General features: G+C 35.6%; 2 protein-coding genes and 1 long non-coding RNA gene across 10 annotated transcripts; 2 read left to right on the top strand and 1 right to left on the bottom strand.

The window, feature by feature from the left end:
- Nucleotides 1-16083: 16083 nt before the first annotated feature.
- LOC140621848 (large ribosomal subunit protein eL38-like) lies at nt 16084-18411 on the top strand. The gene is made up of 3 exons (XM_072807297.1): nt 16084-18111; nt 18168; nt 18305-18411. Exons 1-3 carry the CDS (start codon nt 18007-18009, stop codon nt 18409-18411), a joined length of 213 nt encoding a protein of 70 aa, XP_072663398.1. The 5' UTR covers nt 16084-18006.
- Nucleotides 18412-70065: 51654 nt separating this feature from the next.
- LOC140621476 (uncharacterized) lies at nt 70066-230865 on the bottom strand. Of its 5 annotated transcripts, none has more exons than XR_012021191.1 (3): nt 230682-230865; nt 95088-95148; nt 70066-70280 (listed from the first exon to the last, which is right to left on the bottom strand). It is a non-coding gene; the product is annotated as an uncharacterized lncRNA (long non-coding RNA). The 5 variants fall into 5 exon arrangements; XR_012021189.1 differs by lacking the exon at nt 70066-70280 and adding an exon at nt 87514-89338; XR_012021187.1 differs by lacking the exon at nt 70066-70280 and adding an exon at nt 93055-93244.
- Nucleotides 140811-278582, top strand: SAMSN1 (SAM domain, SH3 domain and nuclear localization signals 1). Of its 4 annotated transcripts, XM_072806561.1 has the most exons (14): nt 140813-140916; nt 147303-147434; nt 165643-165680; nt 168568-168605; nt 170790-170876; nt 180207-180287; nt 198962-199308; nt 251502-251573; nt 255268-255417; nt 258593-258722; nt 261206-261357; nt 264436-264642; nt 266767-266917; nt 277679-278582. In XM_072806561.1, the coding sequence occupies exons 1-14, from the start codon at nt 140893-140895 to the stop codon at nt 277879-277881; spliced, it is 1812 nt and encodes a 603-aa protein (XP_072662662.1). In that variant the 5' UTR covers nt 140813-140892; the 3' UTR covers nt 277882-278582. The 4 variants fall into 4 exon arrangements, with proteins under 4 accessions (XP_072662663.1, XP_072662662.1, XP_072662664.1 ...); XM_072806562.1 differs by lacking the exon at nt 180207-180287 and having other exon boundaries at nt 140811-140916; XM_072806563.1 differs by lacking the exons at nt 140813-140916; nt 147303-147434; nt 165643-165680; ... (1 more) ...; nt 170790-170876; nt 180207-180287 and adding an exon at nt 197737-197822.
- Nucleotides 278583-288358: the final 9776 nt, after the last annotated feature.

Here is a 288358-nt window from a genome sequence, read left to right as displayed (position 1 = left end):
TGGTATTCAGCTACATTTGGTACATACTCTTTTCTTCTTTCTTTCACTGTTTGTGTTCTAACATCTAACTGCATTTATCAGATTGTCTTGGGAGACTGCCTGTGAGGACAGGGATCTGCAATCAGTTTCAAAGATCACAGCATCTTGTTATAGAAAACATTCACACTGTTATGAGAAGAAGTAGTTTATACTAAAAATATACAAATGTCACTTGAAATCTAAGCTTTTAAATAAGAAGGAGGATATTTGGTCATATTCCTGCTCCCTAGAAACTTGAAGACATTTTTCTTAGCAAGTAACCAAACAACTACACAGTGCAATGAAACCTTGCTAACTTACCTCTCATTGATTAAAAAAAAAAATGTTTCTAGTTTCTAGTCATTGATTTTGTAATACAAACTTGTAAGAGTTTAGAGAGTATTAAGGATTAAGTGCAACAATATCCTTAGAGGACTTTTGCAAAATTTCTAAGAATATGAAATAGTACATAATATTTTAAAGGCTTTATAATCTGACCTGTTCATTACTTGGAATGGATGTCACTTCCACTCCAGTCTTCATCAGTTCATATCAAGAAGGATATCATTATACATTCTCTCTTCTGCCAAGAATGTTCTTTTCCCAGAGACTCATATGACTTCATTCTTTACTTTCCTTTAAGTCTTCACCCAAATATCACCTAGACAAATAGCATCCCTGCTGTCTCTAGGGCACATTCTAGCTCTCACCTTTTCTTATTATATTTTTTTTTCTCCTTAGCTCTTATCACCTATTTGACATACTGTGTATTTGTCTATTGCCTCTCACCTTCCACTAAAATGCAAACTTATGAAAGCAAGGACTTTACTGGTCTTGTTCATTCTTTTTCTCAGCACCTATAGTAATTCCTGGCACATAGAAGGGGCACAATAAATATTTGTGGAATGAAGGAACAAATAGAATTTGCTTGACTCTGATGTAAAAAAAAAAAAATGACCAAGGAAAAGACACCAATTGATAAATAACTGATAGAATATTAACACAGAGAAAAGACCCTCACTATTTGTGCCTGATGTTCTCAAATCTATTTGTTGTTGTTGTTTTTTTTTTTTTTTTTCCTCCTGGGCTTGAAAGGTAGGCATCCAGCCACAAGCCTGCATGCTGACTAATGAGAAAGAGATACAGATCTAGCCCAGCAATATTCATACATTCCATATGCATTCATTTTTCTCTAGTGACATTTTAATATATTTTGGTGAAGATATTCCCAAGATAATGAAGATATGTCGAGTGAGCATTGAAAGTGATGAGTCTTTTTTTCCATTATCAAAGACAAATACAGGTGTGTAATATATGCGGAGCATTGAAAGTAGGGAAAGAAAATGAGAGAATCCCAAGTAATGAAAAGAAATTAAAGCTCTCCAGTAATGAAAAGGAAGGCCAAACTGAAAACATAAATCTCTAGACTCAGCAAGGATTTATGCTGATGTGGAGTGAGTGGACCAATGGCTTTCATGATGTGATTCATTTTGAAAAAATGTCATTTCTAGTGCCAAGTAGAGTTCATGGTTTAGTGAAAATTTCATCTTCAGTCTAATCATACGAGCCAAATTCTGGCTCCATTTATTCTGATATGAGAAATGAACTAATTCCTGAGCTTATTTGTGAGATTCTAGGAATAATATCAAGGAGGGGTGGTCACAGCTGAGGTGAGATCTTTGTATATTTGTATTAGGCCTTATGCTATACACTGGTACTTCTGTGTAATATGATATTAATGACATAAAAAACACTTAATTCAAGACTTTTACTCTTTTTCCAAGTGTCTAAGAAAAATATTAACTCATAACGCAGTACTGAAGGCTAGACCATAGGGTATATGATCATCCATTATTTTGAGCAGAGACTCAGAATAGCAAGGCAGGGGAGAATGTAGACAGGTCATTTTCAAGCAGGACAAAATCTGAATCAATTCAGAGAGATTTTTGCCTGCTTTGGGGTTGGGTTTTAAAGAATTTCCACCATTGATCAAAATTTTTAGAAATTGATCATTTGCAGTAAATTGAATTAGGACATATTCTCTAATACTGGTATAATAGCAAAATTAGGGCAAGTAGTTTACACAGTTTGTACCTCAGGGTATTGATGATTAAAATGAATCTAGCTATTTTATTGGGAGGATGGGAAATCTCTCTGGTTGGCAAATTAGGTAGTAGTAGTTAATACAAATAGTCACCTAGTGTAGGTTATCCTATATATTGCTATATATTGGGTGTCATGTACTGTGCAGTAAAATTTGACTTCAGTATTTTTCCAAAAATTAAGGATTGGCTATTTAATTCAGTTACTAATAAACTGATTTCTAATTCTTCTGGATGGAATAAGTAAATATTCATAGAAGTAGAGAAGAAAAAAATGCAAGCCAAAGAGAAGATAGGATTGCATAAAGTTGGTGGTTGTTGTTGTTGTTTTTTAAATATTGCCAAATACTATTTATTTTTTTTAAAGATTTTATTTATTTATTTATGATAGACACAGAGAGAGAGAGAGAGAGGCAGAGACACAGGCAGAGGGAGAAGCAGGCTCCATGCGGGGACCCTGATGTGGGACTTAATCCCGGGTCTCCAGGATCACACCCGGGCTGAAGGCGGCACCAAACCGCTGGGCCACTGGGGCTGCCCATGTTGGTTGTTGTTGAGGTGAGAGTTAGATCAGCAATGGGATTGCTTAGTACTGTTCCAAATAACAACAGCCACTTAAATGGTCTTCTCTTGAAAAATTGTCTATTCTATCATCTGTGGGAAAGGACTAAAAACCACAAAGATGACTCAGCAGGTTTTTCAAAACTCAGTAGATAAATTTGTCATGCTCAGGAACAAAATATTTTAACAACATTGTTATAAATCACAATGTCCTCTATACATATATCTGCCAATAAGTTTTTCAATTATTATTGTAGATTTACCCAAGCTTTGTTTGTTTACAAAAATGGTACACATTGATTTAGGAAGATGTCACTTGTTTCAAGCTTTAGCCTGTATTTCCATTTGCTCTAGTTTGAATTCTCCCAAAGTGGTCAAATTCCAAAAGCAAATATAGAGCATGAAACTATAAATCAGGATCTAAAATACAATGTATATTTGAAAAGCATATTCTTCTATTGTGTCAAATGAGTATAACTTTTGCCAACATAAATAGAATCTTTTCCAATATGATATTTAATCAATATAATATTCTTTCCTCTTTAAAGCTAAAAATAATTTAGCCATATTGTTATTGGAATGAAATATGCAGAATAGAAAACAAAATATAATTAAGCCTCAATAAACTTCCAACATGGCTTTCTCTAACAGTTGCATATGAAAAAAAAAAAAAAAAGCAATATAAAGGCTTGTTTTCCTGAAACACCATCTGTTATTTTTGTTTGAATTAAGCTCAATGCTCAAAAGGTTGTGGATACTGTGCAGTAATTAGCACCATTATGGGAAATGTTGTTACTTCTATGTATTGGACTTCCCCAATTATACAAATATAGAATTCCAAAATGATCTCTTTTATCAGAGGTGTGACTAAATATCTTGCTTGCTCTGTAATATCAGCAAAGTAATATTGGATTATCAATTTGTGTGCTCTGAAATGCAAATAAAATAGAAGCTTGTTTTGCATATTTTCCATCTAATTGTTGTTTTCTTTATGTCATACATATATAGAGACTTCCAAGAAAGTGGTCATGAAAATGCTATCAAATATCTAGAAGTTATATTGATTTCTCTACCTTAGGGAAATTAGTTTTCTTATACCTAATAAGAAAATTAAATTCCTTTCCCCAGGGGGAGGCCAACAAATTTCAAGTACCTTTATATATTGCATAAATATCAGTAAATGTTTTGTACATCATCTCCCCCCTGTTTGTGGGAATAGTCGTCCAGAAGTATTTAATGCATGGCATGAGGTTATAGATATCTACATGAAGGTTGTATCTGTCCTTTGGCTTACAATTAAAATGACAAATTTAAGATTCCTATTTCTCAAACATTGCTCTTGTAATATTTTTTAAAAATTAATCTTGAATCAAACCAGGATAGAAAACTAAATGGTGTTTAAACACAAGCCAAAGGTACTCAAATTAGGGCTTTTACCCTATGAATTCTGAGAAAGTAAACATAATTGAAAAGTCATAAGTCTCTACAGAGTCCAGCAGTAGTGTGTCCACGTACTTCATCCAGATCTGTGCTATGTAGCTGCTTGCTCTGATCAGTGTCAGGGATTGCCATTTTGTCAGGGTTAAGTCATTTAATGATAATCATGATAACTAATGTAAGTATACACTTGGTATGTATTGAATGCTTTATATAAATTAACTCATTCAATTATGGTAACAGACTCCTTAAGATAAAGTACCATTGTTATCTCCATCTTGAAGGTGAGGAAAAGGAAATAACATATTCTGTGTTCCCAGGAAATAAGTGGCAGATCAGAACCAAGGCAACCTGGCCTCAGCCTCAAGGTAAGTCTGTGCTCCTAACACCTACCCAGAGAAGGCAGTCAGCAGCTAAGGTTTACCTTACAACCATCTTAATGGGCAAACATCATGAGGGAAGGCCAGTGTGTAAGTCTCTACAATAATAATAGTAAGCTTGTAGATGGTGCTTGCTCTATGCCAAGTACTTTACTTATATCAATTTCATCTTCAAACACCCCTCAAGAGTAAGGAACTCTTTTAATTTTTACTATATAGTTGTGGAAAGTAAGACACAAAGAGAGATTGAGGAGCTTGCCTATCGTTGCACTATAGTGGCAGAGGTAAGCTTTGAATTCAGACAGTCTGATTCTACAGTTTATATTCTTTGCTCTTATGGGATATTGTATCATGTCTTGGACATTTAAGACCTTCAATAAATAATGGGCAAAATTCAATGTATGGAAGCCAGATTTTGAAGAAAGAGGAGGAAACATATTAAGTGTCTTTTAAAAATTAAAATTTAAGGGGCACCTGGATGGTTCAGTTGCTTAAGCATCTGCCTTTGACTCAAGTCAGTCATGATCTCAGGGTCCTGAGATCAAGCCCCACATTGCATCATCGGGGTCCTTATTCAGCAGAGAGTATGCTTCTCCTTCTCTCTCTGATCCTCAGCCCCCTACCTCCTCTCACCCCCCACCCCCCACACCAAGCTCCTGTGCTCTCACTCTCTCTCAAATAAATAAATAAAATCCTTAAAAATAAATAAAATAAAATTTAAATTTAAACGGAAGAAATATATCTTAAAAATCAATGACAGTAATACATGGGCACTCTACAATTTAATCTACCTTTACCCTTGTTTTAGTACTTGTTATAGGTTGAATTGTGTCTCTTATAAATCCGTTCACTGGAAGCCTAACCCTGAGTACCTCAGAATGTGACCTTATTTGGAGATAGGGTCTTCACAGAGGTAATCAGGTTAAGGTGAGCTTTTTAGTGTGGGCGGTAATCCAATATGACTGTTGTACTTTTAAGAAGAGGAAATTTGGACACAGACACACACTAAGGGAAGACGATACAAAGAGCTCTAGAGAGAAGATAGCCATTTACAGTAGAAAGGAAGAAGTGTGGAACACAGCTTTCCATCGAGACCCACAGAAGGAATCAACCTTACTGACAATATTGTTTCAGACCCCTACTCCCCAGAACTGTGAGGCAATACATTTCCATTGCTTAAGCCATCCAGCTTGTGGTACTTTGTTATAGAAGCCTTAGCAAACTGGTGCAGTACTCTGGTGCAGATCAAAATTAGCAGAAAATCATTTCAAACAGATGAGCCAAAGGAAGAATTTCAGGAAGGCTACTAGGACATCTAGTGGACTCCAGGAAAGTCTGACAACCAGCCTTCAGCGTACAGAGCTCGGGCAGTATTTCTGAGTCCCATTCTCTCTGCCTCACAGGCCACATCATCCCTAATTTTTCTTTTTCACTTGTCCACATACATGACTGCACCAAAGCCTACAAGGGTACAGGTTACAGGTACAGGTACAGGTACAAATTAACAAATATTTATTAATAAATCTAAATCTCAGTTCTGAACTCATAGGAGACAGACTCTGATAGGCCTGATATTAAGTGTCATTAATTAAGACATTAATTAATTGTCTATCACTACCTCAATCCACTACAGTCAGGTTGGCAGGGCTCTGTAGGGTAAACATGATTTTTGGGAGCAGGGCCACATTATGATTCTTATGGGGTCTTAGTTATTTTTGTCTTTATGGGCCCTATCATCCCTAAAAAAATTATTAAAATTTGTGTTTTATTACCATATTGACATAAAGATTACTATATATTAAAACATTTTCCTTGACACAAAACTTGTTTTTCTTTTCTTTTTGATTTTAAAGAATGAAGACATTTTGATGGCCCTCTAAAAGTGTTGTGGGCTCTAAGCACTGGCCCACTGTGCCTAATACTGCTTTCTTGATGAAGGAGACTTCTTAGACACCTAGGAAATCTATATGGATAGCTGCACATTCCTGTTTAGCTAGGCTTTTCCCATCACTTTTTCAATGGGATACTTTTAACTTGTGTTGTTGATGGTGATAGAATCAATATTAATGCTGGTGAGGATATTTTCCTTCTATGTTCCTCTATGTAAATGCCTTTCAGATTTATAACTGAAAGTTTTTAACTTCCAACTCCTGAATCCCATATGATCTCAACAGTGTAAAATAATCTTGATGCTTATGAATGGAAAAGACTTGGGGTAAATTATTTAAGCTCTTGGACACAGCTGAGTATTTTCAAATCCCTTCTCCAATACACAGGGTTATATTTTATTAGCTATATTCATGATAACAATTCACTGAAGCATATGCCATTAGTCCATCTTTCATAAGTAAAATAAATCAAGAAGTCCATTTATTCACTAGGAAATACATATATCTTGCCTTTAAGATGACATTTAATTATGGGTCAAATTGAACAACTGTAGAGGTGTATTTTCTGTGCTAGAGGCATGAAGGGGCTTCTAAAACTTATTCAACTTCTCTAACTATTATGTGTCACTTTCAAGTCCTTTCATCTGTGCTAGCAATAATGATAGAAATGAAATAACAAAGACAGGATGATAAGTGTGCAATTATTTTCTGAGTTTCAAATCTAATGAGTTGGCCATGTGACTTGGTTGAGTATAAGCACTACACGTGAGTGACTATTTCAAGTGGGACTACCATCATATGACTTGAAATATCCAGTGAAGCACATCTTTTGGGAAAACAGTCACAGCTCTTACAGAGTTGTAGATTACAGGAGTAACAATAGTTTCACAGAAATTTGGTGGCTTATTTTGAGAAATCAAAATCAGTTTCTGCAAAATGCCACTAGAACTATACATTGGACCCATTGCATATGCTAGTAGGCATTGGTTACTCAGTGCCATTTTAGGCTGTATGCACAAATGTACATTGCATTCACCTTGAGAACTGCCATCTTTGAGGTCAAAGGATCACCCTCTACAATAATAAAGCAAGTATGAAAAGGTAGAGCAGAATTATCATTGGCGTGGGGGCTTATTCAATCTGGAAACATGATGAATTATGATGGTTAATTTTATATGTTAACTTGACTGGGTCACAGGTTGCCCAGATATGTGTTCAAATATTATTTTGGGTGTGTCTGTGAGGTTGTTTTTGAATGAGAGTAACATTTGAATTGACAGACTAAGTAGATTGCCGTCCTTAATGTGGATGGATTTCGTCCAATCAGTTGAAAGACAGAATCAAACAAAAAGGCTAACAGTCTCTCCCACCTGACTGTTTTGTGCTGAGACATCAGTCTTTTTTTGGCGTTCAACTTTAACTAAAACACTGGCCCTTCTTGGGTGGTGAGCCTGCCAGGTTTCATAGGGGAACTGAACCACCAACTATACCATCAGCTGTCCTGGGTCATCAGCTTGCCAACTGCGGATCTTGGGACTTCTCAACTTCTGTAATCACAAAAGCCACTTCTATATAATAAATCTCTTTATACATAGATAAGATATATGTCTCTCCATCGATTCTATCATCTATCTATCTATCTATCTATCTATCATCTATCTATCATCTATCTCTACTATCGGTTGGGTTTCTCTGAAGACCCCTAGTATAAATGAGTACTTATTAAGGAAAGCTCAGTCTAAATTCCTGCCTTGTAACCTACCCAATATCTACTCTTCATAATTTGGCCAAAGTGAAACTAGCACATTGTAGACTATGAAAAGGATTTATCATAAGGGGAAGAAAGAAATAGTAGTCAGGATTCCCATGATCAGAAATCATTTCAGAGCAGAAGCTTTTGCGTCAGCCTAGTCACCCCCTTCCAAACTCAACTAGATCAAAGCTTTCAAGCTAGTGAGCTGTAGCACACCCGCATTGTTAACGGGGTACCACGAAAAGTTAAAACCTCAAGGGCAGCTGAGAGCAAGTGGAGAAAGCGGGCGGGGGATGGGGCACCTGCTCCGGAGACGTCCGCCGGAAGCAGCTGCTGCGCGCGCGCGTGCACCGGAAGTGAGCCTTCTGCGGCCAGGCGGGCGCCATCGCGGCGCCATCGCGGCGTGAGGTACCGGTTAACCGAGGCAAATAACGCTGGTCAGCGGACTGAGTGAGTGGGGGGCCGAGCGTGCCCCCGCGTTTCAGGCGTCATGGCACTCCGTGTACAAAGACAGCGCCTGGATCTTCCTGGGAGTGCTTCGTCGTGAACCGACCGCAGGAGATCTCCTCTGTGCGAGGTGGCTAACGCGAATCTCACGCGGGACCAGAAGGCAAGTTTGAAGTTCAGTTTTATCTGCCAGGAACACCAGCAGAGGACACTTCGGCCGTTGACAGTTTTAATGGACTCCAGTCCGCCACGAATCCCATGAAGAGCCCCCCTCTGGCCTCTGAGGGCCTGGGTGACACGACCAGAGAGCTCTGGGAGGAGGGCTGTGGGGCGCAGACCCCCTCACCGGGTCCATCTGAAATCTCCGGTGACGAAACACTCTCAGAACAGCACAAACTAGAAAAACGGAAGCGGAAGAAGACCCCAGGAAGCTGCTGTACGAGTCACAGACGCGTGGGACTGACTGGACGGCCACCGTCGCTACCAGCCAGCGGCCGGAGGCCAGGTCAAAGTGGAGCAGAACGTCGCAGGTTCCTTCTGAAACATACCAAGGTGAAGTTAGGGCCTAGTGCAGATCGGAAGCTCCAGTCCGGACGCTCTGAGGCCGGGGACAGGCTGGCAGCCGTGCAGCCGTGTGCGGAGTGGGGCTGAGGAAGGAGAAGCCAGGCTGTGAGCCCAGCCCCTTGTCGGGGGCTGGAGGAGGAAGGGGGAAGAGAGCCCGGATAGGGAGAGATGGAAACTCAGGCATTTTAAGGCATTGGAGGCATAGCCGCAAACATTCTCCAGTTCTAGTGACCGCAGCCAGACGAAGGCTGTGGCCTGCACAGATCCTCATATTTTGAAATGAAATGTGATATTTGGAATACTGTGGGCTGGAAATTGTTATTAATTTGGTAATTGCTGTAAATAAAGTAACTGAGGCAGAATTTCCTTAAATTTTGAACGCCCTCCACCTTTTTTCCCCCTGCAACCATTTAGAATTTTACAACAGTTGTGAAAATGCCTTACTGAATTTGTGTGGCTTCTTTTGTAAGCTCCTCGAGATTTTGATGCCCAAGATTTTTAAGAGTGGTGATCTATAGTTCAGCATGCATATAACTCCCATGGTATCCTGTCTAAATACTACCATTTCTACAGAATAGGATTTGCAAAAGATTAGAAGCACCGAACCAGATAACCCCTATAGTCTGTTATAGTTCCGAGCTTCTCAGGCTACCATGAGAGGGGGACTTACTGCCATTGTGGTTTTTCTAGTGAGCAGTAAAAAAAATGTTTAAAATATTTAGGGTCCTACTCCTTTATGATTTTGTTTTTAATAGTAATAAAAGCTGGTTTTTTTCTTCACTATAACTCTAGCTAATGATAAAGGGCAAAGGATATTCTTATGGAAAGGAGTATCAGTTGAGGTACATAACTAATCATGGAGGATTGAAAATAAGGTATCCCTGTGAGCACATTCTGGCTGTTCTCTACTTTGTATGTATATATACATGTATGTACATATACATACCATCTATACATATATATAAAATTCAAGAAAGCATGATATTTTATTCTCTCTTATAGGAAGTTGTTTTATCTGCTAGAGAGCTGGGATATGTCAAGCGATATAGCATAATTGGAAATGCAGAATGTTTCCCGGAATCGGTTAGTATTTGATGTTTGATTGATGAGCATTTCATTCCCATTTGCAATTTCATATTCTGCATATGGACAGAACTGCGTGTGTGAACTTGCAGAGGTTGCTACTTAGGATGGAAACCTTAGGCTAACCTTTTGGAAATTGCCTGTTTTAAGTAAGAAAAAAAATCCCAAGATTCTAATATCTTGAATGATTTTGAGTATTGTGACTTTGGGCCAATCGTTCTTTATACAGGCATACCTAACTGCTCTTCATAGACACTATGTATTTTACAAATTGAAGGTTTGTGGCAACCTTGCCTCGAACAAGTCTTCAGTACCATTTTTACAATAGCATTTGCTCACTATGTGTCTCTGTATCAAATTTGGAAATTCTCACAGTATTTTAAACTTTTTCATTATTATTATATTTGTTATGATCTGGACAGTGATTTCAACTCACTGATAGCTCAGATGACATTTTTAACAATGTATTTGTTGTTAACATTTTTAGCAATAAAGTACTTTTAACTAAAATTCATACTTCTTTTAGACATTGTATTGTATGTTTAATAGACCATACTATAGGGTAAACTAACTTTTATATGCACTGGGCAACCAAAGAATTCAACTTGCTTTATTCCAATATTTGCTTTCTTTCAGTGGCTTGGAACCCCACCCACAATATCTCTGAATTACGTCTTAGAAGAAATATATTTGGCTTAAACATTTTTTTGAAAAAATTATTAATAATTTTTCATTACTATATGCAGAAGTTACCAGTACTATAAGCAATGATAGCATTGCTAATCCACATTTAGTCATCAATAGAAATTTCTATAGTAGGCATTTACTATGGATTTTAAAGATATTTCCTTTTTATTTTAATTTTTACTAAAAACAAAAAATTATTTTAATCGTTACCAGATTTGAACTGTTTTCATATTTCCACATTTACTTCTAGTCTTTGCCCACATATAGGGGTATTTTACATAGTTGAAGGTCCTTCATTTATTCATTTGTTCTTTCATTCATTCAAGAAATATTTAAGTTTCTGCTAAATGCCAGGGGCTATAATATAGTTGTGGATACAAAAATGAATGTGACATAGTGCCTGGCCAGAGGAGGTCATAATACAGAGAAAAAAAATGTGTGTAGAAGCAGTAAAATTAGAAGTACGTGAAGAATGTGCTAGAATTGTAAAAGGGGACACAGGTGAGTGAGTGGGGCAAATGAGGTGAGAAAAGACATTGTGGTCAGGGATTCCAATATGTGCAGAACCCAGGGAAGTTATAAGTAGTTCAGTGTAAGTAGGAGCATAGGATATTGCCGTAACAACAGTGAGAAGCAAGGGTGTCGGAAAAAGGTTACAAGAAAGTTCCTGCATGCTATACAAGCTATTTGGGCTTCTCTTACTTTGAAGAAATAAATTATTTTAAAGAGAAAGTAACATGATGAGAAAGATTTCTGAAAGACAAAACAACCCCATGGTGGGAAGGTAAGAGGATGAAGTAGGTCTGGGAGGACCTGAAAGCAGAAAGAGGAGTAGGAAGGCAATTGCTGTGGTTTAAGGAATAAATCATGAGGGCCTGAACTGAGAGGCAATATGGTACAGGAGAGAGAGGAACTCAAGACTTCCACAGATATTAGGAGAGAATTGTGAGAAGGAAGACACCCCCCCCCAATTTTTTATTAGAGAATATAAGAAGAGGAGCAGGGATCCCTGGGTGGTGCAGCGGTTTGGCGCCTGCCTTTGGCCCAGGGCGCGATCCTGGAGACCCGGGATCGAATCCTACGTCGGGCTCCCGGTGCATGGAGCCTGCTTCTCCCTCTGCCTGTGTCTCTGCCTCTCTCTCTCTCTCTCTGTGAGTGTGACTATCATAAACAAATAAAAATTTATAAAAAAAAAAAAGAAGAGGAGCAAAGTATATATGATATGTGAGCAAAGTATCTGCAATAGGGAGGAAGTGGAGGAATGCAAGGTGGTGACAGAAAGTGATGTGCATTGTGCTAATTGTTGAAGTCAGCCAAAATCACTAGTTGATAGTGGCACAGAATTAGGGATGCCTGGGTGGCTCAATCAGTTAAGCATCTGACTTTGGCTCAGGTCCTGTTCTCAGTGTCCTGGGATCTAGCCCTGTGTCAGGCTCCTCAGCAGGGTGTCTGCTTGCTCCTCCTTGCTCTTGTGCACTCTCTCCCTCTCTCCCAAATAAATAAGTAAAATCTCAAAAGAAAGTATGAAAGATGATGTAACACCAGGTAGCACTGAGAGGTAAGCAATATAAACAGCAACTTCAAATACTGTTTTTTGGTTGTTACAGGCTTCTATAATGGTATAGTACACCTTACCATAACTTTAGTAGCTCCATAATACATCATATAGTAAACAGAATAATTTAACAAAGATGTGAAAGTATTTTTCCCTAAAAGAGCAGTGTATTGAGTACATTTGTGCATATGGTTTTTTGGTGGTGTTATGCTATTTTTATAGGATAAAGTCTCTGTACCTGCATCATTGGGTCAAAGAATATGAATGGTTTGGGCCTTTTGGTTTTTCTAAGTCATTTATCATCATTTATATGATATTAGGGAGTGGGTTCAGAAATAAGAATTTGGCAGGTAAAATAAAATGACAATTCTGAACTGAAATTCATAACCTTGGTAAATATGCCTAGATATACTACATCATTTGGTTTGAGGCTAATCATTTTTCTCAAATATTATTCATTTGAAATAAAGGTGGTTCTAGAGTTAGACTCCCAGCAAAAGTCATTTTTTGACTTTATGATATCCCTACTTGGGTGATATACTTGTTTATCTTCTTAAAGTCCTAATAGAAGGAAGTGAAATATTGGTTTTATTAAATGTTGGAAAAACTAATTTTATTCTTAATTCTGTAGTTGAGAGTAAAATTGACTATCATTCGAATCTTCATTTGTGGGGTCTTTGGTAGCTATCTAGGCTACTAGATCACCTCATGTGGGAGCTGCCTCTGATTAGAAGAGCAATCAGAGGTTTTGTATTTGTACGGAGGAGTCCATTTACTGTCTAAAACATGTAATATTAAATAACCATAGATTCTAAATGGAAGATAATCCAGAAGTTATTTGTTATCAAAGATGATCACTTCATAGGAATACATAAATTGGGGCAAATCTATTGCATAAAATTCAATAATTTGTGCTGAAGTAATTAAGTTACCTTAACAGGCTTATTGTTGATTTTACTGTCTTTTTGCATCCAGTGTTTTTGCTTTTCATTTGTAAAAGATGAAGAAGGCACATGATATGAGCTTGGCTCATGTGCCCGAATATAGCTCCACAGGGAAGACTTGATAGAGCTGAAGCTATTGCTTTTTAGAGACCTTTTATTTTGAGCAACTGCCTTAACAGCCTTCATCTTGTTATATGAGCTATATCTCTTCAATAGGAAGAGAAAGATATGACTGAGCAATACTTTTTGGTTTAAACTTAAAATTGCAAAATCAAAAACAGAGATGGATACCCTGAAGTTATATTTTTATAATATATGACAGATACACAATTTTCTTACCCTGTTTTAAAGCATTCCCTTAATCCTTGGAGGTTTTGGTTTTGTCTCATTCACACAAATTCTTTGCCATAAACTATTGCATTTTGGTTTAGTAGTTTGCGTCCTTATCCAGAAGGCATCTCAAAGGGCTCATCTACAAAAATAGATTCTAGGGCCACTCATTCTGAAGGACAATTCAGTACTTCCTTCCCCACCCCTTGGTGCCCCTATAGGCACATGAAAAACAGTTCATCAGCTGTTAATGTAATATAAGGAATGAATTATGCTTGTTCATCTAATTGCGCTTAACCAAAGGACTAGGATGCAGTCAACCACAGCTTTATTTGTGAGATGTGGAAATAATGGGTTTTAGTTTGTATACCTAAGTCAGCTAGGAACCTCGCTGATGCAGTGTCAGTCAACATGTCTCAGGCATTCTTCATGCCTGTGAGTTTAGAAATTTATATGTTCTCTAAAAGTACCAGTAATATACTAGAATATCACATAACATTCTAAGCCACATTTACATAATTGCAGTGGATATGATTAATAACAATTACATTAATGTTTGTTTGACCCCTATGGCTGATTGACTCAATTTACTAGTCAAGAAATAATTCAAATTGCCTTTTTATTTCAGTTAAGGAACTAGTCAGAAAATTCACTTTGATTTGTTGGGAGGTAGAGGTTCTCTCTTAAGTGACTCCTTGGCCTTCTAAACTAAAGGCTGAATTGAACTGCGATATATGTTTTTGTGATACTTTGCCTCATTTGATTCTTTTACTCTTTAATTGAAGTCCGTTTTTGACTACAGATACATAGAAGATAAAACTATATTGAGCTTGAGTGTGGTCTGCTGAATCGGAAAGGACTTCAGGTTTTTCCCTTATAAACATAATATTTTGAAAGAATAGCATGCAATAGGTATTATAATAGAAGCTAATACAAGGGACATCTGGACTGCCACTGTGAATACATATTAATGATTCCCTGTCATCCAACATGAGGGCTAAGCAATATTTCGGGGATGCGAGCCTTTTTCTGGGGGCTTACTCATTCCAGTGAGATGGACTTAGAAGAGAGTAGGCCTAGAGAATTCTCCTCTGACAGGGCTTGTCTTAGGATCTGCTTGAAGCCAAGTTTGTTGGTAGGGAAAGCTTGAGTAACAGAATAAGTGTCAGAGTACTATTTCATTTTTAAACTCTGACAAGTTTAATATGTTTAAATAAGCTTGGACATAGATTGAACTTGTATAAGGAGCTGTGTTGGAAGAATAAAAGCACAGGGCAGAAACAGATTTAGATGTGATATTTTTTATATTTTAAATAGTTCTTAGGATTAGTATTCTATTTCATTTGATTTACTATGTAATAACTAATGCTAAGAATAAAGGTCTTATACTTTTGAAGTCCTTAACTGAATGTTTTTATAGGAATGGACATCATTTTTGTCCTTAGCAGTTTTAGTTAGTAAGTAATAATTAGACACTATGGTAATTGTTTGAAATACTGTGCAAGTGCCAATGACAAGCTTTCTCTTAAAATGCTAGGAATTTATTGTGTAAAGGGTTCCCACATTCTTTATTGTAGTTTTCTTTCCCATAGTATTTTTGAGACATTTCTGGCATGTTACTTCAGCTTCTTGTTTAATTTCTGCCAAACAGGATTTTTCAGTATTTGTGTCACATGATAGGAAAAAACATCATTGTTAACATTAAAATGTTACTGAGATTTTAAAGGTGGAGAACATCATCTTTTCCTATTTTTCTTTACACTACAGTGTTTGCAATGTAGTGTTCCCAAAATAATAAGCAACTTTTGGGAAATTAGTGAATAGCCAACTAATTTCTCATATAAAACCAACAGGGAAAGGTAGTGCCATCAGATTAAGCTATTAAACTATATTTCCATACTCTGTATCTATAAACTATAAGCTACTAAGCCCTATCAGTACACTAACTATCCATTATTTCAATCAACCAGAATTTATCCATTTTTATTCATACCAATCTTGCTTTCAGGATAAAGAGGGATTTTCTTCCTTTTTCTGTTGGTTATGAATGGAAGTCATCAATTTTTTTTTTCTGACTTTCATCTTAATGGTTTGAAATAAAGAGTCAGATGCATGGCTTTTCAGTTTCTTTTACTACTTTATTTTATTACTCGGTTATTTTAAGGTCAAAAGATTTTCATTTCCAAAATACATAATAGAAATAATAAAGCACTAAAATTCAGACTTAGATAATATGGACATTTTTCTTAAAACTGTCAACATGATTTACAAATTATTTAAAAGGCAGTAAAATTTGAACTTACATAGCATAAACTTTCCCTTAAACTGTCAGATACATGATTTTAATGTTATTTTATTAATATATCACTAGTAATTATTTTTCTTATCAACAGAGAAAGTGAAGTAAAATCTAGTTAGCGAAGAAATCATAAGAATTGAAACACTGGATATTACTGTGTTAATTTGGTTTCATTTATCTGAAGTCTATATTTCTGCTGTGTTATCTGAGATCAACGCTATAAATTCAAATAACTGAAGGAAAGGTGAGGGTTTTGTGGTTGAATCAGGCTCCAAACATCATTTTTGTATAAGTTATCTGGAGAATTGACAAAAGTGGTTTCATTTAAAGGCTATCTGTAGGAGATAATTGCTTCAATTTTCCATTTAGCCAGAATGATCCTGGCCATAATGTCCTCTTCTGTTAAATTTCTCTCAAAACAGGATTCCAGAATCCCTACAAAATCTGTAATAGTGCTCCTCATTTGGGTAATTTAGCATCCTCACAGACATCCTGTCCTAATTCATTTGTAAAACAATACCTCTACGTATCTAAAATAGTTTTTCATAAGAAGAATGTTCCATAGGAAAAATAGTTCCAAGGGAAAAACAATTGTCCTGTCCCTTGGAGAAAATGCTATTAAATAGTGTGTTATGAGAACAGATAACGTTTTCTTTGGCTCTGTGATTTTTTTCAATGCAAATTTTGGTTAGAGAAATGACTTCAAAATAATCAGTCCATAGTGGTTCTTTTGAGGACTGTTAAGTGAAAAGTCACAAAATGAAGCCCTTCTCCATGTTTGCAAAACTATTTTCATTCCCCAGGAGACTTGCAGCATTTAGTATTTCTAGAAAGGTATAGCAGAAGTAGTGCTAGAATTGTGATTTTTGCTATCTAATGTTCCCTAATGACAATAGATTCTCTGGAAAACAATTGAAAATTAAAAACGATAATAGTATGTTCTATATATCATCAGTATATTCTCTAATATTTATTGTTAGGTATACATAAAGTATAGCCAATTGTGATAACTACTACTTTATTAACGCCTGTTGTCAAAGCTTTGAAAGCAAAGCTTGTAAGATTAGGGACAACAGGAATGTGTTCCTTAAAATGATAGGATTATTTAAAAAATATACTCCACCTGGTGGGAGAGTATTTACATGGTATGGGTATGAGTATTTGGTCAAAGTGCTTGAAACATTAGGTCACACCAAAAATGGTTTTGAAATGTTTACTTGTTCAAAATGCATTTCTTGCCAGTACACTACTTGTTGATCATTTTATATCCTATGCCTAGAGTGTTTAAAACACTGTATCACAGGCTTCTGATTCCATGTTGGACAACTTTTAAATCCATGTGTCAGTAGTGAATGAGCTGGTTAGTAGCGCAGATGACTTCTGGGATCTCCCCTTCCCTTTATTGACAGTTCCTTTGTAAAGCAAATGCCAACCCTGCAAGCTAGTAATGAAGACTGGAACTCCCTTATTCATTAGACATGCAGCAGTAAAATGGGTAGGATAGCTATGGAAATGTATTTGCAATGTTTTCTTTGCTCGATACTCATACAAATACCGCTATCCCTATTAACTCAAATTTGTAATATATTATAAAAATATTAAATATATTATAAAATACGTATAGTCTTTAGTAGGTTCCTATGACCTTGAATTGGTGTTTGTTTCAGACAGTAATTGCCATATTAGAAATTGCCATCCTTGGGACACCTGGGTGTCTTAGTCAGTTAAGAGGCTGCCTTTGGCTCAGGCCATAATCACAGGGTCTTGGAATAGAGCCCTGCATGAGGCTCCCTGCTCCACGGGGAGCCTGCTTTTCCTTCTCCCTCTAATGTTCCCCCCAGTTGTGCTCTCTGGCTCTGGCTCTATCAAATAAATAAAATAGGCTTGGCCAGTAAAGAGGACCCTGAGGAATAATCCAGGGTGCCAGCCGTGCACTCCTCTGCTTCCTCCCGTAGCCATGCCTTGCAACGTGGAGGAAATCAAGGACTTTTTGCTCATGGCCTGGCGAAAGGATGCCAAATCCATTAAGATCAAGAAGAATAAGGATAATGTGAAGTTTAAAGTTCAATGCAGGGACTCCTGGGTGGCTCAGCGGTTGAGCGTCTGCCTTCAGCTCAGGGTGTAATCTTGGAGTCCTGGGATTGAGTCCCACATCGGGCTTCCTGCATGGAGCCTGCTTCTGTCTCTGCCTGTGTCTCTGCCTCTCCCTCTGTGTCTTTCATGAATAAATAAATAAAATATTAAAAAAAATAAAGTTCAATGCAGCAGGTACCTTTATACCGGGGTCATCACAGACAAAGAGAAGGCAGAGAAACTCAAGCACTCCCTGCCTCCAGGGTTGGCAGTGAAGGAGCTGAAATGAACCTGGCCTACTGACTTGAACTGTATTAAACGTTTTTTTTTAATTATTTAAAAATAATAATAAAAATAAAAATAAATTGCCATCCTCATCTTTTGCAACTGTTTTAAATGTCAAAGCTACCATCCAAGTACTTTTAATATTTTGAGCTTTCTTTTTTTTAACTTCACTATTCAGTTGAATATCATTATTCACCCTTTGAGGACTCATCATGTTGGGGATATCCAGCCACTTGCCTAAAATGAATGCTTCACTGAACAGTTTTATCCTATTAGGAATATGGGAAAACAAGCAGCCACTTATCTCTTTTGGCTTAAACCAAAAGAACCTAAACGAAAGAAAGAAACACAAACTAATCTGGTGATACTTTTAAAAGTGCACTAAGGACATGAATGCTTGTGGGTCGTTGTCATTATCATCATCATCATCATCATCATCATCATCTGTAATACTTACTATGTGCTCAGCAGTGTTCTGAAAGCCTACCCATATAACCTAAAAAGAAGCCTTTAAGGCAGTTACTATTATTATCCTTTTGGGAGCTAAAGGAGGCAAGGAGAACAAGGAGGTAAGACTGGTTAGGAAACTTCCCCTAATCACCCAAGTAGAAGGTGCTAGAGCTAGAATTTGACCCCAGGTAGTCAGGTTTCAGAATCAACCCTCAGTCGTTATGGCTTAGCTTCATGTTATGATGTCTTATTATGTCCACGTTTTTTATTTTGTATAACTTTAGGTGGGAAGACACTCATTTGAACTTCCCTATTTTTAAATCCTCCATTGGGGTTTTGAAAATATTTTTTTTTAGTAATAAAAAGTTATAGTTGTTACAAAATTCCCAGAGCACCTAAATTTTGAGTTGTTCTAAGGCTTCATTTATTTCTGGCTCAACTTTTTCTGAATCATCATTCACAAATGAACAAGGCTGATCTTATAATATTGCCATGTTCAGCTCTCCAAAAATAACCATTGTGGCACATGACCTATCATTCCTATGGATTCTATTGAATGATGAGCTCAGCTACTTGTACAAATCGTTTTATTTTCCTTCTCTTTTAATACTGTCAATCAGCAAATCAGGAGGCAGTACTTCTTTTAATGGTGGTGCTCAAATATGAGGATTTTACACTTTAAATGTGCTTTCATGTCTTAGCCTACTGTCTGTCATAAACAAAGCCAATAAAAATGTGCCATGTTATAACTATTTTCTAAATCCAAATTATTTTCCAAATCAGTGAATGCCATGTTATCATTGTCATTTCCTTAAGATATTTTAAACAACTGAGTTAAGGGAGCTTGGGTGGATAGAATTTAGCAAGTGGTGAAAAGAAAAAAAAAAAAAATATGACCTCTTGGTTGTTAGATAAAATGCAGTTGGATTTTGACCTGTGTGTGATGGCCTTGTCCACAGTTAATGACTAAATTGATCTATTCTTTGTGGATTTGTTTTTTTCTTGTCAGCTTTAAAGATCAATTTTTGCCTTATTGCTCAGGTTGTCATGGAGTTTGTTTGTTTTTGTCACTGAAAGATAAAGAATTCCCTATAAATCAGGGATATGTCTCAGGTAAAGATAGACAATAAGGAAGTCAGATTTTTGAGTTGAAGAAATCACTGATGTTGAGGAATATAATTTTTTTGTATTTTGTTTAACCAGATTGGCTACTTTTGTTTATCATATTTTGTAGATAATCAATGAGTTGCACATTACTTGTTAAATGTCTCTTCATATATGGTAATGATCTAGATTCTATACCAAATCAGGCAAAGAACAGGATAGCATTTGGTTTATAATCTAGGACAGAAAAAGCAAGCATAGTTTTTAAATGTAATGGATATTTAAATAATGGATATATTTATATGTGGAAAAGGAAAGATAAATGCATTTTGTGGTATCCAAGATTGGTTTAGAGAAGAGGATTTAGAGAAGGTCACTTTGCCTTATTGTTAGTCAAGAGATAATTCATCGATGGGGTATATTTTCAAGAGGAGTTGGAAACAGAGGGAAATGGATGTTAGTAGGCTTTATTTGGGATAATAAAGACATTCTAGGAATGGACTTTAACATGAAAAGATACAGATGTGGAATGATAGCACTGGAGGCAAGATAAAATAGATGTAAGTAAATAGAAGGTAGAACTAAGAATTGAAGACTCTCCTTAATTCTCTGAAAGGAGGTGGTGTTTTTATGAAGCCAGAGTGGTATAAAACCCTGTTCACACCTGGAAAAAAAAATGTACAGAATGTGTAACATTTAAATTAAAGTTTAAATGAAAGTTTCATTCTATAACAAATTAGTCATTAAGTATATTCTAGAACACTTTCTTAACTGGTGTCTGAAGTACCTGGAAAACAATCATTAAAACTTCATTTATATTTGGTGATAGGCAGATCATTCCCTAGAACATTGTCTAAATGCTGCTGAGAGATGTAATTTGACTAGCAAATTAATGGTTTCTGGTGATCTTAATGTTAACATAACATTTGGAGGCATTGCTCATCAGGGGTGCAATATCGTGTTTTACAAGATGCATGAGACAAAGGCATTTAATGAGTTTTGGCTGCACTGCACATATTGTGCACAACTCTGTTCAAACTGTTACAGGCTTCCTGCCAAGATATGTAGGAGAAATTGCCTAAAAGATTAGTAGAAGAAATAGTCCCATCCCCTGCTGTGTACCCTTGTGGTTGGTTTGTCAACAGTTGGAGAAAATTTTGGTATGGACGGTAAACAATTAATGTCAGTTCACTGAAATGCTGGACCCCTGCATAAGATTTTTGAAAAGAGAAATGGTGACTCTAGTGTAGTATTTTCTTCTTTGTGATAAGTGGTGGTTTTAATAGGTAATGGCTATTCCTGATATTCATTATTCATGTCTCTTCACATTTTTAATAAAAATTTTCTGTGATAAATTCCATTTGATATACTTCTAGAAAATGAATGGCTAGTAATATTGCAAGTTTAATATTTCTTTTTTGTATACATAGCAAAAATTTAAAATTATTCATATCCTTATTAAATTTTAAACATAAATAAATAACAATTAAAGTTGTTGCCCATTAATAGTCTACAAATGAAAAGTGGCAAAGGCTGTTTGTTATCCTACATGGTCTGCTGGTTAGAGAACACACATACATAAACATTATCCCTGAGTTGTAGAATAAATGTGCAATCGAAGAATAAATTATCTATAAAATTGGAAACATACACAATTGGAATAGTTTTATTTAAAAAAATTGGGGGGGGGGGAACCTCTGAGTAACTAGTGGTTAGGCATCTGCCTTCGCCCCAGGGCGTGATCCCTGATCCGGGGATTGAGTCCCACGTCAGGCTCCCTGGGAGGAGCCTGCTTCTCCCTCTGTCTGTGTCTCTGCCTCTCTCTGTGTTATGTCTCTCATGAATAAATAAATAAAATCTTAAAAAAATTTTCTTTGGAGGGGACGCCTGGGTGGCTTAGTGGTTGAGCATCTGCCTTTGACTCAGGGTGTGATCCCAAAGTCCTGGAATCGAGTCCCGCATTGGACTATCTGCAGGGAGCCTGCTTCCCCTCCCTCTTCCTATGTCTCTGCCTTTCTCTCTGTGTCTCTCATGAATAAATAAATAAATTCTTAAAAAAAATTTTTTTTTGCAAAATATTTAGTGTATTCTCTTTGCTGGCTATCAACATTTTTTCTTGTATGTTATCTTAAAAATATCCATTCCTTATCAGCTTATAAATGTTTTACATGGTAACAAAGCTTAACTTTTTTGTTACACCATTACAAAACATATTGGTCAACATTTATTGAGTATTTTCTGTGTGCCAGGAACGGTTCAAAGTGCTTTATATGTATTAACTCATATTAACTCATGGTAATCCTAAGAGGTGTTTACTGTTACCAGCATCATTTTATAGAATAGTGAGGTACTGACTACTCAGGAAGTTTGTCCAACCTCACAGCTGGAAAGTGGTGAAGTGAGGACTCAGTCCAGGCAGTCTGATCTGACTGAGTCAGTCCTGTTGATCATTATGCGTATTACCTTTTTCAGATTACCTGGAAATGAATGTTTGTGGTGGGTAGAATTGAACTGTAGAGTGGTTTTAAATTAGAGGCTCTTTTTAGGACTGCATATGTTCTGCTTTTAAAAATATGATAGCCAAACTAAGGTTTGAAATGATTCAAATGGAATAGTACTGCATTCAGTACTATTGTTGTTATTTTTATCATATTACCTATTTTAAGTATATGGTTCAGTAACATTCGTACATTCATACTGTTGTGCAGTTATCGTCACTTAGCATCTGCAGAACTTTTTCGTCATCCCAGAATGAAACTCTACCCATTAAATAATACCTTCCCACTATCCCCTTTTCTCAGCCCTTGGCAAACACTATTCTACTTCCTGTCTCTGTATCTCACTTTTCCCTTCTATAAAGTGATGATGATAACAGTAATTACCTCTCTCTTAGGATTATTGTGAGTTAATAATAGGCTTAGCATAGCGTGATCTCTCTTCAGAGCTATGTCAGACTGCAAGGGGGGCACTTGGATGGTAGAGTTCTTCTGAGATGAACCCACCATCATTTGAATTGCCTGCTATTTCACCATTATTTTCTGCCTAAAGAGAACTACTTTCATGGTATGGGTGTGGGGTGGGGAGGTGGGGGCTGTGGGTGGGAAAGAGGCAAGATGGGAAGGAAGGAAGTTTGAAGAACCTATTAATAGGAATGAAATGGAACATCAATTTCTATTAGGAATTCCAGTGAGAGGTGTGTGTGTGTGTGTGTGTGTGTGTGTGTTTGCATGTGCATTGTGTTTGTATGTTGGTGGAGCTTGAGGAGTTAGGGATAGATATATCAGAATCAACTGTGAGTTGTTTTCAAATTATTCTTTGCTGTTTCACATCCCAATTCTTCAGGAATCAAGCTAGAGTCTCTGGGGTTGGAAGTCTGTGTCATTTGTGGAAGCCCTTTTGTTGGTGTTCGTATCCTCCCAGAGCCCATCCAAATACTATTTTACACACTACCACACAGGCACTCACACATCACTTAAGAACTCCATCTGAAAAGGAGAAAAAAAAGGAAAGGTTAATCCGCAGCTGGCTTATCCTTGGGTATTTTGCAACACATTTGGGAAGATGGAGGCAAGCATAACTGGAAATTTTAAGTATATTTGAGTCAACAATTTTGGATAGTAATGCCATTAACCAGAGACAGTGGTAGTAGCTATGAAACACAAAATGAGAGAAAAGTCAAAAAGATGGCAGATGCACAGAATTGGTCTAGGAAGAATCCATGGGCCCAGGACTGAGTCCATGAGCATAACCTGTGGATTTATCAATAAATATGTAGCTGGATACCATGGAAATAAGCAGAAAATCAATTTAACACATGTTTTAAGATGAACATTGAAATACTTTGTTTTTAGGGATATGATCATTTTACTTTTAAAATTGTCAAAATAGATTCCTATGGTTCACTTGAGATGTATGCCTAATTCACTTATTCTTTTTGATGTCTTAAAATTAAACATATCTCGGGTACAGTTCAAGTAGAATCACCAACTTGTCTTGGTTTCCACAACACTTTCCCATTTCAGCACTGAAAGTCTTATGTTTCTGAAATTCCTTCAGTCTCAGGCACTTGGTGATGATTGGTCACCCTAAGTTTCAGACACATTATTTATAACCATATCTCTATCATTTTATGATGTACATAGTAATTATATTTTCCTTCTGTTTTTTTTCTGTTTTCATTACCTCTATAAGAATAATGAATAGTATACAATAAAGTCAACTTTTCTTTGAATTACGAAACTGTAGTTTGGAAGCAGACATTTTTGCTTTCAAAGGAAGAAGGAGGTAAAATGTTATTGAAAGCAATTGCACTTAATGTTTAAAGTGATACTTCCTAAATTGGATACCTGGCTGGTAACCAGATGTTTTAGGAATGCATCTTAATTAATTATAATGTCTGGCTTCAAAATGCACATGCATATGTTTGGAAAATTTATCTGTTGGGCATACGTATCTTTCTTAAGATAATTCACTCCGATGGAAAGGAAGAGAGCACAGGTGGTAGGATTCTTGTTCTCAGATATTCTCTTGTTCTCAGATAATCATTTAAAACTGTTCATTTTTTCCTGATATAAGCATTCTCCACTATAAATTTCCCCACAAGCATTGCTTTAGTACCTTCCTGTACCTTTTTATACATTGTGTTTTTATTTTCATTAAGTACACGTGTTCTCATTTTCCTTTCAACTTGCTCATTGACTCATAGGCTACTTAGAAGTATGTGGCTTAATTTCCACATATTTGGGAGTTTTATAAATCTCTTTCTGTTGATAACTAATTTTTTTATGAACAGAGAAGACACTTTGTATGGTATCAGTTATTTTCATTTGGTTGTGGTTTGTTTGTGGCACAGATTAAGGGCCATCTTGCTGAATGTTCAATGTCCACTTGAAAAAAATGTTTAGTCTGCTGTTGTTAAGTTAAATCAATTGATCTTGAGGTCTTCTAGATCCTTAGTGATTTTTCTGTCTACTTATTCTATCAGTTACTGAGAGAACTCTGTTGAAATCCTCAGCAAGCTGGAGATTTATGCCAGATAATATTCCTTCTTCTGAAGTCTACTTTGATATTAATATAGCCACTTCAGCTTTAGTTGGATTTGTGTTTGCATAATGTGTTTTCCCCATCTTTTTTCTGGTAACCTCTTTGTGTCTTTATTTATATGTAAAATGGGTTTCTTAAATAGCATCTATTTGGATTCTGCTTCATCAATTTGACCTTCTCTGTATTTTAATTAGTATGTTTTGATCATTTACCTTTAACGTAACTATTTTATGTAGTTTAATTGAAAAAAGGCCCAACTTGCTAGTTGTTTTCTATCTGTTCCACTTGTTTTTCTATTCCACTTCTTTTTCTGCCAGCTTTTGAATTATTTACTATGATTCCATTTTTAACTTATTGGCTTATTATTTATACCTTTTACTATTTTTAGTGTTTCCTTTGAGTTTACAATATGCATCTTTGATTAATCACAATATACCTTTAAGTAACATTGTAACACTTCATGTATAATGTCAGAAACTTATAAAGGTATGCCTCCAATTCATCCCTCTCAATTTTTTGCTATTGTTGCCACAAATTTTTCAGGCCTTAGGAAAATACAGCCCTTAGGACAAAGCTAGTCATACACATTTATTTATGTATAATTTATGACTACTCTCAATGCTACAAGGGTATAGCTGAGTAATTGCAACAGAGACCTTATGGCCTACAAAGCTGAAGATATTTACTACCTGGTCTTTTAAAGAAAAAGTTTTGACAGCTACTGTTTAGACTGTTATTCTTTTTTTTTTTTTAGTGTGATTAAGAAAAGAGTATGTTTTATATTTGCCTTTACCTTATCCATATTCAAACCATCTTCATTTTTTTCCAGGAGATCCAAGTTTTTGTTTTGTGTCATATTCCTTCTTGCTGAAGAACTTCTTCTTTAATATTGTAGTTCAGGTCTGTTGGAAATGAATTCTCTCAGTTTTATTTAATCTGAAAAAAATCCTCTATTTTAAATTTATTTTTGATGAACGTATTTTTTTGGCTTCACAGTTATTTTTTTTCCCTGTCACTCTATAGTCTGGCTTGCATAGTTTTTGTCAAAATTTTTGCTCCAACTCTCACTTTTATCTCTTTGTATATTATTTTTATTTCCTCTTCTCTGGCTGTGTTCAGTATTTTTTCTTTGTCCTTAATGTTCAACCATTTGAATTTGCTGTGCCTAGGGGTGGGTTTTTTTTACCCTCTGCCCCTCTTTCTCTCTGTTTTTCTGGGATTCCAGTTTTGCTTATACTAGATTACTTGATATTTTCCCACTGCTTTTCAATGCTTTCTTATTCTATTCTTTTTGTATTTCACTTTTTCTAGTTCTGTTCTTTTTCTATTTCACTCTTCCTTATGTTTGTGTTTTAGCTGGGCTATTTCTGTTGACCTATCTTCAGAATCATTGGTTCTTTTCTTGACTATGTCAAATCTAATGAGTCTCTCAAAGTCATGGCTATTACCATTGACTTTTATTTCTAGTATTTCTTTCAGCTCTCATATGATTTCCATTTTTTGCTGAAATTCCCAAACTGTTTTTTACCTTTTGCACTAGATATTCTGACATATTAATCATAGTTTTTAAAAAATGCCCTGTCAGATAGTACCAACAGTGCTTCTGTTTGGTTAGTTTCTAGTGCCCTACTTTTAAGTTTACTGATATTTTCTCTTTCAGTGTCTAATCTGCTAAGCCTGTCCTATAGAATAGTTTTTCCTCCTTGAGATTTCCTATTTTTTTCTCATTATGTGTATGTTTTGCTTGAAATCTTTCAATATATATATTTTAATTTTATTTTTTAATGTGTTTTTAATCTCTGCTTTACAGTCTGAAAATTCTCTTTTTTGGGGGAGGAACTATGCCTATTTACTGATTTTTGTTGTATTTTCTTCTTTACATATCTAGTAATTTCTCGTCGGATTTTTGAGTATCTGGATTTTATGGTCTGTTAATAGAATGTTGAATTTTGTTCAAGTAGATAGTTAATTTTCTAGAGTATATGGTTAATTTCAAACCTTATTAGGAAAATTCTATGGTGGAATTTTTTTTGCTACTTTTCATGTATGGTTTTTCTTAATTCTGATGAATACCGAACTTAAGTTCGAAAAGGGTAATGTGGTAAATGTTAATCTATTATAAGGTTTGACTTTAGAAAGTTCTCTGTAAAACACCTATTTAGAAGAACAATGAAATCTTCATTCATTTGTTCATCTATCAATGATTATTCCTGTGAGGAATAGGAAGATATTAACAAGAGGCAGATTCATGGATTTTAGAGAAGGAAATGTACAAAGGATTGTATGAATTCTGAGGAAAGAGTACAGACTTCTGGTTTCTGGAGGTGCTAGGAGATCAGATTCGTGAAGGAAATGTCATTTTAATTGGATCTTGAAGGAAGAAAGGATTTACATTATGAGCTTTGATGGAGGAAAGACATTTCAGGCATAGCTAAAGCAGGAAACTGGTAAAAATCGGCATGTCAAAAGTATTAGATGGGGATATAATAGTACTTAACATGGTTACTATATATGTAAAATGAGATAATGCATGTAAAATGCCTACCAAAATATTTGGCATATGGCATATACTAAAATAGTTTATTTTGCACATATTTGGGAGGAAATATTTGAAATTTTTTAAACTGGAGATAATAAGTTTGTGTATATTCATCAAACATTCAAGTTTCACTCTCTTTTTAAGAGATATTTAAAACTTGTTATTTTTGCCTCTAAAATTATTAAATTTTTATTGTCATATTTTTAAGGTTAATCATTATTGTGGACTCTCTATAAAGATAGACATTTTTATCCTCATTCTTATTATTCAGTAATACATGTCATAGCAGGAGACAGAGAAACATGCTTTGAAGTTGACTTTGAAAGGCTTAGATCAATAATATCTGAACAATCATACAAAAATAATATTTTACTTCTTGAGTTATTTATGATTTACATTTGAAACTTATAATTGATCTTTGTCATGTTTGGTGACCTTGACTTTTTGACATCAATGCCACATATTCAATCACTATTATATAGATTCATGTTCTTGTCATATATCTAGTAATTGATCTGTTCTTTATTATGTTAAACCTATTTGGATTTAGAAGGATGGGCTTCTTCCTAATTAACCTTAGCTGTTATGATAAGATTATATTGCAGATTGACACTGGCAGTTTATTTTATGACATTGTTTATTTGGTGTTCAGGAAAGCACTTAATCATTTAGCTAATAAACTGTCAAATAGATCGTTTTGGATGCCAGAATTTGGCTTTGACAGTTTTTTAAAAAGCATATTTTGACACAAAATTAGAGAAATAATCATGAAAATTATTAAGTACCTAGGAGCCAAATCCCATTTAAATAGCATATTGACTTTTAATAGAAAATTACATAGATTTCTTGGACCTTAATATTATATAATAATAACAATAAAAATAGCAATAAATCAGTGAAGAAGATGAATTACTGTAGTGAAAGAAATATTGTTCATAGGAATCAAAATATCATAGGAGAGATCCAGGTGTTCAAGAATATAAGGAAAAAAGACTTCTGTTGATATAAGCTTCTAATATGGAAGCTAACATTTTTTTGTTCCCTTTTATGGTAAATTTCAGAACTCTGTAGTTTGTTGAGCTGCTTCTACTTTTGTAGGTAATGAGAAAACAGATAAATTAAATACAACTCTAGATTTCAGGATGCTTTTAATTAGAGAAGATGTATTTGTATGAGCTAATATGATGAAAAAAATTATCTTATCAACCACCTTTATAAATAAGGAAATGTTATGTTATTTTAGCAATTCATAGATATGATGGGATTTTATGATAGAGTACAGGTCTCAATCACAGGTTTTTAAATCTTTTCTTTCTTTTTTTGTAAGATTTTGTTTATTTGAGGAGAGAGAGAGCACACAGGGAGAGGGAGAAGCAGACTCCCTGCTGAGCAGAGAGCAAGCACCACATGGTGCTTAATCCCAAGACCCCAAGACCATGACCTGAGCCAAAGGTAGACAACTGGACTGAGCACCTAGGAGCTCCTAGATATTTTCTTTCTTTCTACACTAAACAATAAAATATGGTTTTGTCTCATTTTCTCCTTCTGTGAAATGGACATTATTGTCATGCCTTATGCATTTTATCATAATCATTGTGAAGATTAACTGAAAAATATTTGCAAAGCATACATTAAAAACATATTAAAGACTCAATATCTGAGGCTATTACCAGCAGCATTATTTTAAGTTTTGTGTTATCTGGCAAAGACTGTTTTTAATGCTGTAGGAGTTTAGACAAAAGCATAATTAATGGGGAATAGATAAGGAGATTCTCAGCCATGCAGTGGAAGACCACAAAGTACAGTGCAGTGGTTAAACTAGGGCTTCTAGCGCAAGACAAGTTGTGTATAAATTCTCTGTCGCTTAATAACAGTAGGACCATGTACGATTTAGTTATAATTTTAAAAGCTTCAGCTTCCTCCAGTTTATAATAATAAACCTGTATGTAAATGTGTCAGGTGCACACACTTGTTATATTGCAAATATACAGTATGTATCAGTTTTTATTTTTTTACTAACCAATTTGACAAAAGCTAGCAATTGATAATGAAGTCAGTAGAGCCAGAGGAAAAATATATTTAAATCAGCTTGTACTGTATATACAAAACTGAAGTCTCAAATTTTAGTAACATCAAGGTTAGATTTTGCCAAGGCTATAACTGAAATATTAGGAATTCTTAGTAACAACTAAAAGTATTCAATTTGACATTCCTATTTTCTTTTAACTTTTTCTTTTATATAAAAAAATCTCTAAAAAGTTACCAGTGTGACTAGTATTAAAATAATGTCAATAGGTAACATACAGTGATGGTACAAAAATTACACTAGTTTTTCTCTAATTGTTAAAAAATTGGAAATATGTGGTGCCCATTGTGTTACTCTAACAGAAGCAATGGGAACTCAATTTTATCATTTCATATTATATTGCTCCTTGCCAGCAAAGTGAATTGTATATCACTAGAAATAGAATTAAAAAAAAAGAAATAGAATTTTAACCTCTCATAGTACAAAGGAAAAATTTATGTTTATAGATATTGACCATGATATTTTAATGTATGTATATATATGCGTGTGTGTATGTGTATATAAGATTTCTAATGCTTTTAGCAATTAAAACTGTAAATTATAAAATATCAATATTAATTTAACTCTAAGGAAAAATTAGAAATGAGTAAAGGAACAAAGTATAAAAGGTTTACTTTTTCCCCTTTGTCCCCTGAAGAATAAAATCTAATAGATACAACTTTGAACAGTGATAGTATATTAAATATCTAATGCTACATAACAAATTACCACTTAGCAGCTTAAAACACTGAGCATTTATTATTTTACAGATTTTGAGTTAGAATCTGGGAGAACTTTAGCTGAGTGGTTCTGCCTTAAAGTCTCTCATGTAGTTGCCATCAAACCGTTGGTTAGGGCTGCAGTCTCATCTGAGGCTTGAGTAGGGGAAAAGTCTTCTTCTGATCTCATTCACATGGTTGTTGGCAGATCTCAATTCTTCATAGAATGTTACATTGAGGTTCTCATTGCCTTTGTGGCTGTTAGTCAGAGACCTGTCTCAGTTCCCTATCATATTCTCTGCTGCTCTATAGGGCAGCTCACAGCATAAAAACTGACTTTCCCTAGGGCAAGGGACCAGAGAGACACAGGGCCCAAGGAGAAGCCACAGGGTTTTATAACCTAATCTTGGAAATGACATACAGTCACTTCTGCTGTATCCTATTAGTTATACATACCAACTCTACTGTGAAGTGGGAAGGGACTTCACAGGAGTGTAAATAGCAGGAGCCAGGAATCATTGGCAGCCATTTCAAAGACTAGCTACCAAAAAAAAAAAAAAAAAAAAAAAAAAGACTAGCTACCACAGAGGAAAGTGGTTCTCCTTACTGACAAAGAAAGAGAAAGAAAAAGTTGCTACCCTACCTTATTTCTGAGGCTCTTGGGGCTGTGTTCTCTGCTTTGGATGGTGACTTCTGTGACACGAGCCTACAATTCATTAAAATTCTTATTTTACTGGTTACTTAGTACAAAAGACAGAGAAGAGAAGGTACTGGTCTGAGCAGACATTTGCTTATTTTTTTCTCATGGCTTTCTCCATGGAGCATTTAATCTGTTTGGCCAGCCCTTCAAGGTTCTGAATCTCTCTATACTGCAAATTGGAAGGAGGCCTTACTGATGATATTTACATAAGGCATTAGAATTCCTTTTGTGCCATTTCACCTGTAGAGTGCACCTTTACAGGACTATTCATCTGCATCCAAGGCTGGACTTTAAAACAGTTCTTTCGCAATTTAGGGCCCTTTAGCTCTCTTCTGTGAACAAAAGAGAAATTGGCTAAAACTGGGATCATTTCCATTAGACTGTTTAAGGAAGGTCACAGCTGAGTTATCTCTGTGACCAGTTGACATGTATAATAAGATTTGAAGACTTGGTGAAAATTATAAGTTTAACATATCAATCAGTAGCTTCTCAAAATGTTCACACTTTGCTGGCTGGAGGAATTTTGTTTCATTTAAATTGTGTATATTTTTCACTCAGAACAGATGAACGAAAGAGTATTTAGGCTTTCCTTCTGATTCGACCAGATTTTTTTTCTTTTTTTTTTCTTTCTTTTCTTTTCTTTTTTTCTTTCTTTCTTTCTCTCTCTCTTTTTTTTTTTTTTTTTTTGTCATCCAGCCCCCAGTGCTTGCTGTGTAATTTGATCCTGGGTAACTGATGAATGGCAAGCAAGCGACAACCCCAAGGTCTCTTTCCAGAAACTGCCTTATTATCTCTTTCCATATGTATTTAGCCTGAATTTTGGAGTTGAATTTAAGTGCTTATGCAAATATATCAAGGGAATGATGATTGCTTTTTCTATTACCTTAAGCTATACTTGAGAAGAGTGGTGGGAGAGAGCATAGCTTGCCTGTAAAGGATGGGGCTACTCTTTCAGTTTATTTAACCACATGTGGTGAATTTTGTTATTGTTCCTATGTGTTCCCTCCCCAAGAGGTATACTTCCATTCCTTTTGCCATGTGACTGCCAATACCTTCCAATAGGCAGAATATATTTTCCAAGTCATTGTTAAGTTAGGCCATGTGACTTTATTTATGCAATAGCAGAAATAGCCCTCCATCATCAGCCTGGGTTCCAGAATGAGAAAAATACGGAGCAGAACTGAACAGTTGCAGCAACTTTCAGACCTATGAGTGAGAAATGCATGTTTATTGTTGCAAACTATTTTTAGATTTTAGCGTTGTTTGTTCCCATAACCAAAGCTGATTAATACACCATATATACTGTGAAATGATCATGTACTATAATGGACCATGTGGATATGTCATGGCTGCCAACCATAGAACAGCCTGTCTCCTATAAAGAAAGGACTGCTGGCACTATCCATCATTTCACACATTTGAAAGTAATAAGGAACAGCATTTTCAACTGTGAAGAATATTTATAAATGTACATGTTTTCTATCTCTATATAAAAGAGGATTCAACAGACTAGTTGGTGGTAAGCAGCTTAAGTTAAAAAAGAGAAGTGTGGTATATGTTAATTTACTATAAGGGTTTGACATTATAAAGTTTTCAGCAAAGTACCTATTTAGAAGAACTAAGGGATCTTCATTTTTTCATCTGTCTATTATTATTCCCATGAGAGCTAGGAAGATATTAACAGAAAGAGGAAGATTCATAGATTTTAGAGCAGGAAATACAAAGAGTTGGAGTTTAGAGCAGGAGTACAAAGAGTTGTGGGAATTCTGAGGAAAGAAAACAGACTTCTGGTTTCAGGAGGTGTTGGGAAGTCAGATTCATGGAGGAAATGATATTTTAATTGGACCTTGAAGGGAGGAAGGAAGCAAGGATGAAAGGACTGACTTCAATTATGAAGTTTGATGGAGGAAAAGATATTTAAGATTGGATCCATAAGCATAATGTCAGGGATGAAAATGGGATGTTTATGAGAAATAATTAGCATTTTAATTTTTTTTTATAATTTTTTTTTTTTAATTTATGATAGTCATACAGAGAGAGAGAGAGAGGCAGAGACATAGGCAGAGGGAGAAGCAGGCTCCATGCACCGGGAGCCCGACGTGGGATTCGATCCCGGGTCTCCAGGATCGCGCCCTGGGCCAAAGGCAGGCGCCAAACCGCTGCGCCACCCAGGGATCCCAGCATTTTAATTTTAATGCAGCATAAAGCACAGGGAGGAAAATAGGCCCAGGTGAGAGTATGAAAACTCTTGAATATCAAACACTTGAGTTGAGGATTTGATTTCTAGGAAATAGGTAAGCATTGAAGATTCTCAAGTAGGGGGTTTAATGACTCTTGTTATTTCACTGAAAGATATATATGGCAGCAATAAATAGTGTATTTGACTCTATCCATTTTTCCTCTGTCTTTCCCCTTTTCTAAGCAACAATATGAAAATTGTTATTTCAGAGCCTTATCAAGTTGAATGCTTCTTGGAGACTTCTGATGGCTTGCAAAGTAATCTTACCGAATTCAGCTATCATCACTTACCTATCTGTTTAGAAACATTGTCATTTCTTACTTCCTGTTTATCAATTCTAAATCTACCACCTGGTTGCAAGCCTCTCTGTCATATGATGTCAAGATTTATAGTTGACTTGCAGCATGAAGACATGAAATCCTGCAATGAATAAAAGAGTAGGTGATGACAGGAAGGACTTAATGGATAATCTGAACTTCTAGTAGCCATGAAAGATAATTTTGTTTTCCTCTGAGAAGGCAGCCCAGCCATTTTACATTTGAAGCTAATTGCCTGTTGGGTCATACACATAAGTGATAGAACTACTGTTTAATCTCAGGTATTTTTTACCCTGGAGTAATTTAAAAACCTTTACTATTTCCTGATATTGAAGGGAACAGGAATTTAACACACACATAACAGGACATACCATATATCTTAGAAAGACTAAAATTTTAGTAATTTGTTCTAACATCTCGGATACTCTAAGTTTTGTAGGTTGATTCCAAAGGCAAAATTTAGCATCTTGCTTGCTTAAATAATTTGAGATAAAGCTTAGAATGGATAGTATATTCTAGTCTTATGGGAAAAATTGCTAACTATGTAATTTTCTTCATTCTTGGTTATCATTATTTTCTTTTCCTGTAGTTAAGTCTAGTAAAAATGGGAAAACAAAGCAAATATGGGAAAACAAAAAGTATCTCTGAGTCTGTTTCAGAGTTAGTGAGGGAAAAATAGAAAAGTCTGTATCCTACTTTCCAAAAGAATCTGGAATCAGTAGTAGTGGTGGTAGTAAGAAGATCCCAGGTTGGAGGTAGGTAATGGCTTCTCAACAGAATAAGTTCAAAGGACAAATATCAAGGACATGTGAAGAAAAAGCAGGAGTCTTCTGGGAATTGAACTAAGAAGAGGGGATTAGATTATCACATAGGTTGGAGAAAAGGCTTCCAGGTTTGTTTTTTTTTCCCCCTTCAAATTTTATTAAAGTATAATTTACATATAAGATGTATCCATTTTAAGTATATAAGGACAGTGAGCTTTAAGAAATCTGTAACTCCTATACCACCAAAATTAAGCCTCAGAACACTTCTATTACCCCCAACACCAAGGTAACCATATATCCTTTCCTATCAATTCCTTCTACTATGGGTCCAGGCAACCAATTGACTTTTAATTCACTGATGGCTTGCAACGTAATCTTACTGAATTCAGTAAGATTAACAGCTTTTAGACTTTGGTGGAAATGAGATTATAATATATGCAATCTTTTGTGTTTGTCTTTTGCTCACCATAATATTTTTAAGATTCATCTGTTACTGTGGCATCAATAGTTGTTTTTGTTTCTTAATTTTACTGTGGGCTTATATTCCATTGTATTGATATACCATATTGTTTATCTACCTCTGATTAGATATTTTGGTTGTCTCCAATTTTAGGAAACTCTGAGAATAAAGCTGCCTATCAACATTCAGGAACAAGTCTTGGTGGATATATTTTTTCATTTCTGCTAAATAAATACCTAAGAGTGGAATTTCTAGGTCACATGATAGGTATATCTTTAACTTTTCCTCTTTTTTTTTTTTTTTTAGATTTTATTTATTTATTCATGAGAGACACACAGAGGCAGAGGGAGAAACAGGCTTCCTGCAGATAGCCTGTTACAAGACTTGATCCCAGGACCCTGAGATCATACCCTGAGCCAAAGGCAGACACTCAACTACTGAGCCACCAGGCGTTTCTATCTTTAACTTTTTAAGTTTTTTTTTAAATTTTTTTTTTTATGTATTTATGATAGTCACACACAGAGAGAGAGAGAGAGAGAGGCAGAGACACAGGCAGAGGGAGAAGCAGGCTCCATGCACCGGGAGCCCGACGTGGGATTTGATCCCGGGTCTCCAAGATCGCGCCCTGGGCCAAAGGCAGGCGCCAAACCGCTGCGCCACCCAGGGATCCCCTATCTTTAACTTTAAAGAAACTCTCAAACCATTTTCTAAAGAAGTTTTACACATTATGTTCCTACTAGCAGTGTGGAAGAATTCTAGTTGCTGCACAGCCTCTTCATTACTTGGTATTGTCTTTTTAATTTAGCCATTCTAGTTAGTCTGTGTAGACTGACTTAACATTGAGCATCTTTTCATGGGAGTATTGGCCATTTGTATATTTTCTTTTGTAAAGTGTCCTTTCATACCTTTTGGGCATTAAAATTGTGGGTTTATGTATGTATTTTTAGTTTTAGTTTAAGAGCTCATTGTTTTACACATAAGTCCTTTGTCAGATACATGTATCACCTAATCTATAACTTGTCCTTTCATTTCTTAACAGCTTTTATTGAAGAGCAGTTTTTATTTTTATGAAGTCAGTATATCCCTATATGTCAACATCTTATTGTAGTAGCTCATGTTTGTGTCCTATGATGAAATCTTTGTCTTCTCCAAGTTTTCAAAGATTTCTGTCTGTTTTTTTCCCTAGAAATTTCCTAGTTAGACTAATAAGCTATTTTGAGTTATTTGTGATGGTCAAGTTTCATTGTTCCCATATGGACATTTAGTTGTTTTCAGCATCATTTGTTGAAAAGAATTTCTTTTCCCCATTTATTACTTGTCATTTATATTGAAAATCAAGATCATGTATGTATGACTCTGTATCTGAGTTTTATATTCTATTCCATTGATTTTTATATTTCTTTTTATCCTGGTACACTCTCTTGATTACTATAGATTTAATCTTCTATTTTCCATCTTTGTTTTCCAAAATTAGCCATTCTAATTTCTTTCCATTTCCATAAAAATTTTCAGGTTATCTTGTCAATACCTACAAATTAGCCTTCTGGGATTTTGACTGGTATTTGTCAAGACTATAGATCAGTTTGTGCAGAACTGACAATTTAACAATCTTGAGTATTCTATTTAACTCACAGAGTTTATATCTCCCTTTATTTGTTTTGTTTTTAATTCTCTGTTTTTTAGTTTTCAGTGTAAAGGTCGTATATATCTTTTGGCAGATTTTTCCTAAGTGCTTAATTTTTTGGATACTATACTGGTATAAATTTTTAAAATAATTTTTAAAATTTTTAAAATTTTCCAACCATTCATTTATATGAATTTATATATTATATATATAACATATATAACACATATATAATATATATGTTACAAATATAACATATATTATATACATTATATATATATATTATATATAATGTTGGCCTTGCATCCTGAATTCTTGTTAAATTCATTTATTAGCTTTTTAGGTTATTCCTCAGAACTTTCTGCATAGAGATTATAGACATTCTTAATCTTCCCTTGTTTCAGTCTCATGGGGAAAACATTTAGTTTTTTCTAGTCAGTATGATGTTTGTTATAGGTTTTTCAAAGAGTCCATTTACTGGGTTCAATAAATTCCTTGCTGTTCCTAGTTTGCAGAGGCTTTTTTAAAAAAATCATGTATGAGTATTAGATTTTTTCAGATACTTTTTCTGCATCTATTCAGATGACTGCTTGCCTTTTCTCTTATTTTAATCAACCTTACATTCTTAGATAGATTATCTTTGGTTATTCTGTAGTGGCTTGATTTGATTTGCTTATATTTTTTCCAGGATTTTTCTGGGACTGGAATTTTCTTTGTGGGAAGATTTTATAAATTCTGTTTCTATAAATGACATAAGTGTACTCAATTTATTATTTCTTTTTAAGTCATTTTGGTAGTTTTTTTTCAAATAATTTTCTCACTTATGTTGTCAAATTTATTGGAGTAAGATTTTTTGTAATATTCCCTTACAATTCCCTTTTAACATCAGTAGCTTCTGCAGTGATATTCTTTTAATTGTAAAAAAATTGGTAATTTATATCTTTTCTCTATTTTTCTTATTATTGGCCTAGATGGATCAATTTTATTGATCTTTTCAAGATCCAGCATTTGTTTTTATTGATTTCCTCAATCATTGGTTCATTTTCCATGTTACTGATCTTCACTCTTTGTTTTATTTTTTCCTTTTTCCATGGCTTTACTCTTCTTTACTAGCTTCTTAAGGCAGAAGCTTTGGTCATGGATATTAGAGCTTTCTTTTCTTTTTCTTTTTTTTTTTTTTAGATTTTTTTTTTTTTTTTAAGATTTTTAAATTTATTCATGAGACACACAGAGAGAGAGAGAGAGAGAGAGAGAGAGAGAGGCAGAGACACAGGCAGAGGGAAAAGCAGGCTCCATGCAGGGAGCCTAATGTGGGACTCGATCCTGGGACTCAAAGATCACGCTCTGGCCAAAGGCAGGCGCTAAACTGCTGAGCCACTCAGGCGTCCCTCTTCTTTTCTTATAAAAGCATTTATAGCTATAGATTTCCCTCTAAGCACTGCCTTAGCTGCAACTGACGCTTTGATAAGTTGTACTTTCTTTTCTTAGTTCAAATATCTTCTAAATTAACTTTTCTTTAACCTAATTAACTTGTGAATTTTTCTTTAACCTTTAACTTTTCTTTAACCTTTCTTTAACCTTTTCTTTCATTCTAATATAGCTTATTTAGAAGTATTTTATTTATTTTCTCATATCAGGGGACTTTCTAAATATTATTTTATTGATGTCTTATTTAAATTCATTGCAGTCAGAGAACATATTTTGATTTATTTTAATATTTTAAAATTTCAACAATGTGAATGTACATTGAATTGTACACTTGAAAATTTTTATATGGCAAATTTCATGTTATGTATATTTACTACAAAAATTAGCTACAATTACTGAGTATAATAGTTTTTGAAATTGTGTATTAAGGAAATTATTGAGATTTGCTTTGTATCTCAGGTCCACTTGGTCTGTGATAAGTTTTCTAGTGTCAATGTATGTGCTGCTGTTGCTGGCTAAAATGTTTAATAACCCCTTAGTTAGGTCTAGTTTATGGAGAATGTATTATTCATCTTCTATATCTTTACTAATTTTCTGCATGAATTACTGAGAGAGGAATGAAATCTAAGTGCAGCCTTTTCTGTTTCTCCTTTCACCTCTTACTAAATTTTGCCTAGTGTTTTTGAGTTCTGTTCATAGGTGCATGTCCACTTGTTTTGTTCATCATTGACTCCTTTCCCATCATGAAAGGTTCTCTTTTTTTCCTAATGATATTTCTTGTTCTGAAGTCTACTTTGTCTGATATAATATAGCTACTACAACTCTCTTAGTGATTGTTTCTTTCTCTCCCTCCTTTTGTTTGAACCTATCTATGCTTTTACATTTCAAATGTGATTCTTATTAGGTCTTTTTTGGTGTGTTTTCTTTAGTCCCATCTGCCCATTTACCTTTATTGTAACTATTAATGTGATTGGGTTAATTTGTGATCTTGCTCTATGTTTTCCATTTGTTTTAGGGTTTTTTTTTCCGGGGTGGGGGTTTGGTTGCTGTTTTCTTTCTTATTTTCCTGTTATCTTTTGAGCTGAGTATTTTCGATATCACTTTATCTCCACTCAACTTATTCCCTACATCTCTATGTTCTTTTAGTGATTGCTTTATGTTTAAGGTTTATCCACGCATATTCTTTTTTTTTTTTTTAATGACCTCATACTTGGCAGCTTTCTCTAGACAGTAGGTCAGATCCATAACCAACAAATCTAGGGGTGGGGACACAGAAAGCCATGCTAGTGAACTTCTCATTCAACTCAGGAATGATCTCGTCCACAACCTTGGCAGCTCTGGTAGATATAGATTTAGGGATGATGTTCTGGGTACCCCTAAATGGTCATGCCAGTTTCCCAGGCTGGCCATCCACAGCTGAGTGTCAGCAATGGTATAGACTGTCATCCCTCCACAATGTCAAAGTCATCCTGGATGACTTTTGTTCAGGAAGCAAAGCAGTTGGTGGTGCAGGGGGCATTGATGACAATCTTGAGGAAGTTGTCATAATTCTCATGGTTCTGATACGGAAACTGTGTTGAGGATGGGAGCATCACAAATATGGAGGCATAGGTAGAAGAGGTAGAGATAATGACCCTTCATGTTCTAGACTTCAAGTGAGCCCCAGGCCTAAAAGACTCCACAACATATTCAGTACCAGCACTATTCCATATAATGTTGGTGGCATCTTGCTTCTGAAAGATGGAGATTACCTTCCCAATGTTGACAAACTTCTTGTTCTCAGCCTTGATTGTGCCACTAAAGTTGCCTTGTGTGAAATCATACCGGATCATGTTAGATCATGTAGTTAATACACTAAAAGAGACAGTGATGGTGATAATTTCCTATTTGTTGAAGTTAAAAGAAGCCCTGGTGTCCAGGCACTTAATATGGACAAATTTGTTTACTCTGACCTTAACCATCGTGTCTCAGGAATATGACTTGACACTGTACAACAGCATGTGGCTGTTTGTGGAATAGGGAGAAGCAAAGAGCAAATTATCTTTTAAATAACTTTAAAAATGAGGACAATTTTCTTATATATTTACTCATACCATTTATGGTGCTGTTCATTCCAAATGGAGACTTGAAGCTACATGAGGTATAATTTTCCTGTTCCCAAAGGTTTTCCTTAACATTCCTTATAGTGCAGATCTGCTGATGGAAAATTTTTTAGATCACATGTTTATCTAGAATCCTATTTTGCCTTTGGAAAGTATTTATGCTGTGGCCCCAGGGTTTTAGCCAGTAGAGAGTGCTGTGCTTCTCTAGGGTTTGGGATGAGAATAGACACTGGGGTACGTTAGCAGACCTCCAAGCTCTCAGTGAAGCTGGAGTCCTGATCATGGCACTAAATCAGCTGAGAATTGTTTCAGTTCAAGGCTTGACAAGAAAAGAGAACAGCTATTCTCCACAGTCTACTAGATAAATAAAAATATTACTAGGAAGTGATAATAGTTTACTTAAAATAAGTCAGCAGGAATTTGTAGTGTCATTCAAATATTGAATTTTTTTCTAGAAAGAAGTTTACTAGTGTGAGTCATTGCTTGATTTTCATTCCTGGAGGAGAATTGGTCTACATCTGCTTTTCATGTAGGTCTTTCTGTCCTCTCCAAAGCAGTGCTTGAAGTTCAGGATTTTCCTTTTGAAAATGTCCATTTCTTTTTTAATGTTGTCTCAGAAGTAGGTAATCATAGCCATTATATTAATGATTTTGACCTGAGTACCAGAGTAGTTTGTCACTTATCTGAAGATTAGATTCTATTATTAATTTCATTTTAGATATATGAATGTAATGCTTTATTTATAGAGAATCTTATAATTTGTTATGAAAGAGAAAGGAGTTTCCCACCTATAAAAGCCCATGAAGTGTTCCACATGCAGAACCACCCAAACTTTATAATGACAGGTTGATGGCCAGAGCTTATGTTATATAGCAGTACAGTTGGTGAGTTATCTCTTGCCAATATATTTTTTCATTACATATGGGAACTCATGAGTGACGATGCCACTTTTCCTTATTCTGTAATAGAAGTTGTGCCTATTATATTTTGAAGCTAATCACCATCAGGGAGGCAGTTGGACAGACCCTGATAGACCCAGCTCTGTTACATACCGGTTGTATGACTTTTGGCAAGATATTGAATTGCTTAAACTTCAGCTCCCTTTTCTGACAATGGGATAACCATAGTATTTAGCTCATAGGGTTATTGTAAGTTTAATGAGATAACACATGTAAACCACTGAGTACAGTTAATGCTGCATTAAGGTAATAAATGTCAAGGATTATTTTAATTAGTGTTAATTTTCAGTGAAGGAAATACATGAAATTAAATAGAATTGCATTATTTCCATTGTATGAATACTTCGGGAAGCACGGGGAGAATGCAAGAGAGATCAACAGTTAAATGGACAAATGCTAATGGTTTTCTAATTTAATGGAACAACCTGGTAACTCTAACAAAAACAGAATGCATATGGTTTTTGAGAACATTTCGTCTATAAACCAGTACTAATGGTAAATGCAATAGGAAGGCTACTGGGCTTTATATCAGTAGATTTTGCCTTATCACAGCTCTGTCCCTTCCTGTACCTGATTTTTGCAATATAAACCTATTATTTTCCTCTTTGGTCTTATATGGTAGATAAACCTCTTGTAAAACCCCTTGACAAAAGTGAGAAAATTTCTCATGCCTTGTCTGGAAGGACACTGATAGCCATGAATAGATGAGGCTAGACTCCAGAAATAAGTAACTGGATGCCACCTATTATGGACTGAATTGTGCCTTCCCAGAATTCATATATTAAAGTCCATCTCCATCCCTAGTACCACAGAATGTGACTATATTTGGAGATAAGGTCTTTAAAGAAGTAATTAAGTTTAAATGAGGTCATCAGGGTGGACTCTAATCCAATATGACTGATATGTCCTCATAAGAAATGAAGATTAGGGCACAGACACACACAGGGAAGACCATGTGAAGACACTAAAAGATGTGTATTTATAAGTCAAAGAGCAAGGCCTTCAAAAGATACCAACCCTGCTGATACATTGATCTTGGACTTCTAGCCTCTAGAACTGTGAGGATAATTTCTTGTTGTTTAAACCAACCAGTCTGTTGTACTTTGTAATAATAACCCTAGCAAATGAATATACCACCTGTTTGCTCTAAGTCTGCTTATTAGTGTGATTCTTCAAGGGCTTGGGAACTCTATGTGGTAGTGTCACAAACTTATGAGAAACTCATTTCATCCTTCCCTTAAATAAAAATAATTAGATGTCTGCAAACTGGAAGATGACCTAACTGAACTCACATTTTATAGGCTCTAAATTTTCCTTTGAGTTCAGAGGTCTGACAATATGTCACAGATTAAAGTCCATCAAGATCTGGCAATGTGGCTACCTTGTGGCTCTTCTCCAAATCTTGTAAACTAAGTTTCCTTTATATAGAAAGGTCCTTCTAAAGGAGGTGAACAAAGTAAAAACAGACACTTCTGTTTTTCAGAGACTGATATATGAATATTAGATGCTGCTGTCTAGCCAACAAAGAAAGTGAGTGTGCCCTCAAGACAAATGTACTAGTGAAGACTTCATGTTCTGAATGTTAAATTGCCAATTGGTTCTTCTGTTGTCAAAGCAACAGGTTCATTGCAAAATGTGGGTTGATTGTAATAGCATTTTAAGTTAACACCCAGTATTTGTTTGCAGTTGCTGCCATGAAAAATTACCACAGATTTTGCAACTTAAAACAACACTCATTCATTATCTCTTAGCCCACAAAGTCGGAATCTGGGTACAGCATGGCTCAGCTCAGCGAGGGTCGCAGCTCATCATCTTACAAAGGCTGAAATCAAGATATTGGCTGGCCTGGGAAAAGAATCTGCTTTCAAGCTCTCCGTGGTGTTTAGAATGCAGATTCTTGTAGTTGTAGGACTGAGGTCCCTGTTTCCTTGACACAGCCTCCTTCATTTTTAAGCTAACAATAGCAGTTCAAATTCTATTTTTGACTCTCCAACTTCCCCTTCTATTTATCAGATAAAGATCTCTAATTTTAAGAGTTCATGTGATTAGGTTAAGTCCAGCTGGAAAAATCTCCCCATTTTAAAGTTAGCTGATTAGTAACCTTAATACAACTTTAAAATATATATAACCTATCATGTTACATATATAATCTAATATATCACTGGGAATAATGAACAAGTGTTACAGAGGCCAAAATTCTATCACACATCCTTAAGCAATACTCTCTTAGTTTACCTAAATGAAATTTTATTTCATTTTGGAATAGTTATAAACACATGGGTAATATTTAAATAATGACATCTGACTTCCAGGGATGTACTTGTCATTTGCATTTGCATTTTTTTACAATAGAATCATTTTTAGGCCCAATTCAATTTTTTTTGGTATTGATGGACAACTTCATGGTTATTTCTGGGCTATTTGCATAACAAATTTATTAATTTGGGCTTGATCATGAAATGCCACTCTTGAAGAATTCCAGATATGAACACAGGTAAAGATAATACAATAATCCTAATTAGAAAAACCTTTATGTCAGTGGTTCTCAGACTTTAGGATGAATCAGAATCAGCTGGAGAGCTTATTAAAACATGGATTCCTGGGCTGCACTCCTGAGTTTCTGATTTAGTATCTATGAGATGGAGCTATTTTTAACAAATTCCTAGTGATGTTATTACTACCAATCCAGGGTCTACCCTTTGGAAACCACTTCTTTAGCTTGTTTTATTTTTATGTATCTTACTTATGAAAATCACAAATTTGATGCCTCATGTCTTTGCGGATACCTGTAATATGCCTGTTACTGTAATTATTTACAATTACTCCATCAAATAATGTGCAAACAGTAGAAAGTTGAGAAAATATGTAATGTAGAAGGGAACCTGATCATGAACAATAATTAGGGCATTTTCCTTATATACACCATGTGATGATGAGTTTGTTTTTAATCCCCTATTTATTTTCTTGCTTTATCTAAACATGACCCTATAAATATCAAGCATAAAACAGTGAGAGGGTCTGATAACAAGGGACAGCCAAAGAAGAAAGTGAATTTTTAGCATTCAAATGTTTCCATGGGAAGTGTGTCCAGGAAAATTTTTGAAACCTGATTTAAATTTCATTCCTCATCTACTGAACCAAATACTAAAGGAAATATTTGCTAAAATGTTTAAAGTACTTTTGTCAGTGATGTGGTTGTCCACATTGGGTAGGATCATATTTGTCCTAAAAAGGTTTTATGGTGGAGGGTTTACCATAAGATGTTTTATGGTGAAGTTGGGGAATCTTCAGCAAATTAGGAGACTGCTTTTTGCAGATGACAGTTATTCTTTCACATCAAAAAATTCCAATGAATGGTAATTATCACTAATTCTGATGAAGATAATTTCAATAAAGTGGTTACCATAAAAGTGGTTCTCTTAAAATATAGTATACTGCCATATAAGAGTAAATGTCAAAACTTGAATCTGTAAATGGAGACATTTCAAAACTATACACTATCCAATTTTGTGAAGGAAAGGAATGTGGGAAGGCTATGTGATACACTAGACACAGGCTTTGGAGGATAGAGAGCACAGAAGCAACGGAAGTCTCGGGGGAGAAGGGAAGGATTCTGATAAATGAGAGAAAAAGATGATAAAGTCAGTGAAAAGGTTTAATTTCTTTTTTCCCAATGATGTTACAGTGGATTTCTAATTCTCTTCTCTGACCTGTTTCTTTAATAGCGCTTCAGCCAATCTGCTTTAGCCTAGTTAGGAAAAGCAGGGATATATATTACTCAAAACCTCCAATATTCTACATGGAGTTCTTTGAAATACAGGATATCTAACTCTCAAATAATTCTCCCCCTACTTCCTCCTGAGCATGGCTGTTCAGAAGGAAGCAGCACCAAAGGCCATGAGAAAAGGCAAATGGGTTTTACACATTGAGATTAAGGAATTTCTAGTGTCTACATGCACTTTTAATACTTAATTTTTTATATATGTATTTTTAGTTTTAATAAACTGAAAATGATTTATAATATGAGTTTGTGACAAGAGTAGACGTGGTAACAATGTCAGAAGTTAATATGCAGCCAAGCTATGGGCTGAGGCTCTAGTTACCTGAGACAATTCATGACAGACTAGGTAGGTAGATCTGTATCTTATGTAGGGTAGGTCATTTTTATATAACGGTGACAATGGATTAGAAGCGGATGAGCAAAACCTTGGGTTTACCTCAGATCCTAATGATTTGTAGTTTCTGGAATAACAACCACAAGAATGTTCCCTTACATCAGCAAATCTGTTGTTTTTATTTTTGTCAAGGATACTTCTTTCAGAACTTAGAAGCTTGAAGCAACTCCAAAAGTCAAAGAGAGTCTTGCCATACAGGAAGCCAGAGACAGATCCCTGCTAAGTGCTCCTGTTTATTTTCTTCAAGTTGAAAATTGCTACCTTGGATCTTGGAACCAGATAGCACTCATATGCCATATTTTACAATTAAGTGGCTGATCTTTCAATGGGAGCGAATTTACATGCAGAAACATCTTTCGAAGTGTAGCAAGAGCATGAATCTGTTAGATGAAATAGAAGGGTGCAGAGTAGGTATTAAAGTCCTGCCTGATTTATCTGGGATTTGTTTATTTGCTGTATATGATGTGGCACAGTTCCTAGTTATGTAAGAGGCCCATTCCAGTTTGAAGGTTGTTATGTTTAGGGAGAAGGGAGGACTCTTCTTAAACCGACTTAGCTTCTAAGAGATGTGGTAAGAGAAAGGGAAGAGTGAAAGGAAGAAACAAATATGCTATGGACTTGTGAAATATTCTGGAGAAGTACAGCAATGTTCTAATTCACCAGCTTCATGAAATGCAAAAACTAGTACTAACAAGGCAGAAATACTAGTTGAATATATGTGATATGCCAGATACGAGGCTAGATGTTTACATCTGATTCTAGTATCAAGCAGTTTGGGGAACCCGAAGCTCAGAGTGGCAGAAAGATTGTGAAAGGATTTTAAGTCTCGGTGTATCTGGCTTCAAAACCCACTCTACATACTGAGGTCTGCTGAAATCTGATTGGAATGGCAACCAATGACCTGGATGACTTTTGCAGAAGTCATAGTGTTTTCATATGTAAAACAATAGATCATCTCTAAGGTTTATTCAAAAAGCTCTAAAAACATGTGTTCCCAGGAAATTAAAAGGATTTCACAAGGGCATTGGCAAACTTTCCCCCCACCATTTTCAGGCTTAGAAGTAATTTTCCCTAATTTTGTAAAAATAGTCATATCCATTTAACTTCAGTTTATGTGAAGTCCTTGGGTCTAATAAATGAGACATATTAAAAAGGTATTATTATTATTTTTAGAAAATAGCATAAAAATAACAGAAAGATTGGCAGCAATAATAACTTTCTTGATTCTACTCATCCCAGATTGACTTGTTTATTTTCACTTCCCAAGAGGTGTAGGAAGCATTGACCATGGTCCTAATGAAAGTCCTGTCACAGGTGCCAGTAATTTAGACCTACACTGAGGTCTCCATTCCAGTTTTAAATCTGTAACTGATCTGGTCCCTGCCCATCTCTCCAGTTCATCTCTTGCTTCTCAGATTGAGCCACACTGGCCCTCTTGCTTTGAACACTCCAGGCTCCACTGCCCCAGCACCTCCCTATTCTGTTTGCTTGTAATGCTGTTTCCATAGGTACTTTCATGGCTTATTCCTTCATTTTATCCAGATCTAAAAACAAAACAAAAACAAAACCAGATCTCATCATAGTGGAGTTGTTTGACCACACCAGCTAAAAGAATGCCCTCTATCCACCCCCACTGGTTCTCTCTATCCTTTTGCTCTGCTCTGTTTTTCTTCATAGCACTTACTTTCATACTGTATTACACAATTTTTTCCTCTTCCCTCCACTCCAAGGAACCCAAGACTATATGCTTCAAGAGGGCAAGAAACATACTTATCTTGTTTTATCAGTGCACTCCACATCCCAGAACAATCCTGACCAAGTCAGTGCCCAACAAATGTCATATTTGCTGAATGAATCAATTGAACAGTTGTAAGTAATTTCTGTTTAATAGTGTGTGATCTGAATAAAGCTTCTCCTGTGAATTAAAACCCAAGCAAAAGGCTAATCAGCTTAATTTTTCCCCTCTGTCTTTGCCTTAAGTAGCAGGCAGAAAAATTCCTGGGATAGAGCAACACAGAGAAACTGGCATCAATTTAATTTAAGAGGAGCCATTTTAAGTAGCAGAGTCATTTTGACCCAGTGTTAATGAGGGAAAACTGACATCGCAGCTGGGGCTCCTCTCCTGGTTGTGCTGCTGCTGCCCTGCAAATGTGGTAGGAACACGTTCCACTGCACCCTGGCTGCCACTGTGACAGCAGGTGGTGCCACTTGTTTGGGCATTTCCTGCGGGAAGGTCAGCCACACAGTACCATTATAAAATATGTAGGAGCCTTTTCTTCTATAACAGGTCTTTGGGAGGAGGAATGTGTGAGGATCTCAGAGTCAAGAATTAGGATAAGACCTGCTTCCTAGGATGTCAGTATATGAAGTCACCAAATTTATGAGTGATAAAAAGATTTAAGAGGAGAAAGGCAACAGAAAAGCTGGATAACATGCTCCTTCCCATTGCTTCCTTGTTTGTTCCTGCATGTTCACATACTTCAAGAGAGAGGGCTCCTGGGATGCTTCAGGGAACCTTAGATGCACTCCTAACATACAGGTTTACTATCAAACTTTAAGTGTGCTGTGAAAAAAAATGTTCATTTATATTAATGACATTATAAAAAGATTTTATTTATTCATTTGAAAGAGAGGGAGCAAGCACAAGCAGGGGGAGCAGCAGGCAGAGGGAGGGTGAGAAGCAGGCTCCCCACTGAGCGGGGAGTGCATTATAGGGCCCAATTCAGGACCCTGAGATGATGACCTGAGCCAAAGGCAGATGCTTAACTGACTGAGCCACCCAGAAGCCCCTATATTAATGAAATTTTATTTCAAAATAGAGTATTTAGCATATGTTATTGAGTGCTTAATATATGAGAATCTGTGTACTAGGAACTAAGGCCACAAATCTTCATAAAGCATGATTCCTCTCAACAAGGTAAGGTCATGTAAATGATGTTGTAAATACCATGTAAGAGATAGGAACAGAATGGGGTGATCTCCCCAAGGAAAGTGTGTCAATACTGGGGGAATTGGGAAAGGCCTTAGTTAGAAGGTGATACTTGAATTTGAAAGATGAGCATGATTTTTTTCAGTCAGAAATGTCAGGGAAAGGGCATGCTATACAGAGGGCAGCATGTATCAAAACAATGAATTAGATTTGTGTAATGGCAAGAATTTTAGTTTGGCTGGAGCATAGTGTGTGTGTGTATCCACTTGAGTGGGTTTATCTGTCAAGGTTTGTTCAAGAAAACTTCAGCACTCTTTATATTGCAAGTTTGAAATGTTTAATTTAGGGACTTAGAAGCTCATACTCATTGAAAGACTTTGGGGAGATAAAGACTACCCTAGTATTGGAACAATTTTCAAGAGCCCACTCAGAAGGTGCTTTAATCTTATGACCACCCAAGCATCTGCTTGCAACATGAGAAATAATGCTCTTTTTTCTTTACTTTCCAATTCTTGTATGGTGCCTATCAATAGTAAATTCTAACTCAGAACCACATGGGAGAAGGGTATTCCCAGCATCATCTTTGTTCTTAGCTTCTTTAGACCTTAATAAAAGTGATGATGAATTGATGGGAGAGAAGCTAGTTCAGTGAGAGACAGGTAAGATTGGCAGGAGCCTTACTAGAAGACTTTCATGATATAATATGTGCTTTTACTGTATCTTAGAATCATAGGGGAAATTGGTGAATGTCTTAACAGGGAATGAAATGATTAACTGCATTTTAGAAAAAAAAATCTATTACTTTTTTTACCAGAAAACTAAATTTATATTTAAAGAGAAAAAAGGGCAGCCTGGGTGGCTCAGCAGTTTAGTGCCACTTTCAGCCCAGGGCCTGATCCTGGGATGGAGCCCGGGATGCATGGAGCCTGCTTCTCCCTCTGCCTGTGTCTCTGCCTCTCTCTCTCTCTGTGTATTCTCATGAATAAATAAATAAAATCTAAAAAAGAAATAAAGAGAAAAAAATAAATGAAAGAGAAAAGCATATAACATTTTGGTAATTCTGTGAAATTTAGATTAAAGGAAATAGAGATAGGCAGAGAAGCCAGTTGTAAAGGAAATAGAGATAGGCAGAGAAGCCAGTTGCTTCTTAAGCTCTTACTTTTCCTTAAGAGCCAAGTTTTGGTTCTGGGAACCTATACATCACCGGTATGCTTACAAAAAGAGAAGCATCCTGATAGTTTCTGCTTTCATACTTTCTCAATCCTATTCACCTAACTAGAAACAGAAGTTTATCTCTGCAAAGATCACCCATGACTTCAGTTGCAGAGAATGCTAGGTGTCTACTAAAAATTTGTGTTGCCCTTGCATAGTGTGGAAGTTACTGTGAAGTAGCTGCTCAGCCATGGATTGTCCTTCCCAGCTCCTTCGCATTTACTTAGGACAATATAACTAAATTCTGTTCAATGGAATATGAGTAAAAGTGAAGTATACCACTTCCAGAATGGGTGCATAAAACCCTTCCACACCATCCAATGAACTCTTTTTTTCATCTGCTAGTTGAATGAAACCCTGCCCAGTGACCTTGGAAGCCATGTTATAAAAAAAGGTAGAATCTCCATGAATTTAGGTCCTAGAAGCACCTTTACCATCATACCACAATGCTGCCACCACCACCACCAACTGAACCATATGAGGAGAACAATATTACTGTTTCATTAAACCACTGAAATTTTGGAGCTTTTTTGTTACCGTAATTGATAAGACTTTTCTCTATGCTACTCTATAGCAATAAGTACCATCCCTATAGTACTTGATGCTGGTATCCATTTAAATGAGAATGTGTTTGGGGTACTTACAAATGCAGACATGAAACTCAGGATGATCTGAATATACAGAATTTTGGCATCATTAGTACATAGGTAGGAGTTGCACTCATGGGCATGGGTAGGATATTTCAGGGAAAATGAGTAGAGTGAGAAAGAAAAGGCCAGGTGGGAATCTTGAGGAGAAAAGCAGGAAGGGTACAGGCAGAGAAAAATGGCAGCAAAAAGTGTGGTAAACTACAGTGTTTTCTAGAATTTATGAGAATTCAAAGGAAAGGACAGTATGTCAAAACCTGAGTATAAACATTTCACTAGAGTACAGAGACCAAAGTAAAACTGCTGTGCCCTGAAGAGTGAAAAAAGGTAGTGAAGGTGGAAACAGAAATTGTAGCTGATTCTAGAATTGTAGCAGTAAAGGAGAGAGACATATGCTTTCAAGGTCAGCAAAATGAGCACATACTTTTTTTAATATGTGTTATTACATACTCTTAGTTTTTATTTTAAAAAATTTTTATAAAGAATTTATTTATTCATGAAAGACACACACACACACAGAGTGAGGCAGAGACACAGGCAGAGGGAGAAGCAGGCTCCAGGCAGGGAGCCCGACGTGGGACTTGATGCCGGGACTCCAGGATCAGGCTCTGGGCCAAAGGCAGGCGCCAAACCGCTGGGCCACCCTGGGCTGCTGTATTTTTAAAATTTTAATTTCAGTAAACATAGTGTTATATTAATTTCAAAGTGTATGATATAGTCATTCAACAATTCTATACATTACTCAGTGCTCAGCATGGTAAGTGTACTCATAGTCCCCTTCACCTGTATCACCCACACCCCTACCCACCTTTCCTCTGGTAACCATCAGTTTTCTCTAGTTAAGAGTCTGTTTCTTGGTTTCTCTCTCTCTCTCTCTTTTTACCCTTTGCTTGTTTCCTAAATTCCACATTTGAGTGAAATCCTATGGCATTTGTCTTTCTCTGACTGGCTTATTTCAGTTAGCATTATAATCTCTAGCTCTATTCCTATTGTTGCAAAGGGCAAGATTTCATTCTTTTTATGACTGAGTAATATTCCATTGTGTATCTATATCTGTATCTATCCTTCATCCACATATTCTTTTTTTTTTAAGATTTTATTTATTTATTCATGAGAGATACAGAGAGAGGCAGAGACACAGGCAGAGGGAGAAGCAGGCTCCATGCAGGGAGCCGATGCGGGACTCAATCCTGGGTCTCCAGGATCACACCTGGGCTGAAGGTGGTGCTAAACCACTGAGCCACCCAGGGTGCCCCACATATTCTTTATTCATCAACTGAGGGAAACTTGGGCTTCCATATTTTTGTTATTATCAATAATGCTGCAATAAACATAGAGGTGTATATACTTTTTGAATTAGCATTTTCATATTCTTTCGGTAAATAATAGTGCAGTTATCAGAACATATGGTAGTTCTATTTTTAATTTTTTGAGAAACCACCATACTGTTTTCCAGTGGCCTTACAAAGTTTGCATTCCCACCAACAGTGCACAGGGATTCCCTTTTCCTACATCCTCACTAACACTTGTTTCTTGTGTTTTTTATTTTAGCCATTCTGACAGGTGTGAGGTGGTATCTCATTGTGGTTTTGATTTGCATTTCCCCAATGAAGAGTGATGTTGAACATCTTTTCATATGTCTCTTGGCCATCTGGATGTCTTCTTTGGAGAAATATCTGTTCGTGTCTTCTGCCCATTTTTTAACTGGATTATTTGTTTTTTTGGTGTTGAGTTGAATATTTATATATTTTGGATACTAATCCTTTATTGAATATATCACTTGCAAATATCTTCTCCCATTCAGTAGGTTGTCTTTTAGTTTTATTGATTATTTCTTTTGCTGTACAGAAGCCTTTTATTTTGATGTAGTCTGAATATTTTTCTTTTGTTTCCCTTGTCTCAGGAGACCTCTCTAGAAAATGTTGCTATGGCCAATGTCAGAGAAATTACTGCCGGCTCTCTTTTCTAGAATTTTCATTAGGTCTTTATTCAATTTTGAGTTTATTTTTTCATATGGTGTGAGAAAGTGGCCCAGTTTCATTCTTTTTTATGTGGCTGTCCAAGTTACTCAACACCATTTGTTGAAGAGGCCGTTTTTCCCCCCATTGCATATACTTGCCTCTTTTGCTGAAGATTAATTGACATATAATCTTGGGTTTTCTATTCTGTTCTATTGATATCTGTCCATTTTTGTGTTAGTACCATACTGTTTTGATTACTACAGCTTTATAATATAATTTAAAATCTGGAATTGTTTTACCTCAGCTTTGTTCTTCTCTTTCAAAAATGCTTTGAGTTTTTGGGGTCTTTTGTGGTTCCATCCAAATTTTGGGAATGTTTGTTCCAGTTCTGTGAAAAATGCTGTTGGTATTTTGATAGGAATTGCATTAAATCTGTAGGTTATTTTGGGTTGTATGGGCATTTTAACAATATTGGTTCTTCTAATATATAAGCATGAAATATCTTTCCATTTATTTGTGTTTTCCTCAATTTCTCTTATCAACATTTTATAATTTTCAGAGTGTAAGTCTTTTATCTCTCTGGCTATGTTTCTTCTTTGGTATTTTATTATTTTTGGCCTAATTATAAATGGGATTGTTTTCCCAATTTCTCTTTCTTGAGCAGATGCATTTTAAATATGAAGATGAGTTAAACAAGTTTGTAAGTTGAAAAGGAAGGGCCAGCGAGAGGGGATTTATTGAAGATAAAAAGGGAGATAGATGTTTAAAAGGCCTTGGAGTATATAATAGTAAATCCATAAAGATAGAGGCTTTGTTTGTCTTGTTTAACACTGTATCCCCAGGTTTAGACTCTCCTGGCACTAGAAGGCAGTCAAAAAACATTTATTGAAGAAATGCATGAGGAGAGGAAGAAGGGAAGGGGGGAGATGAAATCAAGAATACAAATAAAGGTGTTATCTTTGGAAGAAAGGCAAAGCATCCTTTGGGACAGAAGGGAAGGAGGGAAATCTGGGAAACATGCAGATAATATAGGAGGTGGAGTTTGTGACTGATGGTTGCTATTTTCTCTGTGAGGTAGGAGGCTATGCCATCTGTTAAAACATGAGTGGGTGAGTCCATTTGAGTGATTTAAAGAAGAATGGTAAAGGTTTGTAATAGCTACTGGCTTGGATAAATACGGCTATTTACTTGAGTTGAAAATGCTGGACAATCCTAACAACATGCAAATTGTGAGAATTAATCAACTCATTTGAGATTGTTTAAGGGTATATTTATAGAATATAAACCACTGGACAACTGGATACATTTAATCTTTGATAAGATTTGACTTTAAGCTTAAAACCTGAATATAAATTTGTTTGCAGATTATTCATACCAAAGTTGTATATTGCACAATCTCAGACGCTATGGTAGTCTTTTTTTTTCCTTTTCTTTTTTAAATATTTTATTTATTTATTCATGAGAGACAGAGAGAGAGGTATGGTAGTCTTTATGAACGTTTAGGTTCTGTCTTAATATTGTATTAGTAGCTGTATTATTGTGCAATAAAACCATCGTTTGGGTAAAATTATGGAAAAAATAAATTATCCTTAATTCTCTGATTGAACAAAACAAGTCTTAAACAATGCCTTTTATGAAGTAAGCATAAGTAAATAAATTCTATGTGAACACTTAAATTTTATAGACTGACATTGATTTCTTAATGTTGAACATCATGAAGACTTCTATGGCAATAAAGAGCTGTTAGTATTTTAATATCAAGGCATGTATTTTTTATTAATTACCCTTATATATATATATACTACATCTATATAACCTTGAACATTTGTCACTCATTCATTTCAGGAATTTTTAGTAAACACTGGCAGAGCATTGGAGACAAAGTGAAGACCAGAATAACATAGTTTTCTTGAACTCATGGAGATCAGTATGTGAATATTTTCATTAGCCTCACCATGAGCTCTTCTCAAATTTTCCCCATGAACCACAGACTCCTACCCTTTCATAATTTTATTGAGTCCATGTTGAACTGGGCTTACTAGTTATTTTCTCATATCACATTTTGCCATGATCATATGAGAAAAGTAGAGATGTAAGTCCCAATTTTATTTGGTTGGAATAGTCTACTAATGTCAAGATGAATGATTACATTTTGCATGAAAAACTGTGAGAGAAGTGGACAATGGAACCTATGTTTGATCGGCCAGAAGTAACATTTTAAAATATGAAGGGAACATAATTGACTATTTAAGTACAGTAATCTGCAGTGCATATCCGCTTTTGGGATGTTGTCCATTAGACTGGGGCAATTCAGAGGTAAGACAATTAATGTCATTATCTGTGGAAGTTCCTTTACTCTCATTGTATTATGATTTATATTGTGGTAGGTTCTCTTTTTGAGGACAGAAAGTCCTCCAGGGAGATAAAATATGAATCTTATCGTTAAGCAATATTTTTTCCTTCCCTAATATGGAATGGCTCTGGAATGTTATGCTTCAGATGGGAGTTGAAGGTTTAAATGTGTAACTTTACATTTTTTTAGACAGGAGTTGAGATTAGGAAATCTGTATTTTACAATTAGTGCAGGATGATCAATATTTCCTACTATAAACAGCCATGTTTACCAATATAATTTAATTTTACAATGATTACTTTTTGTCATTGAACTGTGAATATAAATAAAATACACATGATAGTTCAAAAGATTCTTTTATATCTACAATAAAGTAAAGAAATCCTTTTTTGGTGAGTGCTACAAATTACTATTTTTAAATAATAATGTGGCTAAAAAATACATGAGATCTACAATCTTTACAGAATTTTAAGTGCTATAGAGTGCTGTTCATATTGTATTATTAATGATAAGTAAAACTTTTCCATCCTGTGTGACTAAAACTCTAAACCCATTGAAGATCAATTTCCCATTTTCCCCTGCCATCAGCACCTGGCAGCCACCATTCTACTTCCTTTTCTGTGAATTTGACTATTTTAGATAATCATATATAGGTGACTCCATTACATATACATGGAAGCATGTATTATTTGCCTTTCTGTGACTGACTTCTTTCACTTAGCATAATGTCCTTAAGATTTATCCATGTTGTTTCATGTGACAAGATTTTGTTCTATTTTTGTGGCTGATTAGTATTACATTTTATATGTGTACCACATTTAAAAACTTAATATGTCAATGTATAGTTAGGTTATGTTTACCTCTTGACTATACTGAATACTGTTGCAATAAACAGAGTGGTGCAAATATCTCTTCAGATTCCTGATTTCAGTTATTTTGGATAAGTATTCAGAGGTGAGAGTATTGAATCATATGGTAGTTCTATTCTTAAGTTTTTGAGGAGCCCCCATGCTATTTTTCATTGCAGCTTACCATTTTACATATTCCCACCAATAATGTACAAGGGTCCAAATTTCTCCATGTCTTCACCAACCCTGGTTAGTATGTGTGTATGTGTTTGTGCACGTGCGCACACACACGTGTGTGTTTATAATGGCCATCCAAATAGGTATAAAGTGATACCTTATTATGGTTTTAATTTTCATTTCCCTGATGATTGGTGAGGTTAAGCATCTTTTCATATACCTATTGGCCATTTATATAGCTTCTTTGGAGAAATGCCTATTCAAGTTCTCTGCTCAGATTATTTTATTGATTGACCAATTGCTGTTGAATTGTAGGGATTCTTCATGTACTTTGGATATTAATTCCTTATCAGACATATGGTCTGAAAATACATTCTTCCATTCTAAAGGTTATCTTTACTTTCTTGTTTCCTTTGCTGTGCGGAAGCTTTTTAGCTTGATATACTCCTATTTATTTTTGTTTTTGTTTTCTGTGCTTGAGTGTCATATTCATAGAATCATTGTCACTGAAAATCTCCACCTTTTTTCAAAGTCTTATTGTTTCACTATAGGTTTATGTTTAAGTTTTGAATCCATTCTGAGTTGATTTTTGTGTATAATGTAAGGTAAAATTCCATTGGTCTGTGTGTCTATTTTTTGCTGGTACAACTATTTTAATTACTATTGCTTTGTAGTGTAGTTTGAAATCAGAAGGGTGATGCCTCCAGCTTTCTTCTTTCTCAGGATTGCTTTAGTTATTCAAGGTCTTCTGTGATTTCATTAAAATTTTGGGATTTCTTTTTTTATTTCTATGGAAAATGCCATTGGAATTTTGATAAGGATTGCATTGAATCTATAGATGATTTTGGATAGTATGGGCATTCTAGCATTAAGTCTTTCAATCCATGAACACGAGATATCTTTCTATTTATTTGTATCTTTCAACAAAGTCTTGTAGCTTTCATTGCAGAGATCATTCATTTCTTTGGTTAAATTTGTTCCTACGTATTTACCTGTTTTGATGCTATCATGAATGGGATAGTTTTCTTTATTTCTTTTCAGATGTTTTATTGTTGGTGTATAGAAATGCCACTGATTTCTGCATAGTTGATTTTATATCCTGCAACTTTAATGACTTTTTTTTAAGACTTCATTATTTATTCATGAGAGACACACAGAAAGAGGCAGAGACATAGAGGAGAAGCAGCTCCCTGCAGGGACCCCGATGTGAGACTCAGTCCCAAGACCCCAGGATCACGACCTGAGCCAAAGGCAGATGCTCAACCACCGAGCCACCAGGTGCCCCAACTTCAATGGATTTCTTGATTAGTTCCAACTGTTTTTTTGCTTGTGTCTTTAGGATTTTCTCTATATAAGATGACATCTGCAAATAACAACAGTTTTACCCCTTCATTTCTTATTTGGGTATCTTTTATTTTTTTGTCTTGCCTAATTGTTATAGCTAGGACTTCCAGTATGATGTTGAGTATGAGTGGTGAGAGTGGACACCCTTCTATATTCAATTTTTCAGGTATATTTTTTTAATAGTTGTCATTTAACCTGTATACGAGAGTTCAAAGTGATTTACATGCCACCATTGCAATATTACAGTATTCTCTATTTGTCCATGTATTTATACTTCCCAGAACTTTTTATACTTTTGTATTGCTGTTTAATGAATGCCCTTTTATTTCAATTTGGAAGACTCTCTTTAGTATTTCTCATAAGGCAGGTCTAATGGTGATAAACTTTCTCAGGTTTTATTTGTCTGAGAATGTCTTTATCTCTCCTTTACTTCTTAAGGATAGCTTTGCAATGTATAATATTCTTGATGGGTAGCTTTTTCTTTGAGATCTTTGTAGATTTCATGTCATTTTCCCCCTAGCTAACAAAATTTATGCTGGGAAATTCACTTATAGTCTTCTTTTGGTTCTGGTTGCAATTCTATTGTGCGTATGTGTTGGGTGGGAGGTTTCTGACACAACACCAAGTAATTCTCCAGACACCAGGAAGGTATCCAAGAATTCAACTCAGCTTTGACACTATCTACCTGAAGAGAACATCAGATACTACAAGTTAAAGGTCAGTCCTACTACACATCAACCTCAAATGCCAGTTACAAGTCCAGGTTATTATTTGTACTTTTGACCAACCAGCTATATATATGGGGGTTCCAATGAACCCCTTCTTGGGTTTCAAACACCAGTTGTAATCCAGGTTGTTACCTGTATTTCTGACTGTATTTCTGACTGACTGGCTATAAATTGCATGTTCCCCAATCTCCTCCTCAGGTTCAATTAGTTTGCTAGAGCAGCTCACAGAACTCAGAGAAACATTTAACTTATTAGATCACTGGATTATTATAGAAGGATAAAACTCAGGATCAACCAGATGGAAGAGATGAATAAAACAAGGTATGGGGAAAGGGACATAGAGTTTCTGTGCCCTCTTTAGGTGTGACACTCTCCTTAAATCTCCACACGTTTAACAATCTGGAAACTCTCCGAATTCCATTTTTGGGGGTTTTTGTGAAGGCTTCATAATAAAGCATGATTGATTAACATTGGCCATTGCTGATTGAGTCAACCTCTAGTTCCAGTTCCTCTCTTCTCCCTGGAGATTGGGGAGTAGGACTGAAAGTTCCAACCCTCTAATCACATGATCGACTCCACTGGCAACCAGCCCATCTTTAGGGATCCAAATTTGCATCATTAACACAACAAAAGATGCCTCTAGAATTTTCATCACTTAGGAAATTTCAAAAATTTTATGAACTCTGTGCCAGAAATGGGAATAAATATATTTCTTATTAATTACAATACCACAAGTCATATAGGGGTTCTCTTGTATATGATGAGTCTCTTTTTATTTGCTTTTTTGGAAATTCTTTCTTAGTCTTTGACTATTGACAGTTTGTTTAAAAAATATACCTTTGGTTGGATTTCTTTGGATTCCTTCTAATTGGAATTTCTTGGGCTGTTTGAATCTAGATGTCCTTTTCCTTCCTAGATTTAGGGTGTTTTGACCATTATTTGTTTAAATAGCTTTCTGCCATTTCTGTCTGCCTTCTTATTTTGGGACTCCCAAAATGGGTATATTAGTCTACTGGATTTCATAGATTTTATTTTTCATTCTTTTTTCCCCTTGTTCCTTTGATTGGATAATTTCAAATGACATATCTTCAAGTTTGCTTATCCTTTCATCTGATTGAGGAAATCTGATGCTGAACTCCTCTAGTAAACTTTTCAGTACAGTTATTCAGTTCTTCACCTCTACGTTTTCTGTTTTGTTCTTTTAATATTTTCTATCTTTGTTGATGCTCTTCACTCATTGTTTTCTTGAGCTCACTGACCATCTTTATGATGGTATTTTGAATTCTTATTCAGTTAATTCATATAACTCTGTTTCTAAAGGTTTGTTTTCTGGAGATTGCTTTTGTTCTTTTGATTGGGCCATGTTTCCTTTCTTCTTCATGTGTTTTGTAACTTTTTACTGAGATTTTTGCATTTGAAAAAGCAGCCACCTCTCCCAGGCTTTACAAGCTGGCTTTGGACTATGTAAGACATTCATCAGTCAGCCCAGCCAGAAATTCTGAGGACCTCTGAAACCTTTTTGGCAGATAGTACAATTTCTTTGGGCTCATGTGTGTAGTTTCTCCATTGCTGGTTTCTGTTTCAGGGGCTTATAATCTTTTGCTTCCTTTAACATCTGTCTGTGGAACTGCAGTTCTCTAGTTCTACAGAAGCAAGCTGCCCAGCTCTCATTTGTTCTCAATGGCTGGTAGGCATCCAGAGTATACCAGCTCCCTGGTAGCAACTCAGTTAGATGCCAGCCCCCCCACCCCCTGGCAGCCCACTGAAAATCCAGAACCCTGGACACTCTACTCTTTTCCTGCCCTCATGAGGGAGTAGCATCAAATTGTACACCTTTTCTTGATGATGCTGAACTATACTAACCATAGCAAGCCTCCTATCTCTTTCCTATCTTCTGAGCAATCCCCAGACATCCAAACTATATGTTCTATCAGTACTCCAAATGAAGTAAGACAGAAACCACTCCCTTGAGAAATCTTTTAAAGAACTGGAATGCTAGACACATGCTCCCCTCCTCTCCCTTCCTTCTAAGAATTTTCAGATTATGCTGCTTTTGTCGGTTGTGCTGAACTATGCTGGCTGCAACAAGCCACCAGGTGCTTTTCTATGTTTTCAGAAATCCCCAGGGATGCAAAGTATACTGGTTTTGTCAGTTCCCCAAGTGAGGTGAGACAGAAACCAGCTCACCAGGTAGCTCTCCAAAAAGTCAGATCATTGGACGGGTGCTCTACTTTTCACTTTCCCCTTAAGGGAGTGGTCACAGGCTCAGGTGTTCTCTCCTAGTATTGAGTTGTGCTGGCTTGGGAGAAAGGGTGATGTAGATAAAGTGAAATTACTCTTCTTACCCATTTCAGTGAGCTGTTCACAGACTTATTCTCACCTGGGGCCTTGTGACTTCGTGACTGGATTCTGGAATTCTCATAAATGTATATTGGTCTACATATCATTGTTAAATCAGTGTTTTGTGAGTAAAGAAGGGCTGGGTCATCTTGCTAATATCAGTCCTATTACATATTATTTTGAAATGTTTCAGTATGTTAAATGTGTCAGTACATTAACAATTAACTTTATTCAAATGGCTTGTGTCATCAAGAAAATATCCATCAGTGATACTTTCACTTGAAAGCATGTGGGTAGCCATTGGCATCAAAAGGTCAAGAACCTTCTCCTGGAAAAAAAATACACTTTATTACTGATTATCAGTTTCTAGCTGTGCAGTCTCTCACTTGATATTGAAATATAGTTCATAAATAGGATATTAGGAGGTGGTAAACACTCTGTGCTTTTCACTTAGAAGCTTTAATCCCACTAGTTTGGATTGACTATTCATTGTTCTGAAGCATCTCTTCCCAAAAAGAAGATGGTTGGAGATTGAGATAATGGAAGACATATTCTGGAGAGAGAAATTATACCTAAAGATGGTGTAGATAGGGACGCCTGGATGGCTCAGTGGTTGAGTGTCTGCCTTTGGCTTAGTTCATGATCCCAGGGTCCTGGGATCAAGTCCTGCATCAGGCTCCCTGCAGGGAGCCTGCTTCTCCATCTGTGTGTGTCTCTGCCTCTCTCTCTGTGTGTCTCTCATAAATAAATAAATAAAATCTTTCAAAAAACAAGGATGGTGTAGATCATATTTTGCAACATATTTCCAAACTCTCTTTAATGTGCAACATGGGATTTTTGTCATAATTTTAGTGGAAAAATTTTATTTAATATTCAGATTGTATAGGAGAGAATTTTAAAGGTAGTTTGTTTTTTCTTCTTTCGCCTTTTCTCTGCTTCCCCTGGTATTCTCTGTATTTTTTTCCTTCATACATATTAGTCTACTTGTTGCCATCTCTTCCTTTTGAATGTTTTTATGCTTTTTATATTGTCCCTTGTAGACTGTCATGCATGCTCACTAATTCTACTCATTAATTCTAGTTTATCTCACTTCTTCAATGACCAGTATGTGTTCTTTTTCTCCTTTATTTGACCCTCCCTTTCTTCTCTTTGGGATACTTAATGCTTACAAGGAATGTCTTGAATGCTAAGTCTATAATCCAGACACTGACTTTTAAACAGAATCCAAAGGTTGCATTTGAGGCTGGCTCAACTATGTATCAGCCATATGCCACTGAAATAATCTATTGTTTATCACTGTTTTATTGTGTTCTTATACAGTTTTATACTGCTTGTGTGTGATCTGGCACTGTTAGCTTATCCACTTCAAAATTAATCAAGCCAGCTGGAGGAGTGTAATTTAGAGGAGTAGCACATGGGTTTGTAAATGCTGACATCTTGAATGTGCTCTGAGGGTGTCTCTTATGTTTTTTTTCTATCCTAGTTTCACCCAAATAAAACTTGAAAATGAAAACACATATCCACACTCACTCATTTATATATGCACAAAAGTCGTTGTATTGTTCAGGTTTCACCGAAATATCAAGAAAATGAAAACAATAGCATATGCATTTCCTTTAAATCATAGCAAGTATGTGGCACTCACAAATCTTTAAGTATGGTGTGGTATGTAAATAATGTCTTGATGGTTATTTCCAATATACTTTTCCATATTTTTTCACTTTATTATCAAATATTTTATTTATTTAGTTTTCTCTCTTCCTTCCTTCCTCCCTTGTTTCATTTTTCCCTTTCTTCCCTTCTTTTCTTCCTTCTATCTTCTTTTCTACAAATACAGATGGAGCATTACCTAAGAGCCAGAGATTTCACTGATGAATAGGATTGTCATAGAGATGTTTTATAGGAGGGGCACAGAATATAAACAAACAGATAATGAAAAAGATATGATTTTCAACAGTGGTAAGTTTTATAAAGAAAAATAATAATTATATAATAGAGAGAAGTGGATGAGGGTGGGGTGACTATTTTCCTATAGAAAGTCAAATAAGACATCTTTGAGCTGACACCCAAATGACAAAGAATAGCCAATCACACAAGGACCTGGGCTCACTGTTGTAGACCAATAGAGAGAAAATATGAGCTTTTCAGAGTTTAAGGAATATAAAGCAGGCCAGAAACAGTGAATGAGGAGGACAGTGGAAAGATATTAGTTCAGAGAGATAAGCAGGATTCTGTTCATGTCAGCTTATGAAGGTTATGGGGAATGAGTTAGATTTTATTCCAGTTATAATGAGAAACTGTCAGAGAGTTTTAAGTAAGGAAATGATATGGCTTGATTTATGTTTTTCAAAGATCACTCTGGCTTCCATATAGCAAGTAAGGAAGGTAAAGAATGGAAACAAGAACTGGGAAACTCAAGCATAAATATATTAAAATGTTTGTTCTAGAATACAAAGAGAGCCATAGAACTAGAACCTTTGTCTCCTGACTCAAAGTATGATCTTTTTTGTTTGTTTGTTTAATTAAATTGAAAGTATACCTGTGAGTCATTACCTTTATTTATTTTTCTATCATTTTGTCCAGGCACAATCTTTCCTATCTTCTCAGATTATTCTGGGAATTATTCAATTATCTTTTAATTTATTCTTCTCATGACTTTACTTCTCTAGGTTATAGAAGTATACTTTACTATTTTTATTAAGATATGACCTTTAGTAAGGATATGCTTAGTGCATGTGCTGTATGTTTAATTAAATGTAAAAATATGGTTCTAGTATAAAACTGAACAGATTAATACCTTCCTTGTTGAAAGAAGACACTGGGAAATAGAACATAGTGGAAGAAAACCAATTCTTAGTGCTTATAAATGCTTTTCATAAATGGTTTCTATTGGCTCTATTTAATTTTCCAGGGGAAAAATGATTACTTTTGTAAAATAACTTTTGTCTAGAGAAATTCGGTGTATGTATGAGATAATTCATGCAGTTTAAAAAGGTAGAAGTCTTAGATGAAAAGTGGATACTATGTAGCCATCTTCATGTGAAGTTGATTAAAACAATAAAACTGTTGCAAATCTCATCATTTATTGTTTTTTCCACTAATTTGTTTATTCATTAATTTATTCATTCAGCAAATCTTTATGCAGAAATTTCTGTGTTAAGGGATGGATGCTCTCACATATCTTTGACTTCTGAAGTGCTAATCTTTCTCGATTCATCCATTTCTTACTCCTTGGATAATATGCTTCCTACACTTCTTTATGTGTTCTAGCAATTTAGTTATAGTGTCCTTGCATATTTCTGCCAGATTGAGCATTTCAATCATGTTTCTTCCCTGTTAATCCCTTCCTATGCTTCCTTGGCTCCTTATATACACATTCTTCTTCCTTAGTTGCAGCCACTTGATCTCTCTTGCACATTCTAACTTAGCCCATTCTCTGGAACTTGACTTGTCCTGTTTGCTGGTATTTAAGGAATTTTTCTAATGACCAAGTCTTTACTTGAAATCTTGCTTTTTCCCCAAGTAAGAAAATTTTATTAGGCTGGAAAGCCTAGCCCTGAACCACAATTCTGTATCTGGACCAGTCTTCTCTGTCTAGTCTCTGCACATTGCTTACTTTGGACACTTCTGTGTCTGTTTTCTTTACCTCATAAGATATGACTTTAGGTGATGGGACGTTGCCTCCTGCCTACATTAAACAAGAGAGATTCTAAGGTCTTTTCAGACATGGATCTCTTATTCAAAGGAACTCACTACAATCTATTTTCCTAGTCCCCCCCCCCCCCGTACGTACACTGATATCTCTAAGGTCACAAATAGCTTTCTGTTTGGTGTATCCAGTGGGCATTCATTAGAGGTTACCATCTGTTTTGATCCTTGGTACATTTGTCTTCTCTAACCCAGTTTTTGTTGTTGTTGTTGTTGTTTTTTAATTTTTATTTATTTATGATAGTCACAGAGAGAGAGAGAGAGAGGGGCAGAGACACAGGCAGAGGGAGAAGCAGGCTCCATGCACCGGGAGCCCGACGTGGGATTCGATTCCGGGTCTCCAGGATCGCGCCCTGGGCCAAAGACAGGCACTAAACCGCTGCGCCACCCAGGGATCCCTGTTGTTCTTTTTTGCTGGTTCTCACATTGCTTCTCTGCTTCCTTCATGGTTTCTTTCACATGACTCATTCTTTAAATGTCGATTTTCCTCACTATTCTGTCCTTGGATCATTTGTCATTTTAAATACTCAGTAGGCAATCTTCTCCACTCTTATTTCAATAGCCATATGCCCCAGCTTTAATCCTTATTCTCTGGATTCATATATCCAATTTTCTGTCAACCAGTCATCATCCTCCATCCTAATATTTTGAAAACTGAATGTGTCATCTTCTCTTAAAATTGTCCCCCTTCCTACACTTTCTGTTTAATCATCTTTCTTTCCCACAGTTACGTATCTATCCAGCTATAAGTTCTAATAATTTTAGTGCCTATGCACTTCTTGACATTTTCTTCTTCCCCTTTTATCTTCACTATCTTAATTCTGGCTAGACAATCACAAAAGTGTCCTAATTGGTCTCTCTACCTCTAGTTTTGTCATCTTCAAGCCCATCCTTTATAGAACTGCCAGAGAGACCTATTTAAGATGTCAATAACACTAACTCGTGCTGCTACAGAACCTTTTTACAACTTCCCATTATCTACAGACTAAATTCAAACTCCTTTAACAATATATAAAATCATCCATGATCTTACCTACTCAGCTTCATCTCTTACCATCCACTGGCTAGAACTCTGGTTTATAACACTGAACTGCTTGTAGTTTTTTGCAAGTTTTGCAAATTTTGTATCTTTGATCCTGTGGTCCCATTTATCTGGAGCTTCAAACTTTCTCTTCTCTGGATGATCATCCCCTCTTACTTCCTCCCATGGCTAGTCATTTATTGTTCATCTTCTTCAGCTTAATATCATTTCTCTATTTCTTCTAGCATGCCTACTCTAACGCTGGTATTCCTGTCCAAACTTCCTCCACCATGGTGAGTTAGATGTCCTTCAGTTATACTCCAAGGTATATATGTGTGTATATATGTATGAATGTATGTGTGTCTATGTATCATAACTTCTTTTGCATTTCCAATGGTACTTGGACTACTACTAATCACAAATTCAATTCAGTAAATATTTGTGGGTTGTTTGACTTTCTAGTAAGTTTATTTCAGTAAGGAAGCAAGATGAATGCTGTTAGTCTCTTGGTACTTATTTTTCTCATTCTTAAGCATTTTACTAAATATTTTTGGGATAGTTATATTGGGAGGTTTATTTTCTATGTGGAAGAGGCAGTTTAAAAATTTTAAGTAAAACTGAAATATTCCAAATAATATAAATCTTGTTTCTTTTTTAAGCCCATCTTCCACCTGCAGAGTGGAATTAAACCCATACAGGATAGCTTAAGAGCACATTCTCAGCTACTATACTGCCTTACAAAATTGCCTTGGCACTACAAGTTCAATTAAAGAAAGTTCATAGTGGTTACGTATAAATAAATTTCATTCTTATTCTCATATTTCTATTTCAAATGCATATTTTCTTTTCAATATTATTTAATGTTTCCAAAAAGCAATTTTGACTATTTACTACATTCTTAAAAAAAATCCATATCCTCTGTAAGAATGTTTATATCCTTTGATCTTACTTCTAATATTAAATACTTAATAAGTAATTAAAAAGTTTGAAGAAACTAACAGTGGGTACCCCAGAAATATAATAAGACAATACTATAAAAAATGATATCCTAACAAATTGGACAATCTAGAAGAAATGGATATACTCCTAGAAACATACAATCTTTCAAAATGGAATCAGCAAAAAATAGAAAATCTAAACAGACCAATTACTAGTAATAAAATTGAAGAAATAAAAATAAACAAACAAAAACTCCCAACCAACAAAAGTCTAGGACCAGATGGACTTAGATATGAATTATACCATGCATTTAAGAAAGAGATAATGCCTGTTCTTCTCAAACTTTTGCACAAAATAGAAGAAGAGGAAAAACTTCCAGAATTATTCTATAAGGCCATCATTGCCCTAATATCAAAATCAGGAAGATAATACCAAAAAAGAAAGTACAAGCCAGTATCTCTGATGAACATAGATGCAAAAATCACCAACAAAATTTTATCAAACCACATTCAACAATACATTAAAAGATATATGATTGAATGGGAATTATTCTGGGGATGCAAGGATGGTTCAATATTCAAAAATCAATCAACATGGTATACCACATCAACAAAACAAAGGATAAAAGTCATATGATCATTTCAAGAGATGCAGAAAATCATTTAACAAAATTCAATACCCATTCATGATAAAAACTTTCAGCAAACTGTATTTAGAGGGACTGAACATAATGAAGGCCATATATGCAAAGCTCACAGCTAACATCATACTCAATGGTGAAAAACTGAGAGCTTTTCCTCTAAGATCAGAAAGACAAGTATGTCCACTTGTGCCACTTTTAATCAACATAGTACTGGATGTCTTAGATACAACAATCAGACAAGAAAAAGAAATAAAAGGCATCCAAATTGGTAAGGAAGAAGTTAAACTGTCACTGTTCATAGATGACATACTATATATAGAAAACCCTAAAGGCTCCACCAAAAAACTATTAGAAGTAATAAATGAATTCAGTAATACACAGAAATCAGATGCATTTCTATACACTAATAACAAAGTAGCAGAAAGAGAAATTAAGAAAACAATTAAAAAGAATAAAATACCAAGGAATAAACTTAACCAGGGAAGTGAAAGACCTATACTCTGAAAACTATAAGACACTGATTAAAGAAATTGAAGATGACACAAACAAATAGAAAGATATTCCATGCTCATGGTTTGGAAAATTAATATTGTTAAAATGTCCATACTACTCAAAGCAATCTATAGATTCAATGCAATCCTTATCAAAATGTCAATAACATTTTTCTTTTTTTTTTCCAATAACATTTTTCACGGGACTGGAACAAATAATAATTAGATTTATATGAAACCACAAAAGTTCTTGAGTAGCCAGGGCAATCTTGAGAAAGAAGAACAAAGCTGGAGGTATCATAGTCCTAATTTTAAGATATACTACAGAGCTATAATAACCAAACCAAAATGGTACTGACACAAAAATAGACACATAGATCAATGGGAAAGAATTGGGAGCTAGAAATATACTCATGCAAATACAGTTAATTAATCTATGACAGAGGGGGCAAGAATATACAGTGGGGGAAAGGATAGACTCTTTAATAAATGATGCTAGGAAAACTGGACAGCTACTTGAAAAAAAAAAGAAATTGGACCATTTTTTTACATCAAACACAAAAATAAACTCAAAATGGATTACAGACCTGTGAAACATAAAACTATAAAACTCCTACAGATAACATAGGCAGTAATTTCTTTGATGTCAGCCATAGCAACATTTTTCTAGATATGTCTTATTAGGGAAACAAATCAGTAATAAACTATTGGGACTTCACCAAAATAAAAGGCTTTTGCACAGCAAAGGAAACCATTAATAAAATGAAAAGGAGTCCCTACTGAATGGGAGAAGATATTTGCAAATGATATATCTGATAAGAGGTTAACATCCAAAGTATATAAAGAACTTATACCAAAGTCAACACCAAAAAAACCAAATAATCTAATTAGAAATGGGCAGAGGATCTGCATAGACATTTTTTCCAAAGAGGACATATAGATGGCTGACAGACACATGAAAAGATGCTCAACATCACTCATCATCAGGGAAATATGAATCAAAAGTATGAAATATCACTTTACCTGTCCAAATGGCTAGAATCAAAAAGACAAGAAATGACAAGTGTTGGTGAGGATGTGGAAGAAAAGAAACCCTTGTGCATGTCAGTGAGAATGCAAATTGGGATAGTCACTGCTCAAACATGGAAGTTCCTCAAAAAATTAAAAATAGAAGCATCATATGATCCAGTAATTTTACTACTGGATATTTAGCCAAAGAAAATACAAACATTAATTTGAAAAGACATATGCACTCCTATGTTTATTACAATCTTATTTCCAATAGACAAGACAAGGAAGTAACCTAAGTCTCTATTGATAGATGAATGGATAAAGAAGATGTGTATATATACCACAACATTAGAAATGTATTGTATAATATTATTATATACAATATACAATGTATGATAATATAACATATGCTATAACAATATATAATTATATATAATATAATATTACTCAGCCATATAAAAAAGGGTCAGATCTCGCCATTCATGACAACATGGATGGACCTAGAGGATAATATGCTAAGTGAAATAATTCAGACTTAGAAAGACAAATAACATATGAGTTCATTTATATGTAGAATCAAAACACAAAACAAATTAATAAACAAAAAGCAGAAACAGACACTTAAATATAGAGACCAAACTGATGGTTGCCAAAGGTGAGGGAGGGGTAATGGGGAAAAATGGGTAAAGGGGAATGGGAGATGCATGGTTACAGTTATGGAATGAATAAGTCATAGAGATGAAAAGTACAGCGTGGAGAATATAGTCAGTGGTTTTGTAATAGCATTGCATGGTGACAGATGGTAGCTACACTTGTGGTGAGCCTAGCACTACATATAAACTTGTCAAATCACTATATTGCACACCTGAAACTAATGTAACATTGTTTATCAACTATATTTCAATAAAAGAGTTTGAAAAATAATATTTAATTATCTGGTTAAGTTAATTGCTATTCAATGAATACACTGTATTAAAAACCATTTTTGGAGATTGTTTTATGATATGAGAAATGCTTAGGCTTTTGTATTTAAAAGATTGCAATATTGTATATTTAGAGACATCCTAATTTGTTAAATTAGCCACGAATATATACATAGATATATAGCCACGAATATATACATGTACCTGTACATACTATGTATATACGTATGCATATCTCCATATATCCATACACAAATACATGGTAAGAAGAAAAAAATATATTAACAATTGTTATCTCTGATGGTGATTTATGGGTGAATTTCATTTTTCTTCTTTATATACATATATGTTTTTATATACTTTTGTATTTCTCATTGAATATAAAGTAGAATGCTTATGTTTTTTTTATTTTTTAAGTAGAAAAAAATCCTAAGTCATATTATTTGAAAAAAAATTATTAGCAAATTCTTTTCTGAGTAAATTTTGCATTCCTCCAATTAGACCACACAGTTTATTGTCAAACAGCATCAGGCTACTCTACATTCTTAAGTTCTGGAACACTGATAGTTCCTTATTATTTCCAGTCAATGTTGTTTTTATTTATTTTTATTTTTTATTAATATATATATTTTATTGAAGTTTGACTTGCCAACATATAGATAACACCCAGTGCTCATCCCGTCAAGTGCCCCCCCTCAGTGTCAATATTGTTTTTAAAACTAAACCCAAGGGGGTGCTTCTGTGTTATTTTCTTCTTCAAACTGTGCAGACTGCAGGTGGTAGAATCAGTGTTATCTACTTTGAAGGCCCCGTCTTACCTGGAATTCCTAACTGCCATGATGCTAAAGATGACCAAGAGTAACTTAAATGATGAATGCCTATGTAGGCCTATATTTCTTTGTTCTCTCTGAGTGTGATGGTATTAGCCACTTAATGTCTTAATAGGCTAGGGGTGCCTGTCCAGCTCAGTTGGAAGAGCATGGGACTCTTGATCTCAAGGATTTGAGTCTGAGCCCCACATGGGTTGTAGAGATTACTTAAATAAATAAATTTTAATAACAACTTAATAGGCTAATAATTATTTTAAATTTGAGTTAAATTTGGATATTTGGATAAAATATCTATGAAGAACAAATATATTGTATTTAAGAGTTTAGAATACTATTTTCATGGTTCTGAACCCTAGAAAACAAGTTCTATACAGCTTTATAAATGTATACTCTTTAAGAACAATATAAAAATGAATATCTCACTCCTTGCATCTTCTGTATGGTATGTATATAAGCAAATATATAGTTTTTTAAAAAGTTTGTTCTATATGATATTACTTAAATAAATTTACCCTCTGCCTCTGTGCATCTCCAGGATCCTAAATTCACAAACTCAATGCTACTTTAATATTGTTTTTAAAAAATTCTAGAGCACTATAAAAAGAGAATATGAAAGCAAAAAATAAAAATAGAATAATATAAAGAAAAGGGGAAGGAAATTAAAACAGGTTGGAGAAAAAATAAGGTGTGGGTGTGGTATGTGTAAGAGTAATTTCTAAGAATCTAAAATTACATGATTCAGTGTAATATATGGGTGATTGGAAATGTCACATATTTTGCATTAACCAGAAAAATTTCAATATGGATATGAATCAGTTTTTCTTTCTTTTGTTTTTGTAAAGATTTTATTTATTTATTTGACAGAGTGAAAGAAAGCACAAGCAGGAGGAGGGGCAGGCAGAAGGAGAGGGAAAAGCAGGCTCCCCACTGAGCAGAGAGCCAGGTGCTGGGCTCCTGGCTCCATCCCAGGGCCCTGAGATCATGACCTGAGGCAAAGGCTGATGCTTAATTGACTGAGCCACCCAGGTGCCTGTGAATCAGTTTTCCTTTCTTCCTTTTCCTCCCAGTAGATGCATCTATCTGTAGAGTTTATATTGGAAGAGAAAGAAAAAAAAGAGAAAAACTTATCCACATTCTAATACTCTTTGTTTCTAAGTATTCTAATGATGTCTCTTATAATTAAGAAAAAAAATCAAGAGATATTCTAACCATTTCATAGCTCAGTTATAGAAATTAGTTTTCTTCCTAAATAACTAGACAGGACACATTCAAGAAAAGCATAATGTGTCAAATCTCTTCATGACAACCTCAGGTTAACTGCATGTTTTGAGCTTTTTGGAAACTTGTCAAAATAAATATATTGCTACGTATCACATTATCACTTGGAAAAATCAACCTTTAAAGAGTTGCCTCTTTCAAGTGAATTTTCAGATAAAAACAAGTGATTAAAGTAGAAAGGGATAGGAGAGGGAAATGTTGAACCTGTTTGTACTCTATTTCTTCAAATTTCTTTCATTCAGTATATTTACTTGAGTGTTTATTAGTTATTAACACTTTTTATTCTATATTTTGTTTGGCTATATTCAATTCTAAAGTGGATTTTACTTCACTAACTTCAAATATTTGAAGTAGGATGTGCTACATGGGTTTAAGAGGATTTAAAAGGATTTAAGTTTGATAGCTGGATAAAGTACTTATTAACTTACCAAATACAGCTCACCCAGTATACAATGAAAACAGTATACAATAAAATATTTCAATCAATGAAAGTGACTTACATTAGAAGCAGTTGGAGAAAGAGCACACATGGGATTATTGTATAAAAATTATATTATCAAAAAAAAATTATATTATCAAATCAAACATTTTTCCTATGGAATATCTGTTGAGACACAGGGATACTTTTGCTATGTTTCCACATAGCAAAATTATTTTTCCCATGGGAATTTTAAGCAGATTTTAACTGGAACAAAGAAGAAAGGTAGCAGAAACTTCCAGAAACTTGGAACAAATAAGAGTACCTTTTGTTTGCAAAATGAGTTCACACTCATGTTCTCAACAGTACTATGATATAGGCAATAAGAAAGTTAAATCAGAGATGTTAATTAGGGGGAGCAGCATGGGGTAACTCAGTGGTTTTTAAATTGTATTCTAGGTCAGTGCTTCTCAAGTATATTATGCACATATACCACCTGGGGATCTCCTCACATGGTAGATTCTATTCAGGTAGCCTGGTGTGGGGCATGAGATCCTGCACTGCTGCTGTGCTCCCAGGTGATGACCACTTTGAGGAGGGGCTTGGAAGTTCTAGGACTGACTTGTTACTGCTCTGAGGGTGGGAAGGAAGAAGTCCAGTGGAAGTCCTTTAGGCCCTGGCATCACTCTGATCATATATTGAAGTTGCACGTTGGATTTTATTTGAAGAACATTTTTGTTGCTAATTTTTTTCCTTGCCCATTGGTTTCAAAGTACTGAGAAAAAAAACCCTAAGTTTCCATCATAATTCCAGCAGTATGTATCTTTAGTCTTACAGGATGTGTTTAGTCTTCTGTAAAGTAAATGAAATCAAAGACATGAATCTCCAGGATAACTGTCAATCCTGTAGATTTGATATTGTTTTTACTGATATTGTTTTAACTGCTGGTAAGTGGTAGAATCAGAGGTTGGACCCAGATCTTCCAGGTTCAGCATTCTTCTCAACATACAACATGTTTATTCAAATATTTCTAGAGGTCGGAAAACAAATATGGCCTTTTTTGTTCATGGTGAGTAATGGATGAATCATTGGCTTTGCCAGAGGTTTCCATTAAAAAAATTAGAGAGCAGTAGCACATGTTAGAAATGAGAGTATGATGAGAGAGGAGAAAGAGCTCCTTGCTCTTTCTTTATAGGTGCTTCTTGAGTATCCTGGAAAATTCAGGGCCAGTGAATCATAGAATTTTGAACTAAAAGGGATTTGGAAGATTTTCTAATTTGAACATATTGTTGTAGTCATAGAAGTTAAGTAACTTGTCCCAGGGTCACTCAGATAGTTGTAAAGTTTGGACGAGGCTTCGGATCTTCCAATTGGTACATGAATATTTCTGCTTTTTTTTTTTTTTTTTTTTTAGTCTGATAACAAACATCTTACCAGTACTGGTAATGTGAAGCCATTGTGAAAGGTTTCATACATTTGTTTCTTCCATCACCCCTTCCCAGCTCCAACTCTCTGCTAGTCCTATATTTGATGAAGATGGTATAAATAGAAGCAAATTAGCAGAGAGTGTCACCAACAGAAGCCAAAGAATACACATTGGGGAACTGAACATTGACCAGATTACAGAAGTTCTATTTCTTCTTCACACCAGAAGTGTGGTAGAAATCACCATCATCATGTGTGCTTTGGATTTTCTTGGGGTTAGTGTATTCTGATGCTAGAACCCCTCACAAGGATACTGAGTAGGGGGTAGAATTTTATTTAAGGTAATGTGAAGCCATAATTAAAATAAGATGGCATTGAAGGAGCCTTCATGAATGCAATCAATTTTTTTCCATCATCAAGATAAAAAGCTCTGCACAGCAAAGGAAACAATCAACAAAACTAAAAGACAACCTACAGAATGGGAGAAGATATTTGCAAACAACATATCAGATAAAAGGTTAGTATCCAGAGCTAGAAAGAACTTATCAAACTCGACACCCAAGAAGCAAACAATCCAGTCATGAAATGGGCAGAAGACATGAACAGACATTTCTCCAAAGAAGACTTACACATGTCCAACAAGCACACACACAAAAAATGCTCCACATTGCTTGCCATCAGGGAAATACAAATCAAAACTATAATGAGATACCACCTCACATCAGTGAGAATGCCTAAAATTAAGGCAAAGATGTGGAGAAAGGGAAACCTCTTGCATTGTTGGTGGGAATGAAAATTGGTACAGACACTCTGGAAAACAGTGTGGAGGGTCCACAAGAAGTTAGAAATAGAGCTACCCTACGGCCCAGCAACTGCACTACTGAGGATTTACACCAAAGATACAGATATAGTGAAATGCTGGGACACCTGCACCCCAACGTTCATAGCAGCAATGTCCACAATAGCCAAACTGCAGAAAGAGCCATAATGTCCTTCAGCAGATGAATGGATAAAGAAGATAGGGGATCCCTGGGTGGCTCAGCAGTTTAGCGCCTGCCTTCAGCCCAGGGCATGATCCTGGAGTCCCGGGATCAAGTCCCACATCAGGCTCCCTGAGTGGAGCCTGCTTCTCCCTCTGCCTGTGTCTCTGCCTCTCTCTCTCTCTCTCTGTGTGTTTCTCATGAATAAATAATTAAATCTTTATATATATATATATATATATATATATATATATATGTATATGTATATCTTTGCTTTGATGTGGATGGAGCTGGAGCTTTGATGTGATGTGCTTTATTATGCTGAGTGAAATAAGTCGGAAAAAGACAATCATCATATGGTTTCACTCATATATGGAATATAAGAAATAGTGAAAAGAAAAAAAAAGAAATAGTGAAAAGAACTATAAGGGAAAGGAAGGAAACTGAGTGGGGAAAAATTAGAGAGGAAGACAAACCATGAGACACTTCTAATTCTGGGAAACAAACAAAAGGTTGCAGAGGAGAGGAGGGTGGGGGGATGGGGTAACTGGGTGATGGGCACTAAGGAGGGCACTTGATGGAATGAGCACTGGGTGTTATACTATATGTTGGCAAATTGGATTTAAATAAAATATTTTTAAAATTTTTTTCCAAATCCAGTAACAAAAATAATTATTAATAATACTATTTTAGCAAAGTATTGAGTACTTATTGAGAACATAGTACATGGTAGTCAGTCCTGTTTTATACATATTAAATCTTTTATTTCTCAAGTGCATGGAATTTCAGATCTGTGTGTTGGTAGAATGATAGTGAAAGGAGATGAAAAAGCCCACAAATAAGCTTATACCAGATTGATTTTTTATTGAATTTGTAGTTGTTTGACTTAATACTTCATACCATCTGGTTCCTTGGGCATCCTATGGACACAACTTGGCCAGGTCATTTTAGATCTCTCACTTTTTATTTGATCTTTTAATGCAGAGCCTGCAAATGATTCTGAGGCCTACTTTTTCTCCTTCAGACACATAGGACTTTTTAAAATATGTCAATATTTTCTGTTTGTGCTCTTTTTTTCCAACTCACTTCAAGAACAATGAGTATAAAGTAGGAAATCTTATTTTTGGCTTCCTAATTCTCAATTCAGTACTTTTGACATTAATGGTTGAAATGGTCCCGATTTTGTTATTGTCATTCCATTTTTTAAGTTTTTTTAAAAATTTTAATTCTAGTATAGTTAACATAGAGCATTATATTAGTTTCAGGTTTACAGAAATAATGTACAATTAATAGTGACTCACCAATTCTGTACATTACTCAGTATGAAGACTTCACAGATAGTTAAAAATAGAGGCACCTGGATGGCTCAGGCCATTAAGTCTGGACTTGTTGTTTCAGCTCAGCTCATGGTCTCAGGGTCATGGGATTAAACCCTGCATCTGGCTCCATGCTCAGCATAGAGTCTGTTTGTCCTTCTCCCTCTGTTCCTCCCCTTCTCTCATTCTCTCTCTCAAATAAATAAAATCTTTAAATAAGAAGTTAAAAATAGAACTGCTTTATGATCCATTAATCATGCTACTGGGTATTTACCCTCCAACATACAAAATCATTAATTCAAAGGGATGCATGCACCCCTATGTTTATTGCAACATTATTTACAATAGACAAATTATGAAAGCAGCTTTTGTGTCCATTGACAGATGAATAGATAAAGAAGATATGATATATATTGTCATTTAATTTTAATTTTTTTATAGGAGCATCAAATGTTACTTCAAGGTATCAAAATAATTGCCTTTTCAGATATACTCTTAAAAGATCCACCCTCCCTTTTTTTAAATTTGAGTATAGTTGACCCACAATATTACATTAGGTTCAGGTGTACAAATGAGTGATATGACAAGTTTACACATTATGCTATGTTCACTACAAGTATTGCTCCCATCTGTTCCAATACATCACTGTTATGATATTATTGACTCTATTTCTTATACTCTGCTTTTTATTTCCATAACTTACTCATTCCATAACTGGAGGCCTATATCTCCCTCTCCCCTTCACCTATTTTGCCAAACTCCCCCTCTTTGGGAACCATCGATTTGTTCTCTGTATTTATAGCTCTGATTCTGCTTTGTGTTGGATTGTTTATTTTTTAAAGATTCCATTTATAAGTGGAATCATACGATATATGTCTTTCTCAGTCCGACTTATTACACTTTGCATAATACCCTTTAGGTCTATCTATGTTGTCTCACATGGTATGATTTCATCCTTTTTAATGGTTGTGTAATATTCCATCGTGTGTGTGTGTATGCCACATTTTCTTTATCCATTCATCTACTGGACACTCAGGTTACTTTCTTGTTTGGGCTATTATAAATAATGCTGCAATAAACATAGGGGTACATATATCTTTTTGAGATAGTGTTTTTGTTTTCCTTGGGTAAATATGCAACAGGATGCAGTTATTGGGTCATATGGTAGTTCTATTTTTAATTTTTTGAGGACCCTCCATACTGTTTTCTACAGTGACTGTACCAGTTTGCATTCCCTGCAACAGTGCACAAGGATTTCCTTTTCCCACATTCTCACCAACACTTGCTGTTTCTCGTGTTTTTAATTTTAATCGTGCTGACAGGTATGAGGTGATATCTCATTGTGGTTTTGATTTGCATTTCTAGGATAATGAGTGATGTTGAACATCTTTTCATGTGTCTATTGGCCATATGTATGCCTTCTTTGGAAAAATGTCTGTTCAGGTCCTCCACCCATTTTGTAATTGGATTGTTTTGCTTTGTTTTGCTATTAAGTTGTATGAGTTCTTTATATATTTTGAATCTTAACCCTTTATCAGATGCATAATTTGAAAATATCTTCTCCCATTTAGTAGGTCTTTCTTCTTTCTTTCTTTCTTTCTTTCTTTCTTTCTTTCTTTCTTTCTTTCTTTTCTTTCTTTCTTTTTTCTCTTTCTTTCTTCTTTCTTTCTTTCTTTCTTCTCTTTCTTTCTTTCTTTCTTTCTTTCTTCTTTCTCTCTCTCTTTCTTCTTTTCTTTTCTTTTCTTTTCTTTTCTTTTCTTTTCTTTTCTTTTTTTTCTTTTCTTTTCTTTTCTTTCTCTTCTTTTTTGTAAATAGGCTCCATGCCCAATGTAGTTCAAACTCACAACCCTGAGATCAAGAGCATATGCTCTACCACCTGAGCCAGCCAGGCACCCTCTGTAGGTTGTCCTTTTGTTTTCTTGATCGTTTCTTTTGTTGTGCAAAAGCTTTTTATTTTGGTATAGTCCCGATAGTTTATTTTTGCTTTTGTTTCCTTTGCCTTAGAAGACATATCTAGAAAAAATGTTGCCATGGTCAATGTCAAAGAAATTACTGCTTGTGTTATCCTCTAGGATTTTTAAGGTTACACATCTCACATTTAGGTCTTTAATCCACTTTGAGTGTATTTTTGTGTATGGTGTTAGAAAGTAATCCAGTTTCATTATTTTACATTTAGCTGTCCAGTTTTCCCAGCACCACTGACTGAAAAGACTATCTTTTCCTTATTGTATATTCTTGCCTCCTTTGTCATTGATTGACTATATAAATGTGGGTTTTTTTCTGGTGTCTCTACTCTGTTCTTAATAAATAGAATTAAATTATCTTTCTAATCCATTATTGATCTATCAGCTACAAATGTTAAACCCAAAATATCTACTGTTTATGTCTTCTGGAGGAAAAAGTTCCATGAAGTTGATGAGCGTTGTGTAAAGTACATTACTAACCTGTCAATATGTCTATGTGCTCTCTATGTTTAGTATCCTGGAAGTTAGAGAATGCCAGTCTTCCTTCCATCAAAGTCATTCTATGTAGAGATTACTTGTGCCAGTGACTAAGGATTCAGTACTGAATACAACAGATGATCTTACCCTCATGGAGATGACATTTGAGCAGGAGGATAAACATTATGATTGAATGGACATAGATCACATTCTTAGTCCTCTCACTACTTTATCTTCCTCTTGATAATAAGATAATTTATCTTCTTCATGAAAAATTTCCCAGAGACCCCAGAAATATTATTAGTAAGATTCATTTGGAATATATACATTTGTAATTTTGTATTGTCATCTACTTTTTTAGGTGTGAATGCCTTTTCTTCTTAGCTAGACGTGATACTGTTTCTACTCACTAAACCTCTGACATCAAATGTGTGGATTTTTTCTTCTATTTGGCGATCAATTCTCCAATTTTCTGTATGTTACCTGAATATTCTACAATTCAACCCAATTCTGTCATTGACTACTCAGATTTGGCACTTACCTCACAGGTTAAAGGTTAAGTCCCCCAAGACTATTCCATTTCAAATGCCAGTGGCAAGTCTCAGATTTCCATCTGTACTTCTGAGCATCTAGTTAAAAATTCAACCCTTTCACAGTTTGATAATTTGCTAGAAGAGCTCACAAAATGCAGGGGAAAATACTATTATTAGTTTATTATAAGATAGAACTCAGTAACAGCCAAATGGGAGAGATGGCAAAGTATAGGAGAAAAGGCACAAAACCTCCATGCCCTCTCCATGTATGTCACCCTCCTAGCACTTTTATGTGTTCAACCAACCTGGAAGTTCTTGAACCCCATTGTTTACAGGTTTTTAGAGGTTCTGTTATGTAGGTTTGGTTGACTAAATCAGTCTTCAAAGGCGATGAACCAAATCTCCACGTCCAAGGGTGGGGCTGAAAGCTTCAACTCTCTAATCACATGGTTGGAATCTCTGGCAACCAGTCCCTATCCTAAAGCTGTGTAAGGGCTCCAAGAGGAGCACCTGGGTGCCTTTGGCTCAGGTTATGATCCTGGAATCCTGGATCAAGTCCCACATCGGGTTCCCCACAGGGAGCCTACTTCTTCCTCTGCCTATGTCTCTGCCTCTCTCTCTCTCTGTCTCTCTCTCTCCTGAATAGATAAATAAAATCTTTTTTTTTTTTTTTTAAAAAGGCATACCAAGAGTCACCTTCTTAGCATTAACTCTGGTTTGCTTGAAAGATTTTTATGATTTACAAAAGATACTCCTAATATCCCTATCACTAAGGAAATTACAAAGGTTTTAGAAAATCTGTATCAGGAACTGTGGACAAAGATCAAATATAAATATTTCTTATCACACTAGATTTTTATCTGTGTATTTGAAATCCTCTGTGTTTTCCTCTCTGATTATGGCCCACTTTCTTCTTTGCTTCCTCAGGGAGCCACTCGTGTTTACCTTCCCATGCACCTGCAACACATTAACTACATATATCCTTAAGCAACATGTAATCATACTCTCCTGTACGTTTTAAGAGCTTATATAACTAACCTCATAACTAACCTCATCAATGTGTTCTTTGTTAACTTGCCTTTTTTCCTTTAACATTTATGTTCATGAAAATCCTCCACATTGATAAGTGTAGCTGTATTTTATTCCTTTTCTCTGTTTTATAGTATTTTATTGTTTGAACATACCACAATTTATTCATTCCTTTATTTGTGGCTATTTTGTGTTTTTTTTTTTTCTACTTTTCTACTTTTCTAAGTCTTTATACCCCATATTTATTATGGATGAAAAGTAAACAGTAAATACCCTATATGATTTTTATTCCAAAGTATAAGTTTTTATTATATCAACTTCTTATATGGAAACCAGTTCATTTCATTAAGTTAACTGTGTTTTTCAGTTTCAATATATCTTTCACAATGAGGTGTTATAATCCCAAACTCAGCAACTATCCCCTGTATTTTCCAATAGTCAAATTCCAAGCTGAGATCACAAACAGAAAGGATGAGAGCTAGTGTTGAGGTAACTTTTTCAGAGCATTATAGTAAATTAAAAAATAATTTGATTAGGAATTTAATGACAGTACCTAACTTGGGGTGAAACATGATTACTGAATGCGCTTTCTCAGCACACAAACGCTATTTTTTTAATCTGTCTACATTACCTCCTAGGTAGGATTTAACTCATATTTTTATTTGAGTTATTTACAAATGAATCAACTTTCATGGCTTGTTTTCTATAAGGAGAACTTCCAGAACTGCTTTAAATACAGCAATTGACTTGTGGTGTGATTACTCAGTGCTCCAGAAGACAGGCTCCCCATGGATATTGAAGGGCAAAGAAGACTGTTGCTGTATATGGGTATGTGTGTTTTGCTTTTCTGGCATTGCTTGATTTAACCTACTGGGCAATCTACCCAATTGGCTTAGATCTGTTAGAGTCTCAATATTGAGTACAGACTGTATGGAAAATACAAAAATGCCAATAAAAAAAGCTTCATCAATGACTAGTTTCCTCCCTTGCGTATATTTTTAAGTTGTGCTGCAAATCAAATAGACAAATGTAGAAATTCAAATGCTTGTGTGATTTTTGTTGTTTGGCATTTATCTCAGTAAATGAGGAGATGATGTCATATCACAAGAGAGGTGTGATGATAAGTGTGAGGACAAGTCATCCCTTAACAAGGGAAGATTAATGTGCTGTTCTAAAATGGAACTATTATATGTGCTGTTTACTCAAAAGGAGTATGAAAAGTGAACAAATGGAGCTGTCAGACAAAGTGCTGATGACATACAAAGTATTGAAATAAACAGCTGATGATGCATGAAGCATTGAAAAACACATTGATACCCCTGTTGGCTCCATTGCTCATTTATTTCCATGTGATTGTCCTCTTCTGAATGTGTTATAGCTTTTGTTCTGTTAATAGTCTTCCAAATTGGGTCTTCAGAGTGACAAGGAGTCAAGGACTTGGGCAATTTTCCATTGACTAGAAATTATTAGCGATAAGAAATTAAAAGGATTCAAAAAAGAAATCAATTTTCATGGTTTACAAGGAACTGTTTTTGACTGAAAGTTAATTAAATCAGTGATCATGATTATGGAAGTGACTGGCTAGCTACTCAGAAATCTGTTTCTTTTTCTATACACACTTGATGAACACATTGTTTAGCATTCTTTGCAGTTGAGTTAGGGCCATGTGCCTAGTTTAAATAAAAATAATGTGAATGTAAGTGTTGAAAGTCAACTTTAGACTTAGTGCCTAAAACCTCCTATGAGAACCTTCATTTGCTTGCTCTGTGTGTCTGAAAGTGAAAAACTCCCAAATGGTAAAAAACACATAATGGAGGGAACTCAGATCTGTGAGTCAACACTTGAAGAGATAGCCATGAAAGCTGCCCAAAGCATCAGAATTTTCTATGCCCGAGAAATAAGATTTTATATTGTTAACACTGACATATGGATGTTTGTTCAAGCAGCTAGCATTTCCACCATAATATAGTAAATAAACAAGTTTCATTCAAATTAATATTTTTGTTTTAGACTATTTATATGAGCTACTAGTTTTTAGATATCTTTAGGTAATATAACTTTAATTGGATCTTCTTACAACTGAATGGAAATGATGCATTTTCAGAGGAACAGACAATGGATTTCACTTACAGAAAGGAGACTTTATCACTCACTTGAGATTTGATTTCTGTTTCTCAGAAATCTTATAATTTCTTGTGATGCCTGGGTGGCTCAGCAGTTAAGCATCTGCCTTCGGCTCAGGGTGTGATCCTGGAGTCGTGGGATCGAGTCCCACATCGGGCTCCCTGCATGGAGCCTGCTTCTCCCTCTGCCTGTGTCTCTGCCTCTCTCTGTGTCTCTCATGAATAAATAAATAAAATCTTTAAAAATAAATAAATAAATTTAAATTTTAAAAAAGTCTCTTAAAGGAGCTTTATTCTGATTAAATTATTAGCATACTAAAAATTGAGCATTGCTAAAATTCTTAGGAAAATAATACATTTTAAACTTCTAGTACTTTACGCATATATGACTTTAAAAATTCTATAGAAACTAACTTAAAATACTTTAAGAATTCAAGTTTACATAATAAAGGTGAATCTTTTCTAAATGAGACTAGATCAATAATTTTGGCTTAATAAATAGAGGTATGCCTTCTTTGATTTATCAGTGTTAAGTAAAGTAAAACATAAGCATGTATTTTATTCTATTTAGGTTTGTATTTTCTATGCTTTTCCTTTTACTGATCACAAAATCCATATTACTATTACATAAGGTTTAAGATTATGAAAAAAGTAAATTTGCATTCACTTAATTTTTCTGACAATTTATTTTGACAGTAATTATGTTTTATAATATGACACTTGAAGACATTTTTTAATATCTGTAGCTAACTTAAATTTTGGATTGATACCAAATTGAGAGCATAATCATTGAAGGCCTAGAAAATGTCTAAGTAACATAGTTATTGGTTACTAAGCATATTTTAAGTTATATACTTTATTCTCATTTGTATATGTTATGGAGAAGCTGTATTTTTGGTGCCTGTTAATGGTTGTGTTCATTTTTGCCATTTTAAGAAAGTATCTAAGATAATTGTGTGATGTTAGAAAGTTGTATGTCCATGTGCTTTACTCATCTGCTAAAATGCTTACATATGACAGAGTTATTAATGAGCCAACCTCCATCCCAATTTTCTCTGTGATTATTTGTTAAACAGTTTAATTAATATGAGTGATTGAAACTACACTGGGAGCAATGATAACAGAGAAATGTAACTATGCATACTTTATAGAAAGAGTGTTTTTGTTTTAAAGTAACAGTTTTCAGGCTTTTTTTTCTTTTTTCTGTTTCCTGAACCCATTTCACTGAGACTCACTGAAGATCCCAGGAGCTTTAGCTTATGTGAGTTATAAATATCAATATTTACCATGTTAGCAATTAAAACAGAAATTTTAAAAATATATTTTTAAAGATTTTATTTATTTATTCATGAGAGACACAGAGAGAGGCAGAGACACAGGCAGAGGGAGAAGCAGGCTTCATGCAGGGAGCCTGGTGTGGGACTCAATTCCACGACTCCAGGATCACACCCTGAGCCGAAGGCAGATGCTTAACCACTGAGCAACACAGACATCCCAAAACAGAAATTTTAAAAATATTTATTTATCTATTTTAAGATCACAAAGATGAATGCATAATATAAAAACATAAATACTATCTACTATGAAATAAGTTATTACCTCACAAACTTTCTGAGATCTGTCCAAGGTAAAACATTAGTTTACTTCACAATATGAAAAAACATAAAGAAGACTGAAATTTGTAAAGTGGTTTTTTTTTGGTCTTGGCTTAGGATATATAATACTTGCATCTGAATAGCTATGAACTATGTTACAGTTTTAGCAAATCTTACTCAGTGAGTTTGCTTCCTTGGCTTAGTGATTGTCTTCACCTACGATATGAAAGGTATTCTTTACCTCTGTGTAGTCCATATAAATCAGCAGAGATTCTGTATTTTATTAAAATAGTTTTCTGTTCTTTTCATTGACTTATTTCTCTATTATGTAAAATGAAAAAGAGGAGGAACAAAGGCTCCTCACTTGTGAAAGAGCTAAGGTTTCTACATGCATCTGACTTTCCATGTTTATTTTTAAATGTTTTGTTGTCACAGTACTTAAATAGGTAACTAAGTGAGTGCCCCAGATTTCCTCTTAACTATTTTGATTTTTGCCTCACAAATTCAGATCTTAAATGTAGAAAAAAATACAATAAAAATTTCAGCATATCTTTTACTCCCAAACTATCTTTGGGATTTCCCAGAGATTTGTTCTTTTGCTGATAAAAGATGCTAGAACTAATTAGTTCTTTTTGCTACCCTGTTATAAGAGTTGTGTGGGAAAAGCTGTCAAATTAGAAGAGACATTCAGTCTTCCCGAGGTTAAGTTTACAAAGGTAAAATGTTAATATAAATATTTCAGAAATTATAATGCTTTCTTTGAAGTCTCTAGGAATTTGTCAGTGTTTTGGTTTCCAAAATATATGAAGCACTGATCAAATTTCTTATGAAATAGTCTATCAGATTTTTTTAAACTCAAAAAACATTTTTTTTCATTTAAAAAGGTATCTAGAACACATAAAACAAGGCAACGTTTATTCTAGTCTATCAGATTTTCTATAATTATCAGAGTCCTAGGCTGCTTTATGTATAATGTGAAGCAACAACACTATTACAGCATTATTTGTCACATTGCAGTTTTTACTTAAAATGTTTACTTTACCACAGCCTTACTTCTTTTCATTTGAATATGTTGAAAAAGACTGTTGTCCAAGGGTTTCTCATGCCGTGTGTGCCTTTCTGGGAATGCAAAGATTTCATGGCCCTGAGTGCTCTTTCACTTCCACCAATTCTCAGGGCCATGTTCTCATGATTAACTTTGAGGGATGAAGTAATGTTTCTTTCTGAGACAAAAATTAGGACTTGCTTACTGCTTTCTATAGACGCAATGGATTTTCCGAAACTCAGTGTTCCTCAGACTGTAACGTAAGCTCTCTATGTGCACAGAATCCATCTGGGCTCTCTCTGTCACCCCAGTGGGATCTGTGGACTAGGGAAACTAAGGCAATTTTGAGTTTATGTGCTTGCTGTGATATGAGTAGTAAAGTCCTTTGCTTTTGACCAAGGAATCTTGTGTCTTCTGCCAGCATCCACAAGACAGTAGCAGGATATCTCAGTAGCTTATAAGTAGAGCAAAATCAAATCCCACACTCAATAAAAGCTAGCATCATCTAGGCCAGTGATCCTCAATTGAAGATGAACATCACACTTAGCAAAGACATTTTACACATATTTAGGCCCTACTCCAGACTTACTGAATCTCCTTACTTGACATTCTTGCTATATTCTCTGTATATTATACGTATATTATCTCTTGGATATGTTGTATGCTATATCACTGTTATATTTGTATAAACTAGGTATAACATTTAATGACATATTTGAAAACTCAGTTGTTATTTTTAAGGACTTATTTTTTGAAATGGCTTTATCATGTTTGTTTTTCATGTCACAGAAATAGTCATAGTGCTGTCAGTTGCATTATTCATATTAGAAACCTCATCACATTTTCACACTTGAAAATTGTGAGTAATAAATTAACCCAAGTCATTAATTCTCTGTCATCTACAGATCTTGCATGGAGGCTCAGCTGTAAATGATAGGGAAGAGTTTTGTGTCTTCAATAAAGGAGAGTTTCAGAGCCTCAAGGAAAAAGACTGTACTTCAAACTATTGCTATCAGAGCTGATCTTATATCGCTTAGAGCAACGTTCAGTAAACTATGGCCTGCTGGCCAAAAGTATCCATTTTCTGTTTCTATAAATAAAATTTTATTGAAATTCAGTCATACACAGTTATTTATGTTTTGTCTCTCGCTGATTTTTTGCTACCATGATGGAATTGAATACTTATAATAGAGAACACCTGGCTTGAAAAACCTTAAAACATTTACTATCTGAGATTTTACAGAAAAAGTTTGTTCTCAGACTATACCAGTGGATGGGGCTGGCTGGATTTTCATGACTGCTTTTTGTTGAAAGTAGTTGGCTTAATGAAACTAGTGATGTGGGATCCCTGGGTGGCGCAGCGGTTTGGCGCCTGCCTTTGGCCCAGGGCGCGATCCTGGAGACCCGGGATCGAATCCCACATCGGGCTCCCTGCATGGAGCCCGCTTCTCTCTCTGCCTGTGTCTCTGCCTCTCTCTCTCTCTCTCTGTGACTATCATGAATAAATAAATAAAAAATCTTTAAAAAAAAAAAAAAGAAAAGAAACTAGTGATGTAAGATCAAGCAGATCAAAAATTAATTAAATAGCTCTAAATGAAATGATGGGATTATTATTGTAGTAAATTTTTCTAATATTGTTGTTTTATTTATCTATTTTCTGGATAGATGAGGAAGTCCTATCTTTTTAAAAGCTATTTGTGGCTCACAATAATTTAGTAAAATACTGCTTTTGTAAATTAAAATGAAAAATTTTAAATAATATTCTCACTGACTTCCTGGAATTCCAAAGCTCTTAGTCTTTATTTTTGATAGTGATATAGTTATGTGTACAGGTTCAATAAAAATCTGTCCCCTGTTTTACATAATTATAATTGGACAAATCAATTACACAACTAATGCCTTGCTTAAAATGTCATTTAAAATATGTTTTATTTATTTATTTATTTATTTATTTATTTATTGTTTTATTTATTTATTGAGAGAGAGCACAAGTTGAGGGGAGGAGCAGAGGGAGAGGGGAAAGCAGACTCCCCACTGAATAGGGACATCCCCCCCACCCCCAATGTGGGGCTAGATCACAGGAGCCTGAGATCATGACCTGAGTTAAGGCAGCTGCTTAAACAACTGAGCCACCCAGGCACTGCTTGAAATGTCATTTTTGAAAATAATACACATTTAATCAAATATTACAAGTCACCTTTAAAGAACTAGAGTTAATTCTATATGTATAAGAGCCAATGACGATGAAGTCTTCTTAGGAATATTGACTTAACAGGGTTCCAGCCCTATAGGTGGTAAGATAGTCACTTCCTCGCAGGGTGTGGGCCTGAAAAGTTTCAGGATACTTAGAATAGAGGAATTCACTTAAATTTATAAGGTATTACACATGAATTTGGAGTAGATACTTTCTTGGATTCGGTCCTTTAGTCTTAGAAGAACAAATGAGATGTTTATAAATGTCAAATCACAGATTTCTTATGGAAACTCTCAGTGGTTGCTTGATATTATACGGCACTAGGTTGGTAAAACAAGCTCAAAGAGGTTTATTAAGACTCTTGCTGCATCTGTGTAAATAATCAGGCCAAAAATAATGGGACCAAATTATTTTTTGGGATCAAAGATAATCCTTCTCTTAGATAATTATGATCTTAAAGCGGAGAGTGATTAGAGACTATATTAATGTCTTTTGCTGCTATAAAAAAAGAAATACAAATTTAGTGGTTTAAAGCAAACAAATTTATTATCCTGTAGTTCTGAGGACAGAAGTCAGAAATGGGTCTCAATGGGCTCAGATGACAATGTTAATAGGCTTGCATTTTTGCTGAAGGGGATAATCTGTTTCCTTGTTTTCTCTATGGGCTGCCTGGGCTCCTTGGCTCATAGCCTCCTTCCTCCTTCCATATCTTATTCTAATTTTTTTTAAAGATTTTATTTATTTATTTGAGGGACAGACAGCAAGTAAGCAGAGAGAGGAATGGAGGGGAAGGGAGAGAGAGAGGGAAAGATTCTCAAACAGACTTCACACTGGGCAGGGAGCCTGACATGGGGCTCCATCTTAGGATCCTGAGATCAAAACCTAAGCCAAAACCAAGATTCAGATGCACAACACCTGAGCCACCCAGTCACCCCTCTTTTGTTCTTACAATTTATTTGTTTAAAATAATCAGGTTGTTTGCCTATAGAGTTTTCCAGAGCATGTATTAGGCTGATTGCTACCCCTTGGTACAGTTTAATACATTCCTTGGTCTTCTGCATATCATGTAAATTAGTACTTGTTGGTCAGTGTCTTGTTCCATTAGAGCTTGAAGAATTATGAAATTCTAATTTATTATTTATTTATTATTTATTAGCTAGACTATTTCTATACAGAGAAATGTCCTCTGATCTTTTATTTGATTATTTAGTGGTATAGTTCATGTAGGAGAGACAGATAAATACTTAATCCTTTTTCTTTATTTACTGGTATCCAAAACATATCAATAGATGCCAAAAATCTATCTGTTAAAATTTAATACTTAATTTAATTAATGAATTAAAAGTAAGTACTTAAAAATACAACAAAAATACCTTTAAAATATTAGAAATAGAAGTATGCTTCTAAGCTCAAAGAAAATGCATCTTAGAGAGCCAATAAAATACTTGAGGGTGCAAACATAGATGAATTTCCGTATTGCACATAATAGACAACTTTCTCCAAGTAAAAAGAAGAAAAGAAAGAGAAAAAAAAAAGAGCAAGCAAGCAAACAAGAATGTTCACAATTATTATTGTTTTGAAATTCCTATTCAATGCAGTAAGATGCAAAACTGAGAACATATCATCATTTACATAATGGTATAAATATAACTCTTCAAGATTAATTTTTAAAAAATATATTGTGAATAAGTTTAAGTGAAAAGTGTATAAAATCAATGACTGTTTTACTTATCAGCAATGAAATATATATGAAATATGTAGATTGAAACATATCTACATGAAAATAGATTCTGTTTACAGTGGCATGAAAAGCATTACATATCTACTAATAGTTTCAACAAAATACATAAAGAAAATTACAGGATTTACCAGGAAATATAAAAATAAGACTTAAATTGTTTTACATTGCAAAGATACAAACACTATATACGTTTAATATAATAGATATAAAAAGTTCATTTGCTTTTTTAAAAATAAATTTATTTATTTTTTAAGATTTTAATTTTGTTTATTCATGAGAGACACAGAGAGAGGCAGAGACACAGGCAGAGGGAGAAACAGTCTCCTCACAGGGAGCCTGATGTGGGGCCCTGAGCTGAAGGCAGATGCACAACCACCGAGCTACCCAGGATTCCCTCATTAGGCTTTTCTTAACAGGCTAAACCATTACAAAGTTATCTGGAAGAAATAACTTTAAAAGATGTAAGAAAGCAGCATAGAATTATGTACTACATATTGAAATTAATTATAATGGGGCATATGTTGTAATTGAAAGGTACTCCCATGAGAGTAGGTGGATAGATCAATAAGAACGCTAAATGGGGGATCCCTGGGTGGCTCAGCGGTTTAGCACCTGCCTTTGGCCCGGGGCGTGATCATGGAGTCCCGGGATCGAGTACTGCGTCTGGCTCCCGGCGTGGGGCCTGCTTCTCCCTCTGCCTGCGTCTCTGCCTCTCTCTCTGTGTGTCTCTTATAAATAAATAAAATCTTTAAAAAAACAAATAAAAAAATAAAAATGCAAAACCAGAATTTTACATATATAAAATTTAATATTTGATGAAGATGACATTGTACCTCAGGTTGAGAGGAGAGAGATTTTGAAAGAAATAGGGAGAAATTAACTAAATTTGGGGGGTGGAATACATTGTAAATCCTTTGCTCTTATTACAGGTCAAAGTAAGTTCAGATGGTTTAAATAATTAAACATAAAATGAAAACAAGAAAAGTTGGTAAAGGAATGGGAAAAAGATCCACAGATTTAATCATAAAAGATGTAGTACTTTTGAACATTAAACAACTTTATAATCATATATTTGCTACATATTAACAAAGAGTTATAGACTTAACTTATAAAATACTGATAAAAATTAATTAGAAAAATCCATTAGGAATTACAATGGACAAATGACAAAGTTTATGAACATTTTTCAAAGAAAGAAATACAAATTGTTAACTAGAATACTTAAAAACTTATCCAGTTAAGAACTATAAATTCAGAAAAAAAGGTTACCAAATTAAGAAAACTTTTAAAAATAATAACACTCCATGTTGCAAATAATATGATGAAATACTCATTCCTCAGTTTGTGAGTATATAAATTGGTACAGATTTTTTGGGGACATAATTTGACAATATTTATCAAGAGCCTTAGAAATGTTGACATACATCCTTTGACTCAGAAATTTCACTTCTGGGAATCTAAAGATTAATGAAGAAGAGCAAAAAAGAGAAACCAAATTTCCAGATTGACGAGTAATTACACAAAATATTACTGTGTTACATATAATTTTATCTTCTATCAGCTTGCAAGAATTGTATGCATCTCTTCCCAACTCTGCATTCAGTGATATCATATTGATAGCTTGAAATTTGCTACAAAGGGCGTCTTTACTTCCTGTAAATTAGAAAGTGCTAATAATAAGGGCTTTTTTCCCTCCCTCAGGGATCTAGTTGTTAACTACCAGCATGTTACTGATTACAACTGGCCTAGCCCTTTAGTATAATAGTCTAATTTTCTTGTTTTACTAATTGGTATACAATAGCCTGTCCAAATTTGCACAATGAATTAGTGGTAAATTAGCATCTTGTTGGGGTGCCTGAGTGGCTCAGTGGGTTAAGTGTCTAACTCTTGGTTTCAGCTCAGGTCATGATCTCAGGGTTGTGAGATCGGCTCCATGCTCAGTGTGGAGTCCACTTGAGATTCTCTCTCCTTCACCTTCTGTTCCTCCTCTCATTCATGGTCTCTCTCTCACTCTCTGTCTCTAAAATAAATAAATAAGTAAGTAAGTAAGTAAATAAATAAATAAATAAATAAATAAATAAAATCTTTGGGGGAAAAAAGGATTAGCATCTTTTCCTCCAAATATTTAGGACAAGAACTTTTCAACTTTAACACATTGTCAAGGGAAAGTTCTAGATGAAGCTATAGGTGAAATGATGCCTATCTGATCAATTCTGTCAATAGTTACTGTCATATAAAGCAAAAATTGATCACAGATGTCTATTTATGCTTGGAAATCTTGCTTCAGATTGGTGCTGGCACAAAGCACTCATATTACTTGATGTATCTTCTATAGGTCTCCAGAAAAATGCTCTATAAGACAATCTAGCACATTACACTTGCAAGGGTTTTAACAGTAAATCACAGTTAGATTTGCAGAATATCTTTGTGATCAAAATAGAGTTCTATTTTCTTAGAATCTCTACTATTGTAGTTCTCAATCCACAGACACACTATAAAGGAGACCCAGACTTTCCATCCATCCACTCATCCCACAAAAAATTTGTTGAGGATCTATGTTGTACCTGCCTCAGGGCTTGTGTGATCCCTGTCAAAACTCCAAACATTAGCCCTTTTGCTCACTGATTTTCCCTAATGAATTCTCACGGTTGCTGACCATATTTTAAGGAGCCCCAGTTCCTCCTGAGCACTGCTGCATCTTAGTTCAAAAAAGAAAAAAAGAAAAAAAACTCCCTTCCTATCATGATTGTGATCCCCTGCAATCTCTCTAAATGCTACCAGGGATTTTTTTTTCTTTCGAATTCTTCTGTTATTCTGTCATAATCTTAGTCAACAGGAAAATTGAGTTTTTGGGCTTTACTTCAGGATTTCATGATTTGGAGACTTATCTTCTATTGTGTTTCCCTATTTAAAAAACTGAAATGTGCATTAAAATTAATTTTGTTAATTTTGTTGTTGTTAAAACTCACTTTCCCAAGCCTTCCCTCTGTGATCCAGTAGACCTGGCATGGGATATGTATTTCATAAATCCAAACTCTATAGGTGATTCTGATGAAAGTGATCAGAGACTCATTCCCCTAGAAACTCTACTTTATAGCGAATTTTCAGTGGATGGTTCCAAAATGGATCAGCAGAGAGCTCATATAAACACAGAGGTGTTACACAGAGGTGTAAGTCACCATTAGGTGACCAGATATTCATAAGCCCTTGTATCTCATTTTATACCCAGGCTCAGTCTAGATAAGATTAAGTGCATGCAAAAATGGAAGTTTGACAGTTTGATTGGTAATGTGAAATTTGAGATGTGCATGGTTTTCTAATTCCTAACTTAAATTAGAAACCAAAGGAAGACTTGAGAAAAATAAGTCTTTACAACTTTCAAAAATAACCTTTTACATTTTACTTGTTGTCTTTCATGTCAAGTTTAGTGTCATCTAGTGTTTTCATTATTTTCATTATTTTTAGTTACAATTTAAAGAATATAAATAGATATTTTTATCCATAGTGATTTAATATACTTTTACTATACTTTAACTTCATGATATCAGAATTTTTTTTCACTCTGACTCTAGTGAGTATTCGAAGTCTTTAAGCCCCTAGGATGACATTACTGATGATAGCAATACCAATAAATATTCAATTTTTCATGGCAATCCCTGGCCTACTTGGTAGACATATGTACAAAAAGAAATAATAAGGAAATAAGCCGTGGATTTTCATCAGTTATTCAAAACCTGTCAAACAATTGGTAAAGTTGAATATTATTTATTTGAAAACATGTGCATGTTAATGAAGAACCTGTTAATTCAAATATGGGAACATATAGATCCACAAAATGAAGTCATCTGGTAGGTGTAGCTCTCCTATTTATACAGCTTTTTTTTTTTTTTTTTTTACCTACTTCTATTCATCCTTCAGGTTTTAGTTTAGGTCATACATACTTCCTTCTTTCCATTCTTTACTTATCCCTTTTGGAGCACTTTTCATATGCAATTGTAACTGCCTCTTCCCCATCAGTGCTCCCTTAGATGGAACCATACCTTATTTCCTACTGTATCTGTATGCCTCTGACAGGCCCTGGTAATAATCGTTCTATAAATAATCATTGGACACCAATTAGTCAGCACTTTTCAGCATTTTTAACAGATAGTAAGCCTCCTGAGGATAGATATTCCATTCCTAGTACTTAGCTCCTCATAAAAGGCACTCCATAAATATTCTGGAACAAATGAAAAAGAATATAAGGAAAGCTAACTGTGACATCCCCCAGGGGGTGCTAAAGCCCCAAATCTTGTTCACTTAGGACTTCTGCCTCAGTATAATTGCTCCTTAGTTTCAGTTTTAATCCAGCATTTATTGAGTGTTGTGTGTTCCCTTAGAATTTCAAAGAAAACCAGGACTCAGTTCTTGTTCATAAGGCATGTAGAAGCTGGTGTGGCAACTACTGCAGTCGACAAGTTACATCAAGATTATCTACTAAAGGCAAAATAACTGGCCTTTTAGATCACAAAAATTTAAGGGATATTGCAGCACCCAAGATATTTAATTCTAGGCTATGCCAACTACTACTGCAGATCACCCTAGATCATTTGCAGCCATGCCTTAAGGTTCCCTGCTTGTTAGGAATTCCACTGAAGGTTGAGACAATTCCTCATTCAAGAATATCTAGGATTGATGAAAAATTCAAAAGCTCTCTAAAAGCAACTTTCTATTTCTCCCTAGAAGCAGGTTCAGGGTTGGCCAGACCTAATTAGCATAGAAACCTCACCCTTCTTGGTCTTTTAAGACAAATTATATATTTATTTTGGTCAGTAGATGCATTTGAATTAATGGTCACACACATTTGGCCATATGCCCAGAAATTTGGGCACCACCAGAGGTGCCTGTGGGGATAATAACCTCTTCCTGGCCATGGCTTCTAATTGCAAATGGCTATAATACCATAATCTGAACTGAGGTCAGAGGACTGCTGGGTGAAGTTTTCCATAGTGCAATCGCATTTTTGTTTTTCCTGGCAACGATCAAAGGCTTCCAGTTGTGCCTAATTAGAGTATGATTTTTGAGTGACCAAGGCTTTAAGTTTATTACCAACAAAACACATATCACCTGTGCCCTACACTGAGTTGGAACCTATAATTCTTCTAGCCAAGAAACTAGTTTGCAAACTTATTTTAAGTACTTAGAAACTTTACAACAGAATTTTTATTTTTTTTAATGTTAAATTGGGAATTAGAGTAGTAATTTTTAATAGGAATTGCTTGGCTAACTCCCTGTGTCTCCCTGAAAATTTATATCCTAATATTAGCTTTTGGCTAATGTATATTCAGTGAACAAGATATAACTGCTGTTTTAGTAAGGACCCCTGTTGAAGGGTAGAAATGGCCATGGAAGTGTCCCAATTCTTATCCACCCTTTAGGTACCATATGCAAACTGAAATATAACCTAAAGACATCAAATGATAAAGGATTAGGAAAGAGGGAGAAGTTAATGCATAATATTATCTGTGTGTCACAGTTGGCTTTTTCATCATGCAAAGAACCAACACAGGTGTTTCTAAATAATGGCTAGTTTGAAAAAGAATGTGTTCCTTTAATAGCAAGAACCATATTTTTGTGTTATGCTGGCTCACCACACATTTAAAATTGACATACATTGGAGTACTTCAAATTTATATCTTCATTTCAGCCATTCATTTAGTAGGTCAAATCATCATTATATTTCACCAGTATGGTAGATTTTAATTCATTTAACATTTTAATCTTTCATCAGTTTTTCATTTAAGAGGATTTCACAGCATATATGGGATTTGTATAAATTTGTGTGCAGTAAATTTATTCTTTTAACAGTTTTATTCTTTCATCAGAAATTCATTTAAATGGATTCCACTATATATCACTTCCACTTTCAGTGCAGCTTTAGGTCAGGCTGTAATTGATGCAAAAGCAATGAGGTATTAAAAGAGATAGGAAATATCTGAAATTGGAAAGAGTTCAAGAAGTAGGCCATTGTAAGGGCATTACACTCTTCAGATAAGGTAGGGAGGAGAGAATAATATGGCATTTTGATCTGAAGCCTTGCATGCTTTATAATTTCAATTCTCAACAAAGTCAAAAAGATCTATTTTATCTAAGCTTGTGTCTTTAAAACAAAATTAACTGCTTCAGTGCCCTAAAACAGCCCCCATATGGCCATGTGAGTGTGCACGCTTGTCTTTACCATCCATTTGAATTAATGGCACAGCTTCTTCCAGTGAACATTCTATCCCCTCCCTCCCCCCTGCCGACATTCATTAAATGACATCCAAGTGATAAACATTAATATAATAAATACAGTAGCTATGGAAATAACCCAGGGAAGAGGTGCATTCTATCATGTTTTCATATAGAAGTAGATGAAAATCACCAGTAGTGCATTATAGCTGGTGGAAGAAAACTGCAGTATGAGAGATGCCTCTACCAAAGAGCAGAGGTGCTGGTGCTTGCATTGTGTGCATCAGAAAAGTAAATGGTGACCTTGAAAAAGTCCTCCTCGCTCTTCAGGTCTCTGCAAAGGTGACTGCTTTTATGACATCTATTGTTAGGAGGGCACTGTTGTCTTTGGTGAGTGAAAGATGCTAGAGAAATGATAGGTGGAAATCAATATTTATATTTGTTAATATCTCTTTGGGAAGACAGTTCATCAGGAACGAGTGTCTCACCATAAGCAAAAAATGGTCATTTTGTGAGATGATGGATATGATAAATTAACCCTGTTGTAATAATCATTTCATGAATAAATGTGTATGTGTATCAAATACACAATCTACATATATCAAAACATCGTGTTATATGCCTTATCTTATATAATGTTATATACCAGTTAAATTTCAATGAAGCTGTGGGAAAAAAGAAAAGAAAAAGAAGGAAGGAAAGGGAAAAGGAAAAAAGGAAGGAAGGAGAGAGAGATTTACTTTGTGATGTTGTATTTAATATACTTCTTTATGAGACTGACAGCTGCTTCATCTTCCTCTGGTTTTATTGGCACTATAGGGTTCCTTTCACATCAAATGACTAATAACTGTTTATGAAATTGAACTGACTAGAATTGTACTGAATTGAAGGAAGAAAATTTTAAATGCTGGAAAGATGATCTAAGCCCATCATACTGTATACCCACCCCCACCCCACCCCACCGCCCCCCGCAAGGTCACAGTATAATCTGATGTTAGAAATATGAAATCAATTTACTTATCACTCTGTTCACAGAGCATGTCTCTTTCTACATCTGGCTAGGGAACAGAATGTGGCTGAGTGAAAAAAAAGTTGGAATCAGACTGAACATCTAAATGAGCATTTCTAACAAAAATGGTGATTGGTCATGAAACATTGCAGGAAGGCTGTAGGAGGAGAATCATACCTTATTTTCACTCTAATATTATGCTGATCTCTCTTGTGGCTCCTCTAATCAAGTTATGGGATGCCTAGTTCTGGGACAACCATCTGGCTGTTTTTATATGGGAGTTTACATGTGAGTTGGGGGCAGTCACTGGATTTCTCTATAGGTTCCGGGAAGCTCTCTTGGTTCTAAAACCCACAGGACTTCCTAGAATTGATTGAAATATAGAAAGTCTAGTATATCTTTATCTATGTTTAAAAACAACAACAACAACAACAACTTCACTTTTCTACAATGGTCTAAGGGAAAAAGTGAAGACAAGGGATAAATCCCCACCCCTCCCCACCCCCCCACCCCGCCCCCGGCCGGGCTTCAAGCATTTCAATGTACTTACTGCCTGCTGTCAGGGCTAGTCTAGAGGGTTTCTGGTCCATTTGGGTGAGGTCTCTGGTCCTCTAAAAGATACAATATGTGCCAGGAAGTTTATTATAGTAATGTGAAAGCGTCTTATTGAAGGCTAATTTTATTTGGATCTAACTTATCAACCTTGCTGTCAAACTACAACTGAGAAGGTGAATTCCACTGTGTGGACTATTTTATAACCTTTCAAATGATAATTGCCTGAATTTTTATGCAGGCATGTATTGATAGAGACTGACAGATGTTGAAAAGAACAGAGCCACAAGCCACACTATAAAACTGAGGATAAAAATCATCTTTTTAGTAGTTCCTCTTCTATTGCTGCTATTTTTGTAATGCATCAAAACTCTTTTAAATGCAAAACATGAGGCTGGGCCCTCATTAATCTAACTGATCTTGCATATGTGTTTCCTTTACCTTTGGCTGCTTTTCTGACCAGCAACCTCCTGCCAGCAATTTCAGATCAGTGTGCTTATCTAGATGATTTTCTAGTTATTACTGTTTTATAAAAAACATATTAGTAAGATCTTGACTTACTACCTCAGTAATTTGGTTCAGGAAGAGCTAAGAAACTCTGCAAATCAGTAGTCATCGATCAATATCACAAACACTGAGCCCCACCACATATTAGAGTATTTGAACATCATAAGTGCATAAATAAAGAATTGTCTCTGAATTTTTCTTTTAAATCCATGTCTACATGGTGTTATCTTTTTCCATCCTTTTACTTTTAACTTACCTGTGTTGTTTTTGAAGTTAATTTCTTGTAGACAGCATGTAGTTAGGTCATGTTTTTTTATCTACATCTAATTGCTGTATTTGGATCATTTATATTGAAGGCAATTATTGATATGACCAGGCTTAATTCTACTATAGTTTTTCTGTTTATTCTCACACCTCTCTCTTTTCTCACCCTCCTATGAGTTACTTGGCCATTTTTAGGATACTATTTTAATTTTTTGTGGTTTTGAGTATATTTTTTCTATAGTTTTCTTAGTAGTTGTTCTAGATATTATAATATACCTATATAACTTAGCACAAATATACTAGTCTTGGCATTTTACTACTTCCAGTGAAGTATAGAAACCTTATTTCATTTAGGTCTCTTTATCTTTCAACTTCAAGAATACAATTATCTTATTTTCTCTACATATTTTGAATAGATGGTCATAATTTTTGCCTCAATAATCAAATGTGATTTTTTAAAAATCATGAAGAAAAGAATGGTCTGCTTAAATTATTTTCACTCATTGCCTTGTTTGTCTTTCCTTTCTGGAGTTTCAAGTCTTACCTTGCTGTCACTTTCTGTTTGGAGTACTTTTCTTTATTCTTTGAGGATAAGTCTGCTGATGACAAATTCTCTTAATTTTCTTATCTGAAAATATTTTATTTTTTCTTCTACCCCTGAAGAATATATTTGGAGTTGACAGTTCTTTAAGTATTTGAAAAATGTCATATCACTGTTTTCTGGTTTTCATAGTTTTATTTTATTTTATTTTTTAAATTTTTATTTATTTATGATAATCAGAGAGAGAGAGAGGCAGAGACACAGGCAGAGGGAGAAGCAGGCTCCATGCACCGGGAGCCTGACGTGGGATTCGATCCCGGGTCTCCAGGATTGCGCCCTGGGCTAAAGGCAGGCGCCAAACCGCTGCGCCACCCAGGGATCCCCTGGTTTTCATAGTTTTAGATGAGGATAATATCATATGTTGTTCCTACAAAGGTAATATATATATATTTTTTTTTTGGCTGCTTTCCCTCTGACTGCTTTCAAAATTTTGTCTTTGTTTTAAATTTTTTAATTTTATTATTTCTTGATGTGGATTTCTTTAAGTTTATTCAGTTTGAGGTTTGCTCAACTTTTTGAATCTGTGGATGCGTGTCTTTTACTAAGTTTAGGAACTTTTTAGCTATTATTTCTTCAATATGTTTTTAGCCCCATTCTCTTTCTCTTCTTCTTCTGACACTCTGATGAAATGAGCATTGGATCTTTTATTAGTGTATGTATGTATGCATGTGTCTGTGTATGTTTTCTTTTGGTTATTCAGATTGAGTAATTTGTTATTCTAGCTTTAAGTTTACTGATTCTTTCATCTGCCATATTCATTCCTCTCCACCGAATCTTTTAATTTCAGTTACTGTATTTTTTAGCTCTATGATGTTCATTTGGTCTTTTTTATTTTTGATGAAATTTTATTTTTTTCAAGGATATTTAGAATTGCTTGTTGAAGCAATTTTATGATGCTTATGGTAAAATTCTGGTCAAATAGTTTCTATATAGTCTATTTATCTTAGCATTGGCATCTGTTGTCTTTTCTCATTCAAGTTGTGATATTCCCATCTCTTGTTATGCAAATGATTTTCAAATGTATCCTGGAAATTTTGATTATTATTTTGGGATACTCTGGATCCTCTTTAAGTTTTCTGCTTTATCAAACAGTCACCCTCTTCCTGTTTTCTATGTCTTCTATAGTTCTCTATATCTTATGCCTTATGTTCTGGTTTAGCATGCAGGTCCTGACCTACATTTTATGGGCTACAGTTGCACTGACAATTTACTTTTGTGAGCCTTTATAATGTATTTTGTCTCTTTGTCTGCCTGGTCCTGGTTAGTCTCTGATGAATTTTTTAGTGCCAGCCACAAGGCCAAGTACTTAGAGTCTTTAGGTTTTTAATGGAAGGGAGGCTCCTGCTCATGGAGATAGTTCCATGAGCTTCCTATTGTTGGCAGGGTTCCCACTCAATCAAGGCTGCCTTGTGTCTCTGAGTTTGGAGTTGGGGATAATCTTGCCATGGGGATAGAGAACAATAATCTAGGTGGATTGTTTCAATCTGGGAAAGGAATTAGTTATCTGGACCATATTCTGCCATTTAGTTAGTAACCAGAAGATGTTGGGTATAGTTCTTCTGCTGGTACCAATGGGGACAGGGGAAGGCAAAAGATGCCAGGCTCCTATGCTGCCTTTCAGTTTCGAAATTTCTAGCCAGCTCACCTTCCTCCTTTCAACTTTCAGAGCTGACTATTGAGTTATTTTCAGTTTTTCGCTGTACTTGGTAGGAGAACAGAGAAAGATAAGTCTGCACCATTTTATTTCCCTTCTATATTTTAAAGTGTTCTTAAGTATATATTTTGATAAGTAAGAAGTCATCTTCTGTTTTAATTATAAATTCCTGTGCTTTTATGTACTTAGTAACTTTGAGTTAAATATTGAGAATGAGCTTATTAGAGGGGCACGTAGGTGGCTCAGGGATTGAGCATCTGCCTTCGGTTAGGTCATGATCCCAGGGTCCTGGGATTGACTCCTGCATAGGGCCCCATGCAGGGAGCCTGCTTCTCCCTCTGCCTATGTCTCTGCCTCTCTTTCTGTGTCTCTTATGAATAAATAAATAAATAATCTTTTTAAAAATAATGAACTTATTAGAAAAAAGAATAAGAATAAAACTTATAAAAACTTTGTTATTTTCTTTTGGTTGGTGGGATTAAGGGTGATTTTTATTCTCTACTTTATATTCTGTGTGTTACAACTTTAATTTTTTAAAATAAGTGAACAATATTACTTACCTTATTAGGAAAAATGTTATTTTTCAAAGAAAGTAAAAGAATCATAAGAGAATATATATTAACCATGGCTAGACTATGAAACACTGAGGAATAGGAGAAATAACAGCATCAATGTTTTTTATTTTTAGGAACTGGGCTTACGGTTTTCTGTGCATTAATACTAACTTGATAATGTCTTCAAAACTCTCATTAGCCAGCCAAAAAAGGGGGAAAAAGAGAAAAAGCCTCAAAATCACAACAAAGGTAGCCTTAGTAGGTAATGGAGAAAAGATGGTCAGTTTAATGAATGGTGCTGAATGAATTGTATATCCATCCATAGGGGGGAAAAACAGATATATATATCTCCTAACTCATATCTTTCAATTATACACAAAAGTCAACTGTAGATGAAGTACAGATCTGCATATTAAAGATAAAATAATAAGTTATTTGGAAGAAGTATAGAAGAATATATTCAAGATCTTAAAGTAGGGAAATATTTCTTAATAGGATTTTATTTTAAAAATAAAATCAAAACTAATTTTAGACAGTTTGTAATCACTTTAGTTTTTTATGCAATTTCTGCTTCCAAGGGCCACAGTAGAGAGCAATAATTAAGAGGTGAAAAAAAAAATAAGAGGTGAGAATTGGTGATAGATGTTCCTTATCTTCTAAACCACTACTCTGGAGTAAGGTAATTGATGGTTTAGAAATCATTATCTCATGCTTCTCCTTGACTTTGAATTGCCTCAAAATGAAGACTATTTTGCTTGATGTGAGTATATCCATTCTAGCTTTATTTTGGTTACATTTACCCACTCTTTTATTTTCAATCTGTTTGTGCCTTTGGACCTAAAGTGTATCTGTTGTAGAGAGCAGATAGTTGGATCTTTTTTTTTATTCCATCTCCCAAAATGCCTTTTAATTGGAGTGCTTAATCCATCTATATTTAATGTAATTGCCCATAAGGTAACATTTACATCCACATTCTGGTGTTGGTTTCCTATATCTTATGCTTTTTTGCTCTTCTGTTCCTCCATTACTGACTTTTTTGTGTTAAATAGATATTTTCTGGTATGCTATTTTAATTCTCTTTTCATTTCTTTTTATTGTCTTTTTTGAATGGTTGCCCTAGGGATTACAGTGAACAATTACTTTATATCAATCTAGTAGATGCCATATTAATTTCAATTGTATAAAAACTATATAACTGTGTTTTTACACCTTCCTTTGTGCTATTATTGTCATATAACTTACATTTTTATCCATTATAAGCCCATCGACACAGTTTTATATTATTGCTTTATGCAGTTGCCTTTAAATCAGATAAAAGAGTCAAAACAAAAAATACATACTTTTTATATATTTATATAAGGCATATACTTATATACTTATATAGTTATATTTTTATATAGTTACCTTAATCAATGCTCTTTCTACTTTATTTTTATATCAACACCACCAAGAACCCTTTTATCCTGTCAGTAAAATACATATTCGGTAAAGACTAACCCAGAGGTCAAGTTTAGAATTTTCAGAGATGGGAGAATGGAAGTCTTAAAGGCTGGCCTCTTTCTGGCAAAGTCTAGCTCAGTAGCAAGGACAATGTAGTATTTGACAGCTCTCACATTTCCTTTGGCTCCTATTGTATCATTTAAACCTGATTGTATTTGAACCAGAATTTTGGCCCATGGTCTGTAACATGAGGATGTTAAATGTGTGTCATGAGGAAAGTATCTGATGTGGTGCTGTACATCATAAAATGCTTTTAAAGATTAGAGCCAAGGGAACCAAAGAAACCAAAATCTATAATTATTGGCATTTGTGGGAATTGTTTTAAGAACATTTAGCCATTTTAATCCAATTTTCTTTCTTTATGGTCTTTCTAATGAAAAGGGTAATATACACAGAGGGCTTCAATCTGCAGCCCTCCTTTTATATGAATGAGCCTTTTTTATGAGGTTTTATGAGCTTCTTTTTCTTTATTTCTTCATGTAGATTCAAGTTACTGTTAAGTATTCTTTCATTTCTGCCTGAAGGATTCCCTTTAGTATTTCTTATAGCAGGAGTGATGAATTGTCTTAGTATTTATTTATCTAAGAATATCTTATTTTTGAAATATAGTTTTGTTGGACATAGAATTCTTGGTTGACAGTCCTTTTCTTTTGCACTTTGAATATGTCATCTCACTGCCTTCTGACCTCAGTGGTTTCTGATAAGAAGTCAGCTGTGAATCTTAGTGAAGCTCTCTTTTATAGGAGTCATTTCTCTGTTGTCGCTTTCAAGAATCTCTGTCTTAGGGTGCCTGGGTGGTATAGTCAGTTAAGCATCTGACTCTTGGTTTTTGGCTCAAGTTCTAATCTCAGGGTGGTGAGATTCAGCCCTTCATTGGGCTCTATGCTAAGCATGGAGTCTACTTGAGATTCTCTCTCCATTTCCCTATCCCCCTCCAACTCATGCTCTCTTTCTCCTTCTGTAAAATAAATAAGTATATCTTAAAAAAAAAGAAAAGACTCTGTCTCTCAACAGTTTGATTATGATATATGTAAATATGGATGTCTAACATTGTCAATGGTACTTGTACTAATTTTACTGATTTTACTATGGAAATAATGTCTGTTACTAACTAAGTTCCAAGTCTTTTCTTTTAGTTTCCCAAAGGGTGGGGATCTCTGGGTGGCTCAGTGGTTTAGTGCCTGCCTTCAGCCCCGGGCATGATCCTGGAGTCCTGGGATTGAGATCAGTCTCCGGTCTCCCTGTATGGAGCCTGCTTCTCCCTCTGCTTGTGTCTCTGCCTCTCTCTCTCTCTCTCTCTCTCTCTCTCTGTCTCTCTCTCTGTCTCTCATGCATGAATAAATAAAATCTTTAAAAAAAGAAAAAGTTTCCCAAAGGGTAACCTTACAGTCCCTTAAGCCTAAGTACTATCATATATACATCTGTATCCTAACCTCATGATATTTAAATAGTATCTGTCTGATCTGACCATATCTGTTGTCTCAGACTTTTTACCTGCCATATGGGTTAGTCTCCTCGTAGGATTAAGATTTTTTTATTTTTATTTTTTTCAATTTCAATAAGCTGTTCTCTAACCTCTTCTTTACCATTATTCTAAGAGTCAGTTGTCCTCGTGTGAATAAAACCGTTGCTGTCATACACAGCATTATAGATGACTTGACTTTCCTTCCTCTCATTGGCCACCTTTTTTCACACTCTTCCTTACTTGCAAGAAGATGGTAACTTTAAGAACTAAAGGAGCTATTAAAGTGAGAATGCTTATTAGGATATAATTACTTTGTGGAAAAGTTGAAAATGTATCACAGTGGTAAAGAGACATGAATTAGGGAGGAGAACAGGCCATTTGTTTTTGGCCTTCATTGACTGAATTCCTTTCCTCTCTTCTTACCAATGGCAAATTTCAGGAGGTCATATTCTGCTGAACTATCTTTCAAAATAACTGTGCTAAGTGACACATCCCACTTTAAAATGAATTCTTCCATTTGGAAAGGGGTTGATTGTAGCAAGATAGCTGCATTAGGCTTTGACAAAACTGAGTCTCACAAATGGAAAAATAAATAGACTTTAATAAATTTCACACTAAGCTCTTCATCTTAGGCATTGATTTACAGAGTGTATAATTCATTTTCACTTTCCTTAGGGAAACTGGAGAATTTCAGACCACTGGAATCCCCATATATCAAGAAGTTGCCAGTACAAGAAAGGACAAACAATAATCATACAAATGAATGAAGGAGTGTGACATGGTAATTCTCAAATTTTACTGTTTTATTTTTATTTTTTTTTTAGTTTTGTTTTAACCGTAATAGGGGCTATTTCCAGGAATATTAATTGGCCAAACCATTGACAAACTTAATAAAAATGGGATAATAAGCAGTACCAAGCAGAGGCTACTACACTAACACAAAAGCATAAATACAGTGATCTTATGTGCTTTTATTAAATTCAGTATTCTTTGGTAGATAGATGTGATTACTGAAGGAAAAGCCTGATATGGCTGGGCACCAATACTTGTTCTCAGACCTGGAAGACTTTTTTTTATAGTCCTACCACAGTAGGTCATCAAATATTATTGCATTACTTCTTGTGGTTAGTGAAATGCTTTAGTTCCAGAAGTAAATAAAACCTGGTCCATAAGCTTGATATTAAACCAGAGTGGTTTTAGGTACTATTATTATTGGCTAAAATAGCTATCCATGATTGCAATTTGTCATTATAGAAACTAAAGATCTGCCATTTATAAAAGTGTCATGGCATTTGTCATAAGATTAAGCTAACACAAGATGTGCTCCTTGAATATATTATAGTCTTTCATCAGATTAATTTTTGGGGTTATCACACTGATAAAGATGTGAATAACCTGAGGAGAACACTGAAAAGACCATTGAAGGTGATTAAAGGGATGAAAACATCTTTTGTGTAAAGATGAAAGGAATAGGGAATATTTAGTTTAGAGGTGAGAAACCCAAGGGAAGTCTTGATCACTACTTTAAAATTTATTAAAGATTTTTATGAGGAAAACACCTAATAGTTATTCTTTCTGTCCATGGAGGACAAAATGAGAAAACATATTCAACACTTTATTTTTTACTGTTATTATTTTACTTTCTGATTAACTACTTAGCTAGATATTAATGTAATTTTTTTCTCATCAGCTAAATCATCCCTTGGCAGTAATTTGGACTCTAAGGTTGTACATTAATTTTTTCAGAGCCTGGGGCACCATTTAGTATTCTTGAGCAATAGCACTATGTACTAAATAATATAGAATAACTTGATGATGGCACATTGATCATTTAGTTATAGATCAAAAAACAACTTTAGGAGATCAACGGGCCCAGGCTCCTGAAGGGAATAATGCATCATATAAAACATAGGTTTTATTCACTTCTCAAAGCTCTCCAGGGATGGACACTTCACACCTTGTCTCATTAATGAGAGAGAAGCACATACATATACTAACAGACACATAAATTCATTTCATACATTTACTGAACATATGAAAGTGTATGTTAGGTGCTGATAGTGAGAAAATGGGGATTGGAGGAAGAAGAAAAATATGTACAAGAAGAATACATGATTCTTTTGAAAAATGGACACATTAATGAATAGTGAGTAGAGAGGAAATGGTTTATGAAGTTAGTAAGTCTAATTCTAGTTATTTTCACATGATCCAAATTACTGAAGGAGCTTTAAGAAACTTTAATTCATAATTAGTTAAAAGTCAAAGTTATATATTGTGCCTACATATCTCCTCAAGGTGGTCAAAGGGGCAGATTAAAGCTCAAATAGTAAAAACTAGTGTTATCAATATTAGTAGGAAAGCTTTAAGGAAACTGGTAGACCCTCCCTCTGAAGGGAGGTGAACCACTGTATTTCGTTTTATAAACCGTTAATATTTCTGTTTTTCCAAAGGATAAGTGTGATATTAATTTATGGTGTAAGAAGGAAATGAGTCCTGGTGGATTTTCATATCTTTAGTCATATATTAATTTTTAAAAATTTAAATATTATTTAGAATCTTTTGCACTATGACTTGAAAATCACTGTTCTGTGCTATCATTATTTCTTCTATTTATGAATGAATGTAGGTGGTATCTATAATTCCAACTTTCTGTTTTGGGAATTACACCTCCAGGCTGATATGCCATCTCAGGATGTCAGAGAACTAGTTCCTGGCTTGCTGCACTCAATTTCTTTCTGACAGCTAAGAAATTTGATTTTTATAATGAGGTGTAAATCATAGAAAGGGGTTGTCTATAAGAGACTTCAGTAGAGATAAGAGCAGGAGTATAAGAGTTTATGTCAATGGTGCTGTAGGTTAAAAGAAAGCATCAGAATTAAGGGCACCATCAGTGATTAAGGGGACTTTGGCTTACATGCGTATTGAATACATGTGTATTGAATATACAGTGAAAGTAAAAAAAGTAAACATTAGCAGTAATGTATTTCATGTTTGGATCAACTTTTCCTATGATGGTAGCCAAGTGGTCTGTCTAATGAGGAGACATGGCACAATGCACATGATAATCTTTGACATTCTGCTATAACTTCTCACAAGGCAAAGAGAAAGTAATAGGGGAATAGTCTCCTTTCTTAATGACCCACACTTGAGCATAATTATAATGTGACATCACTAAAGATTCTATACATGTAGAATGAAAGGAAAATTTAGAATTGTAGCATGAAGAGTAATCTTTATTGAGTTGAAAAATATGCTTGTGTCCAAAGTGATGGAGAAGAAAAAGGTTTTATTTCAAGATTTAAATATGATATTGGTACTTCTGGTATTTTTGTCAACTTCTTATTTTATTATTATCCTTGCATACCTTTTTTGTATTTAATATCAAAGGTAGTGGTTAGAAAGGAAATTAATGAGATGTACACCCCATCAGTGTTCTCATCTTGTCTTCTTCCCTAGCCCCAGTGAACTGTTTTAAGATAATACTAGTTTAGCATTTACATGGGCTCATTGTAGACCTGAACACTCTTATCTTTAACTTACCAATCAATAATTGTAGCATTTATTCATAAAAATAAATGTGATATTATCATGGATACATAATGTTGTAGCTATGTAATCCCAGAAAGCTAGATAAGATATTGATTCAAAATACATATTTAGGTATTCGTATGAAGCACTCACATGAGAATGATAAATTTCAGTTAAATATCTGGATATTTTACTTATATAACATGGAACATTCAGATAGTTAAGAAATATCCACCTATCTGTTTAGATGTCTCTATATTCCATGCAGCTATTTGGCAATATTTATTGATGTAAAATTGCTCATGTAATAATTATATGGATTTATGCAATTCTTTATCATCTGAGATAAGTTTGGATAGCAAGAGGGACATAGCTCTTAGGAAATTATATGCATTTTCTCTTTCCATTATATGTCATATATGTTTCCAATTTTTCATCATCATAGTCAGGTTTTAAGGTTAATGTTCTATCAGGCAAGATTAAGGCTAGATATGGGAAGTGGGAGTGGATCATGGGTATAAAAGTATCTTCTGGGCTTGTATCAATTACTTGGACAAATTTCAAGCTCGTTGACTGGGATGCTTTATCTATAGATTTATTTGACTCTTAAATAACAGTTTGAGAAATTTCTAATGTTGCTGACGAGGCTTACAATGATGATTCACAAGAAAAACCTGTTTATTTCTCTATATTTGCTTGTTGCACATCATTCCTTCTGTTGGATTAGTGAGCAGAAGGAATTGTAAAACCACAGGGGAACGGTTTAAATGGGATAATGCAGACATTAGAGAATGATTAACAGTAATTTCACAAAGGTGGAAGGTAAGCTGCTCATTTTTATGGAATGGAACAAATGTGTTCGGAATGATTAACAAAATAAGACATGAAAAAAATAGAAAAATGTAGCCACTCAATTCTATTTGGGTAACAAACCATATGAGATATAAATGCAAATTCTCCCCCAAATTCACATACTTAACATTATTTAATGTTAAACTTCAGCTAGACTGTGGCAGACAACCAGCATAGAACATAAAAACCACAGTGCTTAAATGCCAGCCATCCTACTCAGTTTAAAGGCAGTTTATGTAATGTGTACTTTTCTTGAAAGTTTTTTTTTAACCTACATAAGCCAGCATAAATCAATGCTTAACAATAGCATTTCAATAAAGCCTAAACTGTCTTCCATAACTAATAGGTCAGACAAGTCACTTAAATTCTGAAAGCTTGTACCCTAAAGAACAATAATTTGTTTATTCATTCATTCCACATATGTTTAACTTGTATTCTATACAGAGCACTATTTTGTGCAACGGAATCTATATCAAGTATTTTCCTACAGAAGCTGGGCAAGGACATGCCTGTTTAAAATAAGTTTGTTACTATCCAGAGGCACTTCTTTCTCCATCATTTAGGCTAGGTTGGGACCAGCTTTAATTTCCTGAGAGCTGCTACTTCAACTTTCTGAAACAATTTCCCATATAGTCCAACTACTTTTTCCTCTTTGCTTCCTTGCCTCTGTTTACGAGTAGATGAACCCTAAGAACTTCTTTGAAAGCACTGTCTCTAGACATCCCAAGCACAGCATCCTACATGGTTAGCCTTGCTCCATCTTTACTCCATTCTGATCCATGGTTCTGAAGAATGAGGGTGCTCTGGAGCTTTGGTATTATGTGAGAGGTTCATTCCTTGGAAGGTTCAGTATTGTTCTTGAACTTTAAGTCCTTGCTTAAAAAAAAGAATGTGGCCCATGGTCCACTAATATGAGCGTCACTTGAGAGCGTTTTAGAAAAGCAGGATATCAGGTTCACATCAGATGTAATGAATCAGAATCTGCATTCATATGCACTTTGAGGTTTGAGAAGCACCATAATAAACTATGGAAAGATAAATGAATTGGAGGAGCCCTCATTTATCATCTTAATTTGACTGCAAATTGATTAAGGCATAGTTGGTCAGAGTATGGTTTAATGAAGTTTTATATTCCATACCATGCAGGCAATTTAAGATAAGAATTATACCTCTCAACAGTATTTCCCAAATGCCCAGAACAGTGTTGACATGCCCTAGATAGATATATGTTGAATGAGTTTATATGTCCTGCCCAGCATCAAGTATAGAGTACTATCTATGCATATATGCTTGTTAACCACATATGGATTTGCAGAGAGAATTTGATATTTTGACCTCCATTTTCCAATGCCTAAAAACCCATTATCTTCAATATGATGAATTCTTATATAAATGAATCCCATTCAGTCAATTTGTAATATCTATTGAGTTCTACAACTATTCCCTTTGCCAGGAATTTGGAATTAAAGAATTAAAAGATTTTCCTTGCCCTCAGGGTGTTTATAGTCTAGTTCATTGACAGTTCAAAGAAATATACACTATGCTTATATTTAGATAGACATAAAAAGTGCAATGGAAATGTAGGAAAATAATATTTATGGAGTACACAAAGAATGGCTTCACAGAAAGTGATGTTAGAATTAGGACTTGATGGGTGCATAATTTTTAAAGTCAGAAAAGTTTGACAACATTCTAGGTGAAGGAATCAAGGTGTAAGAAAGCTTATAATTATCTCATTCCTCTTTATGTGGAAAGGAAAAGGAAGGGACATGATACTGCATAGAAAGGGAAGGGCCTGACTAAGCAAAACCCCTGCATGACTTTACTAGTGAGTCTGTATATCATGGAACGGACAATGTGGGAGCCATTGAAGAATTTTCAACAGACTGTGATGTGGTCAGATGTATATTTTTGAAGGTATCAGGACTGAAGAGGAAGGATTGCAACCAGAGTTAAAGAGACCAGTTAGGAGACTATTGCAATAGTCTGCTTTGGAAATGATAAGAACTCTGACTCTGACAGCAACAATGGGAATAGAGACAAGGGAAAGAGAACAAGTACCAGGTGATGTTATGCTGCAAACACTAGTTTAAACCCAAACACCCAGAAATGAGAAGTAAGGAGAGCAGAAGTTAACAAATGAATTACCCTCCTCCTGACCCCCAGGGTTCTGAAGAAATGAGACACAGGATAGGTCTTTTTGGGTAAAGGGGGTGTGGGTAGAAAGTTTACTTGCTTTCATATTTCCTTCACATAAAGGGTTCCTCTGACTGCTATTCATCCAATTTATTTCTATGAACATTGCCACCAGGTTCTGTTGGGCATACTCGTCATCACGCAGTCATAAAAATCCTCACTTTTCTGAGAGTAGGATCTAAAGGCACAGATAGCCCTGCCATGCATGACCAGCTTGTAAACCAAATGCCTTAGGATGATTCTAAAAGGATCTGCAGCCAGATTTACAAATCTGCAAACTGTAGAAAATAAAAATAAACAGTTGAGAAAAGTAAGATAGAAAACTGGAGGTGCTTCCATCAAGTTCTCATCTCAACAATACCTCAGTCTGCACGACTCACTCGCATATTTTTCAGCTGAACCTGCTCTTTTTTGAACAATCTAAATAATTGTTCACATTTTCCACGTCGGAGAGACACATTCTAATTATGATTAGAGGAAAAAAAATGCATCTGGTTGAATATAATCCAAAGCATACAGCTGAAGTACAGACATTAGATATAGATGACAGATACTCTAAGGTATAATAAAAGATTGACTCTGGCTATATTTATCATTGTCTTTTCTTGCATTAAAAATAGTCTTTCATTTTTAATGAAAGATTAAAATTTTACTAAACATTGACACTTTGGATAGCAACAATGCTAACAAATGGAAATTTTATCTGGCCTGAATTCAGCCTATAAAAACTTCTTACTTGTTTAAGTATAACAATTACTTTATCTGGGTCAGTTTATTTAGTTATTTTATATTTTAAACATATTAAAAATATGTGACCACATAATATTATTTGGCTTTGAAAACTAAGCCTGTGGCTCTGTTCCTTCTGTATAGCAATTCTCCGAACTTGGTCTACAGACAGGCAGGCATAGTATAAAAAGAGGATTAAAAACTGTTTTCTGTATCCTCAACTTTATCAGGGATGGCACAGAAATCTCCATCATTCATAGAGCTCAGGGAGTTCTAAAGCATTAACAATTTATCTGGCTTATATGTTATAAAAGCTAGAAAGTATATATTTTTAAACCAATCACCAAATCCAACCATAATGCAAAAAAGTTACTTGGCAGGTTTGACTGGTACAATTCATGCTGAATGGGAAGAAAAAAAAATAGGGCATGCTCTTGGAAAAGCTGGTATCCAATAAATTTAACAATAAAAACCTCATCCAAAGGGGTTAAAAAAAGGTACTTGGGGAAACACACTGCTATACAAGAAAGGTATTATCATTGATGTGTAATTTTTTTTTAATTTGTCTGGATGAACAACATAAGGCATTGGCTTTTGCAGGAAAAAGTTGTTAACAGTTGCTGTAGTATACATAAATATATATAAAACTTTGATTACAATGTCTTTGCAGTTCTTTCACCATCCCTTATCATTGGTGCAGAAGAATTGCTCTTAAGAGTTGAGTTCAAGCAGGGCTCGTGGGGCTGGCCCCAGTCCAGAAGCAAGGTTTTTGTTCAAGAACCTGCAATTCACCCCACCTTTTCTCTCCTCTTCCCTCTTGGTAGCTCTCAGTGTGTATCTAGTGAAGGGAACCTGTTTTTCTTTATGTCTTACACAAAGTAAAAGGTTTGTTACAGGAAAGGAAAAGCTGTTTCCAACAACATCCACATAATAAACTAGTTAGCAGAAAGCATATCCTAAAACCAAATTAATACTTGACAGATCTACTATATTTTCTTCAGGGATCATTATGTATATTCCGTAACAATTGAGTGTAATTCATGTTTTTTTTTTTTTTAAGATTTATTTACTTATTTGAGACAGAGAGAGAGAGAGAACATGTGTGCGTGTGTGCCAGCAGGGGAAAAGCAGAGGGAAAGGAGAGAGAATCCCAGGCAGACTCCAGGATCCCTGGGTGGCTCAGCGGTTTAGCGCCTGCCTTCCAAGCAGACTCCAGGTGCTGCTCATGGAACCTGATGTGGGGCTGGAGCCCACCACCCATAAGATTATGACCTGAGGGTCGCCTGGGTGGCTCAGCAGTTGAGCATCTGCCTTTGGCTCAGGGCATGATACTGGGGTTCCGGGATCGAGTCCCACATCTGGCTTCCCACAGGGAGTCTGCTTTTCCCTCTATGTTTCTGCCTCTGTCTCTGTGGCTTTCATGAATACATAAATAAAATCTTTAAAAAAAAATAAAAAAAGATTATGACCTGAGCTGAAATCAAGAGTCAGAGGCTTAACTAAGTCCACCTCAAGTATAATTCATGTTTTATCAATTATTAGTAAATTAATATTTATTTTTAAAGAAGCGTCTACCAAAAGCCTGGTTAAAACAAGTTTTCAACATAAACACAAAAAGGCAATATACAAGATGAAAATAAATCATCATAAAATACAGAAAATGTGATAACAGAAAAACAATTAGGTAAGATGATTTCTATCTTTTCTTCCCTTTCTTTCTCTGTGGTTTTTGAAATCCTTAAAGTATAAAAAGATGCAAAAAGAAAAAAAAAAGAAAAAGGACCGCCAAATGAATATAAAAATAGTCAAAGGTAGTTGGATTTTAGATGAAACAGCCATTGAGGATACCAACTAGTAGTATCAATGATTTTAGGTGACTAGACTTTAGATATCATCCTGGATTCATTCTTTCTTTCCTTTCCTTTTCTTTTCTTTTCTTTTCTTTTCTTTTCTTTTCTTTTCTTTTCTTTTCTTTTCTTTTCTTTTCTTCTTTTCTTTTTTTTTTTTTTTTTTCATCCTGGATTCTAAGAGCATGGTCAGGGATTCTTTTGCCTTAGACTCACTTGCCAACTTATTTGATAGGCAGATGCCTGAGCTCTGCAATAGACTTCTGAATCAGAGTCTTTGGAAGTTGGGCATTTAAATCAGTGTTGTAAACAAGCCCCTGTGAACTTCTTGTGTAAATCATAGTTTGAAAACTCCTACATGATTGAAGTCAACTGGCCTTGTGTGCTTGACAGTGACAGTGTCTAAGGCTAACGGTCTTCTTTTCTTTGCATTGTAAATATGCAAAAATGTCATATTGCTTTACATAGTACCAGATGGTTGTTTATCTATTCTCAAATTATCTGTCCCTGAAGACTCTTCATGAACTAGGAAGGTACAACTCCGTTCTCACCAAAACTTATCAGTTTCCTAAATTTGTCCCCATTTTTTAATGTTTTTCCTTAAATCAACTATCAGGTATCATCTCTATAAAAAATCAACACAAAATATTTTGACAAAATTAAGTTTTTTAACTTACTAGAGCGACACCTGGATGGCTCAGTGGTTGGGCGTCTGCCTTTGGCTCAGGGCGGGATCCCGGAGTCCTGGGATTGAGTCCCACATCAGGCTCCCTGCGTGGAGCCTGCTTCTGCCTCTGCTTGTGTCTCTGCCTGTCTATCTCTCTCTGTGTCTCTCATGAATAAAAAATAAAATCTTTAAAAAAAAACTTACTAGAGTAAGGGAGAACACTACCTAATTGAATCTTAGTAGTATCTGAAGAAGGCAAATATCATTTATAGAATGTTTATAGGGTTTGGAGTATCATTTAAGTAGGTGTTGGAGTAGGTGATTCAAGTTGGGGAACTGATTGGACCTGGGCAACATTTGTGACATAACAGTTTAGTCTTGGTGGACTTAAGAGGACAGGGTCTTAAAGTGAATCTTGATCAAGTGAGCTGAAGTTTGATAAGTGAGTGGTTCACCCAGATGAGCAACCTATTGTCCTTATAGGAGAGCAAAACAATTGCCCAGACAAGTTGGTTTGTAGGAATTTTCCTAAAGCAAACAGCTAAGTTATTTATTGATTTATTACCCTACCTTCTTGGACAAGAATTTCCTGCAACAGATAGTTGAATCATGTTAACACAGATAACTTTAGTTTTCACTAACAATTGCTATCTGTAGATAGAGGTGGTCTCGTTTCTCAAACCAACAACTATATAAAAGATCTTTTCTGAGATCTTGTTATTCTAAATTCTTAGTGAACTTCATTCAACAAATATTAATTGAATATTCAGGAAAAAATGGAAAGTGCAAGGTACAGGTCCTGTTATTTCCCTTCCTCCTTCCACACAGATACTGCCCATTATAAACATTAATAATCAATCACAGTACTCCTTCTCATTCATCGTGAACTTGACCTCATGATCTTTTTCAAAGTAGCATTTAAGGCAATCATTTTCAATTCATCAGAGCAGTCACTCAAATTGCAACCTAAGGGACTGTGTTAAGCATTTGGGGAAGATGAAGGTGAATCAGGCATGCATTGTGTTCTCAAGGAGTTTGGACTAAAGAAATGGTTGGGTTCCCTAAGAACATCACTATGTGTTTGGTTAGAGGGAAAGTATACATGAATGTGCATGGTATAAAGTCAGTCCAGATAGAGAGCGGCTGGCCATTATAAGTGATCCTTAAGGTGAAAATACAAGTGTGTGCCAGTTACATGATAAAGAATGGGGAAAAGCTGGTAATGAAAGAATCACAACTGGTCTTCAAGATTATTAACCTGGAACTAGACAAGAGAATATATGAATGCAGAGAACAGGAATGAGGCTGTGGCAAGAATTTTGAAATAACATAACTTAAGAACACTTTTGATAAGTTATAGGTAAACAGAAAGGAAGGGTTGGGTAGGAAGAGCATGTTTTAGAGATAGCACTGTCAAGTGTTGACTGCAGTGGTTAATTGTAGGGAGGGAATCAGAAGAGAAAAATGACTTCTAAAAATACAAATTTTACATTTTGAGCAACAACAAAAATTTAGTTGTTAAATTTCTAACAATGAAAAGAAACAGTTTTGATCAAGATTCAATATTTATAAGAGGAAGTTTGAGAGAGATTTTAACATTGTACTGAATATCTCTTATTTCTGTGTGCTTTATTGCTCTTCCTTTGAGAAATTATTTTGTACTCTTTTCCATGTAATATTCATGGAATACAGAAGTACTGACCCTGTCTTTGACCACAGGGTTGTCACATCTCCCACTAAACCAACTATTGGCATTTTATTGGGAATTTGGCCCTTAAGGTGAAACACTCAGGAACAAAAGATGGTAGAAACACTAAAGAAAATTTTTGTGTGTTAATACCTCTGAATTCCCTAAGATAACCTAGTTCTTTTCCGTTTGGAGAGCTGGTTGTTTAATCCTTCTTGAGTCTATGAGCTATTCAAAGAGAGCTGAAGCCAACATAATTCCTTGTTCCTGTGTTAGGCAATACTAAGATCCAGCAAATATGACTTAGCTTCTTGCTCCAGTATATACTTGTTCCTGGAAGATAAGATTTTGAATCAACTAAAAGCAGGACCAACAGATTGCTCATCAAAACTCATTTCAAGGCCTTAGCTTCTGTGCTCACTTAACCTAAAACTATCATATCATAAATTCTGCCCAGATAGTCCCCTGACTCACTGACTTGCTTTACAATCACTATATGCAGACCCTACAACCCTATAAATATTGACTTTCTTTACTAGTAGGTGTAGTAAACTTATCTTTGCAGGGTCAACAGGTTTTTCTGGTAGTCATTTGAGGAACCAAAAGTCAATAGTAGTAAACAACCAATAAATTATTTTTTTAAAAATTTCTGGATAAATCAGATAAAAATAAATTATGTTAACTGGAAGTTAAAATTGCTAATTATTTCATGCATTATCATACATGCTCATAGAATTTCATTTTGTGTACAACTTATCCCATAAAATTAGATTGTCAATTTCTGGAAGGCAAAAAATAGTGCATTCAGATCTAATGTTAAATCATCTAAAATATAAAGAAATAGACCAACTTACTACCACCTTGTGTCATCCCCTGTCTGTCAGGTACTAACATATTGCATTAGTAAAAGTACATCCCCAATATCTGCTGTTTGACAATAGCTGTACCTACTGTGCTAAATTCATAAGGTCTCTAACTTTTACATAAAACATTGTAGTAGACATTGTTGGAGTGTCAACCATTTCCTCTTGGATTCTCTTTACATTTCAGTGGAAGGCAGCCTGTGATTCCTGAATCACACCATTAGCATCTTTGTCCCAGGGCTGCCCTAGGGAATTTGTTTTAGAGGCAGCCCTTAACTTAAGGCAGCCCTTAATAATTGATGAACATAGGGGGGTAATTGGCCAGAGTAGTTCTGAGTTTCTCAGGGGGTTAAATTTTAGTCATCCAATGTGGTAACTGTCTTAATAACATCCTCTTTATGGGTTGCTTTCCCTTTACCACTTCTCCACTCTCCAATCGTATGGGGAGAGTTATACACAAAAATGACATTCCTCAAACATGCACAATAACTGCTATGACTTAGTTACAATTTTTTGTTTTCAGGTAATGGACATTGATTTTGCCTAAAGTATCTAAATTCTAAATAAGAGGGACTTATTGACGGTTGTTGGTGTTTACTCCTCTGATGACCAGTAGAGAGATCTATTGATTGAGCACACCTAAGATTGCACAGAATACTTGCTTCAGGGTCTGCTTCAGAAGACAACTAAAACACGGAGATCTTAGGAAAATGGTGTTATCTTTATCCTTTCATGGCAAAACAGTTCCTAGAATTGTACCAGGGATAACTTCTGGTGAAGAGTTGGCTTGATTGTACACTTTCAGGCAAGAATGATGTCTGATTTGTCTTTACCTGTTGAGTGTCCCACACAGTGTCTATCACAGAGTAGGTAATCAGTAAACAACTGCTGAGTGAATCTCTGTAATCTAAGTAGCCTGGCCACATGGCCTGATAATTCCAGGAACATGGCAATTACAGCAGACTAGAATTGTATCATGCTGAGGAATGAAAGAGGCATTTGTTCAAAGAGTGTTTTAGCCAATCCATACCTCATAGCCAGGATGGACACTTAGGCAATGTGCATGGGGATGTTTGGACCAATTGTCCAGACCTGTCTGTTCTGATTAGTATGGGCCCATGCTCTCCTACGTGTTAAGTATTTTCATATTACCCATGCTCCTAACCATTTTTGTCGACCACTTTATTTCAAATGTGCTTAAATCTTGCTCTTGAAATCTGAAGAGAATGCTCTCAATATTTTCGTATGTGTTTTGTTTTATATCTCTTCTCACTAGTTCCTTAGCATTTCAAAGAGAGACAGTGTCTTGGCCAGAGTCATTGCTTATTTCTAAAGCAATGTACCTGATCATGCATCCATGCATGTATTTGTTTTTCTCCTTAGGAATTATATTTCTTATTACTGATTGCACTGGCCTAGTGCCAGTCTACATTGTGCTGTGTTAGACAGCATAAATATTAGTTTTGGTTGATACCATAGAACATTACTTAATGATAACCTGGACAGTTATAAGTCAGTGCTTAAAACCAATCATCAGAAAATAATGGTTTAGTGTCTAATTAAGTAAAACACTGTAAAAATGGCCAAGGAGATATACAAGAATTTCCACAATGATCTTTGCCTTCTAAATATATAAGATTCCAATCCAGGTCTGGTACACAGTATTTATACAGCCCCCAGGCAATTAATTTAATACTGTGTCTTATTTACTTATATGTAAAATAAGGATAGTAACTACTATGCAGGTTTGATGTAAAATTTTAAACACGTAAATGCTCCTTAACACATAATACACACTCAAAAATGGCAACTGTGAGAATCATCAGTCTAATTGCAAAGTTGAGATGTAAAGCACATGTAACAGTATAAAATATCACATGATAGATATCAAAAGGCAGGCCACGTTTTTCACATGCACAGAATCTATGGTACTTTTTTTTTTTTTTTTTTTTTTGAATCTATGGTACTTTGAATTCAGGGGAAGCAGCCATTCTGGGCTGGAGAAATCTGGGGAAGTCTTTTGGAACAAGTGAAATTAGACTTGAGTCTTGAAGAAGATGTAGATTGAAAAAAGATGCTCCCTGTCTTAAGATGAGGCAGTGCGAGGTGTGTGAGAGTGCCTGGGCTAGGTGCCCTAATCACACTATATTAGGCTTTGGGGTTCATGGGCGAGGGACAGGGGCAAAATGAGCCTATGACTCCTCTCTTTGATCATGAAGAGAGTACATTAAAAAAGCCAAAATTTGGCTATACTCATAGTGTAATGAAGGTAAAAAACAAGATTGTAATAGGCTAAATTTTGCAAGGAAACAGGCAGGGTAGAGGAAGAGGTTGAGAATTGCTGATGAGGTTAAGGCTTATTCAAAGATGAGATGAATACACTCAGTATCTATTTTTTGAGAATTAGCATATCACTTTTTATTTTCTCAAGGATAAGCATATATAGAGTAGTCAAAATGAATGTTAAAAATAACTTGCTTTTTAATTTTTAATTTTTTTTTAATTCTTATTTTATGATACCATACCTATTTCACAAATGAAGAGTCATTTTCCAACTTTTTTACCCATTTCATTCAGGACTTTACTTTTTTCCTGACTTGATTGTATTTATTAGTAAGAATGGTATTATAAATTATAACTTCATGGAATAGAGAAAAAATTTCATATTTAATTTTTCATTTGTCTTAAGATTGACCATATTTTCCAGAAAATATATTCATACAGAGTCTACTTAAACTTTTGGTAATGAGAGTCATGTAAAAAAACAAATATGTTCTAGACCTATTCTTAAAATCATCATGTGCTATGTAGAGATGAAGGTGTTAACTTCAGTCCTTAGGTCCATTTTTATGTTACCGATGCGTCTGCTGAATTATAGGTGCAGAAGCCATTATCTCTCAGGAGCACCTTGAAAAAGAGATGTCTAATCTCAATAATGTGACTTTCTGCATTAAATAAATCCAGCATGTTCAGTAGTTCTTCGTTCTTAAGGGGGAGAAAAAAAAAGTCTTATCCCTCCCTCCATTCACCTCTTCTAATCTTAAAAAGAAAAGAATATCAAAGAAATTTGAATTTTACTAACCAGAATTGATTTGTTTCATTCTACTTGATATTCTTTATCACATGGGGTGCGTGTGTGTGTGTGTGTGTGTGTGTGTGTGTGTGTGTGTGTCTTATGTAATGTATGAATAAACTCAGGAGAATTCTTTTGCTGGCCGAATGTTTACCATAGAAACTATTTTCCCTCATATTGATTTTACTCTCTATTTCTTATACTAAAGTATATACTTATAAAAAAATCAATTAGCCTAATAAGCCTAGCTTAATGAACACGCCTCTGAGGTAATACTTGGGCAATGCATAAGAAAGTATTTGGGATTTTGAATGATCACTTGTGCTTTGCAGATGAGCTACATTAGAGGAGCATCCTGCGGAGGCTTTCTTTTTTTTTTCTTTCTGTTTACTTATGTTTACCAGTTTGTTAAAGATATGATAAAGGATACACATGAACAGCTAGTTAGAGAGATACATCAGGTGAGGTCTGGGAGGGTTCTGAGTGCAATAGCTTCTGTCCGCATGGAGTTGGGGTTTGTTGGCCTCCCAGTGTGGATGTGTTCACCAACCTGGGAGCTCCCTGAACCCTGCACTTTAGAGATTTTATGGAGGCTTCCTCACATACATCATCAATTATTAACTCTGTTTCCTGCCCCTCTCCACTCTCTAGAGGTTGGGCAATGAGGCTGCAAATTCCAAGCTTCTAATCATGCAGAGGCTTTATTTTCTTAAAAAAAAAAAAAAAAATCTAGGGGCACCTGGGTGGCTCAGTCGGTTGAGCATGGAACTGAGTCCCACATTGGGCTCCCTGCTCAGTAGGGAGTCTCCCTCTCCCTCTCCCTCTGCTCTTCCCCTCCCCCACTTGTGCTGTCTCTCTCTCAAATAAATAAATAACATCCTTAAAAAATAATCTCTATACACTTTCAACTAGTTCTACACTAATAATGTATGGCTTGGCAATTACAGGAAAGTTTCTGACCAAAATCTATTCAATTTTGGCATCAAGGCTGTGTGTCTTCTCCCTTATAATTGCATGAGATACGGTTGATGGATTATATTGAATGATCATTTGAGCAAGAGAAAGAAAGATAGAATGCTTTTTTCTACCAATTTAACTTTAGATAACTTTTTTCTCTCTTTATACAAACCAGTATATCCACCTCTCCCTATCTCCATGCCCACAACCTCTTCAATGAAACAGAAACAGATATTGATAGAAAAAGAAGAAAGCTAAAATTACATTCACATTAGTACCCTCAATCAGTCTCTTGGTTTACTGAGTGACAATAAGCTTTTATTTTTATTTTACTTATTTATATTTTTACTGTTATGGAGAGGAATGCAATTCACAAACCTAGACACAGAGCAGTAGTGCGAAAAGTTAAACATTAGCGGTAATAGACTATTTTTAGATGCAAGTTTTATGTGAATGGCATATACCTTATTTCATATTTTAATTTATACATGAAATTATTTAGCTTGAGAAATACAGAGACAAGGTTTCCTAGAGTCAGAATTTTAGAGCTGGAAGTAATTATCAATATTACTTAGCCTAACTCTGAATCAAAACAGAGGACTACAGAGATAACTAGCACTCTCTTCTAATTAAGGGTAGAGATAAGACTAAAGTCCATATCTTCAGTAAACTATAAAATGATCTTCCTTTCCCTTTAATCACTATCAAAATAATATCCCCTTATAATACTTTCCTTGTAAATACAGCATTACAAAATCTTAAATATTTAACATTGGAGGACTTTGACCAGTTGGCATGATCACTCTTGCATGTGTTTACCAGCTGAATGTCAGCTCCACTTGGTAACTATGAATGAAGATTTCTTCATGTTTCCTGATGTGCCGTTCTTCTATTAATATAGCTAAGAATCGCCCTTCTTTTAGTTACAGTGCCACGTTATTATGCCAGATTTCAAGTGGGGTCAGCTCTGACCTCAAATGCCTCTCTGGCTTAGACAAGCCAGTCTAGCTTTCTCTAGATATTTTCTTTTTTCTTACCTAATGGACGTGAGCTGCACCTGGCACTATATTATTACTTCATTCTATTTAGACCCACAGGCTATTTCAGCTTATAAAGGTCATGTCTTATTTTAGCTAGTTTCAGCTAATTCATAATCATCAAAAAATGATTTAGAGAGTGGATTCACGAAGACTATCTTTACCATGGCCAAACTTCCAGTTGATTTAGTCAAATTGGTAAAAATTAGTCGAGACAGTTGTTTGGCTTTTTTGAATTAAACAGCAGATTAATTTATTTTGTTACCTTTCAGGAGTTGTGCTGGATTGTTAGTGAAAAACATGAATATTGTATAAGGGTCTAACATAGGTGGAATGCCACCAGAATTTTGACTGCTCGGATCAAAAATATCCACTAGTAGAACTCCTCCTTGGGAATGACCCCTAGCAGTTTCACAGTCACCTGCTGATAATTTGATTTAAATCACATTTCCTCAATCTGTTGGTGAGTACCATATGCCATTTAGGATAGGATGAAGAGATGTATCTTCGTAAGACATATTGTGTCTATTTCCTTCTCCAACCTAGCAAGTTTGTCAATGTAATTGAAAAAGATTATTTTTATAGCTTTTAGAACTTAGTGTTTGAAAGCTTTTCTTAATTGGGTTCAGTAATTTTTAACAGAAGCCACACGGCCGACAGAAAACTGTAGTGACTTGAGCATGATAGAAAGTAACGTTCTTTTAAATAATTAATAGCTGCTGAAAGGTCCCATGCATTATGGAGAAAGGAGGGAGAAGACTCGATTTAATCAGAAGATTCAGGAAGGAGGGTTGATGAGAGAGATTAATCAAACTAGAGCATGGTCATATAAGGGACAGGATCAGATGATTCGCTCACAAAAATGAGTAAGAGCAGAGGAAGCAGAGAGTGCGGGGAGGGTGACATGATGGAGAAAGTCACATATGTGGCGGTAGTCAAATGTCAAACCTCATTAAAGAAGTTGTCCACAACGTCTCTAATGAGCTGGAAACAATGTGTGACAAACCTGGTTAGAAGCTTTTTTGCACAAATTCAAACTCAGGCCAGGTTGCTCAATGGGTCTTCAGAGAAATTACAAACACTGGAGTGAATCCTAGCCAAGGAGAGCTGTGTTAGCAGACTTTCCCCAACCATATAACTTTGGCAATTGAGACAAAGATAAAGATCCCTTACCTCCTAGAGGTAGGACTGAACTGGCTTCACCTATACATTGCCACTTATAATGGCCACAGAAGACATTAGGGTTAGAGAAACTAAAATAAGTGCAGCAACAAACAACGCAACACGGTTTTTCTAAAATGTCAGGATCGAGCAAGGCCAGGGGCCAGATATCAGTGAGCAGGAGAAGGATTTGATGGAAATCTGTGTTCCTCTGCCAAAGGAGTTAACTGCACTGAGCCACCTAAGCCATCTGTATATGCAGAATGACCTTGGCAGAAGTGGAACACATTATTTATTTCCATGGAAGGTTTTTTTTTTTTTTTTCTTTTTTCTAAGTCAGGCTACATGGTCTAGAGCAGAGGTGTCCTCACTTTTCCTGCCAAGAACTCCTGGGCATCTGACGAAATGTTGTGAACTTATTTGGAATTTTTGATCCAAGTCTGTCTTCCATGTATGGTATAAAAATAATGGATTAAAAAAGTCATCAGACCTCAACTCATGTTTTTTTCTTTTCTTCCTCCAATCATCAATACAAGGACTGATCTGCAATCATCTTTCCATTATGTCAGTCTCTTTAAGTAAACCTTTAAAAGAACTGCTAGCTTTAATTTGCAACAAAATAAAATGTTCTGATTCTCTCACTTTGTCCATCCTGTACCTTACTATTCTTTGGTTTCACGCACTACACTCTCCTCCCTTCTGCAGCCAGACATAAAAACTCTTGGCCATCTCGCTTCCCCTATTTTGTTCCTCCTTTAAGATTTGCTGTTGTGCCTTAGAGCAGCACACACACTGCTTTCCCTTACACCAGGTCACTTCTTTCTGCCCAAACTTCAATTTTTAGAACTTTACTGCAACTGTCTTTGGTTGTCTATATGTTTAAAAATCCACATGCATTTATATTGTTCTTTGCTCCACCAGCAGTTCGTGAGTTCCTTAAGGGCAGAAGCAAGATACCCTTCTTTTTTTGTCATTATCTTCGTGCAAGGCTTATCAATGTTAATTGATTATTGGTCCTGTTTAGATACCAGGAATACAATGCTCCTTTGCTCTCCACTCAAGCTTGGGCAGACTGTATTGCTTTGTTCTCAGATTCATCTTTTTTATTTTTTTGTCTTCAGGTTTCTATCTCAGGTCTTAAAACGTCTCCCTTGAAATAATAACAAGAGTGATCTCTCAGGGCCCACTGTCGATGAATTCAATGTGCCAGGTCATGCTTTGGAAGGCTGAGAGAGTGTCAGGCAACAAACTCACAACTCTGTTCCATCCAGTTGTTACCTGCTTCTGTGTTTATGTACATAATGTTAGGTTCTTATTCACATATCCATCAGTAGCCAGTGTGCCTGTTACTTTGTTTATACTTATAGTGAGTGATACCAGAGTATCACTCTTCTGTTGATTAATTTATATTGCCTAATTCCTAGCATGTTGCTACGTTCCCAGTCTCTCTTAATTACTTATTGATGACAATTAAGCCACCAAGCACATTTTCTTTAGCAAATATTTCCAGAGGGGGAAAAAAACCCCACATTATAAATGATGTCATTTTCTACCTAAGCCTCTCTTGAGTCCCAGCCATGATCATGTTACTTGTTACAACAGCCAGATCTACTGGCCAAAAAGCTCTGAGTGCAGTGCACTGAGATTATGTAGACATTTAAATGAGAAGAATTTAGGCCCTAAAATGTATTTGCAGGCATGTGAAATATCCACTTCTTTTCAGAATGTCTCAGACTGACCCCATACAACCTTCTTGTGGAATCCTACCCTCAAGGACTAGTATTAGTTCTGGAATCATCCTACTATCACCTTTATCTCTCAGGGTGTAAGTGTAACTCTGAGATCATTATACTAATTTAAAATATTTGGAAATCAGCAAATAGACTTGAGGATGTTTTGACTAAGTTCCTATTCTAGGAGGCTGTAAATTTTCCATTGTGCTGAAAATGTCAAATTTATCCCCTCAACATCTTTCTCAACTCTTTTCTAATCAAATCTCAATAGCAAAAATAACCAATAATTAAAAGAATTGAGATGGCCTGATGAGGATACTGCTCGAAGTTTTATTACAATTCTGGCTAGGCAATTATATATATATATATATATATATATATAAGATTCCTGTGGCATGTGAGTTAGAGAGCACTTAAAGAGAGCTTGGTGAGATGTGCCTAGGGAAGAAAGTTTGGATAAAATAATGAAGAAAGATGAAATGTTGATTTAGGTCATTACTTGTATCTTTAATTTGAACATTATGTAAAGCTGCCTCTGTCAGATTCAAGAGAAGCCTATTAGCAGTGCCTCATAGACCGACCTTTGGGGTTAACCTCACTGCAGGTTGTGTTTAGAGAATTGACCTTCTAACAGGTTATTGTAAGTGATGCTTTTTCAGGGAAGTTTGAGGACCACTATATATGCTAAAACAGTAAATAGAAATATCTGTTGAGTGCTGTGTGCTGTATCAGATGCTGAAATATAGGAGTAAAGAAACCAGACACACATACTTCAAGAATTCCCAAGGCAAACACCAAAGAAAGTGAACACAGTTATGTGCACCTATAGAACTTATTCAAACTGTAAAACTTGAGGACTGAGTTTTAAAGTGGGTTACTTTCAGCTGCTTTAAGTGGAATGGATTTTCTTGTCAATTAAATTAATCTAAATAATTTATTTAAAGTGTTCAAACTGTTATAGTCAGAAAGTCTTGAAAACTTGTTTGCCTAAGCCAATTTAAGATGTTTTGGCAGAACTGGTGGGCAAAGTTGTATCTTTGGGTCCCCAGATTCTCCTCTTTCTTTGTCTCTAGCATCTTTCTGATGTTTCTTCAGGGGTCCCCTGACCTCACAGCCCTTCCTTTGCTCTCCTGTCAAAATTGCTCAAATGATATGGATATAATGAGAATGCTAAGCTGATAGTCAAGAGAAATGGGTTTGCACTGTGGCTCTGGTACTAAATAAATTATAGGCTTTGAGCAAGTTCCTTGAACTCTCTTTGAGTTTCCCTATCCCCAAAAAATAAAGGGTTGGGTTTTAGGAGCTCTGATATTCCTTCCAGTTCTCTTTCTATGATTCTTTGAGTTCTCAGTGCTTTGCATTTTGAGATTAGTAACTGAAGCATCCATTTGACAGAAGGACAGATTGCATAAGGAGGAGTCATGGATGAATTACTTAAGAATTGTTAAGTGTTAACCTACACATAGTCCAGCCAACACGTATTGCTTTTGAAGAGATATTATTCTGTTATCAGGAAGATTTACAAAGCATTTTAAATATGTATGGCAAGCCCTCACAGAAAAACCAAAGTGTGAGGACATTCAGAATCTTGAAATAGGAGTTGCAACATTTCTTAAGCACACTCTTTCCCACATGTCTTCCTATCACACTTCTCCTAGGAATCTTACAGGGAACATCTCTCCTGCTCTTCTTACAGTTCCTAAAACTATTCCCCAGCTCGATAGAAATAACACCTACCTGCAGCCTTAGGGTGCTAGCCTTATCTTCTCTCCCTTTATTATTTAGATCATTCTATAGTATCTTATTTTCTTAAATCCCTTTTAAGAGATTTAAGGGATACTCTAAGAGAGTACAAATGTAGCATGTTGCAGGGATAAATCTTTTTATGGAAGTAATCACTAAGGCTTGTTGCTTACCTGGTTTCCCTTACTCTTGTGCCTACAATCTTAATTGTCATAGATTTTCTTTAAACTGGAGATTTTATAAAACAACAAGATGATGAGTTAAGAATAAGTCTATCTACAACTCAAGGTACAATAAATTCCAGCACAATTATTCACAGTAAACTAAATGATAGTTATTTCTAATATTTCTAATATTAATTTCCAGGCTTGCCTTGTGAGTCATGCCCTATTTAGCGAATTAGGACTAAGAAACAAATTCTGCTCAGGATTGGTTTCAATTGTTAAATTTTTCTACTGCTCAAATTCTACCAAACTTCTTGGGTAACACGAGATTCTGCCCTGGGAAGTTACTTCCTTATTTTAGGTTCCTTTTGCTGTCAACAGGCCATTCTTGGCCTCTGCTTTTGTAATTGCTCAGAGTGTACTTTTAGTAAAAACTTTGTATCATTCCTATTTCTAAAGGCATTCACTCCTAACCACAAGCTCTGCCAAATGCCTGCTATTAATTACTTACTACCAGGGGTTCAATTTTCCTTGACTGAAACATGGCCCTGAAGCTCTCCCTCTCCATCTGAGCTCTCTATTTTCTTGCTCAAATGCCTTTATGTTTTTCATTCTTCAAGCTTTGACTGAGCACCTACTTATGCTAGACACCTCTAGGCACTGAGATTACCAACACAAATAAAATACAACCTCTGTGTTCTGGAAGCTGACCATTGACAGTGTAGACAGACACCTATGATATTATTTGATAAGTGCCATGATATATTCCTAGGTACCATGGCAACCTAAAAGAAAGATATCAATTACATGCTAGCAAAGTGGGAATAGGGAAGGCTTCACACACAAAAAAGAGACCTCTAAGTCAAGTTTGGAAAAGGAAGTTGCGAGTAGGTAATAAATGATGCTGGAGAGGCCAGAGCACTTTGGTAGGAGAAGCAGCATACGCAAAAACATGAAAAAAGCTAGAGTTGGTGTATTTATGAAATTAAAAGGTATTTTCTATGGCTGGGCATAAAGTATGCAGGACAGATGGTGACACTCAGATGACAGAAGCTACTGGGGCTAAGTCATGAGATGAGGGCTCTTGGACTTCATGGTAAGGTCTGTGGCTTTGTCCTGAAGATATTAACCTTGATTGTATTTCAGGCCTATTTCAGAATCTGTAGGAAACGGGGGAACTTGTCCCAAGAAAAATAAACATGCACACAGAAAAACTCAAATTCATACAGATTTCAGAAACCGTTCAAGTCTCCAGATTAAAATCCAGTACTTTAGATGAAGAAGCATGGACTTAAGTGGGAGAGAGTTATGCCCAGATCTCTCACAAAGGAAGGAGTCTTCTGGTGCTATAGAGAGTGGTACGCACAGGATACCCTGGGTGCAGACCCTCAATAAAGAGATGGCTACAGAGAGTCTGGTGAACAATTATAGAGGCAGACACTAAACATTAGTCATTGACCCTGAACGGAAATAACCATGGCTTCAGATGTGAGGCCTATTGTGGCTGTAGCATTGTTAGAAAGTATTAATTAATTGGATGTAGTAGAGAGTAAAGTGGCCCAGAAAAGAAGTGTGGAATTAACTGACCTGAAGCTCCACAAGAAGTTAGTTCAGCGTAGCCCAGACTGAAGCCTTAGGCAGGTCAGAAGCCCAGAGTTTCATAGTCAGAATTTTGCCCTTTTGCATTTTACTTAGATTTCTGCCCTTGCTGAATTTTAAGGAATGGGTTCCTTCCTTCTTTCCATTCTTCCCTTCTTTCCTTATCTGTTTTAATTAGTCTTGGATGAGTCCAAGTGTCCTCAGGTTCTTCTAATGTGTGCTGAGGATTGTATAGCATTGCTCTAAACTCTCCCTATTCAATATCAATATTCTTCCCATTCAAAATTCAGTGTTCAGTTTGGTTGGACTTGGGGCACTGATAAAAGACAACTAAAAAATTGAGATTCTTGGCCAGTTCTTAAATGGCCAAGTATTATCTTAAATGGCAGGTATTATGCTGTCTACTGAGAGGAGATGCCAGGTAAGTGCATGCCAAGGTCTTCTACTGCAGGTTTTATGTTCTTTCTATTACACCTCTAAAGGCCTGAGAGTCTATAGATTAGCTCAGAATATGCCCTACCAGCACAGAAATGAGGTAATTCAGTGAAAAAAGTATTTCTATTTTATTGCTCAGTTTTTCACAAATTGATGATTTTTATTTTGTGTTTAAGAGGCCATGCTGATCTATTTGCTATGACAGTAATAAGCCAACAAACCCTCCAGAGATGGCTCCTTACTCTGATCCAAGTGCTCCTTGCTGTTGCAACATTCAACTTTTTCACAACCTGAGCTTTCATACATTTTACCGGAATGCCCCAAATCCATCTTTGATCTGAAAGATACAGATTGCTGCCATTTTCTAACTAAGGAATATCACCAACCCCTTTCAGGCAGGGCTGCCCCAGGAAAATGAGTTCCCTTTGGGCTGCACTGCCATTTTGGTCTGTGTTGTGTGGGTGTGTAGGGGTGGGGATGGGGGCTAGCCAGTTATCTCAACATACTCTATTGTTGCAATTTTCTTTATTATTTCATAAAAGTGTTTCCAAAAGGCAAGATAGAAATTTTGTAAAATGGAACTCTTACAATGTCCAAGCCTATTACTTAACTTTTGTATCTTTGAATTTTAGTCATATATTTTGGAATTATCTTTGTTAAAGGTAAGTCTGCATAGTAGGCAACTTCATTACAAATAGCTATGGAAGTATGTACTTAAAATGAATTATCTTATCTTATATTTGTAGTTTTGTGACCTGAGGTCACTGCTCTGATTCAAACAGCTTTATTTAGTATCATAGACAAACATGTGTCCTGCAGGGAAGTGTTCAAGGTTGTAGGATTGATAAATGTACAGTTCACAGTGCAGATTCAAGGGAAACATTGGTTAGTACCTGAGGGAGTTTCAGGACAGGATTAGTGACAGAGATAATAATTGAGGCAACCGTTAAACTATCAGGTGTCCATTAGCAAAGAGAAGTACATTCTAGAGGAGCATAGACCAGAACAATACATCACACAAGATCACAGTTTTTCCTGATGGTGTGAGCAGTGTGTGCAAGAAGAAATAGAGACAGAGTGCCATAAGAGGTAAGTTAAGGAGACGTGAAGGAAACAAAAGACATTGCTAAGCCATCTGTAGCAGATGCTGTCCAAACGTCACCCATATCCCTTGTACCACAACCAGTTCACTGTGTTCTAGTGCTGACTTCAAGCCATGCCTAGGGATTTTACTGGATATGTAGAAGGCCAATCTGGCCATTCTTGGCAGGCCAGAAGTGCCAAGGAAAGTGAGCCCCCCCCTCCTAAGAGCATACAGACCAGAGTTGATATGTATATACCCTAGCAAACGTCCCCCCATCATGGGATAACTCTGAGACATGGGTTTTGCAGCATTTCCTCAAGTATTCTATCAGGATTAAGCTTCAGTCACCCTGCCTTCCTGTCTCTGTATCAGTACCTCATTCCCTTATTGGTACCCCTTGTCCTCTCAAATAAACTATCAGCACAGAAACTTTTACGTCAAGGTCTGTACCTGGGAAAATTTAAGCTAACACAACATGATATGGAGTGCTAGGAAGGAGTTGAGATGTTTTAGATAAATGTAATTTTGTAGAGATCTCATTGATAGAAAGGAGATAAATGAAGTGGAGGTGGGAGAGAGTAGAGGCAGCAAGACCAGTGAGGAAAGACTTGCTGAAGTCTAATGAAAAATGGTAAAGACAAACTAAGGCACCAGGAGTTTAGAAGGTGGAAATAGATTCAGAGGTACTGCAGAGATTTTATGGCAGTAGATGGGAAGGCAGTAGAATTGAGGTCTTAAGGGAAGCCTGAGAAGGTATGGTCAAAGGAATAATAGAAGACCAGGAGAAGGGGTTATCCATTCCAAGAGAGAAGGAGCTGTGCTAACAGCTGCAGAAATGGCATCACAATCAGTGCCTCTATTGGATTGGGAAACTTTGAATCATAATAACCTTCTGCAAATCACTTTTCATCCAGAATGATGGAGCCAGAACTCTGATTGTAGCAGATTAAAAATACATGATATGACCAAGTGATTATAAACCGGTCTTCAGAAGAAGTTGGCCATGAGAGGAAGGAGCAAGAAAGTGATGTTTAATGGAAGGAGGCTTAAGGTCACAAAGGCTATCTTTAAATGCAAGGATGGCTTGAGCTGGTGTATAGACCACAGTGATAGAACAAGCACAGGCAAAAAGGCTGAAAATATATCGTCAGTAGTATAAGGTCTTTGTTCTAGAAGAGGGGGGGGGGGTGAAAGTATGAACACAGCAAGGAGTTGAAGCTCATACTGTCGAGTTTTATAAAGATAAATTGTTCATATGGCATGTACATGAAAGGATGAAGGAAGTCAGGAAGCTAGTGTAAGAGAAATGTCATATTCTTTTGAAAAGAAAGAATTCATGAGGAAAGTCAGAGTGTTTTTACAGATGCAACCCTGGGTCTTCATCTGTATGCTACAGAAACCTAAGGGGAATGTAACCAAAGATTGGGGGTGGGGAAAGATGGGAGCCAATTTGGGAAATAAGACTGTAAAGTTTATGATGCTAATGATCTTAAAACATTTTTGGAAGCAATGGAAAGAAGAATGCAAAGAAAATGAGTTTATTTTCTAAAATGCTTTTGTTTTGCAAGTTCCGTTTGCTAATGTCATCTAAATTGTGTTGCCTAAATTTTCTATATTTTGAAAAAATGAAGGCTATATTATGTATGTAGATTACTACTCATCAGTCCAGCAGCAAAAAAGTCAATGAATTCTTTAAGCTTTAATGAAGCAGGTCATTATTTTACACCAACTTACTTCTCTAAATTCCACTGATCACTCTAACATCCTCCCCTCCTGCAAAAACAAACAAAGCCCAGAGCTCTCAGTATTAATCTTTTAAAAAGCTCTGCTTGACCTCTGTCTGCTATGTATAGGCTTAGTAGACTCTAGTTTTTCAGATCTTCTTTTTGGTGTATAATTTCCTAAAGTTCAAGAGACAGCTGTCTGGGGCCTGAGACCTAAGATGATGAACATGCAGATATCAAGGAAATGGTTTTCTTACAGCAACAGCTCCATTTAGATCTGAGCATTTCCTCATTCTTTTCTGACAGCAGAGCGTCGTAAGTTATAATATGCACTGAATTCAGACGTGTTCTTTGTTAGTGAGGGGGATGGTTAGGGTTAACTTCATCAGCCTGCTTAAATTTAAGTAAGACAAGGGCAGCCCCGGGGTCAGTGGTTTAGCGCAGCCCTCAGCCCAGGGTGTGATCCTGGAGACCTGGGATCGAGTCCCACGTCGGGCTCCCTGCATGGGGTCTGCTTCTCCCTCTGCCTGTGCCTCTGCCTTTCTCTCTCTCAATCTATGTCTCTCATGAATAAATAAATAAAATCTTTAAAAACAAATTTAAGTAAGACAAGATCTAATTAAGTAATTTCCAGATCCAGTAGTTTGACATTTCAACTGTGTATCCTGTAGACAGAGCACACAGATATTTATAAATTACACCAATAGAAACTATTAAAACGTTTTTCCTTTTTTTTCCCCAGCATTCATAGAAGGCTTGTTTTTATTTCTGGGCAATGATGCTTTCTATTTTAGCCATTGTTTCCTCATCAGTCTTCTGCAGTTGGGGTTTCTCATAAGAGTACACTACTTTTCTGCATATTAAAACAGGAAGCACAGTTGACTGATTGACTGACTTCATTTAGTATGTGCTTGGTTAACATTTGGATTTCACAACACTAGTTGAATCTCTATGATCCCAGTGAAACTGAAGATGAAGCACTTAACCACGTAAACTATGTTAACAGTTAATCCAAGTAATTTTAACGTTGGACACTTTCATACCCTGACTTGTTGGTGAAGGCAAATCTACATAGTAGAATATTGGTGATGAGCCAGTGTCAAATTGGGTCACTTAGGATGTGAAGTGGACAGTTCAATTTCTAGCAGAGAGTATTTGTAATCATGCTGGATGATTTATATTAGTGTTGTCAAATGGCTAAACTAGCAATTTTCAATGATTTTCAACTTGCAGTGCACTAATGTTATTTGATTTTATGATATCCTCTGTCACTTCTCTATCCTATACAGCACTTTCGCATTTTAATAAGTAGCTTTATACTTATAAGTAAGTTTAGCTAAGCAACTACATGACGCTTTACTTGCAGATTTTCTTTTTCTTTGAGTTACTGAAAAACCCTCTAATTTGCCTTAAAGGCAGTTTTAGAAATCATTGCATTAGAAATAGAGAACTGTGAGGAGTCCTAGGGACCATCTGGTCCTCCTCCTTATTTTAGAGAAAAGGAAACAGGCCAAAAGAGGTGAAACGAACTGCCTCAAATCAAACATCTAGTTACTGGTTGTACTGATTACAAAATGGTCGTAAATATTCTTGCACCTTGTGTCCACCTCCATTGCAAAGAGACTTTGCAGCTTCTTCCATTAGAAGGAGGCATCTGCTTCTCCACACCTTGAACCGGAGCTTGCATTTAGACTTCCTTTGGCTGACAGAATGCAGAAGAATGCTGTGCCAGTTCTGCTACAATAGATAACTAACATATAATTTATTTTATTTTCCTTTTGTTTAACTCCCTGAGTATTCTAAAAAATCAGCAGTCCTCAAAAAAAATTTTTTTTCTCAATTCTCGCTTCTTGCTACTTGGCACATTTTCAAATATTCGCTTTCTTTGCTTGTATATTGTATAATTTCTTTTACATCTTCTACCTCATGAAGCTTTTTAAGTGTGTTCTTTTTGGTTTGAGTTTTTAGGAACATCTTTGGCTGAGGTGAAATTTTTGACTATGCTTTGGGCATTACTTTGTGGCACAAAATTTTAATCCACTTAACAGCTTTCAGCACATGTATTTTTTTGGCAGGCAGGTGATGCTGTCAGCTATGTCCATACCAGCTGGCAAATTGCAGCAGGCAAGTAACTCTTGAAATGAATGAAAAAATATCTTTAACCAACGGGGAGGTCAACTAGCTGTGCCTGATAGATTTCAGTTCTTTGTTACCTGAAGCTATGCACATTAACATAAGACATTATCATAAATGCGTGGCCTGAATAGAATCATATTATCTGAAATCCTCTATTTTGGATGGTTTGCTCATTCTTATCTGGGGGCAGTATGATGTAATGAAATGAGCACTGAACTTTATGATTAGAATCCTGGGTTCATATTCCAGATCATCTACACATTAGCCTTGTCACTTTGAGAAAGTTACTTAATTGCTCTTAAATCCAGTTTCTTTGGTTTTAGTTTCCAACTTACTTAGGGTTTGTTTGTTTGAGAATAAGGTGAAGCATGCAAAGCATTTTGTAATCTGCTAACTACAAACTCTCTAGTCCTCTAAGTACTACACATTTTTCACTTGCTTATTGGACACTCACTCTCAGTCGGAAACTCCACATCTAAAGTCCATCTCAACGTGCACTATGCAAGCTTTTATTTTCTCCTGACTTCTGAAATTCTATTCATTAGTACTCACATTTTGCCATTATCCAGGTTTCAAATTTCCAAGTATGTTTTTGATGCTTCTCTCTTATTTATTCCTTGTAAGGCATGCATTTATTTATTTATTTATTTATTTATTTATTTAGCAAATGGTTATTTCTCACCTGTTCTTCTTTTTGCTCCTGCACACCTTCCTTCATCCAGGCTCATCCCTGTGTTTCAAACCAGACCTTGCACCATCTTATCTCTCTGTTTCAAACTACTTCTCTGGATTTGGCATCCATCTTAGACCTCTCAGCCTACACCTTGACCTGATTTGATTCCTTCTCTCTTAGTCTTTTCTCCAGCTCCAGTGTGTCTTGTCTCTGGGAAGAACCCCTTGTTCTAGTCTGTGCCCATTAGGACCTGTTCCCTGTCCCCAACATCCAGTTGTGCCACTAAGCCATTTTGTTTCCACTCCTGTCACCCTGATGGAAGAAGAGACTCAAACTCTAGGTGACACTGAGGGTGTTACCTCATTGTAATAAACATTTCCTCGTTTATAAAATGAGAGGGATACTGACTACCTCACTAGGCCACTGTGAAATGAAGTAACAACACATATGACTGAGACAGGAGGAAGCCCTCACAATCTAAGAGTTCTTCCCAAAGACCTGGATATGGTTGCATAGTGATAGACACTGTGCTCCTCATCTGACAAATCAAAATCAAAGCAGCTTAGAATCAAATTAGGGGGATGAGAATGAAATGTCTAATACAATTTGTGTATATAGATGAAATATGAAATGCAGTGCAGGTGGATGAGTACAAAGTGGAAAGGTAAGAAGTGTGAAATGGGAGGGGGGTAAGAGATTTTATTTATTTATTCATGAGAGACACAGAGAGAGAGGCAGAGATATAGGCAGAGGGAGAAGCAGGCTCCATGCAGGGACCCCGATGCAGGACTTGATCCCAGACTGGGATCACACCCTGAGCTGAGCTGAAGGCAGATGCTCAACCACTGAGCCATCCAGGTGCCCCTTGAAATAGGGTTACTCAAGGAAGACAAGCAGGCAGTGGCTTGTAAAGAAACAAATAGCTGTGAATTGGTGAAAAGACAGCAGGAACGTGTTGTTGTGGATGTGGATAGTGTCATAGGAAAATGCTGGAGGACAACACAGTGTGACATTGTGGTGCTAGCCTGATAAAATGAGAAGATGGGTTTTAGGTTAAAGGTCGTGTTTAGAGTGATAGAGTTGTACCAATCATAGCAGACTTAAATTCCTCTCCTAGTAACAGAAATATATGTGACTAATGTTTCCAGGAATATCCAAATTTTATTTCCAATGTAAGCTATGCATTTTGTTGTGTCATTCTTAAAGGATCAAGTTAGAAACTTAGTGAATTTGTAAATTCTTTGATTTATGTTAAACAAGTGGTCTCTAACGCCACTTTCAAATGCATTATTTTATATGTGAAATAATATTTGTGGAGGGAAAATTTGGCTGTGTTTAAGTAACCATCCTTCTAAGGGAGGTTTCCTGTGTTTTATTTATGAACATTAATTGCCTCCCCTTTCTGTGTGAATTGGGCTAGAAAATCACAAATGCAAAAGTCTTGGGGTTTATCTAATCCAAGGCCTGTGTATTTTACAAATGAGGAACAGAGAAACGGAGGTTAAATGTCTTTCACAAGGTCATAGCTAGACAGTAGCCAAGATGAAATTTAAACTTCTGTCTAGATTTTCAATCTAATGCTTTAAAAAAATATACTGAAGGACCTAGGATAGCCAAGGTAATATTAAAGACAAAGAGTACTACTAGAGTGTATCCAATAACAAACAGCAAGATTTGCACAACAGCTATTGTAATTAAGAAAGTGTAAATATTGGCACAAAAGACCAATGGAATGTGATACAGATTCCAAAAGCATATCTCCACTGAAATGGTGCCTTAATAAGATATGGTGTGGATGCCACTGTACTTCAATAGAGAATCAGTGGTCTTCTCGATATATAGTGCTAGATCAATTGGATATATCAATGAAAAACAAAAAAACTCCTTGACTTCTACCTTACACCAAGCACAGAAATTAATTTGAGATAGATCACAAACATTAGATATGAAGGCTTAATCAATCAGACTTCTAAAATAAAACATGGAGAGTATGTTTTTGACTTTGAAATAGGTAAAGATTTCTTAACTGAGACACAAAAGTCACTTACCAAAAAATTATAATAATAAATAAATTTAATTATCTAATTAATACATAACTAAAAGCTTCTGTTTATTAGGTGATAGCATTAAGAGGATGAAAAGTCAAGCAACAGACTTGTAAGAGATTTTTGTAATATTACATCTGTATATTATTTCTCAAAATTCTCATTAGCAGACCATAGGGAATGCTTAAAAATAAGTAAGAAAAAAGTAGGTAACTTAAGAATGGGTTAAAGATTTGAACAGATAATCAGTGTCAAAATGGCTAATGTGAAAAGTAGGTCACCATTGTTAAAACCACGAGTGAAACACATATGTCAGAACAGCTAAAATTAAGAAAACTAACAATACCAGGTTTTGTTGGTGATATATGAAATGACTGAAATTCTTCATTGCTGATAGGATTGTAAATGGTGCCATCACTTTAGAAAATTATTTGCTAGTATCTACCAAAGCTAACCATATACCTAACTTATGATCCAATTTTCCACTCTTATGTATCAGAGGAATGATTGCAGATAACCACCAAAAGACCTCTATATGGATGTTCAGAGGAGCTTCATTCATAACAATTGAAATGGAAGAAAAAAAAAAACACCCGTTGCCCATCAATAGTACATGGGTAAATAAATTATGGAATATTTACGTAATGGAATACCACAGCATAATGAAGAACAAATTACAGCACAGATGAATGTCCCAAACATAATAGTGAATAAAAAGTCAGATGTACATTAAAGTAAAAGATAAGTGGAATTAACATATGATGACAGAAGTTAGAATCATAGTTACCTGGAGAGAGAGTAAAGAGGGTACTCCTGGGCTGGCCAGGGGAGGTGGATACAAAATGGCCTTCTGAACACTGGTGGCTTGATCTGATCTGGGTAGTTGTTGCGTTCGTGTACATATATGCACAAGTTTATTGAGCTGTATTATATACTATATGTATGCTATATCTCAATTCTTCAAAATTGGCAATGATGTTATTCCCTGAAACAAATAATTCACTATTAAGAAATCCTGGAGAACAGCAGACATTGACAGCCCTTTCATGGCATGTATTTCCCTTGATACTAAATTTGTACTGTGCCTAAAGCAAAGAGATATTGCATTAAACAGCCATATGTACTTCCTAGTGTCATCATATCTTATAAAGGAAAAGTATTTCAATTTGGGTTGGACAAAAGCAGGCTTCCAGAGTCATCAGTGCCATGTAGCTAATATGGAGTGCTCTCTGAGGCTAGTGATCAGGGCTTCTCTTGAAATTTCTTGGGCAGAAGATAACAGTTGCATTTGTTTTTACCTATCCATATCTTTTCTATTAAATAAAAACTTTGAAAACTACGAATTTAAAAAATGACAATTTTATTTGGAGTCATAAAGCGTTCTTTTAAATTGAATACATTTTTTTCATTTAGTTGATTTTTGTCTGATATTTTAAAACTCTAATTTATTCCAGTTTGCTTACAAAGTTTTAAAATCATCTTTCATTCACGGCAGTTTTCTACAGAAATTTGAAAAAAAAAAAAAGATGAAGAATCTTAAGATTATCCAATTCTAGGCCACATGTTTTATGGATGAAACTGAGGCACAGACATATCATATATGTACTCTTCCTCCACTGGAATACCTTTTTATTAAATATTTCTCTTCTCTACCATATCTGCAAATCCTTCCTTTCTAAAACAAATCTTTTGAACGTCCTAAAAGCTTATTCCTTGCCTAATTCTACTTTGATTGCAAGAAACATTAAAAATCTTTACCAAATAAATGTTGAAGTTTCAGCATCGCAGAATCAACACCCTTCTGTAAACCTTTATCTAATAAATATGGCTTTCCCTAGCTTTCCTTGGAAATCAGTCCCTGAAAAGGCAAGATACTTCTTATCTATAACAAAAATGTGTACACTTAGAGTTCTCACTCTCCTATTCTCTCTCTTCTCTCTCCTTCTCTCCCTCTCTTCCTCCTCTTTCGTTGATACTAGATGATTAAAAAGGAGGAAGCAATGTTATCTGAGTTGATTAGCTAATAGATATGATAGATAATTTCTATGCATTATTTCCAAAATGGTAGGTATTTGCATGTCCCACTATTCTAATTATGCCTCTTCAAAATGTATTGCTTTATGTTTGTATTTATGAAAATTCAGAAATAGATTAGGTAAGTGATTCTTTATTAAGCTAAGACACTTCTTTGCAATGAAAACGACTATATGATTTATAATTATTTCAATTTCATTTAAGGAAGTGCTCCCTGGGGATATGGTGGGGTCTCAATTGTCTGTAAGATAATTTCATGCAGCAGTCCACAAGATTTGAATATAAACATTAGATGTATCTCTCTTTAGCTTGAAGGGTTTTTCCTCTCCCCCTACTCTAATTTAACCATTTTCCCCATTCTGAAATATCCATCATGAGAATCATGAACTAGAGAGACTTTAGATTTCTCAAGATCAGAACTTCCCAGCTGGCAATGTGGTGACATGCTGATATGCCAGGAATGGTTATGGATGTGTTGAGATATTATCTCCTTGGAAGTTGAAGTGACTGGTGGAGCCTTGAAGAAACTTCCATTTGCTTTTTTGTGTGTGCTGTTATGTGAAAAATGTTCAGAAAAACTAATTCTATCTTTTGTTTTATAGAAGAAAAATTGAAAGCCCTTTGAGTTTTGAAAGCTTTGTTATAGAGTTCCTTAATTCTAAGGCTAGGTGCAGAATCCAAATCTTGTGGCTTTTGCCCTGATGCACTTTGGCCACGACACACTTCCTTCCTTCTTCTTGAGTGAGACAGTAAAATTTAGTGGCTGCTCTTGGTAAGCACTTTTATTGGAAGAAGTGACCAAACTAATTCCTAACAGTTTGCTGAACTCCTCCTGGAATTCACTTTATATACATCGGTATCAATTTATATAAGACTTTAGGAGAGATTCTATTACCACTTTTTCATAGAAGTGGAAATTGGCATTCAGAGAAGTGAAGTGACTTGTCAATGATTTCATAGTTAGTTACTGAATTCAAATGCAGATCTGTCTGGCTCCAAAGCCTAGGCTCTTTGCACACCATCATGATAACTGGAATGGAAAGTATTGGTCATCGCTACAACATACAGAAATCCTGCCTGCAGAGGAGATAGATAAAGGATAGTTAATTTTCAGTATATGAGAAGAGGAAATTGGGGCATTTGCTATGCCTACCTGGACCTATTCTCCACTTTGAATTGGCGATGGCTTTTGGAGAGTGGGTGTCCTGGTGCAATTTGTTAGAGACCCTCCACAAAAAGAGTCTTAGGATATTTTATTGTTTTTATTGCTTCTACCAGACACATGAGTCAGGAAGTTTTCAAGTTGAAGTACAGAGAGACAAATTTTTACAAAGATTTGAAAAGTTAGATACTGTAGTATTATCTCTAGACTCTGCCGATGACCGCCTCCTTCCTAGTGGTAAGAGTGCATGTAACAAAAGAATTATAAGGAATGATCTCTGACCCTCAGTTGTACCACAAGTAAGTAGTTTGAAAAGATAAGTTCTCTTGGGCAGCCCAGGTGCCTCAGCGGTTTAGTGCCACTTTCAGCCCAGGGTGTGATCCTGGAGACCTGGGATCGAGTCCCACGTCAGGCTCCCTGCATGGAGCCTGCTTCTCCCTCTGCCTGTGTCTCTGCCTCTCTCTCTCTCTCTGTGTCTCTCATGAATAAATAAATAAAATCTTTGAAAAAAAAAGAAAAGATAAGTTCTCTAATCATTACACATACACGTGGGATATGTGGGAAATAACTGGTATCTTAAAACAAGCAAATGAGAATTAGAAGAAAGAACAATGAAGTATCATGGCACATAGATTTGGCCTTTTGGAAACTACTAAAAGAGTTCAGGCTTTCCTTGAATGGATAATCCCAGATTTGAGGGGAAAAATATACAAAATGAGTCTAGGACATCCTAGAAATTCAAGCAACCCAAAGAACAAGCTCTTCTTTGCTAGAACACATTTATTGAAAGCCTTCAATGCGTAAATAGGACAAAATGGGGCTTTGAGAGGAAAATGGAGGTATTAATTGAATCACACTATATATATAATAATCTATAAATTCATAATGTGAGGAGAAAGACAGGAATAAGGAGGTGGAAGAAGGGGAGAAAAATAACTTATTGGATACCATTGAAAAATAACCAGAGCACTAATTCCTTACTCTGAAACTGTCATGTGTCCTGCCTTTTCCTCTATATACTGTCTTTTTGGTTAGTCATAGCAGTAGCTGATGAGAGAAATTGCTACTTTACATAATTTTCCAGCTGACTAATGTGGGTTGACTTATACAATTAAAAAGATTATTTTGTACCTCCTGAAGTTATTTAAGTTTAGATAATCAATGGGTGAAATTATATCTTAGTATTGGCAAATGTGGGAAATATTGAATGCCTCCTGATATAATAATATACAGCACCTAACACCACCTATGAAATGTTCTTGCAAAAGGTGGATCCAGATTCTAACTAATTTCCATTTGTAGGAAAAAGCTGATTTTCATATGTAGGAAATACCAGAGATGGAAGAATAAGTCGAATGATACACAAAGAAGCAAACAGAACATTCAGAATGAGATACATTTCATAGGAACTAATTTCTGCAATAAGTTAGTGGCACAGAAGGAGGAAAGACTGACAAACAGGAAGAAAGTAAGAGAAAGAGAAGTTCTAGACTAAAGAGACTTAAGAGACATGAAAACCAAATGTAACATGTGATCCTTTTTTATGATCCTTTTTTATTTGGATCTTGATTCAAATGGAGCAAATGAAAGAAAAGATCCTTTTTTTTCTTAAGATTAATTATGGAAAAAGCTTTGGCTATCTTGGCACATAGTGGACCACTTAGCGGCTTAAAACAATTTATTTTCTCACAATTTTGCAGTCAGGTCAGGTCTTCCAGGAATGCCTCTCTACCCCATCGACATAACTAGGGTGGCTCATCTGGGACTTGAGGATTTATTTCCAGGATGGCCTCACTCACAGGGTGGCTAGCACATCGGTACTGGCCGTCTGCTTGGAAAGCAGCCAGAGATGTTGCTAGAACACTTGATGTCCCTTCATGTAGATTTCTTTATGTGCTGCTTGGGCTTTCTCACAATAGGACAGCTGGGATCCAAGAAGGAGGAAAGGAAGCTAGCAGTCCTCTTAAAGGCTGAGCTTAGATCTAAAACACTGATATTTCTTCTATCTTCCATTTATCAGTGTAGTCACAGCTTCAGCCCACATTCAAGGAAATGGAGAAATAGACTCTATCCCTCTGTGGGGGGGATGACATGGGAGGTATTTGAAGTTATCAAGGAATAATTTTAAAGTGTAGCAATGGCACTCTGATTATCTAAGAAAATGTCAAAAAATTTTAGAGATACAAAGTGGAGCATGTAGGAGTGAAATGACATGATGTCTGGGGTTTGAAATACTTGCACAGGAAAGAAAAATGATAAGGATAAAATGGGATAGATTTAGCAACTGTTGTAATATCTTGATAATTTTTGAATATAGGTGATGGGAATATGGAGGGATTAGTGAACTCTGCTTTCAAGTACATATGAAAAGCTCATAATAAATTTTTGAAAATATTCAGCCTTGAAATAATATTATAGTTCCTAGAAGAGACTCAAAGTTCTAGTCTCATCTGGTTTGATTTTGATTAAATTTTAATATTACATTTTCTCAGAATACACTGTAAATAATACTCACCCAAAGTACTAACTTAGGAAAGCATGCAGAAATGGAGAAACTTGCAGGAGTACTGGAAGAATAAGAGAAGGTAGTCAAACATGGAAGGCTGCTCGATGATGGTGCTGATGACGTACTTTTTTCATTTAAAGGCAACTGTGTGAGGACTTAATGCTTTGAGGTTTTGCATCTGTCTTCAAAACATGAAGGGAAAGAAGGGGAACTGTAGAAAGTTACCACCACTGACCTCACTGAACCCTTGCATCCATACTAGCTGTTGGAAATGCACAAACCAACCCTTATATGAGAAGAGTAACCCTTCTTGAGTAAGCATCCTCAGATATATAGTCTGTTACTTGGGATTGAAAGCATTCCTAGCTCACAACACTCTAAAAGCAGAAGGTGCCAAAGTAATTCTCCGGGCTTTCCTAATTAAAGAACAAGGGGCAACTGTAGATGCCTTTCTTGAGGGTATTAGAAATAAATGTTACTTACTGGAAAAATAAGTCCAGGACCAGCTGAAGAGGAAACATATTTGCAAGATCAGAATTGAACTTTCCAGCAATTCCATCTCTGGTTATGCACGCAAAAGAATTGAAAGCAGGGGCACAAATAGAGATTTGTACAGGCTTGTTGATGGCAGCATTATTTACAGTAGCCAAAAGGTAGAAGCAACCCAAGTGTCTATCATCATATGAATGGATAAACAGAATGTGGTATATACGTACAATGAATATTAAAAGTCTTAAACAAGAAGGAAATTCTAACAAATACTACAACATGGTTGAGCCTCAAAGACATGACACTAAGAGTAATAAGTGAGTCACCAAAGGACAAACATTGTATGATTTTACTTATATGAGGTACCTAGTAGAAGAATGAAATTCATAGAGGCTGAAAGTAAAAGGGTAAATGTCAGGGGCTGGTAGGAAGGGAGGAGTGGGGAGTTAGTGTTTAATAGGCCCAGAGTTTCAGTTTTACAAGATGAAAGAGTTCTGGAGATGGATGGCAGTGATGGTTAATGACAATGTGAATATACTTAATGCCACAAAATTACATTTTAAAATCGTTACAGTGGTAAATTTTGTTATGTATATTTTACCACTTTAAAAAGTACTCATTTCAGTATCATGTCATATAAAAAATCCAACTTTTTTTTTCAATTAATGGAAGGAAATAGAGGGATGGAGATGGGGAGGCACACACGGGACCTGGCTTTGACCTACTACCTTTGAAAGGAAGGTGTTACTTTTATATTGAAGGATGGTCTTTTTTTCAAGATTTGCTTCATATTTTCAATTTAGTTAGCTAGGTCTATGATTGTTTTTACTGTAAGTTTCCTTCATATTTTAGCAATATTATTGCCACCTTCGAAATCTGTTTATACAAATCATGGTATGTCTTGTGCTCTCATTTGATTAGTCAGGCTTCTTCATTAATTTAAAAAATTGTTTGTTCAGTAAAGACCATCTTATTTGATCATGGTCTCTGAATCCCCTGGATTATGGCAGGGATTTTACTCTGTAATAATCTCTCATGAGAACTGCCCACACAGCTGTGAAGGCAAGAAGGACCTACAAGGGGTGATCACGTTCTCTCAGGCACAGCGACAAGGGACTGAAGCCCACCTCAAAAATGAATCTTTTCTGCTTTTCACTGGTGAGTTTCCTTACATGCATCATTGATATTATCATTTTAATTTTATTGTATCAATTAAAAGTAATGGAATTAGGGTAAACCCTAAATTTCCTATGTGGTGATTAAAGAATATATTTAGGGTCTTATAAAAAAGTCCACATCAGAAAGAGGAAAAGGATGTTTTTATTAAAGCACTTCAGCCAATTCTATGCAGAGGCAAGTAATTTAACAGCAACAACAACAAAATACGTTCATGTAAAACAATTACTGGTTATTTAACATTTTGATGTTGAATTTCTAAGAATGATATGTAAACACTATTTCTGAGGAACTATTTTCTTCTATTTATTATAAATATCAGAAAACATTTTGCAAAATATGCTGCATTTGAGTTACTTACTTTGCTTCAACACATCCTAGGAATCAAAATTTCTTCTTCATTGTTTGAGTAATGAATTCTGTTTAATGTTGGCTTTGTTAAACTACCATGGAGGCAGCTTTCTGAGTTACACAGTGCTGTAAATGCGAGGTACAATACATTATTCCAGTCCTGCAGATGTGCTCATTCATGGGTACAAGCACTTCTCAAAATCTTTTTTACATTATTACCTTTTTTTTTTTTTTTTTTTTTGTTTTTTTGTTTTTTAGTATAGCCTGAAGTGGATCAGTGAAAGTTAGCAGGTAGTCATAGATCTGGAAATACTTTATAACTCTAACCTGCAATTGTGACCATCTGCCAATGCTAAAAATGGATTTCAAAAATAATTTTATTCATTTCTATCTGTGTTTACAGCAGGACATTATGCCTATTCACTGGTTTTTCAAGATGTGGCTGGGAGATCCCTGTCATTTGTAGAAATAAAATGGTTTACTTTGATGTTTGTTTTCTTTCCAAATTGCAAATAAGATTAACATAAGTGCTAGAGATGGTGCTGACATAGGTTGTAATACCTAAACAGGAGGCATTTTAAGCCAAGATAAGGGATTTAATCTTAGAGCATCTTGAAAAATAAAATGCAATTGTGAGTTGTGGCAGGCTGAATCATCGAGTTCTGATTGCCTATATAGTCCCAATTTACAAAATAATTGCCGGTGCTCAACTTTGCTTTGTGCCATATAAATCTGACTGGAGAAATCCCATTTCAGGTGATTTAAGTGGTATTGTGCATTCTTTTCTAGTCTATCTAAAAGAGCTCTATGTAGTTTATATGAATATACTTCCCATGGAAATAGGCAGTGTAGCAGTAGAGATGACTGCATTCTGAAATCACTCTGAATGGTTCTATAATCAGTATGCTAATGTTTCTATAACATAGCGTGGCTCAGCATAGTGTGGCATCCGTTTGTAATCCTGCTATTGAAGACATATAACCATCTAATGAGCATCATTGTCTTTCCCTGTAATGTAGGAAAAGGAGCATGTACTGAAAAAGGCTTCCTTCAAAGCCATGCCTCACGGACTCAATCTGACTGCAACTCTTTTCCATGTTTTATTTTATTTTTAAGACTTTATTTATGTATTTGATAGAGGGAGAGGGAACGCAAGCAGAGAACGGGACGTGGGGCTTGATCCCAGGGCCCCTGGGATCATGACCTGAGCCCAAAGGCAGATGCTTAACCAACTGAGCCACCCAGGCGCCCCTCTTTCCCATGTTTTAAAGCTGTCCTTAAAAATTTGCTTGTTTGGAAACATATTTGATTAGATTGAACCATCATAAAGACTGAAATATTTTGTTCAAGCATTCCAAAGTTTGTTGAAATCAATTGCTTTAAGAATAAAATGTCCACAAGGTACTTGGAAAAAAATCAAAACTATTTTAGGTGCTTTTTATTTCTTCCTGTGGGGTAAATAAATAAAATTGTTTAGCGTATGGGCTCTCAACCAGGGTGTTGCAACACCCTACTGTGCTGTTATGAGCTGTGAAAAAGGGGTGGGGTTACAGATTTTGCCAGGAATTTGTGCATAATTCAAAACATATTTTATCTGTGCCTGTAGGAATGTGAACATATGGGACATGCATTTAAAATAAAGAGATGAAAAATCATTGATTTAGTGGAAAGAACCATTTCAGAATTAAAAAGTAGAGATATATATTTATATATTTATCTTTAATTCTGTAGGAAAGAGATGGTTTTAAATATTAAGCATCACATAAAGTTTACCACTAAAGAAAGCCAGAGAAAGAGTTAAACATTCTCTTATTGAAGTGTAGGGGGAAATTGTAAATCTTTTAGTAAATGGGATTTTTAAGAGAAATATAAAGCAAACTTAATGAACTACCCATTGTGAACCAAGGATACTATAAATAATCCATTAAAGGTGATTGCTATTATTTGGGATCTATAAACTTGAAATGGGGTCTATCTTTCAAAAGGGAGGCAGGAATATCCTTTTATGTATGCCACTCTGACTCTAGAATGTTTCTTACAGTTTTACATTGTGATAAGCCTTTTAGAAGACTTGCTCATTAGAAGCAGGGTGATTTTCTTGTTGAGCTCATCATATGGTTATTGAGTTTAACAGGACTTTGTAACCCAGTAAGGTTACAAATCAATTATCCGTGCACCATTTCTTCAGTGATTTGCAAGGCTGCCTCTATTTTATTTGGACTCGATTCTATCCCATCGCTTTATCTCTACCCCTTTCCTTATACCTGATCTTTAATATATACCTATTAGGGTAATTCTAACGCTAAGTAGACACCTTATTCAGCAAAATACCCTTTCCTTGTCCCTTTTTAAAATTTGGACTTTTTAAAGTTTTTATGCTTCTAGGTAAATTTCAAATTATATGAAATCTTTGATGGGATTTTGGTTAAAATAGACTTAGTCTCACATCAGCTTTAGGGGAAATTGACTTAATTATGGAGTTGAGTCCTCCCCTCCACAAACACGTGTAGCTTTTCATTGATCCTGATTTTCTTTTATTGAAGATTAAGATATTTTATAATTTGCTCTTTAAAATTCGTGCATATCTTTTACTAAATTTGTTGCTAAGGGCCTAAGAATTTTGGTTCCTGTTATGATTACTTTTTCCTAATCTGTTTCTGCTGGTTTATAGATACATTTATGGACTTCCTGATATTGATACTGCAAGTATATAATTTTGCTGAATTGTAAAAATTCTGGTAGTCTATGTTTTTTTTTCTTAGATTTCCATACAGATAATCTGTAAATTTTCCTCTTCTTTAGTAATTGTATCATTTTCAACTTTTCTTTCACTTCTGTCACATTGACAAGAATGCTATACCAGCAGGCATCCTAGACTTGTTTCTCACATTCATGTAGTTATTCCTAATTGAGTCATCCCGAGGCTTTTGATAAATAATCCCAATGAGGTCAAGGAACTCCTGTCTCTTCCCCATTCACTAGATTTTATCACAGATGAATAATAAATTTTTTGAGTGCCTTAAAACATTTATTGAAATAATAAGTTTTCTGTTTAATATTTTAAAAAGACATCCAAATGTTGAAACATCCTTATATTCTCGTATTAAATACGGATTGACCATGGTATATTTTTATGCAGACTACTAAATTTAATTAAATTTAAATGTGTACATCACATTTAGAATTTCTTAAAACTATTTTACAAGTGAAATTGGTCTATAGTTTTCTTAAATTGACAAGAAAATTCTGTCATTTTATTTTTCTAGAATTCTTATTAATCTTACGTGGCAACATCTTAATATACCCTCCACACTTTACCTGAATGTTCTATGTGTTTTCTATTTACCCTTGTATGCTCCACCATGGATAGACTCTGCAGTATTTTCTAATTTTTTTCAAAGGTCTAGAGTTAATCCTAATTTTTTAGTTTTTAAATATAAATTTCTTTGATTATATTACTCATTTCAGGATACTGTAATTGTTTATTTTTTGTTGCTCTCTGATATTCTTGTTTCATTTCTGCCAGTTTGGTTTCATCATAGATTATTTATAAATGGATATTACTTTTTTCATTTTACTCTGTGAAGATCACATTCTTTCTTAAAAATTTCTCCATCATTTTGATTTTAATTTTATCTGGAATGAAATGGTTTTATTTTCAGATTGTCAATTCAGCTAGTGCTATTTCTCAGCATTTAATCCCTTCATGTGTTTTGGTTAATGTTGGATGATAAAACTCTTTCTCTTTTCTCTGTTTCTCTGTCGCTCCCTCTCCCTAGTCCTCCGTTCCCCTCAACCTACACCTTCCTCCCTCTCTTTTTCTTTCCTCTCTGCCCTGTTCACCTTTCTACATCTAGTTGTGAGGCAAGACCTCAAGTCCCTCTGAGGCTCTGGTTCAGAACCAAGAATTACATTGCTGGTCCAGGGATCTTATCCTGAGGTGATAGTTGGTGTATGGCTGATCCAGTCACTGAACCAGTTGGCTGCTTGCTTGTTTCAGATCCCATCTTGCTGGCTGTGTTGATAAATTTCACTTTTCTGGCCTACACCTTCCTAGAAGCAAGGGCCCCGGCAGCTATTGGAAGGAGCTTTTTTTCAACCTCCTTTCTAACTATGAGTGCTGCTAGATTTTAGCATGAAGTTCCTTTATGTGGATGATATCCCCTACACTTCACCCCACAAAGCCCTAGTCAATACTACCTGTTTGTGGATGGACACTGAAGAGGTCCAAAGTTTTATATTCACTCACCACTTTGTGTTTCAGTTAGATTTTGTGTCCCTACATGATTAGGTATTTTAGAGCATATATGATTTAAGTCTTTTTAATTTTCTCAACAATTTGCCATGTGTTTTGAGCAGAGGTTGTTTACAACACAAAACTACAGAACATTTTAGTTTAATGTTCTAAAGGTAGATGATGTGGGGTGCCTGGGTGGCTCAGTGGTTGAACATCTGTTTTTGGTTCAAGTTTTTGGTTCAAGTTGTGAGGTCCGGGTATCAAGTCCCACATTGGACTCCCCACAGGGAGCCTGCTTCTCCCTCTGCCTATGTCTCTGCTTCTCTCTCTGTGTGTCTCATGAATAAATAAATAAAATCTTTAAAAATAAATAAAGGTAGATGATGCAAATGCAACTCAATCTTAGTTTATGTTGTAATAAAATTCATTTTTAAAGATGAGAACATTTTCAATGCAACACTATAGTTCTACTCATTGTTTCACATAAGAAAACTCTTTCATAATTCAACAGACCTTTATATTAATGACACCACTCTTGGCGTTACTCATAACTATAGAAATTTCCCATATACTAAGTGTATGCCTCTCTCCCTTTATACTGTATCTAGATGACATCACAACTATATCAATTTTGTCTCACAAGGTGAAAATGTAACTAGTTAATTCAGTTAGTAAGTTTGCTTCTCAAATACAAAGAAAACTTATTATGTGGTTCACAGTTGTTTTATTTATATATATTTATTTATTTAAGATTTTATTTATTTATTCATGAGAGACACACAGAGGAAGGCAGAGACATAGGCAGAGGTAGAAGCAGACTCCCTGTGGGGAGCCTGATATGGGACTTGATCCAGGACCCCAGGATCATGACCTGAGCCAAAGGAAGAAGCTCAACCACTGAGCCACCCAAGTGCCCCTGGTTTACAATGATTTTAAATGCAAAATCGTACATTTTAAAATTTACTCTTCTGTAAAAGAATGAAAACAAATACATAATATTATTTATTAATATAAATAACATAAATATTAATATCTTTATTGTACTTGTGAAATACTTTTTTTGCTGTTTCAGAGCACACCCTGTAAATTGATTTTATCCTGGCAGTTACTCTGTAACATGAACAAAACTGCTGCTTTACCATTGAAGAAGCTAAAGTACACATTGTGTTTCTTCTACAAGGACACAGGACTAATTAGAGGGATATGTGTATCTAACACCTGTGACCTGACACCCACCGCAGTTTATTGCTGTGCACATTGGCATCTATTTAGTTGTACCTTGAAGTTGATGTCTTCATCACCCTTTTTGAAAAACTGCCTCATTTTGCACAATTGTTCCCCAACAGTTGAGTTTTGTTTAAATTCCTGGCTCTGTAGAGAGTGCTGAGAATGCCTTTCTTTGCTGCCTTGTTCACTGTTGAAAACTGGCATACCATTAACTCTTCATCTCTATGCCCAGGACAATTTAGATGGGGTACTTTGTAAAAGGGGGTAGATAGGTTAGAAGACTTTTTAAGGAGAGGTGCCTGGATGGCTCTGTATTATAGGTGACCAACTCTTGATTTTGGCTCAGGTCATGATCTCTAGGTCTTGAGATGGAGGCCTGAGTCATACCTCATGCTCAGAGATGAGCCTGCTTGAAATTCTCTCCCTCTGCTCCTCCCTCTGCTCATGTGCTCTCTCTCTCTCTAAAATAAATAAATAAATCTTTTTTAAAAAGCACTTTTCAATGAAAATATCATTTTATTATTTCTTGCCTCATAAATCTCTTTTATTACAGGAAGGCTCTATGGACAGCTTATATGAGCCAGTCCCAGAGCAACAAACTAACCAAGAAAGCACCTCTGTCGGGATTGGTTCTCTTATCTCACCTATTGGAGAGAGTGGAAAAGCACACAACAATCTCTTCATGGTGAGTGAAGCCTTGAGTTGAGCGGATTGCTTCTCTATTATATATTTAGAATCACTTGTCTCATGATACCTGGTTTTTTTTTTAAGATTTTATTTATTAGTGAGAGAGAGAGAGAGGGAGAGAGAGAGAGAGAGAGAGAGAGAGAGAGAGACAGGCAGAGGGAGAAGCAGGCTCCATGGAGGGAGCCCGATGTGGGACTTGATCCCGGGTCTCCAGATCAAGCCCTGGGCTGAAGGCGGCACTTAACCACTGAGCCACCCGGGCTGCCCATGATACCTGTTAATATGGCAAAAATCACTATTCTCAGAAAGCTCTTCATTTACTTTTAGCTTCTGAGCTTTTTATTGTTGTCTCTTTCATGACTTTAGCTTATTAATATGAACTACCATTTATAGAGTATGTATTAGGTGATTACATAAGTTAACCCAGTTAATCCTCAAAGCAAACTTAGGACAGAGAAATAACTACATTATTTTTTGAGATTAGGAAACTGAAGGAGAGAAAGCAAAATAACTTGCTACAGGCTATAAACCATGAAGTGTTAAAGCTGTCAATTAAAGATATATGAGTCTGCCTCAGTAGTGCATTGGTAAACCAGGTCTTTGGGATGGATGGAGGGAACCCTAGATTTGTTCCATTTGCTGATTGCCATGGTGTAAATGCTCCTCCCTTGGTCATTTTAAGCTACCAGTGGTTTAATAACAGGCTTACAATACCTGAATATTTATTTGTTCATTATCTTCAGTGCCAACTGCAATACACCCCTGGTGACTTTAAAATCTGTGCTAACCACTTTACTAAGCTGCTCCTAAAATTTAAGGACACACACTGTGAACTTACAAAACATGAATATTACTAGAATGCAAATGCAGATAGTTTTTTTGAATTATCTTTATAATTACTAGAGGCAGAGAGTTCTCGGTGCTCTGCAAAATTGGCCCTGTCCCTGTTTAACAGTGCTGGCTGTTCTCATAGTTGATTGTGCTGTATTTAAATTAATCCCATCCTGGGACGCCTGGGTGGCTCAGCGGTTAAGTGCATCTGCCTTTGGCTTAGGGCATGATCCTGGAGTCCCGCGATCGAGTCCCACATCGGGCTGCCTGCATGGAGCCTGCTTCTCCCTCTGCTTTTCTGTGTGTGTGTGTGTCTCATGAATAAATAAATAAAAGCTTAAAAAAATAAAAATGATAATAAATTAATCCCATCCTAACAAACTTATTTTCCTTATATTGTGGCTTAGTGCAATACAAAACATCCTGTCTGCTACAAATAAAGAACTTCCCTATGCTTAGAGATTTAGATGCCATCTTCTACCCTTACAATTATACTTTTCCCCAATAACAACACAAAGATTACTATCCGCTTCCTTTTTTGTAAGGCACTGTATTAGGTAATGTTATATATGGCATTATTTGTGTTGATCCTCACAATAACTTTAGAAATGTTTAGAAATGTTGAGAAAGGTTACATAACTTCCCCTGTTAAAAAGAAGATGACCCAGGACTCAAATCCAGAAAAGTACCTTCAAGTTTTATATCTGCCTTCATACCTACCAATTTTATTCCTTGGGGACATTCTTTGAAAACAACTTTTTTATATAGCTTATGGATGTAAGCAATGTAGCATTTGTTAGCAAACAAGTTCAATAATAAGTCTCAGTCGGTAAAAAATAATCCAAAAACATTTTATTGTAGTGGAAACTCTTCCCTCAATCTATACCTTTTCAATATCCATGAAGATGTTGATCTTGACAGATATGCATAAGAGGAAGCAGGAATACATTTTACATAGTAATCTGAGAGAGTAAGACTTATGTGGAGACTCTCAATTAACATTGCAAAATATTTGTAAGCATTTTTACTCTATAATTAAAAAGAAAAAATGAATAGGCTGAAGAGCCTGAAGATATTTTCTTAAAAGTATTAGTTTAATAAATATGCATGAAAAATAAACAAGTTCATGGCCAAGCAGTCTACTAGAATTTTTATCAAACTTCCTTACATTCCAAAGTGGATGAGAATAATGAAAACATGATTGAAATTTCTATAACTCTCTCTCCACATATATATATATACAATATATATACATGTATATGTGTACATGGATATCATGTATATAGATATATATGTCTCCATATTTAATTTTAAAATCCGTGCATATATACAACATAAATTTGAAAGGCAACCAGTTCAAGCACTGATTCTACTATTAATTGTTAAATTGTACTAGTCCTTTCAAATTACCACTGACATTTTATTCCTAATAATAATGATTTCATAGCTTGGTTAAAACAAAATCAGTCTTTTAATAAAATGACATTTAGTGGTTTAGAACTTTCCCTCTGAACCTCTGAAGAATGGATTATTTTTTCCTCCTAGTATTCTCACTGTCTCCCCCTCCTCCCTAATTCAAGAAAAAAAAAGTTTTGGACTAGTCTTGGCAATATCAGAAACAGTTATTATTTTTGGATTCATTTTCTAGAAATACTACAAAAACATTCCTAAGGTTCATGGAGTTATATCTCAAGCTTCCAGTCCTCAACCCAAATGTATCTGCAACCTTCTGGAAGAGGAAAGTTGCTCTCATACTGACTTTTTAGAACCAATTAGATAGTATATCTAGTTGTTACAATAGAAAATAATAGCCCCTACTAAAAATAATATCATTTGTCACATGAGTTGAAAAGAAAAATAAGGGGCACCTAGTTAGCTCAGTCAGTTAAGCTTCCAACTCTTGATGTCAGCTCAGGTCATGATCTCAGTAATTAGATATCAAATCTTGCATTGGGCTCTGCATTAGTGTGAAGCCTGCTTGAGGTTCTCTCTCTCCCTCTGCTCCTCCTGACCTTACTCTCTCCCTTTCAAAAAGAAAAGAAAAGAAAAGAAAAGAAAGAAAGGAAGGAAGGAGGGAAGGAAGGAAGGAAGGAAGGAAGGAAGGAAGGAAGGAAGGAAGGAAGGAAGGAAGAGAAAGGAATAAAAAGAAAAGAAAAACAAGACAAATTCCGGGCTTCTTGGCTTCCCTTAAACAAGTTGTATTTACTCATATTTATTAGGAGTTTTGTGATGTAGAAAATACTGTTTCAAGCAATATGTGGAGTTATATAGATGAATATAAGATAATCCAGACTCCCAGAGGAGATGATCTACTGTAGATCATCTTCACATTAAAGGGCTGAATAGGTATTAAAGGGAAAATAGTTTATTTGGAGATTTTTAAATTAAAAAAAATTAATTGAAGTACAGTTTAGAAGTACTATTAGTTTCAGGTGTACAACATAGTGATTTGACAATATATGCATTATGATATGCTCACCATGATAAGTATAGTTACTATCTATCACCACACAAAGTTACTACAATATTATTGACTATATTCCCTATGTTCTACTTTTCATCTTTGCAACTTATTTTATAACTGGAAATGTATACCTCTTAATCCTCTTCACCTATTTTGTCTATCCTCTACCCCCTTCCCCTTTGGGAACCACTAGTTTATTCTTAATGTTTATGAGTCTCTCTTTTTGATGTCATTTGTTTGTTTTTTAGATTCCACATATAAGTAAAATCATATGGTATTTTGTTTTTCTGACTTATTTCACTTAGCATAATACCTTCTAGGTGCATTATTGTTGTCACAAATGGCAAGATTTTGTTCTTTTTAGGACTGAGTAATATTCCATTGTGTGTATGTACCACATCCTCTTTATCCATTTACCTATTGATGGTCACTTAGTTATTTGCATATCCTGTCTATTATAAACAATGCTACAATAAACATAGGTATGCATGTATCTTTTTGAATTAGTGTTTTCATCCTCTTTGGGTAAATACACCCAGAAGGGGAATTAATTAGATCTCATGGTATTTGTATTTTTAGTTTTGGGGGGAACCTATATACTGTTCTCCACAGTGGCTGTAACAATTTACATTCCTAATAGTGCATGAGGGATCTCTTTTCTCCACATCCTTGCCAACAATTGTTATTTCTTGTCCTTTTGAAACTACCCATTCTGACTGGTATGAGATGATATCTTATTGTGGTTTTGACTTGAATTTCACTGATGATTAATGATGTTGAACATCTTTTCATGTGTCTGTTGGCCATCTGCATGTCTTCTTTGGAAAAACGTCTATTTAGTAGCTTGGGATTTTAAATGAGGAACATCTGAAACATCCAGCTTCCATTTTAATTGCAGTTCCAGGAGGGGTTGGTAATGGATATCTGGTCCAAAGATAAATAAATTTAAAATACAAGACTTTATTAAGTTTCATGAAGAAGAATAATAAGTGATCCACTTGTAAAAAAAGAGTGCTTTGGAGAGCTACTACCAAAAATAAAAAAATGGGTAAAGATTTTATGTAATAAATAACCATACAACTAAGTAAATATGCTGAAACTGTACTAATATACTAGCTTAACTAAGGATTGACTACTTTGTTATTATATTAGTTAAAATGTAGGTCATTATGGCTTGATTCTGTACCACTTTTAGTACTTCTTTATTATGTCTGAAGCTAATAAAATATCTTGATTTAGAAATAGAGTGAGAACATAAAATGCTTGTATCTCTGCCAACTGGGGGTTAACTGGTTCAGTCCTGAATTATCTGGTTTGCCATCTGTATTGACTGAAGTAAGCAAATGATTGTCAATTTTTGCTTCCATTTTGTAACTCATAAATTCGTAAGAAATTTGAGCTTTCTCAAAAATGAGCTTTAATGTGGGGTAGGGGCAATGTCCCTATTATTTATACTCATTCAATAAATACTTCAATTTATACTTCAATTGAATTTATTAATAAATTCAATGTACAAATACTCATTCAATAAATACTTGTAAGCTAAATGAATAGATTGGTGAAGTTCCATTAATCAAGCTAAAGAAAGCCTCAATAATGGAGTATGTAGCATGTAGTGTCAAAAAGCATGAGCTTTGGAGTTGGATAAATAACAGTTCTCATTCTGACTCTGCCACTTCTCTATAGAATGAGAACAATCCTCTCTATGGGGTTGGCTGAGTTCTGTTGCAGGAAGACAGTATCTTCTTGATCCTCCTCCTCTCCACATGCAGGAATGATTTAGCACAGAAGTTAAAGAACCATGAGAAGGGTTCATATGCCACACTAGAGCTGAGATTGCAAACCACAGCCTGAGGGGGCCTGTATTTTATGGCCCATGAGCTAAGAGCAGCTTTTGCATTTGAAAAGATTTGTTTAAAAACAAAAGCAAAAATAAGACTGCTCTATAGAAATTGTCTGTGGCCCAGAGCCTATTATACTTCTATCTGGCTTTCCTTAGAAAAAGCTTACTGACCCCTGGAGCTGTGTGGTTACAAACACAGGTGGCAATTGAATGCCTGTAAAGGAGCTATTCCAAGTAAGGATGGCAGTAGGGGTAAAATAGAAGCTGTATTTTAAATACTTCCTATGAAAAAATATAAAACAGCTTACTAACAATTTTTACATTAATTGCTTGTTGAAATAATATTTTAGATACATTAGGTTAAAGGGAATTTCACTCATCTGTTAACCTGGCTACTAGTTTGTGGCCTCTGGGTCACATCTCACCTTTCAAATGTCACACGGATGCTTATATTGTGCCAGACTTAAATTATATCTGTTCTCTGGGCTTTAGGAAGCTTGTAGAATGTGGTTTTTAGCCTTTTTGCCTCTGATAGATGAAGGCACACCAGAAGGAAGGTGGGGAGATGTTAAGTGTTAATCTATTATGTCCACTATCCTTCCTTCTGAATCTTTTCATACGTATTATAATTGGCATTACCATGCTCAAAAAACAAAAACAAATGCAAAAAAAACAAAAAACAAAAGCAGTGCCCTTTCACCTCTGGAACTCCTCTGCAATGGACAGAGAGGAAGGCTAGCTTTCTGAAGGTGGCTCTCTTTTGTCTCTGTAGAAAATAATTTGTATCATCCCTACCCCAGGTTTACAGTATTATTGTAACATTTAAAGTGAGTTACAACTCTTCTGTAATATTTGGGTCTTATAAAGTGGTGATAAATTAAGACTTTTTAATTTTTCCAATTAATATGGAGAAGAATGATCCAAAAAAGAAAAACTATCTAATACTATTACATTAAAAACTAAATCACAGGGGTGCCTGGATGGCTTAGTCAGTTAAGCATCTGACTCTTGATTTTGGCTCATGAATGATCTCAGAGTTGTGAGATCAGGCCCATAGTGGAGTCAGATTAAGATTCTCTCTCCCTCTCCCTCTCCCTCTGCCTCTCCTGATCTCCCACCTCCCCCCCCCACAGCTCATGTGCACACATGCTCTCTTTTTTTCAAATAAATAAAAAAAATCTTAAAAAGAAAGAGTTGCTGTAAAAAGACTTTGCTACAACTTTTGACAGTTGTTCTCAACAGCAGTGGGACTTCAGGAACACCTGAAGACACATATATCTAGACTCTACTCTGGACTTACAATATCAGTAAGAAGGGATTAGAGTAGCCCCTTCCAATAGAAATATAATGCAATCCACAGATACAGTTTTAGATTTTCTAGTAGTCACAATAAAAAACTTGAAAAAGAAACAATGTAATTAATATAAAATGTTAATAAGACATTTTACACTCTTGTTTTTAAGCTAAGACTTTTGTCATATGTATTTTATACATCTTAAGTCCGATGCTGAAGTGTCAATGGTTGAAGTGAAATCTAGTCCTAGTGAAATCATAAAGATTGTGTGTTTTGTCCCCAGCTTCAGTTTCTAAATTCAAATTAAATTAAGTTAAATTAAAATGTAGTTCCTCGGTCAAACCAACCATTCATCAATTGCTCAATAGCCCCATGAGGCTAGTAATGGCTCTGTGTTGGACAGTGCAGGATGAGAGGCTTGGAACTGCTGGTGGTATTGAGGCATTAAATAACCAGATAATATCATATCCTACTTCACTTAAGGAAGTATAGATAATAAAGTGTAAAAATACTTGATGGTAAACATTTAATTATATACTTTTAGAAGGAGATGAGACAATAGGGAACAGGTGTGTTACCCAATGAGGAAGCTGAGATTAGTGACTTGTATGGAGAGACAGATGGAATCAAGACTGGAGTTCTGGCTTCCCAAATACTAATCTTGTCCTTTGGCCCCTCTGCCAGAAGTGTGCATATGTGTGTGTGTGTGTGTGTGTGTGTGTGTGTGGTATGAATGTGTATATATGCAAGGGTTAGAGAAGGCAGGAGATGGGCAAGTGGCAAAGTGCTTTTGGGAGATAAGAAGTGAAGAGGAGCAGAAGATAGAAGGATAAAGAATCTGACCTTATAATATATATGCTAAATATAATCTGATGATATACAGAACAAAGCAGAAAGAACCTGAGATGGGTAATGTAGTTAATAGACTCGAGTTTTACTCCTGCTCTCCAGGTGGCTGAGAAATATGTGTCCTTGAGAATGTTATTGAACTTCTCTGACCCTAAATTTCCTAAGCAATAGAATGTGGCTAAAAATGTCTGCCTCTTAGTTTGTAGTGAGGATCAAATGCTATAACACACGTTAAGCACCTGGCATAATGCATGTTAATGTTCATTTCCCTTCCTTCTGCAACCCATCACACCAGGGCAGAGTGATCCTTTAATTTAATACCCTTGATTAAATGACTTTAAGTCAAACTCTCACTTGAGCTCAGATGTCGTTTTAAAATAACTGCTCAAAAATAATTTGTAATCAACACTTCTTACCTAAAAGCATTGATTTTTACTGGGCTGGACAAGAAGAAGCAACAGGATTTATTGTTGATGTGCATTAGAACACCCAAGATTTTAATCTCCACAAATTGCCTCAAATCATGAACACTCAGGTTGAGTGCAATGTTTGACAATTTAGACCTAGATTTCTCATCATGTGTATAGACAGCAATGAGTAAGAAAATCTATCACGGTGGCTCTTGTTTGCCTAATACTTATTTCAGGGTTGTTTTGTTTTTGTTTTTGTTTTTTAGGGGGTCCATTTTAACTTAGATATTATTAAAATGCAAGATTAATTTTTTCTGTACTCACTCATCAACATACTATACTGGTAAAAAGCACTGTAGAAATCAATTAAATTGTTTCCAGCCACCAGATGTTAATGAGAAAGTAATATAGCAGATTCAAAAATAGCTTTAAAGACAAACAATACAATACATGTCTAACAGTTGGTTAGAGCTCAGCGCTAATGAGGCCAAGGTCAGGGGTTTAATCCCCATATGGCCAGTTATTTTTACTGTGTTCCATAGCCACTGGCAGCATCCATGACCCCAGCTTACTGTCTTGGCTATGTGTGCCATTGATCATAAAGGAATCTGGATTGGGGGATGAGGAGGCACCAGCACAAAACCATTACCACTATGGGAAGAGCAACTCAAGGGAAGAGCAATCTTGCTGACCAATAGTTCATCTGCCCGTGAAGATTTTCCTTCACTATAATCAGTCTTCAGGCCACCAGTGCAATTCTCAACCTTCAACGTGTGATAATTCAGGGGTCAATGGTAAGAGCATTATGAAAGGAACTGAGTTCCTGCCTTGGCTTTGTTCCTGAATACTGTTGAATAAGTCCTTATACTATCTGAATCTCAGTTTCCACCTCTATAAGATAATAGGATTAGACTAGATGATCTCTAAGGTCCCTTCCTGTTCTAAAATGTTTCCTTGAATACATTTTAAATTATTTTGGAAGTGGAGGAGTGCCTGGGTGTCTCAGTTAGTTAAACATCTGCCTTAGGCTCAGGTCATGATCCCAGGGTCCTGGGATGCAGCCTGAGTCAGGCTCCCTGATCAGCGGGGGAGTCTGCTTCTCTCTCTGCACCATGCAACCCCCAACTCCCACTTGTTCTCATGGTATCTCTCAAATAAATAAAATCTTTTAAAATTTTTGAAAATAATCTCTTCTGGAAGGGGAGTGTTGTTTAACATAAAACACTATTACTTTCCTTTTGGAACTGTCGAAGGCAGACTTCTAAGATGTCCTCTAATGAACCTGGCTATATTAGTCAGTGTTCTCTAGAGAAACAGAACTTAATAGGTTGTTGATATATAAAGAGAGAAATGAAGGAAGTGGCTCATGTGATTATGTAGGCTGGCAAGTCAGAAATTTTCAGAGCAGGCTGGCAGGCTGGAGACCAAGGATAGAGTTGATGTTATAACTAGGGTCAAGAAGAAGTCTAGAAGCAGAATTACTTCTTCCCTATGGGAGACTACAGTCTTTTTGTCTTAAGATCTTCAACTGATTGGATGAGACCCATTTATATTATGGAGGGTAGTGTGCTAAAATCTATTGATTTAAATGTTGATCTCATCTAAAAAATACTTTCCTAGTGGCCTCTAGGCTGGTGTTTAACCAAATATCTGGGTATTGTGGTCTAGCCAAGTTGATACAAAATTAATCGTCCTATCTGCCTTTTGATATTTAAGTCCTTATGTAATCCCCACCCCTCTGTGTGATTTGATTCCTACAGAATTTGGCAAAGGTAACAAGAAGTCACTTCCATGATTAGGTTACAAAAGACCCTGACTTCTGTCTTGCTAACAGACTGGGTCCATAACCTTCTTGGCTTGAACATTATCATGAAGCAAGATCCATCTAGAAAGGCCCAAGTGGTAAGGAACCTAGAGCCAGTCAGCCTACAGCCAGCAAGAAAATGAGGCTTTCATTTCAATAGCCCTCAAAAAATTGGATGCTGCCAATAATCACTAAGTGACCCTAGAAGAGGATCTTTCCCCAGCTAAGCTTTGGATAAGACCTCAGTTCTTTGGTCCAACAACTTGACTGCAACCCTGTGAGAGACCATGAAACAAAGGACCCATCTAAGTCATGCCCATATTCATGACCCACAGGAACTATGAGATATTAAGTGCTTATTGTTTTAAGCCATTACATTTTGGAGTAATTTATTACAGGACAATATTTTATTTATTTATTTATTTATTTATTCATTCATTCACTTACTTACTTAAGATAGAGAGAGCAAGAGTGGAAGGGAGGGGCAGAGGGAGAGGTAGCCCAATGTGGGGCTCAATCCTAGAACCCTGAGATCATGACCTGAGCAGAAGGCAAATGCTTAACCAACTGAGCCACCCAGGCATCCTCACAGCAATATTTAACTAATATAGGAACCAAAATTAATTTGATAAGTAACTAATCAGAATTATTTGTAGATAATCAAATCAGTGTTAGCTAATTCAAGCAGAAAGGAATGTATTACAGGTTAAAGAGAGCTCAGAATTATTGGGACATTGAAGATAAATACATAGCTGAGCTTGCAGGAATTACTCTGAGAAGCACACTACAAAACTTGCCACCCAGGAGAGCTGCTGCTTCTGTCAGATTACAGGAAGTAGCCAAATCAAGAAGACACTATCACTGTGATAAGCTCTACACTGTCTCTGCTGAGATTTGTCACATTAAAAATGGATGCCCATGACTTGTATTTTGCCCCTATTAGTCAATTTTGTCTTGTGCCTTAGGTTGATAGATGTAGTGGACAGGACCAAAACCCCACATCTTATTCTCATAACAAGAGAAGTTTCTTTCTTTCTTTTTTCCTTCATTCCTTCCTTCTTTCTCCCCTTCCTGCTTCCTTCTCTCCTCTCTTTCTTCTCTCCTCTTGCCTTCTCTTTCTCCCTTCTTCCTCTTCTTCCTCTTCTGCTGCACATTGATTTTAGGTTTAGTGAATGAAAAATGTCATCTACAGCAAGAAATACATATGCCCAAAATATCTAGAGAGGAACATAAATAGCTACATAATTAAATACTATATTGTAAGCACCAAGCCCTACTTGTATAAGAATTCTCAGAAGGAATTTCAAAAGAAAAAATAATATAGTTGCCAGTAGCACAAGATTGGGGGATCAGATAAGCCTTATAAAATTTCAAAGCCTCCTAGTTCATTAAAATCTTCAAGCCTGATTTCTTCTGTAAAATGAAGAAACTGTTACTCTTATTCATCATTTGAGAGTAAAAGGCAACAATATAATTACATTATTAGCACAGTGGTTGGCACAAAATAAATGATCAATAATAGGTGTTATCTCTAAGAACATAACTGTGGTTTGTGGCTTAACGGTGCCAGTTCCACAGAGATGAGATTTAAGATTTAAAGGAAGAACTAGAGTTAAAAGTGGTGAAAGGAGGTGGTTAAGACATTATCATTGCACACTGTTCTAGCATCTTTCACAAAAGTGCTTAAAAAGCACTTAGAGCCAAGTGTCTTATAAATGGATAAATGGACACATTGAAACGTGACATGTCATTAGAATAGGTGAGTAATGGAGAAATCAAGGTAGGTGACTCTCAGGTTGGTATTCTAACCACTCAACTGCATTTCTTACTTGCCTCCAAACTATTAAAATTGGGAGTTTTTTGTTCTGTCTCCATATTAGCATTAGCATTGACAGAGCTATTAATAACATAGACACTAAAGGAAGAAAATGAGATTAACAATGGCATCCCATCAGCTAGGTCTTCATCAAACTATGAACAAGAGGAGTCAGTGTCAAAACAGTGTATGTAATCCTTTTCTTGATTTCTGGATTGTAAAATGACTCCTAACAAGCTGACATATAAAACATAGATTACCTTCATTAAAAAGACTGTACTTTTTTTTTTTTATTTTTTTACCCATTATGTCCATACATACAGTTATTCCTCTGCCACCAATTCATGTGTGAACACTTTCTGGTGGTTTTAATTAGTATCCTCTCATAAACAGAGACTTATGTTAAAATAAAATGAAATCAATAGATTAAGGTTAATTATGCCTTCTTCTCTTTTTTATTTCCTAAGCTTATGATACAATTACTAATTGAATCTAATGAAAGCCATGGTTATCTCTTTAATCATGTTTTAAAGAAAAAGCTGTAAAGCAAAAAAGCCCATTCTCACTTTAATTTTCTCTTAAAAGCTTTTGTCATCCCTGCTGATTCTGGATTGAAATATTGTAGATTAGGAACCATGGCTTTGGAAGAGATTTTAAAGTTCGCATTCACCAGCCTTATTCTGTGGATGCAGAGACTGAAGTTCTGCGAGAGTTTTTGGATCTTGCCCAATGTAGGAGCAGACCTGGGGAAGCAAGCCAGGTTCTGGATGCCAGTTCAATGTTTTCTCATTGTAAGGATGGAATTTCATATTTTTACCCATCACATTTCCTAACAGACTTCTCACAAGTTTGTTTGGCTTGCTCTTGTTCCATTTGTGGCTTGAGAACTAAGTAAGATAATGATATAAGTGGCAGCAAACAGGTGACTTAATAAACGTTATTCCCCTTTCTAAAACCTGTGTAAATATAACTTCATAAATCACGACACATTTGAAGATACTTAAGAAAAGCTCTCTTTTTTAAGAAATCTGGAATGGAATCTTTTTGTAAAGGAAGAATCTTTTATAATGCAAATAACCATCCCCTAGGAAACTTGTTTTGTCATCCTGGATATTTATAGTGCTGTGAGAGGAGTTTGTTAGTTCAGGATTGATAGAAAGCTCACTTAGCACACCAGTAGACAAATGGCAAAATTTTCTGTGATTTACCAGCTCTGTCTCTGGCAGATTAGATACAGTACCTGTGCATTCTCCAGGCACTACAAGCTATGTGATCTGCCCTGAGATGATGGGCCATGTGGGGATGCCGTACACCACCTGCTTCTCTTGAGGAAATCAAAATTCATTAGCTATATAGGGTTGTTACTCTTTGACAGGAGCTGGACAGCCTGGCAGGAAAGTCTACTTTTCCCATCCGGATGAGCTGACATTGCTTCTTCTTCATTGCATTCTCATGGGGGGATGAAATCTGTTTTCCCTGAGAACCGTAACATTATTATAGTAATATACTGGGGACCGCCAATGTACAGACTGTCATCTCAATTCAGTGGTTCCGGAAGTGCTCACTTTTAATTAAATGTGCCGTCATAAATTACTGGGCATTCTTTGATGATGATGGCAGCATCCACAAAATGATTAGTGCCTTTAAAACACATCAGTGTGCTGTCTATGCCCTTGTCTTCAAATAATACTAAATTATTCTTGTTAATGCTTTGATAAGGGTGTACTTTCTGAGTTCTTTGTTTAGTACTGGAAGATAGTATTATATTTTCTCTGCTTTTTCATGGCCACTCTCTCCCTGGCCAATAGTGCTCATTTGTGAGATCTCTGACCTAAATGAGAGGTAGATTCTGGATCTGTGCAGTCAAGTATAGAAGTAGCATTGTGTAATGGTTAAGACAGGCATAAAATACCAGTTTTACCACATATTAATTATGTGACCTTAGGCAAGAATCTCAACTGCTCTATGCCTCAGTTTACCCATCTGTAAATGGAGTGTCCTCATTTATAGTATCTTCCATTATAATAGTATCCACCTCATAGGAGTGCTGTAAAGATTAGGTGAACTACTCTATATAAAGCATTAAGAATTGTGCTTGATAGTACATGAGTGTTCTGCCATTATTATTCTGCAAATATGTTAAATCAAGGAATAGAAAAGCAATGTGATTTAAAGCCATATCATTCTTAGCAACCTGCTTTAGCAATTGGGTTCAGACTAGCTACATTCACGAATATTCCTCTTTGCTGTGTGATCTCTTTGAGAACTTAGGAGACCTTTCCATCATGAGATTTTTCTACACACATTTGCAGGAAGACGTAGAGGCGAGGTAGAAGTCCTTGGGCGGTAGGACTCCTTTACAGGGGTGATAGTTTGTTATCCAGTCACACAAACTTCCTCTCTGAGAACAGAGCTTGTGTGTGTGTGTGTGTGTGTGTGTGTTACACTCTCTCTGGTGGCTTTAGGTGTACTGCAAAACTACTCTATTTTAATAACTTTGAAGCATCATAATCATCTTTGCCAGATGTCTATGAGACTTTTTTTTTTAAAAGGAACTTCCATTAAATTAACTTTTTTTGAACATCTGCAGGAACTTTACTGAAGCATAGGAACCTAAGAAATGTCCAGAAATAGGCTCATTCAGTTTGGATGTGGCATTCTTGGAATTGCTGTATTTTAATATTAGTAAAACCATTTCAGTTATGCAAGTGAATCATCCTCCTTCTCTCAAGAGAATCAGTTGGACAAAATAGAAATTGGTTTAACTTATTTTAATGAGAAGTTATATGTATGCATACACATATATGTGTGTGTATTTGTATTTATGCTCAACTCTTGCTTCAATATTAAAATTCGATGTAACTAATAATGAATAATTAATTTAATGAAAAATAACATCATAAGTATCTTCAAAGTGTTTGGCATTGTGTAAGGATTTTACGAAGGCTGGCTCATTTAATCTTCAAAGTTAGGAAAATCATGGACTCCAACAGGATCCTGAAATTAGCAGTCGTTGATGGTTGAATATCTGAGAGAAGGACCACTTGTAATTCTTCTTTGCATCTAAAACAGTGTCTGAAACATAGCACATGCTCAATAAATATTTATTGAGCTCTGAATGTATGAATGAGTGAATTATATAATTCCAAAAGAATATATTAGAATGAAAAAGTGACTAACATTTAATCAAAGTAGAGCACTATATGCACGACCCTAGACAAGTCAATTTACCATTTGGGATCTCAGTTTATTCATCTGCAAATCAAAGGTCAGATCTCTGTAGTCTTAAAAGTTCACTGTGGGATTTACACCATCACTTACTGCCAATCAATTTTCTCTGGTGCAGAAACACCTTTCACATTTCCATTAGTTAGGCAACAACAATCCCTGACCTATTCACTTCATTTTTCCTTTTTGACTTTGTGATTTGAAAGTAAGATTTAAAAACCAATAATGCAAGAAACAGACACATATTAGACTCAACCCCAAAGGACAGCCAACCGTAACCACTGCATGAGAATAGAAATATGGCATTTGGTATCCAAAAACTCTTCTAAGTGTCCTCTTCTCTTTTTTCATTTTCAATTGTTTTTTTAAATTTGACCTTATATGACCTTGTTGCAGTTATGTGAAAATGCTTTACTCCTACAGCCTACTCTCATAGCCTTGAATAATAACACATGTTGGACATATTCTTTAGTTTCTGCCGGCCCATTTGTAATAATTTGCCTACATTTCATTTTTTATTTTCCTAACAATTGCCAGGGGTAAAAATTAAATTAAGCCACAAACTCCCTAGTGAATGAAAGGTAAGACTAATGATTAGTGCTTGATTTAGGGGATAATGAAACGAAGGCTAACAGGAGCAAGTTTTGCCTAGTATTTATGGCAAGTGTCAAATTAATGGACTAGATAGAATCATTTCATCGACTCGCTGAAATGGTATCTTCTTTTTGGAGTTCAGAGTAACACACACACACACACACACATACACACACAGATGTAGTTCTAAAAATAAAGCTGCATCTAGTCTTTCTTTGACTTGCTCCTCTAGGAATACAGGGTCTGAACTCAATACATAACAGTCTGCTTATGTAAGCAGAAGTCAGAATGGAAAGCAGCTGCCTTGAGTCTGGTACAAGGAGTACTAAAAATTGCTTAACCAGTTCAGTAGTAATCTACCACTAGGCAACATCCAGGGAACAGACGTATTATTAATTAAGTAGCTGTTGCCCTGTTTGAGTAATCTCTTCCCCCCACATAATCACACTTCAGTCTCACATTTAATGTGCTTGACTCTCTCTGCCATCTTAGAGGAAGCAGGTTGCCAAAGGAAAGCTACATTACTTCTTATATCTTAATAGGGATTAAAAGAAGTTTTAACCCAAAATCTTGTTCTTTTTCTTTTTCAAGCTGTATTTATTTAAATAATCTCCACATGCAACATGGGGCTTGAACTCACAACTCAAAGATCAGTACTTTTCCTACGGAGCCAGCCAGGCACCCTTCAAAATCTTTTTCGAAAGTATCCATCATAAGAGAACTCTGTAACACAACATTCCCAAACCAAAGTGATTCATTACAAGTAAAAATGGCTAACCTGGATTCCAGTAAAGCAGAAAAAATTAGATAGTCCCTAGAAAATGTTGTGACAAAATATACCCTAAAAATAACCAATCTTTGTCCCTGGTCTTGATCCGGATGTCTCTATGCCTCAGCCCAGAGCTAACTGTATCTCTTTTACCATAATCAGCAGTCACATGTATTTGACCAGTTTTGTCGGAGCCCAACGCCTACTTAGCCAAGGCTTCACCTAAGTGAGGCAGAAGACTGTGTTTGAATAATACACCCCCCCATCCCAGACTCAAACACTTAAAGCTCCATTGCACACAAGTTTTGTGAGTCCTCTGGAATTAATCTCTTTGGTAGCATTTTTCGTACAGCACAAAATAAACTTTACCATGTAAAACAGAAACCAAGATCATGGATTACTGATATAAGTTAATTCAAAAGTACTGTGGCTTATATGATTAAAAATACAGACATTATCTAATGTTTCCCAACTTTCATATTGCAAGTTGACCTTTTATACTCTAGACCAGACACCTCTTTCTCTATACTCAAAATAGGGAGAATCTATTTAGAAGACTATGAGATTTGCAATCTGAAGAAATTTATCTAATCCTATAGACTTTATCTAATCCTATTAGACTCAAAACAGTAAATTCTGACTACTGAGACATATTTGGCCCAGATTTTATAGATTATGTGAACATGGAACTTGTTCCTTCCCAGCTAAATTACAAATATGTGTGATAGGAAAATATAACTACAAAGATGGATGGCCATCCTCTTTCCTGATGACCCTCACAAAGCTGGTATGGTTGCTGATGGTGGTGAAAGGAACACAGTTGGCTTCTAGGCTGAGGTGTGGAGACATCCAGACCAATACTGAAGGAATTTCACAAAAAGACCATGGATAGAGTTGGGTTATTTTTAGGACACATGATGATAAAGCATAGAGAATTGAAGGAGTGGTATGTGCTGATATGTCACCTCACCTCAGGGTTTGCTTCATGATTCTCAAGTATTTACCCCCACTCCCACCTGTTTAGACATTGTCCTGTGGGGGACCCATAGGTATCTTAACTTGGCAAAAACTGTTCCTCAAGTTCAGGGATGGGGATCCCTGGGTGGCGCAGCAGTTTAGCACCTGTCTTTGGCCCAGGGCGCGATCCTGGAGACCCGGGATCGAATCCCACATCGGGCTCCCGGTGCATGGAGCCTGCTTCTCCCTCTGCCTGTGTCTCTGCCTCTCTCTCTCTCTGTGTGACTATCATAAATAAATAAAAATTAAAAAAAAAAAGTTCAGGGATGGAGTGTGTCAGCATCTGGAATTTTCAGTGACACTCTACTCACCAGCTTGAAATACATAATTTAAATTGTCCTTGAGAGTTCAATCTTGACAAAAACATAACAAGGGTTAGAGAAAGGGTCCCTTCAGTTACTTTGTAGGGGAAAGGTTATCCTGGATTTGGCAGTGCTCAGACTAATACTATCAACCAATTTTCCTTTTTCTGATTTTCATTTATATTCTTCCCCACCTTTGCATTTCTATTTTTCCCCCATCTGGAATATTGGTTCCAACAGTCTTTACTACACAAATTCCTACCACACCAGTCAAAGCTCTCTACAACATGGTCTGTTGCCTATGATATAGTAGATAATCAAAAAGTACCCCGAGCATCAAAAATGTAAATGGTTTTGAATGAAGGGGAAGACGAGTGATAACAGGAAAATCTTAAGGGTTCTTAAAGGTGCCAGGGAGCAGTTTAAGCTCTTTCAATGATGGTGAAAGATGTGGCGACATATTCTTCCCCGAAAAGTATTAGGGATTTTACACAACATTCAGTTACTCTGAAGAGAAAGGCCAGATGAATCACAGGTGTATTTCAACATACTCGAGGCATTGTGATAGTTTAAACTTTCTCAAAGGAAAGTACTGTGTGATGTAATTAGCATACTCTGGTGTGTATCTCCCCCCTTGGCGTTGGTGGGTTGATAGGGAATGAAAACTTGAAGTTATGAGGATTTAATTGCATGTTTTTAGTTCAAAGACTTGCTCTATTAACTGACCAGGGCTTTGAATAAGATATAAGCCCTAGTTAATAAAGAAAGCATCTACATCTCTCAAAGTTACAAAGAATAAAGAAAAAAAAATTGAACTGAGATTCTATGACATAGTGCCAAAATACAAGGGGGAAACACCAGTCAGTTTATTAGGAAGGGGGAAATGATACATTTGGATTACACTCAAAGATGTACCATACGTGAATTTTCCTTCTGATTTCTTAGAGTAGTATCATTTTATTTTCTTCTGTATTTTATTTTTCAGGAAGTTTCTAATTTTGAGGATGCACAACCAAAAAGAAAGTAAGTCAAGTTTACTTTGAAAACTTTACATTCTGTTAGTTCTGTAAGGTCAAATGGAATATTTTAGTGGTTTTCCTGTCAAAGTGCTGTTTAAAAAATCTAGATATGTTTTACTCTGCTACCATTTATCCATTTATGCTGATGCATAGGAAACCTGTGTTGTGACATTTCTGTATACAGGGATGTGAAAATTAAATTTCCAGAAGAAGAAACATGTGTTTCAATGAGGTTCAGATTAAAGTGGGAGCCTACTCAAAGACATGCTTCTATCAGTGACCTATTAATCTTCTGAAGGGTTCTTCTAATCCAAATAAAAATGTGTTTGTAAAGAGATTTCGGTTATTTAGGTCAGGCTTGGCTTTACGTATAGCTCATCAAGCTGCCAGAGGATGTGGCACACACATGTTGCATAAGGTAATGGGATTTTAACTAACAAGCTGGAAATACACAGGGGCCGGAGGTTGGTTTATGAGGAAATTTCCAGATTGGTTACTGATGATACAGAATAGCTTTCTTGCACTCTGGAATGGTCTGAGACCAAATTGTTAATACATGAAGTTCTCTTTGGTTGTAGCCTTTCTGGACAGCCTTCCTTTCCTGCTCCCAAGGCGTTCTGTGCTTTCATATCCTTTTCTACACTTCCTGTTCGAAGATTTTATTTTTTTATTATTTATTCATGAGAGAGAGAGAGAGAGAGAGAGAGAGGCAGAGACACAGGCAGAGGGAGAAGCAGGCTCCATGCAGGGAGTCTGATGTGGGACTCAATCCCAGGACTCCAGGATCACGCCCTGGGCCAAAGGCAGGCGCTAAACCGCTGAGCCACCCAGGGATCCCCTACCTTTCCTGTTCAAAGCTTTCTCCCAGTAAGTATATAAAATACATCCATAGTACTTAATTGGATGAGGAACAGCTTAGAGCACCTGGCAGGCAAGGGTAGTTTAAGCCACAGTTTACTCTTTACAATAGTGTCATTTTAAGCCTGACCTGGAGTAAAGAAGAGGTTTTTTGACAGGGCTCCTCTCAATCTTAAAAACTGCCCTATGTCACGGTTCATTCTATCCACAGATAAGGAACTCATCAATTCCAAATAAAACAGTTAAATGAAATTAGAGCTATTGGCTTATGATTGATGCTTCTCTAGATCAGAGGATGCCAAAACATTGAGTGGAAGGAATGAGAGGGAAAAGTACCAGATACTGACTGAATCAGGATTTTTCAAACTCAGTTACCATGTTCCTCAGATTCCAAACCATTAAAATAAAATTGAAGAATCTCAGCTTCCTTGATTCTTTTGTCCACCACTCCCCTGAAGGGAATAACATCTCGTGCTATTCTGCACCTACCTTACCTTACAATACTATAAATAGTTTTGGAACACTAACTCTTTGCCAAGAGGTGTCCTAAGCACTTGCATTAACAAGGAAAAAAGCAAACGCAAATAAAATGGTAAAGACAAAAATTATATATGCAGATTTTTTTTCTTACAACCCTGAGCTTAAGAAAAGGTGAACTTGGCATTAATTTAATGAGTACCAAGAATATTAAACAGTGGAAAACACTCAAGTTACAAACAAAGTTAATTATATGTACAGGACACACATGTGTTCACCTAGTGCATAAAATAATTATGATAGAGTCAGCATAGTCCTATCTTCCATCTCTGTTTTGGACATTTTATTATAGAAATTTTCAATTATATATAAAGGAGGAGATAATAGTGAACTCATATCACCAAGCTTGAACAGGTATCAACCTATAGTCTATCTCATTTCATTTCTACCCACTTGACTCCCCAGCCCTCCAACTCCCACTATTTTTTTAAGAGTAGATCCCAGATACATAATTTCATGCTCTGATATATATTGTTAAAAAGCAAGCACTGTATTTTTTTTTAAAAAAAGCATAAGCACATTACCACCACTACACTAGAACAACATTAAGAAAAGTTGTGTAATATGACCAAATATATAGTCACTGTTAAAATTTTTCTAATAGCCTCAAGTGCTTTTTATTTATAGTTAATTTGAATCATGATCCAAACAGGATCATTGTAATGCATTCAGTTCACATTTCTTAATTCATAGGTCCTTCTCCATTAATTTGCTGAAGAAACTGGATTGTTTGTTCTGAGGAATTTTGCTGATTGCATCATTTGTGGTATTTTTCTTAAAACAACAACAACAACAACAACAACAACAAAAACCCCATGTTCTTCTATCCTCTATGCTTCCTGTAAATTTTGTAGTCAGATCTCGAGGCTAGATAATGTTTAAGTTTGATATATGTGTATATATTTTAAAAGTAGGTCATCAGTGACTATATGCTTCCTGTTGCATTACTTTGGAAGCCTGTATATCTGGTTGTCTTCTATGCTTATGACTGTGAACTTGCTTAGTGGGTTCAGATGGCATCAGGCTGATCCATTCAGCACAAAGTTGCCCTTCAGCCTTGCAATGAAAAGTTTTTAACGTCATTTGTTGATTATCGCCAAGATCTATTGTTTCATTAGGGATTGTATGTGATTATATTCAATCATTCTTTCTGTATTTATTGAACAGAATTATTCCAAAAAGAGCTTTTCCACATTAACTATTTATTGATTATCTTGAGATATATTCATGTAAAAATGGCTCACTTTGTGTGTGGGGGTGGTTTATAAATGTTGCGTGGATATTTCTCTATATTGCTTGGAAATTTCCAGGCCAAGATTATCCTTGCCATATAGGGTCAGGAAAATTCAGGGCTATATATAGACCTTCGTTATAGGTAGAATTTATGTCTGCTCTGAAACATATTACAAGCATGTTTAGGTAATCTAGTTTCTGTTTAATTAAAAATATTATTTACTAGATGTAGACTTAAATATCTGTTCCTTTTATTCCTCTAGGTCAATCTGGAGATCTGTGTCTGAAAACAAAAGATTTGGTTAGTAATTCATAAGATTACTCATGCAGATAATATGTTCTGTTTCTCTGAAACTTCTTTTCTTCTGCCATTTCCATACAGCAACAATAAGTGATTAATGAAAGTCAAATTGAATTGTCTTTGAATTCTATAGAAGAAATTTTTTTAAAAGGAAGGTGGTTCCATTCTAACTGTAAATGGCTAAGACAAAGAAATCATTGATTTATTCAGAATAATTTCCTTTTACATTAAAAATATAATTCTCTTTGATGGTTTATTGGCTGATTATCTTCCGGCTTCCCAACTTTAGCTTGGCTGACCATGGTCAAGGTGACCTCTTCGGTATCTTTTCAGATACATGAAACCAGCAGTGAATAAAAAAGAAATAAAAAATGGTTGTATTACAAAAGATTCTTCTACAGCATTTCAAGCACCAGATCTTTTCTTTAGTTTCTGTGATTACAGTACTTGTAGTTAAAATAAAGGCAATTGGCTTGATTTGCATTTAATTCTGAAGTAAATATCTATTAATTTTAGAAATTAATGGATGTCTCTCCTCTTATAGAATATAGTGTCACTAATTATAAAATAGTCACAGTGGTAAACATCTGGATTATTCAGACAATAATTTATTTTTTTAAAGATTTTGTTTATTTATTTGAAAGAGCATGCATGAACAAATGGGGGGGGAGGGGCAGAGGGAGAGGAAGAAGCAGACTCCCCACTGAGCAGGGAGCCCAATGCAGGGCTTGATCCCATGATCCCAAAATCAACACCTCAGTGGAAGGCTGACACTTAACCAACTGAACCACCCAGGGACAGAGGCAGTAATTTATTTTTAATGCAGTTTGTCAAACTTGTGCGTGCCTTTTCTCTCCAGCAGAATCTAGGAGTTGGATGCTCAAACTCCTTTCGTCATCTTTTCAAAAACCAGTCTCCTGAGTAGGATCTGAAAGCTCATTCAGACCAAAGTGATGATCACAATGGATGCATCTTCCAAGAGTGTCTTCATTTTAATTAGGTCTGATATTCTTCAGGTGGCAGCAGCCACAGGGACTACGTACTATCTCACTAGTCAAGGCCTTGTGGGCAGCTAGTTGTTAAATATTTTGAATATCAGCCCTGATTTAAATAATGCATAATCTTAAATAAAAGAAAAAGATATATTTTCCATATACACTTATTCACATAGCCTGCTCTGCAATTTGTGCACACAAGGCTATAGATGTTTCCATCTTAATATAATTCTTGATGCTTGACTGCCTTCCTGTAGTCAAATATGAGAGTAAATAATGACTTTAAAAACAACATAGGTGGGCAGCCCGGGTGGCTCAGTGGTTTAGCGCTGCCTTCTGTCCAGGGCGTGATCCTGGAGACCGGGGATCGAGTCCCACATCGGGCTCCCTGCATGAAGCCTGCTTCTGCCTCTGCCTGTGTCTCTGCCTTTGTGTGTGTGTGTGTGTGTGTGTGTCCCTCATGAGTAAATAAATAAAATATTGAAAAAAAAAAAAAACAACACAGGCATGCTGACCTTGTTTCCATGTGATGCTTTGGGTGCGTAATCTCAATTTTGCTTTATCAATATGATGATACAACATGTGTAATGATCCTCTTTGGTAAGGAGGTTAGAAGGGATTCTAATTTCTTCATTTTATTTTTTTTTAATTTGTTTTAATTTTTTTTTTTTAATTTCTTCATTTTAGTGTAGTTCTGTTCTTCACCACATGTCCAGGTTCTGCTCTAGGTGGTGTGAGGACAAGGGCAAGCAAGTCATCGTTCTTCCACTCAAGATTTGAGAGTTTCTTGAAACTATCACAACTCATTTTTCTCTCCATACATGTGATCATTTAGTTACAAATGATGAGGAATGTGGAGGGTGGAGGCACTGAACTAAGCCTAAAATCATAAAGGTTAACTCAGGAAAAATACTTCCAAGAATAATATAATCATAAACTATCAACAGGTATTTCAATTGCAGCATCCTACCACAAATGCTTGGGTGCTTATATAGTTCATGGAAATAAATGGGAGCCCACAGGACGCTTGGGGTTTTGCGTCAGGGACTACTACACTCTCCAGGATGGACCACAGAGCTCTCTGATTATCACTTACCAAGTTAGAACTCTGTGCTGATCTTGTTTTGATTTTATATTTCTTACACTTACTGGACATATTTCTGCTAACCAATCCTCTACTATATTTTAGAAAGGAAAACAGTGAATGACACAATCTGGCAGGAACCCGGCAAGGCTGAGAATGATTCCCACATCAGAAGACACTGTCAGCTAAAAGGTAATTGCTAAATTTAGTTCAGCTGACTTAGCATTTTCCCAAAGTAGTTTAAAGGGCAGGTAAGACAACTTTATCTCTTTCTCTTTTAAAATAAGCAGGGCATTGTGGTCTACTTAAAAAGGAAAAACAAAAAACAAAAAACAAAAAACAGGGACACCTGGGTGGCTCAGCAGGTAAGCCTCTGCCTTCGGCTAAGGTCCTGATCCTGGAGTCCTGAGATCGAATCCCACATCGGGCTCCCTGCATGGAGCCTGCTTCTCCCTCTGCCTGTGTCTCTGCCTCTGTCTGTGTGTGTCTCTTGTGAATAAGTAAAATCTGAAGAAAAAAAAACTAGAATAGGAAGTATATATTATTAATAGGATATATACCCATGTATTGGTGTGTACAGATACACATAGATGTATAGAAAGGAAGTGGAATCTAGGTTGACTGTTATTCAGTTACCCCAAAGCCCCCTCCAGCGACCCTCAGTTTGTTTCCTATGCTTAAGGGTCTCTTATGGTTTGTCTCACTTTCTGATTTCATCTTGTTTCATTTTTTCCTCCATGATCTTCTGTTTTGTTTCTTAACTTCCACCTATGAGTGAGATCTATGATAATTCTCTCTCTGATTGACTTATTTCACTTAGCATAATATCCTCAAGTTCTATCCACATCGTTGCAAATGGCAAGATTTCATTTTTTGATGGCCGAGTCATATTCTATTATATATATCTACCACATCTTCTTTATCCATTCATCTGTTGATGGACCCATGGGCTCTTCCCATAGTTTGGCTACTGTGGACATTGCTGCTATGAGCATTGGGGTGCAGGTGCCCCTTTGGATCACTACATTTGTATCCTTGGGGTAAATACCCAGTAGTGCCATTGCTGGGTTGTAGAGTAGCTCTATTTTCAACTTTTTGAGAACTTATATACTGTTTTCCAGAGTGGCTGTACCAGCTTGCATTCTTGTCCGTGGCGTACAAGGGTTCCCCTTTCTCTGCATCCTTGCCAAGTGGTGTGCCAAGTGATGTGGAGCATTTTTTTTTTCATTTGTCTGTTGGCTGTTTGTATGTCTTCTTTGGATAAATGTATGCTCATGTCTTTTGTCCATTTCTTGATTGGACTATTTGTTCCTTGGGTGTTGAGTTTAATAAGTTCTTTATAAATCTTGGATTCTAGCCTTTTATCTGATATGTCACATGTTAACTGTTTCCTTTGCTGTGAAAAGCTTTTTATCTTGATGAAGTCCCAATAGTTCATTTTTGCCTTTGTTTCCCTTGCCTTTGGAGATGTGTCTAGCAAGAAGTTGCTGTCGCCGAGGTCAAAGAGGCTGCTGCCTGTGTTCTCCTCTAGGATTTTGATGGATTCCTGTCTCACATTTAGGACTTTCATCCATTTTGAGTCTGTTTTTGTGTATGGTTTAAGGAAATGGTCCAATTTCATCTTCTGCATGTGGCTGTCCAATTTTCCCTACACCACTTATTGAAGAGACTATCTTTTTTCCATCGGATATTCTATCCTGCTTTGTAGAAGATTAGTTGACCATAGAGTTGAGGGTCCATTTCTGGGTTCTCTATTCTGTTCCATTGCTCTATGTGTCTGTTTTTGTGCCAGTACCATACTGTCTTGATGATCACAGCTTTGTAATAGAGCTTGAAGTCCAGGATTGTGATGCCAACCATTTTGGTTTTCTTTTTCCATGTTCTTTTGGCTATTCATGGTCTTTTCTGGTTCCATACAAATTTTAGGATTATTTGTTCCAACTTTGTGAAATAAGTTGATGGTATTTTGATAGGATTGCATTGAATATATAGATTGCTCTAGGTAGCATAGACTTTTTAACAATATTCTTCTAATCCGTGAGCATGGAACATTTTTCCATTTCTTTGTGTTTTCTTCAGTTTCTTTCACGAGTGTGTCTATAGTTTTCTGACTACAGATCTTTTGCCTCTGTAATTAGGTTTATTCCTACTTATCTTATGGTTTGGGGTGCAATTGTAAATGGGATTGACTCCTTAATATCTTTTTCTTCTGTCTCATTGTTAGTGTATAGAAATGCAACTGATTTCTGTGCATTGATTTTATATTCTACCATTTTGCTGAGTTCCTCTGTTAGTTCTAGCAATTTTGGAGTCTTTTGGGTTTTCCAAATGGAGTACCATGTCATCTACAAAGAGTGAGAGTTTGACTTCTTCTTTGCCAATTCAGATGCCTTTTATTTCTTTTTGTTGTCTGATTACTGAGGGTGGGACTTCTACTACTATGTTGAACAGTGATGAGAGTGGACATACCTGTCGTGTTCCTGATCTTAGGGGAAAAGATCTCAATTTTTCCCCATTGAGAACACATTTATTGTGGACATTTTGTACATGGTTTTTATGATATTGAAGTATATTCACTCTATCCCTACACTGTGAAGCGCTTTAATCAAGAAGGGATGCTGTACTTTGTCAAATGCTTTTTACCAATAATACATTATATGTTAATTTTATTTAAATAAAAATTTTAAAAAATCATCAGAAACAAACTGAGGGTCACTAGAGGGGATGAAAGCAGGGGGACGGGGTAACTGGGTGATGGAGGGTATGTGATGTAGTGAACATTGGATATTATATAAGACTGATTAATCACTGACCTCTACCTCTGAAACCAATAATACACTACATGTTAATTAATTTAATTTAAATAAAATTAAAATAATAAATAGAATCTGTGGTCTCACGGCATGTGCATTTACAAATAAATGGACTACCTTAGCCAAAAGTTAAAAAAAAAAAAATTAGGTTGACTATTGAAGCAAAGAATCAATTGCAAATAATATTTGACAGTCTTTAATGTCTAAGAGAATTTTAAAATGTATTAAAAATCAGCACAGAAAAATCCTCTAAAATAACATCAATATATTAGTAGTTGTTCAAACATTTAAGTTTTTCTTAAAAATATAAAAGAATAACCTTGATTATTAATACAAAATTATATCATTTAATAATCTAAAAATTTCCAGGAAGTGAAAATTAGTAGCCAGGTATAGAAAAATTAATTAATAATAAATGACTTCAAAGTTAAAATCAGGGATCCCTGGGTGGTGAAGCGGTTTAGCGCCTGTCTTTGGCCCAGGGCCCGATCCTGGAGACCCGGGATCGAGTCCCACGTCAGGCTCCCGGTGCATGGAGCCTGCTTCTCCCTCTGCCTGTGTCTCTGCCTCTCTCTCTCTCTCTCTCTCTGTGACTATCATAAATAAATAAAAATTTAAAAAAAAAGTTAAAATCAGTTAACTTTGGGAATGAATAAAACACAAAGTCTTAAGAATTCACAAAGATGAATAGCAGCATAAAAAGTTGATCTACTTGGTATGCTTCCTCTAATGTTATTGGAACAAGAAATAATTGATTGTGTTAGTTATTGATTATTTAAGAGTTTATAATTTTTAAAAATATTTTTAATATCTTGAGACAGGGAATTATAATGCATTTTTATCATTAGTTTAGTGATTTGATTATAGACTGTTCAAATTTTACCTTTTGTTTAAGAGTGCTCTTAATTAAATAAGTAATTTACAAAGTAATTACTTATGAAAATAATTTATTTTGAAATATTTCGGTTTTCAAGATTATGTAACATTTCAGTGAATAAATTTAACTGAATTCTTAAACATAATTTTCTCTATTATAAGTAAATAGATAAAGCATATTGAGATTTAGATATTTTCTTTTAATTACAACATAGGAAATGTTTTAATAATATCATGTTTTGACTGGACTCTCTACCTCACAGATGCCAGCTATCCTCATTCACACTCTGTAGATTAGTCAAACATTCATCTACATCATCTGCCCTCTATCCCTTTAATAAACACATTTGATTTTTAGCTTATCATATATTGATCTATGGATGAAGAAGTTATAATTGTACTATAGATTATTTTAACTTACAAATTTTGTCATAAGTTTCCTTAAGAATTCAATTTGCTAAAACCAATTTCTCTGATTTTTTTTTAACTGTATAGCCAAAAAATCTTGGCTTACAGTGAGGTGTTTCTGATTAGTGATGTGTTCCTTGTCAGAGAAGAAAAAAGAAAGCCTTTAAAGAAACCTTCTCAGCTTTGGGTATTTGTGATTCTTGAGCTACCGCATATTTGTGTGTGTATTTGTGTGTGTGCGTGTATCTAAAATTTCAGCTGGCATTCCAGCAGTAGCAGCTGAGTCACAGGACATTTCCTAGGGATTAATGCTGTGCGAGGAAGAGTTGATGGCCTGAGACCAAGGCTGTCGGTGTCATTGTAAATTGAAGGGAGAAATTCGTGGCGAAGGGAGGACCACATGTTGTGGACTTGAATTTTATGGGTGGAGTAGCTTCATTTGGAAAGCTCAGAGTATTTCTAGGCAATTAGTGCCCTACCCATCAACCCATAATATTTCTTTCTCATTTTAAACACTACTTTTCAACCGTTAATTGCATAATTACTTAAGAGAGGTTTACTGTGTCTGAGGATAGGCAGTCTGTCAAGTTTAGGGAGAGGAAGACCTGAAGGTGCCTCATCAATATCACCAGAGCCCATTATTTTATTGAACACGAATGATGAAATTTTAAAGACAGCCTCAATAAAACAGAAGGAATGTATAGGTAATTAAATGGTAGGAGTGGTACTAACTCCCAAAGAATCTGTTACAAACTCAAAAACCAAAAATAAATAAATAAATAAATAAATAAATAGCCATTTTTCTCCATTTCTGTTTCAAAATAGTATTTCTACATGACACATATTAATAGCATTTCAGGCCTAAAGAGTACTGAGACCCCATGGAAGGAGCATCCACAGGTTGTGTTCATCAAGGATTTATGCCTGGTGTTTTAATCCATAAAGATATTCTCATAACTCGATGATATGACTATGTTATGTCAGTTAAGACAAAATTTATCAGAATAAGTTGAATGCCAGGAGCATAATATTTTTAGTTTATCTAGTCCATTTCCCATTTCCTTCTTCTAAGAAGAGTTTTATCAAAACCTCCATCTGTGCTGTTAAAAGAGACTACATCTGTAAAATAAAAATTCGGGATAAATTAAGTGCTCAGGACTTTATGACTGAAGCTCTGATATAGTTTAGGTAGCAAGGGAAATTAGCCTGTAACTCATATTAATTGTATTTTTAGCACCATAAACAGGCGAATATTCATAATATTCATTACAGTAAATTAAAGCCAATTTTAAGATTTCAAAATTTATTTTGGTCTTAATTTTTTGTCATTTGCTTTTCCTTTTTTAAGATTTTATTTATTTATTTGAGAGAGAGAGAGAGGCAGAGCATAAGCAGGGGGAGCAGCAGCCGCTGAGGGAGAGGGAGAAGCAGGCTACTCACTGATCAGGGGCCCTGGGATCATGACCTGAGCCCAACCAAGGCCGAGGCTTAATTGACTGAGCCACCCAGGTGCCCCTATTTTGGCCTTCCTTTTATGAAGAAAACAAATTAAGCCTAAAAACAACAAACTTTGAAATATGTGAATAGGAGTTTACCTAAGATCAAGTTTTATTTATGTAAAGATAATATCAGGAACAAAGTTTTTATATTTTATCAGAAAGTTCAAGAATAAAAGCAAAGCAAAAATTTCAAAAAATTATCAAAAGTAAACAAAACCTGCTTAGAGATTTTTCGAACAGTGTGACCATGCCAGACTATTCCATAAAACAGAAAATACACACACACACACACACACACACACACACACACACACACACATAAAATTGACCTGTTAGTAAAGGAAGTAAGGGGCTGGATAAGGCCAATAAACATGGTTAGTATTGAAGGGAATATTAATTTTACCCATACTGCTGTCAAATTATTTTAAAAATAAATACTCCTTACATAGATTTTGATGAGATTCATTATCAAAAATCCCACTGGAGGAGAGAAGCTGTGAGGGCTTCCCAGTTTAGCATTTGAATTGCCATTGGTGTGAAATCTTCTTTGCTGAATTCTAGTCGCTATTACTTGGCAAGCCTTTTCAGAGTAAGCATATAAATATTTTGGTTTGGTTTTTCCAGACATTATGAATTCTCTTTCTTTTTTGGCTTGATACCCTCACTTTCAGGATGCCAAATATATAAAGTCACAAATGTATTTACTATTTGTTTAATTTTCAGGGACCACAGTCTAATTTAAAGATTGTTTCCCAAGACCATGTAATTTAACTCTAGTTAGACTGAGTTGCATGAAGAGTAACCAGGAGAAGCCCTATTTCACACCTGAATATCTGCTTATCATGTGGAAATAAACTCCCTGAGCAAAGGCTGCCTTTGAGTGGGCCTCTTACTTCCAAGGAGGGCTTTCTGAATTGAATGATAACACTCAGCCTCCTAGTGTTTTGTACAAATGAATCTCCCTTTAGTTCTGTCGGAGTTCTTCCTAGGATTATAGTTACCTGAGTATGGTCAGAAGTTATCTTCATTAGAATAACCTAAAAGCTGATTAGAAATATTGCTCTTGTACCTAATCTGAGGGGCAGTTGGAATCTGAATGTTTATGTGGAATGGTGCATTCCTATGTACACTGTCATTTGTGACTCACTTATGCAGTGCAGTGCATGCACGTTCTGATCACCTTGTTGCTGCAAACAAACCACCCTCAAATTTAATGGAATCAAATATTTTGTCAGGCTCGTGGATTTTGTGGGCCAGGAATTCATTCAGGGCAGTGCTTCATGATATCTGAGGCTTCTTCTGGAAAGCCTTTATTGACTGGGGAGGACTTAAATATCTGGTGGCTTGAATCATCTAGAGACCTTTTCATGTAGGTATTTGGCACCTGTTCTGGGATAACTTGCAGGCTGGGCTCAGTGGAGACTTTTAACTGGAGACCAGTATGTGCCCTCTCCAAGTGATGTGAGCTCCCTCCTATGCCAAGGGCTGGGTTGCAAGAGAAAGAAACACGAGAGGGAGCTTCGCATATCGTGGGGGGAAGTGTCTGGAGAGCAAGCATCCCAAATGATCAAGACAGAAACTGTAAGGCTTCTTCTGACCTAGTGTTGGGGGTCACAAAGCATCATTTCCACTTCATTGTCCTGTGACAAGTGAGTTACTAAGATCAGCTCAGTTCAATAAGAGGAGAATTGAACTCTATTTCTGGATGGAGGCGTGCCAAGTTCACATTTCAGAACATGTGGTGTGAGAGAGATTTCTGTGGCCATCTATGGAAAGCACAACTGCATATTGCCTAATTCAACTATTGCAACTCTGTTGCTACTTAGGACCTAATTGCTTCTGTTTTTACAAATAATCTCTCATCGGACAATATTTAGAAGATTACAAATAAGTAAAAATGTATAAGACCACAAAATAATCAGCTACTCTCCATAAAATACCATTTTTTTGATGTCTCTTCCTTAGTCCAAGACTCTGGAAGGTCCTCCATTTTCTACAGCAGAGGCCACATACTGGTAGCTCTGTAACCTAATTTATTCTGAGAAAAAGCTTCCTTGGACTATAAGATACTTTAAAAATCAGGAAATTTTACATTAATATCAATATATTCATAGTTTCCTGAAAACGATGAGGGAAACCAACAATCCTGGGCTCAAAGTCTGAGGTGATTTTGGTTGGGAAAAGCTGAGAGCAATGACTGCCCTTTTAGCAATGGTGACCCATCACTCACCACAAATCTTCTATTACCTCCCTGACAAAATCACCTCATTTAGTTAAGTTGCTTATTTGACTGCATTTAGTTAAGTTGCTTTTATCCTGCAGATATATTTATATTTGCAACACTAGTCTAGTAGGTTATGTCCAAATTCCTCTACCTCGTACTCATGTGCCCTTAAAATTTCACTTTATTCACCCTTCCAGCCCTACGTCCCCCAACGCTATCTTCAGAATTGTCATTTGACCAATATCAATCTCTACACTTCATTAAATGTATTCCACTTATTCCACACAGTAGGCTAGTGTTTGTCACATTGCCGCTGTATTTTTATTTTTCCTTTTCTTCTCCCTTACCAAACTATATCCACTCTTCTAGCTTCCTCTGCAGTCATACCTCTCCCAGGAGCAGCCTGAGTCATAGTGCTCTCTCCCCATAGTAGCATTCGAATCACTCATTTTATAATTTGCATTGCTATTTAAGTGATGTAAAGCATGGTGCATATGCTCAGCTGCTTCCAGATTCTAGAGCACAGGTGACCACTTTACTGTTCTTTTCCTCTACCCAAAGGGTGTTCTCCAAATTTCATGGTAAAGGAATCAAAAAAGGGAAGAAATGAGGAATGAAGGAACAGAGATGAGAATCTTTCTCCTAAATACAAAAACTTAAACAAACAAAAATGGTTGTACAAACTGCTTCTTGCATCCTGACCCTGTAATGCAAGATCTAGTTGCAAAGAGTCAGATCACAAAACTAGCTTATTTTAAAATTTAAGTATTTTCCGGAATCTTGTGTGATTACTCTGATTTTAAATATTGTTAATGATATAAATAACTCTAAGACTGAGCTGTGAATTTAAAATATCTTTTCACTATTGCTAAAATAGAGATTTGCAGGAAACCTCCCCTCTGTATTTCACTGTGCATGGAGAGTAGGCCTTGCCCACAACCCCTCACACCTCACCCCCTGTAGAATCTGAGACTGACGAATAGCAGGAAACTAAAGTAGTGATTACAAGTAAAGCCTTCAGGCTTGGTGGCCCAGTGATATCTGCAGGCTCAGTAGCCTCATCTGTAAACTAAAGGGCTTAGATTAAGTGAACCTTAAAATTCTGTCCTCTTTTAGCACATGTACATTTCAGATTTACATAAATGGAAACCCTTTTCCAGTGACTGCAAGGGAAATGCTACTACTTTTTGAAAGATTTCATGTAGCTGCAAGCAAATGGATGCCATATTCCAAGCCTTTTACTAAAGCACGCCTAGAACAATTTCAACCTAAATAATCCATGTTGAGAAGACATAAGCCAATGAAGCTCAAAATGTCCAGGGGGGAGAGCTTAGTTTTACAGAATCAGGTGAGGTGATAACATCATGGAATCATAGCGTTTGGGAGTTAGACATGGCTTTTGTAGCTAGTATGCTACTCTTTCATTACTGAGAGGGGAAACTGAGTCCCAGAGAGGTTCCATGCCTTGCTCAGATACTCAGCTGGCCAGTGGCATTCTTCATTTTTATTTCATTAAATTTATATTTTATTTTGATCTGTTTCTTGTGAGAATAACATATCTTTAAGAAAGTAAAGATTTGTTATCTAGGCAATACAGTACTTTTTAATAGATTAATGAAAATAATGAGTATTAAATGGCACTTTAACTCTTAAATCCTGTAATTTCTGATAATCTACATATGACGTTAATCTCTTTTCATAGATCTAAATGAAGATGATTTTCTTTTGAGTAATAACATACATACTTTTCAAGGAAAAAAAAACACAAGGCATTTCCTGTCAGGTAATGTGAATACTCAACATTTGGCGTAGTGTTTTGTGAAAATCATCTTTTTATTGAGCTCTGTAATATTCTAGATGTAGTGTACAATACTTAGTCTTGTAGCTATTTTGCATTTAGATATTGTAGGTTGTTTTGTAATTGATATGCTTACATCTCTGTGAATTGGAATATAAGTGAAAAAATCAAATGATGACTTGAATTAATAAACCATTTTGATTATGTAAAACATTATGTTCTACAGCCTTTTGATAAGTAACTCTGAGCCTGTTAAATTAATGTCCTGGGATTTTCTCTGACAAGACCTATGTTAAGTGCTTAGAACTATCTGACAACCTTCAATGAGGGGCACGCCCCTCGTGTTTTTACATTTGATATAAAAACATATACTATTATAAATTGCATTAATTAGCCCAGGAGTTCAGGTAATTAAGAATGTCTGAACCTTGGGCCTCCCTAATAATAATAACATAACATTAATTAACAGCCAAATAGTTGCTATTCACCCTGTAATGAAAAATAGTATATGAGTCAATAGGGCCAACTCAAGCATCATACTAATTTTTGATATTTTTCTGACAGCCATGGGATTCTCTTTAATCATTCTGATAGTTTTATTAGAAAATTTAGAACTGGCCTTCCTTGGGGCAGTAGCCTGATCAACAGGAAGACAGAACACAGCATCTGAACCATGAGGGGCTATTTGGTGAGAAAAGGCAGGTCACATTCCTAAATCCAGCCTGATTTCTGAGGCTGTCAGAGGCCTTCCAATGGATTAGACAGTGGACCATAACTTGTGATCAGCCACAGTTTCTGCTGGCTGTTCTGAGGCCGCCAGAGCAATAGTAGTGCACTCCTGAGGGAGCTGAGCACATGGTGTGAGTGCCTTCAACCAGTGAGTTCTCCTGCAGTGCATGGTGGAGAGCTCTGGAAAGAGCTCTAAATCTTAGTTTGGCCCTTAGTACCTCCATGATTTGGGGTAATTTACATAATCTCTCTCTCTACCTCAGTTTTCAAGATCTGAAAAATTGGTCTATAAGAACCTTTATCTCATGGCTGGCATGAGAGATTAAGTGAGATACTTTATTAAAGCACTTAGTTTCATGGCTGGCATTCAGGAGATGCTTTAAAAAAATTCAACTGCCACTGTCCCTGAGGCTCCTCTCTTCTCTTCTCCCTCCCATTCCTCCTCCTTTTACTCTTTGCAAGGGCTTGATGACACTTTCACGAGCACAGCTGGCCAATTATTTCTGAAATATGCAGTCTCATTCTCCTAAATTTAGATGAGGCCTCAGATATAGCATGTAAGTGAAACATTGTCTGATAGCCAGGGGAAAAAATGACGGCCGATTTACAGTAAGAGCTCCCCAGACATGTGCTATGCCAAAAGAAGTCCTTCTTTAGGTTTTAAGGAGAAAAATAGAACCATATCTGAGATGTTAAACTTCTTAGAAGAAAAGGGTTAAAGGTAAATCTTTACTATGCCAATCTTTCTGGCATTTTCATTGGCTAAGAAATGATCCTTCTAGAATAGTAACCATTCACTTGTACTATGTAGTTTATCATTGAAGATCAGTTTGGGGAATTCATAAACAGTGACAGACAAGCAGGAGATATCGAATCTAGAAATCTTCATTTGGGAGTGCAGGTTGGTCTTATCTATCTTTAATGTCTCTCTTATACACGATGGGCATTCAATTGAACTTAACTACTTAGGAAACACTTTTTCTGTATGACAGAATTGTGTAATGAAATATTATTAAGAAGTGTCATGCAAATTATTAATCTGTTAACTCCTTGTGACTGAGGAAAAGTAAAAGGACTTTACCCTTTGAAAGATGAGGCAGAGAGGGAACCACTGTCTGGTGTGAAGGGGCAGACTGGCTTATGGGTGGTATCTGTAAGAATGGACTTTGGCATAGAGTGCACCTCTCATCATGGGAGCAAATGACTTAACAGAGCCATGTTTCTCCAGTTGTGGTGTGGGAACTGTATGTATGACAATGAGGGGACTAGGGGGCACCAGGGTGGCTAAGTCAGTTAAGCACCCGACTCTTGATTTTGGCTCAGGCATGACCTCAGGGTCATGAGATGGAGCCGCCCATGGACTCCTTGCTGCTTAGGATTCTCTCTTTCCCTCTCCCTATTTATGAGTGAACTGATGATGCTAAGTACAAAAACTATGAGACTATGGCATCCAGACAGTTGATGGGCACTGTCTACAGATATGGTGCTCCATGTAATTCTGTTTTACAAGCCCAAACTTGACTCATATCTGGTCTGGTCTGGGAAGACAGTAGCCTCACAGAAAAGTTAGTTTTTATTTCATATTGTGAGAATGATTGATATTCATTGTAGAACTTTTTAAAATCATGTAAAAGTAGAAAGGATTAAAATGATGAATAATATCTCAACAGGGTAAATATTTTCATATGGCTGGCTATTCTACTGAATATCATTAACATGGGATAAAGTTCATAGGAAGTAAAATATATTCATAATTATAAGTATCACAGGACTGTGTCTGCAAAATATATTTTGGGTGATAAAAACATTCATAATACAAAATGTAAACATTAACTGAATTACCAATCAGGAAATTCTCAACTAGATATGTTTCCTTCATGTTTTCAAAATAAGAGGAAAGATCTCAGGCATAGAAAAAAATGCAAGGAACCACATAGCAGGGGGTAGGGGTGGGAAGTGTTTATGGGATTCTCTCTCCAATACCGGCTTAGTGCCATGAATATTTCTGACTACTTGTCCTGGAAGAAACCTGCTGGAGAACCCACCTTGCAGGACAATTGCCGATGGGGGAGAGCTTGAAGCAAAGCCAACTGCCTGGTACTGTGATCATTATACCGACCATAAAGAACATCTTGGGGTAACTTGACTCCAGCATTTATTTTTGTATCCTTGTTCTTATTTGTTCTTTTCTGGCAGCATTCAGTTGATGGCTCAGACCTTTTGTAGCATATTGAAAAGGGTATAAAATATGCAGTAATACAGACTTTGGGCTAATATATTTTCAAAAATGTTTCATGCCTCATTTCTCACGTAAATTCTTAGGTTGCTTTCAGCCTTCAGAGCGTCATTCATATTCATGATAGAAAAGAGGGATAACATTTATTACTTTCAGTGCTGGTGATATTAAGCACTGTCAAGCACCCCCACCCAGGACTGCGCCAAAACCTTCTCTTCCTTCAGTGGAAAAAGTGTTGCTGAGTGAATTAATTTTTTAAAATATGTGTGTGTGTGTGTGTGTGTGTGTGTGTGTGTAAGCGTGGGTTAGGTTCCCTTCTAAGGGTTAGATGGCCTTACCCCCATTTCAACCAATTTCTTTTTTGATGTCCTTTTCTGTGGAGACTGCAAAGCTTACATATTTGAATTCTCAGCCTCCCCTGTAGTTAGGGTGGTTGTGGGATCCAGTTCCGACCAGTGAATTGTAGTGAGAAATGCCTGAAGAGGGTTTTCTTTTTGGTGGGGCAAGGGGGAGGAGGGTTAGCAAGGCCTTGCAAGGAGCAAGTTTTGTCCTTTGTTCTCTCCCTGCTGGAAGCTGGGACATGGTATCTGCTGAATTAGCAGCTGTCCTTCCATCATAGGACAAAAAGCACATCTTAAGAATGCTGGAGCAGGCAAAGGCATGGAGCCTGATTCATCAGAGACATTCTTGGGTCACCGCATCAGCACTGGACTGCCTATATTTGGACTTCTTGCTGTGAGGAATCATAAGCCCCACATGTTTAAGCCACTATGGTAGGGTTTTCTGTTCCTCAAAGCTGAACGTTTTCCTCAGAGATACACTTTATTCGTGTAACTGCCACGTTTGCCAGTGTCGAGCCCGAATTGCTCTAAGATATTAAACCACATCTTGCCCACAGAGTTAGTGTCTCAATCTAGCCCTGACTGTGCAATCTAGACTAGTCTCCTCCAGCGTAAGCAGTATCTAGAGTTGAGAGTCAGTCATTTAGTCCTTAATGTGAAAATTGGATTAATAACAAAAAAGAACTTCTTGGCTACATACAGCCCATTGGCAACATACAGACTTAACACTGTATCTAATGCAGCTCACCTTTGTTGGGAAAAACATTCACATCAGATCAAAGTGGGACTGCTTTTTGGTGAGCTGCACTAAGGTCTCCTGACACTAGGTGATGGGGGAGAGTCCTGCAGGGTTATGTTGTGATCTGTTAATGATGGGAGAGGGGGGTCCCCTCATTAGGTTTCATTAGACAGTTTGAGGTGGTTCTAAACAGAGGTGTGAACAAACTGTAAGGCAGGAAAAAAAAAAAAAAACAGGCCAAGATGACAGATTGTTTAAATAGTACTTGCAAGTGTCAACTGAGAAGTAGTTAGTTTTTATGATGGAATATAAAAATGAACAAATTATAGTGTGCATCATTCTTATCTTCAAGTACTTTCTTATCCATTTATATAACTTTGCTACTGTATTAGTTATCTGTTTTCAAATTCCCTCTTCCTACTATCCGGCAGGGGTTTCTGCTCTTTGCTGGTGGCTGTTTGGAGGAATCAGTACCTCATCTTGTTGGCCTTTCCATATGGCTGCTTGAGTGTATCATAGTGTGGCATTTGGCTTCCCCCAGAACGAGCGGTCCAAGGCATAGAGTAAGAAGGAAACCATGATGCCTTTTAAGACAGTCTCAGAAGTCATATGCCATCATTTCTACCTTATTCTATTTGTTATATAATGAGTTATTACATCTAGCTCATTCTAAGGAGAGCTTAGTATGACCCACCTTTTGAAGAGAGCAGTATAAAACAATTTATGAACATATTTTAAAATGACCAAAACTACCTAATAATATTATGACATTATAGATGGAGGAGTTTTCCTATATCTCAAGAGTACTATTATAACTCATTTTACAGATAGGAAGAGTGTAGAGCTCTATTTGTTAGCTAGAAGAAAAATATAGCCTCTCTTTTTAATAGAAGATTTTACAGAGTGGCTTTAGTTGGTGTTAAGGAACACTGAATGTTGGTATGAAATCCACACCTTTGTTTCTGGTGAAATGAAATTAAAATCAGAATAGATTTTCTTAATTAGTATCCGAAGTCATTATCTATCTATTATCTATCTATCTATCTATCTATCTATCTATCTATCATCTATCATCTATCATCATCTATCTATCTATCCATCCATCCTTCCCCTTTTAAATCAAGGAAAAGAGGGTAAGCAGTCCCCATCTCAACTTTTAGTTTATACACAGAAAAATAAATGCCTGGTTCTAGCAAATAAATTTTATGAATGAACTATAGTCTTTTTTTTCTTAAAGATTTTATTTATTTATTCATGAGAGACTCAGAGAGAGGCAGGGATGTAGGCAGAGGGAGAAGCAGACTCCCAGTAGGGAGCCCAATGTGGGTCTCGATCCCAGGACCTAGGATCATGCCCCAAGCCAAAGGAAGATGCTCAGGTGCTGAGCCACCCAGGTGTATAAAATGAACTATATTCTTTAGCCAACCTCTTACTTTAAAAATATACATATGAGTATTTTTCCATTTTGATCATTTTAAAGGTTGAAAGGAATTATTTGAGTATTCCTTATCATTTTTCTCATTTCTAAGAGAATTATGCAATTCAAAAAATGGCTTGTAAACACATTCTGGTAACTTACATTGTGCCAAGAAACAGTTACTGGTGGACATCTTTAAAATATAACACACACGTGAAAACATGGGCCTACTCCTTTACACATTTGCGTGCTATACCCAATGGCAAAATAAAATCTTGCTGCTCAGTTCTAGCTTCAGTCATTTCAACTTTTCTGTTGATTTCTACTTCTTGCCTCCTGGTGCTTGACTAGAATTTGTGGGACTTCTGCTTAGCTTTGGACTTTATAGTAACCAAACTTGCTTCACCTTTATATGAGTTACAACTTTTCACTTTAGACCTGTTAGAGTCTCAGTTTCCTTATATGTGAAATGATGATGAGAAAAATTTCCTAAGATTGTTATAAATATTAAATGAAACAGCATATGTATATTACTCCCAGAAGATGTTCAATGAACATTTGTGTCCTCTTCCAAAACTCTTTTCAATCTCATTGTACTATTTCAGAAGAAAATTTGAAACTCCCTTCTATTCTGTTGTTAACTCCATCCAATGCCCTTTGCTTAATACCAAGGTACATGGATTTTTCAAGTAGATGTCAACAGTGAGGAGCTTACATTGACAAGTACTAAATATAATACAAAAATATCTTGTGCTATGATTCCAGATATTACCTAACTCCAAATGTATATTTGGTTTGAGTTTAAAGTCTATCAGTTTCAAAAAGGATGCCTATTATGTACCTAATAGTGAAGGGCATAAAGGGAATAAGGTATAGACTCCTTTATAAATCACTTTCTTGATCCTAATTTTCTTTCTACCAATTTCAAGTTTTGGATCTTGTGTTGGGACTGGAGTAAGTAAGGGATGGGGAGTGAATCCACTACATATATAATGTATATATACTATATGTACATACATGCACACACATATTCATCTTTATATATATGTATTTGTTGAAATAGTAATCACTGTACTTTGATAACTTGATGATTTTTATAGTTGAGAAAATGGATCCTTTCTCTATTATTTTGGCACCCATGTGCAGTTTTATTTACTTTTTCTTTTTTAAAGAATGTTAAATCAATCTTCTTTTCTTTTTCTAATACTATAGAGGGTAACCTTTAAGTGCTAGAGTCCACCTCACTATCAAAGACATGTAAAACCTACTGCCAATGAAGGGGTAGGAAACTTCTCCCTGAATATGACTATTTAACTAGTTTTTCTGTTTCCGAATAATTTTAATCCAATGAGCATTATTTTCTATAGTCTTTATTATATTTGCCACATGGAAGTGTTTTTAGAGAATATAGAAGACTCATCCTTATTGAGAAATTTTCTGACTTAAGCAAAAAGCAGTACCTTTAAAGAAGAGTGAGTTTTTAATGTAAAAATGTTCCCCCAAATTTAGCAATTTCTCCTGAGATAAGGAAAGCTGTATAGTGTTAAAAATTGTATCCATCCTCATGTGCCAACTCTGTCTTACAATATTAAAATCCTCAGATCACATTAACTATCTTCCTTTCCTTGTTGGGCCATTTCTAAACAGAAGTTCAGGGAAAGGACATATTTTAAAAGGTACAAAAATAAATAAATAAAAGGTACAGAAAACTTCAAGAACACTCATGTACATCAGCTCATCTTGTAGTTTATAGACCTAAATCAACTGTAAGTTCTCTTTACAACTATTTTTTTCAGACTTGCTTTTGGGAACACTACTAGCTAAATTATACAGATTTATGTGATTATTCTTTCCTAAAATGTAATATAACTTTTCAGATTCTTTGGCAAATAACTACCTCCAATAAATCATGTTTCTTTATGTAGGTATGAATTGATCATTTCACATATCTCCTCTCGCAGCACTCTCTTCCCAAAGATAATTAACATGTTAACATCTAAATTTCTATAATAGTTTTCTTCTCAACAGTAGCTTTTTGCCTAAGGGATGATAGCTATCTAGGTAGGAAGAGGTGATGAAAAGGTACTATTTAAATATTACTTCTATTTCCTGAAACACTACTGTACTCTGCCTTGCTGGTCCCATGCTTTCTAAGTTTTTAATAACTAGTTAAATATCAAAGAGCTATAGGAATAAAAACAACAACTGAATCCTGATGAATACAAAAAGGACTTCCCAGATGAAAATAAAGCTATGCATTTGTGAGGACTAAGAAGTAACTTAGAAACAGAATCAAGCAAACTATCAAGAGACCTAGAGCTATCACTCTGCTCTTAGGTTACTAAATTCACATTTCTGTGCCTTAGTTTCCTCTTTTTGAAGGTAAAGTATTGGACTAGATGAATACAAAGACTTATTTAAGCTCTAATAATCTACGATCAATAGTTGCTCATTCTCACTTTCTCCTTGATATTCTTCTGAGGTCCAAGAGTTGGACATAAAGTAATTAAAGGAGATACTTATCTAGTTTAATGTTCTTAAACTTGTTAGAGGAACAATGAATTCTTGTGATCCAGCTCATTTTATAGAAGCACAGAGAAGTAAGGTGGCTCGCTGAAGTTCACATGGCTAGTCACAAAGCAGAACACTGAAAAGGAGCCATGTATCTATAGCCCAGAGCTGGTTCTATCAAACAGGTCATTTTTTGTTTATTTATTGTGTAGATTAACTATAAGTCCTAGATACAAGGATTGTATTTTTTTCTCAGTAATTTTCTATACCCGTAAGTCATTGTCTGTTAGGAATTTAGCAGATGCTTAATAAAAATATTAATTTGTATATGAGCACTTAAATTTCCTACCACACACATTTTTGGATTAGCCAGAGGATGTACCCAAAAAGAAAAATATTCATAGGAACAATTCTAGAAATTTCTTCCAAATTTCAGAGCAGAGGATATTGCGCGGCAAGTAAACTCAGATTCGTGTAATCCAGGCCGCTCCGAGCTGGTTTTGCAGCATCTCCATACCAAAAGTCTGACCCTAAATTATGGGTAATGAGCAACGAGCAGTCTTGGCAACTCATACAAAAGTGGGGAAAGATTACTATGGAGTTGTAACTTCCTTGTGCCAGGGAAAATAGAGCTGATGTGGCACATTATTCCAAGACCAGAACTGTGAGCACCAAAATCTGCTTGAGAGGAGGCAGAAGGAGCCAGAAACCTGTATTAGAACTTGAATAGGTGATTTGTATTTATACAGTGAGATAAGACTGTTACATAAAAGGCTTTGTTAGACATGCTAAATTACACTGTTCAAATGCCTCTTAATCCTCTAGGCAAGTGCATTTCCCTTCCCCACATTACCTTATGCAATCTTTCTCTCCTGCGAATAACCATCACATTTTATTTGTACTTCTCACATGACACACATTAACCTTTTCCTTCAGATGTATTTTTTTAGAGATTTTATCTATTTATTTTGAGAGAGAGAGAGAGCAGGAAGAGGGAGGGGCAGAGGGAGAAATAGGCTCCCCGCTGAGCTGAATGACTGGCTGGATCCCAGGATCCTGAAATCATGACCCCTGCCAAAGGCAGATGCTTAACCGCTTAACCGACTGAGCCACCCAGGTGCCCCTCTCTAGATGTATTTTTTTTTTTTTTTTTACTAACTGTTCAATTCACATATATTTATTAAGGATATTAGAGACCAAGCTTGAGATGTGCAAAAATAACTCTGGAATCCCAAAAAACTCATTCTTTTAGTGGTCTTTTAGTGGAACAAACAAGCACAGGAACAGACTACTGTTTTGTTTTTTAAATCATTTATACTAAGCAATGAGCATCACAAAGCACACACGCACACACAAAAAAAAAAACCACACAAAATATCTTACTCTCCTTTGTGTCTCTCACAGATTAGGTACTCAGTAAATGTGTGTTGATTGAATAAATATTTTGTCTTCTAGGAGAATATATTCTATTTCATTAATTCATTCATTCAAGTGCCTATTCATTCAGGGCCTTTTGAAAAATTATGCCTAACCTTGTTTTAAGTATTGGCCCAGTGTTAATTTTAATTTCTATTACTGAAAAAAATAATACGTTTTAAAATCACAATTATATAAGAATACTTAAGATCAACATGGCAATTTTTCCACCAATTATTTTTCAATCAATATTTCATTTGTATAAATGAATTATTTTCAAATTGTCTTTTTAGTTAGTTGTAGTTCCAAGAAAGTAGTAAAATCATTCTCTTAAATGAGACTTGTTTGTTTTCACATGATTGCAATGACTGATTCTAGTTCATAATTCTTTTGGTTTTATTACTGTCCATTGAGTTATTAAATGCAAATTGATCATCATGACCTTATAGATTATCTTTTTAGTGTGTTTTAAGTCATAAGTAAAGAGTACTCCCTTTTATATAGAAGAGAATGGATACACAGCTTTGGGGTTTTAATAATCTCAGCACTTAAAGCTAATTATTTTTGTTTTTACCATGGAAATAACTTTCCTCATTTTTATCTAGTCCTTAGGTATCTTTCTTTTCAAGTGACTAGGAAGAGATTCATAGTAGAAAAACAGGATATTTATGTGTTGCTCGGCAGAAATAGATTTAATTACAAAAACCTATATTCTAAACATATTTTTAAATTATAGAATTTTTCCTAATTATGGGAGTAATATATCTTCATTGTAGAAAACTTGGAAAATGCAGAGTATTTAAAGAGGAGGAAAAAGCCACTTAGAGTGGTGTTTGTACTTTTTATACAAAGTTACATACTGATTTTTCACTTAATATAGTGTATTGAGAGCATTAAAAACAAAATGTATTTGTAAAGCCCTAAAATTGGTAGATCTTTAGTAACTAAGTGAAGGGTCAGAGGACTCAGAACCTCAAAAAATTGTCAATGCAAAATACATGAAACTGAGATTTAATTTCAGGGAGTTCATTACAGCCTTTCTTTAAAATAAAACAAGATATTAATTTTAAAAGATTTCTATTTCCCCTGTTGAGGAAATTATGTGAAATAGACATCAGTGATCAGGCTTTTTCATTTGAATACTTGTTAAAGAGGTCACGAGAGAGGAACAGTTTTCTAAGTCAGAAGAACAAGAAAAGAACAAAGTCTATCATGTTACTTTCCAACTAGCTTTTCATTAGAAGGATAAAGGGAACACAATTCAGACAGTTAGGTGACCTGGATTTAGTTAGTATCTATAAGCCTAAATTATCCTGTGTGAACAGAAGAGATACTACTGAAAAAAAATTTAAGTTCCCTTGTAGTGAAACAAATATAAGAAAGAAGATATGTGTGTGTGTGTGTGTTTATGAGGTGTTTAATATACATATATATTCATGTATTTACCTCTGCACATAAATATATAACATATAAATAAGAAAAATAAAAGAATATATTTATATGTAAAAGAGAATTGGAATATAATTCTTAGAGTGTCTACTTGATACTTATCCTCTATTTGAGAACCATATTTAACTTATTAAACAAAACTGTGGATTTAGTTGCTCTTAATTTAGCTGTCAATCTTAGATAACTAGTAATTATGCTGGCTTCTAAAAATCTTGTGAGAAAGGACATTGGATTAAAAGTCGGAATACTTGATTCTCATCCTAGCTCTATTATTAATGAATTATCTTTCTCTGGATAAGCCACTTAGCTTCTCTGGTTTTTCTCATTTTTTAAATAGGCTGGTAGACTAGATGTCCAAGTTCCATCCCAGCTCATAATATATGGTTGTAAGATTAATCCAGTTCAATAATTCATTGATGCTATTTCTAAAAATTATTCTGTCATCCTAATAGTCAAGCAAAGTGTCAGAAAGTGAGGTGTATTTAATCTAACACTTCTAATAAAATTTTTACATTATTTAAGGAATGTGAGTAAAATGACCTAAAGGATATGCACATTTATATATGAAAGATAGAGTATATACATAGTAAAATACATTTATGAAAAATATTTTAACTTATATTCACATATAATTGCCATTTTGTTAGAGGAAAATTATAAGTAAACTAAATGCAATACTTTTATCTCCTCTCATTCTCAATCCCTAATTCTGTTTTTTGCATCATTACTTTTTTTTTTTTAATTTAAATTCAATTTGCCAACATATAGTATAACACCCCGTGCTCATCCTATCAAGTTCCCCCTCAGTGCCGGTAACCTGGTTACCCCATCCCCCCACCCACCTTCCCTTTCACAACCCTTTGTTTGTTTCCCAGAATTAGGAGTATCTCATAGTTTGTCACCCTCGCTAATTTTCCCTACTCAGTTTCCCTCCTTTCCCTTATAGTCCCTTTCACTATTTCTTATATTCTACATATGAGTGAAACCATATGATGATTGTCCTTCTCTGATTGACTTACTTCACTCAGCATAATACCCTCCAGTTCCATCCACGTTGAAGCAAAGCAGTACAATTGCTGGGTCATAGGGCAGGTCTATTTTTAACTTCTTGAGGAACCTCCACACTGTTTTCCAGAATTGCTGCACCAGTTCACATTCCCAGAAACAGTGCAAGAGGATTCCCCTTCCTCCACATCCTCTCCAACATTTGTTGTTTCCTGTCTTGTTAATTTTATTCTCACAGGTGTGAGGTCGTATTTTATTGTGGTTTTGATTTGTATTTCCCTGATGGCAAGTGATGTGGAACAGTTTCTTCAGCATCATTACCTTTTAAAGAAATAGATTTTACCAAATCAAATCCTCATCCATTCTTTCATTCACTTCATATTATTACTTCAACTAATTCATACAGAGTACCAACTATCAACAATGTTATAGTACTAAGAATACTGCATGGCACCTATATGGAAGGTTATGGGGTTTCTGCCTTCCAATGCTGACAAAAAAACATAAATCTGAAATTGTGGGGAAAGCCATGAAGGTAAAAGGATAGGGACCTAATTTGGACTTGGGAGTCAGGAAAGATCTTTCTGAAAAAATGAAATTTAGGGTGAAACTCCAGGGGTGAGTAGGAATTAACCAGGTCAGAAAAATGAGAATAAGCTCCCCAGGCAGAGAGAGCAGCATACATAAGAATACTGAGAAAAAAAGAGCACTGGAATTTAGGAATCTAAACGTCTTTACCTTGTGAGTATGAAGGGAGCCTGGACACGTGGACATAGGTCTTATAGACCCAGTCAAATATTTTGGATTTGATTTCAAGAATACTGAGGGGACACCTGAGTAGCTCAGAGGTTAAGGGTCTGCCTTCAGCTCAGGGCATGATCCCAGATCTGGGGATCAAGTCCTGCATCGGGCTCCGTTGCAGGGAGCCTGCTTCTTCCTCTGCTTGTGTCTCTGCCTCTGTCTGTCTCTCTCTCTGTCTCTCATGAATAAATAAATAAAATCTTAAAAAAAAAAAACACTGGGAAGTTTTGCAGTAATTTAAACAAGGTAGTAATATCATCAGATTTACATCTTCGCAGAGAACTCCAACATTGTATTATGAATCAACTGAAGAAAGGCAAAAGTTAAAAGGAAACCAGTTACAGACTTGGCAGTAGTTTCAATGAGAGATTAAACTAGGGTGAAAAAGATTCAAGACTCACTTAAATGACCTATTCAAGAATAGACCAAACTCAGTAATGGAATAGACCCAAATTTAGTAACAGAAAAAAACATAAGTAAACAAAGGAGAGGTAAGTGGCAAAAGTGATAATCTGATTTATGGAATGTGCATGAGGGTGGATGAAGATGGTACTCACTGAGTAGACGACCAGATGAGAATCATGTCTGGGGGTGTAGAGGTCAGTCTTAATAGTGCTTATAGTCATTTTAGAGAGACAGTTGTATATGTGAGTCTGAAGCTCTGAAGAAACCCCTGGAGAAATAAATTGGGAACCATCAGCATATAAGTAGCATTAAGAGGTGTGTGTGTGTGTGTGTGTGTGTGTGTGTGTGTGTGTGTGTAGGTGAGAAAAAAAATGATGGTAATATTAGATGAGGGCCCAGAGCTAGTTGTAAAGGAATTTAAGCATTTAATTTTGAGAGAAAAGGATTTGTTAGCACACGAGTTAGTGAAAGACCAACCAGAAAAGGTGAAAGGAAAACTAGAAGCCAAGAAAAGAAAGTGTTTCCTGCAGGTCATTATGGTCAATATTGCCGCATACAAGCAATAATGGAGCTTGAGAATGGTTCACTGGGAAACAAAAGCAATCTAATTGGGATGGTAGAGGCAAAAACTGATTGACAAGTACATGGAAGGGAGTTGAAAGGATGAGAAATTAGAAGAATTTAAAAAAAAAAAGCATACACGGTTAACTTTTCTGAGAAGCATATCGGGGAGCAGAAAGAGTGGTAAATAAAATATGGTGAATTAAAGATGGATAAGATCAGAGCATATTTGGTTGCTTTTGAGAAAATCCCTTGAAAAGAAAGATGATCAAAATTCAGTAAAGAGGGGAAGATGAATAAAAATGGAAACCAAATGTGTCACTATCCTGATTAAGACAAATACATGTTCCTCAGCCTGTTCCAGAAAAGCCTCTGGAGGACCCTTTGTCAGGTCTCTGGCTCATCCTAAGACACTCTCCCCTCCGTTCCCTTCCTTTGGTATATGCTAAGAATTCTTCCAGGAGGTTCAGTTTTAGAATCTTTGTACAATGGGCAGCCCGGGTGGCTCAGCAGTTTAGCGCAGTCTTCAGCCCAGGGCGTCATCCTGGAGACCAGGGATGGAATCCCATGTCAGGCTCCCTGCAGGGAGCCTGCTTCTCTCTCTGCCTGTCTCTGCCTCTTTGTGTGTCTCTCATGAATAAATAAATAAAATCTTTAAAAAAAAAAAAAAGAATCTTTGCACAAATCGCATCCCTGCAAGAATTCCCCCCTGCTATACCTGAGCTGCCCTTCTTTGTCATGCAAATCTTAGTTCTGGAAAAGTCCCACCTGACCATCCACTGAATTCAAAACTGTCTCCACATCTTCACATCTTGTTCCTTCTTATAATTCAGGCCTCAGTTTCAGTATCCTTAGTGAGACCGCCACACCCTCCCCATCACCCAACATAAATTTGTAACCCTCCCCATCCACAGTCATGTTTTTAACTGTTAGCATAACATATGTCACATTTTCTTGTTTATATATGTGTTTATATGTTTATGGTAGGTCACTTCCCTCTAAAATGTAGAGTATATGAAAACAGGGGTCTCATTTTACTTGCTCAATGCCATATACCCAGGATGTGTGATACTGCTTGGCATACAGTGGTGTGCTAAATAAAAGTTTGTGGATTGGTTGAATGGTAAATTCAATTTACAAGTCTTCTTAGAAGATATCTGGAAATTAAAAGGCTCAATACTATAAGTTTTAATCAAATCCAGCACAAACACACAGGTAACAGATTAGGGGACTATAGTGACTAACATAATTTTGAAAATATTCTAAAAGATTTCTTTTTAACAGATAATCTTAATGATTCTATGTCTCTTATCATAATATTTACTCTAACTTTCATCCCTCAGGTATGTACCACCTGATAGCAAGAGACGGTTTTTTTGAAAGTACTTTGCCATTAGAGAGTATTCAGTCCAGTGTAAGAAAATTTACTACAGATAATCCTTTTGGTGGATAAAATATATATATGAACTCAAGAGTATATTTACATTTAGCAAACATTATCTAGCCATGTACTATCCTAGACATATGGGATTCAAAAATGAATAAAATGATCTGTGTTAACTCAAAGATCCGTGAGTGATTAAAGATACAAAAGTTAATGAGATTGTGCTTTAAAAAGACTATGATACAGTCTGAATGAAATAAAAAGAGGTCAGTTTGTTTTAACACCTCTGCTCTATGAGATCTCACATGCATGAATTTAGACTCTATACAAATGCTTCCATTCCTCCAAGGGGCAAATCATTAATATGAAACTCATTTACCTCAGTATATAACACCTATCCCTATATCAAGTGAAAGTCATTTTCACAAGGGGAGGGAGAAAGCCATTTTTGATGCCAGTGTTTCAGAGGAGCAATTAAGCATTGGCTGTATTAGGAGGAGGTTGCCATATGAAAAGAAGTACAACAAAGAAAATCATCATGCTCAATGGTCGTGCAATGTCACCTTATTATTTCTGGAAGGGCCTAAAGATTAGAAAATGACTCTTCTTGAGTTACAGGGCCTATAAAACTGAGTAACTTAGAAAATACTGAAAAGGAATTCAGGAGAAAATAATACCAAAATAAATAGCAATAGAAATTGTGTTGAGCTGAGCATGACCTTTGGAAAGAGAGGGAATATTTTGCATATCTAAGAAAAATCTCATCATAGGCCTCCCTGAAAGATTAAAATGATTTCAATATTTTCCCACTTATTTAATGCAAACAGGTATGGCTTGCTCTGACAAAACATCACATTTCCTACTTAGGTGCTATTATGCAGAGACAGAATATCAAGTTTATACTGGTTGCTCAAAGTCATTCTTAAAGACCAAGAGTAAGTGCTGAAAATAATGATTGGAAATGTTTGTGTGCCAGAGATCCTTTTCTTGCAAACATTTCTTTGGGCTTAGTCTCTCTTAAATGATTGGAAAGCACTATTATCAATATATCTCATTCAAATATTAATGAGGAAGCAAGTCATTCACCTTTTGGAAACTGCAGTATCTATTTAGATGTCATTTATCAGCTGTTCAGTGGAAAGAATGAGGCAAAAGCAGAGGCAAAAATATTTCTGAGTCCAGAGATTTCTGTATGAAAAACAAGTGTTCCTCTATGTATTACTTCATATCTAGTTAACAGCACAGAATACCATCATTTGACCAATTAGTATTAAATTTAGCACATAAAGTATTAGTTTCCAAAATATTTTGAAATCGTTAAGAGTAAGCTATCCTAAATACAGTAAATAAAATCAACATAAATACAAACTAGTTTGTGATGTTAAACTAGTGGGAAGTGTTTCTGTATCTTTCAAAGAAATTTTGAGTCATTACGCAGTATTAATTCTTCTATCTATATTTTTTGCTATAACAAAACCAGTGACACTTACAAACTGAAGCATAATACAGAATGCCCTGGCTGTTTTGTTTTGTTTTTGCTCAGTGTCTATCTCCTAAAAAGTAGGAGGCTGTTTAAAGAAAAGTATATTATTTGAAAACATTTCATACTTAAAATGTAATTCTGTTTTATCAGAAATTTCCAAACAGAAAAATGAAGAAAATCTGAGTTTTGCTTTCTTGTGTGTGCATGCCCTCAATCTGTTCCAACACTCAAAAGGAGCAACTTTAAACCTCTCATTCCTTCTTTGTTATCCTGCAAAGACCTTGTTCCTTTCCACTATTTCACACTGAGCACGAGCAACTCATTTATAGATAGCTCCAGATTCAATCCATGTGGCTGGATTTTGAAGTTAAAAAAAAAAACGGAAAAAGTAAAAAACGCCCTGCTTTAGTATGACTGGCCAGTTGTAATATATTTTACAAGTTTGAAACCAAAAAAATGGTCTGCTTTCAAGTTATTGCTTAAAATTGTCTCAGGCTACAGGTTTTAAGGTCACGTTATTAATTTTCCCACATTTATGATCTCGACACATTTTATATTTGATCTTTTGTGAAGAATAATTTGTCTTTACCTTGAGCTGTGTTTGTGCTAGGCTGTAAAATCAGGTGACCCAGTCAAATCAGTGGGAACGTTAAAGAGACTACAGAAACTGGTTCAGACCAAGAAAGACAGGGTGTCCAGTCTGAATGAGATGAAACCTACATTCATAAATCTCCATAAGTAAGAAGTCAAAATGCTGCAAAAAGTTCTTTGAGAAGGGAACTGGGTTAGCATATATTAAATGAAGGCCATTTTGATAAGGCCTTAAAATGATCATTAAATGTTGAGGGTTTTTAAATTACCAATTTATTTATTTGTGAAACAGATATTCTTACCCTATTACTGAATTTTGCTTTATATGCCCCATTTCTCCTTCCCTTCAAGACCAGACTCAGGGATACAGTGAGAGAAAGAGATAAGAAGGGTCAGCACTATCCACTATCCTCATTCTTTGGCCACAGAAAACAGTATTTATCAATTCTGATGTGAGTACAGCAAAATGGCATATCATGACATGCAACTTGGATGTTCATTTATTTACGCACGATTACATACTATTAATCATAATCTTTTACTTACACCAGTTAAATGTTTTAACTAAAAGAGATTCAATGATATGGTACAATTTACTATGGGTAACATATATTTCTATTTTCTGGAACTGTTTTGTATATTACCAGAAATTTCATCAGACCCTTCACCATATGTAAATATAGGTCTTACTAATCAATTATATACTATAAATATATACCTTCTTTTTGTTGTATTCTCATCTGTTTTTCCATTTCCAAAATATTTCACCATGAGAAACACTGTGTACATAAATCTCTTTATAGATTTGTATTAAAAATACTAATATATCAATAGGATTTCAGCCCATGTCCACTGAGATTTCATTATTTTTATGTAAAGGGAATATTTCATTTACTTCCTTATGATGTGCTCCACACATATTACCTCAAAAAATTTTTTTAAGAATTTAATAATATAAAAAACAGAATTTAATAATATAAGCACACCATATTATGTTGATACAATGTGTGGAATTTTTTTTAATTTGTAATTTTTCTCGAATATCTTTCAGTATATTATTTTCACGTGGCTTTCAAGCATTGTAGTTAAACTGAATTTAATCATTATATACAGTTTCAAAATGTTCTGGGTAAATGTCTTTATAAAACAAGTCATTGGGCTCCTGAATGGCTTAGTCAGTTAAGTGTCTGCCTCCTGTTCAGGTCATGATCCCGGGGTCCTGGGATCAAGCCCCCCATCAGGCTCCCTGCTCAGCAGGGAGTTGGCTTCTCTGCCCCCCCCCCACCGTTTGTCATTTCTCTCACTCTCATGCTCGTGTCTCTTTCTCAAATAAATAAATAAATAAATAAATAAATAAATAAATAAAATCTTTAAAAAAAAAACCTTAAAAAAAAAGCAAGTCATTTACTATACAAAGGATTACTCTTCAAAGAATTGCAATTATAAACTATTTTGTGAAATTAAATGACTTCCTGGCTTATTCTATGGTGTTCATTTATTTCTACTATATAAAAGGAAATATAATACTCATAATTTCTACATGTGCAAAATTATTAGACAGATCTACTTCTTATTTTTCTTTGTCATTCAGAAGATGAAGATGAAACACTGGTTTCCTGTATGAAATTAGCCAAATCCCAAGGAAAGAAAATTAATAACGTTAGCACAAGGGGAGAAACGGAGACTGGACTGAATTCTATTTCTGCATCACTGGCTAGATCCAGTACTTCACCTGGATGCAATTTGGCAGAAATGTTATCCCACAATGAAGGTGAAGTTCAGAAGTGGACCAGCTGGCAGCCTTTTCCAGAAAACCCTCTCTGGACATGTGTTGATTTCCAAATTGCCCAAATTGGAACTTGGAACAACTGTTCCCACTGTACTCACCAACCACAACTTAAGTCTTCATGGACAGATATGGATCTCCCACATTCTTGGGTAAGTTTGTGAACTAAAGAAATGTGTCATCTCACCTGGATGTTTGTACCAGCAGGAAATAAACAGATAACAAAAGTGCTAATCAGTCAAATTCATCAGTGTCAGGAAAGTTACTAGAACTAGAGTTGTCTTTCCAAAAAGCAATGAAGCTCTCATGACTTTTCCTATCATCTTACTAATGTGTATGTTCCTTGTGTTCAAATAAATTTGCTACACAGCGTTGTTTAGAGATTCTTTTTTAGTTGAAGGAAGACTTTGGATGTTGATTCAGATCAAGATGTGGATTGAATTGTCTAACTCATTGCAGTAATGAAGTTTCACTGACAAATAATAGCTAATTTAAATAAGCATTTTCTGTGTGCCTGCCATTCCTCTAAGCACTTTCCTATTTTATTTAAATCTCACAACAACCCTGTAAGATAGGGAATGTTATTCTAATACTAAGTCCCCCACTTTACAATCGAGAAAAATGAGGCACAAAATAGTTAACAACAGGTCTAACAAAAAAGCTAACAAAATGTCACAGAGCTAACAAAAAGTGGAGACAAGATCTAGAATCTAGACAGTCTAATGCTAAGGATACTGCTTTTAGCTGACATAGTATTTCCTGTACACTAAACTAGGCCCTAACGCTATATGGTATGAAAGAAAAAGTATGGACTCTGGAATTACATAAATCTGGGTTTGGATCCAAGCTCTGCTCCTTGTTTGAGTTGGGCAAATTATTTAAAACCTTTTCATCTTAATTTTCTCAATTTTAAGATGGAAATAGTAATACTAAATTTATGAGACAATCGAGAAACCAAAATTAAATAATACAAACATCCTAAGACCTAAGAGCAACTTTTTTTCCACCTTGACTGTAAGTTTCTTAAGGCAAGTATTTTATACCTTTATTCATGACAGTTCTTGGTCATTTGTGCTTATAGTCAATTCATGGAACAACTTTGTGTTTCCAGGAACCTGACTCTACGCCATTTTGTTTTAAGAGTCGGTCTCTCATCAGACAGAGGCCATATTTTGGGGTGCATTTAGGGCCCTCTGAAGAGGCTTGTGGCCCTTTACACCTTTCAAAACTTGTGTATTAAGTTAGGTCTTTGCAGGCTAGAGCTAAAGTAATCTGTGTTCAAAGTACCGCATTAAATATTACAAGTGTTTAGGAGCACACTTGGAATGGATAAAGTGTCCAACATCAGTTACTTTTAGGAGCATCTCTCCTATTTCCTTGTCTTCATCTTCTCTTTTGGGGCCACTGGGCTTTGCAGCCTTCTGCCTGGAGTATTTTCTTAGAGAGCTACTGGTAATATAATCAGGAATTTCTGAAGACTTCCCTTGACAGCTTCAGAATTGGGATCAAGAATGATGACTGCTTGGCAAGTAGCAAAGCCGGTGTAAGAATCTAAATTCACATATTTTGAGCTTCTTTCAGGAGTAAAATCTGGAGCCCTTAACAGCGGTTCTGTATTTTAGTAGCCTAGCCTCCATTTAACTTTTCGCCTTTGTCTACAACTTCCTTGTGCTTTTCCTGTGCTGGACTGACAATGGAATGATTTGCTTCTTCCTGATGACTTGTTTTGTACTTTCCCGCCTCTCTGTCTTTGTGTTTATGTATTGGCCTCTTCCTACCATATTGTTCTCACCTACGTTCTAACCAGGACACTAGCCCATAAAGCTCAGACCACTTTGTCCTTTAGAAAGATTTCCTGGGTCATGCCAGATAGAATTAATCACTCCTTCCTTTGAACTTCGAGAAAACATAAGGGCATTATTCTTTCATTATAGATTTATCAAACATATATTGGCATCCCTGTATACCACTTTGCAATATTAGGCTCTGGGGATACAAAGCCAAACAATACGTACACTGCCCCTGTCTTCACGGAGCTTACCGTATTCCACCTATAGTGGAATTAGTTGAGCATTTGTTTATTTGCTATCAGTAATTTATCTTTGTATCCTCCATTGTCCCTAGGATATCATGGGTCTTCAATTAATATTTGAGTGGCATTTGCTAACTAATGAGTGGAGTTTTAGAAACCAGGGCACTTTGTTTCCATACATCTACATAAGATATTTGTTCTTGTTCTTCTGTTCTTATATTAATCTGGTTATACTTAAAAGTTATTGTGTATGTGTGTCTGTGAATGTGTGTCTAGATTGAAGTATATATACATAGTAACAGTTTTCTTTCTTTTTTTTGGTGGTGGTGGTTTTGTCTATTTTAGTACATAACTCAATGATTAAGTAAATGAATTTTATCTGCAGAAGGTCAAACGTATCTACAGAATATTCAGAATTTCAGATGATAATGTTCAGTATTTGTGACAGGAAAACCTCGCTGGATTTGGAGAGAGGGTTCAAGAACATGCTAGAGTTAAATTGGTTTGGTAAACTTAATGAGACCACTTACACTCAGGGATTTGAGACACAGAATGAAAGAAGTTGGATGAGTGCAAATCATTATTTTTATATTCTACACATATATTCTATAATAATACCAAGTGAAAAATACCCCGTTTCATTTTAGCATAGCTGGTATTTTTTTTCTGTAGTAATTGCAGGGTTATTATTTAGGTTATACTTTCACTTTCCTTCTATAGAAGGTACAGAAGGCAAATTGTGTTGAGGGAAAAGTTGTGCTTCTGAAATGAGTGTTACTTACCATCAATGACAGGTAGTCAGAGGTGACATTTTTGCAATTTTAAAGGGTAAAAGTGTGACCAGATTTTTTTTTTCATGTACCAACATATGTAGATATGCTGGCGCTGAGCCAAAACCTCACATTTCAGAGAAAATGAAACCAATCCACAAAGACACTAGTTTCTCCTTGACTTCAGCTATTTCAGCAACAGTAGATTCCGAGAGTCTTTGATCCTGTTAGCAAAGCAGAGTTTTCAGGTTACCTGAAACTGACTTGTCTTCCAGAAAGTTCTTATCCACCCTAGTCTGACTCCCTGGTAATCCCACTACAGGCTCATACCTCAAAGCTGGTTCTGATAGAACTGGGTTTAACACCAGTTTTGACATCACCAGAACAGTGAATTTAGGCAAACCCCTCACCCTCCTTTAACCTACTAGTTCCGATTCGGACATTGCTTTCAGACCTGCTTGTCTCCTCTCTTGTGAGTGACTCTGTGTACTGAAAACACTCATTTGTAAGAAAAGGTTATTGACATCTACCATGCAGGGCTGTTGGGAAGGTGAAAGGAAATGGTGACAGGACTCAGGTGATAGTAGGTAAAATTCATACCCAAACCAAAGAATCCAGAGACTTGTGCTAGGCTTGGGAAGAAGCAACATTTTATTCAGTCAAGATACCATAAACAAACTGAAACCAGACAGGGAAATGTATTCTTTGTGAAGGGCTTTTCACAGAAGTCAACAGGAGGAGGACGAGACACACACAGATATTAGTCATTTGCAAGGTCTATGGGATTTGGACTGTGGGGAAAGATAAGTGATTAAGGAATTGATATAAACTGAGAAAGATAAAAGACCAGATTTATGAATGTGTATACTCCACAAGAGAAGTGTGAAAGAAAACTCCTTGAGATGCAGGGTTTTTTTGTTGTTTTTTTTTTCATATCTGAGGTGAGTGGCATAGAGAGGGGATTTCAGATGCATTTTTAAAAAAGGTAATAGTGGAGATAACCAAAAATAATATTTGAAGCCAAGTGTTTACAATCAGTTTACAAGAAGAGTGATTAAAGGGTACTTACAAAGAAGCTCTGCATGCTAAGAGTTTGAAACATCTTAACAAAAGAGGAAAGTGAGTCAGAAGAGACTTGGTTGAGAAGAAGGGCAAGAAAGAATGAAATGTATATGTTGTAAAGAAGATGAGAACTTCCTTTAATATGATGTTATGGTAATAGCAAACATACTTTTCAAAACCTAGGACTATTTTTCAGATTTATAAGAAGGATAAACAACTTTTTTTGTGTGACATTAACAAATCAAAGTAATCTTGACATGAAAAGGGGGAGTAAATATCCATTTCTCCCTTCATATGTCCAAAGTATTTTATAAAAATAGTGTGATACATTTAAAAAGTGATAATAGCAAAAGCTCTTTCAGGAATAAGGAAAGTAAAAGACCTGAAATAACAGAACTCAAGTACAGGATAATTCTAATATAGTGTGGATGGAAAGGTAATAATGAAAATGAGATAAAAATCAAAGAAAAAAAAGGTGAAGTTTAAATACAGAATCTCAAGGTGAGAAAATAAATAGAGCTCTACTTAAAGCATCTTAAAGTACCTAAGAAGAGGATGAGAAGAGTGGAGAGCTAAGGTCTTGTTGGAGTAGTATTGGAACCTGTCACAACTGCACCAGAAGAGAAAGTGTGGACAGTGGAAAATTTTGTTTCAGTGAGAGGAACAGGATGTGTGCTAAAGCTCACCAAAAAAATAAAGGAACAAAATATTTTACAATTAACCTTTCAATTCAAATGGGGAATAGTGGTTATGCTAATTATTGACATGGGAAAATGCTCTGGGGACCCATAGACCCACTGCTAAGTGGTATGAGAGTTTTTATACTGACCAAGAAAATTACTGATCTGTGGGGGAAGAGTGACCAAAGCAGGATAAGCTATTTGTGGGCCTCTTTTACTTTCTCTGTTCTCCACCTTGGCAATCTCTCCCAGTCTCTCTGACCCTGGTCTACTTCCTTCAATCAACATGACATGTCATTACCAGATTAATTTACTTGACTAATCTACCTGATTAATGATTCCAAAGCTCAACTCTAATGTTACTGCTCCCCTCACAAACCTTTAAATATCTCCCCAACACCAACGGGGTCAAACGCAAACTCATTCACCTAATCTGCCCTCTTAACTAGATGGTAACAAGTCTCTTTCATACACAGTCTTCTGTTGGCAAGGTGATACCAAACACTGATTTTTCTTCATCTTCATAGCTCTGTTTAAACTGTTTCATCATTTAGTCTTTCCTTTATTCTCTACCTATTTGTATGGAAGCTTAAAAATGTAGATGGATAAGTAAGAGTCCATGATGTACACTTTGAAGAAAAAAAGGAATAAAGATTGAGAGGACAAGTAAAAAGAGAGTAAGAAAATACATAGTTTAGGAAAAAAAGGACACGTGAATTTCATAGATTCCATTATTTTCTTTGTACGTAAGTGATGTTAGACTCCTACCAAAAAGCCTCCCTGGTCCCACTGAATAAGACATACTAAGAAGACTGCTTACATATCAACCCAGAGGGAGGCAGGCTATGAACCATCCATACATAATTTCTCATAGTTTCATGCCCTTGTGTTCAACCATGACAGCAAAAAACATTTATTAGAACAGCTTTAACTTTTATCTGCTGACATTGGAATTATGGTAGTATGGAAAGAGAACACGATTCAAGGAATAGATTTGGACAACTTGTGAAAAAGAAGGCAGAGTAAATGATAATCTGGACTGAGAAAATCAAAAAGAAAACTAGAAAAATGTGATACAAAAATACCAAAAGATATCTATACTTACTATATTCTGTACTGAAATTGATGAACTTGAGAATTGAGATTCTAAAAATAATTCTAAAAACCTAAATGAACAAGAATAAATAATGAATTATGAATATTTTACATGACAAACATTTAACTATAGTATAATGTTTGATGGAAGGAAAATTAACATTTTCTCAAGAAAAGAGTTTGACAAATAAGAGATGCTGCAACAGCTGATTGATGTCTTCATTCCTTCATTCATCCACTCATTCACTTGTTAGCAAATTCATGTTAAGTGCCTCCTGAGCCACTTAATCTGGATGTATGAGCTTAGAACTGTGTACCTGGGGGGATGGCCAATCTCTATTTCATATATATAATAAGAGTTTATGGGTTAAGAGGACAAGTTGAAAATGAAGGGAACAAGTAATCACAGTCCTTGGTATAAAAATTCACTAGGATGACAAACACATTACAGTACTTGTATATAAAATAATTCTGGAAGAGATCTTGCAAGACATACAAACAAATATTATGTTTTAAAAAAGAGCTTAGGGGCACCTGGGTAGCTCAGTGGTTGAACACCAACTTTTGGCTCAGGGCGTGAACCTGGGGTCCTGGGATTGAGTCCTGTAACAGGCTCCCTGAAGGACCTGCTTCTCCTCTGCCTGTGTCTCTCATGAATAAATAAATGGAATCTTAAAAAATAATTTAAAAAAATTTTAAAAAGAGCTCATAGAAAAAACAAATCACAGAATATTATAAAAGTACAAGGTATTAGATTTATGGATTTTTTTTAGGGTTGAGTTTGAGGAAAGTTGTAAATGTGCATAAAATTCTTAAATATCGTTTCTAATAAAATTGTGTAGAATAAAAATAAACATAAAGTGAAAAACTAAAATTTCTCTACAAGAGTGAAGTATTATTCTCCAAGTTCACAATAACTGGAGATATTATTAAATTAGACTTTTGAGACAGAACAATGAAGAATGAAAACCAGTCTAATCATATGGGTTGGTGTGTAGTTTTTCCCAGTTGCACAAATCTCACGCGTATCTGTGAGAATACCAAACCTGTGATCTAGTTCTAAAACTGTGAGAGAAACCAAGAATCCTTCTTCATGTGTTGCCCTAGGATTTTGCCCCACTTTTCTCTTGGTTTTGTTTTGTTTTGTTATTCTGTGCTTGTTTACTGAAATGCATCAAATTAGGGAGAAAGTTGAATTGGTACTTCCCACAATAAAATATTTCTAGAGTCATCATGAAATATTTGTCATTTAGAATAGTTCTCTGATGATGAAATAGGATCCGTGATAATCAGTTATAACTACATTTTAGTTTCCACAAGAAAGTTGAAATTTTTTTCATTAGATCCTCAAATGGGAAGACAAAGAGCATCAGTATGAAGGGGATGCATTGACCATGAGAGATATAAATCTCCTTCCTAATTAGAACCTAACTCTTGCATGATTCAAAAGAATAAAGAAATCACTAAAGCTGGACATCCACTTTTGGGAGTAGAGAAACCTGAATATTAGAACACTGTATATAATGAGCCTTAGAAAACACTCCAGGGGGATCTCTGGGTGGCGCAGCAGTTTGGCGCCTGCTTTTGGCCCAGGGCGCAATCCTGGAGACCCGGGATCGAATCCCACGTCGGGCTCCCGGTGCATGGAGCCTGCTTCTCTCTCTGCCTGTGTCTCTGCCTCTCTCTCTCTCTGTGTGACTGTCATAAGTAAATAAAAATTAAAAAAAAAAAAGAAAAAAAGAAAACACTCCAGGTATTGGTAGATGTTCTTTTGTGGCAGAGAAACAAGCTCAAAATTCAAGTTTTTTGCTAAGCAAGCTAAAGGCAAGAGTCATATTTTGAGGGTGTGGTGTGGGATGGTAGAGGCCTTATTACACATCAAAGGAGCACAGGTTGAAGCCAGGAGAGTCACATGGGAGTTCAACCCTGTCACTTACTAGAATCACCGTGGGTCAGATTGCTTAATATCCATAGTTTTCTGTTCCTTCCTCTTTAGAATGAGGGAGAGCTATCTATTATTTAAAGGTCTTATTTTATTTTTATTTTTACATTCAATGTCTGGAGCAATGAAGACATACTGAGAATGATGAATTCTATGTACAGAAAGGTTAGGGCATAAAGATTTTCTCTCAGCGGTTTAAAAGCAGTTCTTGTTTCACTCTTGAGATGACCATTGGTGACCTTATTTCTATCATTTTTTTTTTTTTGCTTTTGCATAAGCTATTTTAGGTTTAGGTTTGTTTTGTTTTCTTCTCTTTTCCCTTACTGTACTTCCTCTGTCCCAGCGACTTCCTCTCTCTCTCCCTCATGTCCTGAACCAGCAACTGTGTATGTGAATATAGACTTCTCTTGGGATACAGCCAGGTTCCCCAGGCCATGAAAACTTCTTCATGAATGACAATGTCTACAGTTTCATTCTCAGAAGCTAAGAAGGCTCTGCCATTCACAAAGAACTGCTTCTAAAAATCCTTTTTAATGTCATTTCAGAGGACTGAATTCTAGTTTGAAAAATGGGTGGGTGAAATTTAAGGAAGATTGTAGAGAGGAGAGCAGAAGAACAGGGGCTCTGAAGGATAAAGAGTGGTGGGTTGGAATCCTCTTTTGCCACCATCAGCCACCACATACACTCACACACACATGCACTAGGTTTCACCTTGAGTGGTTCATGCCTTTGAGATCTTGTTCTGACCAGGCAGGCACATTAATCTAATGATGATCATGGCTTCCATTGACTTAGCACTTGACTATATTTCAGGTGCTTTTATATATGCAATCTTTGTGTCATGATTCATTAAGGTGGTGTTCTTATCCCCATTTTTTTTTCTTATCCCCATTTTTATGATAAAAATCTGAAGCTCAAAGAGGTTAAATAATTTGTGCAATGCAATAGTAGGTGACAGAGCTGGATTTTAAGCTCACATCTATAATAGTCAAAAGTTTTCCTGCTAAGATTATGGCTTTATAACATTTGACACTCTGCTAGTGACTTATCTATGCTTTTCTCATTTGTGAAAATGAAGATATTAGTTCCTAACTTACAGTGTAAAATGAAATGATCCATGTGAAAGTGTCAATTCAAGGTAGGGGCTTAATAGCTTAATAAATAGAGTCCCTGCCTTCAAGGTACAATATAACTTTTCTCATATTTTATTTTATTCTAGCTCTATGAATTAGGTAAAATATTACTGCCATTTTACACATGGAGAAATTGAGGCACAGGAAAGATTAAGTGGATCACCTGAGGTCCCACAGCAGATGGTGGCAGATAGAGAATACCAACCTCCTAACTCTTAGTCCAGACTTTTCCTAATAGTAAGTTGTCTCTAAGTTTTGTTTTTTGTTTTTCAGGAGAAAGATAAACAGCACAGGGTAGAAATTCCATGTGTGTTGGAGACAAATAAGCCTAGTATTAAAGTGCAGCCTCAATGCTTACTGTATGACTAGGCCAATTGATTTCTTGGAGTTTCAGTTTCTTATCTATTAAATAGTCATAATGAAGATTTCTTTGTGGCATTCTTGTGAGAATTGGATGAGTGTTTAACTGTACCCGATACCCAGTTGGAACTTAATGAAGAAGAGCTACTATTTTTAGTGGCAAATAATACTATTTAATTATAATGTACAATTCTGTGTTTATAATTATTTATCCTTTACTCAATGAACACAGCATAATGTCTATGATATCAGGTATTGCCCTGGGCTGTGGGGCCACAAAGATGGCTAAGATACATGCTTGGCATTAGAGTCTTACTTATTTTCTGTGATATCGTATCATATGAGATAATGTATCAAATGTACATTGCTAGTTTACATTTATTTTTAAGATTTTTTTTTACAAAGTTTGCCCAATTTTTTTCCCTGGAAATAAGAAAGCCAGAATTGCCTAGTTCAAATGTATACAGTAAGGCTAGGGTGAAACTCCTCTTTTAACTTCCTGGGGCTGTCCTAGCAGTCACATCATGCAGGCAAAAAGAAGGTGTGTGCACACCTGGGTGACTTAGTCAGTCAAGCCTGTGACTTTGGCTTAGGTCATGTTATTAGGGTCCTGGGACTGAGCCCCACATCAGGCTGCTCACTCAACAGGGAGTCTGCTTGTCCCTCTGCCCCTCCCCACTCTCCTACTCTCTCTCTTTCTCAAATAAATAAAATCTTAAAGAAGAAAGAGGAGGGGCGGGGGGAGAAGGTGGGCCTGGGGATGTACGTGCTGTGCTTACCATTGCCCTTTTCTGACTTCTCAAATTATCACCATATTAACAGTATTTTACTTACACAAAATTATTTTAGCTTTTACAGGCTCCTTTCATATATTTATCATAGCCATATCACATATGCATTTCATGATATTTTATTTCAGTGTCAAAATATAACTCTCAGGCATAACTCACCTTTTTAAGAAGAGAATGAAAAATGAAGGAAAGAAATTCATGCTCCCTCTCCTTCCTAGGAGGTTGTAAAGCAACTGGTTGAATTCACTCTAAAAACCCATATGAATATTCAGTGTGAGATCTTTATGCATCTCATGGTTCCTAGCTATTAAATTCAACCATACTGATAAATAGTTGGATTAGAAATATGGCCTTATTGCAGCTCACCTTAAGCCCAACCTGAACAGAAGCCTACTTCTCATTCATGGAAAGGGATTTTTAGCCAGGTCACAAAATGGATTAAGTTCAAGAAGTCATTTATTCATTCCCTGAACAATTTGTTTTAGAATAAGGACGCCTGGGTGGCTCAGTGGTTGAGTGTTTGCCTTTGGCTCAGGTCATGATCCCGGGGTCCTGGGGTGGAGTCCCACATCAGGCCTCTGCAGGGAGCTTCCTTCTCCCTCTGCCTATGTCTCTGCCTCTCTCTGTGTGTCTCATGAATGAATAAATAAATAAAATCTTTTTAAAATTTTTGTTTTGGAATATTTACATTGTTTTTGGAATATTTACATTAAGGAGGATAAAATGTTGGGCAGAAACAGGCACTGTGAACCTCATAGTCCAATGAGAGACAAAAATAGAAATAATCACACAAATAAACATGAAATGAAAACTTTGATAAGGGCCATGAGAGCTCATGGCTCGGTGAAGGCGATGATGTCGGATAGCTGGAGAGAACAAGGAGATGTGGTACAAGGTAAGTCTGAGGAAGGAGTCACACCATTATGGCTTAATTGGTTATCTAAGTTTTGTCTTCTGTGCCTGAAAAGCAGTAGAAATCTATACAAGAAGTGTTTTAAGCCACTGGTTTGGTTTTTGTTGTTGTTGTTGTTTGTTTGCTCCTTATTTGTTGAAGGTGTGAGATATGTGATGAAGCTTATATTTTGGAAAGATCACTCTCCATAGTAATGAGACTAGACTAGGGGTACAAGATGACAGTGACTTGAACTGTGGTGGTAGAAAGATGAATGAAAAGCCCCTGGGCTCATAGACTTAGGTCCTCAGTGCACACCTTTCTCCAAATGATAGAAATGTCAGTTTTGAAAGTCATTTTTTTTGTGATGCAAACCGAAAAGCCCCATTCACTTTAGGACATATGGACACAGATGACAGCAGAGAAGTGACACAATGACATGACTGCACATTCCAAATCTGTCCTTCAATTTTTAAAACTCAGAAGCTCAGAACCACCATAGTGACTTAATGGAATCATTACCAATGGATAAGGAAATGTCATCCATTTGCTTCCCTTGATTCCACTTGGACATAGGCCATTGTTTCTACAAAGAATGGCTTGGAGCCATGCAAGGTTTCAAGGGAAATTGGCCTTTCAGGGGGGCATCCGAATAGATAATGCATATTGCCACCATAAAATCTCTAATGAATATTAAGGGTGGCTTTCATTTGTGGTGATTGAAAGGAACTCATAAATTCTCTCTCTAGGATGCGGGAATTTTTTCCTCCCTGTGGAGAGATTTAATGGATTTGCGGCATTCTGAATGATTTGGCAAGAAATCAGAGGTACCTGAGCAGTCACCCACAAAGGGCACTTAGCTTCTTGCATGTGATAGTCACCACCACAAAATATTTTCTGTAAGAACCCAGAATGATTGATGCAACCCACCGTAAGTCATGACAAGGTGTCAACTGAAAAACTGGAAAAAGAAGTGGTTAAAGACACCGCAGCTTTAAAAACAAATTTGACTTTTAGAGAAGGGTTATTTCCTTTTAGAAAAAAAGCTGGACCTGCCACCTGCAAGAAATTTAGATTAGTTGTTTGTGGCAAGGGCCATCATATTTTGAGGCCACTGAGAGCCCCTACTGCGCTCTGTATGGAGTAGATTAAACTGTTCCCACACAATGATAAATATATCACAAAGAGCCATAACAGGAATACAGTAAGTTGTAGCACTTAATGGTACAACTTCCAGTTAAAACAATATTCTTAGGGTTTCTTTGGCCAGTTCCCATTTTATGTGTGCTATTTTTCGATAAGTTAATTTTTTACATTTGCAGAATCAATATCTCTCAAAGCTTTATAGGATTGAAGAAGAGAATTAGAGGCATGAGTTCCAGAGAGTTTTGCTAGCTGTGTGGCCCTGGGCTAACAGAACACTCTCTGAAAGGTGCAAAAATAATCTATAAAAAAAAAAAAAAACAGGTGAGGATTAAGATTAAAAATATCATCAGCTTTAAATTTTCCATACATGTGGAAGGAAAATGGGGAAAATACCCAAAGCAGCAATTATCCAAAAGACATTTAGATTTTACTATGGAATGTGGCAGATAATCTCTTTTTAAAGAAAGTAACTTTTTAACGCTTTTTAATGCTAGACTTTCAATACTTGAAGTAAAAAGAGTTCTGGGTAATTTGTTGGAGTAGTGTATTTCTTTCTGAAATGAATCAATGATCTTATTTTTCATACCATGAATTTAGATACTCTGAAGGAAGTTAACCCAAATGCCTGTATCCTACTTATATGAAGAAATTGTTATTATGATTTAAGACACCAATTCTTTTTGGATGCTGGCTAGCAAAGCTTGGCTCAATGGGGAAATGTTTCTAAGTGTAGACTTAATTCTCAATTAGGCTTCCTTTCGGTGGGAAACTTTTTCATTTGTAAAGATTCTGGGTTGGAGGACAAACCAGATGGTATAGACTATAATTTCCTTAGCTGTAAAATAAATGGATAAGACTAGGTAACTACTAAGATCTCTTTCAGGAATAAATATTTATGAATCAACTTTTTGAAGGAATAAATAGCAGTTGAGGGTTATATTAAGCCATCATCCTGAGGATGGGATATAATTCCCATGAAAATATTCCTAAACTTAGAGCCTTATATTTTATTTTATTTTTTAGAGCCTTATATTTTAAAAGGTAAAATGATAAAAAAAATTTTTTTTTAAAACCTGTTACCCAATCTTAAATAATTAGGCAGTGTGCAGTATCATTGTTATTGCTCACTTACTAGAACTCAATGCTATTTGAATCTGAAAAGTTGATATAGTGTCATTTATGAGAGAAATTTAGGGAGCTCATTCTAGATGAGAATGAGAGGCCTTGGAAAATTGAAGGTTTGCAGGACAGAAATGACGTTGGAAGAAAGAAGCACAGCTATCTGATGATTCCAAATAAAATAGGTTTCACAATTTTTCTAGAATATTACATTATAAAACTATATTTCTTGATGTGTGGGTCCATGAACCAAGGGCGTCAGAATCACCTAAGACATTTGTTACTAAGTTCTACCTATGCAAGACATACAGAATTCAAATTTCTAGGATGGACATTCTTTAATAGGCTCCATAAGTGATATTTTTGTGCTCACCAAAGTTTGGGAATCAACTCTGAGTAGAAGAAAACAATTCACGATTCCCTGATTTTCCAATTTAATCTTCATCTACCCAAAAAAATCTTTTAGAGAGATAGATAGATGATAGACAGACAGATAGACAGATAGATAAATATAGATAGATAGCTCACTTAATTTAATTTAGCAAGACAACAACCCTGTAAAGTAGATAATTCAATTTCCAAAAGAGGCAGTAGGGCACTGAGTATTGAGGAGGTTGTCTAAGCTCTGTTCCAGGGCCAAGCTGGGAGTTCAATCAAAGTCTTCTGAATCACATTCCTATAAGATAGTTATATCACCTTAGGGACCTCATGCTCTGAACTCAGCAAAGGAATGCACTAGTCAGCCCTTGGGAACTCTCAGAACTCAAGTCATATGATCAGCCTGCTGGAAAGTGTACAGAGCCTCTAACGGGTGCACCCGATAAATCCCCAGAGTATTTCAGTGCTTTCCAAACTGACTTGGTTAAAACTCCCATCAGAGAGTATTTGGGGCTTTTGAAAAATCATAAGAGCAGAAAAATCCCCAGATAAAGGATAACAAACCACTAGGCCATTTACCAACCATATAACTTCGAGAGTTTATAAAATGCTTTTGAATATAAATAACTCTCTGATTATGATAAAATCTTCTTCAGTAATTGTGCAAATGGAATCTGATTTTCTTAATTAGATCATAGTTCTGTTCTTTCAAGATTAACATCCAAGATGGATTAAAAACCACGTGCCCAACTCATTTTTGCAACTTTCTTCAAATTATGGGCACCTCTTTTTTTTTCTATGCTGCCATTTTCCAGCTGTCTTTTCTGCCAAGTCCTCCTTAGTATGGATGCTTTAAGTGGGTTGCCATCCTGTGGTTCTAGTAGTCATGGAACTCTCTCCCAACACTCTGTATGACCTAAGGCCCCTAACAACATTCAATCCTATCACTGAGGAGCAAAGGTCATCTCCTGTCAGAAGATAAGGAAAATGTCCAGTATTACTAATTATGCAACCCACTTACTCTAGAATTTCCAATATCATTTGATCATCATCTCTAAGTCCTAAGATGTCTGAACCAAGCTGATGGGTTTGGAAAGGATCACAGGGTGGTGTGTGCATATATATGAGTGTGTTTCTTTGCATCAAACATTAAAATAACTAAAAAAGAAAGACATAAAAAGGTTTAATTTGATACACCATGGCCGACCTTCTTCTGTCTTTATCTTTATTCTAAACCAGTAAATTGTAAGTGGCAATATATGGTGGTAGTTATATACGATGCAACAGGGTTTTTTTTTATTTTTTTTTAATGTTCCTTTAAATGTCAGAATAGGTTGTGGGAAATGAAAATCATTGGTGTTAAATGGTAACAAAACTGATGATTTTGAAATATTTATGTTAAAAGGCTTTCTGAAATTGAGTACTTAGCTTCTGTAATGTGCTTTTCCTGACAGTCTGCAACCCTTGGATATCCTTATTCACCACAATTAGTAAATTTGATGTCTGTATTTATTGTGCATTAATTCCGTTCTGATGAAAGTAAAGTCTCCCTTGACTAAAATACAATTGAATTTAAATTCAACCAAAGGAACCACAGTGCAACTGTGGTTACTGCCAACAAGTTGTCAACCAAAGCAACAGTCTGGCCTTTGTATCTGAGAAAATTGTTAAAAAGGTGAGGTTACATCTTTATCAGTTACAAAAACAAGACTTATAATTAAAAAGTCAGTCTGCATATATGAAATTGGAAGTGAATAAATTAACTGTTCTTTCCATTGTCTAGACACATGCCTCACTCCCCACCCCACTGACAAGGAGACAGAGTACAATGGGGTTGCATTTTGAAGTTAAATGTATCAGCCAATCACCAATATTTATTAAACACCTAGTACCCATAGAATGTTCTTGCATTTTTAATGTGGCTAGTCTTGTACTTAGAAGTTCTGTAGCATAGTATAAGGGGAACACATTAGACTTTAATAGAGGAACCCTGAGGTTAAATTTGGAATCCATGGCATACACAGTCATGTTACTGTCTGATCTCTCATTTCTTCTTCCGCATGGTGGGGAAAATATAGTCCTTCTCCCAGACTTACTGCTAAGATGTTAAAAGATGTTTTATATGAAAGTGCTCAGCTGTCTGCCTGGTATATATATATATATATATATATATATATATCTCAACCAAAACCCCAATAATCAATGTTAAAAGGAAACGCATATTTTGGAAAGCTGCGTCTCAACACCAGTGTGGCAATAATAGATTCAGGTGTAAATGAAGCATTTTGTGGAGCTCTTTGACTTCCTTTTGAACTTTAATACTGTTTCTAAACTTCTCAGTATGGCGCTCCTGTAAATGTTAACATTATCAATAGAGGATGGAAAGCTGAAGATACTTTCCATACATCTTGAAGACTTCTGTATGATACACGCAAAGCAAAATGTTTTTTCTTAAGCTTTACATGTTTCATTGTGCATCCCTTCTTTTTTTCTCCCCTTCACCTCTGCTCAATTTCAATAACCTCCAGTTACATTTCTACCCCTTCAAAGCCTGCATACTATCTGGTAAGTTTGTGCCTGCTACAACTTCTCCCCTCAGTTTGATTTTGAGTTTATTCTCTTCTGCCCTCAATTTCCTTCTCTAACTGCTCCTGAAAAATACTCCATTGGAGTCTTACGAGGAAGTAGTACTGTAGCAAGGCTTTGGGAAATAATTACAAAATAGAAAGTAGGGAAAGGAAAGAGACCCAGAGAGGCAGAGGACAAAGGTGAGGAGGTGTCCCATTCTCTGGTTATAAAACCAAGGTTTATATGCACAGTTGACTGATAAAAAATTGAATGGAGCTGCTTTTGGATTGAAATTTTCTCCCTTAATTCGCTTTAAATTTTATTCTGCATAGGATTTGGCTCTGAAGTATAGAGGAGTCGACAGGCCTGAGTTCAAATCTTTACTCCTTGTTAGCTTTTTTACTTTAGGTGAGTTAGTTGTTTTGTGTTTCAGTTTCCTCTTTGTAAAAGAGGAGATGATAATACTTTATACAGTTGTTAAGAAGATTAAATGAAATGCAGTGATCCATAGCTGGGTATCAGTAAATGTTTGTTCATTTTTCTCTAAGAAATTGCTCTTCTTGCCTATTCTGCACTTTAATAACAAACTAGACTAGATGTGTGAGGCATCTAGGTTCCTCTTTTAGATGATTTATGTATTTCATCCTCTACTGAAACTGACACAAATATCAATTACAGACAGACAGGACACCTCTTGATACCCATGTCCACAGCCCCCTCCCCCAAATATTCTAGATCTATTCTTTCTTTGGAGAGCATGTGTTTTGCAGGATGAGAAACTATTACACAATATTGTTTAAGGCTTCCAACCTGGGATGCCTGGGTGGCTCAGTGTTTGAGTGTCTGCCCTTGGCTCAGGGCCTGACGCTGGGGTCCCTGGATGCAGTCCCGCATCGGGCTCCCCACAGGGAGCCTGCTTCTCCCTCTGCCTATGTCTCTGCCTCTCTCTCTATCATGGATAAATAAATAAAATCTTTTAAAAAGAATAAGGCTTCCATCCTCTCTAAAAAGCCATTCTGTAGGAATCACCAAATACAGAACCCTTTGTTTGTGTACCCAAAGCTTATCACTGGGCACATGATGTCAGCACAGCACTACATTTGCTACACAATGAAGGGGTTCAAGCTCTAGATCAGTGCTACCCTGAGCTATTTCTGCTTCCTTCAATTGAGCCTTGCCATCTCTCTGAGCCTTAAGTTTCCCAAAGGATTATTAGAACTTTACATATCAGTGTTCAAGACATCTGAATACTAAATTATGTACATAAGTTTTCCATGTTTATTTAGGAAAAGTCTCAATTTAACAATCTCATAATTTTAAAACTTATTATACTATATACTTCATGTTTAAAACAGGGGAAGTCATGTTTTTTTTTTTTTTTTTTGGCAAAGGGGAAGTCATGTTAAATGGCTTCTTCAATATAATACAATTTAAAATATATACTTCACATGTTTGGTTATGTCATAAAATTAAAATATACATTTTTAAGTAAGCTCCAAGTCCAATGTGGGGCTTGAACTCAACAACCTCAAGATCAAGAGTCTTATGCCCCACCAACTAAGCCAGCCAGGTGCCCCAAAATTAATATTTCTGTAATATCAGTTATGATATTCAGTAAGTGAAAGTTATTGAGACATGTTTTATATTCATTAAATTATTTACTCATATATGCAAGTACAACACTTTGTGTCTCAGGAGGTTATGATGAAATGGCAGAAATGTGAATCAGAATGCCTTAACAGTGTCTTCTTGCTCTCTAGTGAATTCTATCACTTTAGTAAAGATATATCACTTGTAAACTGTGTGTGTGTGCATTTATGTTGCTTGAAATACTGAAAACATACTTAAGTCTCTTGTATTTATAACAGGATCTATTTAAACCATTTAAGATTAGAAACAGCTAAAGGGTATATATAAGCCTTAGAAGTGTCAGATGTTTGGATGCCACCTACTTCAATTAAAAAGTCATTTGCTTGCATCAAAGTTGCCAATTATCATCACAATTCATGATATTTCTAGGAAATATACCTAACAGAAATAACAGCTGTACTCCAGCATCCCTAGTATTGATCTTAGTGACAGTATGTTTCTTAACAAGTTTTTTACTTGTCTAAGAATAGACATTTCAAAATATGGATATAAATCAGTTTCTCCAATTAAGATAAAAATCAAAGAAAACCATTCTGGGAACTCAAATGGCTTGCTACTGGAAAATTAATTTTGTTCATTTCATGGTTATGAGATTTTCAACTGAATTATATTTTTTGTCAATATCAAAATATCAATATCAAAATCATTTGAAGTGTCTGTATCATGGTATTAGTACGGCATTTTTCATTGTGACCTTCCCATCACTAACTAAAGGAGTCTGGAAAGATTGAATTTTAAAGTATGCCCTTTCTTTAGTCAGGTAACAATACACAGACAGGATAGCTCTACTTTTTGAGCCATACTAAGAGAGGGAGAAGAGTGATCTTTTCTCCATCCTTTTTGTTTATTTCACAGACAAGGAGATCCTAACTAATTACAGTGATCAAAAAGCTTTGGAAATTTTGCAAATTTACTCCATTCCTCATCTCCAGTCTAAGCACCACATTTTAGCCAGAGCCTTCTGTCTAACATACACACCTGGTCATGTCAATCTCTTGTTTTGGCAATAGTTCTTCAGTAATTCCCCTACCATACAAATATATACTCCCACTGTATTCAAATCTATATTCTTTAATATAGTGCATTCGTTTCCTAGGGCTGCCATAATAAAGTAGCACAAACTGGATGGCTGTCTCACTGCTCTGGGGGTTAGAAGCCCCAAATCAAAGTGTTGGCAGGGCCATACTGTCCCTAAAGTTTTTAGAAAATGATGCTTCCTTGTCTCTTCCAACTTCTCATAGCCCCGGGTGTTCCCTGGCTTGTGGTAGGATAATTCCAATTTCTGCTTTCATCTTCACATGGCCATCCTCTCTCTGTGTGTTTCCACTTAGTCTTCTCTCTGTGCATGTATGTGTCCAATTTCCCTCTTCTTTTAATGACAACAATCATCTTGGATTAAGATCTCACCTTACTCCAGTTTTCAAATGCATAACCTCATTTCCAAATAAGGTCACATTTCGAGGTACCGGGGATTAGGACTACAACATAGCTTTTGAGGGGGAAGATACAATTCAACCCATGCCCTCCAAACCATTCACAGCCTGGCTTTAAACCATCAGGCAGCTCCATCTTCCGTCGTTCTCTTTGTTTACCATACACACTTGCTGTAAGAAATTACTCCCACTTCAGACCACAACAAATACTCTCATGACTCTAGTACTCTTCTCATTGCTAGAACATTCTTTTGCCTTGTCTCCCCAGCAAATTCCTAGTTGACTCATTACTACCTCAAGCATTGCTTTCTTGGTGAATTATTTCCCGACTTCTTCAGGCAAATTGGCAATTTTCTCTCCACTTTTTCTCCACCCATTGCAACCTGGATTGATACAGACTGTGTTACATTGGATTCTCATCGTGTCTTGGTAGGCCTGTCTTCCCACTAAAATGCAAAGTCTTGAAAGGCAGTGCCCATGCCTTTCCATCTCATTCCTGGCAGAATGCCAAGTCCACAGGTGACATTAATAAACTTATTAAACAAATAAGATAGGAGGCGCTGTCCTCCACATTTTGGAGTACAAGAATGATGAGAGAAGCCCAGAAACAACATCTTATGCCTGAGGGAGGTTCAAATCCCATTCTGTCTTCTTTCTGTCTACCCAACAGAGGGATCACACCAAGTCCTCCTCACAGTGCAAGAATCAGTCATAGGAAATGCCTTGACGTGGGTTAAGGTTTTCCAAGCTGGTGGCCAGCCACAGTGACTTAAAGACCAGCAACAGATGTCCACAGTTTCCAGATTGATGCCTTTTCGAGGTGGTTCTGTGTAGTTTCTGTTCACCTACTGATTGCCAAAAGTAGAGCTGACCTTTGCTGGCTGATAGAAGTTGGCTTTGCATGAACCATATGACATATACTGACTGCACTGAGAACTAGAAACAAAATCCATGTTTTTCCCCTAAATATTTATCATGTAAAGAATGTTTCTTTTCTCTTTTAAAGGAGAAGTGTTAGTTTTCAAAAGAACTATCTCCACAGGATGAGTTGGTAAGTTTAAGTTCTAATATTCAGAGAATTATAGGGCAGATTTTACTGGAGATAGGACCAATATGATTTCTTTCAATAGCTTGTAAGGAGATATTTCATTTCAATGAATGTTTTGCAGGAAAGCTCACAGGCTTACTTACAAGGCTAGAATCAGAGGCTGAGTTGGTACAAGGGGAAATTCAAATAATCAGTTTCCCATATGCATAAAATCAGGATAAGTACTTCATAGGAAAGCTGTTAGGGTAAAATAATTTATGTTAAAAGGTGCTCAAGCCTTGGAAAAGAATGTTATATGAATCAATAATAGATCATTATCATCATTAGGAGGTATGTTGACATACCTTATGCATTTCTTCACAAAGGAGAAAGTATTTTATGAAGAGGTTTGTAGTCTGTATGTATCAAAATTTTTGCAAGATGTTTTTCTGATAACGTCCAATTAAACATTTATTCTGCCTGCCATTAATCCCTCTTGGTTTTTAGGGGTATGAATTCTGACATTTTTATCCTGATACTTGTCAATCCAAGGAGATGGCCCCTAAAGTGTGTAAACCTATATAGAGTTTAGTCTTGTCATCCATTCAACAGACACTTCTAAGCCTCTTTCTTCCAGGCTGTATGCTAGTGCCAGCAGTAGGCCTGGCCTCTGCCTTCTAGGTAACCAAAGCAAATAAACAAATAAATGATATGTCCAAGCACAGTAAGAAGACCAAAATGACCAGGTCAGAGAAAAGAGGAGACCAATACAGATATGCAAAGGCCAGAGATGTTCAGGGGAACACTCCCATATTCTGGGCATAGGAAAGAGTATGGAGTTTGTTTTAAGTACATTTGCAAATCCACAGTTAAATTATCCCCAACTGTAAGTGAAAGCAGAACTGAATTCCCCTGTAGAAATTTCCCCTAGTTGGTGGCAAAGGATAAATAGCATATTCAAATATCATTATAACATGTGACAATGAAGGAACATCAGGTTAAACTAGCAAGGACATCATGCACGGGCTTTGGAAATCAGAGGCTAAACATGTTACCAGGAAGTTGGGTCACACTGTGACCACAGCCCAGAATGAGGGCTGGGGGGCTTGAATCCTTAGAGATTTCATGTGTTTCTACCTTGGTATTTGAAGGAGAAAGAATGAAACTAGGTTTGTTAAGACCTTCTTTGTGTCAGGAATTTTATACATGTTTTCTGATTTAAACTTAACAACTTTCAAGAGGAAATATTTTCCCCTTTCACCAAAGAGGAAATTGAAACTTTGAGAAGTCAAATGTAAGGCCCCAGTTATATAGCTTGTCTGAAATTCAGATCTATGTCAGTTCTCCAAAGGACAAATGTTTTCATCACATCACAGGGCCTCCAAGGATGGGTGGCATGAGGAAAAGCAGACCTAAAGGCAGGCTTGCCCAACAGAGGACTAGTCACCAGAATGCGTAATTGCTGTAAGGGCCACTTTGGGTGGTTAGAATTCTGTGCCTTTGAAAATAAACAGAGAATCCAATATTCTATCCAAATAACTATTGGTTTTCAGTTAATTATTTATTTTTCTTAGCAATAGGGCACAGATGTTAACTTGGCTATCTGGTTCACTGTACTACACAGATCAACAAAGAAAACCAGACTTCTTTCATTTCTCAAAAGAATAGCTGAAACGTTATGGAAATTTTTCTTGATAGAAAGGAAAATACAATTGAGTTATGGGTAACACACTTGTAGAGTCCTGAAATGATCACTTAATTTTTCCCTTCCCAGAAATGACAAATACAGATGCTTTAAAATTAGAATGCTGGGTGGGGGGCAGGGGGAGGGATTCTAAAGAGTTGTGCCTCACTCCACATACTTTATGTGGAAACCTTACTTTGTGTGTGTTGGGTCAGGGAGGACAATGTCTATCTATTTACAATGTACCTGATCTCCTAAGAGGCTCTTCCATTATCCTTTTTTTAAGAAGGAAAGAAGGAATTCCAACAAGTGAACATATACATGTATATATTCATCCATATCACATATATACACACACATAAATGTATACATATATATGCACATAAATATGCATATGTATGTGATGTGTGTATATGTATATATATGACACTATGAAATTTGATTTTGCTGTGGTAAACATTTTTACTTTAGCAACATTTTAAAAGCAATACCACAATCATATTTTATTTACTTCTTTTGTAATTAAACTAATATGCAAGTAAAGTATGTCTAATTGCATATCATAGTTAAACTAATTATACTGTAACCAATGAGGGGATGAAGATCACATAAAGGATTTTGATTATTTAAATAGATAGGGTATTCAGTTACTGTCTCCTATAGCTTTATAGTTCTAGTGTAGTTTCAAATGGTAAGGTCTGAAAAACTGGTCACTCTTGAATTTGCTGCAAATTTTTCTGATGAGTGAAGGTACAAAGGAAATAGAAATGATTTTGTTCTTTCCGTTTAAGAATAGCTTTTCTGAGGAAAGGAACTCACATATATCTCTGCAGCAATATTTTATTAATTGCATTTTTCTTCAGTAGGTAAAGACAGGAAACCATGGTCTATTGATCAGAACAGTCTACCTTCCTCTTGTGCTTCTGAGGAAAGAAGTATGAATTAAGCAGAGGATTTTAATAGTATATAGGAAGTACTTTTTACATGTGCTCAGATAAAAATTAATTAAAATATACTTTTGTGCAAAGTTAGTTCAATTTGTTTGGTCAGTATTGTACTATGGACAGAATTGCCTTTCAGCCTAATGAGGTATGATTCAGGTGATACTGAATTATACTCTTAGTTGAAAAATTACTTTGAAGACTTTTAATGAAATGTAAGTTTTTTTATTTTTATATTGTCTATAAAGAATTAAAAGGCAAACTATTTCACAAGATACAGTATTTCTGTGATCATGAAAAGAATCTGAAAATGTCTAGAGAGCCAAATACTTAAATGGGAGAATAGACTTGCCTGGAAAAGCTTCATGTTTGTGGCCTGGCTTCTTTCTACCATGTCATGCCAGTAGTCAAATCCTATGTCAATCTTAAAAACTATAAGGTAGAAGTAGTAGTGGCAGGGATCTGTTTTTTGTTATTAGATGTTTGTTCCATATAATTAGTAGCTTAGCAAATAAGATAAAGAGACGCAAATGTTTTAAAGGACAGAAATGAGAATCAAAGATGATAAAAATGTGAAGAAACACAGTTGACAAAACTAGACTTTGCTTAAATAGGTTGTATTATCTGTATACATTCACTAAAAAGATGAAAACCCACATCAACACTTGGTAAAAAGATGCGAGGAAGGATGCCTGGGTGGCTCAGTCTGCCTTTGGCTCAGGTCCTGATCCTGGGATCCTGGGATCGAGTCCTGCATTGGGCTCCCCACAGGGAGCCTGTTTCTCCCTCTGCCTATGTCTCTGCCTCTGTCTCTGTGTCCCTCATGAATGAATAAATAAAATATTTTCAAAAAATAAAAAGATGAGAGGAGAGATGCCAGCTAGTGTCAGGGACAATGGAATGTGGAGGAAGGATTGGAGCAAGTGGCAGTCTCAGGACCTGAAGAAAAGCATGCTGCAGTGCAGTGAGTCAGTGTGCACCAAAGATTCTCTGAGAGCTTCAGCATTTGAAAACTTCAGGAAAGCTACTTCCTCTCCCCCACAGCCCTCCCAGGACAGGATTACTCTACCTGTGAACCTGAATGATCTCAGAGAATAGAACTCCAGAAACTGCCCTTGCGGGTTTTCTGCAGCAAAGGCTTCTTTGTTGCCTGATCACCTAATAAAGCCACCCATTCACAGGGTTTCTAGTGAGGATTTTCATACCATGCTCTTTGGGATGTACCAACAGCCAAAGATAGCTAGACATTTGAAGAAAGCCTCAAAGATGAAAGAGATCAAAGCAAATGAAGTAAGAAATCAGAGAAAAACAAAGACAATGAAACGGACAGAAGGAAAAGAAAATTAATGATAATTAATAACCTCAGAAAGAGAACATAGTCCATGTATATATTTAGTTCTTAGTGTCTAGATCATGCCAGACATGTTTTTACTAATTTTATAATAATATCTTACTTAATCATCATAGTATTCCCTTTGAGGTATGCACTATTATCATGTCCATTTTATAAAAAGGCCAAGTAACTTGCCAAGAGCATCTTGCTAAATAGCAGAGCCAGGATTTGAACTCAGGTAGTCTACAAGTGCATCTTCTTACCTAGTATATTTTACCCCCTTACCAAGAATTAATAACAGAATGTTTTTCAAGACTTTATTTCTTTCTTTCAAGATTTTATTTATTTATTTGACAGAGAGAAAGCACAAACAGAGGGAGAGGGAGAAGCAGGTTCCCTACTGAGCAGGGAGCCTGAAGTGGGGCTCAATCCCAGTACCCTGGGATCAGGACCTGAGCTGAAGGCAGATGGCCAACCAACTGAGCCAACCAGGCACCCAAGTCCCACTTTCTTTAGTTAGTTTTAATAATATACTATTATTAAAATATACCTCTGAAATAAAACCTCAAAATAAGACCTCAAAAATAACCTATATCTATCAATGCTGCATCCCCTCCCCTGAGTGAATCATTATACTAAATGCTGTGTTCTTTACTCTTTCCTTTTTCAAACTGTGTATATGTGCTTTTTGTTTTTGTTTTTGGGGTCTTTGTTTGTTTTTTAAGAGCATCATGCTACATGTAATTCTTTTTGGAATGTTTCTTTTCACTTAATAGTTTTATTAATTATTATTTTTAAGATTTCCCATATTTTTAATGACAGTTGATTTCATTTTTACTGCTTTATTAAAAATAAAACTACAGAATGTTGTGAAAAAGGAATCAGAACTTTTGCAAAATAAAATATTATAATTAAAAATGATTATTAGTTCCTTAGTAGAAAAAGTAATGGAATTTCCTAGAAAGTAAAAAACAAACAAACAAACAAAAAACAACAACAACACGAAAATGAAAAAGAAATAGAAAACAGAGAAGTATAAAACAATGAGAGTATCCATCCAGGATGTCTAAAATGGACTGATTAGATTTCCAGAAAGAACAGAAAAAAAGAGATGAAGAATTTATTAAAGAAACACAGACCAGAAAGTTGCATGTTTCCTTTTTGAAAAAGCTACTGAATAAATGTACAGAGAATGTAAAAATAAGCCATATCAAGGCACATAATATGAGATTTTAGGACATATGAAGGATAAATGTGAAATGTAGAGGAAGACAAAGAGTTTCTATACAATAAACCAAGAATCACAATGGCATTACACTTCTCAATAACAACTGTAGAATTTAAAGAATAAGAGAGAGACCTTATTAATTCTAAGGAAAAAAATGAGGCTAGAATTCTATTTCCAGTCAAAATAGCATTCACATGTGAAGGATCTAGAACACTTCCACTTAGGAAGTGTATCTCTGCAGATGAGACATAGACATTAAAGATGTGAGACTCAGGCTACAGAGTATCCAAATCAAGAGAGGATTGAGAAGTTCCATTTCAGCTTCAGCCTTGTATACTTAGAGAATAACCAGACCACCTTGGAACAGAGGAAAGAATAAACCCGAAATATTTAAGCATTGAAGTTACAAGTATGATCTATATTTAAACATCAAAAACTCATCAGCCTAATTTAGAATCGAGTCCCAAATCAGGCTTCCTGCATGGAGCCTGCTTCTCCCTCTGCCTGTGTCTCTGTCTCTCTCTCTCTCTGTGTCTCCATGATAAATAAATAAAATCTTTAAAAAAATAATACTTTATCAAAAGCCATCATCAGGGCACTACGGAACCTAGGGAATTTGACAAAATCTGGACAAGTCGAATTTGCGCTCCTACTCTGATTTTTATAAGCATGAGATTATTATTAAAGATAGCATTGAGGGGCTCTTAACTCTTCTTAGAGTCACAACAGGTAGCTTGGGTTAAACAGGGAAATGAAGTGGTATCAGATGCCCCTGTGGTTCTGAGTCTTAAAGAGGGTTCTAGATGTTTTGCATCTAGATGTTTTGCATCTAGAACCCTCTTTAAGGTTTCAAATTCTTTTACACACATAATGTTTAAACACTGTCTCCAACTAGTAGCTAAGCATTACTCTTCTTTCAGCCTTTACCATTTAGAACCTAATCCCCAAATAAATCACTTCTCTTTTACAGCAGGTCTTTAAATACACCAAGGTATAACTATGATAGAGAATGATGATTATGAGCTGAGGCTTTGTATTGAATGTATTGAGTGAATTCTATCACTTCCTACCTGTGCAAACTAGAACACTTTACCTAACTTCACCTTATTATTGAGGATGGTAACATTAGAGCAGCTCATGGAGATTTTCTAAGGATTACATGGGAATTATGGGTAAAGGACTAAGCATAATGCTAAGTGTATAATAAGCACTCAAAATTGATACTCATTAGTATTACCAACTTTGAGAATAAGATTACTTCATTAATATTGTAATTCTGAATCATAAATAAATAAAACTTTATTTTATTACTTGTGGCAACCACCTAGAAAGTATATATTTATAATTTATTGAATAATCTGAATAATTTGCACTTATTTTGAATTTAGTTCCCCTAATTATTTTTGTCACTTTGGAACTGGTACACCTAATTTTTGTTTACTAAGTATTCTCTTATATTGTTTTCCAACATCTCACCAGGCAAAGATATGATCTAAGACATTCTTTGTCTCTTTCAAGGCAGTTTCTTACTGTATGATTCTTTAGGTTCCCCATTTATCTTAGACCACTCGTCCTTTTTATTTATCTCAATTCTCTATTTATTCTACAATTAAGATAATGAGATAATTTTCTTGATTATCTTTTGGGAAATTTAAAATATGAAATAGTATCACAGGCCACAAGACTCTCTCTCAAGAGGCTTCCTAAGGTATCTAGGGCCTGACCAGCAGCCCTTCTCTCTCAGAAGGATAGTTTTGAGGATATCAAGAGTGGATCCTTTCTTGGGACATACTCCAATTAAGCACCATGGCAATTCATTAATTTATAGTAAGAAATACAAGTGTAGATTTTCAGGTACTTGATGTCCACTTGAACAATGCATTTGCCTCTTGTAGACAGACCTACCCAAGGAACCAAATCATCATTAGAACGTTACTCACTGAGCTTAAAATCAAAATAAAGAGAAGCAGTTAGACAAATATATTGTTTACTGAAATTCAACTAAACTTGCTTGATGCATCCATCTCCATATGATGGATTATCTTGTAAGAGAATTAAGATACTCGAAGTTCACTGAAGCTCTACCAAATATTTGCATCTGTTACACTCCTTTCTCTATGTGAAGCAAAATGAGTAAGATTTCTTCTCACCTTCCTAATTGGTTTGGTCTTCACCCTATCACTGTTAATAAATGTATGAGAACTCTGTTACAAAACTCAGGTAAAGCATCATATCACAAGGAGAAATTAATAGGTGAAAAATTAATTTCTAATAAAGACTTGATATGAGTTCCTGGAAGAATATAATCCTTGTGATATGTATGCTTAATTTCAGGCCTCATTGGGAAAAACAAACCTCTATACCTCCCATCATCTTAACAGCTCCTGTTAGTAGGACCAGAACTTTCTCTTTTCCCAGTTACCTCCTCAACAACTTTTCTTCATTCCGTAAAGCAGATCCCTGGGCAAAGCAGAAAAGTCACTGTAAGGATTTTTAATTAATAAGACATTAGGAGAGATTTCAAGAGCTTAGGGAAGGGGGTGGGTCCCTTACAGAAAAGGGTTAGTAAATAGGGACTCCAGAGATGGAATGGATAAATGACCTCAGAGAGTGAAGAAATGGAAGAGATTTACAGAGAATCACCATTCCTCTCCCCATCCCCACCACCTTCATCCCCACTGTAGGTCTGGGGGATATCCATACCACCATTTCTCTGTAAACACCCAAGTCTAAACAAGGAGGAGGTGTTTTATCCATTATATTGCAAGAATAAGCTAAATATCTGGGGAGTACAACACTCAATATGTTTTATATGGCCAAAATGACTTTGAAACTACCAACAGAATTATTGAGGAAAGAACTGCAAGAACTTCATCAGATCGATATTTGTATTTGCTTCAAGAAATCCTGAGTAGAGTTAGGATTTGTAGGATAGTCTCCACTTCCAGCAACCATAAACAGACAAGAACACAGCAGCCCCACTGGGTTTCTTTCTATAAATTTCCCTTCTCTATTCTATAGAGAGAAACCTGCTTGAGGAGCCAGAAAGAAAAACCAAACTATCAAGTTTAACTTGTTTTTATGATTGACTCTTTCTTTTCTTTATCACAAGTGACAAAATTCTGTAGATGCAGATGAAATGCAATCCATTTTTTCTATAAGATAATCTATCTTACATTAAATGTTAATTTCAGAGTTGTACTTCACAATGACAATCTTATGTCTCTTATTTTTCAAGTTCTCAGAAGATATTTCTCTGTTGTCCTTCTCCAACAATGCATTTGAGGTATAGTCAGGAGTATTTTAAGTCATAGTTACTAAAACAGCTTTTGGTCATAGTCACCCCAATAATACACAGAAGCATTAGATTTGCTGTGACAAAGTCCAGGTATTTGAGGTGTACCCATTAAGGTGGTGTGGGGATTATGGTCCCATTTTAAAAGATTGGATTTAAAAACACCCCCTTCTATTGAACAAATGTAAGTGTCTGAAGTATATACTACGATTAATCAAAAAAATTGTAGTATCAGTCCTCAACCTGAGGACTTTGCCAGGAAGCAAAGAAAAATGGAGGTCCTCAGGCAATAAAGAAATCAGAATCTTTCACCTATACTTTTCTGATTTGAAATTGATAATTCATGTATTAGCAGTCCACTAATAAATATTTGTTGAATCGTTAAGACAACTCTTTAATGCTTACTTCATTTTCTCCTAAAATATACCCCAAAAGCTATTTGATTGCAGTTTCTTTAAAAATTTGACTCACTCTCTGTGACGCAGAAATAGTGACCTAAATATAAGCCACAAAGTCCCAAGTTTCACCCTGCCCAGGTTCTAAGACCATTAAGGTAATTTGTGAAAACAAAGCACACAGACTGTTGTTTTGCAATTTCCCTGCTTCAGAACATGTCTTAAGCAACATGTGGGTTAGTGGTTTAATCATGATAGGGAGTTAGGTGTGTTCAATACTAACTCTTTATCCCATTCTTGTCCTACCTTTGACTTTTGAATTTGCTGGGTCATTTTGATTACTCATTAAATATCCTAGTGGCCCTAAGATTCCATAACACAGTAGATAATTGATTAAAAAAACAGAAGCAAAAGAAAAAACACTTGCTGCTACCTTACCACCTAAGATTTTTTTGAAGACCAAGTCATTTAACATAGATTGTGATAGGACTTCACATGTCTTTTAATATCTCCAGAAAATATTTTTCCTGGGTAGTAGAGAAGGTTAGAAAATTGCTTTTCCCATCTGTAGTTCTGAAGGAAAAGATTCCAATTTTACTGCAATTTTAAAATATTTCTTAGTGTTAATGATGGTAGAGTGCCTAGAGATCATAAATTGAGATTTTATGCAAATTGCTAGAGTGTAACACTTCTTAAAACTGCAGATGGTCTAGTCCACATGTGTCACCATGAATGTGAATGTTCTCTATTCTTTTATATCATTGTAGAAACATAATTTATAGCAAACACCACCCCAACCTATTTGAAATTTCATACTTCTTTAAGATCAACAAACATTTCTTGTCATTAAACATTATTTAAATGCTAAGTCATATAATAAGTATGCTTTTTATTGATATTTCCTTTTATTCTCACCAGAACTCTATTACTATAGTAAGTGCAGGTACTATCATTCTTATGTTGTTGATCAAACTCCGGAATTGAATTAAATTTCTATTCACAGGTAAAGAAAGGGAGGCACTGAGGGTGTAAATGTTTCAGAAGAAATATATTTTTTCATGACTTTCAATTCCTGAAAAAATGAAACAAAAATATACTTAGGTCACTGCCTAAACCTAAGTCAGGCCTCTAGGGAATTACCCAACCTCAGAGCCCTCAGTGTTATTTTGAAAATACCAGTCTGATAATTCCTAAAAATATAATTGCTCTTAATATCTAGGAGAAGCAGCATATTAACCAGAATCTTAAGAGTATGTCTTTAATTCTATTATAGGACATAAACAATTTTTAAGTTGGTCAAGAGGCATGATATACTGTCAAACAGCACATAGCATGTAATTTAATATTCATTAAATGATTAGTGAAATTTGAACACTTAGAACTGGGCCTCAGGAAGGGGCAGCTCACAGGTATGAGGGAAGACTGAGAAATAAAGTCAGCTTGGTTTTTATCTAGAGAAGTTGCTCATTAAGAATATGGTGCCACTGCTTTTCAACCCAGGGATTTGATAAATGGAAATCTAGGTTGATTTTCTAACAAGCCTGTTTTAATAGAACTGGACTTTCAGACATTCCGCATGTCTTCCTTTGGTAAATCCCTAATTAACAAGAAAGCTTGAACTTTTTGCTTTTACTTTCTGGGTATCTCAGTTTTGACATTATAATAAAAATGCTAAACCCTTTAGTTTGATGAGAAAAGTCTCTCTCTAAGCCATATTAGCTCTATTCCAGGCCTATTAAATAGAGACTGGATGCTTCCTTTGAAGGTACCATTGATCCATTGGATCATCGCTAGACTAGCAATTATCAGTAGACAGCATTGCAGTCTGTAGCAGAAAAGACATCTAGTTAAGGCAGGGTTCTGTTTCATTGATTTTCATATTAATCAGGTCTTGACAACATAGTAATGTTTTAAAAAGTAACAATATGCGCAATCATTGAATCCTGAAGTCATATTCCTATTTATATGAATTTCATTCATACTGTTTTTTAAGTACATTGCATACATGCTTTAAGTAAGATTAATATTGTATAAAGTCTAGTTTATTGGGGTGCCTGGGTGACTTAGTCAGTTAAGGCTTCAGCTCAGGTCATGATCCCAGAGTCCTGGGATTAAGCCCCACATCGGGCTCCCTGTTTATCAGGGGCCTGCTTCTCCCTCTCCCCCTGCTTGTGCTCTCTCTGTCAAATAAATAAATAAAATCTTTTTTTAAAAAAGTAAGATTAGTATTGTATAAAGTCTAGTTTATTTCATCTCATAAAGTTTACTTAGAAGTATGAAACTGACTACCCTGAGTATTCTCTTCATTTTTTTAATATTAAAATACCCACATCTCAAGTTTTATTTCATTTATTGGCTCAGATATTTTCCTCCCTCTATCAGTGTGTTATACTAAAAAAAAAAAATCCTTATTTGAATCCTTATGGCACTAATGATAACTACAGGCATGTCCAAGTGTGAGATTTAGGAATCTACCTCATAGAAGATAGCAGATACAGAACAGGAGTTACCAAAGAATTACCATTTAAAAAAAAAAAAAAAAAAAGAAAAGAAAAAAAAAAAAAACTTTACCCATGTAGATGTGAAGCCATATCCCGACCAAAGGAGGAAGTGGCAGGTCACTGGGCTCAAACTTATCTGCTGTACATCACAGACAGACACAGTGCTGACAGCCTTCAGTTGTTTCTGTAACAGAAAGTGCACTTGCTTGGAGCAGTCTGAGTTCAAAATGCTGAAGAGAAAACCATCCAATGTTTCAGAGAAGGAAAAACATCAAAAACCAAAGGTAAGGTAATTTTATACACAAACAAAACCAAATCATTTAATAGGATAAACACATACACACACGCACTGTTCTTCTCTTGTCAGTCATAAATCAATTCAACTCTAGGGCCGAATGCCTCATGGCAAGTCTGAAAAATGTTGAATTGCAAACGTAGGTGTTAAATAATATCTAGACAATTATTTTCTCTGTAATTTTACCATATAGTGTATATTTGATCATTTACATTTGTAACTGAAGTTTGAGCTCAGATCCAACTTCACGGAAATCAATTTGGTGGTCTCTATTTTAAAGATTGATATTATGAAACATTCTTGAACGTTTTTAATGACGATAAAGTTGTCAATGTCTATTTGACTGAATGCATTTTATCCGTCATGTGTTCAGCTCTCATAATACGTTTAATTATGAGGAAATTGTAAAATAGAGATGTTTATACTAAATATTTGCTTTTTTCATTTTTTGTATTAAAATATGATAGCTTGTTGAAAAGATTATTTTTCCTAACTCTCGCTTGAACTAACACTTCACTAGAGAGAGGATTGGATTATATTTTAGGAAGTATCAAAACCCCGTATATTGATAGATTTGCCAAATTGGTTCTATTTAGAATGTTAGGCTATTTTTGTCTTAACAATAATTGCCACTTTTTTAAAAAGTACAGCATGAGATAACAAAATTCAGATTCTACTGTAGAACTCTAAATTAGTTTCATTAATAAAGTGAAAGAAACTATGAAATACTGGGTTCAAAGCTTTTCTCCAATACTTGTACATTTCTTGAGTTCCCTAGATAAATAATATTTTTGATCTACTTGGAATAAACTATAGCTGAGGTCAGGCGTCTTTTCAGAGGACTGACTTATTATCTATTATTGGTCTTTATTTGCTTGGTACCCATTTGGAGAGAAAGAATTTGGGAATTGATTGTGAACTCCTGAATTGATGTGGCATTGAACAATGGTCAATATTTTATAAGTCTTTGCAAGTTACTATACAACCTGTTTGAAGGAAAGTAAAAAATAAATGATTTCTGATCTTTAAAAACTTAGGCAGCCACTTAGTTAAAAATACAGCTGGATAATGTATCATGATTTCTGTCTTTTCCCCTAATATAATAAAAATTCATAGCAACGTTTCCCAAACAGAAAAAAAATTCTAAAAGCATCATTTTTATGTTTAAGATTAATTTTATATAGAATTTACTCAATTAAAATGTAACTAATGTTGAGTTGACAATACTAGGTTTTAGGGAGATCGTAAAGGTTTTTAAAACTAAACGAGAATTCTCTAGCAATAAAAAGAATAGTTCAGCCACACTGTTATCATCAAAGAGACGAAGGCAGTATTTAAAACAAAGAAGAGAAATCCCCTTGTGGCTCAGTAGTTGAGCACCTGCCTTTGGCCCAGGGCATGATCCTGTAATCACAGGATTGAGTCCCACATCGGCATCTTGCATGGAGCCTGCTTCTCCTTCTGCCTATGTCTCTGCCTCTCTCTATCTGTGTCTCTCATGAATAAATAAGTAAAACTTAAAAAAAAAAATGAGGGACCTATTACTGAATTATCTAGTTTATGTTAACTCTTGTGTGTTATAGTTTAGGTGACCTAGTACCCAATTCAAATGGTGAATGCATAGTATACCTAATATCACCTCAGTTAAAAAATATGGAACTGTTCATTTGGAAAGGAAACCAATGGAGAAGGACTTTGTTATCAGTATTTTTAAGTAGGTCCTATAATTGTGAGAAAGTTCAAAACATTCATGGATATAAAATATAACAATAGATATTATGAGTCTACATACAAAATGATTATTCTCTTAAAGTCACAAGACTTATCAATAGCATGTCTGTGACTCAAAAAAAATAATGAAAACACATGTTAAAATACAGTTTTACCATCTTTAATTGTATCATGAACATGTCATCTTTTTCACTCTTTATACCTATTTCTCCATTTTTGGTATGGGATCTTTCCTTCAGATAGCTCATAAATAGGACTCATATTTTTACTCATATTTGTTATATGGGATTCATAGTGTAAGTTAAGGGAGTAAGACCAAAAATGTATAAGAGAAACTAGGAAAGCCTTGGAAAGTTACTACAAAAGAAACCCATTATGTATACCGGAATGTTAATAAGTTCCAACAAGTTTAATTTGTGTCTCAGGACTCTCTGTGGTGTATATAAGTAAATTCCAAATTAATAAAGAAATTTGATGAATAGTGGCTAAGGACTCTACATTTAGATTAATCATTGAAAAATAGCTTTACTTGACATACACGCAAGGTTCTGTACTTTGCTTTTTGAAGTTTGTCTCTGCCTCCTCATCACTAGTACCCACTACTGATAGTGATTTTTTAAAATTTTAGGCATATCTAGGATTCAGATTTGAAAAGATATGACCTCATTACATTCTATAAATGCTTAAATTATAGGACATAATTTTCTGTGACTTTTTCTAACTGAAATGTTTTATTTTATTTTCTCTATTAATTGTGAGCTTTTTGTTTTTTGGTTTTTAATTTTTTTATTTTTTTTAATTGTGAGCTTTTTGTACACTAATTTATTCAATATTTCTAACAACTCTGTGAATCGCTCTTATTTAGCTACATAGATGGGAAGGCATAGAGGTTAATTAACTTGAGCAAAGATACACAGTCAGATGAAAAATAAAACTGTGTGATGTGACATACATATGTCAATTTCCAGTACTCCTGGTCTTCATTATTAATGCTGTCATTACTAGCATAGGGACTATAGTGTAGATATTACTCCTACTTCTGTCTTAATTACCAAATACATTTTTTTTAAGATTTTATTTATTCATTCATGTGAGGCAGAGACACAGGCAGAGGGAGAAGCAGGCTCCATGCAGGGAGCCTGATGTTGGACTGGATCCTGGGTCTCCAGGATCATGCCCTGGGCTGAAGGCGGCTCTAAACCGCTGAGCCACCGAGGCTGCCCTACCAAATACATTTTATGGAAACCAGGGAGAGCATATGTTTAAGAGCCTCCTTAGGTTGGAAAGGAATTTAGAAGTCCTCTATTCTTGTCTCTGATTAGGTACAAGAATTCCACCAACAAAATCCCTCCAGGTGTCCACTTCAGTGTAAATACTCAGAACTATAAAACAAAAACAGCTTTTAAAATGTTCAAATTGTCAAAAAAATCATGACCTAATATTGAGATTATTAAGTATAACCATATATCTCCCTCCTGCATCTAGCATACCACCTTCAATGTAGTAGGCCCCTGATAAATATTTATAAAGTGAATGGAGTTCCTTGTGTCTACTCTATGTATCCTGGTTCAAGTATGGACACTCATTAGCACAGTGTACTTTCATTTTTCTTGGCACTAAATCTGTTAGTGTGTACATCCAAAAGTTTGTATGTATGTATATAAATGCAACTGTAATTCATTTTTAAGTTTTATTTTAAGGACTGCAATATAACAAATGTTATATAAGAATCTCTAGAGATGCCCACCATTACATAACCATAGACCTTTGTTCCAGCTCAGGGAATATGGTAGAAACTTCAAAAATAAAAAAAGGAATAGATAAATGAAACTTTGGAACTGTAATTAGAACAACTTGGCCTTTATTCGGCTGGGATTAATGATCTGTGTTAATAAATTTTAACAGGATTTTTTTTTTTTTAAAGTAAAGGAGATTCAAACACCACTGTTATTTTAAAGGGAAACACTGGAATAATGGCAGTTCTGTTCTGGAAATAGCATTTTTTTTTCTTTTATTTTTTAAATCTAAAATACATGCTAAATGAGACACCATTAGTGTCACAGATGCTAATTTTCACTAGCAATGACTGAAGTGGCATTCTTTCCCATTTGCATTTGATCCTCGCAATGATGAGAGGTGATGAGTTGATTATGAGCTGTTTTCACTGCACTGCCCGCTGTGCAAATTTATGCTCCTAGACAAGGATGACACATAGTTGTGGCATTAAAGAGCTTTCTTCATTGCTTTTCCTATCAAGACTGCTGAGATACATTTTAACTCTTACCTAACCAGGTGTAAGAAAAGGGAAGAGATGTTTACATACATAGGTGCTTACTTAAGGCCAGACACTAACAAGTTACAAGACACTAACACTCAGGGTTTATGACCTTCTCCCTGCAATTTACTTGAAAGAAAACAGTCCTATAGATGTGAAATATTTTGCTCAAGGTATCATAGCTAGTAAAAAAAAAAAAAAAAAAAGGAAAGAAGAAGAAGAAAATTTTTTTTGATTCAAGATTATAGAGGAGGGATGCCTGGGTGGCTTAGTGGTTGAGCGGCTGCCTTCAGCTCAGGGCGTGATCCCAGGATCCAGGACCGAGTCCCACAACAAGCTCCTTGTGAGGAGCCTGCTTCTCCCTCTGCCTGTGTCTCTGCTTCTCTCTCTGTGTGTCTCTCATGAATAAATAAATAAGATTTTATTTATTTATTTAAATAAAATCTTAAAAAAAAAAGATTATGGGGATAGCTTTCCTTCTTCTTAAACTTGTGGATTTCCCCCCATTACTTCTTTTTGTTTCTTCATCTGGTGTGTGATTTCAGACTTTAATTTAGATGAATCCAGTCAAATGTTCTGGCTTTTCAAACCAAGTGGCCCCAAATAAGATATGTGATACACAATGTAGGTAATATTTTAAATTCACAGTTTCCATTTAAAAAATGATGGCTGTCAATAATGGTTGTTATTCCCCTCCACACCCAAAAAAGAAATCTCCCCAAAAGTTCTCTTATTAATGTATTTAGCATTTATGCCACATTTATTTTCTGAGAAATAGTTAAAATAAATTATGATCCAAAACTAAAACAAAACAAGTCAGGAGGAAACAGAGCATAGATCGTGTTAAAAGGTATTGTAGGGCCCAAAGTCAAGTTGAACATGATTCTAAGTGCTTGCTGCTCTGTGTAGTCATACGGACCAGCAGTTCTGACATTTTAGGAGCTGTTACAAGTGCTGACTTCCTGGCCTTAAATCAGAATATATATTGTAACAAGATACCTGGAAGTTTTGTAAGCACTTTAAAGTTTGGAAATGGTGTTCACATCTCAGCCTAGGTTGCACATTTGAACCATGGAATAACTTTAAGGGAATATAAGGGAAGGGAAAAGAAATGGGTAGGAAATATCAGAAAGGGAGACAGAACATAAAGACTCCTAACTCTGGGAAACGAACTAGGGGTGGTGGAAAGGGAGGAGGGCAGGGGGTGGGGGTGAATGGGTGACGGGCACTGAGGGGGGCACTTGACGGGATGAGCACTGGGTGTTATTCTGTATGTTGGTAAATTGAACACCAATAAAAAATTTATTATAAAAAAAAAGAAATACTAATGATTGGATTCCATCTTCAAATATTTTGATTACTTAATACAGAATGTGCCTGAGCATCAAGAATTTTTAGTTACCCAATCTAGAAATTTTTTTATTAACCTTTTCAAAAGACTTAGAAGGTCATTCATTCATTCATTCATTCTTCAATACAATAAATTTATCTATTGAGTGCTTACTGTAGACAGTATAGACCATATGCTGGGAATACAGTGGTGAATAAAACAAAGATCCCTGTCCTCAAAGAATTGACTTAGTGGGGATAACATACAAAAAGCAAGCTAAGTATGTTAAATATACAGAGTGCTAGGTAATGATAAGTGCTGAATGGGACATTTGAAAAAGGACCTGAAGGAACTGAAGAAGCTGGCCATGAGTTTGCCTGATGAAATTATATTCCAGGAAGAAGGGAGGGCAAGCCCCAAATCCTTGAGACCAGAGTGCCCCTAGTGTGTTTGAGAAAACAGAGGAACAGAATGCACAGGGAAAGAGTGTTCGTTCACAAAGAGTAGGATCACAGAGTGCTTCCAGGTCATTATAAGGATTTGGGCTAGTATTGAAAAAAATTCGAGAAAAAAAGAATCTGGGTTACATTTTAGTGGATTTATTCAGTCTTTTGTTTTTCAAATACACTGAAAGGACTTAGAAAATAGAGAAGAGATCAGTTAGGGGGCTCTTACAGAAACTAAGAAAAGAGATAGCGGTGGCTTCAACAAAGGGAGCAACAGGGTGGATATTGAGAAGATGGTAATTTGGGATCTATTTGTACATATTGCATCCAGTTGAATATGTACAGGAAACTTAGCCATACCACATGTTGTGAAAAGATGGTGAACAGAAAGGCTGCCACTGCCCTGTACTGTTCTTGCTTCTAATTGGTGCCCACATTCCCACAAGAAATGCCTATATTTCTCTGTCACAGCCACCAGAAATTCACCCCAAAATTGACATGCCACTTCCCCAAATTTTCTGCTCATTCTCCAAACTACATTTTTCTTTTGAATTTAATTTTCATTTTCAGAGCACCTCAAATCAGGAGAGATGAACTAATAATTTGCTCATTTCATTATGCTTAATTGTTTGAAAGAGTTAAATAATTTTAGCCTTGAAAATTTTCTCCAAAGCACTAATTCATTCTAGCTTTCCCATTTTATAGAATATGAATATATAATCAAGTTGTATTGCAAGCAAATAGAAAAAAAAAAAAAAAGGTGGTGCCAAATAGGTGGGCTAAACTTGAAAAGAACAGTGTCCATACAGTATATAGAAAATTCAGGGGACAAATGACAGGGAGAATGACACAAGTGTAGCCTCCCTTTCTTTGGAAATTTGGATATTATATCCTACAGGAAGAGTATCAAGTCACTACTTTGACTACCAATGCACCGGATTTGTTAAAAATCAATTTAATGAGACACATCTCTTTAATCTTTCCTTGCCTTACTTGGAGACAAATGGCTTCATTATCCCTGAAGATTGTGGGTTTTTTTCTAATGAAATTAACTCCATACTCTACACATCTAAGTTTCCAAATTTAGCATTACCAAACTGATCCATTTCTCTTCCTTTCTACTGTTAAGGATTTAGGTGAACTTTTAGAAACAAGACATTCATAATTAGCTTCTTAGCAGAGAACAAAAATGTCCTACATTAAGATTTGATTAATAAAAATAGAAGAGATTTTTAAGCTGTCTCTAGAGGTAGACAAAGTGATTCTTTTATACATAGAGAGAGCCATTTGTCAGCACAGCTGGCTGTGTCTACTTTCTCCCCTGTGATGAGCTTTAGAAGTTTTCACCTCACCTGCAGTAGTTTGCTAGGGCTTCCATAACAAAATACAACAGGCTGGGTGGCCTAAAAAACAGAAATGTATTGTCTCACAACTCTGGATGTTGGAAGTCCAAGATCAGGGCTCCTGTGGGTTTTGTTTCCTCTGAGGGTCATGAGGGGAGAATCTGTTCCAGGCCTCTCTCATTGGCTTACAGATGGCCACTCATCGCTCCTCTTCACTTAGTCATCCCTCTGTCCATGTACACCCCTAGTGTCTCCCTTTATGTGTCCAAATCTCATCTTCTAAGGACATCTCATTTTCTAAGGACAACAGTAGAATTGGGTTAGGACCTACCCTAACAGCCCCATTTTAACATAATTACCTCTTTAAAGTCCCTATCTCCAAATATAGTCATTCTGAGGTGCCAGGGAATAGGTCTTGAGCATACAAATTTGGGGAAAATAAAAATTCAGTTCATGATACAGTCCATGAAGTTCTACTAATTGAAAGTGAGGATTTGATTATCAGCTGTTTCCTCACTTCCAATTACTTTAGATCCCTCTTCACTTCCAGTTGACTAGTATCCTCATTCTGCCTGCCCCACTCACCTCACTACAGTGGCTCCCTTTTACCCACACTGTCCAGTCTTTTTCCTTGTTCTTTCCTTCCATCCAAACTTACCTGCTACATCCCACTAGGACTCTATTAAGAATCATTTGAAAATGAAAGTAAAACATCTGTTCTACCCCCTTGGATAGTGGCTTTCTGGCTATACATTAACATCATCTACTGAGCTGGACTGTTAAACCCACAACAAAGCCTCCACCACTTAGCCCAAAGTAGTATTTTTGAGGTCATTCTGGCAGAGCAATGGAAACCATGAGCTGAAGTCATATAGACTTGGTTTTGAGGTCCTGTTTTGATATTTCCTAACTAGGACACCTTGAACCTTTTATTAAAAACTCCTCTTGAGTCTTGGTATGCTTATCTGAAGAAGGAGTATATTAAAGCATGTCATGTAGGGTTGAATGTGAGGATTTAGTTGAATTACCATATGGAAATTTTCTAGCACATAGTACATATGCCATTAATAATCTCACCCTCCTTTCTGTTTTCACAGTGCCTGTTCCACACCTCTGTTGTTTCTTATAACACAGTTTATTCCAATATGCCCTCCCTACCAGAGTTACCATCAAGAACAGGGGATGTACCTTATGCATATTTACATCCCTGAAGTTTTTGTTGGGGAACAAGGGGGACTAAACTCAGTCTGTCTGATTTTCAGACTTCATGTGGTTCCTATTAAACTTTGGCTATTGCCAAAAACATTCATAATGTAGAACACAGTCGTGATTTCTCAATGTGTGTACAATGAGTGTGGAATGACTAATGGATAATATTAGTCATCTAAAGAAGTACCCTACTCCAGGACATAGTTTACAAATGGGTAGCTGACAAAGATCTGGGCAACACCCACATAAAGCAATGTAACCATTTTTAGAATCAGAATATAATGAAACAAAACAATAATCAGACATTGTAATTTAATATGATTGAAGTTAAAAAAAAAAAAATAGCAAAGGGGCTTTCTTTGCCGGAAGCCTAGAAAGGAGTAGGAGAGTAGAAATGTGCCTATCGGTACATCAGCTGAAGCAAATAATCCCATTTGGCTCAGCAGACTTGCTCACTTAGGTAAGATAAGTAATTCAGGCTTTGTAACTTCATGTCTGTAGCCCTTGATATCACCTACTCAGTGTGGCTTTACTACACTAACGAAACAAACTTCCAACAACAATCTCATGTCTCATATAACGTTTCCTCCAAGGGAGAAAACTCTTTAATAAGTCAACAAGAAAATGCATTCTTCCTGACAGTTGAATTTCTCATACCTAACCAATACTTGGCATTGCCATTTTTGGTATCTTATTAGTTTCATTTATGAGTCAGTCCCTCAGAGATTGTTTATTTCAGAAATCTTGAAAAATAAAGTTTCTGTACCTGATGAAGTGAGGGCCTGACATTGGACACGGAGACATGACCAAGGAACTGGCTTCCTAGAAAGGATGAGCCTGAATTACCATCTGGCCCCACCTTTTCTCTACATATATACAATGAAGACAATTAAATATAAATAATGAAGTTTCCTTTTTATAGGTTTCATAATTTAAATAATTTAAATTCTTAAAATAAGATTTAAGGCCAGTTTACCTTATAGTAAATCCTATTTTATTATACATATAGTGATATGTCTAGGCATTAATCCGGATATTTGGTAAATTTTTTTTCTGAATATTTCATATGGTTACAGCAATGTGCAACCTTAAATTTTTAATTAAGTAAAAGTAACAAAATGAGTAATTAAATATATAAATTTTATAATGCTTATGGGAATATGGTCTTTATATTGCTAGTTATTATACAGCCATCATCTTCTAAGTTAGGCCATCTACGTTTCAAGCTACTTTAAGATTACGAATATCTCACTATAATTATTTATGAATTTTAAAGCAGCCATTACCTATAAAACAAATAATTATAGTGTATTTGTAATTTTAAAAAAGAAAATTCCTTCCAAGATAAATGTTCTACAGTTGTCAGACATTAGTTTATGAATTAGCATCAACTGAGTTCATTTCTACTACTGCTGTTACATTTCAACATCACTATTAACCCCTCAATCTAATGAAGTATTTATATAGACAAATCCAAATTTGCTGAAAGGAGAATGTAACTGTTAATAAGGAAGTTATAGAACCCTAACGTCTCTTCCAAATATCCTAACATGAACTTACTACTATTTTTTTCCACCCATTCTTTCCTTGTTTGGGATTACATACTGTATATTTGCCCCACATAAACATGTCTGTTCTTACTAAGGAAAAAACGTTTAAACTCCTAACCATAGTGGCAGCGGGTGCTGCCTGAGATGGGAATGTTTATAAGCTTTATGATATTAACTGCAGCACTCAACCTCAGGTGGCATAAAGCATGCAAAAAAGAACTTTCTGTCAGTTTTATTATTTCTAAAAAGGTTCCCCTTGAAGCAGAAGAGTGACCTTGCTCTGCTGAGCTGACATATGCCACTGGATTAATGGTCGAGCTCTGCTGGAGGGAAGCTCACGGAAACATTACAACTCCAGAAGCTGGGCTGGCGGTGACCATTAATCAGGGGGACCAAAATCATGCATCAAACATACTCATTTAAAAGTAGTAAAAATGACTTAAAAAAAACTTTTTGAGAATTAGCTTATTGTTTGTCATTACTTGTGTTCAAGGAGATCACTGCATGACTAAAATATCCCTTGAGGAGACCTTTAGAAAGGTTATTATGTACCCGGAGGCCATGTGAATGCAGAGGACATTTAATGGAAGTAACTGAGTTTTTGTTCCAGAGAATTTGATGGGGAAGTTTATTCAATGGATTCTATTTCCCAACTTAATTTTCACTCCTTTATTTTAACAATGATTTCAAAACAATGAATATTTGTTTTGTGAGGATTTTATTTTTTAAAATGGAATAACTGGATTTAGTGGTATAAACATTTGATGGGTAAATATGTTAGGAAATTATTCAGGAACCTAAAGTTTAGTCAACATTCAACTATTAAGTCTGTTAAAAAGTATCTTAACAGACTTAAAAGTACATGCTTCCATCATGTGTCAGCTACTTAAACATTTCCAAGACTTGTCCTATCTCCAGTTGTTGAAAAAGAAAAAAAGGGTTAATGATGCTACATATAGTACATATATAGTACATATGGTATAATTTCATTAAAAGATAGAATAGAGGAACAAGGCATTTGTTAAGAAAACCAGAATTTTGATACTTAAGATTATGGTCAATATAGGAAAGCTTGTTATGATTAGTACTTGAAAGTTATTCTTCTCTGGGGAACCTGGGTGGCTCAGTTGGTTAACCATCCAGCTCTTGATCTCAGCTCAGGTCTTGATCTCCAGGTTGTGAGTTCAAGCCCCTCATTGGGCACGGAGTCTACTTTAAGAAAAAAAAAAGTAAAAAAAAAAAAATTCTTCTCCTAAATAACTGTTGCCTTCTTCTACCATCCTAGTCACTATTATCTTCTTCTGTTAGCCATACCATACACAGAAGGATTATTTATACAGATATATATATTATATAAGGGTTATTTATAGTTTATTTGCAAAATTACTTGTTTTTGAAGTTTAGTTATAGGATGAAATAGTTGATAATTATGCATCAATGGTTAAAATATTTAATACTTGGTTATAGGTAGGAAAAACTTAATATGCATATAATAGAAAGCTAATATCTAAATTTATGGAAGGATAATGCATATTTCTATAACTTGAAATTTGAATCATTTATCTTTTTTTTTTTTAATTTTATTTATTTACTCATGAGAGACACAGAGAGAGAGAGAGGCAGAGACAAAGGTAGAGGGAGAATCAGGCTCCATACAGGGGGCCCCATGTGGAACTCGGTTCCGGGTCTCCAGGATCAGGCCTGGGCTGAAGGCGGTGCTAAACCGCTGAGCCACCCTGGCTGCCCTGAATCATTTATCTTTGATACCATCTTCTCTCTCTCTCTCTCTCTCTCTCTCTCTCAAGGTACTTAGAAAACAAAATTAGTAATGAGAAATTTGCTCAGGCAAGTTACTTTAAACTTAGAGTAGGAATGGTAAATACATCAAATATGTTACCTGTAATTCCTTATTCTCCTCACCATCTTCCCTAAAACACACACTATCTTCTGTAACCATTGTTGACACAGTTAATCATGACCTCTTTACCCTAAAAGTGGCTTCAGAACCCTTCTCCGTATAGCTCCTTATTAAGTTTTTAACAAACTATCTGTGCTGGAGATGGAATAAATCCTAGTGAAATATTCTTGTATCGGATACACAACACTAATAATGACCAAAATTATGTTCACTAGAAACAACTTGTCTCTTCCTTGAAGAGCTCAGTAAGTAATAGACACATTTGTGTCCTCTACTGTTCCATTTAATATACAGTATGTGTATTTTTTTTGTTGTCTTCATCTTTTTGTTACTTTATCAAAGTTTTAGCAATCACCATCTTTGGGCTTGGAGATTTCTAAGGGTCCCTCAGTTAACAACTGTATAATCTCTTAGGGTAAATAATTTTTTAGGCAAATTCAAACTGTATTGATTTCAGCTGATTTAAAAATTTCTCATCATTTTAACACATCTTTCTTTAGACTGACTATAAATAATTAAGGTACAGGCATATGTATACAAAATGTCTTTCATGTACTATGTAGTCAGTGAAAATAAGTATTCATAAATGGATGAATATAGATTTCCAGGTTAACATCTATTATGCATTATTAAGTTCATTTATTTTATGAATAAGTATAATCTGATCTTAGTAACTGCTTCTATAATTGTATGCCATTCATTTGAATATGGTTCTATTTAGCTCTTAGGGATTGAAGTTATTAGGTTGATGGCACCAACAGAGTGCAAATTCCTCCAGGATAGATTCTTGCTTATTCATATAGACAGCCTGACCCCCAGCATAAAGTTTAGCCATAGAGCCACTTAATATATTTATGTTGAATTGCATAGTGCAACATCTTATAGTCTCTAATTAGACATCAGCAAATCATCTTCCTTGGCTATAACATGATTGAGTTATCATTTGCTTTTGTGTCAGCTGTGAAATTATGGCTTTTGGACATGTAACTTGAAGAGGGATGTGGGATTTGTCATCTGCTGTGGTTTTCCCAAGCCTCACAACTGTAGCATTTTTCTGCATAGGAATTTACAGTGCTTAACAGGAGCAATCAGTGTGTGCTAATCTAGGGAAGCAATGGCCTGTGATGTCATATGGAAGGTGGGGCTGAATCCTGCCCTTGAAGAATGGACTAGATCTGAATAGGCGGGGAAAAAAGAGGAAGGACATTCCTTGGAAAAAAACAAAAACCAAGAAAATAACATGAGCCACAGGTTAGAAGCATAAGTGAATGTGTCCACACTGACCAGCCAGAACTGCCAGTTCTGTTACATCAGACTGTACCATTACCTGATAGCATGGAGAATCATGAAAGTGCAGCATGCTGAGTTTGAGCTTTATTTTATTGACTAAGGAAGAGGTACTTAAACTCTCAGAGCCTTAGTTTTCCTCATCTGTAAACTGGAGAAATCAAGACCTATCTCAGAGGGTGATTGTGTCTTTTTAATGAGATAATCATAGATAAATCACTTGGGCATGGAACAGATCCTCAGTAACCATCATAACAATGTGGAGCAAGCTTAATATTTTGGGAGGAATGCAATGATAAGAACTGGTATTTTTTGGGAAATTAGTTCTATGTGTGATGTTAGATGACTGGAAAGGCAAGAGTTTCGGTACTAAGGAGCTGCCTGTTAGTGCATTGGCTCAGGAATGTGGCCATAAGCACATTTTTGACTAGCAGTGATGAACACAAATGGCTACAACGGAGATTTCAGGAAAGAATTGAGCAGATGTGGAGGCTGAAAGAATGTGTGTGTGGTATATTGCATTTTGCATTATGTGTCCAAACTCCCCAGAGTGAGCAAACGTTTCCAAGAGTGCAGGTGGATGGCTCAGAAGGCAGAATCAAAGCAGGTCCTCAGAGGCAACTGGATATAAGCAGAGAGAGACTTTGGTTGGCACATCTGCCTTCCAGCATGAAAGCAGGCAGAGAAGCCACTGCGGGCTACAGCAGCTATGAACATGAGTTCCCTGGGGAAATTCTTGAAAGTTTCATGGAAGCAGTGGTATAATGAAACAATTCCAGGAGGATCAAGAGAGACCATTTAGTAGTTAGAGAAAGAGAACGAAGGAATAGACCGTGTGCTATAACAATAGTCTGGGAGTGAGCAAGCCAAGCAGAAGTTTTACAACAGGGAAGATAAGAAGCTGAGCAGTTCAAGGTAGTCTGATCATGGTCACATTTTTAACAGTTTTTAATATTCTTTTTATTCTATAGGGTTTTGTAAGAACTGATGATATCAAGTGACTGAACATTTGCCATGTCAGGCTTTTTACCTGAAAAAAAAGATATTTAAGACATATCAGTATTATTTATTTAAAAAACTCTTTTCAACTAAAATAGAATATTCTAATTTCTGTTCAATTCTTAAAACTTCAGAATGACTTACAATCTATGGATGTAATGTAAATCATAATGTACAGTAATAAATCATGCAGAGATGCAATTGAAAATTTTAAATATCTGAGTCTTTTTTACTCACAAAACTTGTTTTGTTACATTAAATAGGTTGAATGAATAACCACTTTTATAGATTATGGATCATTTTACATTGATTCTTTTTTTGGTGGGGGTTCTAGTTTCTTTTCTTTGAGGCAGTTTCAATTTGCAAAAAAATATTTCTAGTGGCACATCAGCTTCTGAAAGTTAAAGCTTTCACGTGGAAATTCTGACACAACTTCAAAACACTATAGTGGAATCAGAATTCCACTTCCTTTAGATATTTTGCAGTTGACAGAAAAGATGCTGAACCAGAGAGATCAAGTAAACTAACTTTTGTTCTAAGAGTCCAGATCTACGTTAACAATACTTAGAGCACCAATATATGTTGGAGTATTGGGTGGCCTTTACTCAGGGTTAAAATGTTGCTGTTGAAAGTTATGTTTCTCTGCTCCGGTTGTGTTTTACTCTTCAACCCCCTGACACTCCACACAACCATCTTCCATTGACTTCACATGATAGTGTCATTATTTAACACTGAAGCAATCCTAATAGGGTTATTTTAAATGAATTAAATTTGTTTCCAACTCTTCAAAAGATCTCAGCACCTGAGTTAGGTTAGGATAATTAAATCCTCGAATGCCTTTGGATAAAGGTTGACAGGCTTATTGACATTTAGCATACAATTATTATTGAATATTCATACAAGTGCTTTCCGAAACAATTCTGATCTTCAGGAGCATATTACTAACCATCGCTCTATGTGCAATATTTAGAAGATGTGAGAACTCATTGGCAGAGTGTGTGTCATTTTTAATTTGCCAGTATATTTCAAAATACTGCGGATGTCTGACTCAGATATGCAAATTTTTTCTTTGAAATAGACTGTGAAACTTTTCCACCAGTGCCTTACCAGTCATGCTGGAGATAAGACTTTACTTGAAGACCCCAAAACTTGATGGCTAGTTAAGAAATGAGAGTAAAGTTCAAGTTGTCTTGGATTTGGTCAAAAGGTTGATTTATAGTTCCAAAAAGAGACCCCTAATTATATTTCATGTCGGTAAATTTAGGCTGCTGTTCTAAGAATCCTATTTAGCTCTATCCATTCTATCAAGATAACTTTCCAAATTTCCATCCTGTTTAGATAACAAGTTTCTTTGAAAATAGAAGACAAGATCAAAACTTTGGAATGGGATGGCACTGAGATTTGAGAGTACATCAGGGTGGAGAATTGAAAAAAAAATGAACTTATTTTTGCAAGTTCTGGCTCCTGCAAATTTCTTCACTGAGAAGGACTAGAGAATTTCTAAGAACACAGTCAGCTTTATATCATGAAATGACATTCTGTAATAATTAGAATTGTTATACAAAACTAGAGAAAAAATGCAACTAACAAAAAAATGAATCCTCTCAAGCTCTTTTATATTATTCATTGAGTTGTGTAGGGACACACACAGATGTGTTCAAACACCCCAAATGAGACTATTCAGCCCTTTTTTTGTGGAAGCCAAGTAGACTAAGTGGAAGAAAGTAATCTGTACCATGTAATTAGAGAGAGTCTACAAAAGGCAATCTAGTAATGTGCATCTATATCAGAAAGTTGGTTTGTTCTAAAATAAACTTGGAAAACAGAACCATATTTTCTCAAGTATGTCTGTACTTTCAAGCAACTATGACCCAAGCAATATCAATGATTTTTTTTTAAATTGGTTCCTTATAAAGTTGTGTGACATTAACTTTTTTTAAAGACTATTTAGACTTTTAGATTCACAGCAAAATTAAGAGGAAAGTATTTTTCCAGTGTACCTCCCTGCCCCTACACATGATTAACTCTTGTTTTTTTAGCTATTATATAGGTACATTTCCCTTTCTTTTTCTTTTAGCCAAACATTTTACTATGGGAAACTTCAGTATATGCAAAAACAGAGTAGTACAGTCTACCACTCAGTTAATTATTAAATAATGGCCAGTCATCTTTCTTCTTTATGCTCACATGCTTGTTGCCCCTCACTAGGTTATCCTGAATTACAAGTAAAAAATAATATTTCCTCACGTTCATCAAATAGCTAGTTATTTTAAAAATTTCCTCAGTCTTGTCCTCGCTGCCTTTTTTATTTTGGTTTCTTTTATCTATATCTAAACAAGATCCATGGGTTATATTTGGTTAGACAACTCTGAGAGGTTATTAATCTATACTTTTCTTCTTTCTTTTGATTCATTGAAGAAACCAGGTTATTTGTCCTGTAGATTTCCTCAGTGTCTAGATTTTTCTGATTGACTGTATTCTTTTGGTGTCATTTAAAATGCTTTGTCCCTGATTTCCTACAATCTGGTAGTTAGAGAAGTTTGGTGTGATTGCTTGCTTGCTTGCTTGCTTGCTTGATTTATTATTTATTTATTTATTTATTTATTTATTTATTTATTTATTTTTCTGAGACTACATCCCTGGGTACTGTTAGGCGCTAATATTATGAAGCACATATTCTAGTTTTCTCTTTTTATAATTCTAGTAGCCATCAAGGATCATCGCTGAGATCCTTCTATTGCCATCAGGGGTTTCCGAGACAGTCCCTTGGTCATTTCATCATTCCTAATTGATTAGCTAGAACATACACACATAGAGAGAGATAAATTCTTCCTCGTTAACTATTTATTCTGAAATATATTTCATAAAAGGAGAGCAGGTTAAATGTCTAGGTCTTTTCCTTTATTTGCTAGTGTTCATAATATAACTCTAATGTTTCCAAAAGCGATCACTGATTTTTTTTTCCTTTTGGTATCATTACGGATTCATGAACTTTGCTGTTTTAGATGTATTCACTTATTGATAAAAAAAATTATCCCATCTTTGGATATAATCTAATCCAGTGAGAAGATTTTTAATATGGCTCCTGTCTGTCTTCGTTTTGACATGGCCCTAGTCATCTCTGAAAGACTACTTATTCTATGCCGTGACCCATATGAGAATTTTGACTGAGTATCTTGACTCCATCGTCATTAACATCATTACTTATTTTCATTGTCCCTCAACATATGTATCTATATATACCAATATTGCCAAAAAAAAAAAAAACAATATGACTGAAAACAGGTTAAATTTTATTTTGTCATTATTTTTTGTCCTTTGGACAAATTATTGTTCTTAAAATCACTTAAAGTAATTCCTCTTTCTAAGCCACTAATTCAATATAGAATTCGGTTCATTTGCTTTATTTTTATTTAGAATTCTTAGAGATTGTGTTTATTTTTACCTAATTCTGTTAAAAATAAAAGTTACATAGTTTTAAAGTCAAATCCACAAAATAAGGTATATTCAAAGAAGTCTGTTTTCTCTTTTTCACATTATTCATTTTTCCCTATCTTTCTAAGAAAGTATGTATTTGCCTGTATTAAAATACAAATATCTATTTCCACCCTTAGATAAACAGCAGCCTACTGTATACATTTTTTTCTACATACATTTGCCTTTTTTCCCTTACACTACATCCTGGAGATAATTCCATAAAAGTATAAAGAGACACATTTCAACTTTTTATAGTTACACATAGTCTCACCATTTGATTTACCATATATTATTCAATCAGTTCCCTCTCGATGAACATTAGAGTTTATAGCTTTTTTTATAATATAAAAGTTTTATAAGGAATGTGATGTGTAAAGCAGTTTATAGCCAAGTGTACCTCTGGTATAGATGTCTAGGAATGGAACTGCTGGGTCAAAGGACAAATATATATATATATATAATTTTGCTAGTTTTGCCAAATTACCCTCCACAAATGTGCCATTTTGCAAATATATATCTAACTGCACAAAGAAAGACTGTATAGAGAGTGGAATTAAAGACTAAATATGATATAATGTCAATAGATACAAAAATTATCTAAAATACTAATCTCAATTTTATTTTAAGTTACTCTTCCCATTGACAGCTATTCATTATATCATAGCTCTGTCTTGATGGGAGCTTCTGTCACAAGATAATATTTGCTAAATCTAATCCATTATGATTATGCAATGCAAAATTATTGAGATTCAAACACATTCCCATTTTTAAAGGACTATTACTAGAAAGCCAGCTTGTTTCCATATGATCTACCTTTTCATTGAAAAAGTGATAGGAGTAAAATTTATAAATGTGTTTGTTGTGCATACCTCAGAGTAGACATTAGCCCTCTTTATCATAAGCCATAACCTATACGTTATGAAACCATCTCAGAAAGTCACTAACTTTTAGACTAGAGAATAATGAAATTTTAAAACATTGTTTCAAATACTTAGATTTGCTTCTTAATGGTGTCTTATCTTGGATTGATATTGCACTTCTTTGGTTTAATGCTATTGAGTGATTAGCAATGAGATGACTGACAAAACCCAAAGTAATAGTCTAAAGACTTCTTAAACCACTACTCCTAAATCTGCTTCTCTTTATTGATATAATGAGGGGAGAATTAATTTTAAAAGGTGGTGACTATTGATTACTTAATGGCAGAAGATAATGTTGAGAAATGCTGAAGTGAGCCTATTCTGTGCCCTCCTGGGCAACAGGACCCATTATCCAGTGGTGGAAATCATGTTGTAACCCTCATCAATATTTAATAAGCAGGATGCAGGCTGGATGCAGGCTGCAAAATTGCCCTAGGCATAGGTTCCAATAGGCCATCAGAATGTTTCAAGTATATAAAAGAGTAACAGATTTCCCTGTGTTCAGATTGTTTATAAGCAGGACAACAATACATTCAATTCCCTTTTGTGATCTCTGGGCAATGATAGCCTCATGGAAATGCCTACTAGGCAAGTTGAAGTGATTAATGCTCTGGGAAGTCATTCTAGGTTAGTAAGCCCTGCATGAGAAGACTTTGTATTTTCCAGTGTGGTTCTCAGTTTCAGCCCTTCTATTTCTCTCTTCTTGCCACAAGCTGAAGGGCTTGTTCAGCAGGGGTGGCGAGTCAGCAAAAGGCGTTAATTGTGTCTAACACAGCCATCATCCTTGGGGCGATATTACGTATCACACTGTCTATCAAGCTAACCCCTTGTCACACGTCAGGATCTTTTTATTTCAGCTCATTTAAAAGGGAAACAAGGAGTTTTAAAGATAGCTGGTGGGGAAACATGAGTGTAAGAGTGCTTGTAAGAACAATGAACCTTCAAAGCTGACTTAAACTAAACTGTGCTGGGACTTCTGAAAGGACAATACACTTTTTTTTTTTTTAATACACGGTTTTATGAATTATTGACTCCCGTTGTTAACTTTTCAAATTATCGGGTTATTTTTCAGTACCATCAGCTTATTCTGAAAATATTATCAGCTTGGAATGAAATTAAGTTCTTGAGATAGAATATATTCTTAGGATTTATAGGTACTTAAAGGACCTAACATCAGATATTCACCTTTCCAAACAATGTATGAAATTAAATGATAGTGAAGAAATGTCCATTTTTTGACTCCATGACTCTAAAGATTGTTGAAATGTATTTCAGAGAGTCATTTACTTTGTAACATATCAGAATTATTTATAATTACCTGCCTAGAATGAGTTACATATGAATAAAAATTTAGCTTTGTAGGCAAAAAGTATCCAAGGGAACAAGTCTTCTATTAACATATTGAGCTTTTTCTCAAAACCAGTGAATGAAATTGACCCTGAGGTCTCATTGTAATTCCAAGCTAAATGTGGACAAATTCAGTTTTACTTCCAACCTTAGACTGTGCATGCCTAAATGCTACTTTCAATTCATTAATAGCTCTATGGTATGCCTTCTCTTTCTGACGCCAACTAGAGTCTCAAATTATCAAGTTATCAATGATAAACACATTTGTAGTCACTTTTAGTTTTTTGACAAATGTGATCTTTATGAGGTATATCAATAGATTTACTCAGATGTTTGTTTTTATTTGTTTTGTTGTTGTTATTCATTTGTTAGTTGGTTGGTTAGTAATACATGTCATTCCTTCTTGGAAATTAGTTTGTGGGTAGCTCACTTCAAGAAGGCTTAGGTTAGAATTCATAGATTGTTCAGATGCCATTCCCAAGGGCAGAGGTAGCACTATAAATTGAAAATAATTTAATAGATTTTCTTCAAGGTGCTTAACAATATAATATAAAACTTATGAAGACATTTTGTCCACTGTATTATAATGTTAATCATAGTTATATCTTCAATGCCTTTAGATATTCCAGAGAGAAGAGCTTTTTTAATCTTCTATTTGTAATATATTGACACTTATTAAACCATAATCTAATATATTTAGCAATTTTATCAGTGAAAGTCACAAATCCTAAGTGTCCTCTCCTTTCTCTTTCCTATTTTATAGCGCAGCAGCAGTTTTGGGAATTTTGATCGTTTTCGGAATAATTCCATTTCAAAACCAGATGATTCAACTGAGGTTAGTATTTTATTACAATTTTATGAATGTAATGCAAACTCATTATGAAAAATTATGAAGCCAATATCACTTTTGCTAAGTACAGTAAGAAAAATAAGTGTATTTAAAAATCACAGTCTTGCCTATATTTTTGTGATAATTGAACAAACAACTACTTAGTAATCAGTACCATACTGGGTATTAGGGGTAAAAAGTTGTCTAAGAAACCTAACATGTTCAGAAAAGCAGAATATAAACTGAAGAAGAGAGTTACAATTTAAAGTAATACAAATAATCTCAAATTTTCTGAGCATTTCCACCATAAAACAATCCATGTTAAATTTTATGTCAGTTGTAATTGCTTTGATTAATTTAATGATTAAATGACTTGATTGTAAATTTGTTAAAGAGGGCATATGGTTGTTCAATTGCACTCTACTATATGCATTGAAATGTCTCATAGGTGACCATTACATACACATTTGCAAACCATGAACACTTTAAAAGTAGCTTAAGGAAAGGTTCCCATACAATAAAGACTATATAATTATAATAGCAATAGTAATAATAATAATAATATCTACATTTAATTGAACACTAACTATGTTATAAGCACAACACTAAACACTTTACCTACCTATAATGTAGGAACTATTAGTATTGTTTTATCAATGAAGTAATACATTTTGTTGAGTAAAGTTACTTCTAAATTACATAGTTAATAAGTGACAAAGGCAGAACTCACCATCTTGTCTGACTCCAAGTTTGCATTTCTGTTGCACTATCTCACAAACTACAGGCCAATTATGATAAATGATTATTGAAAGGGATATATATTGAGAAAATTCAAAATACATGTTTATCATTGAACCTGATTTAGCAACTCCACATGTGATACATTTGAGATCAATAGGTTTTTGGATCATATGTATTTTTTAATTATTCATTCTTATTATTGTATGTTTATTTTTTGTGTTTTTTTGTAAAGATTTTTTCCCATTATCATATTTAATTTCTCAACATACTTCTCAGATTCCTATGTCTGTGTATCTATAATACTTTTAAATATTGGCATTTCAGTAATAGACATTCTAAACAAAAGAAATGAAAATAGAATAACATCTAGTATTACTTTATAAATATATCTGTTAGTACACACATATATGTATGTGTGTAAAATATATCCCCTTTATACATATGTATATTATTTATATCTCCCTCTATCTGTCTATATATTTATATACACATGCTTATGAATAAACCTATAATAGCTATATAGTCTATCCACATTTTTTTAGTTTTAAATAAGATAACATATGTATATAAATAGTGAGAAACCCTATATAATTTCATTTTCAATTAACATCTTATATAAAACTTTGACTTTCCATAATCACATATAGATATATTCTACTGTTACTTAGTTTATAATGCTAGGGTTAACCTGTAAGAGTAGCTCAGGCTAATTCAGGTTTATTGATTAGTAATGGTGGCTTAGTAATTTGTGATAGAATTAATAAATCTGAAAAAGTAGTTCATATGTTTTTTCAGCAATACAGCATCTATTCATTCAACAAGTATTTCTTGAGCACCTACCCTATGACAGAGTTCCCATTAGTTACTCAGAAATTACTATTGCAATAATTGGTGAAAATCCCCACTTAATGAAGCCTAAAGTATAGAGGGAAAAACAGATCTTAGAAAAACAGCAACTGTAAATAAATATCTAATAAAGTTGTGATTCAGGCGATAAAAGAGACCAGCATAGAAAAATTTGAAAGTTTAAAATATGCTGAAGTAGTTTCTTTGAAACCTCTACAAAAATTGATAGAAAAACCTAAAATTAAAAATATTTGTGATACTTGTTTGAAGCTTAGGCAATGGTAATTTAACACAGATAGTAATACAATATACTTTCTTGGCTTATTTATTTATTTTTAGTTTGTAATTTGACAGTCAAGATAGAGTTTATTTAGAGAGAAGAGAGACAAGAAAGGCTAACTTAAAACTTTAAAGAATCTCCAAGTTATATTTTATTCAGGGTTTTGAATTAAGCAAAGAATCCTTGCCTTTTATAACCTTGAATGTAGAATTTTTTTTTAAATGTAGAAATTAATGAAGTTCAATGAGGACTTAAATCTGCTGTCCATTCATATTTATCATAGGTAATTTGGCATAAGATATGAAGCAAAACATAATATTGATTAATAATTTTATTAACTATGTTGTTAAACCTTTATATTAAAATATTCAAGGAGATTCTGGGTGGCTCAGTCAATTGAGTCCGACTCTTGACTTTGGCTCAGGTTATGATCTCAGTGTGGTGAGATCAAGCCCTGTGCTGGGCCTGCTTGAGACTCTCTCTTCTCCCTCTTTTTCTGTCCACCCCCTGCACACACCTTCTTTCTCTAGTATAAATAAGTAAATCTTAAAAATAAATAAATAAAAATTAAATATTCAAGTTCACTAAAGAGAAGTTTCCCTTTATTTTTTATTTAAAATTCAGGAAATATCTGTCTGCCCACCCATCAAGAACAGTGGGCAATGCTAAAATAGATGCACCTAAAGAGTACTTTCTTGAAATCTAAGATATTAAGGATATATAACCCAATTATGTCCTTTAAGAAAAAAATCACTCCAAAGTTCTACATGAGAAGTTTTGCTTATTCTAAAAAATCAAGTGTCAGTTATGTTCCTGGAAGTGTTCTAGACTTTCAGAATAAATAAAAAAAATATAAAATCTCTAGTCTCATGGAGCATACCTTACAGTGAGAGATGCAGGCAATAATCAATCAAACAAACAAATATATTATCAGGTAATCTTAATTTAAATACCTAGAAGAATTAGTTACATGTGAATTACGTGAAGATTTCTATACTAATGGCTAGACCAAGTTCACATTTACTATTGCTTGAGAATATGGAAAATATGCATGAGGCACTTCCCTGCAAGAAGAAAAAACTGCACTTTCTCAGTGGATTTACTTAACTCCAAAAAAAATTTTTAAATGACCATTTTGGGACACCTGGGGGGCCCAGTTGGTTGAGTGTCTGCCTTTGGCTCAGGTCATGATCCCAGGGTCCTGGGATCGAGCTCCATGTCAGGCTCATGTTCAGTGGGAGCCTGCTTCTCCCTCTGCCTGCTGCTCCCCACCTGTGTTGTCACTCTCTCTCAAGTAAATAAATAAAATATTTTAAAAAATGACCATTTCATTTTCTAGAATGAATAAAGAGAGAATAAAGGAAGAATAGAGGATATTCTTTCTAAAGAAAGAATAAGAGGATTAGTTTAGTGCCCATTCAGCATGAATACATGCTGTCACCTTTCTAAAGCCCCCAATAAAATATCTCCCATTTATGTAGATTTAATCACTCATTATGCCAATCATTCAATTCCATTTTGCCCATCACAAAAGTGGGAAAAATTAAAGTGGCTCTACTGTGGAGCTATTTAAAGAATGGCTAAAATTCTTTGAAACAAATTTTACATGTGAAGCTCAGGTCCTTTGACATCACAAGTTTTATTTTCTGAGTTTGTCACATACGTAACCAGGCTTGGGCAACTTTAAAAATATGTATTATATCCCAACTGAAGTTTTGGAGGCTGCTGTACACAATATATATGGGTCCAAAAATTTGGAATCTTCTCTTTAATAATGTTTTCAGATCAATGATTTTTATTATTATTCTGTCTTTTGTAAATAATTCTAACTAGGTATATGAAGGAGAACCCATAAATGAAAGTGGAGAACAAAGTAAAACTTCAAATAATGGAGGGGGTTTAGGGAAAAAAATGAGAGCTATTTCCTGGACAATGAAGAAAAAAGTGAGTAAAAAGTACATCAAAGCCCTCTCTGAAGAAAAGGTAAGCGTACTCTGTTAATTTTTTTTGTATTTTTCTATTAATTTTTTTCTTAAAATAGTCAACAGACTCTTCTTCTAGACAAAAAATTACTTGGTGCTTTAAAAAGTACTTCAACATTTACTTTCTCCCTCAGTAATTGTGCCCAGAAGTTAGGTAGGAAAACAAAACAAAATATTATTATTCCTATATTAATAGAGGAAATGGGGGCTCAGAAAGACCACACATGTAATATATGAAGAACAGTATGTCATATAACAAACATCAGTACATCATTTCTTTTTATTGCCAAATAATATTCCATTATATACATAGACTACACTTTATTTTCCCTTTCATCAGTTGATACATACTGAGTTGTTTTCACTTTCTGGCTATTGTAAATAATGCTGCTATGAATATTTATGAGTTTTTATGTGAAAATATTCTTTTGTTTCTCTTGGGTATATGGTAATTATCTGATATTTTGAGAAATTGGCAACCTGCTTCCCAAAGCAGTTGCATCATTTTACATTCCCACTAGCAATGTGTGAGGGTTCCAATATCTCCACGTTTGTCAACACTTGTTACTGTCTTTTTGATGCTAGTCTTCCTACTAGGTGTGAAATGGGATTTCAATGTGGCTTTGATTTGCACTTCCCTGATGACTAATTATGTTGAGATCTTGTCGTGTTCTTATGAGCCATTTGTATATCTTCTTTAAAAAAATGTTTACTCAAATCCTTTCCCCATTTTTTACTTTGGTGATTTGGGGGGTTTTCATTGTTGATTTTTAAGCTTTTTAAAAATATACCCTTAATGTAATCAGATATATGATTTGCAATATGATATATTTTCTCCTCTGGATTGTATTTTTACTTTTTGATGCTATCATTTGCAGCACAAATATTTATAATTTGATATAACACAATTTATCTTTTTTTTGTCATTTGAACTTTTACCACTGCATTTAAAAAACTGTTGCTTAAAAAAAAGAGAAAAAAAGAAAACTGTTGCTTAACCTAAGATTACAAAGATTTTCTCCCATATTTTTTTCTAAGAGCTTACACTTGTAGCTCATAAATTTTGGTGTATGATTATTAACAATTTTTCTTTCAAGTGGTAGGAGTCTGTCTTCATTCTTTCAAATTAGATATCCAGTTGTCACAACATTAATTTGTTAAAAGGACAATTATTGTATTTTTTTGGCACCCCTGTTGAAAATCAATTGATAATAAATACATGGTCATAATTATATGGATCACAAATACTTGGGTTTATTTCTGACTCCCAATTCTATTACACTGAACAACAACTTGCCTACACTGCCATGATAACCACCTAATTGGTCGTCTTTCTTCCACTCCTGCCTCCATTAAAGCCATTCTCCACATGAAATCCAGAGAGATTTAAAGGGGAATTTAGAACACATCATGTCCCTTGGTTAAAATTTTACAATGCTTTCACAATGCATTCCCATATTATAATAGATTTATTCCAATCCTCTAAGAAGCAGACCATAAGAAAGCAATGGATACACCAAAGATTATCAGGGAAATACCTGTGAAAGATAAAGAAACAAGAATTGATAGGGAAGCCTTCAGACAACAGTGCAAGTTTGATACCTATGAAAGGAGAGGAAGAAAGCTTTAGCCAGGTTGGTAGATAGTCTTTGAACCAGTTTTTCATTACAGGAGCCCTATATCCCACCAGAAAGTTACCCCCACTGGTTCAGTCATTCGCAGAGAGCATGGCTTCCATGCAGGCACAGTGCTGGATTCAGTAGCTAGGACTGTTACTAAAGGGTCTCGCAGCAAAAGATCTGAGTGACACATTTCCATGACCATCACACATGGTCTATAAAGCTTTTCCTAATCTGGCTCCAGTCTGCTTCTCTGAGCTCATTTCCTAATACTGTCCTTGCTCTCACTCAGCTGCAGCTGCATTGGCCTGGTCTTTCCATTCACAACCCAAGCTAATTCTGAGTTTAGTTATTTTGTTCCTGCTATTCCTTTTACTTGGAAAACTGCCTCTAAATGTTTACATAAGTTACATCTTAACATTCAGGTCAATAATTCAGAGCATTATTATGGTATAGAGGAGGTCTTTGGAGGCTACTCCATCTAAATCAGCTAACCTTCCCCTAACCCTAATCCTAGTAGCTCATCCTCTCACATCACTCAGTTTTATTTCCTTCACTTATTCCCTGAAATTTTCTTTTGCGTTTTGTTTGTACACACCTCCTCAAACACTAACCACACATACATATACAAACACCAGAGCCTAACACACTAAAATGTATCTTATGAGAGGTGGGGACTCTGTGATCTTGTTTACTATGTATCCCCAGTTCCCAAAACAGTGCCAGGTACTTACAAGGTGTTCTATAAACTTGTGTTGAATGACTGAACAAATGAATAAAGGAATGGATAAAAGCAGAGAATCAAACTGAGTATATATATGTATTATGAAGTTTTATCAATGTTTAGAAATGCTCATAAATGAGGAATATTGAATTACATTTTCATGAATATTAAGAAATTTATAGGTTTTGTTCAAACCATCTAAATATGGAAGACATTTGAGATGTTTTCAAGCAGATGTAATTTGTTTTGAAATTCTCTGTCTTTCCTAATTTTATGCAGGATTTGCTTTTCACTTGACTAGGTGTGCAAGCTCAGTATGAGATTTGTAAAGCTTCTTAGATAAGCTTTGCTTTAGAATTGCAAAATGTGCATGTTTTATTCATATCTAGTGATCTGGTAGGGTGCAAATAACTGACATGAAACAACTATGCAGAATTTAAACTTGTAATATCAGATCTCAAAGGATTAGTAACGGTGGTAAATAGATGATAAGGAGAACATGAAGAAATAAAAGTGCTTTAATAGATAAAGCATAGATGTTAATAAATCTAACATTTCTGATTAAATAGTCTGGATATGACATTCATCCTAATTTACAAAATGAACTATTATAATTTCAGTTGAATTCCATAATGTGAATGTTTCATCTAAAGAACTTTTCCAAATATAACATGTTTTGCTAGAAATTCAACTAAAGATTAATGATTCTCATATTTTATGCTGATGTATTCCTAAGTATTTTATTGCTAAAATATGTCTTGTTTGTTAAATCAATGCACAATATCCATGGAAATCTGTTCTCTGCACTGAACCTCTGATATATTTTTCTGAAGGATGAGGAAGATGGAGAGGATGCCGTCCCATATCGGAACAGTGACCCAATGATTGGATTTCACACAGAGAAGATCTCTCTTAAAGCCAGTGACTCCATGGATAGTCTCTACAGTGGGCAGAGTTCATCAAGTAAGCCTATAGAATACGGGACAAGATACTAACTGGGAGGGCTGAATTAACTAAAAGCAGTAGATTTTAACTACAGAGAGCAAACTGATGGTTACCAGAGGGGAGGTAGATGGAGAGATGAGTGACGTAGTGATGGGGACTAAAGAGTGCACTTACTGTGATGGGCACTGTGTAACGCAATGTATTGAAATGTTAAATCGCTATACTGCACACCTGAAACTGATATGACACTGTATGTTAATAATACTGGAATTAAAATAAAAAAACAATAAAAAAGAAATAAATTCAAATGAAAACCAACAACAACAGATTTGCTTCTGTGGGGCTTATCAAATTAACAAAAATGTTTTAGCTACTTGATAAGAGAAATAGTGAAAATGTAGGATTGCTGAATCCACAGAGTTGCTGCTGTTGTTTAAAATGACACACAATACATCCGATAGAATTATGTATTATTTTGAAACTTTTAAAACTGTAGTCAGCAGGGGTCTTGGGGATATGCCTTAAAATGATCATGTTAGGTGACTAAATCTATATCCCTAAAATAAAAACATATGCTTAGGAGAACTAGCATTATCTTGGGTCAAAAGTTTTTAAATGACTTGGTGTATTCAGGTAAATGAAATCCTGTTCTCTCTCTTCTTCCATCCCACCCTTTCTCCTTCCTTTGCCTTTCTTTAATCCTCCTTTTTCCTCGTTCCTCCTTCTCTTCTTCCTTCTTTCTCTCCTCCCTCCTTCCTTTCTTCTCTTTCTTTTTTCCCTCTCCTGTCGTCTCTCACTTCTTTCCTTCCTTTTCATTCCATTTTGCCTGTAGTACTCTGAAAATATCAAGACATATGCATCAATCATGACATTTACTTTTTAGGTGTCCACCCAGCATTAGTGAGTAAAGAATGAAATACTATGTAAATACCAAATAGAAGGAATATCACCAATTAGGTGACAGAAAGGAAGCAGCATGTGTCAAACAGGATTTTCTAAAATCATTGTTTCTAAGAAGGAAGTCATTCAGGTTTCAGTCACATATCCTGCTATGATATTTGGATGAAACTACTGATACGGCAGGGTGCCTTATAACTTTTTTATGTGTACACTGTTATACATCCCTCTGATATTTTCAGGGCTTTTACATGTTTTCTTTTTTTTGCAAAGTTTATTTTTCATTTCCTTTTAAATCAACTGTTTCCGTTATTTGAAGATAGATCGCAAAGACCAGATGTTTCAGATATCCTGAATTTTATTCCTATTTTCCTATTGGCTGAAGAACAGTTATTTTGTGGGGAAAAAAACTAATGTAGAAACATTTGAAGGATATATTTTTGCATGTGTGAAATTCAGATTTCATTAGTATTCACTTCTGCTGGAAGTTTTAAAATTCTAAATTGTAATGCTGAATGTGGATAGAATTTTACTAACTGGAATGTACCATGAAAAGCCAGGGCCAGGGGTGGCCACGGAAGGGAAGGTGTAAGGAGATGGTGGCCCATTTAGCTGTTGTCATGTACAACTTAATTTATGAGATTACATGCAGCTCACCCTTTCTCATACCGGTTCGTACTCAATATGGAACATCTCTAAGGTTCTTTCCCTTTTTCCATAATTATTTGAATAAATGGTAGAGAAACCAGGGCTGTTTTTGCCATAAACAGAGCACTGAAAGGCCAGATGGAAGGAGAAATGTGAGTGGTGGAGAAACTGAGAGTTACTTCCGCTCAGAGCTGTTCTTGCCTCTATCTTGCAGGCAGCAAAAATGGAATTGCTTTTCCTTTTTTTTCTCTTGAGGTTCAAACTTAGAAGGGAAAAGGACCAGAGAACAAGGATTTGGAGCAGTTTTAAAAGCCCAGTTTAGAAAGTTTAGAACCACTTGGGAGTACAGACCCTGGAACATGCTTCCTCTTTCCTTCACATTCACACAACAAGCAAAAGTGCTACCTTTCATGCATAGAGATGTTGCTTCACAATGGATTTGGATATATAATAGGATATTTGGGACAACATTCTAGCTACATTGTGATAAGTGTAGGGAACCCTATAGTCTCATGCTTTGACCACTTGTGATCAGTAGCACATAGAGATCAAACTGCTGCTGTATGATTCTGTTTTTGTTTACAGGTACAAAATTAATTGTCTGGCCTGTACATGGAGTTAAGTCTATATCGTCTACCTTTTTAGCAAGTGTTTAATCCTCAAAACACTGTGCTACTGGATCAGATCACAGAGACTGAAGTGACAGGGTATTTGGGTTCGTGGTTGAGGAAGGGTCAGATTGGCTGGAGAAAGTTCAGAAGTGGCTCAGAGGACAGAGGTCACTGATGGAGAGTGACTGGGGGGCAGAAAGAATAGGGATCCATCACTTAGAACCCTCTCAAAAGTCTTGCCTCCAGTGCTTGAGTATTCTCCCTGCTTAGCTCTATGCAAACGATGGTTCAGAATGTGAGGAGCCTTCAGTGAGAACTGTTTAACCTCTGCTTTGCCTTCATTAGGCGGAATAACAAGCTGTTCAGATGGTACAAGTAACCGGGATAGCTTTCGACTTGATGATGATGGCCCCTACTCTGGACCATTCTGTGGCCGTGCCAGAGTACATACCGATTTTACACCAAGCCCCTACGACACCGACTCCCTCAAAATCAAGGTGTGTGCACATCCTATCTGCATCCTGTATGGCTTGTCTAGTGCTCGTTGTATGATCTGTGTCAGGAAGTGCAAGCACTGGGAAGTGGGGTGGGGGTGGTGGTGAGTATGTTCTTCCCAGCCTTAGAACTGACAACTGGGTTATGGTGGCAAGAATTTGAACAAAACATGAGAGGTGGGAGAGGGGAATCAGTCTGCTGAGGCTACAGCATAAGCTGCTATTATGTAGGTAATGCAGAGTCTGAACCTATCAGGGGAGAAAAAATTGTCTACATTTTTTTCTGTAAGCCTAAAGCCTAAAGCCTCACAGGTTACTGGAGGTGCCTGGCTCTGTCTGATTCTTTGCTGGAGTAAAAGGAGAGAGAGAAAAGATGGTGATAGCAGGCAAGAGCCCCTCAAAGCACCTCCCTTGGGAACCAGACTTGGCCTGGCAATTTCAATACTTAAGTTGGTGGCCACGAATAACCAGACATCTTTCTCCCAATGATATTCCCTCCCCAATTCCCTCTTTTTTACTCTTATTCTCTATATTCATTTTCTATTGCTGTGTAACAAATTTCCACAAACTCAGGGACTTTAAACAAAACAAACATACTACCTCACAGTTCTATGGGTCAAACATTTTGGTCATGGCTCAACTGCATTCACTGCTCAAGGTCTCACTGGGCTACAATCAAGATGACAGCTGGGGCTGTGATCTCACCTGGGGCTCAGGTCCTATTCCAAGCTCATGGCTATTGGCAGAATTCAGTTGCTTGCGGTTGTAAGACTGAGGTTCCTGCTTTCTTGCTGGATATTGCCTGGGAGCCACTCTTAGACACTGAAGGTTGCAGGCCATGATCCTCTGTACAACATGGCAGTTTGCTCCTTCATAGCCTGCAGGGAGAAACGCTCACTCATATTTCTAATCTCTTTATTTTTAAAAGCTCCTACCTGATAAGTCAGAAACACTCAGATAATCTCCCACTTAATTACAAAATTAACTAATTTGGGACATTAATTACATTTGCACATGTCCCTTGTGGCATATAATACAACATAATCATGGGTGTGAAATCCATCACTTTCATAGTCCTACTCATACTAAAGGGAAGGTGCTGTTGCAATTGTGCTAAACTATTTTATACATGTTAAATTATTCCTCTGAGTAACACAAGCTGATATAGCTAAAAGGACAGAAATTATGACTTTTCTATACTATCAACACCAAGCTAATGTTAACCAATAATTATATAAGTTATGAAGTATTGGTACTATTATTTAACACTCAAGACACTCTGCTCTTCTCTTTATCCCTTCTATTGTAACAAATCAGAGTAAGGTCAGAGAATGAGGAAAACATTATTCTCGATAGCTCCTTAGTCATTTCTACGAATTGATTTGAAGTCTAAGTTCAGGTCTTGAGGAAGGAATGTTTGTAGCCTAGTAACCATTGTTGGAGGTAGAGTGTAGAAGGGAATAAATTGAACACATTTTGACTCGGGATAGCTTTTCGCCTTCCCTATAATACCATGCCAGTGCACCACCATTTATACTGCCTAAGATGATATTTGTAGAGCTCTTGTAGGACACAATAAGAATCCCACAGTTACCACTGAGGATTGAATGTTATGGTTTATATCGAGGATCTTATCCACAATGAAATTGGTCTTTGCTTGGTGACCTGTGGGCTTTCCTGGAATGTATACTTTTTATAAGTTTAGAGGATAATAGGAAGGATGCAGCAGAGAGCTCCCATGCTTAGAAACTTCCCCTAGAGCTTCTGGGGATTTTCTAGGTCTGCTTAGCTGATCCCATCTAGCCCAGGATTTGATTCCCCATAGTTAAAGGCAGGAAGAATTAGATGAAAAGCTTATAGGGTCAGACCAGCAGACGATCACAACTCAGAAAAACAAATCTTTTAATCACATTGAATCCTACTATTAAAAATACAATTTGTGTTTTAGATGGAAGAATACATATTCATAGAACAGGCAAAAAAATATTTTTAGTAGCAAACTAAATGTTTTGTTTGTTTGAGGGTAGACCCCTCAAATGACAACAGCAACAAAAAATCAGAATCTATAATTTCCTCTCTGGGGTAGAAACTTTTAAGTCTCAAAGGAGGAAATATGACTTTTAAATGTAGGCACTGTATTTACATAGAAATCAATTTTCTTTACAAAGATGTACCCTTGTTGGTTTTCTACTCTTGCCAGTAACTGCCAGCCAGTAGCCAATTAGAGTCTCAGATGTGAATAAAGAAAAAGACCAATTGGTTTGTCCATCCTAATGTGCTTCATTCATACTTCTATCCAAACTTCGTTGTGAAGCTCAATCTAAGTATTTCTTCTCTAATAATATTAATAATAATAATTCAGTAGCATAATTTATCCTTAGTATACACATACTTTTGTTACATATTTAGATTATACAAAGTTCTTAACAGTTTCATTATTTTAGATGAATGCAATACTTTAGATGTCTTTGTTTTTGTTTTTACGTAGATAAATTTTTCAGATGAACTAGAAGCATGGACAGAGATAGACTTCTTTTTCTTTCCCTTCCCTATTTGGGATTCTGTCCAGGAATGATGGCTTGAACTTTGCCATATATTGATTGCTTTGACAAAATGAATGAAAAAAGCATCATTCTTGGGTTCAGACAACTGCCATGAGTTCTGGAAAGTTATTTAATGTTTGTATTTCTTTTCTATAATATTTAGAGTAATAATGATACCTTGTATATGTACCTAAGAAGTGTGTTATAGGCATAAAATGACTTACTATAGGCAAAAGTATTTTGTAAATTCCATTGTGCCCTATACATTCATAAATTGATATAACAAAGACATACAGACGTCATCAAATGCATGTAAGAGCTTTTCTTCAAGCCTGCTGAAATTTTCCTCATTATTACTAGTGAATAGTTCCCTTGGACTTTTAAAAGAAATTTTCTCTTAGATTTATTTCTGTTATCAGTAACCTCCCTTGTCATATTCCCCCATTATTCTAATTTTCTAGGATTCCATTCTTTTTACTAATTGTCGCAACACCAAAGTTCTCTGAAAACTCATTTGGTATGTTTCTTTGTTTTTTAGAAAGGAGACATCATAGACATTATCTGCAAAACACCAATGGGGATGTGGACAGGAATGTTGAACAATAAGGTGGGAAACTTCAAATTTATTTATGTGGATGTCATCTCAGAAGAGGAAGCAGCCCCCAAGAAAATAAAGGCCCACCGAAAGAGTGGAAAGGAAAAACCCAAGACTCTGCAGGAGTTCTTAGAGAGGATTCACCTTCAGGTTAGCAAACCTGTGACCTATTTGATTTTGGTGGCATCTAGATGGAATAACTGAGAAAAATGGATTAATGTTTGTATAGTGTTTAAAAATATAGGAATTATGGGGAACCCTGGGTGGCTCAGCAGTTCAGCGCCTGCCTTTGACCCAGGGCATGATCCTGGAGCCCCGGGATTGAGTCCTGCATCAGGCTCCCTGCATGGAGCCTGCTTCTCCCTCTGCCTGTGTCTCTGCCCCCATCTTTCTCTCTCTCTCTCTATCTCTCATGAATAAATAAATAAAATCTTTAAAAAAAAATAGGACTTACAGCAAAGGAAAGTCTGTTTTCCAAGAAGACTTCTTATTTTCTTTTATTACTTTTATTATGCAAGGACAAGTCTTGATATAACATCCCTTGGACTAAACTCTAATGGTACTTAGCAGTGACAGTAGAGATTAATGTTGAGAAAATGCAGTGAAAAATGAAAAATACCTAGGAGAATAAAAGGCCCAAAGAAAACAAGTAAGTGAGAATGACAGAATATGAAGAGTAAAGGTAAAAATCCAGAGAACTGAAAGGAAAAATGGAAAGAAAATTACATTTTCTATAGGGCAGAGATCAAAAGCAAGTCAAGAGAAGATAACTAAACATAATCGTTTCAAAAGCAATTTCTTAGGAAATAGTGATCATTAAGCCCCCATGATGAGTGTGCTAAGGAAACTGTGTTGTTTATATTTATAATCCAATTATTTTCTTGTTACATTAGCAAAGTTTTTATGAAATATCTACCTTGTTAAATGGTGTGTACATACAATTTACCTAGCCTCACTCAATTAACTGTTTTGTAATCCATTTCTAATATTAATGCAGCAGTACTTTGATAGTTTTCAAAATTCATCAAGGGTTGCCTTGTCAAAGCCAATTAAACTCTCCTTAATTGTTTCTTCTGAATGATCTAGTTATACTCTTGTCTGTAGACACACTACCCAGGCCTTCCTATATTTCTACTGGCGCTGCCCAAATAGGGTACTGCTTGGATTAAGTATAAGTTTAAGCCCTGCTTCTTCTTTTTGTTTGTTCTGTGACCTATGAGAAAACCAAGGTCTAAGGAAGTGAAATAACCATGTCAGGAACCCACAACCAGATGGTTATGTCAGATGGGAATTTTGGTTTCTCTGCTCTAATTCAGTGCTCCTTTAAGAGACATTATTTTTAAAAGAAGTAGTTCTCTCTCTCTCTCTCCTTTTTTTTTTTTTTTTTGTAAAAAGGAGCTAGTAATTCTTCCTGATTACTTAAAACTTTTATGTTTCCTCTTATTCAGTTTTAGTAACCAAACTAAGGATATTGAAATTATGATCAAGTAAAATGGAAGAAAGTTTTGAGGAAGCTGTAAAGCATTCAACTTCACTTTGCATTTTTATTCTGTTGGAGAGAACAGAGGTTACATAAATAACATACAGACTCAGAAATCAGAAGCCTATGAATTTTAAATTAATATATATTGATGCAAATGATGGACAAACTATACATGCTGAGAAAACAATACTTTTTCCAACCACAGTGCTTTTATGCTTAATAAAAACTTTTAATAGAAAGTCTAGAATTCCTTAGTTTTATATAATGACTTTCGCTAAATGCTAAGTCTATTTTTTGTTCTTGTTTCAAATTTACTTTTTAAACTACCCCAAGAAGTTAGTGAGGGTAAATATTTTTGTAAGCAAGCAAAAGAGAAAAGATGTAGATTCAGAAATACTACTATAATTACTCTTTTAGAAGCATTTTATTGATAGACGCAAGGACACGCTATCTTTGTCAATTGAGCTATTTGAGAAGTGAAAAAGTGCCAAATGGGATGAATGATCCAGCTATTTAATTGATCCATGATTTAGCACTGCATGGCTTAAGGTAATTATTTCTTCTTTACATTTGTCCTTCCAAAAGGTGAGAATTCTACAACATATTCTTTTAAATGCCCTAGAGTTCATATGTGGAAAACTAGTACAAAGTAAAATAAAGTTAAGCAAAAGTTCTATCAGTGCTTTTCGTTTCCATATGCACTCTACAGTTTCTTTAAATCTAAAGAGAACTAAAAATAAAATACTTGAATCTGACTAGCTTGTATTATATATATTTTTTCTTCCCCATAGGAATATACCTCAACACTTTTGCTCAATGGTTATGAGACCCTAGAAGATTTAAAGGATATAAAAGAGAGTCATCTCATTGAATTAAACATTAAAAACCCAGAAGACAGGATGAGATTACTATCAGCTGCTGAAAATCTCCTTGATGAAGAAAGTAAGTGTGCATACCTACTTTTCTCCCTAGCTGAAAATCACAGTTCAGTATAGATAGTAAAATTATTAAAAACAAAGCTCTGGTTTTATTTATGGAGAATCATATAAAGTATTCCTTCCCATAAAATACATTTTTTCTTATATATTTGGAAACAATAACCCCAGTCAAGTCTATAATTAGGAAGAGGACTTTTTTTTTCCTTTATTGGACTCAGAAAATGAAGGGACTTTTCTGGGCATCTCATTTAGATTCTGCAGAGCTATTAATTTACACACAAGTGGATGTCTGCATTCTCAGAGACTGAGGAGTTAGAGACAAATATTTAGTGACAGCATGAGCCATTAGTGAGATATGTCATATGCAACTTCTGTAGAACAGCGCAGAGCATGGCTCTAAGCTAATGAGCCTTCGCACCACACAGGAAAATTCATTTCATTACCATATAGTCACATCTTGTATGTGTTTATAGTATTCTTTCAAAATGTTATAATAGCTTGCAAAAATATTCAGCACTCACTTTTATTATCTGAGATGATTCTCTGTATTTGTAAGTGTAAACTGAAGATGGAGTAATGCAAGCACATTCACTTACCAACTGGGTTTGTAAAGACTGGATAGCTTTTGTTTTTACAGTTGCGCTCAATCTGAATGTTCTTCTTACTAAATCTGGTCAGGCTTCTAAAACCCTGAGCTCAGGACGTACCAAACTCCACAAGTATTTTGTTAGGAAGAAAGAGGGACGTAGTGACTTTTAAAGATGAAAAAGAATTTAGATCATCTAATCCAACTTTCTCTTTCAAAAATAATATTACTCATAATAATTACTATTTTTGAACATGCTCTCAGAGTGAAACTTTGATCCAAGATCTTTACATTGTCTTCATTAACGTGCTCCACAGTTTTGTGAGTTAGACAGTACTGTTCTGTGTTGTTGTTGTTTTTTTTCTTAAGATCTTATTTATTTATTCATGACAGACAGAGAGAGAGAGGCAGAGACACAGGCAGAGGGAGAGGGAGAGGGAGAGGGAGAGGGAGAGGGAGAGGGAGAGGGAGAGGGAGAGAAGCAGGCTTCATGCAGGGAGCCCCACGCCGGACTCGATCCTGGGTCTCCAGGATCATACCCCAGGCCGAAGGCACCAAACCGCTGAGTCCCGGGGCTGCCCTGTCCTGTGTTTATAATGAGAAATTGAGAGATAAGTAACTTGTCCAAGCTCACACACACAGTAAATTGTGAAGAGCCAGCACCAGTGTTTGTGATGTTACTATACTTTCTACAAATAACAGCCCAGATGGAGAGCAAGGAAGAAAGTTGTGTTTAGGACCCAGGCCTCCTGACTGTCTCTTAATAGCTTTTCCTATATCTTGTCTCATATGCTACGAAATGGGCACAGTTGCTCAGCACGTGTCTATACACTGGCCTTTTATTTGGTAAGAATAAATTTACTTTTCTGGAAACTGCATCTCACTTCATTCTTACTTGCTGTCCTGAGTTTGCATAGATCTTCATCCTTTTCTTTTTTAAAAGATTTTATTTACTCATAAGAGACTGAGAGAGGCAGAGGGAGGATCAGGCTCCATGCAGGGAGCCTAACATGGGACTCGATCCCAGTCTCCAGGATCAGGCCCTTGGCTGAAGGTGGCGCTAAACCGCTGAGCCACATGGGCTGCCCTTTTCAAAGAGTTTTCACATTTAAGACTAATTTGACACCTGCAGAATTTATTTCATCTTAGGCCCAGGTGATTATATGCATCCTTTGAAGTTGTGGAGGCTGGGAGGGAGGGCTGACATCACAGAGGTAGACAAAGGTCAACCTTAAGAAAATTGGGTATAAACCCAATTTATACCCAATAAGACAAGCCAAAACAAAACTGATCAGTGTAAAATGATGTAGTGTATCTTTGGGGTGAATGACAGTTTCTTTCACATCTTGTCATTTCAAAGCATGGCTCCTCACTAAATAATGTGAAGCTAAGAAATAGATTCTGTAGATTTCTTGTAATTGATAATGTCCAATATCATTGTCAATACCCTCTGAATAATTTGATGTTGAAGTATAGGGAGGGAAAAGGGTATTTTTTGAGCAGTTGTAAATACATTGCTTTTCTTCTATAATCCCATCTGTATAGGTAATTTGTCCATTTCACAGATGAGAAGACATTTCAGAGATGAATTTCAAAGAGGCCAAAAACAGCTAGATAAGTAACAGAGCTGGAGTTTTAATCAAAGGCAGCTTGCTATAAAAATCCACGTTCTTTCTTCCACACATGCAAACTGGTAAATATAGAAAGAACAATGAATATCTGAAAATTGAAGTTTCCTACTATGCCAATTTTCTCAGGAGCTTCAGTTCAGCTTTCCATCTCAGAAAGTAGAAGTTAGTATGTGAGAACAGAAATCTTGCAACATTACTGCCTGAAAAGTGTAAGGCAATATTGGCTGCATTGCACCAGGATTGGTGAATAGGGAAGGGTAAGAGAGCCTGGGTGAAAAAGGTTTCTAGCCATAAAACAGTGCTCAGTCTGGACCCACAGTGGGACAATCCATCCAGTGCAGAAGACTTGGGCTGTGCATGGTGTCCACCTAATTTCTCCATTCCACCTCCCTTGTCCCCCATCTGCTTTCTATGTTAATGAAAGAATAATAATGTACAGATAACATCATATGAGAGCAAGCTGTAATTTGAAAAACCATCTGGCCCAAATGTTTCCTTTGCAAGATGGAGAAACTAAAACTAGAATAGCTAAGTCGCTTTCTCAAAGTCACATATCTAGAACCTGGTCTCCTTCATCTATTAGAAACACATTCTACTATACCCTGGCAACAAAACACAGTAGCTCCAAAGCATGATGTGACTTCCAACATTTGATATAAAAAAGCACAAGTTATTTCCCTTATAAGGCTTTAGAAAATGGTATTTGAAGGTCACTAGAAGTTGATCACTTAATAATAGCCAGTAATGCACAAACATACACACACTGAGCCAAATTCCGAGGGATGAAAAATAGAAAAAAGTGCCGATGCAACCAGTGTTTGTTGTCAACACACAACCCTGAGATATTTCTTATTTTAATCTTACGGTCTAAAGTAGTACTAGAATATACATGTCAAAAAGATGCATATTGCATGTTAGGCTATTTTGACTGAAAGCTATTTATCTTATATGAAACTGCTTTGCTCAAGAAATAAAGAAGAATGACTTCTATTTGTTGATAAGATGGTGGGTTCTGATGATTCGGCACCATGCTGCTGCATGCATGCTTATTTTTATCTATTCTCTATTCTGTGAATCATATCTCCTACAACCATGCTAGAGATTAAACGCACAACCTTCATGTACCTTGAATGATAAAGACCTTGAATATATGGTTATGTAAAACTAAGATATTATTAAAAACAAATGCATGTCACAGTCATAGGTTAAAAAGTTAGTTGTGTGTGTAAGAATGGAACACGCAAATTGGCCAGGATTTTATGTATGTATTTTATCTTGATCATTGAATAGTAAGTTTGGGGAATGTCAATAAATCCCTAGTTTAAAGTTTCAATGCTTCTTAGATTGGAAACTGGAAAGTTTTGCTTTACTAACCTTTCAATATAAAAATTGCGGAGAGTGGACACCTATTTTGAAGATAAGAGTTAAATCTTCGAAATGATGTAGGAAAAACTACAAGCCCCATGTGAGCCTTTAATACATTTAGAGGGACCAAGAGGATGGGGGAGTGGGACAGCGACAAAAACAGAAATCTAATACTCAGAACAAGCAATTTTCCTTTTCTCTTAGGCCAAAATAGATAGCATTGTACCCACTCTGACCTTGAAAATGTAAACTGGATTAAACTTTTTAGGTCACTGCTTGACAGGAGGTAAAGGTGTTTCTCCTACAAGCTGATAGAAGGGCTGGTGAGTGGTGTTAGCACTGATTACAGGATTACCTCTGGAGTAGGATAACGACTTTGGGGTTCTGCAATCGTGCCAAGGCCAATACCGAGATATTCTGAATTTGTTCCCGTGTTGCATTAGAACTGAGCAGAATTAGGTCACCGGCTCCCTCAGCTGGGAGTCTAGATGAAGTTAGAAGAAGAAAAATTGGGGTGAGCCTCGGCTTTTGAAGGAGCAAAAGAGCAGAATCTGTTTATTTGGTACATGGTAGGATTTCTCTATTTATCTGAGTTTTAAAACAGCTCGTTTGCTTTGAATAAATATTCTCAGTAAGAATAGAGAATATGAGTATGTGTTTCTGTGTGTGTGTGTTGTTCATAAACACAATCTTCAGGACCTCTTTGCCTTGCTAATAAAATGCCTCTTGCAAATAATAAAAGAGTTAACTTCTATCTATAGTAAATATTTTCTCTTTATTCTGAACTTGTTCCTCTTTTCCCGCATTTGGAGGCACTTTGATGTGTCTTAAAAGTGTGTCTGTGAGAATGTGTACTGTTGTCCTCAGGAAAAATGGGTGATGGAAATATCTCGTTCTCCCTACAGCACAGGAATAATTAAATTTTAAATTGGAGGAAAAAACCCCACAACTTAGTAACTGAATAAGCAGACAGTACTAGAAGCTGTGTATCATATTTTTTAGGTACCTGCAACCTTTGTTTGCAGTGTGCAATGAAGAGGACAGGGGGAAGGGTGGCTTGTGTGCCGGGCTGTTGGCACCAGCTGTGGTCACAGCTGCTCCACATTGCACAACTATCCCCAGTTGCGCCTTCCTGCCTGCCTACCTGCACAAAACGATGCAGGGCAAGAGGCAAGTCCCAGCTAGGAGCCTGGAACATGAGCTGCCAGCAGGGGAGATTTGTAGTGATGCCAAGCAGCAGTCCAGCAGTTGGCCTGACAGCGTGCCAGGGTAGCCTGGTGCCCTAGCCCCTGACATGCATGCCTGGTGTTTCCAACCCACTTGCCATATGATTTGAATCTAGATTCAAGAAAGGTACAGGTTTTAAGAAATATATGCCAACCCTACACATATACACAGTACAGAAGGCACACAGGCATTTTACGTTTATGTATTTATAAATATGCATTTAATATATATTTCTAGTTATAGATGTTTAGCTTTATGCAATTTAATTTCTTCAGATTTCTTTTTGGTTTTATACCCCCCTCAGATTTAATTTATGATTGATGCTATATTCCATCTAATACAAAAAAACAACAAAATGAAATGTAAACATTTTTACTATTCTATCAAGGAACAGTTCCCAGAGTAGAGGATCCTTTGAATTTTCACCTCAGTCACCTCAGGCACTTGTAATATACTTGTTTTTATATTGCACTATGATTGTATACTAGGCATGACTTTGTAACGATCACCCTGGCCAAACAAGACTGAATCCTCTATTACCATGTGCCCTCCCCAATGCCCCTAGTTCTGTGCATTGCATTGAGTAGATGGTTTACAAATGCTTATAGAATGAAAACAAAACAAAACAAAAAAGACCCAATAACAACAAAACAACAAATGCTTGTAGAATGAATTAACATTGAATGAGGGAATGAAGAGATTTGCAAATCATATGGAAACTTTGTTCTGATTGTAAAACTTTAAGTTCCTGGCAATCCCACCTCAACACATAAAAGTTTTTGTAGTAGGCAGATGGGCGTTGGCATGTGTTGGTATGTTGGTATGTTATGTATATGCTCACTTTATGTGCATGTATATGTGCAAGAGTGTAAATGAGTACATTTTTAGAGGACAGTATGTAAAAACTTCAAAGTTTGAAATGTGCATACTTTTGTATCTACAAATTCCAGTTTTAGGAATTTGTTTGATGAACTTCAACATACAAATGCAAGAAAATGCTATTTAAACTACTACTTTTGTTAAGTGTGAACTTCCATCAATAATCAATTTGTTAAATTAATTAGTATATGCAAACAATAAGGTACTACAAAGATATTAGGAGAATGTAATGTGTCCTGACATAAAAATATATTCAAAGCATATTAAATGGGAAAAGCAATAATATGCAGGGTAACCCTATTTTTGTCAAATAATAAATTTTAAAAATAATGAAATTAGGTTATTTTTCACTATCTCAAGTAATTTAATCTATAAGAAAAATGAAACTAATTTCCCAAGTCTCATAAGCAATATATAATGATGGTTTTTAATTTTATTTAAAATAGTCTTATCAAAATGGGACCAATATGACAACTCAACCAAAAGTAAATATTTCCTGGGACCAAAGCCTTCCATAGGGGTGTCTGGTTGGGCAGAGTGGTATCTGTGCTGTGCTGAGCAATTAGATATTAGGTGAATGTTCCTCTGCCCTTACTAGAGCAGCAGCACGGTGTAAAGGGAGGTTGCTGTGAAGGTGAATACAAAGAGTCATTCCTTGGCCTACATCTCATCAGAAGGTAGATTCTGCTATTATGATGCAAAGAGAGATGTGCAAAAAGAAGAGGGAGAGTCATTTCAACTCCTATTCTCTCATGGCCTCAGGAAAACAAAAGCAACTGGTGTTATTCCATGAAGGGATTCTTGTTTTCCATTTGTTGTTTTTCCAAGTAGTAGGTCAGTATTCAAATGACATGACTACCTAAAAGCTACTATTATAAATTTATCACGTTCAAGTAATTTAAGGATATGTTTAAGATGAAATCAGAAATAACTAAGAGTTGTGCCATATTGTCTACTAAATGTTCTTCCTTGGACAACACTGCCTCTGGACAAATAAATACAGTCATAGATACCTGGAGAATGCCTGTTTTGTTCTAAGTGACTCAAATGGTGCTCCAACATGAAGCTGAGCTATCCTCAGAGAGGATGGCATAACTTTGATTTTTCCTCTTTGGAGATGGCACCAGTAGGAAAAAAAAAAAAAAAAAAAAAAGAGGATGATAATTCAAAGAGCCAAGAGGTATCTTCATTTGAATTTCAACAGAATTTCTTATTTGGTCTTTAGTTTCCACTTCTTTCAATTAATCTAAACATCACATTTTTTTATTTAAAAAATTATTTATTGAGCACTTTCATTGGCCAGGCACTTTCCTATGCCCTCTAGATTGCATTATTTCATAGTACCCAAAAGAAACAGAAGCCCAAAGAAACAGAAGCTTCATATTTAAGGCACACAAGACAGTGAAGTGAAAATCTGGAATATTTGGGTAAAGAAACCTATGTGAATATAGGACAGATTTCTCTCTTTAGAATATGAGAACTTTTTCTCAGAATTAGGATTTAGTTTGTGTGTTACTTGCCTGGTTAGCTCAGATGATTGGACCATAGGCCAAAACTGATGAAGGTTATAGTTTCAATTTCTAGGTAGGTCAGTTAGTTTTACTCTATTTCATGGCCACGTGAAGGAACTAAATGACTTAGAAAGAAAATATGAACATATTAACATGAATTCATCCTCTCTGCTGGAAAAAAAGTATCCATAGTATAAGACTTAGGTTTGTGCCAATCCCAAAGTCATTAGTGTCAGGATGGGAAAAAAAAAAAAGAAAGAAAGAAAGAAAACAAGAAAAGGAAAGTCCTGACCCTCCAAACACAAAAACTGAATGCTGTATAGCTTTCATTTCCATAATATAACATAATAACCTGCCTTTTCTTTTTATAGTTACAGTTGAGGGGCTCCAGCTGATCACCTGCCTGAAATTATTGCAAGCCTGGTGGGAAGCATTTGAGGAGGCATAGTCATGTTTTCATTTCACTAGGAAATCATTTAGCAAATTACTCCTGTTCTGTCAATTACTGTGCTGCATAACTTTCATACTGAGAAACTATTTCTTTTTTCCATAAAAATTGCAGATAAAATTTCCTATAGTAAATAATCTGTATTTAAAACAAACCAATTCCTAGAATTTAGAGAAGGTGATATAGTATTTTTCAAGCAAAAATAAAAACAAATACATTTTACAAATATTCAAAAATGACATAGTCTCTGTAAAAGTCAGATTTTTCATTTATTGTTTGTTTACTTTGTTATCCTTTGAGGGGAATGGATAGAGTCTTCAGAAGATGAAATAACAAGCTAAGTATTTATTTTTTGAAAGGAAAAGAGCTAATTTTGGAAATCAGAGTTCTTGAAGCCTAAGTTTTATATCTCGAAGAGAGTCCCACAATCAGTAATCAACCTAAATAGAACATGGTATTGGGAACAGTTTTTATTATGCCAAGTCCTGTTTAAAATGTCGATCTGAAAGGAAATAACTCAGTTCTTTTAATTTTGTGTTGAGGTGATAGGCCCAAATATAATCTGGGGAAATATGGCCTGGGATCACACTCCAAATACGGTGAATCACTGCTGATGTAGCAGGAAGCATTATAAAAGGACTAATTTCTCTGGCCTTTTCCAGAAACACTTGGATAATGAAACACAGAGCTGGTTCTTTCACTTCAGTGGCAAGAAGACAGAAAAGCAGAGGCAGGAGGGAAAGCTTTCTTTCAGAAAATGAGGTCCCATTTCAGTGTTGTCTTTTCATAACGGAAGGCTTTAGAAACAAAACTGAATGACTGATATTCACAAACACTAATGAATATTAAGAAGATTCACCCTAAACTTAAAGGTTGCCAAGACTAATAAAGAGAAAATGCTTCATGGTGGCTAAAATTTTTAAATTGTCACATTCAATGCATATTAAAATGAAAGTTCCTGATACCTAGAACTAGTTACAATATCACCGGACTTCAATATCTGATACTTGGGTCCACAGCTAAAAGAAGTTGTGGCAAACATGGAGAAGATTCAAAAGAATGGCATAAACATGGGTTTGAAGTCACAAATTAAAGCTTTGAGGAAAAGGTTAAAAGAACTGTTATGATTCACTTTGAGGATGAGTAAACTAAAATGATCTTTATCATTTTTTCCCAACCTTTCTCAACCTGTGTTCCTCATCTAAACCACAGAATACAAAAAAAGTAATGTGACTCTTTTCTCAATTCTCCTATGGATGCTACGTAAAAGAGTACTATTCTAGATAATTTTGAAGAGAACTGAATTCATTACCTACGAGAATGCCTTAGGGCACCAGGGCTCAATTCTCTCTCATAAAGGATGTTGATAATTGAATACACAGTAGAACATAATGTTGGCAAGATATCTGGAGCCTAGAAAACACATTTAAAAAGTAGGATATCTGTAGACAAGTTAAAGGGTGAATTTCCTACAGATAATTTACTTAGCATTTTACTTTTATAAAGTCTATTGAGGAAAATTACAGCTTCCCCCTTCCAGGATTTTGGAGTTAGGATTACTCTCTTCTCACTAGAGTAGGATGAAGTACATAGTCTCCGAAGGCAGAGGTCTTGTCCCACCCTGAAATGTATACATTTTGTTCTTCCAAAGTAGAATTATTCAAATGTGTAAAGTGGAGAAGCCCTGAGGTTAGAAGGGGAAAGAACTAGGTAGGTATGCTGATATAGTTGACGGGTGGTGGCCTAATATCTTCTCCCTGAGGAACTCGTCTCATGATTACCGGTGTCAGGGAAGGCAAGGAAAGAAACTGTACATTGACCAAGAGAACTCTGATGCTAAAGGCTTCTTGAGAAGAATAAAACTTTATAGTGCTGCTTACGTTCTTCAAAAATATCTTTTGTTACATCTCTAGTATTAATTTTTTAAAAGAAAATATCTGTTGAATCTAGAATACGGCTTTAATAACACAGTTACCAGTCCGAATATAAACAATTGTTCTTCAGAACTACAAAAATGTAGGGGCACCTGGGTAGCTCAGTCAATTAAGTGTCTACCTTGATCCCAGGGTCTTGGGATGGAGCCCTGCATCAGGCTACTTGTTCAGTGGGGAGGCTGCTTCTCCCTCTCTCTTTGTCCCTCCCCCTGCTTGTGTTTTCTCTCTCTCTCTCTCTCTCTTTCTCTCTCTCACTTTCTCTCTCATTCAAATAAATAAATAAAATCTTAAAAAAAAAAAAACTACAAATATGTAGAAGACTAACTAAATAAGGCAGAGAGTCAATGAAAATGGTGGTGTTTTACTATCTGAAAGCAAGCTGATTTTGGGGGGAATCCCTGGGTGGCTCAGCGGTTTAGCGCCTGCCTTCGGCACAGGACATGATCCTGGAGTCCTGGGATGGAGTCCCACATCAGACTCCCTGCATGGAGCCTGCTTCTCCCTCTGCCTGTGTCTCTGCCTCTTTCTCTCCCTCTGTGTCTCTCATGAGTAAATAAATTTTTTAAAAAATCTTAAAAAAAAAAAAAAAAAAAGCAACCTGATTTCCATGTTGATTTTTCTGGTGAATGCAAACATGGTATAAAATTCCAAATACTTTTAAGTTTTATTAAATTCCAAGTAATTGAAGTCCTACTATATGTTGATGCCCAAAGCAATATTTTATTCACTACTCTACAGTATCATGATTCTAGAATTGTCCACAAAGATCACTATTGAGTTGGGTTGTGCATTTAAAGTACAAATGACTTTTTCTAATGTTACTTTAAGGAGTATTTGGACAAGGCATCAGTCAAACTGTGGAAACAATCTGCTTTCTCTGGCAACTTATCATTAATGTAAAATGAGAGTCCATATTGATCTTAGCTTATGTAAGCAGTTCACATGAATTCCATGAAACTGCAAGTGAGCAAAAAAAGGGCAAATTTTGTCTTCTAGGAAACTGGAGCTTGAATATTTGAGTGCAAATATCTCTTTTATAATAAACAAATATATGGTTTACTCATGACAGTTTCAAATGTAATGAAGTCAAGGTTGGTACGTTTAAAATAGCTCAGAGATTAATGAGTACGTGAGTAAAACTTCTCTTGGCTTCTCCTAACTGCTGCCCTCTTTTCCTTTTACAGCTATTCAAGAGCAAGAAAATGAATCCATGCCTCTATCCTTAAACCCAGACATCTCCTTAAATAAGTCACAGTTAGACAACTGCCCAAGGGACTCTGGTTGTTATATCTCATCAGAAAATTCAGATAATGGCAAGGAAGATCTAGAGTCTGAAAATCTCTCTGATATGGTACAGAAGATTACTATTACAGAGCCAAGTGACTGAACACACATTCTCAACTTTATATGTACAACAGATGCATTCCATTTTAATTCTACTTGAGCTAAAAGATCAAATAGGAGAAAAAGAGAAGTATTTGCCGATACAACCTAAAGTTAAAATGATTTAATCTGAATGATTTTACATAAAAGTTAATTCTCTAACATTCCCAATTATTGTAAATAGTATATATATTTATTATTTTAAATGCTACATGTTAATATTTCATTTGCCTGTATTAGAAAAAGGTACAGTGTAAGTCTTTGGCATGTGTAACATAAGCTTTATTCAGTTTTGCTTTCTAAGTGTGAAATGATGAATTCTGCAGGAAAAAAACCTCCTTTTTTCATACCTATCAGTTTCGCATTTGTGTCTGTTATTCAACAAATAGTAATAGCACATATGTCTATTTAACCAACTATCCAAGCAGCATTCACACACATTTTTATGCTTAATGGGAAAGTGTGAGTTAATATCAGAAACATTTTATCCTGATCCACAGTGGAGCTTTAGTAATTGTTTTTTGTTAGTTTCTTCACTGTTACCTGGTATAAAAGTATAGATAACAAGAAATTTTCGATTCTCATTTAGTAAGATGAATTTTAGTAATTGTACAGATGTTTCATCTTTAATTGTAAATATTTTTAATTGTGAAATACCCTAATTTTAATAATAAAAAGAATTATGTGCATTTGTTATTTCCCAAACTAGTGGTACTTATAAGTATTTTTATACTAGAACTCTAGACAAAATATCTCTTACCAGACACAGTTTTATAGTCAGCCTTCATATATATTTCATACGACTCCCAAATAAATTACCTCACCTCAGTCTGTCCCCTGAACCCCAGATTTGTGTTATCCAACTTCCTATATACTTCCATGTATTAGCTCAGGTTGCCATTATAAAATATAATAGACTGGGTGGCTTAAACAATGGAAATTTATTTTCTTAGAATTCTGAAGGCCAAAAGTCCAAGATCAGGTTGCAGCACGGTTGGATTCTAATGAGAGTTCTTCCTGGCTCACAGATAGCTGCCTTCTCACATGTCAGAGATAGCAAGCTTTCTGGTGTTTTTTCTTAGAAGGGCACTTACCCAATCATGAAGGCCCCACTCTCACAACCCCATCTAAACCTAATTATCTCCCCCCAAAAACATCTACAAATACCATCCATTGGGGGTTAGTGCTTCAACATACAAATTTGTGGGGAAAGAGTCCAATTCAGCCCATAGCACTCTAGAAGCTTCAAATCAACATACCCAAATATTTGATTTCTCTCTACAAATCTGTCTCTCCTTCTTTATTTCAAATAAAGCTCTCTCTCTTTAGTGACACCAAAATCCAACAGTTAACCCAAAACAGGAAATCATTTCCTACTTAATTTCACATATACACTTCTCATACAGATTCAATAGTACTCAAGTCCTACCTCTAGAAGTGCTTTGCCATTCATGGCTTTCTATCCATTCCTGTGGTTGCTGTCTTGCTTTGGAACCTCATGAGCTGATGTATGAAATAGTACAATAGCTTTCCAACTGACCCCTATTCTACCAGTGTTCTATCTTTTAATCCATCCTCCACACAGCCTCCAGAAAGATCTAACATGTAAATCAAATCATGTAATTCTAGCTTGAAATTTTTTTATAGCTCCTCACTATCTTTAGTAGAATCTTTAAACTTTCTTTGAGAATATATAAGGTTCTTATCAACCATTTTTTATCTACCCATGAGTCACATCTTTCCTCTTCCACTTCTCTCTCTACACTGTCCGGCCATAACAATCTACTTGCAATTCCACAAATTCACTATTTCCTTTGTGACTTTTCTTATGCTATTTATTTTCCTGGAGTGGCTCCTGCTATTTTCTACATCCAGTAGTCTCTCTCTGTTTTCTTTCTTAAGACTCATCACAAAGGTCACTTACTCTGTGAAACCTTCCATGATTTCCTTTGGTGTTCTACTCTGGGTTCCATAGCAACCTGATCTCTGTTGGTTACAGCACTTATCATATAATACATTATTTGAAAAGCACTTGCCTTTCCACAAGACCATGATCTTGTCACAACAGATTATTTTGTTTAGCCTTTTAATTTCTGGTGCCTGTTATTATTATACCAGGTACAGAGTGGGCATTTAGGAAACACTTACTGGAGTCCATTGAATATAATAATTATTCCCATATAACACATTTGATATTTATATTTAAATCAATGTACTTAGTCTATAGGTAAATACCTTCTAAAATACTCGATCTAAAAGTTTCTATAATAAATAAAACACCATACCTTAGGAAAAATCAAGAAATACAAAGTGTTATTTCAATGCTGGGAGACAGTATTACACTGTTAATCTCTAGTGTATTTTTCCAGATCCATGAGATTTAATCCCTACAGCACCCAGGTCAGGAGTAAATCATATACCTACTCCTATTCTTCCCTCTCCACAGAAGAAATAGTGTTTCAATTTCAAATTTCCAACATGCTGTTTCCTTCATGGCCCCACTCCTGACTATGGCTACCACTCTAAAGAGATTATTCTAGGACCTCCTTGGACCCAGCACAGCCACTAACCATAATTTTTGAACTTTAATCAACCTGCTGCCTCAGGGAGTTCTAGAGAGTACAGCTTCTTTATGAAGATACCAAGAAAGTGTAGGTTAGGAAGCACATAAGGAACTGCTTGATTGTAAAATGGTGGAAATCGCTGGTGAAGTTTACTCGGCCACAACATGTATTCCTTCAAAATTAAGATCTGGTACCCAGTCAAGGGTTTAGGGAAATGCTTTTAAGTAGAAGTGCTGCAAAGGCCTTGAGGAGGTTGAAGAGGAGGAAGAAAAACCAGATTCCTACAAAGAGAGAAGGAGAGACAAGTGGAAACACAGAGGTTCAAGTTACCAGAAGGATGACCTCATCACATAATGCAGCACTGAAAAGGACACCTGTAGCAGAAGTATATATCACATTAAGAGTCCTACTGTCCTCACTTTACCTACTGGATCCCTGCTGCTCATTTTCCTTGGGTTTTTCTCTCAACCATGGAAGCTGGATAAAGAGGAATAAAAAGGCAAAACATAGTTCACCCATGGTTGTAAGGTAATTGAAAAACTTAGACCTTCTGCTGCTTTTGGCTAGGAGACAGACATGAGTCTGAGCCTTCAAGAGTGGATGGGAAGGTGGTTAGAAAGTTGACATTTTAATGGTTACCAGACAATCACATTGGCTTTGTGTTTCCTTATTTTTTTTTTTTTTTTAGGATTTTACTTATTTATTCATGAGAGATACAGAGAGAGAGGCAGAGACATAGGCAGAGGAAGAATCAGGCTCCCTGTGAGGAGCTTGATATGGGACTCAATCCCAGGACCCCAGGGTCATGACCTGAACCAAAGGCAGATGCTCAACCACTGAGCCACCCACAGGTGCCCCTGGCTTTATGTTTCTAGGTTGAAATATGGTGAGAGTCCTGGTCTCATATTTATTCACTCAGCAATTTTGATACATGGAACATATATGCTGCCCAAGACTATGCCAATAAAGGTCATATTCAATCTTATAATCAATTTCAATCATTTCAAAATCATCATTTCAATCATATAATCTGCATTAGAATCTTGCCATAGCCTCTCACTGGAATAAGCTGAATCTTTCAGTACAGAAAGGTAAAACTGTTCTGGGATGCCATGATTCTTCTGATCCCAGGAATACTATATATTCACAAATTCAAGTGTGTGGTCTAAGTATGAATGGTCAGAGAAATTTTAGTCCAGATAAATGGATAATATCTTCACAATACTTTGACAAGAACAAAAACGAGATCATTTAAATTCTTCCCCCTCAATTCTATTGTTAATATAAGCCACCAATATATCTTCATCTTGAAATTTTTTATCAGAAGCTTTTCTTTATCAATTCCATTTCCAAGATAATTCGTTAAGAAATAAAATAACTCTTAAAACTTCTAAAATGCTAGTCAGCTAAAAAATTATCAGACTTTAAACAACATCCAATTCACTGGGGTTAGTCAAGCGCCTTGCAACTTCCTGAGTGAGGCCAAATTGATGACATGATGACATTTAATGTTGAGAAACTTCCGTTACAAGCCTAAGTTCTGAGAAAAATAGTATGAAGAAATTCTAGATACTCTCTGTCACACCACACATGCACAATCTTCCATCCCCCCACATCAAAAAAAAAAAAAACTGTATAAGTAATCAGAATGCACGCTTCAAGTACTCCTTCATAAAGTGGTAAGTCATGTTAGAATTATGTAAAGGTTGAGTGAAAAATGAATAGGAGCTAAATATAGGTAAAAGAACAACAGTTTCTAAATTTGACCAGGTTTCCTGGCTACAGAAATAAGATACAAGTAACCCTTACTTTAGGCTACCTGCTATTCTACTACTGAATTCATCTGATCACACCCAGTGTTGAACCAGAGGTCCTGGTTTGAGGCCTATATGACTTTGGGTAAGTCACTGATCCTCTGAACCTAGGTTTTTGGGGTTTGTTTTTCCCTCTATGAAATATAAATAAGTATAATACTAGCATTTCATGTTTCTGTGTTGGTTAAATAAGATAATGTATGCAAAACACTCAGCATGGTGCATGCAGTGTGCATAAAAACTGATATCTGAACATAAAATGAAAGCAGTGCACATGCTACCATAATACAGACATGGCCTTCTAGTGATTCGAAATTCTTCAGACACAGATTGTCTGGGGTCTAGGACAACCACGTTGTCCAGCAACGGTGAGAATCAGCTGATTTAATGGAACATCACAAAAAAAAAAAAAATTAAAAAAAGGAACGTCACAGAAAAACGACCATTTTGTCATGACATAATATTTCTTTGTCGAGTTCTGACAATTTAGGAAGAAGCTATGTTGTATTTAGCTTTGATTTTTCCCTCTTGGTACATAACAGGAATAATCGTTTTTTAAGACTGAATGACAATATATAAATAGTTCCCTATATTAATGAATTAAATAAAGTAAATAAAAGATTTAGGGTTATTACTCCTAATACTGCACCTTGGGCCTCCCAGGTCTTTATAATCTGGAGTCACAGTTGATTGTGCCATAGCCCACAAAGAAGCCCTTAGAAAGACACCCTAAATGTAGATTTTTATATATTTACAAAGCTTGTGGTCATCGAAGCAGATGATCTGCCATGAGAAAATCACAACGCATAGGAAAACAGGAGCCTTTTATTCCTCTCCCTTTCTTTCTTCATCATGCAAACTTCTCACATTTGAATTACCAACAGTCTGAGTATTAGTGTGTCTGCATGATGTATATTATGAATTAAGAAGCCATGATGGAAAAATCTTTAAAATGGCATTAGTGTGTTCAGAGATCTCTTTTAACCTTCTGGGGTCCCTGGTGGGTCTGAAGTGCAGAGCACTGTTCCCTCACAGGGAAGAGTGGATCCTGATGCAGAAGGCTAACGGGATCATTTTCCTCTCCGAGTTTTTGGGAACCACGCCAAGTCAATGGGCAGGAATCATTCCATTTGCAGAGTAAAATGGGGTGAAAAGCACTTCTGGCACACTTTGTCCATATAAATTATACTTGTTTGCAATTCATCAACTCCTTCTCTACTTTATATCCATATGTAATGTAAATGATCATCTTTCTCTGAAGCTCCATAATGATGCGCAGCTCCAAAATGTGATATAATCAGCTAAAAGAGAGCAGATGGAAGTTTTTTCCCCCAATATGCATATTCATAAAAAAATAGAGAACTCAACAAAAGGAGATACATAAGTACTTGTACCCAGAGGGCTGCTGCATGGACTTAGGTACAAAAGTAAGTCAGTTTTCTGCAACTATTTCATTCTTGAAACCTTTACTCATTCATTCTTGCCACAATCATTGAAAATGCTCTGGGGGAAAAAAAAATCTGTCCTTCCATATAGCAACAAATATATTTCCCTTCAGATTTTTTTTACTACACCTTAGAACCCATGATTCAGGAAATAGTGGTTAAATATTTTACTAGAGAAATATAATTACAAGGCAAACCATGTAAAAAAGCAAGACTTCACTGTCCCTTTAGCAACACAGACTACAGGCATTAAAATTCACACCGTTATACTAAAAAAAAAAAAAAAAAAAAAAAAAAAGCAAAAAGCTGTATAAAGGGAATAATGACCTGTCTAGATAGCATTTAGCTATTTTTTTCTTTAAATATCTGATTCTTCAAAGGGTAAGGTGATTCATGTGTGTGTACTGGGCAAACAGCATTGCTACTAGAAATTTTGTTAATGGAAACAGCAGCAGGAGATACTGTGAAAGAAGGTAACCATAAAAGAAAATGTAAGACAGGAATAAAAACAACATCAACAAAGGAATATAAGAAAATCTTTCATGGCTATGAATTTTGGTCACGTAATTAAAGAAATGGTATTTATACCAAAATTGGATGTTTCTTACCCTGCTTGTCTCCCTCGAGAATCATTCTCCACATATGAAGCCCTGATACACATTTAGAGAGGCTCACCTATATGGACTACATCCTTGATGTGTGCCCTCAGGTTCCTATTGGGCTCAATGAATGGGAAGACCCATCAGAAGACTGGAGGGAAAAAAAAAAAAAAAAAAAAAAAAAAAAAGAAGACTGGAGGGAGAGAGAGAAGAATGTGGTCAGGGTATTTATTTGCTCCATGAGATCACCTTGTGTTGCCTGTCTTCCTTAATCAAGGTCACTAGTCACCTAAAAATGTCATTCTATACATGACTCTTCTTCCTTCAGATTCTGCTAATTGTTCCTTTCTCTTCTCTCCAAAGGTTTAGATTTAACAACAGCTCTGTGGCTGTTAGCTTACTACTTACACAGCCTTTAGTGGTTCCCTTACCCTCCACTCTGCCCATATCTTTGCAATTAGTCCCTTTATAAATTAGTCTTCCTTGAATCATCCTAATTTGATTGTGCCATCTACTTCCTGTTGGTAGCCAGACTTGTGCACTGATCCACCATTGCTCATGACTTTCAGTTACTTAGGTCATGTTCTTGAGTCTAATGAGCACTGCTCTATGACTCCAGCATAACTATATTTACATAGTCTCAGGTCATTTCTATTTATTTCTTATCTCTTAGCCTCTATCCTTACAAAATTTTGGGTAAAGCATTTCCACTAACATTACCAAAACTCATGCCCTTTACCTCTTTCAATTCCTTATCCATCTGTTTCATGGGGCCTACCCACATATTTCTCCTTTTTCTAAGCAGCTAAGAATCCCTGCAATAGGGGTGACTGGCAGCATATAAATGCAGATTTTCATGGTACAGTTGGAGCCAACCTAACTGCATGGAACACATGCTCTATCCTTTATTAATAACTACACTCACAGTCTACTTTGCTATGAAACATAGGGCCATTTTTATTGGGACAATATACCCTCTATCAACATTAATATCCATCCATCAACTATGTGATAGAACAGAATAAAGCAAGTGCATAATTTAGCTGCTTGCTACTTAATCAGAAATACCTGACATTAGTAGCATTTTTTTTTTAAATAAATGTGATGGCACATAGATATTGGAATTTTACTAGCAACTTTTCCTTGCTAAAATTCTTTAATTCTATTTCACCTACAATATCACTCACTAATATGGGTATATCATACACAAAGCCTTAGGCCTCTTAATCTCAAAAGAAGTTATTGTAAAATATGGATGCCCAGATAATTTGCATGATTAATGAAAATATGTTTTAGAATATTAAACATTTAAGATGTTAGCATTTAGTAGGCTTTCTGACAGAAGTTAAAAGACTATTAGAATGACTGATGAATTGCTACAGTACATTAGCCTTCAGAACAGGGAATGTGCTAGAGGACATTTATGTAACTTCTTAGTGTTCCTGTTTTTTTTTTTTTTCTTCTTTTTTTTTCTCTTTCCAACTAAGCTGTCCTTTTGTGACCTTGGATCAATTGTAAATGACCAGGCAGGGGACTTTGCAAAGTTTTGAGAAACTTGAAAATTACGTGGAAGGCCACTGACAGAGGTACAAAGAAAGCAGTTGTATCAGCCAAGGATTTATACCTAACAGCTGGCACATAGTAGGAGAGGAATAAAAATGTGTCAAAGAGATGAAACATCTTTCATGGTTTAAATGTTTTACCACAACACAGTGGAAAAAAATGAAACAGAAAATTCTTCCCTGTTTAGTGACAAGGTAATTGACAGTTTAGTTGTTTATAACCAGGGAATGTAAACACACTTACATTTACATTTACACACTTAACATTTGTTAGGATGTCCACTTGTTGGGAGCTGTGTTTCAAAATGAAGCTCCACCTACTGATAATCTTTTTGGAGTCTTTTGTTTTTGATTGCTGCAGAGCTATCAGAACCTATTTGGTCATTTATTTCCTCCTCTTGTTATCCTTAAAGATGAAATATACCAGAAAGGACTGTCATAGAGGTGTTTATATCCCCTCTGGGTAAAGAGTGAAATACCATTGGAAAGGTAGGACCACAAGAAATATCAAAATAAATTCTTAAGGTAGGAGCAATAAGCTGCTTAATGGCCTTGCTTTGGGAGAGACAATTAACATTACTTTAATTTATGTGAAGTATTATCATGAAGTTATGAGCTCCCTCTCTGAGCCGTACTTGCCAAAGCCTGCTTCTTTAGGTAGCATTTCCTTTATAGCATTACTTAGTTTATAGTTCTCCAGCACTCACTAATTATATGGCACCCTCATTCCTGTGTCAGTGAGCATAGAGAAAAATATACTGTTATACATCATCTAGAATTCTACTACTTTGTCAATAATACAAAAGTGGGCAGCGCAGAAATGTTGTAAGCTGAATAATTGCCCCTGAAAGACATAAGATAGTCATTCAATGGAACCACATAAATGTTATCTTATTTGGGAAAAAGGTCTTTGCGAATGTGATTAAGTTAGGATCTTGAGATAGGGAGATTCTCCTGAATTATCTTGGTGGGCCCTAAATATAATTACAAGTGTCCTTATAACAGAGAGAAAGAGATTTCTTTCACAATGAAGAGAAGGCAGTATGAAGACAGAGCAAAGAGATCTGAAGATGCTGGCTTTGATGATTTGAGTGATGTGGCCATAAACCAAAGAATGCTGACAGCTTCCAGAAACTAGAAGAAGCAAAGAATGGATTCTCTTCTACAGCCTCTAGAGGAAGTGTGGTCCTGTAGACATGCTTTGAATTTTGCTCCAGTGATAACTGATTCTGAGCTTCTGACTCCCAGAAGTAGGAGAAAATAAAATTCTGTTGTTTGAACCCACCAAGTTTATGATAATTTGTAATAGCAGCCACAGGAAACTCACACAGTAAGTAAACCAATCCCAGCCTTAAATGAAAGGATAGTGACCCCTATTCATGGCCATTATTTGCAGACCATGGGAAAAAAAATTATATTATTTACAACCAGTTTAATACAAAAAATTTAACGTGAAACGTCTGTATATTGTTCTTTACTTATACATGTGTTATGTGAATATATTCAAGCAACTTTTTTTTTAAACAGGAAGAAATCCCTTTCAATAAAATAATGAGTTTATAAATACAACAGTTAAATACAAAATATTTTTATCCTTCAGACGTTTTAAAATTTCACTTAATAAGAATATGCTTTTTTTATCCCCTTCTGTAACATAGCTGTTATAAGCTAAAGGATAATGTAAGTTTAAAACATTCTTATAAAATAAAAACACTCTTATTTTGGCCTTATTAAGAGTCTTCTTTGAGACTTGGAAATATTTGTTTTGCTGACAGAAAAATGATATTTTTATCATGACTTATTTATTCCTTTATTCGTTCATCAAATATTTATTGAACATGTTCTAGGTGCCTGGAAACTATAGTAGGCTCTGGGAATAGCAAGTTGAATGGCAATAGCACCTGTTCTCAAGGAGGTAAGAGTTCAGTGTGCTCCTTTGACAAATGCGTAAATAAATAAATTCCTATGAAATGTGAAATGCTAAAGTAGGATCTAAGCAAGAGATGTGGAAGTGGGATTTAAAAATAAATCATTCATCTTAGAACCAGATGATTCTAGCAGCAGCTAGCTCTTTCTGCCCATGGCTCCTATCCCCATGCTTTAATAAAACCACATTTTTGCACCAAAAAAAAAAAAAAAGAAAGAAAGAAAGAAACAGATGATTCTATGAGCTTGAGAAGAGTTCAATTGTGTCTTGATATTTACAACAGAAAAAAAAAAGTTGAACAATACATTGGAAAAGTTTCTTATTTCTTATTTGGGACACTTATAGCCAAAATTGTATTCGAGGTTATAGTAGACAAGACTCAAAACCTTCAGATTCTTGATAACAGAATTAGCAAATTATAGTGGTTTTCTCCTGGTTTCAAAAACAACTACTTGTACAATAAAGGTTGCTTAATTAAAACTTATCCAACTGAAACGCCCATTTATCTGAAACAAATGTTTGTGCTATAGACATCAACCAACTCTTCCCATGAGTAGCTAACAATAAGCA

This window comes from Canis lupus, chromosome 30 (assembly GCF_048164855.1).
Source record: "Canis lupus baileyi chromosome 30, mCanLup2.hap1, whole genome shotgun sequence".
Lineage (NCBI taxonomy): Eukaryota > Metazoa > Chordata > Mammalia > Carnivora > Canidae > Canis > Canis lupus.
The sequence above is the reverse complement of the archived record's forward strand: the minus strand, read 5'-3'. Positions and strand labels throughout refer to the sequence as shown.

Excerpts from the sequence above, each read along its gene's own strand:
- LOC140621848 (XM_072807297.1), top strand. The coding sequence starts at position 18,007 with ATGCCTTGCAACGTGGAGGAAATCAAGGACTTTTTGCTCATGGCCTGG.
- SAMSN1 (XM_072806561.1), top strand. The coding sequence starts at position 140,893 with ATGAATCTTTTCTGCTTTTCACTG. Across the intron at positions 140,917-147,302 it reads ATCTTTTCTGCTTTTCACTG|GAAGGCTCTATGGACAGCTT; the intron begins GTGAGTTTCCTT and ends CTTTTATTACAG. Across the intron at positions 255,418-258,592 it reads AAGCCCTCTCTGAAGAAAAG|GATGAGGAAGATGGAGAGGA; the intron begins GTAAGCGTACTC and ends ATTTTTCTGAAG.